Genomic DNA, 288358 nt, shown 5'->3' on the forward strand with positions numbered 1-288358 from the left:
AACCTGTCATTCTGGTTGGCAAATTTATTTCCTGAATTTCGGTGACATATGGATGAGGGAAGTATGGCCCATCTTGAAGGAGGGGAGGGCAGGCAGCCTCCTGCTGGCTGTCCCCACAGCTACACATTCAGAGTTGTGCAACCAGGAGGGGAAGCTGCCTAAGAAAACACTTCTGGGGCACACCTGAGGCCTCCTGGCCCTCTCCTTCCTGTGGGCAGACATCAACAGCTGCTTGCAGAAACATGGGTGCTCCATGCTGCTGCCCGGTGTACCTCCTTTCTCAGAGGGGTGATGTGGCTTCAAATGACCTCAGACCAGTTGGCGTGTGAGTTGGTGGTTTCATACCCAGCACCATGTGCTTGCTGGAATATGCAGAGTCATATGTTCTAGAGCCACGTCTCAGAGTAGTCGTGAGCCTTAGTCATCACTGTGGTGGTGTCAGTGCATTAGTCAGAGCCTATTTTTGACTTCTTCAACAAGAGAACTTGTGGAAAAGCGAGTCACAGCAGAACTATAATGGCAGTATTTCTTTTAGAAGAGTAGGACTTTGAAAGTACTGAGAGCAAGATTCCTGAAAGCTTCCTGTATGACTGTGACTCTGGTATTTTCTTGCCCTCTCATCTCAAAATTACAGGACGCATCTCTTACCTCAGCTGTGATGTGCAAGTATAAAACCTAAAGATATCTAGGTTTCATTTACACACACAAAAAATATTTTATAGAATCATAGAATAGTTAGGGTTGGAAAGGACCTTAAGATCATCAAGTTCCAACCCCTGTGCCACGGGCAGGGACACCTCACACTAAACCATGTCACCCAAGGCCTTGTCCAGCCTGGCCTTGAACACTGGCAGGGATGGAGCATTCACAACTTCCCTGGGCAACCCATTCCAGTGCCTCACCACCCTTACAAGTAAAGAACTTCCTCCTTATATCCAATCTAAACTTCCCCTGTTTAAGTTTTAACCCATTACCCCTTGTCCTGTTACTACAGTCCCTAGCGAAGAGTCCCTCCCCAGCATCCCCATAGCCCCTCTTCAGATACTGGAAGGCTGCTGTGAGGTCTCCATGCAGCCTTCTCTTCTCCAGGCTGAACAGCCCCAACTTTCTCAGCCTATCTTCATACAGGAGGTGCTCCAGTCCGCTGATCATCCTCGTGGCCCTCCTCTGGACTTGTTCCAACAGTTCCATGTTGTTTTTATGTTGAAGACACCAGAACTGCACACAATACTCCAGGTGAGGTCTCACAAGAGCAGAGTACAGGGGCAGGATCACCTCCTTCGACCTGCTGGTCACACTCCTTTTGATGCAGCCCAGGATACGGTTGGCTTTCTGGGCTGCAAGCGCACACTGAAGCCGGCTCATGTTCATTTTCTCATTGAACAACACCCCCAAGTCCTTCTCTGCAGGGCTGCTCTGAATCTCTTCTCTGCCCAACCTGTAGCTGTGCCTGGGATTGCTCCCACCCAGGTGTAGGACCTTGCACTTAGCATGGTTAAACTCCATAAGGTTGGCGTCAGCCCACCTCACAAGCGTGTCAAGGTCCCTCTGGATGGCATTCCTTCCCTCCAGTGTATCAACCAAACCACACAGGTTGGTGTCATCGGCAAACTTGCTGAGGGCGCACTCAATCCCACTGTCCACGTCACCGACAAAGATGTTGAACAAGACCGGTCCCAACACCGATTCCTGAGGGACACCACTCGTTACTGGTCTCCAGCCGAAGATTGAGCCACTGACCACAACTCTTTGCATGCAGCCATCCAGCCAGTTCTTTATCCACCGAGTGGTCCATCTTTCAAATTGATGTCTCTCCAATTTAGAGACAAGGATGTCGTGTGGGACAGTGTCGAATGCTTTGCCCAAGTCCAGGTAGATGACATCAACTGCTCTACCCCTGTCCATCAGTTCCATGGCCCCATCATAGAAGGCCACCAAATTGGTTAGGCAGGATTTTTTAGCATATTTTGTAAGGAGTTTTAGATCATATGTTAGAAATTATAAACTGATATTTCTTCAAAATGATATCAGAGTTCATATTTCTTATGCGTTTTGTACATCAGAAGCATTTATTTTAAATCATCTGGGGTCTACAATGGTGCACTGTTACCAAATGTGCTATTGTTTTTATCTGATTACAAACTTACATCAGCTGATCCCTTGCTCTGCTGTACGGCCGGTCTTGCCTCTTGGATGCAGTTTGCATTTTGCTCCCGTTTTCTAGGGTTTGAGGCAGTCTGCAGGTGGCACCGTTGCTTCACGTTCAGGGCCATCATTGACTATCCTGAACCCATTGCTGGAAATGAACTCTTCCCGTCAGATATTTAAGGCAAAATGGAGTGTCGTTTTCTCAGTCTTAAATTTCGTAATTATATTGAAACTTATAATTTCACTTAATGAATCAGACAGAATAAAAAAGGCACTAATTTGCTCAATTGCTTTAAAAAAGGAAGGATGAATCAACTTGTCCAGTAACAATAAACATTAATGTTGTCTAGCTGAATCAGAAAATTGTAATGTGTTCCGCATCATTCAAGACAATGAATTTTCTATTAACTCCACAGTATTGCAAGTGGTGTGATAATCACAGCAGCTGTGCATGGAAATGAATGGATAGCTTCTCCAGTCCTTCAGATCCTGTAATGTTGGTTTTGTTACCTTGGTATTGAATCAGATGTCACCCATCTTCAGGTATGTTGGCTCTGCTTTTTACCTGGTCATGGTGGGACAACGCATTTGAGATCTCTGTCCCTCCTAGAAATGAAGGACTGCAAAGGACCATCCACTGAGTGTAAGCTTCTGGGTTCAAGCAGTCATGAAGAACATACAGTCCAGAGGCATCTACAGAACTTCTGCTCTAGAGAACACCACAGCCAAGGCCACGGGTTGTTTTCCCAGTGGGAAAACCTGATTCCCACAGTAAATGATAAAATGCAGAGTAAGAATAAGACCTGGGAAGAGAAAAGGAAATACTAGGGCACTGCCAGTTACCCCAAGTCCTGCAGGAACAAACTGTTCATTAGAACATCTTTAGGCAGCACTAGAGAGGACAGAAAAAAACTATTAAAAAAGAAAGAAAACAAGCAAAAAAAAGTGATTTCTGAACCCGTTCCTCGAGACTCTAGGTCTGGCAATCTATGCATCCATCTCTGAGCAGTGAGCAGTCTGTGTGCCCCCCGTCTCAGGTATTTTAGCATCATTTGGGCTACCTGCAGACACTGTTGTCCCTGTTGCTGACGTATCACTCAGGCTTTGTGGAAGTCAGCACTTTCCCTGCCTCACCACCCTGTCATGAAGCAAAGGGGCCAACTGTGAGCTTTCCCACTTGCTTTGTAACAATGTGTTGTCATAATATTTAATCTCAAGCCTTAGTTTTAATAACAGATGTTTTAAAGGACAATTTATATTGTCCAGAGTATTTGCTTTTAGAAAACTCATGTAACTCTTGGGAAGCTTTTTCCTAGTGCACAGGAGCAGCTTGCTAAGGCTTCTAGTTTTGTTTTTTAGCTGACTGGATTCTCTGTATTTCTCCAGCTGCCCTTTAGTTTACTTTGTGGTTTACTGAAATATTTTTCCCTCCTTTCATAATGGTCTCACTCCTCCTGTGCTCTGTGTAGGAGTCACGCAGACAGAGAGACTGATTAAACAGAGAAATGCTGAAAAGAATTCTGCATAAAGCATTTCAAGATGTATGCGAGGTCTCTCTCCCCCTGAGTTCTGGGTTTACTGTTAGGTGACGCTTGTGATTAAGGAAGTCAGTGAGAAGTGCATTCTTTAAAGTGTTAATGTTCTGTGTTTTTACAGCTCTCTGCTCAGCAGATGAACTTTGTATCCATGATGCCCTTGCATGTGAAACGATACTGCATTGAACAAGTACAGAAAAGCTTGAGCGTTTTTAATAACAAATTTTACTGTACACACAGTCTGATGCCACTTCAATGGAACATACCCTTGGTGTTTAAAGACTTTGATTCATTATTGTGAAGTTTTCTTTGGCTTTTGTTATTCAGCTCAGGCACTTGAGTTCCCCAGTTTCCCCATAAAAGCATCTCAGACACTTTTTCATGTGTAGGTCTTACAGCACACTTGGAAACATGTTGATGTTAACTGGAATACATTTATTTTTCTAAGCATAGATTAGCTGCCATGGAGGAGAAAGAGGGAGGGAGATTCGGCAGCTGAAACTGATGCGTCCCACTTTTCACCACGTTTTTCATGCACAGCACCCAGCCAGCGTCTAAATCCAATAGCCACCCAAATGCAGAGACGATTTCAGTGGCCAAGGACCTGGTTAATGGACCTTGCCCTGGAGTCTTAGCACCTCCTTCCAAAAAACAGCCTCAGCCAGGGTGGGGTTGTGCCAGTGGAATGACCACTACTGGGGAGCCCATCATCTAGTTCCAACCTCCCTGCCATGGGCAGGCCTTCCACTTAGACCAGGTTGCTCAAAGCGCCGTCCAACCTGGCCTTGAACACTGCCAGGGATGGGGAGCCACAGCTTCTCTGGGCAACCTGTGCCAGTGTCTCATGACCCTCATAGTGAAGAACTTCTTCTTATATCTATTGCTCTTTCATGGCAGCAGAGGCAGGGAGACTAGGGTCATTCTGGGGCCATCTTTCCTACCCACCCATCCCCTCCAGCCAGCAGTCAAGAGGAAATGGGTGTTTTGGCATGTGGGTAAGTGCCCCAGTAACCTAGTAAATTTGCCTGCAAGAAGTGATTTTGCTCAGCGGTGGGTTATGTGGAGAGTTTCTGTGCCTGTCCTATATGGCAGGAGATACTAAACCAGAGTCACAGGTTTTGTTAACAAATTTGCCTCACTTTGGTACCATATGGCCTCCCAGCTATGTCCTTGTGTCTGAGTGAATGTATTCCAGGAGGAATGCGGCCATCAGGCAACTTGTTTCACAGTGCAAGCCAAATTTCAGATCAGATGCTTCCTCTCATGAGCTCAAAAGTTCAATGTCCTTTTACTGCAAGCATTTATGCACTGAATGAAAAATGCCACACGCTGCTTTGTATCTCATTATCCCATAACAACATGTGCCCAGACAGTGTGTAAGCAATTCTTTCTGCAGGACCAGGGACCAGATTTGGATCTGTCTGCATCTCTGCCAGTGAGATTGCATTTAGTGTACTGAGGCAACCCTAGCTTTATACTCCTTCACAACTGCCATATCCCAAAATACATAAATTGTTAAGAGTCCCTTATGAGAGCGATTCATGCTTTTCAGAACTGTGGCTACAAATACTCAGAACTCAGTTCTCAGCAAGTTTGCTGGTGATACTAAGCTCTGTGGTGCAGTCAACACACTGGAGGGAAGGGATGCCATCCACAGGGACCTTGACACACTTGAGAGGTGGATCCATGCGAACCTCATGAAGTTCAACAAGGCAAAGTGCAAGGTCCTACATCTGGCTCAAGACAATTCCAAGCACAAATATAGGCTGGGTGGAGACTGGATTAAGAGAATTTGCCCTGCAGAGAAGGACTTGGGGTGTTGGTTGACGAGAACTTCAACATGACCTGGCTGTGTGTGTTTGCAGCCCAGAAAAGCAACCATGTCCTGGGCTGCATCACCAGCAGCATGACCAGTAGGTCAAAGGAGGGGATTCTCTCACTTTCCTCCACTCTCGTGAGACAGTCCCCTTGCAGTGCTGCATCCAGCTCTGGGACTCCCAACATAAGAAGGATGTGGACCTGTTGGAATGAGTCCAGGGGAGGCCAGGAAGATGCTCCAAGGGCTGGAGCACCTCTCCTTTGGAGACAGGCTGAGAGAGCTGGTCTTCGTTCAGCCTGGAGAAGAGAAGGCTCCAGGGAGACCTTAGAGCAGCTTCCAGTACCTGAAGGGGCTGACAAGTAAGCTGGAGAGGGGCTTTGAACAAGGGCCTGTAGGGATAAGACAAGGGGGAACGGCTTTAAAATGACACAGGGTATATTGAGATTAGATATTAGGAAGAAGCTCTTCCCTGTGAGGGTGGGTGAGACACTGACACAGGTTGCCCAGAGAAGCTGTGGCTGCCCCATCCCTGGCAGTGTTCAAGGCCAGGTTGGACGGGGCTTTGACCAACCTGGTCCAGTGCAAGGTGTCCCTGCCTGTGGAAGGGGGGTTGCATCTGGATGAGCTTTAAGGTCCTTTCCAACCCAAACCATTCCGTGATTCTGTGATAAGCAAATGTACATTTTTGATTAGTTTTAAATACATACAACCATCTGTATGAATGTACAGGTAGAGGAGAGGACAGAGCACCATAGCTATGCCCCAGACAGCCAGTCACTGTGTCAGAAATGCCTACTCCATCATGTACATTTATGTATTCTCAGCAATCAGCTGATTCCAGATTACAAAACCTGTGTCCAGTTTGTGCCGCGAGTCTTGTTGCAGTTCTTCAGCAGAAAACCAGAACAAATCAAAACAGAACCACATCAAAGAGAAACTCAGTAGACATGAGACACATTAGCAAATGACAAAATTAACCCCTGCAGGTAAGAAGCAACACAGGTAAAAATTAAATGTGTCCAAAAAATGGATGCAGTGGGAAGTAAAAGGAACCAATAAATTAAGCACTGGATTATGTCCTTCAGCTTCAAATAAGATTTAGAAATCCAGACTAATACTCAACAGCAGAATCCTGAGTGTGACTCCAGCATAGTGTCCTGGGTTCAGCCGTAGCAGTTATTTTTTCCTCTAAGTGCTTCTCACGACACATAGTCTAGAACAGGGCTGCACAGGGAGGCTGAAATTGTGTGTCCCACAGTTGGGGCCCATGCTGAGGGCAGCAATAACACCATCAGCCATAGTGCCCTCTTCCTCACTGGGTGGAGGCTGTTCCCCCTAGCACAGTGGTGTGTAATACTGCTGGCAATTCAGAGTTTTACCTGTAACTTCCTGTACTGTTTTAAAGTGTTGCCCCATCAACTCTCTTCCTCTCCTAAATGGTATCAAATACCATTTTTTTTCTAATGTCAAAGCAATTAAAGTGAGAGATACTTGAAGAATTGCACAGTCCTTACTCCAGTCCCAGAACCTATGGTATGTTTAAAAGCAGAGGCACCTGAAGGTCTGCTCTAGGTGCAAAGCTTGAGGACAGGTCAGGAGACACCTCTAGAGAGGAAGTCTGAAAAAGAAAGAATGCTCCTGAGACTGACAATAGCACATAGCAGAGGAGAGTCAAGTGCACACCCTCTCCTGTCCAGGGGCATTGTCCAGGATCAGAGTAGCAGCCGGCCTCATGGAGATGGGAGGCAGAGGTGCCCATGCTCTCTGCTCCCTCTGGCAGCTTGCCTTTTGGAGTGTTTTCTAGATAATTCTGCTTTCTCTGCTGTTAGAATCATAGAATGGAGTTATAGAATAATTTGGTTTGGAAGGGACCTTCAAATGCTTAATGTCTTCAGGGATGGTGCATCCACCACCTCTCTTAGCAACCTGAGCCAGTATTTTTTCATCCTCATTGTAAAAATTTTCTTCCTCACATCTAATCTGAATCTCTCCTCTTTTAGTTTAAAACCATTACCCCTCGTCCTATTACAACAGGCACTGCTAAAAAGTCTCTCCCCATCCTTCTTACAAACCTCTTTTAAGAACTGAAAGGCCACAATAAGGTCTCCCTGAAGTCTTCTCTTCTCTAGGCTGACCAACTCTCTCAGCCTTGCCCCGTAGGAGAGGTGCTCCAAAAGGGCTAATAGTGCCTTTGGAAGTGATCAGGAGCAGAAACATCCTTTGCTCCCAGGTGTGTATCCCACTTACAGTGGGATCCTGTTGTACTTCCATGAGTAAGACCAGAGGATTGCCCAGGTACCCATATGCAATGCCAGGGTGCTTCTGCCTCAGGACCAGCAACGTTGTGCTGGTACAGTTTGCAATCAGCACTGCATCGGAGAGGATTGCCTGAATTTCCTATTTTAATAGTTTTTATAGTTCCTTTAAGAAAAATGTTTTTCTCAGTTTTCATGTCCTGTGTTGGGTTTTTTTTGTATGCATTTAAAATCTGCCACAGTGAGACCTCAGGGAAATTCCCCAAATTGTAAGGAAATGGCCTCTCCTGTGCAAAGCTGGTCAAGCTCTCTTTCTGATTACACAGTGTACTGATTACACACTTGTTGGACAAGTATGAGAGGATTGGCCCTGCATGGGTGTTTTGTGGCTTTATTCATGTTTATAAACTACTCTGAGATCTTCAGATGAAAAAGGATTTATGAGTGCAAAATAGTAAGTTGCCAAACTGTTTCTAACCTCATAAACAGATAATTTTAAATTCAAGGAGACACTGGGGAGGACAAGATCGCACAAGCGGTCTGGGAACAGTTTCCATTACTTGTCCTGAGAGCTCCAAATGCAGAATTCCCTTTGTGGCTGTAAACCCAGCTAGCATTTTATCATAAATTGAGAAAAGCCTTTCTAAATTTATTTCTAAGTTTTAAAAATGGAAAACTCATTTGTTTTCAGCTGGCCTCCTTCTTCTTTTGTTTCTCTATTTGTGCTGTACAGACACGGTGTTAGAACAAAGCTTCCTGTAAATATTAACTGAAATATGGGCATCAATTCAGCTTAGTTTGACTTTGTTCCTTTATGTGACATAAACTACAGCAAATGTGTTCGTTGTAGGACCATTCACTGAAACAGCTAATTCAAACTGTGTGAGCTGAGTTGGGAACCCATGTCTCCATTTCTCTTGCTTACAGTCTTGCCATTGGAAAGCTGAAATTGGTGTGCAGGCAGCCTGCAAGCTGCCTGGGGCAGGGCTGGACCCTGCCAGTCATGGACGGCACTTAGTGAGCACTGAACACATTGGGGAGGTTTATGAGTTATTCACAGGCCAGTCTGCAGAGTGGGCTGATCATTAACTGGAGGCAGCAGTGGGCGCCTGGGCTGGACCTCTACATGGCTTGGTGGCCACAAGCTGCTCACCTAGCCTCCCTGGGCTTCCCTGTCCCAGGGAATGGGCAATCTCAGCCCCCCCAGTTCCTTCAAGGATGTGCGATCCCTCCCTAGGCCGGTTCTTTCTGAGTATTTCTACCTGTAAAGGCAGAAGCTCCCCTCAGCCCTGAATGGAGTAAGTCTCTAGGTAAAGCGTTTCCCTTCAGAGTGTTTTGGAGGCTCCTTCCAGCACATAGAGGGAACCTTTTGCATTCAGCGGGAATCCAGCATGCCTGCGGGGAGGCACCTGCCCATGGGCACTCCTCACTGGGGCCAAAAGCAGAGGATTGGGAGTCTCCACACAAGGCATGGTGCTCCTCAGGCATTTCAGTGGACAACTGGAGGGGTTAAAGCCAGGCTGGATGGAGCTTTGAGCAACCTGGTCTAGTGAAAAGTGTCCCTGCCCATGGCAGGGGGGTGGAATGGTCTTTTAGGTCCCTTCCAACCCAAACCATTCTGTGATTCTGTTATTGGCAGTAGAACTGCCTTCCAGAAACAAGCTGTCCTCCATGTGATGAATGTTGTGCTATTTGATATTTTAACAGAAGGCAACATAATTACAGCTTACTCTAATTAATGAATCCTGGTAAGACCATTGTGATATTTTCTCTTCAGTACTTGTGCTGCAGTTAGTGTTTGGCGCTCAGTATGGAGCAATGAGTTGGCAAGTCAAAACTGGCCACCCATGGCCAGGGATACTGCGCACATGCGGATGCTGCAGCTGAGTGGGGGTAAATGCAAAATAAACAGCGTGGACAGCCATCTGCCACTTTGAAAGCAGCAGCCAGCACTAACACCCCATTAGGACACAGACCAAAAGCACAAATCTGGTGGTTTGGCCACTGGCGATTTTAATTTTTATATAGAAAAGGCTTCTGGCATTTGTTAAAAAAGAAAAAAAAAAAAAAAGAAAAAGGAAGAGGGGCAAGGGATTTGAGGACTTGTTTAAATAATAGAAAGGCTGCTGCTGCCCATTTTGCTTGTGTCATCAAAAAAGGTTACAGCTTTGAACTTACTTATGGGCAACCACAGAGTTGACTTAATGCAGTAGAGCTGTGGTGTTGCTGATTTGCTCACCTTTCCAGAGCAGAGATTCTCTCCAGGTGACTGCATCCAAGCGGGCTGGGTGCTCACTCCCCTGCTTCTGCACGAGGGCTGCTGGCCTCAAAACTAACTGATTATTTTTTTTGTTTTAATATAGAAAAAGAAGCAGGCAAGGATCTTAACATTTCCCTTCTGCAAAGCATTTCATGTGCTACAGCCCACTCCTATGTCTATGAAATGCTACTGGAAATCCAACAAAGCACAAATCAGGGGGAGTGTCACCCATCTTGCCTGTAACTGAAGCTCATACTCCTGATTTGAGGCCTCCAGATATTAGGAATAATTAATTGACTTTGAAAATCATTTTATCCTTCATTTTCCCTGTTATCCCTCATTTCTCCCTGTTCTAATCTTCAGCCAGTGAGCAGCTCCAAGAAAATGCATTCATGCAGTCCATCTAGTGTTCTATCTTTATTTCTAAATAAAGCCAAGCTGGATTATATACATAGGATAAATGTGACAAAGCCAGCACAGCTTCCACCAGAGAGTGATTTATCAGGAGTTATTTAATTAACAGAAAAAGCATCATGTCTGCTGGCAAAACTCCTGCTTGGCCAGGCTAGCCAGGTAAGGGTTTGCCTCCTGCAGCCCTGTGACTGTGATGAAGCTGGGCCAGGAAGAGGGGAAGGAGGTTTCTCCATACTGAGAAACATGTGGATGTGTAAATGCCTGATCTAGACATGTTGGTATTGTCAAATAATTCCTGTTTAACTACTTCTAACTAGCTGCATTTCCCCATCAAATACTAGGTGGGTCATTTGAATACCTCCTCCCACATCTCCCTGTCTCTTATTTGTGTTGAAACCCAAACTATTCTGTCTTGCCCGAATCTCAGAAAATGAGTACAATGAGTAAACGAGTGTATGAGTTGAAATACTGTCACACAAGATTTGTTTATGTTTAAAAAGATGTTACTTTGTTGCTTCTTCAGAAACAGCCTTGGATGACGTTTACTATGGGATACTACGTGGGTTTGGCCGCTTTGGCTGGAGAGGAGAGCAGGCGCTGGTGGTGTCTGCTGGGCTGTGTGAGATCTAGTGCACGTTTAATAGCTACCCAGAAATGAACATCATCTTGTCCGAAAGCTTGTGCACAAAATAGCTTGGCTATTAGAGCACTACAGGTCCTCTTTCATTTGCACCCCCACTGCTTCAAAGACCCAAGGCAGGCTTCAACTGAACTGCTCCAGTGTACGTCTGGGCAGGATCTGGTCTCATCCACTCACCAAACTGCATTAATGGATCACATTGGTATGCAGCAACTGAGCTCAGGAGACCATGCCACCATAGCTTGAATGGCTCCGTGAGTCCTGCTTCTCACCTAGAAACAAGGGCTCAGCAAAGCTTATGCCTTGGCATTGGAGTGTGAACAGTCATGGGTTCCTCAGGGTTGTTAGTAGTATCACTTTTACCCTTCTGATTGCAATTATTGCTGTTAATGACTCACGGAAGTTTGCTGGGAGGACTCTGCTATTACAGCAGGGTTTTCTAGTAGCTTCATTAACGCTAGTGCTGGCGTGCAGGAGTGATTTGTATGATTGACAGTTCAGGCAATGAAATTTACCTTGTTTCAGTGTGCTGCTTGATGGGTTCGCAACGGGACAGGGCTCTGGCCACCAGGCAGGTCTCCCCAAGCCCACAAGGATGGCAGTGCCATGGTCTACTGCTGTGCACCACTTTAGGAAGCTTTATCATGCTGGGCAAGCTTTGGGAAGAACAGCTCCATCCCAGGGGATGCCTGCTCTGGAGATCAGACATTAACCACTGCTGCTTCCTATGATTTTAGAGGAAAGAAAACTCAGTTAAAAAAGCTGGAGGAATGTCACTGACTGCATTCTACATCTGTTACATCTCAGAATAATTTATTTTAACCTCTGAAGATGTAAGTGAAAATATTTGAAGGAGATGGAGACTTGCCAGTATTTCCAGTTCATTATAAGCAAAGAACTGTTGCTTATAGCACTTTTTTTGGAGCAGAGAATAGTCTGGTTTTAAATCCCTCAAGCAATGAGGAATCATGTACTCACCAATGGAAAGTGTTCTTCAGTAAAGAATTTACTAATTAAAAAAGTTTAATGTTTAAATTCAGTCTAAATTTCCTCCCTTTACATAAATGTTCTGGCTGCTTTCTCTGGGCATTGCTGGGTCCCTGCTAACCTCAGTTGGGGTTCACCCAAGTGTCTTGCCTTGGCAAGCACACAGGCTTACACAGTGGGGCTGGCTCCATGCAGGGAACAAAGCTCTGAGCTTGGATGTGCTCAGAGCTGGGGGAAAGCAGGGCAGGGGCAGCTGGAATAGTGATTGTCTTGGAAGATGCTAAAACTCTCTGAACAGATGAGGCCAAGGACAAGTGGTGGCCAGTGGTGGATCTGCATTTTGGCCACTCTGGGGACAGTCAGATCTTCCATGGGGGCAGTGGGGACACTGGCACTGGTGGGTGCTGCTGAGCAAGGTGTGACAAATGGCTCTGCCACGGGGGAAGTTGCAGATGCAGCCCCTCCATGACCAGCCCATGCAGTCCCTGTTTCACCATCACCAAACTGCAAATTCACTAAAAATGGTTCATTTCCCACTGCAGACTGCTTGTTCAGTAGTGCTTTGCACAGAACCACACAGGCCCTGTGCACACAAAGAGGCAGTTTCTCCCCACTCTGCTTGTGTGTGGGAAGGGATTGAAGGACCTGGGGGCAGAGGGACTTGCTCAAGCAGGATCATCTCCAACTGGGCTGGGTGAGAAATGTGAGCATGCCTGATGACAAGTGTCCAGTGAACTGAATTAAGAAGACCCAGAGACATAAATAGTGAAGCAGCTTTACTTAAAAATGCCACTGTATAAGCAGGTATGTATGTGTGTTATCCAGATTAAAATTTAATTAAATTCCTGCAAGATTTTTTGGGTCTTCATAAATTTCCTTTGAGCTTTCTGCCAACTAGGATATGCTCACTGCCTTCAGAATATAAAAGTAAGTGTTGTTGTGTTTTGCAAATATATTTTATAATGCATGCAAGTGCTGACTATGCAAAAGTCTCACTGGCTTCCAGGATTAACAAAATTACAAAAGCACAAAGGAGGTAGCAGTTCTTCTTGTTTTTGACTATCCTTTAAAAACAAGAGATGGATCAAAGTATCCTGTGATTAAGTTAATTAATCACACCCACGTCGTGAAAAACCATTGACTCTTCTGAACCCCCTTTTCAGAGTGGAGGACGTGAGGAGATGGCCAGGGTGGATTCTGGTGTGGGCTGGTTGTTTATTTACTCATTTTTCTCAAATGAGGACCTGGATGGATTGGCATGGCCAGAGGGCAGAGATGTTTCTGGCTGGGAGCAGCCAGGTGGGTGAGCACTGGCAAACTTCCTACCTTGCCCTCACTGATCGGGGTGCACAAAAAGCTCTGCTGCTTTTAGCCTAGTTTTGGGTGATCTCTAGAAGTGAGGGAATGAGCTGCAGGGGCAAATGCTCAGCAGGCAGAACGGGCACAGAGATATTTGTCCTGAACACGGCAGGAATGGACTGAGAGACAGCGGTGCACTGGAAACACACCCCAGGAGCGGGAGTCCCATGCCCTGTCATGCTGCTCCCACAGGGTTTGTATCTTCCTTGCTTTTCATCCAGTGCTTGTCCTTGTCAACACAGCGACAGCTTATCTAACGTAAAGACTCTTTATCTGGTATATCTGGTAACTGAGTGCCACACGAGCCTTCACAAGATGGACGTGCAGATCGTCACCCCTGAGCTCAGTCCCCCCCCCCCACATTGTCCACATCACACTCATTTAAAAGGCTGCTGTAAATGTGCTCTCTCTGGGACCCTGTAGCAATCTTGCTAGACATGTGTTAAAGCACTTGGAAAATTCGACAGCAAACTGACAGTTACGTTACCAAGCTTTCAGATAAACAAGAAAGGGATTCCATGTGATTCAAGTCCAACCCATAGCTCCACCCTTACAAGCGGCATCTGACCACAGGAGGTACACTTGTGCTTTTCCAAGTGATGAAGCTGGAGAAGCTCCCAACCAGCCAGGAAGTCACAGCAACCCACTTAGGACATAAATATCCCTTGCCATGTTTAGCAAAAACTAGAGCTTTTTTTGATGCCTGACAATTAAGTGGACACTGAGAAGGACGTTTACCTATGAAGGTCTTCCCCGTCATGCAAGCATAGAGGACCTGGACCTGACTTCTGTCCAAAGACATCCCTGTCTGAATTGAGCATCCCAGAACAGACCAGGCTCTTGTGCTACCTCATGCTCCTTCTAAAACCAGCCCACAGATGAGTTTTTGATCAAATCCTACCTTTCTGCCCTCAAAAGCAAACTTGCATCAGCTTTGGTGGAGCAGGAGTCGAAGACTGCTGCTTACACTGGCTGCAGGGACCCAATCTGACAGGGGCTGGCTGTGGGAGGAAGGGAGCATTTTCTTGCCCCCTCTTCAAAAACATTTATCAGCCAATTCTGTGGCTGGCTGAGATACACGCTCTTTTTAATTCTGAGGGTCACTGGATTACAAACAGTGATAATAGAACTGGTTTGCTGGTAAATGGTGATTGCAAGGTCTCTCCCTAGACTGGCAGCTTTTGGCTCCAGCTCCTCCAAGAGGACTGTGAGGGTCCCACCCAGCAGCCACATCAAGGAAGGACATGCGCACGGATGTTGCTCAGTGCTGTCTGACCTCCTGGCAGCACTCCTGTATCTTCTGTCCACACTTAAGATCTGGGAACTTCAGCTGGAAAGGAGATGAAGATTTAAACGACAGGAGAACCAAAGGTCCAGACAGCTTTCTATCCTGGAGAATTACCAGTAGAGGATACACTGAGAAATGTATGAAAAAGAATGTTCTTTCCCTGGTCATTTGCTATCTGGAGCATCCTCAGTCCAGAGATGGGACCTTCTCACTCTGAGGCTGTACCTGCACTGCTCTGTTGAATAAATCTCCTCCTCCATGAATCAAGCCAGTTTTGAGTCCCACAACTGACTAACTTTTTGAGAATTAGTGAACCACCTCCCACGATGGTACAGACTTCCATCACACATCCTCTTTGTTGTCTCCCTTGCAGAGGTATCCCACCTTTTACAACCTCTCTGCTCCAAGGCTTTTGCCATCCCTCCCATCCCTCTACCTTCACCTCTCACACTAGCCTCTCTGACACAGAGCCAAGCCAGGGTCCCCTGCAGCTCATGGAGAGATGAAAGTGTCCAGTACAGATCCAAGAAAGCTGCTAGCCCAGCAAACAGCAGCCCAGGTTGGGCAAGGAAAAACAAAGAGGGTGAGGTTTGACTTAACCCTTCTCCCAGGCTAAGTGCCTAAATCTGGAGTTCTGAGTGTTGTGTGGGGTTCACAGTCTGAATGTTTTACTGTCATTGAGATAATGAGGAGAGAGCTGAGAGTGTCTTGCACACCACAGTAAGTGATCTGCTACTGGGACATTGGATAAAACATCCAATATGCTTCTCCAGCTGCTATCTGGAGGGGATCAGGCCCAGCAACAGTGAAGGCTGTGAAGATTGTAATTTTGTGAGAAAATGTAAAAAATTTTCTCCAGCCCACACCCACAGATTAAGCCACAACCAGAGATGAAAACACCTGATTATGGGTGAATATGCACCAAACTGAATACTCTGCATTCGGAGGATGAATTACTTTCAGTAAGTGGCACGGCACCACCCTGTCATCCTACTTGGTGTGCCATTTGCTAGGTGCAAAATAAGCCTTTATATACCACCATTTATTTAAAGCTGAAATTAATGATAGGGCTTGGATTGCAGAGTTTAAATCTCAGTGCAGCATCGAAGGGGTTATACCAATAAGCCAGCAGCTCCACGTGGAACAAAGCTGGCATTTCAGGGAGAAGACAATGGATTGTGTTTTCTGCGTTCATTCTAGTCATCCATTTGGCATTGAGACTGAGGTCACCCACCCAGTCGTGCACTGCAGTATCTCTGTTCTAGCCAGCAAGGAGAAGCAAAACAAAGAGGAGCTGAGTCAGCAGGAATCAAACAGCAATCATGTATGGAAAAGTGCTCCGTTAAATGGCTTTTAGAAAACGTTGTTGCAGTCCATTTCAGGACACTGTTTAAAATCCTTCTGAATAAGCATTTTCTCTGACACACATTTTAGCACTTTGCATGCCCACTGGTCACACTCAATTCCCATTTCACATCCCAAACAATTACTAGCTTGGCCTGGTTTTGCAGTGGAATGATATGATTTGCAATGCAAGCATTCAAAAACCAGCCAAAAGGATGTAGCGACTGCTATCCATCTGTAAATATTTTCTCTAGCAACAGCTTCATTTCCTTCGAAACATTAAAAAGGTTGTAGTTCTAACATGCACGCATATGCGGGCACGTGCCTTAAAAAAAATACAGCAGGCACTCACATGCACACATCTTGGTTTAGCCTGAGTTTCGAGCCATGCGAAGAAGAGGCTCAGTTTGTCACCTCATCCAGTTTTCTAGGAAACGTGCTTTAATTGTGTTACCACCAATTCAGAAAACAGCGTGCTCTGTCATATGGCTTTATCCCCAGGGAGGTGGTGCTGCGAGCTCCTCCGCCTTGTCAGCAGAAAGTGCAGACAGTCAAGGACGAGGTGCAGTCCTTCCAGCTGTGCAGCTGCTGTTGGTAACAAGAGGAGAGCATGCAGTGGGCTCTGAAGCAGTGCTTTAGTGTTTGTTCCTTGCTTTGTTCTGAAACAAATTGGGTGTGAGCTGGTACAGGACTACACCACCATCACACTTTTCGAAGCTCCTCAGACAAAGTGTCTTGTTGCTGGCTGGGAGCACAAGATCTCTGAGGTAGGGGTTACCTTGATGCTGTCCCTGAACCCCGGCCGACCAACATCACAAGCATCTCTCCAGAGGCAGGAGGGTTTCGGATGAGCCTTTCAAAGACAATGCTGGTACTCATGGCAGCATTGAAAGACACACACAACTGCAACCATCAGACATAGCTGTACAGTGGGCCAGAAAGCAACAGGGAAGTTAGAAGTCATACCAGATGGTTTATCCAGTCCCCCACAGCTGGCTTCTTAAAACAGCTATTAAAGATGCAGCAAGTTGTCTTCATGCTTCCTGCATCTAACATCATTTCACTCTTGCCTGGGTTCAGCCAAAGTCAGCCAGTCTGCCTTCAGTCCCCTGTTTCACTAAAGCAGTAAATAATTCAGTGTGAACTTCTGTTATCCTTGTCTTGTAATAGAAGTGGAGATGTTTAGAGTTCATTGGAAAGGGGAAATCTTTCTTTTATGGAAAAACTCACATGGTTGATCTTTTGTTCAATTTAGCATCAGAACAAAACCTTGCACTGTGGGACCTGGAGGGAAACAGACCTCCTGGACACAGGGCAGGAGCAAGGCAGTGACTTGTCCAAGTGTCCAGCTCCCAGCAAGCTTGCTGGTCAGCTGAGGAACTCCAGACCTGTGTACCTGAGCTCACATAGCAGTGTGTTTTGCTACCCTGAAAAGCCATCAGCTGAGACTGATGAATCTCAAATCAGTATCCACTACAAATAGGGTGTTAGAGGTAAAGAGAGTCACACCAGTTTGAACACATCATAGGAGCAGGTGGGACCTCACAGGCTACAGCTACACACAGAGAAGCCATCCCCATCTTCACAGAGTTGCTTGTTTGGTGAGCAGTGGAAAGCATTCCTAGGAAAGCTCACACTCCAGCTCTCAGGGATGTGGAAATGGGTGCAAGCAACATTTTTGCTTGGGAAATGCAGAAGAGACCCTAAATTTAAAACAACAGCAAAGAGAGGGCTGCAGCACTGCCAGCCCTGCATTGCCCTGATGTCTGCATGGGAAGGGAGGGCCCAGCACTGCTGGGACCTTCGACCACTGCGAGATGTTGACAGAGAGCTGGTGAGATCAGAAAACATGCTTTAAAGTGCAAGGTCTGGAAAAGGTATTTCCAGTGACTGCACAAACCTTGCTCTTGGAAATCTTCCCCCTCCCCCTGCTTTGCTGGGAGACAAATGTTATTAATCAGTCCTGTAAATTGAAATCCATATTTTTTCTCATGAGTTATGAAACCCATTTAAGGCTTCTAAACAGCTTCTATCAGCTGAAAAGATTAATTTTATTCCTCTTGCCTAACCATCCTTGGGAGTTCTTTGTCAAGAGCCTTTGGTGGAAAAACAATGGAAACTTGTGGGGCATTTCTGTCCGAATCCTGCGTGGAAGCACACAGAGCTTTCCTCCTGCTGTGGGCACAATGGCCAGCATTGTCCCATGGCTGTCGTTTGGAGCGATGAGCCAGCTGAGGGCTGAGGAGACGACTGAATGCAGCCCCTCCACTCCACACACTGATAGCTGCCCCAGGAAAAAAAAGAAAAAAATCTTTTTGCACTTAATAATAACAGTCCACAAAGGTTAGAAAATGTCCCTGTATTAAATTATTCTGTCCTAGCTATGGTTTTTACAGCCAGTTTAAAGCTGACAGACAGGCACACAGATACACATCTACTCTAGCCTCTGTCTCTGAGTTCAGAAAGTGCAGCTTTATACTCAGATATAAGCGTTATTAAATTTTGACTCATTCTCTTCCATTATTTTCTGCTCCATTATCTCAGTTTCATTAGCATTTACAATTCTTCCCCTTTCTGGGAATTCAGAAGTTGTGTTTTGTCCGCTTGCCTTCCTGCCAATAAATCATGAATGAGCTCCTGGCCAGAGTGCCTCATACCAGAAAATAACACTTGTGTTACATTTACTCATGAGTGAGATGGCATGAGGCTGAACACAGAAATCCCATGTCTTGCTCTGGATGTCACCATCACAGGCTCTTCTCACCACCCCAGTACAGGGTGGGTGCACATGCAGGGGCTCCTCTGGTGAGCACTGGCTGTGGGCTGGAGGCTGTGATGCTGTCAAGGGCTTTGGGGCAAATGGAGTGCTTGGTGCCCTCTCACTGTCCACTGCTCTTCTGGGGGATCCTCTGCCCCAGCCTTTGCACTCTGTTTCCACGTGTGATGCTCAAGTTATCTACAATGTGTTGGGAAGAGGGAGAAAGGAAGAGGCAGGGTGTGTGGGTTTTGTGCCAGCTGGGTTCCTCATGCTGGGGAGACCCCCATGTCCCCTTAGCTCTGCTTTGCTGGCTTGTCATTTGCTTTAATGTGACTGCATTCGCAGGCTGTGAGCCACTGCCAGTGTTCAGATCCTTCTCAGCAGTTCACCTCCTCCATCAGGCAGCCCAGCCTAGCAGCAAACTTAATGTACACTGACCAAGCATCTCCTTGTCAGTGCACATCCTGGGAGCTTCTCTGACATGCACAGACACAGGCTGAGTGAGGATCACAAATCTGTTTCCTCTTATTTCCAGTGCATGAATGTTTTAGCCTTAGTTTTTGTTGATTTCTTGAAGAAGTGTAACAGATGAGCAAGTACCTTGTTTTCGTAAGTGCTTCTCTCGGGGACGTTTTAAAAGCAGACACTCTCTGTACTACATCCCACAGAACAAATGCTCGTGCTGTTTTCTATAACTGATTCTTTCTCCAAACTGTAGCAAATCATTCAGACTAGCTGTCCAGAGAAGAAGAATCTGAGCTTTACTAAAAATAAATTGGACTGAGTCCTCAGCAGCCCATGGTGCCAGGCAGGTTTGTACTTGACTAAGAACAACTCCAGTTCTGCCAAAACAGTCTGGCCTCACCTTTAAAAATTAACAGGATCCTGCACTGCTCCTACCTGACAAGACCCTGGAGCTATGGTTGTCAGGCCTGAGCGGGGTGGCGGGCAGCACCCTTCCTCTGCCTCTGACTTGGTGTTTCCCAGGAGCCATTCCAGGGCTGATCTGGGGCTGGACTGCTGCTGGTCTATGCTGGACTAGAGACAGGGGAAGGTGGGGGTCCTGTGCTCATCCTTCTCCAAGGTTCACCTCACCTGTATGGTGCCACTGAGGGCACCTGGGTCTTCAGGCAAGAGACTTGCTCCCTGAAATGCAGCTCTCAACCACTGCAGCCCTAGGATGCTTGTGAAGGTGGACGGTGCTGTGAGAGAGACAGTCCAGGCAGGGCTGATGCAAAAGCTGCTGCAAAAATCAGACCTCCATCGTGGTCTTGTGATCCTGTGTCTGCTCTTCTCACTAGGCTTCTCTCCAAATGAGAGAGAAGGGATCACAGACAGCTCACCCCCTTCCCTTGCACAGGGAAAAGAGAAAAAAAGGAAGTGCTATGGGCTGTCCACTGGTTTGAACAGATGGCAGTAGCATGGACCAGGACAAGGCGCAAGCATTTAAGGACAACAACAGGCTCTAGGTGCCTGCATGAAGAGTCAGATAACACGTGTGTTCCAGGCCCTGCATTAAAGCAGCCAGGTGGGATGAGCTGACTCTGCAGCCTTGCCTTCTGTCTAGTTAGTGGGCAGAAAACCAGGCATACGCCTGACAGAGACATGGCAAACGAGTATGGGGGCCTTACTTTACATCTCAGAAATCCAGGTCAGTAAACCAGCAGTGGCAGAAACAGGGCTGTTTGCCACTACTGCAGCTTTTCTGTTAAACACATCTGCTCAGGCTTCCTCTGAAAAGCACTCTCTGGACTAGCAGGAGCTTTCACTGGTGAACCCTGATCCACTCCCCTTGCCATGCTGCCCTTGCAGACATGTCCCTCAATTTCCAATTAAGCCAAGCAACAACTCAAAAATCAGAAGGAAGATGCAAAATCATTATGCTAAGTATTTCCACATGGCACTTCTCCTCAAAGCTGAGAAAAAGCAGTACTGTCAGGGTTGCACTTGATCCTGTTGCATGTTGCTGTGTGTCATTCCACGCATGGTGTGGGGCTTGCACACAGCCTGGCTTCAGGCTTGTCAGTCCAGTACCATAGGCTGGGAGGTGTCCCTGTGCCTTGGGAAAAAGCAGTGAGACTGAAAAGATCGATTGGTCTTGGATTAGGCGGGTGTAACTGTATGCACCCTTCCTGCAGGAGATCTGGATGTGATATTTAGTGCTTGCCGGTGGTAGAGGAGTGGTCCTGAGCAGAAACTGGAGGCTGATCTCATCACTATTGACATCACAATTTACTTTGATGAAGCTGCATCTGATCTGCACAAGCAAGTGTTGGAAGTAAGTGGACGTCAGCACAGTTAAACCAGAGCATAGCTGCTGCAAGTAAATCAGATTCAAAGTTAATAATTTGATTTCTAGGAGACAGAGAAAAACCAGAGGGCTAATAATGTGTGAACCTAATAACTCTGTGTACTGGGACTCAGCATTTCCATCTGTTATCACTAGCTCCGATCTCAGCACAAGACGCAGAAACAGCAATTGTCCAATGAGGATGAGAACACAGGCATGGAAAGAGACAGTAGAAGACTGATGCATATGGCCACCTATGTGGCAGAGGGTAGGATCAAAGCCAGTGAGGCTTTATGTGCTGAAAATGCTGTAGAAAAGGTGTCGATATGGCAATCGGTAAGGTCCTTTGGAATGACTGCAAACTTTCCAGGTGGTTTTTAGATTTGTATTTCATTAATTCTCAAAAAAAAAAAAAAAGAAAGAAAAAAGAAAGCAGCATGCTGTTCTAAGATAACCTACAATAACACTAAGGCTAACAGGCCTGACCATTATTTTGCAACTTATTTCTACAATCTGTTGAGGTCAGATAAGGCAGGTTTCTGGTACTTGTCGGAAACTGCTATAAATAAAAGACTAATAGGCACTGAAGTAGATAGCAGATATGTCATGCTAGGTAAAACATGATGAACTGAAGTGAAACTTCACCTTCCTTAACAGTGGATGTGCACGAGGATAAAGACTAGCAAGTATTTATTTCCTATCATCAGAAAATCCTTGCAGCAGCTCATTTTCTTTGAGAAGACTGGTCTCAGAAAGCAGCCTATTTTTTTTTTTTACATTTATTGCAGAAGAAGTCCTCTGTAGTTGTCTAGGCAAGGTCAGCTGCTCATGCGCTGCAATCAATAATCTCTTCTTAAGTGTACACTGCTCAGCTCTCATGATGGGAGTTTATGGTTGCACTACATCTTTATTCTGAATGAATACTACCTTTACCGCTACTGAGCTAGGATTTAGCTATTTATTAAAGCCTGACCCTCCAGCTTTAAGAACATTTTATCGGATCACCAGGAACTTCACTGAATTGTCAGCTCAGGATCTGTCTGGAAATGCTGAGCAATGGGGGAACATGAGGGCTCATAAAACAGTCTTATTTTACTTTTGGAGTTTCTTCCATAGAACGCTGGTTCAGAGGAGGACTTGGCTCCAAATGTCCATCTTTGTTTCACCTGTGGAGATGCTGGTGACAAACAGAAGTATTGGTTAGCTTCAGTAAAGGTTGAGAAGTATTTGTCTCATTCCCCAGTGAAATTCCACATGTGCACAAGGCAAAGGGCCTTGCAGAGCTGGTTGCAGCCATTAATCCTGGTGCAGCCAACGACTTCCCTAGTGGCCATCCCCCAGCATGAGCTGCCAAGGTGCCTGGGATGAGCTCTATAAATTACACATTGTATATCTCCTTATTAAATAAATGTAAAAATTAAGGTCTTGTTTATTAATGTGGATCGCAGAATAGACTCTTTAGCTTAAGTGTGAGACAGGTAGGTAGCTTTTTTATTTAGCAATGCTGCCACACTAATTTTGACATTTGCAAATGTCAACATCCCAGTTACAGACTACAACAAATTGCTCAAAAATCATCTTGTTCTTTTAAAAGAATCCTTTGCACTACTGCATAAACCATCACCATACATGATGGTTAGTTTCATTAAAAATTTTGCAAGTCTGTTTTTGTACTGAATATGCCTCATAGCACAACTTAGAGCTGCCTTTGGCTTTTTGCCTAAATGTAAGCCAAAGAATCCAGTTTGCCCTGCAATTATCCTAACCTTTCCCAGGTATGCATGGCTAGCAGCGACTCCCAGTCCCCGAACAACTCCCTTTGTCCAGAGTGACTTAGAAATCCCCTTGATTCAGAAAACTAAGGCTCACAAGTGCTTCCATGGTGGGAGGTCTTGACCGGAAAATGCCAGGACTCCTCATTATTGGAGTAAAGTTTGTTGTTGCAGGTAACTAACAGGACACTCAGGTTTCTCTGTAAAGCTGTGTCATGTTCCTTTTCCCATATGCAATGTAAGGCAAGTAACGCTTCCCTATACCACGTAACTGCTGTAGATGGGACACTTCAGTGCTGCGTTTGCTGCTGGGTTTGAAAGGCAGCTGAGGGCTAATGGTGGGTGATTCCTGGTTTGCAGTGCTCAGCTTCAGGCATCCCGCTCCACCACAGGAGCCTGGGGAAGGGTGACTGCTTAGCACAGCTGGCAGTCTGCTGCTGGGAGAGTGAAGGATCCCTGGCTAGAGACTGTCTTCAGTGCCCTGACCCTCATCTGTTATCTGTGATAGTCCAATGCTCCTTTATCTCACAACAGCTTAATTAACTGATTAATCTTTCAAAGAATTGTGATAGTCTTAGAAAAAAGACATCAGGCAAAGTATCTGTTACTAATTCCTTCACTATTGACAGTAACATTGTTATGAACTCCCAAGAACTGTCCAGGATCTTAAAACTTTGTTTAATAAGGACACTGCAAGAATTTTAGGCTTTTAACAAAAGAGTTATATGAAATTCTCACCTGTTCCTCACGTAACCATCCCTGGCACCTGTGGAGCGGAAATCCACACCTTCAGCATCACTCAGGGTCCCGGGCCAAGTCCTGTGCTGGCTGATGCTCCATGGGCCAGGTGCCCTGGTGAGCTGCAAGCCGGGACAGGGTGTGCTGCTCACCATCCCAGTTGTGAATGTATTATGTCTTTGTTTAATTAGAATTAGTGCACTGAATTTAGAGGTTTAGAGTACACACAGGGAAAAGCCTACTGTCACTTCCTTGGGTTTTGACTGCAGGAGTGTGTGTTGCAGCACATGACTCCCAGCATGTTGCTTTTGTGGCAGCTTTGTAAGCTGTGCCTCTAGGACAACTGTCATACCAGATAATGAAAATTAGGAAATGGTCATTTTCTAAACAATAATGTTTATCTTTTGCCTTCCCCCTCCCTAGTTAATCTCCATGTAGATAGTTACCATCTCCTACCAGGCAAAATCAGAAACGCCTCCACATCACAGCAGAAATTTATACAAATCCCACTGTAGAGTGCACTGGTACGTTTACTGCTGGCTGCCAGGTAACAGCACTAGTAAATCATCGTGTATCTTCATTCATGAGATTTACTGAGTTCCCTGAACTACCTGGCAGCAAAAGGCAGAACTTCACAGATAATCATGGAGAGCCCTTAACAGAGTTTGTAGCTTTATCTGTAATTGTGAGCTGGCACAATGCAGAGCACCAAAGTGGCACACAGGCACACCCCTGCTCAGGGATGAGAAAGCAGGAATAGACTGAAGTGGTGATCAGGAGGAGTAACAGCAGTAGGAGTGTCATTGTGAAGGTGAAAGCTGAGTGAAAATCCTTCTTCTCTGGAAGGATAATCGAATGTTAATATAAGGCAATGGGATATGGATTGGGGGCGGGGTGACAGGAATTAGGTCTTGCACTGGGGAATAAACCAGAAGTAAGTGCACAGCAGCACAGTCACCATATAGACTGGTAGCATCTCAAGCTACATGGCAGAATTTCCATGGATTTAGGTACTGAGGTACCATGCCACTGGGGCTGGTGTTTTGACTCAGCCTCTGCACACAGCCCAGGTTAAAGCATTAGGGGGGTCTGGGTTTAACCATCACAATGCTTAAACACCATGTTGGAGAGCACTTGAAGGGAATAAAGAAACGATAAATAGCATCTGAAGACCAGGCAGCTTTGATACGGCTGGGAGGAAGGTGATCCTCCCGATTACGTTTACGCTCTGTTGTCTCGATTACGGATTTATTCGGGTGGTGTCACACTGAGACTGACCATCCTGCTGTTCCGATATCACTAAATCAAGGTGCGGACTGTGGGGGAGCAAGCAGGGCTGCAGCTCCTGGAAACCCCTCAGTGTACAGAAGGCTTCCCCACCATTCGAAGCCAACAGGCCCCCGAGCCGCAGAAGCGGTGTCCCTCAGTGCAACACCACTTCAGTCATCTGGAGCTGCACACCGCGGGCCCGACCGCCCCGCACACGCAGACCCCCTCGGGCAAAGCCGGGGGTAGCCTGCGACAGGCTGGCTGACTGGGGAGAGCTTGCGGGCACAGAGCAACCCGCCGAGGGAAAATGGACGCCGAGGGGTCGCCCCAGCCCCCACCCAACCTCAAGGCCCCCGCCAACCCCGCAGCCAGCCCTTTCCCTGCCGGCCCTCCCCCGGACGGCGGTGGGACTACGAGTCCCAGCGCGCCCCGGGCCGGGGGCGGAGCGGGGCTTTGTGCGGGCCGTGCCGGCCGTGGGGCGGCATGAGGGGGTGCCGTCGCCGAGCCGCAGCCGCAGCCGTAGCGAACCCGCCCCGGGGGGAGGGCGAGGGCGGCGAGCCATGACGGGCGGCAGCGCGGCGTTTCGCCGTCGGTGCTAGAGGGCGACCGCGGGGCGCGGAGCCCGCCTGGCTCGGCGGCGCGGAGCGCGGAGGTAGCGCGGAGGGGCCGCCGCCGCTGCCGCCGCCGCCATGGGCAACGCGGGGAGCGTGGACTCTCAGCAGACGGAGTTCAGGGCGCACAGCGTACCTCTCAAGCTGCCCATGCCCGAGCCCGGTGAGCTGGAGGAGCGCTTCGCAGTGGTCCTGGTGAGTGCCGGTCCCATTGTCTGTGGGGAGCGGGTCGCGCCGCCTGGGAGAGGGCGCCGCATTCTGCCGCCCGCCCGTGGGCCTCCACGGAGGGGCTGATGAAGAGTAGGGGGCCCCGCGCCTGGCCCGGGTCCGTGAGCGGGGTGCGGCTGCTGCGTGGTTGGGAGCCGGGGAAAAGTTGGAGCCTGAGACGGGAACTGCCCCGCCGCGCTCTCCCCTCGGCGGCGCGGCCGCCCAATCTCCGCCGGGGCCGGTGGCACAGGTGGGCTCTGCGGGACGGTGTCTCCCGCATCCCGCGGCCCAGCCGGAGGCGGCGGGACGGGGCCGGGGCCGCGGCGGAGGGGGGCGGGAGGGCAGCGGAGCGGGGCCAGGCGTGTGTGCCGGCTACGGCTCTTTGTCTCTGGAGCCCCCGAAGAGCCGCCTTCCCCCGAGCCGAGGCGGTTCCCGCACGCCCGGGTCTGCCCCTCCTCGCGGGCGGCGAACCTGTGAGGAACCGGCGAGAGAGCAAAGCCCGCGGCAAGTTGTGGCGGTGTCGGCCCGGACCGTCGGCGGAGAGCAGCGGGCGGACAGATGCGGAGCCCGTGGTGCGGCCTCGCCTCGGCATGGCCTTTTCCAGGAGCCCGGGCTGTGAGGAGCCCGCGCCCCCCGGCCGGCTGTGGGGCGATGGGTCCCGTGGACACACTGGTCCTGCTGCCCCCAAGTCCCCAGCACGTGTGTGAGGTTCACCGGCGCTGGGGCTGGGATGCAGACGGTCCTGTCGTGCTCTGGTCTTCATTCCATTCCTTTCCCTTCTCCTGAGCAGCTCGACGGACTCGGTGTTTAAGATCACAGCCACAGGAGACGTTACCAGGCAAAGACAGTGGTTCCATTGGTGTTGCATGGGAGTGTTTTGGGCAAACGTCCTGTTTTCTAGGTATCTAAGTGTTGTGAGTAGATTATCGCGACCCATCTGTTTTTCTATGTGTTTCTTACTTCTGACCAACGTTTATATGAAAAACAGAAGCTAGGTCAGGAGAGCAAATAAAACCCATGTGCATGCCGTGCCCTGCGTTGCCTCTAATGCCATGTGAAACCCAGCAAGGCGAGCTGTTGCAAGAGTAATTCCCGTATCAGATACTGGAGCAACCCCCCCTGGTATTTTAAATACTCCTGGTGCTGAGTGAGGATTCACAAACTGGTGTGTGTTGGGGATTATTTCTGGTTAGACCCAATTAGATTATCATGTCTAAGAAAAGAATAAGCCTATTCAGTCAGGAACCCCCACTGATGAGCCAAATGGTGAGTGAGATGTTACGATTATTAGGCGCAGTGGAAAAAGCCTGATCCTGCCTTGCTCTCGTGGGGGAAACCTGTGATAGTCTTGCAGGTGGAAGATGCCCATACAAGCAGTGCCATGGCTCAGAATCAAGTTTTGATTCATCTAAGCCTACCAAAAGGGTGCTGGCTTAATCTGTGTGCATGGTCTGTGGGAGAAAATTAGTGGTTTTGAGTTAGGACCGATTGATGAGATCAGTACAAGGAAGAGACATCATTTGGGAAAGCACAGTGCATTAGATATGTATAACGTAAATATGGGAGATAACAGGATCATGTCTGTAATTTCTTGAGGTACTTGAGTGGATGGCATCTGTTTTTAGAAGATGGATTTAAATGAAGGGTCAGAGGATGAATGCTGTAGCTTTGCTGGAGGGGGAGGCAGGCCAGGCAGATGCATGCCTGTACCAATGGGGTGTTGGATGCTGTACTCCCATCCGGAGGAGCTGTGAGATGGGGCCGAAACACTACTGCTGGAACAGCCCAGAATTGCCTTCAGCCTGTTCTTGAAGCCAGCTGAGGATGGCTGGGGTTTGTTGCAGCTTCCAGGAAATATCTGACCAGTTTATGAAAGAATGAACTCCTAGGCTGTTATTACTTTGTTTTCTCTGTGGCTCTGAGGGGAGCATGACTGTGCCACTGGTCAAACCCCAAAATGGGGTAGGCAGTGGAAGAGTAGGGATTAATGAGAAAGGAATGATGGTTGGGGAAAAAGATGAGGAATATTTTCTGCAGGGAGAAACAATTAGTCAGGAAATGAGAGTATGAAGAAGATGTTGAAGGTTGTAGGACTAAATCTTACCTTCTTTGCATGCTGCCTTAAGAAATTAGCCTGGCACAGGCATTGCTTATGTGCTTGGAGAGCCCTGTTGAGGTCCTGAAAGGCTTTGCTGACAGTAGCAATTTTTGTACCACTAATGAAGTTTTCAAGACTGTTCTTGACATTGATGAACATGCAGCTTCGTTGAGGTGCAGCTGCATGCAGGTACAGTCATCATGTAGAACGGTTTGTTTCTATGTGTAAAGAGTGGGGCTATGCGGGAAAGGTTCCTCTTGTGCAGCATCACAAAACTGTTTTCAGGTTTTACTCTTTTCTCCTTGTGTAGAACCAGCACAGTGAGCCATAGCCCTCTTAAACACATCCATGTCTGTGAGGGGAGCACAGGTTGGCCATGTTTTTACAGCAGATGCCATGACAATTGACTTTTCTTTTTTTCACTTTGAACATACTCTCCTGATCTGCAGGATCTCTGTGGTCCCTTCAGCGAAGGGGTGGATGAGCAGCAGGAGGTGCTGCATTTGTGTGCTAGCTTGCATTTGCTGGGATGTTAGCAGACTTAGTCTTGAGGAAGGTCTCTGGTGAAGTAGCTTGTCCGCTTCAAACATACATAGTCACCTTACTGCCTCCTTGGTTAGCCTCGCTCTTTGAGGTTTGAGGTGCATAAATTGCAGGAGATGATGGGAAGTGCTCCAGGTCACACTTTTTTGGTGAAGCTCTCAAATCTGACTGTGCTAATACACTCCTCCAGTCTGTAGTGGTGCTATTGGCATTACTGAGGATGCACTGAACTTGTGTATGGCAGTGCCCAACCGGGCTTTAAGGGCAGCAGTGCCAGGTCTGGCTGTGTCACACCTCTTGGCCTTCTGGACAGATGACATAAGAGGATTTTCCCTGTGGATTTGTGTCTCCTGGTACTAGTTTTGGGACTGGTGCAGTGAATGTGCTGCCCTGGCTTGTTTGTTGTGTTGAGATTTGTGCTTGTCTCTGCTAGTGAGGAGCAGGGTCTGTCTGTGTGTTTCAGGAAGACATTGTATTTGATGGGATGTACTTCAAGGTGAAAATTTTTGGGGATAACCCAAGAGAGATCCAGGTTTCTGCCTGTAAGCCAAGTGTTTCTTCCATCCTCTCAAACTGATGAAAAGTCTCCTCTTTTGGTAGAACGTGTGAAACAACTCCCTTAAAGTCTATGTGAGAGTGTGAAGTTCAGGAAAGAGACGGCTTGTTATTGCCACCAAGTTCCCAATTTGCCCAGGAGGGGTGCTGGATAAGCTGAGAGTAGAATCCCAGCTGTAGCACTGACTTTGAGCTTGCCAGCACTCGGGTTCGAGCCTGCAGGAACCTCCCACCATTGCCCCTTCCCCAGCATGCTTGCTTTTCCTTCTCAGCTGTGTTGGATTCTTTTCCAGGCTTTACGTAGGGGCACATGGGGGAACAATGCGTAAATCATGAATTCTGGTAACCAACCCTGGTTTATTACATAGGGAACCATTGCTCAGCATGCATGAGCGCCATTGCAAACCAAGTGTGCCAAATGTGTCTGTAGACATTATGGCACCCATGCAGGGAGTCATGTGTTTGGAGATGCGGGGGTAAAGCGCAGGCTTCCAGCTCCTGCAGCAGGGTGGTCTTTCTCTGAACTGGTAACAGGGTTGCACGTTTGCAAATGACACGTGGTTTGGAGGAAGCAGCCAGGAAAGAGTTGGCAGGGTAAACTGTTGCCTAATGAGCTGTGATTGACATAATTTGACTGCCGGATTACAAATCTGCAGTGAAGTTAACAGGAAATATCCTCCTACCCCCACCAAGTGCTGTTTTATTTTACAAAGGAGTCTTCTGTGCCCGGTCCTGGAGGATGGAGAGAGGCATCTGAAGTGTGAGGAGAATGTGGAGGAAAGAGGTGTTTCTGTTGCCCTGCTCCCAGCTCTGCTGTGCTCTGTCCTCAGTTTGACATAATGGTACCTACTTAGAGGCAGGACATCATCTCTGCTTCTGTTGCATTCACATAAGGCTTTGCTCAGAGGAGCTTCTTTGTTTCACTAGAATTTCCTTCTTCGTTGTAGATTTTGTCTGAGCATCATTTTCCATACCAGTCAAGGAAGTTTTAGTGTCTATTGCTGAAGAATTTGAAAGCTCACTGTGAAAACTCTGTAACATTTTCCAGCTGTTTTCCATTCGTCTTCCTAATCGTCTATCAAATACATTATGCATTGTTTTATAATATGTATGGTTTAGAGTCTGCAAATCATTAAAGAGCATGACATGGCCGCAGGAGATATCTGTGAGGTAGTATTGGTTCCCTTGCTTCAGTGGGGATGCTGGAGCACTGGATTCCTTATTGTAATTCCTAAATTTAACAGAGCTCTCCTGGAATGAATTTCAGTTGAGATCCTTCACTCTTCTGTCAGGGTAACTTGAATTAGTTTTGTGGAATTTTAAAGCAATGCTATGGAAGTTGGGAGACGCTAAAATTAGATTTAGGAGCAATCTTCAGGAGAAGGGGGTTTCTAAAATTCAGATATTGAAAAGACCTGTTGTGTTTTCTTGTTCAGGCTTCATCTCTGACAGACTCTACCACTGGGCTCTTTCCTCAAGGTATTATTTAAATGATTCAATCAGTGACACCCTTTGCTTGAGAAACAATCTAATAAAGCACATTGTTTTGTGTATATATATTTCTAAAGAGTTAAACTTAGAGAAGTATTACTTGGTGGTGACCTATCTGTCAAGCTGCTTTGTAAATCAGTAGATGGCACTTTTAAGTTTTTCCACCTACCATCACAGGAGAATATTTTTGTCAAACGGTTTTTTTTTCTGAGTGGAATATGAGGGTACTGTAGTGGGTATTTAGCTACTAGCAAGTTAGTCACATTCCTAAAATTAATTTCAGATCCTGGAAACCTGGAAGACTTAAAAAAATAGCTAAGATGATGTAGATGCATGTATTTTTCTGTGTACCGTTTTTCCATACAAAATAATCTTTATATATTGGGCTCCAGTGATGGAGGTATGAACCCATTCTGTCAAACTGCGTGTGTCACTTGGTCTTAAGCTCTGAATAGCCTGAGAGAAAGTAGTCAGCTTTTTATCAAAAGACCCAGGTGAAAGGGATAGCCATTTTATGCCCAAGCAGTGGGGCTGGATCCCTCTCCCCAAAGGGCCTGGGCTGTTCTGGGGGGCTTCGGGTGGGTGTCAAAGCCTCAGTCTGCAAACCCAGTTATGGTAATGATGGCATAGAGGTTTCCTAAGTGTTTTTGTGCTGTGTGCTTTATAAGCCTATCATCATAATGTTGTATTTTATTCCAAATTATTCTGTGCTTTTGTCTAAGGTGAATAACAATGGGTCAATCAACTGCTTAAGGTGGAAAACCAAATGGGGTGAGAAACTTGTGCTTCTATGAACTCGGCAGGGTGCTTTCTTTTTTTCTTCTCCCTTTAAGTGTACACAGGGTTTGTTTGCAGTACAGACCCTGCTTCCCACCTGCAGCTCCTTTGCTGTGCAGGAATCCGGGGAGGACCCCATAGATGCTGCGCTTGGTGGCTGAAGTCCCGTGTTTCTTCTGGGAAGTGGACAGGCCTCTGTGCACTGTTGGTGGAGTTAGCTTATGGCGTGGTTCCTGGTTGCTCACCACCTCTGGGATGGCTGTTTTCAGTGCCCCTTGGGCTCATGGAGTGATCACTTCTGCAGGTGTTGAATTCCTCCTGCTGAGCGTGAGCTAGCAGGCTCCCCTGTCTTTTTCCCTAGGCTGCAACATCATCTTTCCTCCAGTGCATTAAAGCTTTGTCAGGCATTTCTGTCAGCTTCCTTAACCTTGTGTTCAAGGTAAAGTTTTGTGTGTTTTTAATTTGTTTTATTTTGTCTTCACAAGCAAGGTCATGCAAAACTTGGCCCTGAAGTGTTAAATGGTCTCTTCTGCCATGGTGTGTAATGGGGATGTAATGGGTGCTGCTGAAGAAAGAACTTGAGAGAGGTGCAAAGTGAAATTCAGAATTTACAAGACGATCTTAAATGAAACGGTAGCTGTTGAATTGTTTTTGATTGACAAGTGAATGACTTGGAGCCACTGGAGTCTGTTTTTAGACCTTCATTAAAAAAACCCAAATCACTAGCTTTCCATGCTGTGTGAAAAGGTATTAAAGTCTACAGGAACTCCCTCTCCCCCTCCCCAAATAGCAAACCCCAGCACAAACACAAACCCAAACACAAATGTTTGATTTCCCTCATGTGTTTGTTCAAAAGTTCATGGTGGTACTTATTATTTTTATTATGTTTTTGCATCATTTGACAAAGATTGTAAATTGTTCCGGCAACTTTTAAAATAAATCCTTTTTAAAACAAACCAGCTGTGTGAAGCTGCACGTCCTAATTATCAACCCATTTCTGATGCTTGTATGGCTACTTAAGAGAAGAAGGAGGTGTTTTCCCCTGCTGGGGTTTTAGGTGCTGGGTGCTCCTTGCAGTTGCAAAAGGGACTGGTCTGGTGATTTGTGTTGGATCAACGCCGTATCTGTACTTAACAGGGTCCAGGCAGTCTTTTGCTCTTGCATTGAGGCTGGCACCTGCTGAATAAAATGTTGGTTTTTTTTTTTCCCCCAAGTCTGTTCAAAAAGGTGGTTTAAATCTGTCATCTGGGTCTGTCAGTTCTTAGCTAAGGGAGTAAGATGCCCTACAGGAATTTTTCCTCATTATTTGTAGCTTGGAATGCATCCTAAAGTGAAACCAAGCTTTGACATTCTCCTTCTGATCTTTTGTGTAGTCATTGGGGTGTTACTAAAGGCAGACTTAGTGCCAGTTCCTGCCTGCTCCCCCCAAATACATTTTTTTAGACTTGAGCTTTCAGCGTTTATGCTGTTTTTCAGTGGTGTTGTTCTTCCAACTCGATGGCAGAGAAGCAAGCATGAAAACAGCCTACTGTTAATTTTTAGAAGTGGAAAATCCCTGTGACTGATTTCAGTTTTGCTTTTGCTTTTCTGTGCTGACCCAACTACTGTTCTTTCTGTGACACTTGCTTCGGAGCTGCAGCTTCTTGAGGGGGTGTGAGCAGGAGGGGGCTGGGGAAGGGTGTCATGGTGCGGGTTTCTGCTCCAGTGGGCACCATCACTACTTATGTCCAGATGAAATGGTCCCACGTCAGCACTGATGCCCAGTGCTGACTTGCAGCATGGGGAAGTTAAATCAACCTCTTTGGTTCTGCTGCAGGTTCTGCTGCATAAGCTGTTGTCAGGAGTCAGTGATGTCCCTCAGTGGAGTTTAGTGCTGTTCACACCATAGCTCACTGATGTGCTCCTGTGTGTGAGGGGACGTGTCTGGCAGATGTTGGTGAGCTGGCTTGTGCCTAACCAGATGTGAAGCTTCGTGTGAAAAGGTGTCATCAACCTGACTCTTCTTGAGCTCCTTTTAAATCAAGGTGCTAATAGGGTACTCCTAAATAGAGTGTTCTTCTATAGCAGGAATTGAAAGTTGTTTAAAAAATGATCAGGTTTTTACCCTGCTCACAGTTTTTCAAGGGTGATCCTCCAGGGGAAGCAGTGAAATAGGTCTGGAGGTAATACCATCATCACTGCAGCCACCCCCTGCATCGCTTGCAGACCTTCTCGGCTTGATTTGGTTGGGCAGGGAATGCTGATGCCTGGCTCTCCTGGAGGAAGCCAAGGAGGAGCACGTGCGTGTGCTGCCATTGTGACCTTGCACGGAGCAGGAACTGAAGAGCTCTCCACAGCACGATGAAATGAATTATGCAAAACATGCTAATGCAGCAGTGCTCTACGGTACCAGTTTATTTTTAAGCATCTGGGCTGCCTCTTGAGTTTGAATTAATCACATCATGATCAGGATCAAAATATTTTCCAGTTCAGGAAGCCATAAAGAAAACTGCAAGGGAAGTAGTTGTTTTTCCTTGTTCCTTTTGGGTGCCGTGTCTTTCGGAGGTGTGCGTGACAGCAGAAAGCATGGCTGTTTCAGACAGGGTTTCCAGGGTGGTGGTTGTTCCCCTGGAGTGCTTGTGGGTGCAACATACTCCAGTCTGGAAGTTTTTCTCTCACTGCTGGGAGATGTAAGCATGGTTTCCTTTGGTACCCAAAAGATTAGACCTGAAAACTAGCTGTGGAAAAGCTAGTTCCAGAAGGAATAGTTTAAATTGCATGTGCAGGCAGTGAAGCAGCCATTCCAGCCCCTGGAAGACTTCTGCAGCGAGCAGTGTGCAGCCACATTTTACACAAACTGAGCTGAATTATTGTTTGTTTTCTTCTTTGTTTGTTTGGAAGAGTCCATTGGGGATTTTGGTATAGGAAATAAGTGACACCAACTTACTCAATGTGATTTATATTTGAGTTAAAAAAAAAATCTAGCCCAAGCCTCCAGCAGTTAGGAGCTGCAGCATCACTGGAACTGGAGGCCTCACTCAGCCTGTGTGTCAGGTAAAAGCACATTCAGCTGCTTAAAAAAGCAGTAATTTCCCATTTATCACATCCTGCTAATTTCAGTTCTGAAGGGTCAGTATAGTAAAATGAGCAGGTTTTTAGTGCTTGGACTATACGATTCCTCCAGTCAACCCTCGAGGGCTGTGCTTTTACCGTCATAACATTGCCACTGAGAAAGGCTGTGTTGCCAGTTACTTCTGCAAAGGACTTCCAGGTCTGTAGGTGGCAGAAGGTACATGACATGCACCCCTGCTTTAAATGAATATCTTTTCACTTGGGCTGATTGTTTTGGCATTAATCCTCTGTTTTGTAGTTTTAATAACTCAAGATGCACAGCATTATATATATAGATATACTGAAAAACATAGCCATAATTTTTTCCTAGGCTTTGTCTCTTCCTAAAATAGTGTCTTACTGTTTTTTACAAGTGTTTCATTGCGTGAATGCTTGGATGATGTTTAACTTGCCCACACTCTGTTATAACTAATATACCATAGAAATTTGACATATGTTGGTTTTCAGTTTACCATGGGATCTATAACAAAACAAGTGCTTGTCTTCTGTAACTGTGCAGCGTTAAGCATATATTTGGGGAGGATATTCATAAAGCAACATAATAGTTGCATTGTGCTGGACATGAATGGTCCTCAGATGCGCGCTGTGCAATGCGTGGACCTCCAGGACTCTACATTGCAACTCTTGAGACCAACTGTGTGTACTTGATCATAAGCTGGAAACTTGCCCAGCGGCTTCCCAGCTCAAGCGCTGGAGAGGCGAGCAGGGATGCCTCTGCACGGGGACCCTGTGGCCCTTGGCCCTGGTGACTGACCTGTAATGTGCTAGGACTGCTGGGGTGATGGCAGCCAGTGCAGCCTGGTCTGTGCCCCAGAGAAAACTCTGTTGGAAAGATCCTTGGGAAAAACCTGTAGAAACTTCTTTCATGTTGCCTGAACAGCACAGAATGTTAATGGTGTCCTCCTGCCCTTTCAGAAATCATATCTTGATCCAGCGGGCTGAAGTGGTTGGTGATGGCAGCAGGAGCCCAGAAAGCTGTCCTTGCCTTCTGCGGTATCGGGGGTCTGTTCTGGCCACTCTGCCCTGTGGGGTATTGGCTGAGGGCAAAAATTGCTCCTGGATTCTTGAGGAGTATATGAAAAACACTTGGGTTGTTTCTTGTTTGTTTTTTTTTTCTTTAGTGTGTATGTGGGTGTTGTAGCAGATATATTAAAATACAAGAATTAGTGGTGTGTCTTTTTTTTGTTTGTTTGTTTAACATGTATTATTTGGCCAGAAATCATTTTACTATAAAAGGATTTGGGGTGAATATAGATTGTACATCTGTTACTTGTTTGTCTGCAAAATGACTGTATAGTTGAGGCCAAAAGTGAAGAATAGAGGGTTGCACAAATTGGCAAAGTTTCTGAAGTCTTTCAGAAGCCAGCAATTAAAATGAAAAAGCAAATTGTTAAATCCAGAAATTCTGGTTGTACATCCATCTGATGCTCTAGCATGTCCCTTTACTGACTTCTCTTGTCCTGCTTTCCGTCCCACAAGAGAGGCAAACAAACAACGCATGCCTACCTCTGATGGTTTGAAGCCAGCTGTTCAGCAGAGGTGAGTGGCACCGTTATTGAAAGGGTCTGTGAAGCATTGGCGATAGCTTTGCAGAGTTTATACAGCAGTTTTCTGACAAACGTTTCCAATAATTTAGTGTGTTTGGGAGTGCTTCAAAGGGCTTTCTGCCCAGCGCTGAGCCTTGCAAATACAGAAGATCAAATAAATTAACTATCACAAATATTTAACTTAAAGCTTTGTCAGATAGGCACTTTGATGTTGCATGTGTGTATGAGAGCCTCTGTGTATGTGTACATTCTCCCAGATATGTTAGGTCATTGTTGTATTTGTCTCCTCTCAGACATAATAAGCCTGATACTGCAAATCTAAATAATTGTGTTCCACCTTCATAGGCAAGCATGTTACCTGCCATCAGTCTGAAATGCAGCATTCACAGTTTTACTGAGGAGCCAATGGTAAGCAAATCACTGGTGTAGTGATACCATTGAGGACTATGGCCTTGGTTGGCATGCCAGTGCTATAAAGGGCATTGACTCTAAGTTTATTTTTCATTGCATTTGCATAAGATGTTGCTTGGTGGCCAACAGCACTCTTCAGGTAAATTGAATAAGTCAATTTAATTAATGATAATTAATAAAGTGCACCATGGGTTGAGCTGTGAAGCCTTTGGTAATAACACTTCTGTGATAGCATCTAGCTTACAGCTAACTCTCATGAATTGTGAATCTTGTTCTCTAAAAACTGCAGCTTCTTAAAATTGTCTTGAAGTTGACTTGTCTTCTCAGCAATCCTTTCCCACCACACAGGGAAGTGGCAGCATGTCTGCAAAATCACAGTTCTGCTCCGTGGCAGGGCTTCCAGTACAAATACCTGTTCTCTTGATCGTGTAAATGAGTATCTAAGTGTGACAAATGTACAGAATTCTTTTTTGTAAATAAAACAAGAACTTTACAGAATTTTTATCCATGAATCTTTCACAAGCTTCACAGTGCTGCAGTGGGAGATAAGGAGAGAGAGATACTACTTGTTACCTTTGGAAAAAGGAAGCCTGAATTGCTATGAGGCCCCCCAAAATCTGAGTAACAGGACAGAAGTTAGAAAAAATGTTTCCCCACTTCCCAGCACTTGTTGTAACTCCTAGGAAAAGAAAATAGGAATGTTGGCTGCCTCCCCCTGTGAACATGTGTTTGACACATTGGGAAGCCTGTGCTGTGTCTCTCCAGCTAGAAGGGAGATCTGGGATGTGGCAGCTGCCATTTGGCTCTTTGAAGTCACCTTTGCAGATCCATTTCCTTTAAAGTCTTTCATTTGTCTAGCACAGTTAAACGGAAGCTGAAGAGCAGCATTTTAGTTTATTTTATGGTGTTTCAGGGCATCTTTTCTCTTTGATGTATTTAAAAAAATAATCTCATTTTGTACTGGTTTTGTCTGCGACAGAGTTAATGGCTTTGTTTGCTTCTTCTTCCAGTGTTTAATTTTCTGATGTATTCTGGAGGTGAGATGAGGTTTTTGTCCTTCTTTGCATACACACATATGTATGAATTGAAACTTTTCTTTTTGACCACAAGGCTTATTTCAAAGATAATTGGCCTTTGAGTCCAGATGAAGGTGAGAGAGATTATATTCATCCACAGATGCTTCAGTCTGAAAAAGCTGGTTGGTGCTGCAGTCTCTCCAGCACACCCTGCTAAGTGCTGTGGCGCTGATGCCATGCAGAAGACCTCTTTTGGAGAAGTAATGGCAGTATCAAAGCGGTGGTGGAGCTTGTTTCGGGGGAGAAGATAAAAGGAGGTTGTGAGGTTCTGAAGAATTGTCTTGACTTGGAAATTCTGTGTTTTCTAGCAGTAGGAAAAAAGGCAATTTTCTTCTTTAATGTAGAGATGTCTGAGCAGATGGATGGTGTACACAAAACACTTGGGGGAAATGCTTTTAATACTATTTTTAAAATCCTTTTATATGAGAACCTGTAGTACCTGGGATAGACACCAGTGTTTTACTTGCATGTGTTTGCTGTGCTGAATGTATTCATGAAAAGTAAGAGATTCAGCTGTCTTGGATCAAATGGCAAAAGAATGGGAGAAGAGGAATTTAGGAAGCTGTCATCTTCTGTATGGATTAAAATTAAATGACCTTTCAGATCGGCACACATGGAGGCTTATGTGTCCAGGTATGTGACTGATGACCTTTCCTCCTAAGCAAGGTATCTCTTTCACACATGGTGAGTTTTCAAAAGCTTTGTACAGCACATTGTTGCTGTGCTATCTTTACCACAGTTGTCCAGCTATCTGTTTGTGGGCCATCACTTTGTATGTGAGCAACAGAGAGAGACGTTTTCCAGAAATAAAGCTGTGCCTGTAAATTCAGACTCTTGTTCAGAGTAGAAGGCAGGTGGGCTTTCTCTGTGCTAGAGAAAGATTTTGGCAGAAGATTAAGTGCTTCAATTAGAATATAAAATAAATTGTGCAAGAGTTTACATGAGCTGAGTCCTTGTGTTCAGCAGCAGCAGTATCCTTCATCAGCAAGTGAGATGCAAATGAATTTGTTGTTTCACCGGGCAGGGCAGGAAAACCACCTCACAGTTTTTGCATGCTGATACTGCTGCTGTATCCCCAGATACTGCAGTGATTGCAGAGGGCAGTTTGTGCATCATGAGCACACAGGATTTTCAGTTAAGATGAGGAACTCTGATACCTACAAATGTGAGTGAGGCAAAAATTGATTAAGCATGAAATTCTTTTCTGGCAGTGAATTCTTGGTTGGCTCAGAGACAAAAGGTTGCACAACTGAAAAGGACTTCTACTTAGCTCAAAGCTATTGTTTGTTTGGTTTTGCTAATGTTTATTTTATGTCTGATGTCAAATCTTTGTTAAAGGTGAATTATTCCTTCTGTTTAGCAAGTGAAGTGAAAACTACCCAGATGCACTTGTAAGGCATTCAGTAAATTGTTAAAATTGTTTTAGGTGCTCTGAGGAAGTGGTGGTCCTTGAGGTGAGATAGCCTGTGTAGACCAGGGTAATACTTGTGTTTCTAGTGCAAAGCACAGTTCTTGTGTTAAAATAATCCAGGCTGTATACATAAATAAGCATATAAATTTATACATTAAAACAGAAAATAAAAAAAGAGTAGCTGTAGCTGTTATAATATTTTTAAGGTTAATGTATAAGCTTATTTGGGTGTATTTACTCAGTTGGTACTGCTGTGCCAAAATGCGTTCCACAGAAAGATGTGTAAGGAGGAAACGACCTCCTTTTTAACACTGAAAAAAGTCCTGTTTGGTTTTATTCAGTTTTCAGAAATGATAGGTTTAGGAATCACTTGTTAAGAAAATGCTCCTTGTGTGATAGCTCTGCATCGGAGGTGCATGCACTGCATTTGCCCCAGTGCTGCCTCCCAGCCAAGCTGGTGGCTCATGGGGGAGCCATGTGTTAATGCTTCGGTGAACCATTAGCACTGTGGTTTACTGCAGCGAGAACTTTTCTCACAAAGATGCTAGTGAAAAACAAGGAGTGTTTCCCTGAACAGTGGAGCAGCATAGCCAAAACACCGATTAAGGCCTTGAATGTGGCTGCTCCTAGCCTGCTGGGCTTTTAGCGTGGCTGACCTTGTGCTGTAGGATAGATACCACATCCACGGACATGTCTGCTGTACCTCCCTGAAAGCTGCATACATTGACTCTCCAATGCTCAGTAATGACCTAATTTTGGTTTCTCAGTTACTGCTACTTACTCAAGGTGCCAGGGGCCTGGCTGTCGGCTGCTTCCTCTTCTTTCAGTTAGTAGAGATATTTAGTCTTCTGCTTATTCCCTTGATTAGCAGTTTTTGGGTTGAAACTTTCCCTTTCCTCGTAGGAGTGGGAATCAGCAGCTATTGCAGCATCTGCTTAAAAGAGAGCGGATCATTAGATTAATGGAATTTTTTTGGCCAGACTCCATTGGTGGAGGTGTCTGTGTGGGCCCCTCCCGCAGGTACTTCTCCGAAGTTGTGCACAGATGAGAGTGGAGTCTGGTCCTCAGCAAAGGTGGTATTTGTGTCACTGTTTCTGCCATGTTAACTGCCAGTGCAGGACAGACTTTAAAATGATGGATATCTTTGTGTTTACATGTCACACCCTGGCAATTTTACCATGTGGCATCTTCTAGCTACCAAGCGGTGCTTGCTGGTGGGGTTGGCTTTGTTCCTGTTGAACCACCAGGCTTGTGGAGCAGCAGAGACCCAACAGGGCTTTTGGAAAGGTTGCAAGCATTATTACCTGTGTGGGAACCTTGGAGGCATTTTAGCACTTTCATGAGTGCTGGCCTAGACACAGTCTCTGCTTTGGGTTGCTGTGCTTTTCTGTGGATCCATGCAATGATGGGGTAAGTGTTGTGGTCTTGCATGGGAAAAAGTAAGAGGAACTGGGTGGTAAGTTCACGCATTCAGTATGTTTATTAGAAAAGCAAGGGGCACCCTAGCTTCATTGCAGTCATCGACTTCACATGAACAGAACACTTCATGCACGGCTGAGGAACTGAGTTAGGAGCAGCCTGCTTCGCCTCCCTTTAGTTATCTTGAAGGCATTTCTAACTTTGTGGGAGGGAATGCAGCTGAAGAAATATCAACATGCCATGAGCAAATGCACTTCATTAGGGAGCACTGTTTAAAATTTTTTGCATTAGTAGGAGGCTGAACTGTGTTTCTTCTGTCTTATTTGTGTACTTGGTGGTGGATTGAGGGAGGGTTCTTATACGCTGTGCATTGGAGCAGCCCGGAGCAATTTGACAGTATATAATAAAAATTAATGATAAAGCTGGGGGAGGAGTGGGGAGAAGGCTTGGGTTTGCTGCCACACCAGCCCCTGTCTTGCTGGAACAGCTTTCCCTTGTTGGGCACCCTGAGGTGCACAGGAGGCTGCTGTGGCTGCGGTAAGCAGTGCTCCTCTTCAGGGATTGCTACAGTTCAAGGAAGTTGGGTTTATCTGTGCCTTCACTGCTGCAGTTATCTTGTCTGTCAGCTGAGAGACGTGTGTCCTGTGATAAGTGATGTGAATTGTTATGCCACGTTTTTATCCCGTTAGGATTACCATTGCACTCTTCATTCTCTTTATTTTTGATCGAAGCAGCCTGTAGCTTAGAAAATGACCAGGCTTTTTTTGAGCACTGTCCATGGGGTTTTTGTCATGAGAACCCAGTGGCAGCTGCACATCATCTTCATAGTGTGTACTAGTGCAGAACACATTTATATAAATATGTAACTGAGAAGCCATTTTTTTCTACTCTTCTGTCACATTATGATATCTTGAAAATATCACCAAGTTTTTCAATTGAGTAAGAAATTAAAAGACAAATCCTTTCTTTCTAGGATAATTGCCTGCCATTGGTGCTCCCTCCCCAGGAAGCAGAAGCATTTGTATGTCTTTGGGCTCTGCTCAGTGCAAGCCTGTATCTCATAGGCTTATCCAGGTGCTAAAATAGTCCCTCAGGTCACCTGCAAGTGACCAGGCGTGGCCACAGGCTAATGCTGGAGTGTGTTTGTCCTAGAAGCAGGATTTGTGTCTCTTGGACGCTTCTTCGCACCCCACTGGACCCAGGTCTAAGCAGTGGTGGGCAGAGCTGGGTGGCTGTTTATCAGGCTATGGTGAGCAGACACAGCCCAGGGAGCAGGAGATAGTGGCAAGGAGAGGGGACAGCCTTTCCCCCCAGCAGTGAGGACATCCTTTACTTCCTGGGCTGGTATGGCAGCGCATGGCGTCAGCTTGCTCAGAAATGATAATCAAAAGATCAGCCTTTTGCAGGTGTCTCGGTACACTAATGAGTTTGGCTTTTTAATTCTTTGGAGTCTGTATGTATTGGAGCACTCCATGTGCAAGCAAGAAGGTCTGCTGAAGCAAGTATCATTTCCCAGTCTGATGGTCTTTGCCCTCTGAAATGTATGGCTTGTTGGTAACATCTGGTGGATGCCACTTTTAATTCGAATGCCACTGATGTTTCTGAAAGATGCTTTTCAGTGCATTCATGGGGCCTGATTTTGCTGGTGTTAGAGGCTCTTCCACTTTTAAAGTGATACATGGGTGTGCTGGGCGGATAAAAATCAGGGCCTTGGTTTATTTAAAATTACACCATCTGGTCGTGCTGGGGGTGAGGTGCAACAGCAGCAAAAGCCACTAACTTGCAAGAAATCCTTGTATCTAAGGTTGGCATGGACTGTTGCTGGTTGTGTCTGTAGATGCAAATCCTTCGCCCTAATCTGACAAATTTAGGAGGAGTTCATGAACTCCTCCTTCTTGGTCAGGAATAAGTCTTCTTGCAAGTGTGGTAATTCTCTGCGTTACGAGATAGGACAAATGGATTTTGTTCTCTTGTCTGGATGTGCAGGATGAAATTAATACAGGTCTCTCTGAAAGTTTTATTGATCCAGTTGAGGGCTGAATTTGGCCTGTATTTTTGTAGTTTTAATCTACAGTGTTTTGCGTTCCTAAATTGGAAAAGATTCGCACTAGAAATACAGACCATAAGTATTTTGAAATACCCTGAGCTTAGAGTGGGGAGTCATGGGATGGCTGGGTTTCATATCAAGGGGTTTGTGTCAGGGCTGTGCCTTTTGCTGTCCCCAAAGCATTTCTAATATGGGTGGAACTGCTTATTTTATCTTGCCTGGCTCTTGTAAGGAACAGAAAAGTCTTGGGTTGAATAATCAGCCTGAGACAGACCCAACAGAGAGACTTCAATGAAATAGTCAATGCTTGTCACAGTTAAAAGCATCTGGAGATAAGCTGTCAGGAAGGACAAAGTAATAAGTCATGTTGTTAGCCTAGCAAGATGGACTTTTGTACTTAGAGTTTCATATAACTCTAAGTACAAATTTAATTGAAAGTTTAAGAGGGAAACTAACTCCTGGCTGTTTACAATATTATCTTCTTGCCTAATAGGAATAGCATATGTTTATTTCTGAATATAACATCTTATATATGAGCTCCTGTAAAATGACAAGGTTTTATTTTACTTCAGATAAAACAATAACCGTACTTATAAACATCTATGTGTAGACTTCTTTGGGTAGTGTTTTACAATGGATTCTTTACTTCTTTCAATAACGTACTCAAACCCTCATATTACATGAAAATACAAAACTTCCATTTTAATACGCAACATCTTTTACAAAGATTTCCTGGAGTCCCTGACTTGTGGTAGCACTGTAATGTGTGGAGGTTATATTACATGAATAACCACTTCACTTGTAGTCTTAGTCATACACAATTTAGGATCTGTAGAGGTTTTTACTGTTCTTTTAATAGTCAAATCATCTGGAAAACATACTTAAGTTTTACATTGTCTTTTTTTTTTATGTTAAACCAATCTAAAAGTCAACAAAAGTTTTCCTCAGCGTGCAGCCCTGAGCAGCCAGGAATTGCGTTCCACCTCAGCAGAGCATCTGTGATCAGATGGGATATGTCAGAAACAGCTTAATAGTTTTTAAAATCTGGTGCATAAATTCCAGATGATGAGAAATTCTCCTTACCCAGTAAGCTTGCAGACTGCCCTCCCCGAGTGTAGTTGCTCGAAGCTTCCTTTCTCAAGACTCTAATACTATAATAATCCCAAGAATAAGCATGCAGCACAGGTTTTATCTTTCCTTTTAAACAGATACTGCAGCTGAGAAGTAGAAACAGATGTTATTTCAGGGGATTGAAAATTAAAAATTCCCAGCTTTTTATTATAAAGCTTATGTGCCAAGGAACAGTAATTTTACATAAGAATACAGAGGCGCTGTTTCAGTCTGCCCTGTTCCCTGGCATTCTGCTCTGCATCTGCCGCTAACTTGCCATGCTCGTGGATAACAGTCTCATCCCAGCTTTTCCTTTGCTGTCCTGGAAGGCAGGCAGGGAGTTAGCTGGATGGTGTGAACAGAAGATGCTAAAGGGCTGTAGGATGCAGCAACCTTGGTACCAGGGGATCCTCAGGGTCTGTTTCAATACCAGTCTGGTAACTGAGAATGCAGTTTTTCAGGCTGGGTGTCCTGCTTGTGCAAGCAGTGACAAAGTGTATGGCAGTCACACTCCTGGTGTAATTTTATGGTTGAAAAATACAAGAGAAAATTCTGCACGAGACTAATCTGGATGTGTGGTCCAAGGGCGTTTACTCAGAAACAGTTACCAGTAGAAGAGTTTTCTAAATAATGATGAAACCATTTACTCATACAGGAATTTTAGTTTAAATTACTTAAAACCATATTTTCTTGCCATATTGTTAGAAAAAAATAATGTGCTGTCCTATACATAATACCTGAGTTCAGTGTAATCCAGGCAGCAACTTGATTTTGGTTATCAATGGATTTATTACTTTTGTTGCAGATTAGTAGTTCATCACTTTGCACATGAACTTCACTTTTCCTTAGAACTTTGTTACAGGCAAAGATGTGTTTTTATCAAATTTCGTATGTTGACTCCTTAAAAGCTGCTCTTGTAAATATCAAGTAGTTTCTGTTAATTACCAGGAAGCCGGGAAAACCTTGAATGAGATTTAATAAAATCTATTACCAGTATTTATGCATAAATACTGGTCTTATGCATTGAATGCTGAATGAATTATAAAAAATTGAATAATAGAAAAAAGATTAATTGAAAGATGGGAAAAACAAAAAGCAGAGCTTTGTTCCATGTTTTCCAATTTCTTCTTAGTATCCTGAAAATAATTAGGAGTGTTGAGTGTGATGGAGACAGTGAGTCGAACAGGAGAATTTATGCTAACTGACAGCTAATGGATCAGCTACTTTCTAAATAAAGATCAAGGGTAGGCAGTCTTACATTCTGCTTGATGAAGTTTAATCATTTGGAGTGGAAATCCAGCGAGAAACAAAGCACTTTCCCATTCAAATACAGCATTTTTAGAGTGCTAAAAATGCAGGAAGTTTGTAGATTTTGGTAATTGGGCAGTAACCTGAAAGCCACCTGGGATGGTCAGAAAGTAATACTGCCCTAAGTCAGTTATGTTTCTCACCAGATCAAATGAGATTTTGTCTCTGAAAATCTATAACTTAAAGAGTGACTTCCAGCTCTCCACGTAGAGTTATTTTTATCTTAGCATGTGAATGAATATTAGAGCTGGAAATCCACTGAAGGTGCAGCCAGATGTTTAGATTCATGAGGGACTGACTAACCGCCTGCTTTCCAGTGGTACTGTCTACCCCAGGGCAGTTCTGCACTTGCTTTGCCTTTGTGCTAGCTGCAAGGCTTACAGCTTGTTATTCCATATGTAGCTTTTTCTGTTGCATTTGATTCCTTTCGTCTGGGCTGAGCTAGAAGAGCTACTTTTCTATATCTTAATCCTCATCTGTCTAAATCAATCCTTTTTTTAATTTTTTTCCTCACAGGTAATACTATCCTCTGGTTGTCTCTATTCAGTATTCCACAGGTTTACTTAACCTGTGGAATACCTTAATGTATGTCCCTTAAGTAGCTTACATATAAAAATAAGGATAACTTTCTAGTAATTTCTTGGACTATCCAATTAAAACTTAGTTATTCCAGTAGTTCAGTGCAAGGGTTGTTTATAGCACAATCAGTTGTGGAGTCTCACTGTAGCCCAGAGTACTTGACCTCACTAAGAGTAAGACCCTGGTTGGGGAAGAAGCAACCATACGTACCTGGCAGGAGCGTGCTGCCCATGAAGGGACAGTTGTGACTTGCTTGGCTTCCTGCAAGTGTGCCTGGGCAGAAAATGCAATATATTTTGTCTGCTCATAGAAACGCCTTAGCCTGTCTCTTCAAAGTGAAGCACAATGCAGAGGCATTAGTGGGCTGCAGCGTGGCTGGCAGTGTTAGCAAGGAACAGTGCAGTGGGGCAAACTGTTCTCAGCTGCGCCGTTCCCACTGGATGAAGCACTGGGCCTGGCCGTCATTTGCCTTTTGCCAAGAAACCTGGTTGGAAACCAACTTAAACACAGCCTAATGTAAAGAAGCATGGCTCTGGCCCACAGATGTTTAAAATTAATCACACTGCTTGTCTTTATTTCTCAGCTGGGGTTAACTCCTGGACTATGGAAAATAAAAATGGTCTTTTTATTGCTTCGGAGGCTGCATTGTTGAGCTAATGCCATGGATGCTTGGTGATAAATACTGTAGCACCAAACAGCTGACTGAGAGAGCAATACAATTGTGAGGCAATATGCAGTTTACCGTCCAGCGAGATGATGTGATTGAATCGCAAATAGATCAACAGAGGTTTGTGTTTTCTCTGTGTATTTTCTGAACAGGGGCTTCTCTTCTTTGTGATTTCTAGAAGATAAAACTTACAGAAATCAATAATACATTAGCTAAGTGGCACAACACTTACAACAGTAATCCTCCCTGCTAGAGTTCTTGTGATAAATCTCCATAAATTTCTTTGAAGGCAGTAGCATTAATGACATAATGCTTATAACTATATAGTAACTATATAATAACTCCAAAGCAGCAATAATAACCTTTCTGGCATTAATTTAGGGCATGCATTGGAAAAGCTTAAGAGTCCTGAGAGCTGGTATGTTTCTAGTCTCTGTCAGTCCTCCTGCTTGCCTGATGCTTTTGACTGTCACCAAAGCAACACCTGGCCTTCAAGGTAGAGTGCCTTCATAGACCTTGACTGATGTAGGTATACATGCATAAATATAAGCATACATAACTCAGAGTTGATTGACTAATACTTTAATTATGGCATTAGTTGAGAAAATTAGTAGAGGTGCATAGTTAATACAATTGAAGGGATGTTCCTATGAAAATCATTCTAGCAAATGTTTTTAATGTAGGTCATTTTAACTTCTCAATTTCTTAAACTTTCTTGACAGCAAACCCAAATCCAGGCTTATTGGTGCAAAATGAACCTTACTGAGGGCTGTTTATTGGCTCTGCACTGTAACAAATCTTTCTTCACAGTTTTTGGCAATCATTGCCTAGACTCAGCTGTGCAGCCTGGAGTTAGCGCTGTAGCCTTGTTTCTGAAAGCAGTTCTTGGGGAAGATGGGACACAGGTGGTTAAAGGCAACCTAGGAAAAAATTAAGGATTGAAGATGCGTGAGATACAGTGAAAAGAGAAGACATTAATTTAAATACTACCCACCCATTCACCAGTGTGAAACTTTTATCTGGTTTGCCCTGGCTGTGGAAATGGCCCAGTGGAGCACTGCAAGAGAGACTTTACTGAAAGATGCTCATTGTTGGATGTGGAAGGTGTTAATCAGGAAAATGGGGCGTTATTTTAAGGAAGATTAATTTAATTACAGTTCAGGATTTCTGTGTAAAGAGGGAGTAATCAAAGTAATTTCACTCAACTGGAGCACAACAGGGATAGACGTCTCTTTTTGGTGGGCAGTGAGAGCACCCTAGTTCAAAGACTTTCAGTAGTCTGGTGTGTATTTTCTTGTGCTTCAGCCATTAACATTTTGGGACAAAAAATTCATCCTAATTAGGCCTTATTTCTCAACTGGCCATCTGTTCATTGAACCCTCTCTAAATCTTCCTCTGCTGCAAACTCTCTCTGGCTGCATTGAGATTCTGGCCGTCTCTCAGCTGCTTTGTAAAGTGAAACAGGCTGAGCTGAAACAGGTTGATGTTGAGTCTTCATACCCGGAACTTGTGAGTAGCTTGTGCTTTAGAAGTGTTTTTGGGTGGACTTAATAAATAAGTCTATCTGGACAAGAAAAGCCCCAAAAGACACACATGACAGCAAGTTAACAAACAGCTATTGAAGACAATGGCCTTTTTCCCAGCCTCAGACTGCATGTCTCTCTGGCTCTCTTTTCTTTTTGTGAAATGCCAGGGTTCTTTTCTCTCCCTCTGCTCCCCTTTTAAACTCCATTTTTCTCTCCAAAACCTTCTTTTAATTCTCGTAAGACTAGTGCTTTTGGGATATCTACTGCAATATATTTTGCAGATGGTATGTGCACTGGAGATTAGGCCAGCTGATCAGCTTTCTGTAAGCGCGGTGGGAAATCTCTTTGCTCTGATTGCTTAACAAAGAGAAATGAGAAATCTGGGAAGGTTTCACCTTCCTAATCTGTGTTTTGTGTCACAGCTCCCTAAGATGTGCTCTATTTGGGTGGATAGCCTGTGGTTATGTACAGAGGTACAGGATACCTTCCACAATTACCCTGCCTCACCAGGTTTCTCACCTGAAATCTTCCAGCTTAGCTAGCTTGTTAGATCTGAATGTGTCTGCATTTTGGCCTTGGAGTTCAAAATATATCTAATAATAATTCTGTTTTGTTTTTTTTTTTTTTTTTTTAAATCTGTATAGTTTCCTTTGCAGGTTTTGCAGTGCTAGCATTAATACATCCTAAGGTGTGAATCCTTCCTTCAAAGGCAGCCCAGTCAGTTGTGAGTGCAGCTCTGCTGCTTTGGGGGTGAATTTTGCTGTGAGCACTCCCCCTGTCTTAAAGGGACTTCTCACTTGAAGGCCAGTGACAAACTTGTAGTGGTTTTGTTTTGTTTTTGTGTTTTGTTAATTTTTTTCTTTTTTCTACCAACTCTTTTTTTTTTTTTTTTTCCATAATCGCTGCAGATACAAAATGAAAGACCAGAAAAAATAGTTGAGTACCAAAAGGTTTGCAGGTCATTAGACATCATGATACTAAAAGCTGGTGTTACCTTCTCTCAAAATAGAGCAGAGAGGAAATAGAGATCTGACAAAGAAACAAAACCCTAAATAAACCTTTTTTGACATTGGATTAGAAGACACGTTTCTATCTAGTAATGTTAATCTGGCATAATGCTTGTTCAGTTGAGACAACTGGAGTGCACAGTGAGAAGCACTGTTCCTGTGTCCAGAACAGAGCACCTTCTTCTCTCCTCTGGCTCACACCATGCCCTGTACAATGCTGCTGGGTAGCTTTCCATGTGGAGCTGCTCTTTTTTTCATGTAAATGTGCACCAGAATGTTTTGTGTGCTTTTAGTCTACTTCTACACATGAATGTGTCTCATCTTTTAATTTTCTTTTATGGCACCCATAGGTGAAATATGTGGCTTGTGGGCCAAAAGTCCCTTGTAGCCATATAGCTTCTGCATCTTCTTTCTTGGGAGAGGCTTGGATAAGTCGCTGTGCCAGCTGTGTGACTTTCAAAACTCACACTGAAAGAGGAAATCACTTTAAACTGATGGAAGGTAAATTCAGATTAGGTGTTAGAAAGAAGTTCTTCCCTGTGAGGGTGGTGAGGTACTGGCACAGGTTGCCCAGAGAAGCTGTGGCTGCCCCATTGCTGGCAGTGTTCAAGGCCAGGTTGGACGGGACTTGGAGCAACCTGGTGTAGTGGAAGGTGTCCCTGCCTGTGGCAGTGGGTTGGAACTGGATGAGCTTTAAGGTCCCTTCCAAGCCCAAACTGTTCTAGGATTCTGTGATTCTATGGAAAACTCTCAGGGTCAGTGGTCAAGCTGTCTTCCCGCTGACTTGGTAGTGGGCACCAGCTGGAGCAGCCACCTGCTCTTACCTTGCAGCCAGTTCTGTGATCATCAGCCATCTATGCAGACACGTTCCTGGGGGTCCTCAGTCGGTGCCTTGGGGTCCTGTCAGCACTGTGAGGGAATGGGGCTTGGAAGCAAAAGTGGTGGTGCAAGCTTGGAGCATATGCAAGCTGCAAGAGAGTGAGTCATTTCCAATTTTCAGGAGTAGCAGTGGGGATTTTTCTTTTTGCTAACACTCAAGAGAGAGAGTGAAAGGCATTTCCCATTCTGTTAAGCAAACGTGAGCCTGGGCTTAGAGATCCTTTAGCTGGGAATAGTTTCACAATGGGATGAGCTGTGCCTTGGTCAGTTTTGCCACTTTTGTTTGTGACCATCAAGACATAAATTAACACTGCCCAGGGGATCCTGGCACACTTTATTTTTCAGTGGGGGGGGTGGGGGGGTGGGCAGGGATGGGGCTGTCAGCACTGGTTTGAGGTTTGCCTCTCTCTTTTTGCCCAGGCTGTTGCAACATGCTATCCCATTTTTTAGGACATGATAGAAAATGGTATAGCATTAATACTTTTTTCATAATATCACTGTATAGCTCATAATTGTAGAACTATGTAAGAAGAAGCTTAAGGATGCATATGAAAGGTTTCTATTTTCTAGCCATTGCATAACAGTTAGATTTGTGTATATGCAATTTATGATTTATTTTCAGGAAGGGTGGAAATTTTGTCCCTGTGGTAGTTTCTCTTGAGTAATCAGTTTCATCCTTCGTATTTCCTGTGTTTTCTTTTTTAGCAGAATACAGTCTTTTTAGAAGAGTTCATTTTACATTTAATTTGTGTTCAGTTCTGTATATGTTCATGGTCAAATTCTGTTTTTAGTTAACTTATAGACAATTTCATTGACGTCAGGAGAAGCTGGATGCAAGTAACAATATGGCTCTCCATGATTTTATGCATCTATTGCTTTCGTTTTGGCTCACAGATACAGATCTCTGGTGTCTGCCATTACAAAGAACAGATGCCCCTCATTTCAGACCCAAATTTATTCCTATCCCACACAGATCTGGTTAGTGTTCTTGCCCTGTTATTGTTATATGCAGCACAGATGCATTTGAAGCGGGAGGTCAAGGAATCGAGTACAAACAGTGCTATATGTTTAAATTTTACAATCTCATTAACAGTTTCTTACTTTGCTTTTTCCACATTCTTCAGTTGGGGTTCTTATGCTTGAGTGAAAGCTAGAGACTTGGTTCCCGTTTGTGAATTTGTATGTGTTTGTATTTAGGGACATGGTTTTGGGTGCTGGGGTACGCATTTGTTGCTTTGAAATCAAGTGGCTGTACAGACATGGACTGAATTCTGCTCTCTGGATAGGTACAGAATTGCACAGATGTAAATGAATCTGGAATTGCATCTTTTGGCTTGGATGCTGTTCTGCTTCTTTGACACCTCATTTCTGAGTGTTCACATCGGAGTGAACTGAGAGCACTGCCTGTGTACCCTGTCGGTATTTTATGTGCACTGCACAGAGCCAGGAGTTGTGGGATCCTTCTCTTCATACTTGAGTTGCTCTTACAGATGTGCAGTCTCTGAACCTGCTGGTGCCTGGTGTGGGTGCATTGGTTCTGGTGGGGTGCTCTGAACTGTGAAGAGGAAGCCCAAAAGGAATAGCTCTTTAGTTGGCATGAGGGTTACACCTTCCAAACCAGGTAGGGCTGGGCTAAGCATCAGTTCTCCATGGCACACCCCCAGTCTCCCCTCCCAAAAGAAGACTTTTCTTACTACTTGCAGAGCATTATTTATTTATTTATTTTTATCTGAGTCTCTGGGAAAGAGCAGGAGGGGATTTGCGGCAATTGTGGTCCTGTTCCTGTTTGATCACCAAAAAGCTGCCTGAGCCTCTTGGGCTTTGACCTGAGTTGACCCTCGCCCTTGGTGGGTCTTTGATTCTTGGCACCTGCAGAAGCTGCTGGCAAAGATGGTGCTAGTGCCATCTGTTGTGCTGATTTCAACACGCATTCTTGCAGGTTACTGTGCAGGAGCAGACTGCATGCCCCCTCATGGCAGTTGTCACTGGTGGCATGGGGCTCTTCATTGCTTGGTGCCCTTGAAGCACCTCTCTGCTTTTGCCTTTAGATGAGTAAAATGAAGGTCTCGGGGAAAGTAACAATCTCATCTTGGGAGCCATTAGTGACAAATGTTAAGATGTATTAACACTAGCACTGTAAAATGTTCAATGGCAAAGGGAGCTATTCGGTCTTGGGAGCCATGAGGAGTTGGGATGGGTGTAGCCACTTCAGGCAGTCTTGCATCCCTTTAGCGTGATGAACATGGAAGATTCAACTGTGTCTTGGGTTGCATCACCAGCAGGTTGAGGGAAGGGATTCTGCTTCTCTGCTCCACTTTTGTGAGAACCCCCCTGCAGTGCTGTGCCCAGCTCTGGGGCTCCCAGTGTAAGGATGTGGACCTGTTGGAATGAGTCCAGGGGAGGCCAGGCAGATGCTCCAAGGGCTGGAGTACCTCTCCTATGGATACAGGCTGAGAGAGCTGGTCTTCGTTCAGCCTGGAGAAGGCTCCAGGGAGACCTTAGAGCAGCTTCCAGTGCCTAAAGGGGCCGACAAGAAAGCTGGAGAGGGGCTTTTTACAAGGGCCTGTAGGGATAAGATAAGGGGGAACGGCTTTAAAATGACACAGGGTATACTGAGATTAGATACTAGGAAGAAGTTCTTCTCTGTGAGGGTGGTGAGACACTGGCACAGGTTGCCCAGAGAAGCTGTGGCTGCCCCATCCCTTCCAGTGTCCAGGGCCAGACTGGACAGGGCTTTGAGCAACCTGGTCTAGTGGAAGGTGCCCTTGCCTGTGACAGGGGGTTGGAACTGAATGAGCTTTAAGGTCTCTTCCAGCCCAAACCATTCTGTGATTCTGTGATTTAGTGTGGCTTATGCAAGAGATGGGCTGGGGTCTGGGGAAAGCAGCAGAGCTGTAGCAGTGCCAGGCTGCAGTGGTGGTGGGACAGCCCAGGCTGCTGCAGCCACCTTATTTCTGCTCCTGTTCTGGTCCAGACGTGTGCTTATAAAGGGATCCTGGGACTGGAGCAAGGTGGAAATAGGCAGTCTCCTTCCCTTCTTCTCTTTATTACTAGGGTAATTTATAGATGCTGATACAAAAGCTACCTGTTGAAGCCTCATTGAGTTTAATGAAGTGAGTTTACCATGCTTGGAAATGAAATAAAAACCCTAACAAGTCAGTAACTTTCAAACGAACAAGAGTGTGATTAAAATGCTTTATTCTGAACTGCCTGTGATCCTGAGCCATTTACCAGATACACTTACTGATTAAATAGCATCCTAACTAAAAATTAAGGATCAGCAAAGGAAGATTGTATTGAAAATAACAACAAAACAGGATACTGATACCAGCACAGTAACATCTTTCCTGAACTACTTTTCCAGATTCACACCATAAACCTGCTGGTGCATCCAAGTCAGACCACATGTCTGAACAAACAGTTTTTTGCATTTTTTGTGCTGGGATAACTGTAAATACCTGCCCGCACTCATGGGAAGGTGTTTCATAGGAGCTTCTTCCTTCTGCAATATTACAGCTTCAGCGCTGGGCTTGCCTAAACAGATTCTTGTCCCCGGAGCTGCTCTGACAGAGGAGCCCTGGCGCCAAGCCTTTGGAAGGGGGATGCCGTGTGGCTGGGGTGCTATGGTGCAGTGCCCGGCTTAGGCAAAACCATGGGGAGGGGGGACCAAAGGGCTGCGGGGCACATTGGAAAGCTGAAAGTATGTGAGTATCCGCATAGGGAGGTGAACACTGAAAGCCTCAGTTACAGTGAGGACCTGTTAAAAGTCTGGAGCATTGAGATATTAGTAAATTTCAGCTGTAAAGATGAAACAAGTTAACCTTCCATGATTCCCTCAAATTTGGAAAATATTGTAATGTATGTATCTAAAAACATTTAGATATCTAAGGATGAAAGTAAAATGTGAGTACAAAATCACTGCTGTAAAGTAAAATCTGAGTGCAAAACATTACTACTGTGAAGTAGGTGTAGAAAAAAAACAGCCATTTTGTGGAGCCATTAACTCTGAACTCAGGAATGTTAATTTCTGGGTGATTGTCACAGATGAGGGGTATTATCTCTAATAATTATGTGGATTGCACATCCAAACGTGCTAGCGAAGAGCAGAAATAATATTAGCCCCAGTTCACCCAAGCACACTGATTTAACTTGATGAGAATAGCATAGTCAGATTTAAAGTCTGAAATGAGGCCTTTGCAAGATGGGCAGCAGGGCTCATGTTCAAGTTTCTGCCTATAGCAGAGCTTCTGTAGAGATCCCTAATTCTGGTTTTATTTAAGCTGCATAAAAATGCATCAAAGCTGGGGGTGTTTTTGAAAAGGGGCAGTGAAGTCTGACTTTGGTGTTTGGCTGAAGCATGAGCTGCTTTTAAAGATGCATTGCAAGAGTGTAGGACCTCTAAGTGACTTAAATGCAAAGTGGTTTGAATTTCTTTGAGTGACTTGAAAATAGTTTTGTAAATTCTCCTGTTTCTTCAAAGGATTTTGTGATGCTGGCTTTTTTTGGTGCTTTTAGATGCACACTGCTGCCTTCCAGTGCCAAGAGGATGAGGCTCTGATGGGCTTTGATGTGGTTGTGCGAACACGTGCTCTCTTGCATAGAGTTGCATAGATGTTTGCTTTTCTACCAGATGAAGTGACAGAAGGAAAGTGAGCCTGGACTTCAACTAGAGGGATATGTAGTCAGTTCAGTTTTATTTCCTATTGGACGTCTGGATAAACCCTTTTAAAAGTGTCACTGGTTTGTCAGTAAATGTTCCTTTGTGGAGGTGAGCCTGTAGATCACCTGGCATGGGGCTGGCCCTGGTTGTGAAGACTCCAGGAGATGTTCCTTTGGCTCCTGCCCAAGGTATTTGATGGTCTTGATCCAAAAACAGTAGGGAGATTTGCAGTAGCAGGCTGGGAAACTAAAAGTGAAAGAAAACCACGAGCCCTTCTGCTCTATAGATGAAATTCCCCTCTGTGGAGATCAGGGCAGGGAGGATTTGGGTGATGGGGGAGATGCAGGGATTCTCACCTTAGAAAGAAGGTGTTTTCCAACCTCATGTTTTCCCTTCTCTGTTTGATTATCTGAGGGAGTTGGAGTTTGAGGAAGGATTTTAACCTTTGCTCAGTGTCAGTCCCCTGTGAGCTGTGGTGGAGCAGGCTCTGCGGGCTGGGGAGCACTGGGTGCTTTCTCTTGTGCTGCCTTTCCACCGGCACCCCCCGCTCTCCTCCATGGGCTCGGCAGGTGGAGGATGTAGCATGGCCCAAGAAGGTAGGGGAGAGGGAGATGATTCATGAAAGATGTTTGCAGATTTTTAGCATGACCAGCATTCCTGCCATTTCAGACACTATGGTGGGTCATAGTTTGGCTGTGAGCTATGAACCATAGATGGATTCGGCTGTGATCCTGCACCCTCTTTAGAGCTGCAGGAGATACCAGAATATCAATAGACACAGAACTGGCCTCTTGAGTTGATATGAGGAAGAGGCTGGGTCACCATGTTGACACTCACTAGAAGTGCTGCAGGTTTGCAGTAGGCATTGCGCTTTGGAGCCGCTAAGGCTATTTTCCTTCATATCTCTGGGTAAGATGGAGGCAGGGGAAGAGATGCAACATGGACTTTCTCCCCCAGATTTTCCGTAAGGCTTCAGTAATGCTTTAAAGTCAGCCAGAGCTGCAGTCAGTAGATGTAACTCCAGTGGCTTCAGGATAGCTTCCCGAGATAGCAGAAGGGAGGTTTTAAGGGGGTAACTGAGGGGTGCAGGCTTTGTGCACATGGCAGAGACACCACTACCTGCTCGTGCTGTGAAGCATCAGACTGCCCAAGTACAAAACGGCAGAAGCATGCCTGGGTTTTCTTGTTGTTTTAGACATTATGTTAAGTGTTGCTTAAATGAAAAGGCTTTATTTTCTTACACCCACGTGCATGTTTACTTCCTTGTCATACCTTCTGGAGTTGAAAGGGCTCTTTCATTAAAAAAATTCCCCTGCAAACCAGCACTTCTGTTGTGGTTTTGTATGATGATGGACCGGTGAGTTTGCATCTGCGTTTCCAGTAAGAGCTTGGCATATCCTGGGGTCCATGTGCTCCTTTCTGTCTTTGTGCCATTGAGTCACCATGTGCTGGTGACTTGATGACAGTTCCTATGGGAACGGGCTATGGATCCTTTTAAGAGGGGAGGAGAAGTGGGCAGAAGGACAAGGGCTTCAGCTGAAACATGGCCAGGATTTCAAGGAAAACACGACGGCACGAGCCCTCGAGCATGTGTTTGTGCTTATTTGCACTCTGTTGAGCGTTGCTGCTCCTGTTTTTTGTATGTGTTATCACTAATATCACTCTTTTAAAATAAGATGTGGGGGAGATGACAGACACATGGGGCAGTGGTGCCAGCTCCTTGCTGGGTCTGGCTCAGGCTATCAAATGAGGTGAAACACACCTTGTAGTTGGTTTCCAGAAGCAGTGTGTAACATGGGAACAAGGTTTTGCTTTGTCTGTCAAACCTGTCCTCCCAGGAACCTGTGCTGGGTTCCGGCTGTGTAAAAATGCCTCCTCACAACCTGGCAGTAAGTGCTGCTCTCCCCCCCAGGGGACTTTGTGAGCAAGTGTAACAGCTATTGGGCTGCTCCTGTCAAGGTGTCTTGAATAAAGTTTTATCCCTTCCTTGTTTCTTCCTAAATGCCCAAGGAAACACAAGGCCAGAGCTTGAGCAGGCATGCTGGGCATCGTGTGCTGCTTTGGCATTGCTACATGATCTGTTAGGGCTTTGCTGGACTGCCTTAGGCCTGCCTCATCGGGGGACACCTCTCCCTGTCTTTATAGGTCATAATCTTGGCAAGTGTTTTGATCCATTTCCATGCAGTTGATTTTTGGCAAATGACAAAATTGTGTCTTTAAAGATATAGCCTCTAAAAAATACAAGACCCTTCCTGGTAGTATTTGAATGTTTGCTTCTATATTGTGAAATAAACTCCGGTCAGTTTGGAGAGTTTGCGGTGAAAGGCCTGCGTCTGCAGGATTTTGTCATCATAAAATGCAAGAAAAAAGTCAAAGGCCTGAAGCATGCGTCTGTGCTTGTGATGCAAATCAATTACTGTAGGAAAGTAAGAGAGAAAGCAGGTTAGTGTTGATGCTGTTCTGGAGACAGTTTTGTATATGTGGGTGTGTCTGTTTTCATTATGAGCAAGTCTCCTATTTTTAAAGATTATGTCAGCAAATAAGGGGAAATGTCATTGTCTCAGCTTGATAAAGACTACGTACCCAAACCTTGCTAACATCCTGCACAGGCTGGATACTCAGCAGTGTTCAGTGAGGATTGCAACCAAATCAAATATAGGGTGGGAATTGCACGGCTAAGACCCATGTCTGACATCTCTCTCAAATCAGATATGTGATTTAAGCTCCAGTGATGCAGTGCACCCCTTATGTCCTTGTGCTACTGATTCTGGTGATGTGTAGAAGGATGCAGAATCCCACCCCATGACGTTTGCTGTGTGTTAGGAGACTGAAGAGGCTGAGGGACTTGCAGTGGCCCTGGGACTGGAAGGGACCCAAGGACGTCTCTGGTCCTCCTGCTCAAAGCGGGGGTCAAGACTAACATTGGGCCATGGGATATTATTGAGCATGGGAAGAACACTGCCTTTCTGCTGCTGCTGTATTTGGTGATACTGAAGAAAGATTGCAAACAGGGAAGGCTTTCCTAGCACTTTATTATTTCTTTTTTCTCTTTCATACAGCTGCATGTGGGCTTGGTGATGTTTGTTCTCAGTTGTGACTGGGTGGTTTACCTGGCTGCAGAGTATTGCTTGAGTGAAAACCTTTATTGCAAGTGAGCCAGCGAGCACATTTCCTTTTAAGTGTTGAAAATGTGGGGGTGTAAAGAGCTTTGGAGTACAGCTCCACAGTGGACAGAAACTTCCTTCCCCCCCCCCCCCCCGCCCTTCTGGTTATGTTGCAGGAGTCTTTTCTTGGCATGTAGGAACATTAGCCAGCACAGCCTCTCTTCATTCATCCTTTGGTTTTACCTGCGGGAGCACCTTACGCATTCCTTTACAAGGTCTGGTGGGTGTTGCTGGAGGTGCTTGTTTCGTGTCAGTACTGGGGCTGCACGTGTGGCTGCCTGCAGTTAGTGTGTTTCTGGGTTAGTGGCACATCTATATCCTCAGCTGGCCCCAAGCACTGTGCTGCAGAGTTTTAAGATTGTTTTGGACTAGCTGTGTGGCATCATACCATGTTTTTTCCATGCTCTCCGTTGCGCAGCATCGGGGAGCTCTTTCTGAGCACTAATAACTTCCGGCAGTATGTGCAGAAGGACCAGGGAGGTGTGCGTGGGACAGGGGGTCACTTCCCTGGGTTCACATGTGCATGTCCCTTGATAATGCTTGTGTGCATTGTAGCTGCAAGTGCAGTACATGAGGAAGTCCTGCAGCAGGTGAGCATGCTGGAGGTGGTGGTGGGGCAGAGCAAAAGGCTGTGCGACTTGCCATCTGACGAGAGCAAGCAGTCAGCCATACTGAAAGCTGGAAATGGACCAGCCATTAACGCTCCTGCCATTAGATGTTGCTTAGAGTACCTGGGGAGAAAATTTCAGCCTAGCACTTCCACAAAGTGAGCGATGCCTTTGTCTGGCTACCTCTGTGCCCAGATGGCCCTCTTGGGTTTGTTTGTAGAGGGTTTCTAGATGTCTGCCCGGGAAGTGCTTGGCCCTCGAGGGTATAACAGAAATGAAGGGTTTTCATTTGAGCCGTACGCCTCTCCTCCTTGCTGGTAAATTGCTGGTGATGCACTTTCTTATGGCTTTTAAGCCTTTGGGATAAAACGGGAAACAATCAGAGGTCAAGTGAAAAAGAAAGAGTTTTGCTGAAGAAGTAGAGAATGAGGCCGAGATGTAGGTCAGATGCACACCGCACAGGACTTTAAAGGCTATTTTCTACAGCTAAATTGTACTTGGAGACTTTTTGAAGTTCACATCTGGTGAGCAGATTTAAGGTATGAGCCTTCAGTGTTTGCATAGTAGTTTCTTTGCTTGCTCTCTAAACACATGACCTGGAGACCTCCCTTTTGGTGAAAATGTTTGAGAATCTTGCTGAGCTTCTTCTACTTGCACATTGCAGAAGTGCCTGTGGAGGCTCCAGAAATGCAGAGGCAAATTGAGGCTTCCTATTTTCGGATTACCCACCACCTGTCACACTGTTCTGCAAGTCCAGCCCTGGGCAAGGGACCAAAGAGCCTCTGGAAGCATCCTCGGGAGACCTTTGGGATGCTGGATGACAGAGCATTATCACAGTGTGACCCAGCCACCTGGGAGGCCTGTGGGGCTGCCTGCTGGCAGCCCGGTGATAGAGGCAGAGGGATTTGGCTGAAGTCTTTGGGACTAGAGGAGTGGTGGGAGATGATATGCGTGGGTTATGCCTGATTCTTCCTTCACTCTGGTGTTGCTCTTGCGTTTGATCTCGCTGGAGTTGCTCCAGACTTGCGTCAGAGTCGGCCCCAGCTCTCCTTTCCTCCGACAGAAATCTGGAAGAACTCTGTTGAAGGCAGCAGAGCAGCAGAAAAATATTTATAGACAGGAAGGGAATCTGGTCTCCCCCCACCCTTTGGCAGAATAACTATCAGTTTCCTTAAGATACATGCTTGGCAGCAGTGAAACGTAATTCATCCCAGTGAGTGAGTATACTTCTCAGCATTCATCAGATGTAAAATGTCATGGATTTGTCATATAATTCAATTTCTTCCATTTGGATATATGTTAGGAATGAAGTCAGCTGAGGAGATGACAAAAGGAGTATTGATGCTATGGTCCCCACGCATATTTCGATGGGAGGAATGAAATGCCAGTCAGCTGGCAGTGCACACTGCTGTGCAGCCTGCTCAGCGCCTGCCATGCCCACCCGTCCCCAATACCTGGGACTAGCAAATTGGTCCAAGTGATGCCATCTGGACACCCCAAGAAGTTGGGAAGTATGCAGGCTCTCTCCAGGCAGCCCAGGGAGAGCTGCAGGGAAGCCCCTCACCATCCTAGGCAAGCATCCCTACTCATAGCCTGCAAACGCTAGTTTAAACTAGTGTTAAAAAGAATCAGTAAATTATCTCATTGGTTTATTGGGTGTTTTTTGGAAACTGTCACGTTCTTCCTATAAACTGTAGCTGTAGGTTCACATTTTATTCTGCCTTGCATTTAAGACAAGACAGGCTCTGACTTGATGGTGGTTCTGTCACCACTTGTAACATTTGAGGAAAAACCCTGCACTGTTTCTTCACTTTTAGTAGGAGTATTATTCACCTTGAAGCAATGGCAATAATCACTCCTTTTGAAATAGATGAGAACTGAAGTGACTTTATGGGAAGAATGAGAGCAGTGAAAATACTGTTTTATAGGTAACAAGGATCTGTTTTGCAAAGGGGGATGCTGTTGCCCTCATGCATAGAAATTCTTGGCCAGATCTGCAGTGCCATCCTGCCTGTGGGGAGCTGGGTGCGGTGTCTTCCATCAGCTGAGATCTGTGTGGCGCCAGAGGCAATTTTATCTTTTGGCTGCTAGGACTGGGAAGGAGGCTTATTCCCCACTCCTCCTCTTGCTTGCCTCAGCCTCAGTGAGTGTGTGGAGCACCAGCTGTTTCACAGGACAGCAGTAAGGTTGCTGTGGGTGCTGGGGATTGCAGTCTGGACCTCAGTGAGCTTCCTGACTGTGGGGCTAATCCAAAGCAGGTATGAAGGCAGGAGATGAGGGCTGTTCCCTTGCGTTGGTTACACTTGGCAGGGGTGGCTTTGTGGGACCCTGCCCAGGGCAGTTCTGGTGTTCCTGTGAACAGCCCTCCCCAGGGCTGGCTTGTGCCCTGAAGTGCCTGTGGCAAACAATAGTTATTGCCTGTGAAATGCTCCTCGAATGTCTTTTCCAAGCACGCTGTGGTTGGCCAAACAGTGCGCGTGTTACTTCTCCATGGAGGGAGTCTGGCAGCAGGGGCAGTGCAGGCAGCCCAGGCTCAGTCCTGGAGGTGTCCCTGCTCTGCCTTGCTGTGGATCAGCAAATAAGAGGACAACCATGGGTTAACATAGACATGTTGGAGGGTGCGCTAGGCAAGGATCAACCCGTGTGCAGCCTTTTGCTATGGAAAACTCCAAGGAAGTTATTGGCTTTCCTGACACACATGAGCGGGAAAATAAGTTGTGAAAGATGGGGACCCACGCTGGGTGAGGCATGGGACAGCCTTGATAGGCTGGTGGCTGCCAGCTACAAGGGAGAGGATGAACCAAGCATATATATCTATTTATTTGTGTTTGTAATGCAATTCTGTGTTTGGCTTAAACTTGTGTTTTCGTATAAATAGCTTTAGTGGGCTTTGCATGAAGGCAGAATCCCCTTAATCATCACTATCTCCTCCGTGCCTGCTTGCTGCTCAACTCTTCTGTTTTTTGGAGTCACTGCTCTGTGGAGCTGGGGCTTGAAGATGGGAGTGGGCTGAAAAGGTACACAGTAGGTCCCCCAGTGTGCATTGAATTTCCTAAGGTAAAATACGGGCTGCTCTCTGGGACAAACCACTGTTTGGTGGGAATTGGTGTAGCTGCATTAATTCCAGTGCATCATTACCTCTGGGGATCTGTGTGATGGTCACACAGCACATTTAATTGGTGTAGCTGTAGCATTGTAACAGTTAATTACTAGTTTATGAACCCCTTGTATTGCCCCAGCTCCTGGCATTGACCCATCATGTTTCTGTCCCTGGACTGGGGTTATCCTGGTGTTGGGGACCTGCTGGGCAACACTGAGGGAATGTGGTTGGGGTCAGCTTCTGTAGCAGGAGAAGCTTCCGTGCCTGAGGAGCTGCTCAGTATCTGGAAGGAGGGTATGGTACTGAAGGTAAGAAAAGGGTGACAGGAAAGTTGTATGCTGTATGAGAACACCTAGCTGTGGGAGTGTTGCAATAGCAATCTCTGCTGAGGGCTGCCAGTGGAGCCCCATTTGGGGGAAAGTGATTTCAGTGCTGTGGCTCCTGCCAAGTGGATGCGGTCACTGCCGACAAAAGCAGCGGCAGTCTTTCCCCAGACAAGGGCACAACCTTCAGTCAGGGGTGCCTTTTCACATGCTGGTAAGTTAGTTGTGTGTGTGAGTTTCTGTTTGTTTATAATTTCTTCTTTTTCTAGTTAAAATATGTAGTGATTTTTATGCCTGCGAAAGTGGAAGACCATAAGCGTTGGCGCAGGTGACCTTGCATGACTGCAGTATGGAATCCAGGGCTAACCAAGTCTCCCCAGTCCCTCCTCCCTCTCCATCCCTGCTTTTTCCTGCACAGTCCTTGGGAAGAGATTTTCGTCTGTGTCAGAACCTGCAGGGATTTTGTGTTTGGGATGCATATCCTCCCTGGGATTAATTTAAGACTTGTTTTATTAGTGACCTAATCCATATCTGGATCCATTTCCCTGGCCAGTGCCTCCTAACTCAGTCGTGCTTTCTTCTCCTGGCAGCTCTGCAGTAGGAGACTGCTGGAGAACTGGTGCAACGGTCTGTGACCACTACCAATGGTGTGGACTTTCTCCTGCTCCCTGTCATCAGATGTGATGAGTAGTTGAGGAAATACTATGGGAATAGGTATGAGAAACCTTGCTGCCTATGGTTTTACTGTGCAATGGCCACGAAATAAGAGGAGGCCTGTAGACACAGTGGTATGCTTTCTGTTGTAAGGTGTACCTCTTGGCTCTTTTCTTGGGGAGCATACAGTTTTTGAGCCATGCTGTTGTGTGTATCACTGAAGGTAATACTTTCACAGTCCTTCCCAGGAAGGGAGAGTGTAGTTTGCCTGACAGAGCCTCGGTGGAGGAGGTTTATAAAGTACCTTTTAATTAAAGATGAGGAAACCAAGATGTGGAGAGATTAAGGACCAGTTTTCTAAAGAAGCTCTGTGGCTAGTCAGGACTAGATTTTTCAAAAGAGCTCAGCTCCTATTGAAGTAGTAAATGAACAACTGGATTTTCAAAGCATCCAATCATGTTGGATGCTGAGCTCTTCCAAGCTTGGCTGTAATTGTCAGTGGGAACTGCCCACCCCAGGCAAAGGGAGGGTGTTCCTCTCCCACTGTAGTCAGTAATGGAGTTGTTTACATCTGAGCCTAGCCCCTTGCACCGTGGGGAGAAACAGGTGCTCGGGGCTGTGAGAGGTTTGACTGTGTTAGTTTTGCACAGGGGAGGTGGATATTGGATGCGCTCATTCTGTTTGTCACAAAGGACCATGACCTCAGAGGGACATGTCTATGTGCAAGGTGAACCCCCATTGTTTCTGTTGTGCTCTGTCAGCTTCAACATCATTTACGGAGAAGTTCAACATCATCTACTGTGAACTTCCCAATGCTTCCTGAGTGAGAGGGTCGTGTGGGTAGTTGTAAGCAGATGCTTAAACCAAGCATCTATGAAAGAAGATACTAAAATTATTGAAGATGCTGTAATGTAGTTTGGTGCCTTTCTTGAATTGGCACTGGAAATGTTTTCTGCTTTCCCTGAAAGCCATTGAATTCTGTTAAAAATAAAAGGACATGAAAGAGCCTGTAACTGGTGTGCCAGATTATTGCTGTTAAGAATACTGAATCTGAAGATCAGAAAAAACTGAACTGTCGTGAAAGCTTTTCTTCTCCAGTAATTACCTAGTTTTGAATGGAGGTCCCAGTGGGGCAGGACTGCCCAAGGAAGGAAGGAGGAATGTAGTGTGTATTGTCCTTTTATATTCTAGGCAAAAATGTATAGGAAATTAAAGAAAATACATTTTCCTGTGGAGATGCTTAAGCTCATGCTGTGTTTGCATGAAAGGCTGCTGCAGGAAGCTCCATGTCAAAAGGGAATGACAAATAAGGGAAATTTTGCCACTGTGCTCAGAACTTGCATCCATGTCCTGCATTCGTTGCAGGGTGGTAGGGGGACATGGTGGTCCCTGCCTCTCCCTCATGTCCATCAGTCATTCAGAGCAGCTGTGTGGAGGCTGCTCTGCATCAATGGTGCTGCTCAGGTAGCTCTGTCGTGTCCCAGTGTGCTCCCCAGAAGTAGGAAGTGAAGTTCCTCCATCTTAATTCTTATGGCCCTTTCCCGGGGCTGTGCCACACAGTCCGCCAGCTGCAGCCATCCTCGCTTGATGTGGGTGTCTTCAGATGGCTTCCATCAGCTCCACTAACGAGCAGTGTGGCTTTATTGTTAAAAAGCACATGAAAGATGCCCACGGAAGTTGCCAATTTCCCTCCCTGGCCTTTCTTAAAATCATAAAATGAAATCTTGGGGTTGCCTGTTGTGGCACAGATGCCAGCAGTAGTTCTGCTGTGTAGCTTAGTGCAGGCACACACGCACTCAGCACTTTGAGAATGTTTTCCCTTTTTTGCTCTTTTCATTTTCCCCCCCTTTTTTCTCTGCAGTTTTTTTTATTTGTTTGTATTATTTTCTGTGCATGCATTCTAAATAACAAGAAATTGAGGAGAACCTAGTAGGGAGGAAGCCTGCATTACTCTCCTACTTTCCATCCCAAGGGACATGCTGTGCTGCATTTCCCATCCATGGAGCAGAGCCTGTGGCCTGCAGCTCTGCAGCATGCCAGTCATCACCAGCCCAAGTTCAGCAAAGCTTCTCCTGCCCTGAAAGTTAGTTGCCTTGTGTGGAAGTGGGCAGGACTGTCTCCACTGGCAGCTCACCCTCTGAGAGGGACATGGCATGATGCTCTGTGCACACATCGTTTATGGGACAAACTGAAAAACAGAGCTGCCTTGGTTCATCCAGGTAGCAGTCTGTGCCACCTTGTGCAGTTGGGTGTTGCAGTGCTGAGAATGGCATTATTGCCCCTCTATTTTCAAACAAGAAGGAAAAGTGTATGGTACTTGTGGAAGGATACTTTTGGGGGGAGTGACAGGGTGGTAGCAGAGGGGGTTTGAGTGAAGCAGTGTTTGGATGAGCTGAGCTCCTCTGGTGGAAAGCATGGCCATCGTGCGCTGCTGGAGAGCTGTGTGTTCAGCCGTCCAAGGCCAGCCCGAGGCCAGGGAAGCTGAGGTAACCCACCGCATTGCTTGCCATATGTTTCCAATCACTATTTTTCTGGCTGCCTCCAAGAATTAGCTGGTCTGACCTCACTGCAGTGCGAGGGCTGCAAGGAACAACGCCGCCTTCACTGTGCAACGGCGTCCAGCCAGGGGGGCCGGGGCTGGGGGCAAGCACAGCATGGCATGCCAGCTCCCTGCCCCAGAGAGGGGGGGACCTTTTTCCCCCTGTATTCCATGATGCACAAGAAAACCTCTCTGAAGACCATATTATTTTTATATAATTTCTGTTTTACTACCTGGTGGAGATGTATCTCCCCAGGACCGGACAGCCTGGAGCATTGCTGGTTTGAGAGGTACAAGTACCATAGATTGCTTCTGGTTTACTCCTGAACAGGCATAACCCACTCTTCTGGGTAAGTGACAGAACAAGCTAGATGGTGATCTCAGCCGACCCTTCAAAGAGTGGAGGGCCAAGGAAAAGAGGAAATTCTCTAACCGGAAGTTAATGGCAAGTTATTGCAGACCTGTCAGAAGCAAGATCAGGAAGGAGAGCCTTTTTCATGCATTTTGTTTTCCTCTCTCAAACTTATCGATACCAACCTTTTATTTTATGCAGGTTCACAACCAGCAGGAGCCCAGTGCAAAGGTGGAAGGGATCTAAACCCCTGAAATAAAGCTGTGTTAAAGAAAATAGCAATGTGACAATATTTGCCTTTGTATTTAGACTGACTTGCACAGTCACTTGAGCAGGTTCAGCACCGCAGTACTGTTTTCATTAGTCTGGATTTGGAGCTGGGGGAGTCAGAGAACCTGTGTCAGTCCATGTGGGGTGAGAGATATCAGCCCACCCTAGATCTGTCTACCTGAACCGCTGTGGCCAAGAGGCTAGTGGAGCATGCTGCATAGCAGTGGAGTGTTAATGGGACGAAGCTTGTAGCAGGGGAGCAGAGGATGTGTTTATGTGCAGCAGTATGTGGCCTTTCTGAAAGTGGGTGGAAGCCCCGCTGCCCAGCCCCATGGCTGTTCCTGCAGCACATGGCCAGGGCTTCTGCCACCCTGGCTGTGCTGTTACACATTGTTAATTAACTTCTGCTTGAAGTGCCTGTAGCCAGAGTGGTACGTCTGGAAGAGACTTGGTGTCAGTGGGAAAGGGTGAAAATCCCTTCACTACTGCCTATTCTTGTCTTTGTGTGAGGAAGGGAGTCAGTGATTTGGTGCTCATCAGGAGCGTCAGGTTCAATGTCACTGGCAAAGGCTCATCTCCCACCAGCTCACCCCCTGCGTAGGGCTGTGAGTGCTGCTGCTGGAGGAGAGCTGCTCTGGAATGGTCTCATACCAGATGCATTAGCGCGGGCCAAACCAGTCTGACTGGCTGTGATGCGTAAAGGCAGATCCTACTCTTGCTCTGTCTCCTTTACTCTAATTTAGACTGGTCCATCCAGTCTACAGTGCAGAACCAGTAGCCAGCACCTTTCCAGGCACCCTCTAAATGAAATAGGTGGCCACTGCAGCCTCGTTAACCTCTACTCTGGCTGCCACAGCGTGCGTTCTCTCTGCAGCATCTCTAGATCCCGTGTGCCTGATCTTGCCTTCCTCCATAGTGCTATGACCTGAAGGGGAGCCCTTTGCAGCTCTGTGCTTTTTAGCATGAAACATTTACTTGTTCTCCTTGGCTAGATACTGTGCACAGTCCTTGCCTGCATGATAGCTGCAGTTACGGAAAGGGTTCTTGGTCTGAACTCATGACCCAAAGCTCTTGTGGGTGTAGGATGGGCTTGTGTGAATTGGAGTGCATAGCAGCAGCAGCGTCCAGCTTCCTGCTCTTCAGTGGTTATTTGTCTTTGCTTTGTATACAGTCACTGGCAGAACACTCATTTTCAGGTTTTAAATTGGAGGAGGATTTCTGAAGGTAATGTGTGTTTTGAAGGCAGAGCTGATGCGTCCAAGAGTGAAGTGATGCCTGGAGTATTGAAGCACTGGGAGTTTTCCATAGATAATAAAAGAGAAGTTATCACAAAAATAGCTGTTATTAAAAACAGTCACAAAACAAACTGTCGGGAGATTTTTTTTGTATCTGATAAGGAAAATAAGAAGATAAAATGTTAGATCCAGGCAGTGAAACTTTAAGCTAAGAGGGATTTTTGCTGTTTCCTTCTCAGTGGCCAGGATTTCAGCTCTCTGCTCAGACTTGTTAGAAATCTCCAGGCTTGGTTATAATTTGAGGGCCACTTCCCATCTTGTGTAAGACCAGTCATAACTTTGTGGAGCAGTCCTTGAGCCTGTGTGAGCTGTTCGGCATCTTGCAGGAAGCGGTCCTGTTGGGTGATGAGCCTGACTGGCAATCCCACGCAGGGAAAGTTCCCAGTGACATCAAAAGGAAGTATATGGGGAGCAGGGAACACAGGATCAAACCCAAGAGATTATAATTATTTATGTAAATCCATTCTGATGATCCGCTGAAACCCCTAGAAGCAACAAGCTGGCTAAATACTCTTTTTGCATATTGCATGTGTTTATTTTGTTGGTGGCTCACCAGCTTGGAAGGAGGGCTGTGTTTCAAATTAAAAGAGCCTACCCTCCCCTCACCTTTTGTTGTCTTAGATGGCAGTTTAATTGGGTCGGGAACTATATTTTTGTCTTAGCTGGGGCAGCAGTGAGCTCAAGCAGCAACAGCAGCCGTAACAAAATGGCAGATTAATTCCTGGTGAATTTGCATCACATTGCATTGGTTGTGCCCTGGCAGTTTGGTTCTTGCAGAGCACAAATGACATGTACAGATGAGTAAAGCTGCTCAGCTGCAAGTTGCTTTGAAACTTTTTAAGCCTTGAGCTTCCAGGAGCACGAGCATCACCTGTCCTGCTTTTGGGGTTATGCCGCTCTTGTAGTGGATGCACACGGAGAGTTTTGAGCTCTCGAGATGAAAAATGCTCTTGTGAGTGCCATGTGCTGTGAGTCACTGTCAGGGCAGCACGGCACCTGGAACAGGATTTGGTGGAGCCAAGGTAGCATGGAAGAGTAAACAGCTTCTTGCTGAGAGCTTCGTCTTGTGTCACGAGTTAAGAGATTCTGCAGTGCTCTGTGCTGGGAGAGGCATGACAGAACAGCTTGGCATCGGGCCTGTTTCCTGATCCAGCGGGCAGAAAGTAATGGTGGGGTGAGCAGTGCCGGCTACTCCATGTCTTGAAATAGCAGCAAGACTGCGGCAAGATTTCAGGGTTACATTTGTAATGGATCTAACCAGTGCAGCCTACTTGGATGTCTTCAGGTGCTGCTATAAAGACACTACCTACCTGCTGAAGAGAGTTCACAGGCGCAGCCAAGGGGTGGGCAGAGCTCAGTAGTCCTATGCCATATTCTTATAATTACAAGAGCAGGTTTACTTAGAAAAGCTTCTGTTACCTTTTTTTTTTTCCTAGTTGTGCTCCCTTTCATTTCCACAGTAGTTTTTTAAGCACAGAGTTGTGTGTTTGCTGCATGAATAGCAAAATAAAATGATGCCAAAAGCTTAATTTAAAGTTGTTATTCTGATTTCTGTCCAAAATGTAATTGTTTACTTTACCATTGCAGTATGTACACATGGCACCAGCAGCTGGCTGAAATGATTTTTGGGCCAGATTCATTGAAAGTGGTGTAATTTCAAAATAGTCCCTTCAGCTGGATTCTCGATGGACAAAGGCCGTGAACCCATGGCTGTGGAGGGTATGGCTGGTGTGTGTTGTGTGTAGAGACAAAATCTGTGTTAGTATATGGGAAACCAGCAAAATATTTTGTTCACACTTTAAATGGGTTTGTCAGTGTTCTGCTGATACTTCGTTAGAAACTAGAACAAAATAAGAATCCTGTAGGCAGACACAAAATCCCCGCCCTCTGTCTTCTCTTTGACCCAAATCCCTGGATCGAATGGGTTTGTTTTTTGGGCTGCCAGAGAAGGTCGGGAAGTGTAGAGGATTTATCTGATGGAGCAACTGGGATGCAGCACTCTGTGTTCTCCACACGGCATACAGGAATCAACAGCATGAAAATTGAAATACTTTCCTTGCATTTCTCTTGAAGAGGAGAGTAACAAGTGATGGAGGTTTGTTGTGATGGGAGTGAGAAAATGCACTCTGTGAGTGAAAGCTGGTGGTGGATTTGGAGTACTCCAGAATAGTGGTTTTGCTTGTTTAAGACTTATGATGAATACTTTCCTCCTGAGCACATTTATATGCATGCCAGGTGTTACTCTTGGAGCCCGGTTATAGTCTAGAGGTACTTGAATAAGTAGTGCTGTAGTAGCTAGTATCTGAGGTGAACTGTGTGTGTGCTGCAGGCAGCCAACAAGCACTAGTCCCTTGCCTTCCAAGGAGACTATATTTCACAGAATCGTATCACAAAATGGTGTGGGTTGGAAGGGACCTTAAAGCCCTTTTACTTCCAACCCCCTGCCACAGGCAGGGACTCCTTCCACTAGACTAGGTTGCCCAAAGCCCCATCCAGCCTGGCCTTGAATACTGCCTGGGATGGGGCAGACGCAGCTTCTCTGGGCAACCTGTGCCAGTGCCCCACCACCCTCACAGGGAAGAATTTCATTAGCATTTCTTAGAGGACCACACAAGACTATTGCGAGTGTATATTTACAGTGCTCGTTTTTTCTTGTCCCACAAGGTCCCTACAGTTTTTATTTGTGTCTCTCTTGCTGGAGGTGCAGGATGCTGCAGTTGGGTGTTCCAGTGCTGTTTGTGACTGCTGGTGTAGAGACTTCAGACACCAGCAGCTGAGCAGTGGCTGTCAGAGACTGTCACCCAGGCTGCGCACTGGGGCCAGCCTAGCTAGGATGCCCGATGCAGCTTTTGGCATCCAGAAGGGATACAGCACCGCTTTTCACCAGAGCCATCCTGATGCGCTAGCTTTTAAAGCTCTTTTCAGGGCCTGAAGGATTGTTATACTTTGAAGGCAAAAACCCACTGTGGTAATTAGTTATGCAAATACAGTTAAGGTGAGGGTCATACTATGAGAAAGAAAACGAGAGACATACACCTTCTCGGGATGGTGTCAGGGCATGAGGCTATATTGCAACTATATCCTGTGTTTGCATAGTTTTCAGCATAAATTTATGACTTTTTGCAATATCCTGCAGAACTTTCAGTGATCCTGAATAACTTAAATGATCTTCAAAGGAACATTAGTGTGTCTCCTTTCAAACTCAGTTTGCAGAAGGCTCTGAAGAAACATTAATGAAATGGTATGTGATTCACATAGGCTTTGTGAATCTTAATTGATTCAGGTTCATAAAGAACTTTGATCCAGGAATGAAAGGCATTCAAGAGATGTGACCAATTTCAGGTGACAATTATCTTTATTTGGAGGTACTCCCTAGTTTTGTGGTAATTAATTTGTGTTCTTCACACACAAGCCCTGATGGGGATGATATTTCCTCGTTCACAGATGACTCCTGTCTAGTTCAGGCTCTCGGGGTGAGTCTGAAATGCGCGTCTGGCCTTGCTGCACCTCTCCCCTACACCCACACCGTCTGCTCGCCTGGGCTCACCGAGCATGTTAAAGCCTGACATCACCGTTCAGCCCCGTCGTGATTTCGCAATCATAAAAAGCAGGATTTAGAGAGCGAGCTGCCAGTTTTAATAAGCCCTGAAACACGCCCAGCCAAGTTTACTTTATTGTTCTTGGGATACACAAAAAAAATTGTTTGTACAATAACGTATTTTGGAGGGTTTGGCTGACTCCGGCGTTTCCTGCCTCCTCCTTTTGTTTTCCGGATGTATCAGCAGATGTCCATGAAAGTGCTAAATCTGCACCCTGCCTGACCTTTACCGCTGAGGAAGGTAAATCACTTCTGTCAGGAGGCTTCCCAGAATATCTCCCAAACGATACTATTGCTATTGAAAACAAATCTAATTAAACAGGAATCTTAAGAAGGTTTGTTTTTTTTCTTCCCCTGGTAATGTTTTAATTAGTAACCTACATCACACATTGCCTATGCAGAGGTTTACACTTTGGTGCTTTCTCAAGAGGTGAAAAATATGCTGATGATTTCAATTTTAGGGTTTTGTGTTCTTGCTTTTTTAAATTTTTTTTTTTTTTTTGGACACAGAGAATAATTTAAGAGATTAGGCCGCCAAAATGGGAAATAATATTAGGAATATTAAGACAGCATTTGGCACATATGGTGGTGGTGGAATCCTCTGTGCTCTCCTGACCTAGTCCTCGGTGCTCTGGGACTAAGAGAAACTAGCTGGCAGGGATTGAGGATGGGCGCAGTTATCCAAGCTCCCAGCCTCAAAGCAGTGGATGTCGAGACTCTGCCCAGATACATCTTGTCAGGTTTATCTGCTGTTGCTTTGTGTCCATGGGTTGTTCTTCTGTCAGTCCTATCACTCTTACTAACAGTTTAGCCACTACATCGTAAGTGATTAAGAAAGCTTGCTGCGATCTAAAGGTAGGTTCCCAAATCTAATCGTAATGTGATCACTTAAATAAGCATATTCCTGTCCCAAGGGTGTGTCTTTTCAGTTCTTAAGCACACATCTGGTGAGCAGCCAACTTTGAAAGCTGGGCTCAGCCCTCCTTTGAGGGCATCCTGGTCCTTGTCCTGTCCCTGGAGCATGTTCAAGTGAGTTTTGCAAAGTTCCCCTGAGCAGGAAGAGAGGGGGAACCCTGAGTCCCCAGGTCCTGTCTTCTGCAGATGTGACCCTGGGAGTGGTGGTGTTGGTCTCCAAAAGGGCTCATCTGGAATAGCTTACAAGTCAGATTTTCCAATGTACGTGTGAATGTGAGTTTTTAAAGTGAATTACAGCAGAGTGAGTTGTTCTGTGTAGGGGTAGGGAATGGTGTTCATTCAAAAATGAACAAATGTTACTTGGGAAAATGACCAGGATGGTGAAGACTTCCTACTGACTTGCATAGGAGTTTTTGGCATGTACTGTTTGCCAAATAGGTCTTGACTCTAAGAAAAGTAATCAAATTATTTTGATTTTGTTAGTGTGTTTTTTGGTTGTTATTATTAAAATAAAAATAAACCCACTACATTTAAATTGTGCCATGTACATATTAGCAACATGAACCTCAGCAAAACTATGAGACTTTGACTTACAGCAACTCATACAGGAAACTAATACCAACGCCCGTTTCAACAGATGTCGTGTGCCAGGAAATCAATATAATACATTTCCAAATAAGAGACACGTTCTCCATGAGAACTGAGTAATGAAATTATGACTTAGCACGCGTACAGTGTTGGAGCCCTTCAAAAGTGTGAATTATTTGCCATTGGGAAGAATAGATCACACTGGTGTTTACATGGAAGGTGCTGAAGGTGACAGACTTCATGCTTGGTCCCCACCTCTCCTAAATGCTGTGTCACATTGCTCCCACCACTGGCATTTTGTCTGAATGTGCAATTCCCTGTCCTGGGATGGGAGGAAGAGCCTGCTGGGAGCTGTGCCTCGGGGAGGATTGGATGTATCTCCTGTGGATCACTCTGGGCACAGAATAGTCTTATTGTTGATCAGAGAAATCACACTTAAATATCCTCAGGGTATTGGGTGGCAGTCCTCTTTCCTGACTCAGGGTTGTTACATATACCTTGTACACTCACCTTTGTCTCAGCACTAGCTAGTGCCAGATTTTTGCCTGCTGCCAGGAGCTCGTGGACATCACGACAGCAGTAACAAGTTTGCTGGGATGTAAACTCGTGCTTTGGGCTCCCATTAAAGAAGCTGTCAGTCCTATGCTTAACCTTCAAGAACCAAACCCCATTGGATTTTGGGGCTGAAGTGGGGATTTTGTTTTGAGGAATGTCTTCTCCCCCTCTGTCTTTGTAGATGCTCCAACTCCATAGGTAGCGGATGGAGACGGAAGGGTCTGTACACGCATGTCCCTTCTGGGTGAGCTTTAGGGAAAAGCAAGTGAAAGCTTTGAAATGCAAACTAAAGGTGATAAAGATGTCAGGGTGCGGTATGGTACTGGAAATTTGGGGTGCGATAGGCACCTTGTTTTTGCTTTGCAGGGGTGGGGGGCAGGAAGGGGAGTGCTTCCTGGGCATGTTGAGGCGTCTGTGTGGCTTTGGCTCAGGATCCCCTCTTACGGAGCAGCCGAGACAGGAGAGATACGATCAAGATGCTGTGCTGTTTGTTTTGGTTGGGAAGACTGGCCAAGTTTATTAAGATAAATATATATGAAATTTGCATAACTGGCAGAAGAAGATTGTTTGCTGAATCTTGAGAAAGCTGCTTGTGTTTTCATTAGTACTGCATTAAAATAACTGAACACACCACCAGAGCTCCCTCTGGGTTAGTTTTGGTGCACAGGATGGGTCCTTGGGATGCAGTCCCTCCCCAGGCCGAGCCCTGCCTCAGGAACCATTCTGGGAATCCTCCTTGTGTTCCCGTTCTTTGAGAGGCTGAGGATCACTGAGCCTAGCTCAGTACATCAGGGTTTATGGAGCTTGTTTTGCTGCCGTTTTAAGGGTGTGTTTGCACCCTGTTGCTGTTCCTCTCTGTCAGGAGCTGCTCTGGTGTCTTCCTGTGCGACCACCTGAGCACTGGTGCTGCTTGTGCTCCAGTCATGGGTTGTGCCATTCATCACTACAGGCAGGATGTCCACTTTGCTCTCGCACCACTTGGTGTTTTTTCACCCAGTTGAAATCAGGTGATAGTAAATAAAAAAAATAAAAATCAGTTCTAAAATCTGCTTGGTAATGCCATTAGAAGTGCTGTCTGACTTCGGGAGAAACCCGAGTGCTGTTGTGTCTTGACCTCGTTTATATGCTGCATCCCTAAGGACATTTGCATTTTAGTAATTTTTACTGAGGTACTATCACAGCATTCATAAATGATCCCTGGCATACCTGGGGTGTGGAAGCAAGGAGCATCCTGTGCTCTGACATATTTATACACTGAATAACTACAGTTATTCTTGTACCAGGCAGAAGCAGCTGTGACTGCCAGCATGGTGTCAGACTCCATGAGCTTGTTATGTTTGATTGAACAGTACAGGGTGGGAAGGAGTTTTCATTTTAATAATAGGCAGAATGGTTCCTGTTTTCTGCTAAACGAAATCATAACAGGCCTTGATCAATGCTAATATCTCTGCATTATTCATAATTCCCCAGCATTCCTTCCCTAACAGGGTTTGCCAGGCGCCCGCGTAGGTGTTTGGTACAGAAACCAGCCATCTCCCTCCCTTGGCAGCTCTGAGGACCCAGAGATTTTTGTACCTCTTGAAGCAGAAAATGGCCATGGCAAAGCATGTGTATAGAAATCTGCAATGGAAGAAAATCCTGGGATGGAATTGAGTAATAAAGTTTTAAACATGCCTAAAGGGGGAAATAGTCTGACTTGGATGACAAGGGACTGTAATTAATTAAACCCACTTAGGCAGACTTCACAGGGTTCTGATGGACAATGGTGCAGCCAGGAGAAGAAAGGACCCACAGCTTGAGATGGTACCTGTAAAACCCCAGTACATGTGTTGAGCTTTATTAATGGCTTTGCTCTGTTGTGTTAGATGTTTTGATGGATACCATGAGATCCTAATTGGTAAAACATGTTTTATGAAAATGGCCCTCTGCCCTCATGCTTGGCTCTTTGCAGAGACAGTGTTTGTCAGAAAAGATGGGAAGTGCAGGAATGCTGAAATCCCCGTAGGGCTACACCCCTGTTTCACTGGCGTGAGGTTTGCATGGGTGTATCTGTGAGGAGCTTGGGTCCAGCTGGACTCCAGGCTGGAGTCCCAGCTGGCTGCTATGCCGCTTGCCCCGCTTCGTTTGCAAGCCACAGGCAGTCTTAACTAATAGGCTGTGAAAGCTCCACTGGGTTTTTCTCACACTTGCAAAATCATGTCCTTTGCGGGCAGCACCAGGAGGTGAGGCAGGTAGCAAGGCTGAGGCTGGAGTTTTGGCATTTGGCTATGCTGGGAGTGCTGGATCCCTTAAACACACTAATGACCTCGTCTCTGCCTGGTCCTGCTCAACTGGCAGAATAGGTGTCTTCCTGGGCACCTGGTGTAACAGCACAGGCTGGGGCATTCTTTGCTTTTTGTATTTATGGCAGGGCCTGGGGGTCCTCAGCCTCTTGTCCTTCAGGGATCCAATAATCATGTAAATGGCCAGGAGTCTCACTGGTGATCTGTGGTTGGGAAGGGAAAGCAAAGTCAGATTTAGAGATTCAAATGCAATTCTGCTGTTTACGTTACTTCACGTAAAAATATTTTTTTTCGTGCAACAGTTGTCTTTATCCTTATAAACATAAGTACTCACAATCCTACTTTTGGAGTGGTTTGGAGAAGTGTCACAGTCGGTTTGTATTAGGTGCTTTTTAGCATAAAGGTGTTTTCTCTGGTTTTTCTTTCCACAGAAGGTATCAGGGGTAGCATAACTCTCACTGTTAGCTCAGCCTCTGCTTGTTGGGAAACTCTCACTAGTATAAGTATTGTCAAACTGCAGCAACCATGGCTTAAATCCTCCTCCTGGCTTTTTCATTCGTTAGTTTGCAGGCATCTCAGACGGCTGTTAATGAAGACTTCCATCCCTGCCTTCTGCTGTGTGCTTACCCTTTCCCTTTTCTAAGTCCTTTTTTTTAAGTAGTTGAGTGATGTTCAATTTTGGGTGGTTCTGTTTTTCTTCTGACAAATGCTTTTGGACAAAGGCGTGTGTTTCTCAGTGTGGTGGAGAACTGATTGCACAAGCTGATTCATCACCACCAGCAGCAGAGACCCGATGAGCCATTTCAGGGTGCAGGGCTGTGCTTGCTTGGGGCTGATGGCTGCTGGGTCCAGCAGTACCCAGGTTCCTTTCCAGTTAAACTGAGATGTGTTCTGAAGTATGGTCCCTTGCAGCGTGTTTCCAGAGGTGATCTGATTGCTTCTTTTCTGGTATCAATAATAAAGATTACCTTTAACCTGCGATCTTGGAGCACTTGCTAAAAATGCATTAATGAACCAGAGAGGTGTTTTCACAGTCCTGTTACAGGCACAAAGGGAGATGCAAGAAATACATTACAGTGTTGTATTGTTTTCCTCTTTCAAAGATGGTTATTTTTTTGTCCACCATGACCTTTTGTGTCTGATCCTGTGTGTCCTGTGGTATTGCTTTTTTGTTTAGTAATTCTTTTGCATGTGCATGTCCTTTTCCAGCTGCAACCACAGCTTTTACTCTGCAGCACAGACTGGAAGCTGGAAACTGTTCTTTCTTGGCATACCTTCTCTGGGTTGCTATGCTGCAGTTCTAGAAGAAGGAATTTCCTAGTGCAAATGAGTGTAGCCATATCTCAGATAACATTAAGAATACTTAAGCGTTAGCAAACCAGGGGTTCCCCTGGTCAGGAGAGGGCTGCTTAGGCAGGTCTGCTGCTGCTCCAAAAGTCATTTGCTGCACTGTTGACCATTAGCTGCCCAGTGACTTGGGAGTGAATGTATCTGCCTGGAAGAAGCATTAATTATGATGTTTTGAGTTATGTGATTTGGGAATTGATCATCTTTTCTAATCCCATAGTGCTATAGCATATCTAGTGCTTTGTGTTTTTCTTGGAAAAGTGTTAGGATGGGCATTACCCAGCCAGATCCTGCGTTTATTCCTGCAGAGAGGAATTAAGATGGATATGGTGTTCAGAGGGTTTCATGCTGGCTTCATAATACTCTCTGTCTGATTTTAAACCATCAGCCCATAATTCTAACTGGTATGAATTGTGTCACTGAGCAGTAAAACAACCCATTTTAATAGTATGAATAGCAGTTAATGGAAATACTGTCTGTGAAATCACACCACTTACCTCCAAATATTAACGTTCCCTTTTCCTAACAACCCAACTACTGGGCTTTTTTTGGGCAAAGTGATAGGAGTTCCTTCTTGTGTGCCCCAGGGACATGCAGTCTTAGCTGCAGTGAGCAAATGGCTTGAAATCAATGGCCCTTCAGGCCAAGAAGTAGTGAGGTACCATTTGTTTGCAGAGGATGGGTGGTATTCCTGTTTAGCTGCCTGGTACTCAATGTCTACACAGCCTAGTATCACCAACCCAATTTTGTAAGGGAAGTGCTGCAGCCTGCACAGAGGTGAACATGCCTTGCAACTCCAGCTCCACTGGGAAATAAAGCCAAGGCGGGAAATAAAGCCAAGGCAAGAAATAAAGAAAAGCATTAGTTTTCATGGCACTGAAGCAGAGACAGCATTTGTCATTTTGGAGGAACTACTGAGGAAGAAGTGTCTCCTGTGCCCCACTGGTGTTTGTTTGTGAAGACTGGTGGAGATCTGTGGTGTGGTACTGATGCTTCGCCTCAGGGGGCTGAGTTTTGCTCCTGGGCATACCTTTGCGGATGGTACCAATTCATTTAAGAAATTGTGAACTAGGGGAAGCAGACCCCAGTGCCTGTGGAAAAGTGTATGTTTGCCCATGGCCAGTAGTGGTGGATGTTTAATGGCTGTTGGATATTCAGTATCAGTGCACAAACTGGCCTGAAATCAGTGTAAACCTGGTTGGTTCTGATATCTTGCTCCTTCCATGCTCCTTTCCTAAGGAGTGGCTTGAAGGAGGACTTGACTCATGCACTTCTTTTAGAAGCTGACTTTTTTTTACTCTTCTTTAACAGGCATTCAGAAAGCAGGATTTCATGTTGTTCTTTTCTGCTGCCATTTTCCCTGGGACAGTCTTGCCTCTCCTAGCCCTTGTGGTGCCAGCCATGCTTCTGCTATGTGGCTGGCTGTGGTGACAGTATAGTAACCCTGGATCTTCAAGGTTTTGAAGCTTCGCCCTGTTGGCCTGCTCTTGGCTGAAAGCTGATGGGCAAGGTATAAGCTGGGAAAGGGATTTTTGTCATGTAAAATTAAATAAACCCTTGTGAGCATCCAGCACATTTTTGAATTCCTGAAAATAAAAAAAAAATACCCTGAAATTCTGTGTTTGTTTGGTTTTGAAGTGAAACAAATTACCTGCATCCTGACTGTGCCCCAGTGGCTCTGAGCCCATGTCAGCCCCATGCACAGCATTGGCTACGGAGTGAGCTGAGGACACCTGGCATCCCGGGGCACCAGGGATGCTCCAGGCCAGCGCCACCCTGGATGCAGCATCCAGGGCCTCATTGAGGCTTGTTTTGGGAACAGAGGTGGTGTTGGAGACTGCTCCCAGATAACAGCATACCAGGATGAGGAGAAACACAATGTTTTGAAGACAGTCAAGGTCCCTCACGTGTGAATGATGTAGCTGCCAGTGGAATGGGTCTTGCAGTTTGCTAGCAACCTCCACCTGCCCAGGGTGCGGTGCCTGAGGGCTGTTGTCGCGTCCACACAGCCTCCTGCTCGATGGTCCGGTGGAGGTGTGTGTCTGACTGGGTACACTGTGTGTCCAAAGGTGTTCCCATCTGCCTCCCAAAGCTGCTGGCTATGGCCCAAGCACAGCAGCGCTCCAGCCACCCACCGGCCTCTGAACATCACAAAGCAGTTTCGCCGCTCCTTGTTCTCTGTCCTAATTTTTTCTTTCATCTGTGCTTGTTTTCCTGTCTGTGTTTGGACAGAGAAGCTGTTTCAGCTTCAGCTTTTTGCTTTGACTTGTTTACGGAGGGTGTGCATTTCAGCCTATGGTGTGTGCAGTGCTCCAGTTGTTTGGGTTTCAAGTGCTACAAGGGAATCTGAAGCAACAGGTTTCAATTGCCACTTTGTAGAAGGAAAAAAGTGTTTTGAATATTTCTGTTATTAGGCTTTGCTGCAAATATTTATAAAAATAAGGCTTTTGCCTCAGTCTTCTCTGAAGTGAAACCTCTTGTTCTGTTAGCCTGAAGCTGGGAGCATTCCCCTGTCCCCATCCCAGCAGGGATGATTGTTTTCCACCCCAAAGTGCGAGCTGGGGAGGAAGCTGGGGAAGCTGAGAGGCAGGTGAGGAGGCAAAGCAGACTTGGCATGCCTGGACTGCAGAGGTCCTCCAGCCAGGGCACGCCACCAGCTCTGATGGAGTGCACAGGGCTCTGTTCCCCACTTCCCAGCACTGTGCCTGCTGGCAGTGGGCTGGGGCAGTGGAGGTGGGCATCTAAGAGCAAAATTCTTCTGTAAGTGCTAGATTTGTTTTAGTTTGCTGCCTTAAAGAGAAAATGGCCAGTTATTTAGGCCCCTGACATGCTGTCATGCTTGTATGATAATGTTATAGCCAAAATCAGAATATTAGATCTGCAAAATGAAGGGTTCATTAACTGATGGGAGTGCAGAACAATACGCTGAATACACCTCCTTATATTTGCTGTTGTATGCATCAGCCTGGATGCATGCTAAGCCCCTAGACCGTGCAGTATTTTATCTTCTGTCCATGCAGAATTTGCCCAGTCCCCATTAAGAACAGTCTCATTCATCCATTAGCAGAGCATGGAAGGAAATACATATGCCAGCTGCAGGGAGAAATTCCTACGCAGAGGGGATTGCTGAGGTCGGTGCTCTGACTATGGCTCCTTTGAAGTTGGTATTTCTTTCGGGGAATGTCAGTCTTGTTTCAAGGCGTGAGCCAAACTCCTGACTAATGACTGTGAGATGTAAACATTGCCTGAGGGTGAGGGCTCCTGTCCACCTTCTGCGAAGTGCCACACATCCTCCTTTTGGTGCTGGTGTGTGTCAGAGGCAGGACCTCCAGTAGCTGGAGCTTGTTGGGCAGTGAAGGTGTTTCCTGGTCTTTGAGGTGGCTGGGTCCCATCAGCAGCATTCATACCAAATTATTTTCTGGTTGCAGACATGAGTTCTGCTCATGTTTTGCCTTGCTGGCAGGAAGGGTGGCTGTTCTGCAGTTTAGCAGCTACTACTGGTGGTTCCTATCCTTCTGAGGAGACTGATTAATGCAGAGGTGTTAACTGTGAACTAAGTCCTGTTTTAGTGACCCATTTCCCAGCTGGAGCTGGGAACAGCTGCTCCTGTTCTCCCTCTCTGGATCTTCTGCAGACTGACAGCTCTTATGTCAAGCAAGTATAGATTTGTATACATCACTGTTTCACTTTAGGGGTTGGGTGAAAACTTGCTTTTCAAGCATTAGCAGTAGTTGTGGCAAAGTCCTTTGCATTGCTGGTACACTGGCTTCCCTGCGCTCAGCCTGGGAGCGTTAGCAGGGTAGGTGTCAGATGGCACTGCATGCATGTTCTGATATGTCAGACATTTGGGAAGATGGGCCTGTGGTGTAATGTTCAGCAGCCAGACTCAGCCATTTCCTTAGCTGATCCTATGTAACTCACAGCACTTCAGTTTGTTAGAGAAATAAAACGTGACTGCTGCATTTTGAGATGCAGCTGAGCTTCCCTAGTGCTAAGGTAACTTTGAGTCTGTGGTTTTGGGTTGAATTCCCTGAATTCTGCTTAGATTTAAAAGGCAGAGAGTTCTGACCATCCCTTGTCAAAATGTGCTGTGCCTGGTGCCCCATCTTGCCCCCCTTACTTCGTACACCATGTTCTCAGCCCCCACTTCTATCCTTCCCACCAAACTTAACTGTCAGTATATATTTTGACTGGAATCTAATGTGTGGATGTGTTTGGAAGGGACCTTAAAGATCGTCACTTGGACATCGAGCTGCTGACCACAGCTCTTTGAGTGTGACCATCCAGCCAGTTCCTTTTCCGCTGAGTGGTCCACCTGTCAAATCTGTGCCTTTCCAATTTAGAGACAAGGATGCCATATGGGACAGTGTCAAATGCTTTGCCAGGTGTATGACATCAGTCACTGTTCCCTTATCCACCAATGGCATGGCCCCATCATAGTGACATGGCTGTCACTAGTCACCTCCTTATTGTCCATGTGTCTCAGAATAGTTTCCAGAAATGTGAAGATGTGTGTTATAAAATTGACTGCTGCTTTTATGTGAGGTTTGGTTTGGCTGTATTTAATGGATTTACATCCTGAAAGCCCCAAATCCCGTCATGGTGTGCCAGCTTAGTTGGGCCACCTTTGTCTATTGGGCATGCATCCATGCATGGTAAAGAAGAAATGATGCCTCTGATTCAGGACTTTGCATCCCTGCTGGGGTTAAGCAAAGCTCTGTGTATGTAGGAACGGTGTGTTTAGTTGCACTTCACTACTGTCATCGTTTGAAACACAAGGAGAAAGGTTTGCTTCACTCCCACAGCTGTCCGTGGAGGTGTGAGGACATGTCGTCTCTCATCGTACAGAAGAAGCTTATCCCAGTCCTTTCCTCAGCTGAGCAGCTCAAGCCAGGAAAACTTTTGTGTCAGCCTCCTGAAATACAGACATCACAGTGACAGTGCGGTGCTCATTTCCCACCCTCATTAGCTTAGCAGGAAAGGAAGACTAATTAGCCTGCGCTGTGCTTAGTGTGTGTCTGCTGTGTGCTGTTCCTAGGAGTGGAGCCAGCCTCCCTCATCGGCATTGCCCTCCACTGTGTGGCTGTCTGGGGATGTTCGGGCAGGCTGCCCTGAGCTGCCTGCGCACCCATCCTGCCCAGCCACAGTGCTGCAGCTCCCATCGAGTGCATTTTCTCTGCTTTGTGGTGGTGGTCCCACACTTCCACCTGCCCCAATTTTGCCCTGCAGGTTGTGCCCCTGTGCATTTTGGAGGGCTGACTGGCAGGAAAGCTGGTTCCTCAGCTTTTCTGAGGAGGAAATTGTCAGCCCAGCACAATGCAGCAGTTGTGGGACTGCAGGTGCTTGAAAGCTCTCTCTGCACTTCTGAATTCCAAGCAGTATCTGTCAAGGATGTGGGGAGGGCTGCATGGGGGGTTAAGAAAGGGTTTTCCTTTACACCTGCCTGTAAGACATGCCTCCATACCCTCCTTGTTAATGAAAATAGCCCAAATAGTGATCTGGTAGGTCCTGCTACTCCTCATGAAGACCAGGAGTCGTTATCTTTTATAAAGGCACACGGTTCCTATTTAAAGCATACTTTAAGATGCTTGCTTCAGTTTCCAGTGCCATGCATAATATGGAAAGTTAGCTTGGCCACAAGAAGACTGTAACTTATGCTAGCAAAGTACAACCCAAACACATTCCTGTAAGGTATGAATTTCAACTGATGCATAAATAAGTGTACACAGTGGATAGGCAGGAGACCACATAATTGGAAAAGCTGAGGTTCCTTTTGAAGTTGCATCCCCCAACGTGTTGTCCTCAGCTTCATTCTTCACTGATGTTATTTTTGAATACTCGATTGATTAAATGTTATGATGGGATTTGTCTCACCTCTCTTCAGTTTTGAAGTCAGGTATTCGGTCTCAGCTCTCCATAACTGTCTGCAGCCAGTGTAGCAAGTCAGTTATGAATTGCCTGCCCTGTTGTGCCTCTGAAAGTTTACGTCACTGAAACCTGAATTTAGGTGTTTCATTTGAAGTAGGTAAGTTTTGAAAATTTTCATTCCAGTCTTTTTGTGCCTGTTTTGTACTTTGTGGAGCAGAAAATCAAGGATGGGGATATCCCAAGGATGCTGTGAGGCACTGCTGTGCAGCAACCCCAGCACCTCTCATCAAAAGAAGGGTTTCACATCAGGAGTGTGAAATCCTGTTTGTGGGACTGCTGCTGGTACTGTTCTGCTTTGCTTTCAAAGCCTACTTTGTGTTTGAGACAGAAGGCTGAGCATATGTTTGTAAGAGGCATTATTAGGAGCAATTAGTTGCAACCTTGGTAATACTGAGGTTTACAGTCCTCCAGTAATCCTGGGTGCCCATCAGGGTTGAGAATACTCTGCCGAAGGTGGCTCAGGAATTGAAGCCTGAAAGGTTGCGTCTGGCTGATGCCCATCTGTCTCTAAACTGGGATCAGTCTGCTGGTGGCACCCGGATAGCTAGGACCTGGCAGGGGGCTGGTGGTGCCACCCTGCTCTGTATCATGCTGAAACACCACCCAGGAGAGCCGTTACCATCCACTGCTGCATTTGCAATTATTATGAAGGCAGCTGCTATACCGAGAGTGCTGTCACTCAGTCAGTGTCGCTACTCCAAATCAGTGGCAATGAGGGCTAGTGTAGTGGGTGCTGGGCAAACCCACAGCTCTGCATTTGTTTCTGGTTCTCTCTTCTTTCCTGTGGCTCTCTGCTGAGGAGTTTGTGCGATTAACCCACACATCAGACTGGTCATCTCTTAGAGATTTCCAAAGTTATGCTGTATGTCTCTTAGAGGCCCTAAAGTCATGCTGGCTGTCTCTTAGAGGTCCCGAAGAGCTGTAAGGACAAGTGACGAAGAGCTGTAAGGACAAGTGAGGAGTGTGGGGGAGGATGGGAAGGAGGGAGGCACTGAGATGAGATTTCCCAAAGCTCTCCAGGTGCATGTTGCATGTGGGCCCAAAATTCAGGTCCCATAGGAATACTTCACATAATGCTTCCAGACAGCATCACTTGGTTTTAAGAGCTGCAGAACTCACGGGCTTGTCTTCTGTTGAAGCACTCGAGCTGACGCCCCATCCTAGTGAAAGCACAGCAGCTCCAGGGAGCACAGTGCTCCTGGGCAGGAATCATCTCCATCGTGGGTCATGAGCTTTTGTTGGCACTGGGACAGGCCAAGGCTTGGAAAGGGAGCTGACCTGGCTGCTTTCCAGTACACTGTATAAAGCAAGTATATCTGAATTCATACATGTGAATTTGATGGTTTTTTTGACATTTCTTCCTTGAGGGAACATCAGCCATGGAATTGCATAGTAAGGATTTGTCCGATAGCATCTTCAGGTTTTTGCAGATGAGGATAATGAAGTGTGAGTATGATAAGGATGTATGATTGCTGGGAAGGATCTGTTTTCCTTGCCAAGTCCAACTAAGGGTAAAGGCTGTGATCCAGAGCACAAAACTTCCTTTGGTTTTGTCTGTCAGAGAAAGTGTGCTTTGCTGTGAGGTTGGTGCTGATTGTCCTGTTGCCAGCAGATCTTGTGAGTTCTCTGTGCTGGTTCATTTGAGTCAATGATGGGCTGAGACAGCCCTAGCTGTCGCAAGGCAGGTTGCTCAGGGCTGGGTCCCATTTAGCCTCCGAGGATGGGGCTGCACAGCCTCTCTAGGTAGCTGTGCCAGTTTTGGATCATACTTACTGTATAAAAGCTTGGGCTTTTTATTGTTTGTTTTTTGCCTAAGTGGAATTTGAGGTATTTCAGCCTGTGCCCATTGCTTCTTGTCCTGACACCATGTTGGGGTGCACATTAGTTGCTGCTGGTGTGGGATTAATTCTGCTTGTCATCTCAGTCATATGCTGGACAGGGGCTTTTGCTCACACACAGGCTTGTTTTCATTCAGTACTATGCTCTGCTTTGGTGTGAGCCTGTGAGCTGTTTCACTTAATTACCATCCCAGGGATGGATGGCCTGAGCTTCCCAGGGAAGCTGAGGGAAGCTGGAGCTCAGTGTAAGAAAGATATATTCATTTCAGCACTTCTGAAGAGTTCTGACTGCAGTGCATGCCCAAGTGACTGAAAACATTAAAACCCAGATTTTCACTCGTGTGTGACGATGCCATAGCATGTAGGTGCTACTCAGGGTGTGTAGCAGGCTGTACAGGTAATGCATACCTGTGCCTCCAGGTGAAGGAATTATGCAGGATGCAACAGGGACAAACATGTTTCCAAAAAAAGAGTCTCCTTATAAATAGCTGTTTTCAGCTGTTTCTCTCTTTTGATACTTTTAAGCTCAAATCTGTTCAGTTTACAGATTTTGCTGACAGCCATTCCAGCTCCTTCTGCCTGGGATCTGCAAGTCAAGGTCCTTGGTTATTTAGTCAAAGACTGTGAAGCATAATTGAATCCAGCTTCCTCCTCTGTAACCATCTTGACTCTCTTAAGTAATTAAGAGGCAGTTTATAATCAGCAATTAAGGACAGCAGCTCTGGTTTAAAGAAGCTGATGGAGAGCAGGTATGTGGAGTAAGTTTGCCATTTCTATGCCATGGGCTGGGGCTGTGGTGAGGCAGAGCCTTACTGGTCAGGTTTCCACTGACAATACTGTCCCTGATCCCTGCTGGTATTTCAGTGGCAGTTAGGAAATGTGCTCAAGCTACTAAGCTTGAACTAAGCTTAAGCTTTAAGCTTAAGCTTAAACAGCTAAGTCCATCATATTTGAAAAATCGTGGCAGTCAGGTGAAGTTCCCGATGCCTGGAAAAGGGGAAATTTAACCCCCATTTTCAAGAAGGGGAAAATAGATGACCCAGGGAATACAGACCAGTCTCACTTCTGCCTGGTAAAATCTTGGAGCAGATTCTCCTGGAAGGCATGCTAAGGCACGTGAAAAACAACAAGGTGGTTGGTGACAGCCAGCATGGCTTCACTAAGGGGAAATCCTGCCTCACCAATTTGGTGGTCTTCTATGATGGGGCTACAGAACTGATGGACAGGGGTAGAGCAGTTGATGTCATCTACCTGGACTTGTGTAAAGTGTTCGACACTGTCCCACACGACATCCTTGTCTCTAAGGAGAGACATCAGTTTGATAGGTGGTCCACTTGGTGGATAAAGAACTGTCTGGATGGCTGCACGCAAAGAGTTGTGGTCAATGGCTCAGTGTCCGGTTGGAGACCAGTAACGAAGTGGTGTCCCTCAGGGATTGGTGTTGGGACCGGTCTTGTTCAACATCTTTGTCGCTGACATGGACAGTGGGATTGAGTGCGACCTCAGCAAGTTTGCCGATGGCACCAAGCTGTGTGGTTCAGTTGATACCCTGGAGGGAAGGAATGCCATCCAGAGGGACCTTGACACGCTTGTGAGGTGGGCTGGTGCCAACCTTACGAAGTTTAACCATGCCATGTGCAAAGTCCTACACCTGGGTCGGGCTGAGAAAGTTGGGGCTGTTCAGCCTGGAGAAGAGAAGGCTGCGTGGAGACCTCATAGCAGCCTTCCAGTATCTGAAGGGGGCCTATAGGGATGCTGGGGAATGACTCTTCATTAGGGACTGTAGTGATAGGACAAGGGGTAGCGGGTTAAAACTTAAACGGGGGAAGTTTAGACTGGATATAAGGAGGAAGTTCTTTAAGGGTGGTGAGGCACTGGAATGGGTTGCCCAAGAAAGCTGTGAATGCTCCATCCCTGGCAGTGTTCAGGTCCAGGTTGGACAGAGCCTTGGATGACATGGTTTAGCGTGAAGTGTCCCTGCCCATGGCAGGGGGGTTGGAACTTGATGATCTTGAGGTCCTTTTCAACCCTAACTATTCTATGATTCTACTTTTTTCTCCATTCAGTATCCAGATTTGCGGGACACAAACCCATGCAACCTCCTCAAGCGGAGTTCAGCTTTTTAATCACTTGTGAAGCGCCTGGAGACTTCTTTGCTGTTCAGGAAGAGCTGGGCTGTTAAATGGTGACAGCTAAATTGGCTTGAGGTCTCTGCTGGTAGACCTCATCCTGGCAGTGCTGTACTGGATAACTCATTTAAGGATGATTTAGAGAGGAAATGCTAGTTACATGTTGGAGATAAAGACAGGAGGGGCATTACCTTGGGTTTGCCTGACTTGGTTTGAAGTGTGCTCCTGTGTGTAATGATTGCAGCTGCGTGAATGCTGCACAGAAGCAGCAGGCGAGGAGATCTACTAAAAAGATGGGACGCTTTTTTCTAGGAGTAGGGATTTTGCTGGGTCTGCGTGCTTGGGTGTATGTTGCATGGGCAGAACCTACCTATGGACTGGAGAGAACTTACAGAACCCCAAAGCCCCTTTTGCAAAAATCAATAATGCAGATACCTTGGCAGTAAAATCAAAGCCCATTTGCACAGTTTGCAGGTCTGTGACCCCTTTTCTGATTAGGAGCACAGCTGAACTAAGGTCCTGTCCCAAAAGGAATGTCAGATTCAGGGAAGTGATCATTGGCTATGCTTCAAGCAGCATCTGAAAATGCTGTCTGTGCCCAAGTGGCACTTCAGTGGAGCAAGTGGTGAGGAGGCAGCTGCCCTCTCCCTGGGCTAGGGGCAGTGACAGTGGGTGGCACACATCAGCCCCTTGCCCTCCTGCTGAGTTTGCTGTCCTCAAGTTTAGAGACACTTAAAAACCTCTGCAAACAGCCTTCACTTGTTAATGGGGTTGATCAGAAGAGTATCACTGCTTAATTTGGGGCTCTCAAAGAGCAGCAGAGCCTTCTGGAAACGAATTAGATTGCTTAGTCTCCTTTTATTTTTTTCCTCTTTCCTCTTTGTTTATTGATATTTACAGTGTCAAGGTCATAAGAAGAGAATTACAGGAGGCACATGGGAGGGCTGTGTGGTCTGAGCTTTCTTTCATAGGGGTGAGGTATTTGCCATTTGCCTGGCAGTATTTCCCAGGAAACGCAGTCTGGTTCTCCCAGGACATCCTGTCTGGATGGTTGTGCAACAGCCTCCCGCGCCCTGTTACCCGATACAAGTTTTCACCACAATGACAAAGCATGAAAGGCTTATAAAGCAGTGAGTTGGATTTTCAGCTGGTGTGATCTGATGCTGTCCCCTTGCCAGAGCCCAGAGCCTGGAGGAGCAAAGCTGTAGTGCTTGCTGGAAGTGTGCTCTTCCAGTGATGCTGGGAGCTATAGGGAGTCCAGGCAAAGCTCACCTACAGCTCCATCTTCACAAAGGGAGGGCGATTGGTATCTACCATGGCCAGGATAGTAGGTGCTGACCTCTCCTGAGCAATGAGCTCTGCACCAATAACCTGTGCCAGCCAAGCTGCCTTGCTGTGCTCCAGTGCTGGAGCAGGGTGAAGGACCACTGAATCCATGTGCCTCTCTGGTTGCACCCTGGGCTTCACAGCATCTCCCCTGTTAAATGGAAAATACTCTGGTTAACTCAGGGAGAGAAGTTTAAGTTCAAGTAGCAGGCAGCTTCCAAAGTGTAAGCTAGACAGTGATAAAATGTGTGTATATTCTTCTAATACCAATGTGATCTGTATTTTGTGAACACCTGTAGATTTTCTCCATCTCTTTGGCAGTGAGGGTGGGATTTTAGGAGGATGCCCCATCCCTGGAAGTGTTCAGGGCCAGGCTGGACATGGCTTGGAGCAACCTGGTCTAGTGGAAGGTGTCCCTGCCCATGGCAGGGGGTTGGAACCGGTTGATCTTTAAGGTCCCTTCCAACCAAAACCATTCTAGGATTTTGTGATTCAGATGTTCCGTCACCTAAACATCTTTTTAAGCACCATGGGTAACCTGCTTGGCTTCCAGCTCCACAAGTGTCGAGTGAGTACTGTTTCCTACTTGCCCCACCCCCTTCCCACCCCATGCTGGTGTCTTGCAACTCAGGGGATATCCTTAATAGACATCGTCAAAGAGACACCAATGATTAGATAATTAAATTCTGCCCTCAACAGCCACCATCCTTGGTGTGCTCCAGGCAGGAGATGTTAAGTATACAGTGCTGCAGTGTGATACTGTGTTACATTTCTGATTGCTGTGTAGTTTATAAACATTCATCAAAGGGATTTTTGATGAAATACAAGTTTCATCTGTTTACAGTCTTCACGCAACAGAAAAATCACGAGGTGAATATCTTGGAGTGTGAGCAGGTGAAGTGTCTCCAAGGTGAAAAGATTAAATTAGGAACATATTTGTGGATAAACAAAGGCCATTGTAGTATGTGTGTTATCATCAGGTAAGAAATACTGTAGGAATCGGTAATAATGACGGCCCTGGGAGCATGACTGGAGCTAGAGAGAAGCCCATCAGCTGGCATGTTGTAGTAAGCCCTGTGGGTAATGACTTTCCTTCTGGTGTCCTGGCACATCTTATCAGTGATGAATCAGGTGGTAACTTTTGTCCTGCAGTAAAGAAAAAGAAAGGAAATATTTCCATTGCAGTGCATGTGCTGTATGTTTGGTTTGTGTGCAGCACCTGCACAGAGTTAAGACCTAATTGAATACACAAAGCACTTCTAGCTGTTTGTACATAGCATGTATAAAGAATTAAGCCTGTATTTCTGTCTATAGGTATCCATGTGTGTGTGGTACAGATGGGAAGTTTCAAGAAATTTGGTGTACATCTTCTTACAGAGTATAAAAATAGTATCCAGAATTGCCTCATCATTTTCCAACACACGCATTTTAAGCAAGTTAAGTTTAGGGCACAAACCTCTGCGTTAAGCCTCTTTATTTGGTTCATGTCTGAGCGTGGTGTTAGGTAATGTGCATTGTGACGACTTGCTGACTTGCTGTGAAAGTTTATTAGAAGTGAATTAGAAACCATGCAAGGAAAGCTGAAGTCTGTGAAGTGCCAGTGCCTGGTGTGTGCTGGAAACTTCAGCATGTTGATCATAAGCAGGAGCCCGGAAAATGCGGTTAGGGCTTTATTTGGAAAAAGTAACTTAGTAGAAACTTTTATGGGAGAGTTCAAACATTTATTGGTCTAGCATCTACCTTTAGGACTGGTTTTGGGATGGCCACAGTAAAAGTGCTTAAAGCATAACCCAAGTGTGTTCCCAAAGTGGAGCTTTCCTGAGGAGGGTTTTGTCCCCCTGGAGCCTGGGAGCTCAGCAGGGTTTTTGTAAGGCTCTGACCCTCTTGGTACTGCACAGCCAGCTCCGTGTGCCAGACTGTGGGTCTTTGATCACAGATATTGGGAAGCACTGCTAGTTTGAAGGGGGTCAGCTGCATCCACACCGATCCTTAATGCTCCTTATATTGAGCTTCCTGAGGCTACAGGGTTAAAACCCGTGTGGGATGAGTGAGAAAAGTTTATACTTGTAAAAATTCATTTACTTAACCAAAGAGCTGGTGGCATTGTAGCATCTTGGGTCACTATATGAGGTCTGCTTGCCTGCCATTGGGGCTTTTAGTGTGGCTATAAATACTTGTAGGAAAAATGATGGAGATTGATGTAATAATGCATGTGTCTGAATTCCCTGTGCAGTTTCAGCTTGGTTAGTACGAAATCAGGCTGCAGTAGTGAGTTCTGGTTCTGCAAGAGGCAGGGGAGTATTTTTGCAACACGTGTAGTGTTGTGGTTGTGTTTAAGACAATGTTGTGTGTGCCCTTGTGCAAGGAGCTGTGCATGGCAAGTCTGCACTTCAGCAAACCTGTGTACAATGCTTGAGGCCATTTCCCTGCTTGCAGCAACTCTGCATTTATATTTCATGCCAAGTTGTCTGGCAGGGCGTGTGCTGCACAAGCGCTAATGTATTGTTCAGTTTGACATCTGTAGTGCTGTAAAATGTCCCTCTCGAGCATAGAGGATGAGGAGGAGTGAGCTACTCAGGCTAGACACGTGGACACATTCAGAATGAGAACAGAGCAAGGGCTGCCAGTGCCCATCAAGGACAGGTTTTCTAGGAAAGGAGCAAAGAGAGTAAAGAGAGGTGTTTGCTCAACGGCCACATGTGATTGTTCAGTCAAATCCTGATGCCTCATACTTGGCAAATACTCGGAGCCTAACTTGAACACTGAAATGCAATGGGGAAAAAAAATCACTCTAAGAAAGTTATGTGAAACTGACTGGTGAAACAGCAAATATCAGGGCTAGTAGTTTGAACATGCGTAATTTTTAGGCATATCTGTATGATGTGCATGCGTATATGTGCATGCTTGTGTGTCAGGTTTTTATTGACTCTTTCATTGTCAGCCCTGGCAGACATAATGTAAGAGAGCCTTGGGGGGCAGTTACACCAGAGTCAAAGACAAAGCAGCCCTGCTGTATGAAGTATTCCTAATTGCAGCTAGAAAGTCACACATCTGTGGTTTACTTTGGCTTCCTGCACACCTCTTCTGTGGGGTTGCGGTGGTGCCTGCAGTAGTTAGATCTGTAAATATTTCCAACATAAACCAAAGTTTATAACTTGCCTTTAAAAATTCTCTTGGGATTGAAGTTTGGATATGAGTGCCTTTCCTTGTGTTTACGTTTTTACGCGCGACAAACTTTCAGATGAATTCCTTTCACTGTTCATCAGGTACTTGAGTGAATAAGAGAGGGACATAAATTATTTGCAGTTTTAAAGAAGTGCTTATCACTACTCTCTTCTGGGCATTGTGGAGCAAGCCACAAGGACCTGAACTCACCGGCTATACAGAAAGACTATTAGGCAGAGAAGAGAGCTCATCTGCATACAGGGAAAATATAAAATAGGCACTAAAGGCTGCTTTTGCTTAAGTGGCTCTGAACACCTGATCACTGAGTTCACGTCTGCTTCAGAAGCAGAAGAGTTTTGTTTGAGACGTGGTTTTACAAGGAGGGCTCATGCTGACATCCGTCAGAGACATAAAACCTGGGCCCGGGGTGAGGGCCAGGCTTTTTATCCCTGAGTTCATTTATTTTTCTTGGTTTATTCAGCCCTTAATATTGTTCAAATGAAGATTTTGTTTCTAGACCAACATAAATCAGGGAAGCTGCCAACCTACACTGTTTTTTTTCTGTGTCCTTAGGACTAAAATGTGGTGGCTGTGTGGGTTTTATTTGCTTTTAGCTTTTAGTTGTTGTCTGTTTTGTATGTGTATCAACTTAAGCAGAAGGGTGGGTTGGGGCAGGCCAGCAGCCTCTCTACCGCTTGTATGGGTACCTCACTGGGCGAGGAGTGCAGGGCGAGTGTCCCTGCAGGGTTCTTGTTGCAGCCTGTGAGTGACGGAGAAGCAGAGGAGATGGAGGTGGCTGGGGAGTAACTGCCCACCCGCCCTCTGTGCGAAAGGGTCTGATCTCACATTTTAAGTGAAATTCCCTATATTTCAATTTGTGCCCACTGTATGTGTCACTGTATTTTTAGTATGGTTTAAGAGGTCTTTTATACGTATTTTTGTGTGTTGGTGCTGTTTGGATTTTGTTGTAGTTTTGTTTTTTTTTTTTTTTAGGGCACTTTAAAATAGAATAGTTCAAATACCAGTGTGCATTTGCATAAAAAATTCACTCTGAATAAATTACATGTATTTATCTGTGTATGTGCGTAGGGGAAAGGTGTATTCATATATATGAAACTGTTCAAGCGTTTGCTGAATTCAGGCTTTTTGAGCTGTGCTACCACACAAATTTAGCTGTGCAATTAGCATCTTCAGTGTGATATATGTTCTTAAAATGGTAGATTGAGAAAGGGAGTGCTTTCTTTTTGCATTTAATGTACACTAGTGTGAAAAACACAAGTTCGTCTGTGTTTTAGAAACATTCTTACAGATACCTGACAGAAATAGCTATGTTTTCCTTCCTGTATAGACATTTAGTAGAGCAGTAACACAAAGCACGAGGGGAAAAAGAAAGTACACGCAATAACACAAACTCCTTTTTTCTTACTCTTGACATCTAATTCCAAAGCACTTCTTTCAGCATATTTTTGCAGGGAAAAAGCTTCAGTGATGTTGCAGTGTATTTTTGCCAAACACTTCTAGTGCAGGCCCAGTGCTAAATTGAAGTGTTTGTGAGCAGCAGCTTGCCCTTGAATGCATGGGGGCAGTGATACCTGCCAAGGCAGTGTGGACTTGGCCATTTCACCCACCTCTGCCCAAAAAGCAGGATTGTTGCTTCCCCCGGCTTTCACCAGGGAAGTTTTCCACTTGTATGTGTGAAAAGTAGTAATCTCTGAGCACAGCTGAGCATGGGCAGGATGGCTCCTCTCTTGTTTCTGGATAAGCAAATAGTCCCTCTGTCACCGTTGAAGCGGCATGTTGCTGCTCTTTGAACCTTGTGGGCTGACCCTACAGCACCTGTGTATTTGTTGTGGGAAAAGTCTTGTTTTTTTCTATTGAAGAACTGCATGTAGGATAATTTGTGATCATCAGCTGCTTTCAAAATTGCAGTTATGTGAAGTTTAACTGCTCTTTTTATAGGAGCTTGCAGCTTTTACCCAGTGAGGTTGACTTTGCAGACTGTCTGTGGCCAGGTCACTGCTTTAGGTCCTGGGGAAGTTAGGAGCTGGAGGGGGGGGGGATCAGAGTTACTGTGTTCCACCCACCCTCTTCAAATCACTTCTCTCTTCCTCAGGGATTTCATCTAAAATGGTGCTCCAGAACATACAGGGTGTGAATCCTTCTTGCCTTGTTGCTGGGCCATCTGGTTGACTCCCACCCCAGGGCATCCTCTCACTACCTGAGCTCTTCCTGGGGTGACAGAAGGTGCAGTGGAGAAGTGGAGAAGCACTGAGGCAAAATGCCTCTGTTCCCTCCTCTGTCACAGGCTGAGGAGCGTGCTCACTGCAGGGTACTCGAGGGTGACTGCTCCTCTTGAAATCAAGGGCCTGTTACACAGTACCGCTTCATTTCGCAGGTGAGATTTACCCCTTTGGAAAGAACATGGCCTTTGAACTGACTGTTCTTTGCAGCTGCTTTAATGCCAAGATTCTGCAGTTGTCTTGCATGCACAGATGGCAGATGGTTTTTGGCAGCTGCTGATACGTGCTGCTGCCTTTAGTTTTCATTTTTCTTTTCAACGGAGTGATTGATGAACAGCAGTCTGGTTACACAGGTAGCTCTGTAACATTTGCTGTTATTTCCATAGGGTGTGTAGTGAGCAGCATCACAAGGGGATGGGATCCTCTGATGTACAGTAAAGCATTTTTTTTCCAATGAGATCTGTAGTTTAGGAGAACAACCAAAAACCATCAGCAAATTTGGGATAATTGTTGGGATGCTTAAACTGTAGAGAAGAGATTCAGAGCAGCCCTGTGGAGAAGGACTTGGGGGTGTTGGTCGATGAAAAAATGAACATGAGCCGGCTTCAGTGTGCACTCACAGCCCAGAAAGCCAACCGTATCCTGGGCTGCATCAAAAGGAGCGTGACCAGCAGGTCGAAGGAGGTGATCCTGCCCCTCTGCTCTGCTCTTGTGAGACCTCACCTGGAGTATTGTGTCCAGTTCTGGTGTCTTCAACATAAAAAAGACATGGAACTGTTGGAACAAGTCCAGAGGAGGGCCATGAGGATGATCAGGGGACTGGAGCACCTCCTGTATGAAGATAGGCTGAGAAAGTTGGGGCTGTTCAGCCTGGAGAAGAGAAGGCTGTGTGGAGACCTCATAGCAGCCTTCCATTATCTGAAGGGGGCCTATAGGGATGCTGGGGAAGGACTCTTCATTAGGGACTGTAGTGATAGGACAACGGGTAACGAGTTAAAACGTAAACAGGAGAAGTTTAGACTGGATATAAGGAGGAAGTTCTTTACTGTAAGGGTGGTGAGGCACTGGAATGGGTTGCCCAGGGAAGTTGTGAATGCTCCATCCCTGGTGATGTTCAAGGTTAGGTTGGACAGAGCCTTGGATGACGTGGTTTAGTGTGAGGTGTCCCTGCCCATGGCAGGGGGGTTGGAACTAGATGATCTTGAGGTCCTTTCCAACCCTAACTGTTCTATGATTCTATGGTTCTATGACTTTACCCCTCTGTGCCAGCGCAGGGTTGGAAAAGATGTAAAAATTGCTGAAAGCCCCTGTCTGTATGTCTTTCACCATTTCCCTGTCCTGCAGCCTCCTGCAGCCAGGCTGAGTGTGGCAAGGACACTTCTCATCCCAAGTTCCTGAGGTCATGCAGACTGACCACAGTCTGTGTAAGTCCAAGCACAGTCTTTGATGTATTTATTTTGTTTTTTTGTAAGACACTTTCTCAGACTTTTCACTAAAACAGCTTTAATTTTGGATTTTGTGGTTTGCCTTATCAGTAGTGAGTGCCTTTGAATGATTTAATAAAGCTGCAGGGCTTGTTTGGAGCAATCTTCCAGGCGGGGTGAGTCAGTGGTGAGTTGGGCTTTGAAGCTTTTGTAGCATGAAACTATTTTTCAGTGATGAATTAATGAGGTTTCTGCTTTTCCAAAATGTGAAATGCATTAGGCCAAGGCTGAGTTTCTGACAGGAGCAAGCAGCTCTCTGGTACCAGCAGTTGACCTTGGCCACCTAAACCTTCAACAGGTTTCTCAGATGAAGTTTCAGCGGCAGCATCAGAGGCACGGTGACTGCTCAGCGAGGACCCAGTTGCTGAGGCAAAGGGGTTCTGACCCAGACCACGAGCTGTGGCTGTGTCTGCATGGGAACAAGTCCACAGCAGCAGCAGGAAATGCTGAGATGTCTGCTTGCACCTGCCACTTCATCTGCAGCAGTGTTGAACGTCTCCTTGTCAGTGCTTTCATCTGTACAGCGCCTATGCTAGTATTTATAGTGTGTGGATTAACCTCTGTGAAGAGCTTTGAAGTTGAATGCTAATTTATTATAAATATGCAAATGTCAGTGCTGATAAAACGAAGTAGAGAAGCAAAGTGAAAAGCAGAGCATGGAAGCTCAGTGGAGAGCTGATGAGTGTGGCCAGACGTGGAGGGGCTTGGGAAGTCATGGAGCACCACAGTGATGGTAAAACACAGGCATCAAAACAATCGTCTTGGCATCTGAACATCGGCCTTGCACGTGGACATTGTCCACTGCCACTGCGTGGGGCAGGGACCCCTTGGCTTTCTCACTGGAAACGTCTCTGGGCTGTGCTCCATCAGGATTCAGGGCTGGTGTACTGCCAGCGGACCTGCTGCTAGTGGGGCTGTTTGTCTGTAAAAATCCAAGAGGTGATTGGCCTCCCAAGAAGTGTTTATCCTTCCCTGCCGCTGGATTTCTGCATGTTTTAGTCCCTCCTTGCCTGCTGGGGAGCTGCAGGTACTCACAGCAGTTTTCTGGATCCCAGCTTTCTGCTTCAACATGTAAAGCAGACGTTGCTGGATGACCTCGTCAGGCCCACTGAGATGTATGGGGGGAATCACAGATGCAGAGTTCAAGAATTTGCCTTGTTTTGTTCCAGCCGTGTTTCTGAGGATAAGATTCATGCAAGTGTCTTTGCCCCTGCAGCCCTGAGCTGTGATGACTCCCCACATGCTGTGTCCTCTGAGAGGAGATGCTGCAGTCTGCAGCAAGTCACCTTGTGCTGGCAAGTCTGATGCTGCTCTTCCAGTGCTCTCCCTGTAGAGCTGGGGTGTGTTTAGGAGGAGAAAGGACTCGTGCAGCAAGAGCATTGATATTTTTATACCAAACACCAGCTTAACAAAAAAAAAAAAAAAAGATTAGAACAATAAATACATTTAATTTTGGCCTAGCTTGGATTCCTCATAAAGTCAGCGAGCTTTGACATTGCTTAACTTGCCTCTGGCTTTCCTAAATAAACACACCGTAGCAGGACTGAGAAGTTAAGTAGCACAGAAAATTGTAAAAAGCTAAATTTTAGTATTGTAGAATATTAAGGGCTGTTTTATGGGCCAGGTCCTGGAATTAATTTTAATACTGAACAAAAATAGTGAGGTTTGTTTTAGTAGGCAGCTACTGAAGTTAGCAATAGGCTTCTTTCTTTCTTTCCCTTTCAGAAAGGGTCAGAGTGAGGGGCAGGGTGAGGAATGGGACAAGGGGTCTCCTCCTGGGCAGTGCGGTGCGGCAGTGCTGTGAGCTGACCCCCTGCAATAGGAAGTGAGGTGAGTTTGGGGCTGAGTGTAGTTCTTACAGAGTTTTACCCAGGGCTAAGCGACCTGCGGCACTGGGTGATCTGGTCAGTGTATGTTTCACCTGGGAAGTCCTTTCAGATGAAGAGTGCTGTACCAAGGCTTTAGATGTTGTAGAGCTCTAGTAGACCTCATGTCAGAAGTAACTTAAGTGAGGGGGGTGAGTAAGGAGGTCTTGTGATGGCTTGATGGCCCCAGGTAAATACCAAGCAGCCACTATCTCCCCTCGAGTTGGCTATGCCAGCAGAGGACAAGACCTGAGTAGATTCGACCCATCCTTCATCACTCAAGCCTTAAAGCAGGAGTACAAAACCCTGGCTTGGTGCTGCTGCCTGTGCATCCTCTGTTCGATAAAGATGTTTTCTCTTTGTAATATTATGAACTGGTTTCTTTCCACATCGACTGAATTTAGAAAATGTGATAAAACATTTGCAAACTCAGGAACCGTACATATCTGACAACGAAGGGTGACAATGTCATTGTCTTTAAGAATATACATGAACAGATCCAAACTGCATGTTATGTTGCTTTCAATTATCTTTATTATTTTTGGATCCTGGTTTCTGGGAAGATGGGGCCAGAAGTAAATCTGGATCCACTCAGGAGCTTGTGTTCTGTTCTCAGGCTTGCTGTATCTAGGGAAGAGGGCTGCTCTGTCTCAGTTTTACAAAGGTGGGAGGTATGGATTTGACTTATGGACCAAATTTGGATCTACTTTGTTAGAACTCACTAGATATTAATAAAAGTTTAAAATAGCTTAGGTTGTGCCTTAAAACAGCCCTGATGGTAATGCAGAAAAAACGAAGATTGCAGCTTATCATGATGGAGACAGTGGAGATAAAACCAGGAGAGCTGGAGGCAAAATGCAATAGGCATGGCTGTTAGGAAACTCTGCAGGGAATTGAGAAATGTAACTAATGAGCTGAAGAGTAAACTCTGATTATTCTGAGATGAGGACAGGGGGTCTATGAAGTCTGCAATTGCCGGTGTAATGAGAAAAGCTTTGAATGTTTGTACATGAATCTGAATCTAATTTACAAGGACCAGGAATATTTTTAAAGTATCAAAGCCATGACCTTTTTCAGCAGTGCTGTTGTGAAGCCAAAAAAGTACCCAGGTTTGTTTCTCTGTCTCTCTGGTAGTAGTGGAAGGCAGGAATTAATGCAGTCAGAGAAAGGGCAGGAGGGGAAAGCGAGCTGGGAATTGGGTTTCAGGAATATAAACTGCTCTGCCAGGTCTCACAGAGGAGTGGATGTTAACCTACATTCCCTGCCATACTGGAGGTGCTATAGTTGCAAATAAGGGATACCTTCATTTCATTCAAAGTTAACTGTGCCATTATGGAAGTGGGAGGCTTAACTCTTTGCAGAAACGGCCTTAAATATTGCCTTCCTCCAGCTCTGAAGTTCTCAGCATTGGCTGACTTGTCTTGCCTTGCCTTGCCAGGCTGAGGTTTGCTGCTGTACCAGTGCCTGGAGTGATGCAGGGTTGCTTTTTCCATCACCATCTGGCAGATAGGAGTCGGCTGGTGGAAACATCTCTTAATTTAGGGATACCTGTCCTCCAGTTGTCTTATTAACACATGCAGGGCCAAGCATGGGAACAAATGGATCAGGACAACTCTGTTGTGTTTGTTGCTAGTACATTAATGTCATGATTCATAAATAGAAGTGATTTAGACTTGAAGATGATAAGATTAATAAGAGTGAGCATCAGCCTAATGTTATTAATTAACAATCCTTAAGCTTTTGAGTCAGTCAAGTTGCTGCTACACTTGTTTTCCAAAACATTGAGCCTTTAATTGACATTAAAATGATGAATAACTTAGAAAGAATACAGCTCAGTCATCCCACCACCAGCATCTAGCATGTAGTGCTGATGCCAGCATGACCTGGTCTGCAGTTCAAACCTGTAGTTATATGCTGGCCCTTTGCTTACCTAAACCACAGATGATGCTGAACATTTTGATGTTTCTGTGATATGGATAAACTCAGAGGTTGGGTGCTTTATCCCTCTGCAGCACATGGGCTACTTCTTTAGAATTTTTTCTGGATAATGCTGCTAATGAATGGTGCTGTGCAAGTGCGTTGCCCCTGAGGCCTGGAGCCACCATGTATGGCCACTTAGTGGCTTCATGGGCCAAGCTGGTACCTTCCTTTTCTGTTGAAGGGGATGGTGTGCACATCCCAAGGGCCAGGTTCAAAGCAAAGAGCGAAGCCAAGTGCCGTGGCATTGGTACCCACGTCTTGGAAATCATCTTAGAAAAATAGATTTTAGTGTCAAAAAGTTTCTGTAGCAAATTCAGATGCTCTGTTGACTCAAAACCTAAGTTGAAACCGTTTTGCTGTGGAGACTTCTGGAGAAAGAGGTAAGAAGGTTACAATCAGCAAGCCAGCCCGTCATAGTAGACGGCACAAAATTTGTTCAATTTTAAACAGGGCAGCAAAAGGCAACCCACAGCTTTTACTTTGAGTTATGGAGTATTTTGGCTCTCAGTGATGAAGCTGTAATTACAGTCGCTCTTCTCTTTCTGGGGGGTGGCATGTGAAGTGTAAAGCTGAGATACTTGCAGTAGCGTTCTGCTTTCCTCCATCTGTTCACAGCCAGAAGATAATGCTGCTGTATGGGAAACAGTGTTTTCCTGCCCTGTGCTGGGCCACAGGTCTCATTGTCACACTGGGATGGGTGGAATCACTTCCTTGGGATGAGGCTTAGTATGGATGTGTGCTGTTGCACAGCACAGTTACCAAGCCATCTGGCCCCGTGCTTCAGAGACGCTGTTGGGACTGCCAGTTTGGACAGAGCTGGGCTTTGTTTCATAGGTTAAAAATACATATATTTCCTTGATGTGATGCTGGTTTTATTTTTAACTCTTAAGCAATTTAATATTTTGTAGGTCTGCTAGTATTTCACCCAGTTTTCCATCTGCTACTGTGATTAATTTAAGTTCTAGCTTTATAATGCCAACCCAGAGCAAACGGAATGGAAACCTTACCTATATTATTTGGCATGTAGAAGTAGACATGAATAACTTGGAATTTGTGGGGAAAAAGAGAAGTTATGTGGTTTTGGAGCCAAAATATGATTGGAAACCAGCCCTTGCAGACAGCATAATGCTGTGTAGGATCTCATTGCAATTATTCTTGGGTGCAGTGCTCCAGATTTGTGTTTGTAGGTGTTTCTGAGGAGTTGGAAACCTTACTCAGAGGCTGTAAAGTAGTGGTACGCACCAATTTCCTATTGCCTCACAGACAGCAAGGCAGAATGATGTGCCAGAGAGGTTTTTTGTTTCCCCCTCCTCTGTACTAGCAGTGGTGTGATGTAATGGAAACTTGCAGTATGGCGAGGAAGGTGGGAGTCATTTCCTAAGGCTGTGACTCTGTGGGAGCAAGGAGTGGAGCGAAGCTGCAGAGCTCACCTTGGCACAGATGCTCAGGCAGGGCTGGTGGGTGCCAGTGTTTTGCGCTGGGCTGTGTGACCTGGGGCAATGACAGGGTGTAAGGGGCAAAAACCCAAACACAGGAAGGTGGTACCACAGCTGCTATGGGGTCCAGCACAGAGCTGTGGCACGGCCCTGGCAGCCTCTCAGTTTGTATCACAGCGAAATTTGTTGGACTTATGGCACTGACTTGAATTAAGAAGAGCTTGACCACAAATGGTTATTTTTAATCTAGGTCATGTTTAGTATAACACATGCAGGTGTGTGTGCAGGCCCATCTGGGGATGGGGATGCAGAGCAGTGGAGTACAAGGCAGTGGGGCTGCTTTAACTGCTGTTGCCACTAAAAGAAATGATCTTCTATGGCCCGCGATGGGATCCTAATGGAAGATGGGTAGCTAGTATTAAAGTACAGTTCTTCCTGAGCTGGTCAAAGTCTGCGCTTCTGGCAAACGGCCTCCATGCATCAGTGCTGGTGGTGATGGGGGGGGGGGAGGTAAGGGACAGTCTGGCTGGGGACACAGGGAAGGGAGTAGAGTGCCACTCCTTCTGGCAACAGGAAGGGTTTAGGTTGTATCAGGAGTGGAATAGTTATGCTATCGAAAGCCTTCAAAGCATGAACTCTTAATTAGGGTGACGAAGGAAAGAGAGCTCGCAGGTCATAGACCTGTAGTTAACTAAAAAATGCTGGTATGTGTGAAGCCCATAGTCATAAGAGCTGGAAGTGGCCAGGAGATGTTTGTGAGTCATTTCACTGATCCACAGAGAACAAGAAATCCAGACTGCTAATGCATCTGGTTAGTTATGACTAGAGTCAAAACTATTGCAATCGGTGAGGTTAAGCCAGCAAATTCAGTAGCCTTCTTTGCCATAGTTACTGATGCAACAGCTAAAGGTTATGCAATTAGATGTAGTATACTTTGATTTCAGAAAGCCAATTGGTACAGTGCCGTGCATAGACATAAGGAAAATATATTGTTTCCCAATTAAGTAAAAATGCCATGGTTTAGAAAGTAGTTTTCCAGCAGGGAGCAGTTGTTAACAGGAAGACATGAAGACCACCATTAGTCCAGCATTTAGAGAAGGTACGATCTACACCTGCATTATTTTATACAACAAAACGAGGTTTATTTGGTTCATTCATCAAGGCTGATGGCCTCGATGAAGGTGGATGTTGAGTGGGGTCATGTGTGCTGGGGCATCAGCCTGGAGGCTGCAGGAGAGACAGGCTAAAGGATGGGGAGCTCCAGGGGAGCAACAGATCCAATTCACCAGGTGTCTTGGATGGGGAAAAGGGCATGTGTGGTGCAGAAATAAGCCTGCGCAACAAGCAGGGAGCCTCAGGTTATAGCCTCAAATTGTGAGTGAGAATGTCTTGCAACGGTTTCCAGTAAGTGATTGCAATCTGATGGCAGTTGCTAAGAAGGCCATTCAAACTGATTTATGTATAAGACATAAAAGTTAATGTCAAACTGACTCTGCCAGCATGAAAAGCCCTGGTCCAAGTGCATTCCCTCCTAGTCCAAGTGCATTCCCTCCTTACCACATGAGTGATGAGGCCAGAGGGGATGCAGACAGCAGAAGTAGTAGTTTCCTTCCCAGTTTCCTACAGAAGACATGAAGGAAGAAGCTAGAAGGACTTCAGGGTGACTTGCCGTTGTTTGCCACAGTGGAGGGTCCTGTCTAGAGGACGGTAATGGACTTGCACACACACAGGTTTTAAAACTGCTTTAAATCTCTTATTGAGAGGTGAGTAGGTGTAAATCATCCAGTGCTTACACACAGGGGATTGAACCTGGTTGCACACAATGTATTCATAAATAATTTTGCTTGTCAGACCAAGGTAGGGGGTATCTGAAGTGAACTGCAGTATTTGTTGAAATACATTGAATGGTTGTGTGCAGCACAATGATGCGGAGCAAAGGAGTTCACATTTCAGAATGAGATCTGATATAATTCAGTTTGAAATGAGATCACTGGAGCCTGCTGCCTGGGTCTTGTTTTCCCTGTTTCAGGCTTTCATCTGCACTGAACTTCTGCCATGACTGAATCCTGCAAAGGTTTCCAGGCAGGTTTCTGGTCTGAGTGCCAGCCTGATTGGGTAAGCTGATGAGCTATAAGAAGATCAGAGTTTGACAAGGGGTGTATTGCAGGTAAACAGTGACGCTTTTCCTACAGCTGAGATTTAGCATAGCAATGAAATATGTTGCGTCCTCAGAGGTAAGGAATGGTGCTTGAAGAAGCCCCAGGAAAAATACCAGGTAGTGCATTAAATTGATAAGTAGAACTGATAAGTTACATGGTGAGAGACTGAGAGGAGAATCAAGTGCAGATATGATCACAGCCTATAAATACTGTCAACATGACAGCACAGATGAGCAAAAGGAAGAGTATTTGTTATCTGATGGAAAACAAGCTTTAGGAAGAGCAGTCATCACAGCAGCAGGCTGGTGGAGGGGATCCCCAGGAGTGGGTGACACTAATCAGCCAGGATGGATGGAGATAAGGTCTTGTGGGACAATAGCAAATACAACTGTGACATGCAGACAGGTGGATTGGAGACCCATGCTGTCCTTGCCTGCCTCGATGGTTCTGTGTGGACCAGGAGGTACAAGTGCACCAGAGGGAGGCCCTCAAGGGTCTGCAGTATTCCCGGCAAAGAAGAGGCATTTGCTGTCCCACTGAAGGTTTGGAAGGACAGTGTTTGGTGCATGTGTCACTGTTCCTGCCTGTGCTCCCGTGCTTTTAGGGAGTGTGCTGGTGGGGTGCAGCAGTGGAGGAAATAACGGTGGTTACATCATGCCAGGGAGCCTGGGATTGCCCTCGGATGAGGGGGAACACTACATGCAGCCTCATGCAGGGGGAACACAGATGGCTGCAGCAGCCTCCACTCCTCTGCCTGCCAGCAGGAGTGCCACATCTGCTCCTGCGTCATGCCCAAGCCCCCCTGTTTTCAGCTCAGGCTGCACAATTAAGCTCAGGGAGAAGGAAATCTGAAACTGGGAGGGAGCAGCCCTGGCCCATGGGTCTGCCCCCCACCAGGGCTGAGCTGGGTTGGGAGCAGACTGACAGGCTGGCCTGTGAGTTAGCAGGGCAGCTGGGATGTGTAAGCCCTGCGGGAGCTGCAGGGCAAGGTAGTCCTGCATCATATGCTACCCCTGCAATAAGAGCAGGGAAATCCTTATCTTTGCAGTGGGGACATATAGTGCTCAGTCACCCAGAAACTGTTGGAAAGCTTTGCCATTGATGGCCAGCTGCTACCAGTGAACCTCTTGGCTTTCCTTCAAAGCACCTCATCCGCCAAAGCTCACCTGGTTGGTGCAGTGCCTGTCAGTGTGGTCAGCACTGTGCACACTGTCCCAGCAGGACAGGGATTGCCCTTGGCTCCTGAAGTCCCTGTCTGGGGACTTAAGTGAATTTTGATTTTATGGTGTGCCATTCAGGGTAGGCGAGGGGGGGGGGGGGGGGGGGGGGGGGGGGTGTCAGCAGGCTGGGCTGATCATAACAGATGCCCTTGTTGGTGTCTGGGAGTGTTTCTGAAGACTTCCAGGACAGCCTGCTTTTAATAAATCTGTAAATCTTCCTATTGCACAGCTTGTGAAGATGTACGCTTTTAGAACAGAGTGTTTCAGTACCTAACTGCCAGTGTATTGATTACTGCTTCATTACAGGCTTATTTAACAGTCTTTGGTTCTCGCCTCTTTTTATGCCTCCCACAGCCTTTTAAAAATTAAATGCAGAAGGGTAGCGCCTGCTGGTACTGGAGATGGGCACATCGCTGGCCTGCCTGCCTCTGGTGTGCTGCAGGAACTGACCGACACTTCGCTCCTGTCCCTGCAGCAGTCCAGATGGACCACCAGAGACTGTGGTCCTGAGGCTTAACATGGGATAACTGGCTGGTCTGGGAATCCAAGCTGGAGACCAGCAAGTGCTGGAAATGAAAAGGTGCTTGGCTGGTTTTCATTCAGCCGCTTCACCTTGCTGTGCTGACAGGGAGGCGCTCCGCACCTGGTGTTTGCAAAGCTCTCAAGGCGTTCCTGGATTCTCCAGCAGCATAAGCATGACAGTTATGCTGCACATTTAGAGATACGGCTCTTAGGAAAACTGCCTTGGGAGTGAGTAGCCAGCCTGTGCTGCCCTACCCCAGACAACTGCCCATAGAGAGGTATCTCAACTGACATCAAAGGAGCCACCAAATGATAGGCATCATTTAATTGCTGCCTCTCCCATGCCTTCTGACTCGTTACAGCAGGTTGTCATTCAGTCTCAGGATTGTTATGATTGTTATCTTTGCTTATGCGAGTAGCACAAGGTCAGGATGGGCAGCAGCAGTCTTACCACTGGGATCTGTATTATTCAGATAAGACTGCATGCAGTGACATTTAAAAACCTGAATAGCATCCCACTGTTGAAATAAAATGAAATTGCATTTCAAGATCTTGTTTGGAGAGAACTGGCCTTCTGCAGTCCCCAGCCTGCAGCTGGAGTTTATGTTTCCCTTATGAAAAACCTCAGGCCAGGGCTGGCAAAGGGAAGAGGGGATGTGTTGTGCCACAGGGACCCATCTGGGCTGGAAGGTGGCTCCTGTGCCATGGCAACAGAAGGAAGCCCCGTCCTTTCCTCTGATGGAGGTGGCTGGTCAAGAGCTCCAGTCACTCCCTTCCTCCTGTGTCCCAGCACCAAGCTTTGTCTGTTGCTGCCTTGTGATTCACTGGCGCTTTTGGGGCCAAATACGACATTTAGAGGGAATGTTTCTGAATAACCCTCTCAACAGGAATCCACATAAAACAACTAAAGCAACCGCAGCCACGTTGCCTTGGTTTGCTCATGTCTGACTCCACTGGAGCCTGAGCCCTCTGCGGTCCCTCACGTTTGCTTTCTCTTTCTCCACAGAATGCGATGAACTTGCCGCCTGACAAAGCCCGGCTTCTGCGGCAGTATGACAATGAGAAGAAGTGGGAGCTGATCTGTGACCAGGTAAGGGAGGTCTGGAGGGCTTTTGGCACATCTCATCGAGAGCACCAACTGGGTTTCATCAGTGGCATCCCTGGGCTTAGAAAAGGGACCTTAGAGAGGACAAGTATTTCAATAGTTTCAAACACTCATTTCTTTGGCCTTATGCTCCATTATTGGAAACAACTCATAGAAGTCTTGCAATAAGAATTCATTATTTTGCAGCAGAGCAGTATCTCTTTCCCCTCTCGTGATGCCATCACCCCTGTGCCTGTTTCCTCTTGAGTGATGAATGTTGAGTATTTTGCCTGGCACAGACTCAGAAAGACTGACCTCTCAGAGAGGGCTTTGAGTTTAGTCTGTCTTGACCTGTGAAACATGAATGAATGAAGGGTCTCTATCCAGTGAGTATTTGGCTTTTCAGGCCATGAGCCACAGGTGGTAGTGGCTGTTGCCTTCAGAGAGAGGTGAACGGTGATGTACTCCTCTTTGCCTTAGAGGCTGAACAACAACCTGGGATTAAGCAGCCACAGATGCTGAGGGATCTTCTGTGTATGAGCTCTGCTGTGGCATGCACACTTGGCAGCAGTATAGAACAATTAACAGGTTAGCTCTGACATGGCAAATGAGGAGAAACGTTATTATTTAGAGAAAGTGAAGCATACTAAAGGTAGGAGCTGCATTTGTGAGCCAGTAGCAAAATAAGGTTCTCCCATAAACTTCAAAAGTAATCACTAATGAAAATAATTGATCCAAGACTATGAAAGTAGGATGTTTCCTTGAAATGTAAACACAGTGGTACCAGGATGAGAGTTTGGCAGAAGGTACAGTCATGCTGTGAGGTCAGGAACATTATAATGGGTTTTTGGGACATTTCCTATTTAGCTGTTCCTGTGGTGGAGCTTCTGAAAAAATCCAGCTACCTTAAAGTAAAGCTGAATAAAGAGTTACTAGCTTTTTTTTCTATGAGTTTTCTGTGTAAAGCATTGACCTATTTAAAGTTTCAGTTTAATGAGACACTGAACAAATTGCTTCATCTACTGTGATTTGTTTCATGAATGTTTGCTTAGAGCATGCATACTCAGAGCATGTACAAGTAAGCATGAGCTTTGTGCTGGAGTTGGCAGTGGTGCAGGCAGAAGCAGTTAGATCACAGCCTCAATGTGCAAACTCCCACCTCAGAGCTGACCCACCCTTTGTAGCATGCAGCTGCTGCTGATTCACTCCTGAACTCTGGAGCAAGATAGGAGGGATGAGCAAATGGAAATGAAGAGAAGGAAATTTGCAATCTGGAGTAATCACATATCTTAATAGCTCTTTGCACAACACTAAGTCCACCCCCGGGCTGGGATGAGTATGCTTGCCGTTGCTTGGAGAGGGTAGGCAGGGAAGCAGCACAGGACTGTTGTAACCAGCAGTGCGAAGCTCAACACTGCGAGCATCCCGAAAGGGTGGGAGATGACCGTGTGCCATGCTTCCAGGGTCTGGCTATCTGAGGGGAGGCTCTTGGGCAGTTAAGGGCTGTATATCTGTGATCTGTCACAGCTCCATAGCCTCTCTGGCATTCCTCATGGGTGCTCACCAGCCGCTGTAAATTAGAGCATCGTGAAGCAGGTGCCTGTAAACTATGATAATACAGCATATGGGGTGTGAAATATTTATATCTGTCCACATAATTATGGTGCATAGCTAAAAGTACTTCCAGGAATAGATTTTGTACAGAGTGTTTTTAGTGAAGATGCAAATTTTTCTATTGGTATCACCCGTTGCACCATTTTACCCTGTTTTGCTTAATGAAGAACTGAGGATGTTAATTAATGTAACAGCTTGAGAAAATTAACTCTTACCCTTCTGGGCTGGTTTTCAACTTACATCTGAAAGGAAAACATGTCCAGAGGTTGCTTTTAAATGATATTTTCTAAACACTGTGTAAAGCAGACCCTGATCTGTGAAATATTTTGAAACTATTAGGGGAGAGAGTTCCACTCTGAAAAGGAACTGTCACTTTTGCAGAAGTGGGACTTACAAAAGTGGGGAGCTACCAGCCTCATGGTGATGGTAATAACAACAGCAATAAGAATAATAATCTGCCGTAAGTAGGATTGTGCATGTTGTGAATCATTGTAAGGGTTGCTGGGCTGGTTGCGAAGGACTCATCCTGTGGGGTATTTTCTACTCCTTTGTCTGTAAACCTTGCAAGTCATTTAGATGTTGCTGCTGGTGTCTTGAAAGCTTGCTCCATATGTCTCCTGCTTACCTTATGAGGAGAAGAGCAAAGCCAGTAAACCTGTTGCCCATCCTGGAGAAGGCTGAGGGTCATCTGGGGGGTGAGTGTTGGGAAGGATCCAGGTAGGCAAGAGGATACCATTTTCTGGCATGGTGAGCCACCCTTTTAGTGTAGTCTAGGCCTCTATCCAGTTGCTTGCCATGAGACATACAGAGGGGGCACAGATGTTGAGGGAAGAGGTTGGGGACATCTTAATAAAGTTCTTCATTGCCCTCTAATGGCAAATTATGGCAGGGGCATCACCATGTCCTCAGCTTTGGAGACACTGGAGGTGTGTGTGCGGAATAATGAATTAAGAGACCAAAGATGAAAGTCATGTGGTTTACATCCAAAATATCATCACTAAGGTATTTGTAGAACTCTCTCCCTTTCCTAGTGGAACTGAGTGAAGGCAGCTGCTGGCTTCCAGGGCTTACCAGGATGGCAGTAGGTTTCTCTAGCAGCCTCTTGGGTGAGGGTCCTCTGCTGCCCCTCAGCTTTGCTTCCAGGGACTGCCTGTGTTGGGGGTAATTTTGCCTGAAGCAGGGCCACTTGGTCTACTTAGTGCAGGGACAAACGGCTGTTATCATCTCATTCTGTAATAAGACATGTCATATATAATGTAGTAAGTCATCTATAAAGTTACATACTGTCCTGCTGGTGAGCTGGCTGGATTGCTGGAGCCAGGACTGAGCTACTCTCCAGGTCTGTGTGGGGTGGGGTCCAGGTGGTAGAAATCTGCACTGCATTTATGACCTGGTGTGAGAAGACACTGGTCTTCAGCCCTGCTTGTCCACCTCCTTTCACCAGCCTTCACCATCCGTGTGCTTCATGCGCTCCTAGCAGTTACTGCCTGCCTGTTGGGATTTCTGTCAAGCTGGGATACCGTGTCGGATGTTCTGTGTCCTTACCTAAAATGTATGAATCCTAAGAATGAAAAAGTTAGTGGGGGTAGTAATAATAATAACAACAACATGTGTCACTAATGCAGAAAATGTCCTGAATGTTTTTGGAAGCAAAAGATCTTTGGAAAAGCCACAATTTCCTGGTTACAGAATTAATACATTTTCTGGATTTGGGTGAACAAGAGATGTGTTATTTGTAGGAGCTCATGAAAAAGGAAATGTAGAAATCCAGCAGTTCCTCTTTGATGCTGAAGTAAAGCCCCCTCCAGGCCCCCTCTTCCCCCCTCCCCCCTTTTTTTTTTAAATCCATAAGGAAATAAAGTGCTAATTCTCGCAATTGATGGTAAAAGAAGCACAGGGGTGGTATTGTGGTTCCCCATCCAAGCTTTTTACCTGAATACTCGTAAAAAGGAAGATCTTGAGGACCAGGTCATCTCACTGCTCTGTGGTCCAGTGCCGCTGGCTCCTTTCATGCACTTCTCTACGCTTAGCTATTGTTCTGGCACTGCTCCTCAGCAATTTTTCAAGTAAGAGAGAGCCTTTTATCCTTGGGAAGTCAGTTAATTTGCTTTCTAGGTGGCTGACAAAGGCAGGGTTGAGTTACTGCTGGTCTGTGCCTTTCTCCTTTCAGGGCTGTAGATAGCATTGGTGCTTATATGAGTCACGTAGTGGAGATAAAATAGGTTTCATCGGGATTTATTAACTTTGTTGTGTCTGAATAGCCCAGTCCTGGGGCGACTGGGAGAGAAAGCCACCATGTCCCAGTCATGATGTCACCCACCAGCTTACGCTTGCGAACTTTGGAGACTCAGATACGGATTTTAAATTCTATATGTGTGTGGTAAAAATCCCCAGCCTCGACATTCAAACAGCGTTAAACCCCATGCCATATAAATTCTTATTTTGAGAGAAGATTTGGTCAGTGAGTGAGTGGGAATTGCTGGAAGTGGAGAGGAGGAACAGACAGGAAAAAACAATGATTTTTAACTCCTTGTTTACAGTATCCGGGGCAAGTGAGTTGTGTGTGAACAGCAGTGCCTCATTGTTAGCCAAGAATCATGTTTGTCTCTATGGGAGGAGCTATGGGGAAGTAAATGCTCTGAAGAAGTACCAGAGGACCTTGAGAGGACCCCACACTGGCCAACCTGCACAGTCACTTGCAGCATTCACAGCAAATGAAATACCAGACTGCAGTCATGCTGGACCAATGAGTCCTGTGCCTTCCCACCCTGTGTGAGCTCTGGCAGAGCATCAGGTTTTTGAGAGGACGATGGCTGCAAGCAGACATTCAGAGTGTCCCAGAGGCGTCAGGGAGCTTCAGGCTGCTATCGCTGCACAGCACTGAGCCCTGGTTCTTGCAGCTTGCGATGTACCAGACTCTAATATAAAACAGTCAAAGCTGGATAAATTGAGACAGTAATAATAGCTGGGGAAAGGCAGTTCTAAAGGCTAATCCCTCATGGCTTTCCAAAGCAGCAAAAACACTTTAAAGGCTGTAAATATTTCCAGGACTAGTAGATGTCTACCACAAGTGAATGTTGGTCGCTAGTTAGAGAAAAGCACTTCTGGTGTCTGGTGTTCATGGATAATGCCTTTAAAATCCCTCAGCCCAAATAATTCCACTATCCAGTAATGATCAGCATCTTTTTTTTTAATGAAGTCACCATATGAAGAACCTTAGAATCCTAGAATGGTTTAGGTTAGAAAAAGACCTTAAGATCATCCAGTTCCAACCCACCTGCCATGGGCAGGGACACCTTCCACTAGACCAGGTTGCTCAAAGCCCTGTCCATCCTGGCCTTGAACCACTGCCAGGGATGGAGCATTCACAACTTGCTTGGGCAGCCTGTTCCAGTGCCTCACCACCCTTGCAGTAAAGAACTTCTTCCTTATATGTAACCTAAATCACTGAAAAGATTATTACATAAATACATAATTACAGCTAGGTTTTAAGAAAACAAACAAAACAGTATAGTATCTGCGTCGCAATCTACTAAATGTGCTTGTTAAGTCTCTTTAAGCATTTAATTTTGAAGTCTCCTGATATTAAAACTTGCAGTTAGGAAAAGCTCCTGTTGCTTTAGCAGATGATGGCTGATTAGTTTGTAAGAGAAATAAACCCATAAGAGCAAAATAGCTTCCCTGGGGGATTAGACTAAATACAGCAGAGCTACACATCAGCATGAGAAAATCCCCAAAAAGGGGAGGAATAAATATGAGAGCTGATGTGGAGTCTTGGTAGTCTGAGACTGCAGTCAGGAGCAGGCTCCTGCTGTGCCTGCTGCTTGCTGCTCACATCGCCTACTTTTCCTCAAGAGCGGACTTTCAGATTGAGCTCCACCACATGCAAATGCAGAGAATAATATTTGGACATAGCTGTCAAGTGGCACAATGAAAATGCTTCTACTTTTGTGGGCTTTCTTTTGTAGAGAAAGACATGGCTATTCAAATGCTGTAATGTCTCTGGAGCTGATACTAAACTATTGAGCGGCAAAATGAGAAACAGTGGCGGTCTCCAAGGTCCAGATACCTCTGTGACTCTTTACTAGTCTGCAGTGGGCCAGATTCTCATTTACTGCAAAGTGCTTTTTTGTCGGTATGCCAGTGTGAAGAAGTTTTAAAATGGGTTAATGGGTGGAAATTGCTTCTAAATAACTTACATTTATGCTCACTGGAAAGCCACAGTATCCTGAGGGGGCTGTAAGTCTGACAGAGAAACTGGTCTAACAGTGTCCTGTAAAAAAATGCAAAAATTAAGCAAACAGTTGGGGTACTTTGAATATTGACATCTTCATGTTTTGACTGATTTATTTTATGTGCTTCTGTTTTTTGGTTTTAATTTTTCTGTTTCCTTTAAAGCCCCTGTCAACGTCTGTGGGTGTGCCTGCTCCCATTTATTGGATGTGAGAGTTGGATGCTTGAGTGGACTGTTGTGCACCTCTTGGGATATGGCAGATGATTTCTGCTTGTGCCAGTGGAGCTGTGTGATGGAGCCCTGGCATATCATTCCAAAACCTGCCTGTAACCCCATGCATCTGTCTTGTGTCTCTGTCCTCCTTAACACAGCAATAGCAGTTCCAGTTAGCAGCAAATCGAACTACAAGAGTGTGAAAGGGACTGGCAATGAGGAACTTTGTGTTTTCTGAACTGTTTTTTAGATAAAAAGGAAATGCCAATTCCAGGACTGTGTTTGGCCCATATATGTGAAGGTGCATGGAAAAAAAATCTGGTTGTAAAAGAGGAAAGAAATGTCTGCACTGTCTTACAGAGCTCTCGCCTGGGGCCGAGGGACCACAGACTGTCAGACTTTTTAGTTCATTTTTTCCTTCTCACCATGATGAATTACTTTTATTACAACAAGCAGCAAGATAATAACAGGAACGACTTTTGGTGTTCTGACAGTACATTCTGGTAACTGGGCAGCAGTGTCCTATTCATTATGAAATAACTTTCAGATAATGTAGTCAAAATTGCATCCTGACCTAATAAAGGGAGGTTTCAGATATCAGTTGTAAAATGCAAAATTTCAGGAGGAAATTGTTATGAGATCTTTCCTCAGGGAAAAAGGCAGAATAGTTTAAAATTCTTCAAGATACAAATAGTATCAGAACTTTCAGTAGTGCTCTTAAGAGGTTTGGACACAGCATACTCCTTGCAGAACAACTCGTGTTTCACAGCAGTTTTTGTAGGATAAATTTCAGGCTGGCTGTGCAACTGGTAAAGCAAGCAAAAATCAAGCAGCTCCCAGAATACAAAATTTGCAGACCTTGTATTTGTTATCAAAATCTTTAATTCACTTTTGAATGTGGCTGATGGTGGGTTGCAGATCAAGTGTCCCCTTGTACTGTTAGGCATTTGGAAACCTTCAGTGAGAAATGAGTCTCAAAGGCAGGTAGGAATTTTTCTTCACTGGAATAGCAGCAGGTGAGCAAAATAAGGATAGGGTATCAGGGATGCTGCTGGCATATGACAGAAAGCAGGAATGTGTGCGTGCGTGATTAGATGTTTTACTTGGGTAAAGCCCACCATTGCAGGCAGCCCACCTTCCTCTGTGTCCGGAGGTTGATCAGATTCCAAGCTAAGCAGAGACACATGGTGTTTCCTGGGCTTTCCCAGTGGGACAGGGATGGGCATCTCGCCCATAATTTCACTTGTAAGTGTGTTGATGGCCTCAGTAGCGTTTGCCAGCTTGCTTCCCACCACGTTGGAGATCCCTCAGCTTGGCCTTCATGTGACACAGATGTGGAAAGAAATCCTGGGAACTGTGGGTGGAAGGGACAAGCTCAAGTATTGACATGCTCTCCATCCTAGTGCTGCTGGCAGACGTGGTGCAGGGAGCTGATCCCAAGGCACAAGGAGCATGATGGTGCTCAGGCATTGTGTTGGCATAGGAAGCAGGATGCTGCTGGGATTGGGTGTATTCTCATAGAATTGCCTTACAAAGGCAATCCAATTTAATATCCTGGAGTTAAAATATTACTTGTTTATTACTAACATATTGCTCTTGCATTCGTTTTTCTGGAATCCAAACAATAAAATGAGACTAGACCATGCAATGTGGTTTTAGACTTGTTCCAAGTGATAAAAAAGGTGTCTGGCTTTTGTGGTCATGGCTTTCAGTCAAACATGGGTACACATCTGCTCTTCTAACCTTTGTCTTTCTTCTTGGTACTCCTGGCTAGCAGAAACCCTGTTATTTCAGATGTGTGTGTTTGTATGTGTAATTAACATTCAGAATTGTCATTGAATATGTAAGGTATATTTTATATATCAAGAATATATATATATCAGAATATCAAAATACATGTAAATGTATTTTGTTTGTGTGCATACAAATACATAAACTGTATACTTACAAATATTCCCACTAGCTCCAGGGCACATAAGGGGACATAGGTTGTTATGAGGGGGAGGAGGGGTGGCCATGAGGGGCGAGAGGAGATCCTGAGCAGACAGGGGAGGTGGCCATGAGGAGTGAGGGGTGATACTGAGAGGAGAACAGGGATGGCCATGAAGAGTGAGGGGTGATACTGAGAGGAGAGCAGGGATGTCCATGAGGGAAGATCATGAGGGAGAGCAGGGATAGCCATGAGGGGAGACCATGAGGGGAGAACAGGGACGACCATGAGGGGTGAAGGGAGATAGCGAGGGGAGAGCAGGGATGGCCATGAAGGAAGATCATGAGAGGAGAACAGGGATGGCCATGATGGGAGAGGAGGGACAGCTATGAGGGGTGAAAGGAGATACTGAGGGGAGAGCAGGGGCAGCCATGAGGGAAGATCATGAGAGGAGAGCAGGGACAGCCATGAGGGAAAACCATGAGGGGAGAGTAGGGACCGCCATGAGGGAAGATCATGAGGTGAGAGCCGGGGCAGCCATGGGCCGTGAGGGGTGGCCACGTGGGGAGATAATGAGGGGAGATGAAGGGTGGCCATGGGGGGTATAGGTGGCAGCTATATAGTATGGGGCACTGTGAAGGGGGCAAATGAGGGGTTGCTGTGACTGGAGATCATGAGGGGCAGCCATGAGGGAGATCAGTTTGCCTTTAGTGACACGGTTTAGTGGTGGGCTTGACAGTCCTGGGGTAACGTTTGGTCTTGATGATCTTAAAGGTCTTTTCCAACCAGGTTGCCGCTATGATTCTATAAGGTATGGACTTCTAAAATGATATTACAAAGCTATATTTTTAAATATATATGTGTGTACATTCACTTATGTAGTAAGTAAATACAGATGTTTTAAAATGGCTGATGTTTATTCTTGTATCCCCTGCAGGAAAGATTTCAGGTGAAGAATCCTCCACACACATACATCCAGAAGTTGAAGGGCTATCTGGATCCAGCTGTAACCAGGAAGGTGAGGAGTGTCCTGTTTCCTTTTGCCCATCCCTCATTCTGTCCCTCATTCCCTGGCGAGGATGGTCCTGGAGTCTGGGTTCCTTCCTGCCTTTGTGTAAAAAGCCCAGTAAAAGTCTCAGAAGAATCTGAGAGATGCAACAAACTGCAGAGAGAAGCAGAGAGAAGTGGGAAAGACCCTGCAGTTTTCACAGCTCAGCAAGGAGAACAGATGTTGCAAAGAAAAGGACCATCTGACACATGAAACAACTTATTTTAATAACTTTAGCTTCAATAAATGGTCTGACAAATTATCACTGTGCTGTACTCCAAGTCTGACTTTTCATGTGAGCAGTGCTAGTGGATGAAACCTCTGTCAGATGACACTTTTCTCACCCATGTGAAGGGGATGTTGAAGTTTTGGGTCCTTTTCTCTGGACATTTGCGTGACAGCAGTTAAATACAGCGGGCACAGCTCCCCTCTCACTTGCAGTCTCATCTGCAGTTTCAGGGTTGTGAAGTAAAGGTATAACCTGGGGTGTATTTACATGGCAGAGTCTCATCCATCCTTCTATGTATTGTTTTTCCAAAATAGTTGGATAATCAGTTGTGAAAGACTCGGGAACTTCACTTGGCCTTTCATAATCATAGCCATACAATGACTTCATGTGAATGTTGTACATCCCTGAATATAGTTTCTGTGCCTGCTTGTATTTGTGGCTGGTTCTGATATTTCTGCACTGCTTTGATGGGCTTAGTAATAGCCTCTTGGATTCTAGGATGACAGTAAACCTACATCCCATTTAGAGGACCATTGCTGAACCTTTGGTATTTAACCACTTTGGATATCGGCTCATATCCTGTGTTGATAGTTGAAATAGCCTTTAAAAAACAAAACCAAGAAAAGGCAGCACAAGCATAACAGATCCTGCCATTCACTGGCTGTGCCTTGTCCTCCACAATCGCTGCTTTGTGTGGCTGTACAATGAACTGAGGTTGGTGCCCTGCGGTAAAATATGTATCTTGACACAAAGCTTCCAGGCTGGGGCCAGCTCCAGCTGTGGTGGAGGTGCACCTCCATCCCTGCAACAGGCGAGGGGCAAACACTGGGCACCCTGTGCTCCAGTGTGCTGTCACTAGCTCCTGTCTTCAGGGCTGCAGTAATGTCTTCTGACAGTGCTTCTCTTGTTGCAGGCTCTGACAAGGAGTAGGAAACCATTTGGTAGGAAACCCTTAAATTTGCCTGTAGCCGAGTGTAGTTTAAAGAAAAAATAAAATAATGGTGAACAGGGGTCTTTGTGTGTTTTCTCCTGAAGGGTTTTTGAAATTCATTTAGTGTTTGGCTTTGCTCTGTGGTTACTCCATGGGCACACATTGGAGCCTTTCTTATCGTAATACCCCTATAAGAGTCCCATGACAAATGACAAAACTGAAGGAGCCTAAAAATAACTCCATTGAGTTCCTCTCTTTTGTTTTGTTATTCTGTATCACCAGCAGCCTTTCCTCAGCCTGCGCTGCGAGGCGGAAAGATTTACAAATGGGCTTCTGGACGGATGCGTGATATTGTGGGGAGAGCTCATCTTACCAGGATTATTGCTGTAATTGAAGTGGTGTCAGCATTTTGGCTGATGATCCGCAGTGTGGCCAAGTGAAGGTGGCTCCAAATGCTGCTGAAAAATGTACCTTTTGGCTTGTAATTGGGGTCATAGTGGCTCTTCCTGGGAAAACAGTTGCTTTTTGTCTGAGCTGAATTTTGAAACAGGAAAATGGAAGTGTTGAAATTATGCATCTTTAAAGGAATTGCAGTTTGGTGGCTATTGGAGTCCTGTAAAGCATGGAGCCTTTTCATTGCTCTCTGCCGTGGTTGCCAGGAGCAGCCTGGCCTCCCTAGGGGAATGGCGGCCCCACATGGGGCATGTGGAAACGTGCTGCTTATTTCTGCTGTGCCCTCTAACCCCAGCCTGCTGCCTGTGTCTTGCTACATCAGTATTTTACCTTTACTTCTAGAGAGCTAAGGTTTTATATTGCTTGCAATTACGTTGTGTAAACTATCTTGAGAGACAAGGTACTGTGTTTTTGTACTGAGATAATTAACCGAGGTCCAGAGAAACTCTACTGCTCTCAATGACCTGTTCCAAAGTAAAAATTAATAGCACCTTCTGTCTACTAGGACTTTACAGGGAGACCTCTTTTTCAGTCTGCCAGTGGCTTTCTAAGGTGGGATTTAGTCTTGCCTCAAGAAAGCCAGTGGTGCTAACTAGCATGTGAGAGAAGACTGGTGAAAAAGGCAGCTGATAATTTTCACATAGGTCAGCAAGGCAAGGTAAATCCTGTCCTTTCATCATATTCACCTCAGCAAATGAAGTCAAGAGAATTATTACCTGACAAGTAGTACCCTTGATTTTATTGTGTTGCACTGAGAACAAATCCTTTTTTCCCTTGTATTCAGAGCAGTCCTACTTGCACAGCAGCATTGCTTGCATCCTAAGCTTTTATAAAGTCTTTCCAAACACACCAACTCTGTGTGCGTGATAAAGGATGACCAGGTTGGTTGTTAAGTACTGCAGTTCTAAGATACGATTGCCCATCCACTTCTGCTCTCATTTACCTTGTTCACAAATGAGAATTTACCAGAATAACTGCTCCAGGATAATTTATCCAGCTGTTTTAGTACTTTTCCATGGACAAGAAGCAGAAGGAAAGAGAGAAGGGGACAGTCTTTCTCTGACTGGGAGAGGAGAATGCATTGCTGGCTCACTCTGCCTGCTTACCAAAAGCCCTACTGCAGCCCTACTGCAAGCTGGTTTTGCAGGCAATGAAGATGAGCTGCTTGACCTGACTCAGGATGAGTCAGTGTGCATTTAGAGATCTTCTGCTGTGACCAGTGCCTGCTTTGAGATGTGGAGTGAAGCGAGTCTCTCACTGTCCCCCAGTGAGGTTTTCCTAGGTTGCCCTTTCTCCTCCCATATGGAGATGACAAAAAACCTTGTCTCCTTTCTACTGCAGTGTCTTACTTCTGCCATTTTATGGCCTTTCCCCAGCATCTGTTTTTGGAAATACAATTTAGTGTGCACAGATTATTACAGCATGCAGATGGCAGCACATGTGTATTTCATTATTGGCTCACACCCACAGATCTGGTAATTTTACAGAAAGGATGGCAGGTTTTATGGTGTGGGTGTAAAGTCACGAGAGCAAGATTAAAGCACCAGACTGAAAATGAAGCCCAAACACTGTAGTTCTCAATGGAGAGTTCAATAGTAAACCAGTATCTATGTACCAGTTTAGTATCTATATATATGTAATAGGCAATATATATTACATATATAATATATAATAATAAGCTTGTATTATAAAGACATGTCTATCTACAGGCTTTTAATTGTTTTAATACTAGAAACTCAAAAATGTGCATGGGAACGGAAATTTTTTTTTTTTTTGGTGCATGTTTTAGTTGACTGCCAGACTGTTGCTGTTGCATTCTTAAGGATTTAAAGGGGTTCTCACTCTACCTTAATATTTTATTTATTCAATCTGTGCTTCATGAGATGTTGATATTTTTAATAGCATCACATGAATCTAAATGTTTTTTTTTTGCCTGCTTGCTCAATTACAGAAATTCAGAAGACGAGTCCAAGAGTCTACTCAGGTACTCCGAGAACTGGAAATTTCTTTAAGAACAAATCACATCGGGTAAGAATTTTTGATGACATCTGGTTTAAGAATTTTAAATTTTTTTTTTACATCTATTGATGGATGTCTTTGAGGAAATACCTCTTTGCATGTGAAGCAGTGATACCACTTGATTGATTATTAAAGCCCGAATGGCTCAGTTAAGGGATAACTGGGCATCTCAGGAGAATAATTCAACTCTAATTCTTTCGTGATGAGGTTCATCCACATCTCTGTGAAGGCTGCAAAATGATTGCAGTTAACTTCTGCTCTTCCTAAGTCAGTCAGAGCAAGAGTGGGCATTATGTATCTAAAAAAATAATAGTACTGCAGCTATAAGTACATGTATGAAAAACACCCCCATGCTGTTTTATAGCTTTTACATGATGCAGTTCATGAAGCCTGACTGTGAGTAATGTTACCAGGGTTTTACTTCCACAAATAGCTTCCTCTCAAATAGCAAAACTAAAGGAATCACCAGATACTTAGTTCCTTATCAAACATGTCGTTCCCATCTGCATTGCCACTGGTCTTACCTCTGCGTCTTGGGACCAGAAGCTGATTCAGGACTGGTTCAAACTTTACATCATGTTTTTGAGGTTTTGAAAGCTTTGGAAGGTAACAGACTTTTCCAAATTGCAGATTATTTTGCATAACTCTTAGTAGCCCAAATTTGCAGTAACAGTTTAATACCTTTAAAAAAATAAAAACAGAAGGCAAAGTTACTGTTAAATGTACATCCAAGATGTCACTCTTTTGCTGGTGTGCTGTCTGTATGCTTTCAAAGACTGCTAGAGATAAGAATGTGATAAAAAATAAGCCAGGTCCCTGTGACTCATGCATTAGAAGGTGGCTGTAGTCACTGCCTCGTGGTTTGCACAGCAGTGTGTGCTGGAGGTGAGCCTAGGTTTGGAGTGAAGGTGGGTAGCAGCTGAACTCCTCACAGCACCCATGGCCTCTTCCAGCACCACGACTGTGATGGGAAAGGCACTTACCAGTTCTGGAGCTCAGTACTTGGAAGAGGAAATGCCTGGTTTCTGAACAATGCAGAGTATGCATAGGACGGGGGTTATGTTTTTTTCTTTATTTTTTTTATTTTGTGGCATTTTTCCAATCATAGTGTTGCAAAAAAAGCTTGTTTCGGTATATTTGTAAAGTTCTCTAAAGGACTGTTTTAAAGTCTTCTAAATAATAAAGAGCATTTTTAAAAAGCCCTATTCTCCTGATTGAGAAAGCAAAAGTCTACTCAGAAGTGCTGCCTTTCCTGCAATGGTTCTGTCTCTAGTTTATATGACAAGAATTCCAGTAACTTCACATAGATCACTAAATGGTCTGATGTCTGATGATTTTTCTAACAGATGGGTCAGGGAGTTCCTGAATGAAGAAAACAAAGGCCTGGATGTTCTGGTGGAGTACTTGTCATTTGCACAGTATGCAGTCACGTAAGTAAGACTTGCCTCGTACTCTCTGGGCTTGCAAGGCAGAGCAAGAACCCTGCCATCTATACAGAACAAGAGAAGGATATGCCAGGGCAGAGGCACAGCTGTCTCTGCAGCAGAGCTCTCCTGCTGGTAGCTTGGTACAATACTAAGTGCGCATATTAGAACAGGGAAAATGCTAGTAGTGCAAACCTATTGCCTTACAGAGGTCCTATGCAAACCTATTGCACCATAGGCAGTCCTGAGGTAACAGTCAGATTTGATGATCTTAAAGGTCTTTCCCAACCTAGTTGATTCTATGATTCTATGATAAGATTTTGCAGAGAAATAAAAAGTTTAAGCCTTGAGATTATTTCTAAGACCATACTGAGCTTTGGCCTCTGACTGTCTTAGGAGTACAGTGAAAAAAAACTCAGCAGATGTCTGGAAGCAGGCAAGAATCAGTTTGTAATTAGTACCCAACTCCAAGGCATTATAATACTGTCTACCATGTTCAAGGTAACATCCACATGCAAACTACTTCTCACAAGGCTCCTGACAAGCAAAGCAGTTGACATCCTGTGCAGTAGATGTGTTGTAGGACAGCAATTTCAAGGAATTTCAAGACAGCTTTTTCAGTTTGATGTCTGGCTAGTTGGGAGTCAGATTTAGTCATTTAGATAATAAGTCATAAAACACACTCTTAAAAGAAATCACGGGGAAAAAAAATCAGCTTTCATTAGTTGTTATATCATACAATTGGAAATAGATGTTCGGCTGAGGTTCTGTTTTTGTATATCCACAGGCTTTCATTCAGGATATTGCAGCAGTACAATTTGGCATGAAAGTGTGAAAAGAAGCAGTAGGTTAAAGATATAGTTAGGAACTCAAGCTGAGTAGAGTTGATATTTTATTTTTAGAAAAGATGCCATCAAGATGTATGTATATCGTTGCACAGAAGAGAGATTTTTAGTGTGGTTGCAGTAAAGTTAATGGAGGAAAATTACATGTTTTAAAATGTTGCTAACACTGGAAAAAACTGTGCATAGCAAAAAAGAGCCATTTGTATAAAGGCTTTCTTCCTAAAATTATATGAATGTATGCAAGTTAGCTTGCTGTGTTTTTCCTCTCTCTAACGTGGTAAACATGAGTAATAACCTCAAGAGCTGTAAAGGGAACAAGCAGTTTTTGCTTGAAATAGCAGTACAATGGGCAACGAGTCAGAAATCAAAGAAAATCTGTAATGATTATGATAATATATTACATATGCTGGGAGATACATGAGGGCCAACAATGCTGTGTGAATGCTGGGTCACATATTGATGGAGGAAAATGAATTAGTACTTGCACAGTGTATTGATTTATTGAAATAAAATGGAGACAGCTTTAAGCATTCCCACTCTTCAAGGCAGAGCCTGTTCATCAGCAAAGCAGTCGATGTTGTATTTATTTTACACTGAAGTAGAATAATACGTAGCTGTTTGATCCCTCTGAAATTGGATGCTCATGTGGTTAGCTGCTCCCTTTGTCAAGGTCCAAATTTGTTGCACTGTGCATTTGAAGCTCACACTTAATTGCAGCCGAATGGAAGTTAGCCTGCATTGCTTTCTTCCTTTCTTTTTTGATATCTTTTGGGACCTACCCATGTTTAAGAGACAGTAGATGTGGCAAGGACATAGTTTAGTGGTGGACTTGGTGGGTTAACAGATGGACTTGATGATCTGGAAGGTCTCTTCCAAGCTAAACAATTATTTGTTTCTGATTCTACTAAAATATGCAGATGTCGAACAGGAAGGAAAATACTATGTGCATTTTTTCTGTCTAACCCGGAGATGGAATTTCTATTTCCTTTCAGGTTTGACTTTGAAAGTTTGGAGAACAATGTGGAAAACTCAATGGACAAGTCCAAACCGTGGAGCCGATCTATTGAGGACCTGCACAGAGGCAGTAATTTACCCTCACCAGTTGGCAACAGCATTTCCCGTTCTGGCAGACACTCGACTTTACGGTAGGGCTTTTAATCAGGCAGTGGGTAATCTGCAAATAACGAGAGCCAGAGTGAGAAAAGTTAGTATGGTTTTCCAATTAGAGTATTTTTCATCTTCCCTCTTTTCACAGTATAGGCTTGACGTATGTTGGAAACATGTCATTGTAGTGACGGTTTTGAGGTGGAAAGAAATGCTAAGCTAGTAGCACAGGGCAGTTGAGGAAGAGACAAGAATAACTCTGCCTCCCTTTCCAAGGGCAGAATGGTCTAAGGATGTATGTTACATTTCCATCAGGTACAATGTGGCTTGCACAGAGGAAGCAATTCCTCTTCTCCAAAATGTATCTCAAGATTTCCATGGTCTTGGCCAGTCTGGTGCCCTGATCTGGTGTCTCATCCAAAAAGGTCTCTTCTAGCAGCACATTCCTTCCATGCTGCTATGAACAAGACTTTTCTTCAAACCTGCTGTTAATTCTCGCACCACCCTGGGCTTTACTGTGAAGTCTTTCTTTCCAAATACTGTTGGGGATTTTTTAACCCGGTTTGTGGAAAAGGACTGAATGACAGTCAACTCTGTTATATTCTTTTGATGCTTTACCATTATAAAACATACTGAATACTACCTTTAAACTGGCAGTGCTGTTACCTAGGGGCGCAGCTCAGAGTGCTGAATGCTTTTTGACTTTTATGGAGTTTTATTACACAGTACTGTGAGCATAGAAGAGTCCAAAAAAGATGGAGCCAGTTAGAGGACCTTTTTCCTGCATCTTGGACAAGAGGTTCAATTTTGTTTTGTCAGTCAATGGTAACATTAGCTCTTTAGATGATGTTGGGTGTCTTCTGTCTACAGCCTGAGTGGTCGTGGATATGATACCTGGAAGATGTTGTTCACAGACATCAGGCAGTAGAGAGAAGGAGACAGTTCTGGTAAAGAAATACAGCCTATGAGTGCAACAAAATCATTTGACCAGTTGATTATTATTTTTTTTAATATTACAAAGGTGTTCTTAGTGATTTTGGTTTTCTTTGGTCTTTAATTACTGTGACAGAGAAATGGTAGAGTCTTGCAGGAGAATATCTGATTCTGCTCTCTTTGGGAGGCGTGCTTGTGATTAGTTGCAGTAGAAATGCATGTCAGGTATATGTTAAATGTCTCTTACATTTTTTTCTCTTCGTTTCCTTCCGTCCTTTTTTCCTTTTTTCACATCCTCCTTGATTCCTTACCTTCTTTTTTTTCCATGTCACTGTCTCCTTTCTTGCACACTTCATTCCCCTTCCTCTTTCAAATCTTTTTCTCCAATTCTCTTTCTCTCACATCCTTCCTTCCTCTGCTCTCATCCGCCTTTCACATACCATCAGATTGGTTTCTCTCCCTGAGCAACTTCAGTTCAAATGCTGCCATAGCTGCTTTTCAACCAACTGCCTCTGGAGCAGCTTCACTTTGTGCTCTGCTGATGAGGCTTCGAGCTGGAAAACCTCGTAAGTCCCAGGTGCAAGGTTACCCGCAACATGGGCTGTGCAGGGCATGGGACCCATGTGGCCAGCACTGCTCCCCATGCCTTATAATCTGGTAATAGTACGTCTTGGTAAAACAACCACCTGAGCATCAGGGGGAGTTTTCAGTTCCAAAACGTGCGGTTATCACATTATAACTTCAAAGTGTAGTTTGCTTCTGTAGAGTGGGATTTTCTAAAAGAAAATAAGATATGTTTTACTTTGGAAAAAAGTAAAATTTCCTTTATCATATTGCAGATAATATTATTACTTTCATACCTGAGACATAGAGCCCTTAGTCATTGTCCGTTTTATTTCTTCTTTTTTATTACAAATAGAGACTTCACTCATATCCAGACAGACACAGAAATGTAACCTAATACAGTGTTTTTCAGCAAAGTGCTGCCTCCTGTCTGCAGAGCCATCTTTTTACCTGGACAGCAGGTAAAAACTGTCCAACATTTACATGGAATTAGCATTTGTGGGCACATGGAGACTCAAGCCATAGGTTCTTCTGTGTGGAAGCTCCTCTTCTATCTTTGCATTGAAACCCATTCAAATAGTGAGAAAAGAAGAAGTGGTCCTCCCTCTTGGATAAAGAAGGAGTAGGCTGATAATCTTAACAGGGTAATTTAAAATTCAGGAGCTGGACTCATCCCTTCAATGCCCTACCAGTATGAAAAATGAGAACAGATTTGGCCTGGATTCCTTTTTATTAAAATAGCAAGAAGATTTGGGGAGACACTGTTTAACTTGTCAGCTTTAACACAATGTTTTTTCATTTTTGGTGTCTGTATGGCAGTGTCATTGCACCAACTCTCCTGCCTGTCCTCAGGGTTCAATAGTAGTAAACCTGCCGTAGTCCTCAGAACCCTGAGATTTAATTATACAAAACAAACAGGAGGTAAGCACAAAGCAACACTGGGAAGTGCTGGCAAGGTTATACCCCATGCACGCTTTCAAACGGTGTGGCTCCATTGTAGTGAGCAGTTATGGGCAAGCTTGCTGTGGTGTGAACTCCCCCAGCGGTGACGTGGGCATGGAGGCTTTCTCTTCGTTTGCGTGGCTTAGGCTATCCATTTCTAATTGTGACTTTCACTAGCTTCCAGTAGGTCTTTTTTAATAGTGTTAAACCCTGCCAATTCCCTGCTCACTGGGTTTCCTTGGCAACTGAGGTTTGTTTTTTTTTTTAGGAGGAGGGACAGGGATTTGAGAAGCAACCACCAAAATGAGGGCAGAAGAATAAAAGCAGGGATGAACCTTTGGGGGTTTTATTGCTGCTTTTTTGGGGGAGGAGGAGTATTACTTTCATATGAGAGTTATACTCTCCTGTCAGATAAATATTAATGCAGACTTTGTAATGTCCCAACCCATTAGAAATTCCCTTTCTTCTGAGGCAAATACTTCATGTTTTGTATGGATGGAACTGGGAAACTTACTTTTTTCTTCAGAATCTGTGGAGTCCATAATGAGGGCAATCTAGGCAAATGTATCTTAACCTATAAATGGGCTTTGAAAGCATTCAACAATTGGACTCAGATTTGACACTGACTTTGTATGCTGCAAAGATTTAATTTGGACTTTGCCATTAGCACATTCACTGTTCAGGGATCAGCTGGCTTTGTCGTCGTAATTTGTGTCAGATACTTGCTACTTTAGCAGAGTATATTTTCGAGCAGCCAGTTGTTGGTCTTGTAATTCTTCTGGTTCCTCTGTCTGAAGACCAGGATTTTCACAGACCTTAGACAGGCAGCCGTGTCCCTGGCAGCTGAGGGTAACTCCAATGCAGCGTGTACCTGTTTTCATGTAGCCTGCTTGGTTTTGTTATGGGACGTTTGTAGGTGACTTTTCTGGTCAAACTGGGGGAGAATTCCCACCTGTGTGTGTTTATGGAAGTGAAGAAACACGCTTGTTCCCTTGCAGGAGGTTACATGGGATGAACATGGCACAGCAGAGCTAAGTGCCACCTGGGTGTGCATTGGCATCTGTAGACACACACTGGCTATGTAGCATGGGAGGACTGAACCTGGCTGTTTCCATTTCTTTTCTCATCTTTTTTAAGTAGCAGATATGTCCTCAGATTTAAGGATTAATAGTTTTCCCAGATTCCGTTAGATGAAGATAAAAACAGCAGGCTTGAAGTCATTTATTCTCTTTACATGTGTGGGACTAACCCAGGTTTCCTGCCCTGTTTGAAGTGGCAGAAAGGAGGCATTTTTGGGCAGCACAGCTATCTGCTCTCTCTTCCCTTGCACAAATGAAGGAGTTGATTGTTCCTCACTGGTTTTAAAGCTTCTGGGGCCACTGAATACAGGCTCATGGTCATTCCCTCTCTGGGCATCATTCCCTGCAGAAGGGTGCAAGTTCAGGGTCCCCATGGCCAGCAGACCCAGCTTGTAACTTCCTCTACGAGATGAGGCGAATCCAAAATTAGTAGGAAGCACCAAGACCTTCCCCATCCAAAGTCCCTTTCTGCTGTCAGAAGTACATTCATAATACAAACACCACCACTTCCAAACAACAACAAAACTACAGAAAGGCAATCCAAACCCCACTAAACCCTGGTGCAAATCAGCAGTCCCTGCCCACATAGTGTTGGGCGAGCTGCTGGTCCACCCTGGATCTCTGTCCTTTGCTCTCGTTGCTCCTACTCAGAGGGAGCTGGTATAGGCAAATGAGGGCATGATAGTCTTTAGCAGATAATGAGACAAAAATGATGGGAATAACCATCTATAATTTATATTCATTATTAATGCAGTGCATTAGAAGTCTGCACTGTTGTACTGGGCACATGTCCTCATTTTAAGTATGTTAGTTCTCCTGTAGTCATTGGTGGAGATGGCAGGAGTTTGTATTGAGATTTGTGCTCACTTACCATGGTGGAAAGGGCTTTTACTTACTTTGAGTATCCCAGTTTGTTGCGTAGGTGTTTTGATTATTCATTTGTGGGCCTTCAGTGTCAGTGTGAGCTGTTTTGTACCAGAAGATGCCCTTGCATGTTGTGTTTTTTAGGTCTTGGTTATATAAAGTTCTGTTTGAGTCTGGGACACACTGCGTGTTTTCACCAGTTCTCACTGATAATGTTAACAAAGTAAGTGGGACATGGAGGCAGGAGCAGTTTAGCAAAATCAATTTCTTCAGGCTGGCTGGGCTGAATGGTCCTTTTCACCTTCCTGTAGGAGGCTGGTGGGTAAAAGCCCAGCCTAGTCTCCAGAGACATCACAGCAGTGCCTTTACAAGCACTGCATTAACTAAATTGTTAACAAATTGAATAAAAATGATAAATGAGTTGTTCTTGAACAGAAATGTACTTCTGTTACAGCTGGGAGAGAAAAAGAACCTTAAACTATACTGTTTCAGCACAGATTTAGCCGTGATTTTAACAGTGGTTGGTTTTCCCACCCAGGTGCAGTGTCCGAGCTGTGGAGACGCTGAATCCTGCGTACTCCCCCTCGGCCTCCAGCATCAAAGGCATGAAGTTGTGGAGCAGCTCTCTCTCTACGTGTGACATCCCATACCCACTGCTGGTGGATGGCAGGAGGAAAGCATGTCACACTGCAGGAGCTTGCACGTGGTCAGGTTTTCTGTTTCTGCTGTTTTCAGAAGTAAGGTTTTATAGTTCTTACGAAGGAGGGGCAGAAGAAATAAAAGCGGAACCATCTGAGTTTAATTATCAGGATAAATATACTCTTGGTGACATAATCTTTGACCTGCAGCAGACAGGAAATCAAAACCGACGACTCATCCCGATGCTCGGATCAGCCTAATGTTTAGTAACAAGAAATGAAATAAAAGCAAATGAAGATCATCCACCTTGGTTTGGCTCATGTCGCATAAAGGGAGGTGTTAGAGCTGCTGCTGGTCTGTCTTGCCTTTATGAAGGAAACAAATAACATTAGGGGTCGTTGCAGTTGCTGCTAATTCAGACAAAGCATCTTGAGCCTTCTTAGTTCCAGTGTGCAGAGTCGTTGTAGAGGAGTTTCTGTAAAAAAAAAAAAATCCTTATTAATTCTTGGCATTCATGTCTCTGTGAAGAAATTTGCATCTGTTGAAGGGAAGCAATCTAAATCTAGGGCAGAATCCCATCTGTGCCAGAGATATCTTCTCTGCACTGCAGCTCTCAATTGTGTATTCCATACTCATTTCTCAGCCTAATCGTAAACTAACACAGGTGGAATCTCTGCAAGCCGGAGGCTGCGGGCTCTGAATATCACTGGTGATATCGTTGAGTAGCACACTGCCAATTAGGAGTGTACAGGATGGTGGGGAGGGCAGGAGGACTGCTGCAGAGAGAGCATGATGTGCAGCTTGAGGCTGGAGCAGAGTCCCAGAGGTGAAGGTTGTCTTAGTTTTGGGAAGAGAACACAACAGCTACCTCTGGCTCTGCCTATATGGCTGGTCATAAGACTCCTCCAAGTGAACATATCCAGGCTTCAAAATAGCAGTTTTCCTGCAGGCAGGTACTGCTATACAGGATGTTTGCAGACCTCATCAGTCTTTTCCATCTCTTCAAAAGAAGTGAATACTGTTTTCACCTCAGCCCTTCGTTTTGGTGCCTGCATTAGTCAGCAGTGCAGGGCTTTTGATAAGGTGCCTAAAAAAGGTAGTGAGCAGTGTGGAGGGGAGTATCTCCATCTCCCAGCCTGAGAAGATTCCATCTGGGTGGCTGGATCCCAAACTGAGTCATCAAGCTGAGTGCCCAGGGAGCTCAAACTCAGCATGCTTCAGGGTCCTGCTGCATTGCAGAGTATGCTTGCTCCATGATTCAGTTTCTCCTCACTCTCCAAGCAGCTGGAAATGCCAAATTCTGGTTTTATGGTCATTTTTTATTAGTTTAAGAAGACTTTCTCCCATTTTGTACAGTTGACAAAACTTTGTCAGATGGTTAAAGGCATTCTGAAATTGAAGGAGTTGATACACCAGGCCCTGAGTGGCACGATAACGATCTAATTCTGTTTATTTACAATTTGAAGGAAAATAATGTATGCAGCCTTTAGTAGTTTAAAAGAGAGATAAATAATTTTAGGAACGATCTCTGTATGACTAGAAATGACTTTTAAATCTTCTGACTGCAGTGTTTTTCATATTTAGTGAATGAACGTATGGAAATATGCTAGTTATACATTCTCCAGACAACACTGGCGGTGCTTCCATGCTTCGCAGTTCAGACTCAGCATAGGGTTCCCAGTTAAAAGTTGAAGTACTCCTCTTTTGTCTTGATAAGGGAGATTTGGGGAACAAATGAGTCTCCAAGCACAGGGTCTGTGTGTGGGCACTCAGCCTATCCATGGGGACACAGGCAGTACAGCCTGGCTGGAGCTCCTTGACCTGTCCCATTCCCACCAGGAGCAGCTGGACAAAGTGCCCTGGAGCCAAGCTGTGAGGTACAGTGCAGCACCCATCCCAAGTGCTCATGGTGGCTTCGGGGCAGCTGCGATGGCCCTGCAGTGCAGGGAACAACCTTGTCCTGTCCTGGTCCTCCAAGGCCCATCCTGCATTCCTCCTCGGGTCTGGTTCCCGAAACACAGCTCCCATGCATTAACCACTCACTGTTCTCAGGCAAAAGTAGGTCATGTTTCCTGCAAACCTGAAATCCGTCTGGAGCACCCTGAGCTGATTTATGCATTCATATCTATGGAAAAAAAAAAGTAGTTTGGCTGAATTCTGCTGTGAATTTTGGGGTTTCTTTCATCTTGGCACTCTTGGAAAATGAAGCAAAGGGAAGTAATTGCTGAAGCCTGAGAGTCACTGGCTGTCCATGGGCAGGATGGTTTGGCGCTGCGCTTCTGAGCTTGCTGTGTGTTCTGCTTTTGTCCTGTGCTGGAGCTGCAGAGTGGGGAGGACTCCTGCAGCCAGGAAGGCAGACACGGCATGGGTGCTGCTGAGCTGTGATCACTGCCCAGCACACTGTGTGCCCAGACCCTGCTATGAGCTACCTCATTTGGTTTGGTTTGTGTGTTTAAAGTTAGAAAATTTGCAAGTATGTTCTTTGTGTGAGAGAATGAGCTAGTGAGTCAGAATAAAACAAGTCTGTTATTGTTCATGTATTACTATTAATCATTAATGTTATATGTTATTATTAATTGCTGTTATTAATATAATAATGTTAATCACGGATTTTAAAAGTTACACCTCTTTTAAACAAGATGAGTAGCACAGATTAGACAAGTAACTGCACAGCAGCATCAGCAATAAACAGGGTAGCTGCCCAGATGCACTTAAAATATGGAGAGGAAAGAGGAAAACAGTGAAGTGCGATAACAACAAAGCTGTATCTAACACCCCTCTGTCATATTGCTGAGGAGCAGATGCTTAGTGCAGAAGATGCTTAGAGCACTTGCTTAGTACTAGCAAGGCAGATACCCAGAGATGTTTCTCCTGGTTCATACTCCTGCAGGTATGCTTCCAGCATTCTGGAGATTTAAGCATCCTGATCTAAGGTTTGCATCTTGTGTTTAATAGTTCTTGATGGAACTTTTTTCCTCTGTGAATTGGTGTGCTTCTGGAGCCTGTGCCAGGCTCTGGGCTCTGCAGTGGTGGTGCTGAACTCCTGCTCTCCAGAGCACAAAAATTACCAGGTTTGCTTTTGATCCTGTCACCTGATAATTATGTGTGATGCCACATAATTACAGATCATTCCTCACTGACTTCTTCTGTGACACTCATGCTTTCTTGGAGTGTTGGGATAGTTCTCAGAAGAGCCTGGGTCTGGAAGGCACCTGGAAGCTCTCTTTTTCTCCACCTCACTTCTTGTCCTGCCTCGGTCTGTGTTTGCAGTTATACTTTGAGTCATTGCTGGGTATCAGCACTGATACATTTAACTCCTGGTTAGGGGCTGTGGTGAGAGCTAAGGATGCTTTAACCCATCAGCTTCCCCCAATGCAGCTGTTTTCCCAAATCAAACAGAAGTGAAGCCTTCCCTTGTATGTTCTTCAGGCTCCAAAGGTGGTGTTGGTGAGCGTGAGGCAATACTGCAGTTGTCTGAAGAAGCCTTGTTTTTACTGGAGGTTGTATTTTATTTCAGCGGTCAAGCTTTGTCTATGAATTTCTCTTTCCTTCCCCAGTGGAGTTGCTTTTTGCGTAAGAAATGTCAGAATTTGCATATCACTGCACATGCATCTCATTGTTTTTTTGTCTTTCTATCAGCAAATTTTATACTTTCTTCCTCTGTTTTCAGCCCAAGTGTGATAACTGGAAATGCAAAAGGCTTACTGTGCCTGCCTAGAGGTTTTGTTAGCTGGCGAGCCAATGCCCTTTTGGTCTCTCCTCTCACCTGCATTGGTCTAAATCGGGAGAAAACTGTATTCTGCAGCCATGTGACTAATTGAGAACCTGCCTGCACCTTCTCTCTGGGCTGTTTTTACACTGTAAATGGGGGGAGCAGGATCAATGTGTTTTTCCAAGCCCAAACACCACTCCTTGCCTTTGCTGTCAGCATTACCTATGATGCTGCTGGCTGGGGCTGCTTAGGGCAGCCTACACAGCTTTGCAGACATCCTCCATGTCCCTGGCATAGCTGTGGTGGCCCTGCAGATCCATGCAGCTTGGATGGGGCTTGTGCTGGTCCTGGGGCTTGCCGGCGGCACCAGGAACACCATCAGCCAATTGCAGCAGTTAGAGCATCACTGTCAAAAGAGGTTTTGACCATAATCATAATTTTCTCATTGCTTATTCAGTTTCAAATACATAAGAACAGACACGTATTTCCTATGGCAGTCTGTCTCCTTGTCTCCAATTTCCTGTGCTCAGCTCATGAAACATGTTTTTTCTTAAAGAAAATAAGCAGTATCTGAAGAAGAGATGAAATGTGGTTTTCATTTACTATGCTATAGAAACAACAGATTTAAAGATTTCCCTTTGTGTTTATTCTGTATACTTATTTAATTGAATTCAAGGTTGATTTACTAGTTAGGAGTTACCATTAAAATAATTAATGCCTCTGTTCTGAGGAAAGTTCCTAAGGGCTGTATTTTCCTCAAATAATTTGGAGGACTTTCAGGAAGCTCAGCTGCAGAATAGAAGAGAGGCACCATTCTTAAATGAAATGCAGCAGGAATTAATACATTTGCTGATGCCTACAAATGTTCAGTTCCATTAAAAGCCTGTGCCATTGCTCATGCGAAGTAAACTGCATGGGAAAAAAATCCGGAATACCTCTCCTTGTGGGTGGATAATTTTTTCCATGTTGCATGCTGTGAGAGACGGAGGTACCTGGCTCCAGACAAGTCACACTGTGGCTGGTGGCATGGGCAGCTCTGGGCGGAAGGGCTGGGACTGGCATCTCGTGGTCTGTGCTGGCCTGGGGCTGGGTGGCTAGCAGCCTGTCGTGGAGCTGTGCATCCTGAGCTCCCTACACTGCCAGTGTGTAAACAGCACACGACCTTTTTTGCGCTTTATTTGCAATTGTCCGATGGTTGTCTGCTCTGCAGAACTTAAAGATGTCTGCATTTTCATATTCCTTTATCCTTACCACCTTAAAATAGTCTTGTGATTGATGAGAGCTGGTTTTGTTTGCAGGTATAACACCTTGCCAAGCCGAAGAACGCTAAAAAATTCCAGATTAGTGAGTAAAAAAGATGATGTTCATGTCTGCATCATGTGTTTACGGGCCATAATGAATTACCAGGTATTTCCCTTTTTGTTCTTTTGGATCACATAACTGTTTTGTTGTTGGGAGGGGGGAGGAAAAGATTAGTGGCTGATTGTTGAAGAAAAACTAATGCAAAGGTTTAAATTCCTACTCAGGCAGTATGGCTGGGAAGCAATATAACACAGTCCTTGTGTACCCATGCAGATGATTTAGTACAGGTGTAAAGATACATATAGACAAGAGCATGTGCATGCTGGGCCAATTCCTGTTTGCAGTGATGGGCGCAGTTTGCACTAACTGATTAGACATGCAGCTACACAACTGAAGTTAGTTTGTCTCAGCATTTAGTACTAACAGGAAATGCATAAATTTTTCAGAAGAGCTATACACTGATTGAAGGTGCAAGCTTTTACTTTTGTTACATTTTTATGGCAAGGTAATTGCAGTAACTGCAAGTCAAAGAATAAAACAGACCAAAGCTAATCTTATTTTCAAGAGGTTTTTTTTCTCTTTAGAGGGATGCTGTGATCATATGGCCTGCCCACGTAGCTTCAGAGACTTGGGATTTTTTGCTAAAACAGTAGTAGCTAAAAATATGTGCTTCAAAGAAAGCCTGTGGTGAACACCCTTATTACAAATTGTACAGTCATACAAGGTATTTGTAATACTGCTGTGTATGTTAACTCTGCCCTTGGGGATACCAGCTCCTTGGGATTTACAGGGTATCTTACCTCTGATGGGAAGGATGCCAACAATGGTCTTGTGCTAATAACCAATACTGTGTTTTCCAAAGGAATTCTTTTTTCATTTTTTAAGAGCAGAGCCAGCAGTACTTGTGCAAAAACTGCATGATGCAGTTGCTGTATGGCAGCATGTGTCCTGGAAAAGAAGAGATTTTGGCCGCTGAATTGCAAAATCCTCTTTAGAGAGTTAATTATATAGTTTGCTGTCAAAATTTAAAAGGAGTTGGAGAGGAGGAAAGGAGCAGCAGAGGGGTTGTTAATGGTGTAGGAGCAGCTCTGGGACCCCTTTTAGTTGGCTGACATGGCTAAACCAAGTACTTTTGACACTGTGGCAGAGCAGTTGTTAGGCACGGTGGTATATGGAAATGTTCTGGTTGATTTAGTAAACTCTGCAACATTTTGTTTGGCTTACAGTGTTGTGATAGACTGCCTTCAGATATGGTCAGAGATATGTAATGTGTTGGATTTTAAAAGTAATAATTTCAGTCTCAAAACTGAAATAATATTTTACCCTTCTCTTTTCAGTATGGATTCAATATGGTCATGTCGCATCCACATGCTGTTAATGAAATTGCACTAAGTTTGAACAACAAGAATCCCAGGTACGCTGCACTTGCTTTTAGAGAGTTTAAGAAGTAGGCAAATAAAGAGTACCTAAAGTTTTGCAGGGGTATGTTTATGAATAAACCCATAGCAAAAATCAGAATTCATTCTGAATTGGCTTAAATCTGTGTAATTGTGCAAATAGATGAGCAGTTGCCATCTAGTTTCACAGTCTGAGAGAGCTGGGCGCATTCAGCCTGGAGAAGAGAAGGCTTCAGGGAGACCTTAGAGCAGCTTCCAGTGCCTAAAGGAGCCAGTGAGAAGGCTGGAGAGGGACTTGTAACAAGGGCTTGTAGGGAGATGACAGGAAGAATGGCTTTAAAATGGCAGAGAGAAGATGAGACACTGGCACAGGCTGCCCAGAGAAGCTGTCACTGCCCCATTGCTGGAAGTGTTCAAGGCCAGGTTGGACAGGGCTTTGAGCGACCTGGTTTAGTGAAAGGTGTCCCTGCCCGTGGCAGGGTGTTTAGAACTGGGTGATCTTTAAGGTCCCTTCCAGTCTAAACCTTTGTATGGTTCTATGACTCATAGAATCACAGAATCAGAATAGTTAGGGTTGGAAAGGACCTTAAGATCATCAGGTGAAAGTTTGGTGCTTAAGCATTCCAGCAATATTGCAGTGCAAAGCAGATCTTGCTGATAATGAGCAGCTTAGCATGGGATTTTCCTGAAGAGTAGGAAAATCTTTACAGAATTTTGTCTAAAAGTTCCTTAGGTCTGAAATTTTTCGTTCTGTATTGGGTTGCTGTTCAGCCACAGCAGTGATGTTGTAATTGTGCAGGGGAAATGATGGCTGCGAAGCTATGTCCCCTCTTTTCCCCCACACATCTGTGACCCTGGCAGCCACTTCCAGCAAAGCCTGGAGCCAAGAACCTCTTGCATGTCTAATGAAACCAAATCTGACGTACTGATGTTTGCAAGGAAAGGTAAAACTAGAAGATGAAACAAAACTAAAGAGCACTATATATGTGTGTGTGTATCTATATATCCTTTGCATTGGTTGTCTGCTTGTCTTTCACTGCTTGAAATTTTGTCCTGATGGAAGCAGGTATTTCCTTCCTTTCTTTCATTTAGCCCTAAGTCAGCAAGCCTAGGAGCCTAGGCATGGGATAAATGGGAAGGGTATAGGAAATTTATTGTTTTTATCAATTTTGGTGTCCTGTGCCTGGAAATCATGATCAAGAGAGCCGGAGTTTTAATTTTTCGAAGAAGTGGGTTATATAAATTTCTGTTTATAAAAGAAAAATTCCTTTCAAATCTGGCTGAAGACAAAACGTAATGTTATTGCTGTTCCAAACTGATTTCTTTTTTGTTTTAGCCCCATCATAATTCTTGAAGAAACCTGAGGTTTGATTGCTTAGGGTTGGTTGGGGTATGCAAAAAGGGACGCAGCAGCTCTGAGAGATGCTGCAGAGGTGATCCCATTCCCAGACCATTCATGCTGCTAGCTGAGTGCTGCAGGATTTAGCAGGCCAGGTGAATGATGACTGTAGGGACTCCCTCTTCTCTGGTTGTGCCCATATGGATGCCACAGACACAGCTGTACCTGTCCACTCCCTGTCTCCACCCCAGATGTGTGGGCAGCTGCTGAGTGAATGCTCTGGGTAGCACCAGAGACCTGGGCATCCCCTGAGTGCACTGCCCACAGATATCACCCTCCCCTCTCTCCACACACACAGCTCCTAGCCTGCCGTTGGAGGGGATAAGATCTGTAGTAAGAGCTCCTTGATGCTATCTGAAAGAGCTTGAGTTTTCTTCTTGTGGCAGGAAAAAAAAAAGGATGAGTAAGAATTGAAAACTATACATTTAAAATTTCCTAGGAAAATGAACATTTTATCTGGTTTCCAAAGATAACCTTGACACTTTGAGAGCCAAAAGGTATTTCTTTTTCTGTAACATCTGGTTTGAGTAAATGCTTTAGCATGAGACTAATTTCATGTGTCTGCATGATTTTACTACCTGCTCAAAGCTCATCTGGCCATAAAGTCCAGTTGGTGCTTTTGCCTTACGTGAACCCTGTAAGAAAATACTGGGGATGGTTTATATTAGGGTTACACTGAGTCTGTTGCATGCTTTTCTCTCAGTACTCTGTTGTCTTCCCTCATTAATATGCCTGTGTTGTTTTCCCTCATTAATAGTGCTGCAGTCAATGAGTTGCCCAGATTTCTCATTCAAGAGGGGAAAGACATGCTAAGGCATCTATATTTACTGCAGTGAACCATGTCTTTTTTTTTTTTTAATGGCTATCAATAATACAAATTGTAGAAAATAATTCAGATTTGTATCAGGAGAAATACAGATTTGAATTATAAGCACATTCATTAAAAACTGGGCTTAGTGAAATGGGCTGTGTTGCCGTGAAGACTAATGGCTGATGTGTGGTGATCCTGGCTTGTGTAAAACTGCCTTCTCTTTGGGTTTGTGCAGGCGAACTCCCTGGGAGAACAAGCTATCAAAGGCTGATGTTGTTTGCCTTTACCAGAGTTATGCAACTGCCTTTGGTTTGCTTGAATTTCCACAAATGCAGTTTGTGATTTAAAGTTTTGCATGTTTTTAGTAGCATTAAACTGGGGCAAAGCTGCATGATCCTGGGAGAGTCAAAATGCCCTGGATGATGCATCTTGCAGGTTTACTAGTTTTTGGAGATTTAAAAATACACAGGATGTAAATCATGTCTCCCTATATCTCCACATCTGTTTCCAGCAGGTAGAAAGAAGGTGGTTCAGCACATGATGATCATTGACAGTTACTGTTTTGTTTCTTCACAGGACAAAGGCCCTTGTCTTAGAACTTCTAGCAGCTGTTTGCCTTGTCAGAGGAGGACATGAAATCATTTTATCGGCGTTCGATAACTTTAAGGAGGTACTTTATTCTGCTTTATTAGAATTTGGTGTGTGTTGATAGTCCTCTTACTATTGGCTATGGTTTTCTCATTCAGCTAGATTTCCTAGAGTAAAGACTTTCCAATACCGTAGATTTTCCTTAAGTCACTTTGATTTGCAAAGAAGTAGACAGTGGTGTCAGTGCCATCATTTTGTTCATGTTTGGGTGTAAGAGCCATAATCCCAACAAGATGAATCCAGACTGTGAATTGCTCCCTTTACATTTTGGTCAGTCAAGCTGTGTTCCTGAAGTGAAAAATTGATGAAGGTCTTGAGAGTTTTACTCCAATTCTTATATCTCTGAAACAACCAGGAATGGTGTATAAGGTCTCCCATTTTCAGAGGTGTTTACAGAAGCTCTTGAAACCCAAACCTCCTGGTTTTACTATCAGTAGGAATTTTATTTGTGAATAAACTACAAAATCAAGTCTCTGTGATGGAACACTGACTGCTGAAATCAATACAGGTATTCCAGTTCCCTCAAGTGGGGGACAGAAACGTGTCATTCATAGGTGTATATGTTCAAGTGTATCACGTTTGCATACAGTAGTTGGTGGGATTTGAGAACATTGTATGAAGGTTCAGAAGCACTAGTGGGGGAATCAAGCCCTAGAAAGCTGCTGTTATAGTTTATTTTGGATATTGGTTATATGTGTGAATATATTATCAAAGAAAAAAATGGATCTAGACTTTCCAGCTCAAAAATTGTTAAGACTTGATGAGTCCTGACTGGACTGTGTATAAACATGTAGCATGTTTTTCCTTAATGCCGCTGTTCCTTTAAGTGGGTTAATGCAGATGATCAACAAGCCAAGTTGTTATTTTTTTTGCTTTTTTTTTGTTTGGGGAATTATTTCTGGTTGGGAGATACCAATCTCTGATTTACATTCCCTGTAAATAATTGCATGTTGTAGACAATTAGCTTTGTTTCTGAGGTGCTCATCATTATACAGAGCCAAAACAAAAGGTCTGAAGTAATCTCCAGTGCAGGCCTGTTGTAGAAACCTCAGCTTTGCAAGACTAGAGCTGTCCTAGCTGTGTTGTGTGTGCAGAGCTACTGAAGGAGAGAGGTAAATGGGAATGGCACAGCTGCTGGGGAGGCTTCCCCAGCTGTGAAGTAGAAGTTGAGCTGGAAGTGTTTGTTGTGTGACCATGTACAAAGTTTTGCTTCTGGGCTATACCAGTGGGAGGGATGGTCAGAACATGGAAATAAGACATTCTGCTTCCAGCTGGGGAAAGGTCTTCAGTCCTGTAGTGCAGCAGAGAACTGGAACTTGTAGTTTGGTTCTTTAGTTTATTCATCTGTAGCCTTGGGCAAGCTGCCAGTATCTTATTCTTTGCACCTTTCTGAAATGAGGGAATCACGGAAGCAAATGCAGATGAGGTTGTTAAGAAGAACAACTGGGTAATATGAGAGAAGTGCTTTAAATGGGGAAAGTGCTGTAAATATGCAAGGTACAATGCTGTTATTCCAGTCTTAAATTCTTCTGGCAATATACTATAGAAGAAATATGACTCATTAGGGAGGATGGTGTGAGGGATTACTGATAAACTGGGCAAAACACCACTGCTTGAGATGGTCTGTAAGCCTCATTAAATAGGCCCTTCACATATCACAGGGAAGGATGTATACAGTCCCATTTACTTTCCTGCCTTCCTGATGTCTTTAGTGAAGTTTTTCTCTGTCATCTCTCTTTTCTCCTGCTGACATTCAAAAGTTCCTATGTAAAACATTCAGTTTATCTGCCATTATTTACTTATTCCATTCCTGTTTGTGCTTGATCAAGTTGTTTGCTATAGCAGAACTGTTGGATGTTGCAGGTGAAGTGAGTTTGCAAGAAGGGGATTTCACTTTTCTTAATTCTGCATTTAGCTGTTCTTTGTATCTAATTATGCTGTTGTTGGATGTTGCAGGTGAAGCGAGTATGCAAGAAGGGGATTTCACTTTTTCTCAATTCTGCATTTAGCTGTTCTTTGTATCTAATTGTGCTGTTGTTTTCCAGTTTCCTCCTAGGCAAGTTTTCAGTAATGGTTTCAAGTTTTCATGTTTATAACTCATTCAACTGGTATATTGAGAATCTCTCAGTTGCTGACATATAAAGTACTCCGGGTTAGATTTCTAGCAGTATACTTCCAATTTAAATTGCTGTAAGCTCAGTAATATTTGTGTGGCTTCTGTAACTATGCGTTGCAGGGCTGCATAACTTTTCTGTGGTCTTTCATCAGGCACTGTGTGAGTATTTAGGACAGATTAGACTTGTTGAACTAGATCTGTGCCACTCTATCTCCTTGCCATAAAATAACTTCAAAAGAAACCTGAACTCCTGCCTTACACTTACCCTGTAATAAAGTCAGTAGGGAAAACAGGATATTTTGGACCAAATTCTGCTCTCATTTACATTAGGTTGAACATCAAATATTTCATCAAGCTTTGAGCTTTGCTCTGATGTAAATGAGAACAGAATGTGGTTCTCAGGGTCTGACTGAGCTGGAAAACCACGGTTGATATGAATCTTGTCAAGAATTCTTTTTGAAAATGACTTTTCATTTGAAAATGTTTTTACAGGCCAGTCTTGTTCTACTTGGGCCCAAATGGAGGACGGTTTGTTTTGTTAAGCTGTCTCTTGAAAATTGTTCTTGTCCAGTTCCTTCACCTGAAATCACTGATTCTTGTGCTCGGGTTGTTTCTCTTTGCAGGGGACTTGGCTCTGCACATTACAGATATAGCTCGGTGCTCGCTTTTCAGTACAGGGTTAAGATCATGTTGTACAAGTCATTTCTGAAAACAGAGACATGGGGCTATTAGGAAGCCACCAAGAAGGTACAACAAACAAGAAGCTTGAGATGGAATTGAATAAAGCTGAATTCAACAGGGGAAAAAAAATACAGAACCATTGTTACTGACAGGGAATAGAGACCAGGTTAGGGAAGGAGCTTCACGTAGTTGCACTGGCGGCAGGAAAAGTGAGACCCGTGTTTCAGGCCAGTGAGTGGCAGAGCTGTTGAATACATTTGTTTATTAATTTTGCCAAAAGGCAGGAAGCAGTTACAATGAAATCTGTGTCTGTTGTACAGAATGAATCGAGAGTTTCAAGGGACATACCAGTTCTCATCTGTCTTTGTATTGTGTTGTGTAATGTTGAAGGAGTTTGCATGTGGATAGTACAAGCAGAGGATGGTTCAGCTCATTCTTTCCTAGTGCACATGTCTGCTTTCTGCTCCACGTTTTGGAAGTATTTGTCATTAACAGAAAAGCAGCTTCCAGATCTATGAGAGAGAGATGCCCCAAATGTACTCACACCTTCTGGGTTTGGTTGTTCCTTACAGAGCAGTGCTGACGTTGGTTGAATCATGCTCAGTTTCCAGCTTGAATTCAGCTCTATCCATTTTCAGGAAGTCTTGTGCTATATGGGAAAGAAAGTTCAAATTAACCTGCAAAGACCCTGACACTATGTGTCCCTGAGTAAGGTGGATTTTTACACTATCCCACGTTTCTCTTTTGAAGATGTTATTTTCATAACTCTCATCATTTTTGAAGTCTAGGTGCTTCTTAGCCTCTATGTGACAATAAGCCTCAGCTGCTTGGCCAAGTTTGTACTTGTGGGATGGTCAGGTCTTGCTTGTGAGGAGCTTGATTAGCCAGGAAGCCAGTAGAAGTTTTGGGTTAGCTGCAGCTGTTCTGGGTGTCATCAGGCCTCAAACAGCTTCTGAGCTGTTCCAGAGCATTGGGGTGGTGCTGGAGGCTGTTGCTCAGCCCCATTGCCAGGAGCAGGACTGCCTTTGACTACTGCAAGTGGCTTTGAGCGTGCTCCAGCTGCCTGCATTCTGCACCTGGGAAACTTCCTTTTTTGGAGAGATGCTGGACTGAATTCTGCTGTATTTATTGCAAATAGTTGAAGTTACTGTGCCACAGGTAACGCATAACTTGCAGGTGTTTGCTATTCCCTTATCTTTTTGACCCTTTGTGGCCTGCTGTTGGTTCTGTTTGCAGCCACTTCTTATTCCCAGCACCTTGCGCTGAAGGCAAACACTGCTTGAGGTGGGGTATTGCAGCCTTGACTGGCTGAGCTCCTCAGCATAGCCACAACCCCTGCCTTTACCCACTTGCCAGTGGGCTTCCTCAGCAGTGTCTTGGCCCTTTGTGCTTGTTTCCATGGATTTGTGAGAACTGGCTACACGTTTTTATCCAAGTTGCCTCAGATTTGTGTCACAGGACAAGCAAATGCATTTCAGCAGAATGCCAGGGGAAGAAAGGAGAGCAGAGTTAGCTGCAAGACAGCTTTAGAGGAGCTCCAAGAGTCACAGACCAGATGCTAAGAGCTTGTGCCCCACTTAAATTGAAACAGGCTCAGGGCACTGTTGGAAAATAAAATGTATTTTCCTAATGCTTATTCAGAGTGGTTAATTCATTTTAATAGTGTGATTGCTTGTGTGGGAACACAGAGAATTAAGCTGGTCTTTTACCACCAAGAATAAACCTTTGTTTTACCATTATTTCATTGCTTACTCCCCTTACTGTTTCCTGGAAATGCTGCTTGGAATTTGCAGAGGTGCACTACTGGAGCTTAGGCATGATTGTGTCCTGGTAAATCTGTCCGTGGCCATCAGAAATGGCGAGAGCCAGCATGATGCAAGTGTGTGGTTTCTCACACTCCCTTCTGCTTACTTCACATAGATGTGGCATAGAGACAGTGCTGCTTAAACCACAGCATAACCATGAGGTGGTAACTCACTCAGAACCCAGAATGAGCATTGTTCAAAGCTGCCCTTGGTGTCCGTTTACTGACATCTTGCCATAATCAAACTGCTTTTGTTCATAGCTGCCTTGTCAAGGAAGGATGTTTTTGTGTTGATGAGATGCTACAGGTTGAGAAGATCTTTTAATCACCACTGCCATGGACTGGATACTTCTAATATATAACTTGTATGCCAAGAGCAAAATACTCAGGAAATGTTTGACTGAAATTGATATTGGTTGGAAGATAAAAAAGATTTTACATAGCTGACAAAAAAGTGTATGAGGATAACCAAACCTGCTATTCTTGTGTCAAAATTTCTGTGGTGAGATAAAGGTGTCTGCCGTAGGTTGAAAACCCAGGCACTTCCCATCCGAGAGTGCAGCTGTAATCCCAGTCAGCTGAACCCTGCCAGGTCTTGGTCCAGGAAACAATGTATGGGAAAATTCATCTTTCTACCTGGCTGGCATTTTGAATTGGGGGAAAATAAAAATGTAACAAGCTGCTGAAGGGGGAAGTTTCAGCACACTGCAGATGTGTGTGGCTTGACTTCATCAGTGGGATAATAAATGGCTGATTACTGACTGTCCCCATCTGCAAGGCAGGGGAGGAATCCCCATAGGCGGGTGTCTCCTGAGGCACAGAAATCATGTGGACAGGTTATGAAGTAGGTGAGAACATCCAGAAATAGAAGTAACACAAAAGTTTTAGTTCAACAGAATTAAGGCTTGTTGAGGCTATGAGTGTTTTCCAACTCACTTACGGCCTTGCTTCAAAATTGAATTTTTTTGTGGCATTTCTAGTTAGCTGTTTTATTTACATGATTTACATGGTTTTCATTTACTGGAAGCATAGCAGCCAATAAATGAATAGCTTCAATAGGTTTACAGATATGTTGAAAAAAATCATAACCCAACAGCACTAATGCAGTTGCATAATGAAAACAAAGAAGTTTTGGGTTGTTTTGCAAATATTTATTTCCTCATCTTTAGTTAAGATCTGAAAATGACAGTTTCTGAATATACTTCACAGCACTCTGGACTAACATTTAAAGGAGGACAATCTTAGATCCTTAGGCAGCTTTTTGTTAATCTCCATTTTAGATATAGCAAAGTTTACTTTCACTACAACTCAGTATTTCTGGGAGAAGACCAGAGGACTCTTCCACTTCCATTTTTTTTTTTTATAAGCACAATAGTAGTTTTTAAATTAATCCGAACTGAGGAGGCAAAAGAATTGACTGGGATCTGTAGTGAGACAGAAAGCCAGTCAGAAATAATCTTGGCTGTCTGCAGCAAACACTTCCTTACTTTGGCTCTTGTCCAGCAAAAGAGTTAAATTGCTTATTATACAAGCATATACCAGAATAATTGAATTCAGTAAGGTGAGTGTAAGCACTGTTTTTGCTCCAAGACCAAAAGAAATGCCAAAAAATACATTGGAATTCAGGCAATCAAAAAATTTTGGGAAATCTCATCATCTGGTGGTTATTCCAGCATCTGAACTTCCCTAGGTGCTGGGGAGAGAAGAGCTGACCTAACTTGTTGGAGACCAGGGGATGAGAGAGGAGCTGGGTCTGGCACGATGGTGCTCCCTCTTGTTCTCACATCAGTTAAATTGACTTGCATGTTTGCTGCTCTAAAATATCTGACAGGTGAGAAGAACTGTGATCCCATCACACATCACCCAGTTGTGACTATTAATGCTGAATTTACAGAGGTCATCTGTAAGCCAATTCAGAGGGTTCATCTGAATTGCTGGGCAACACCCTGAAGGCGTGGCAAATGAACCTCATTGTTTACCTCCGCCTGTTTTCACTCTGGCAAAGTGAGACAATATTGTTCACCCCTTAATTTTCACAATGCTTAATTCAAAGTCAGATTTATCTTATTTGAATGATGAATGGCAGCACTGAAAACAGCAGTTCTGAATTATTCTTACCAGCCATTACAATAACTCAGTACTAGAAGAAACTGTAAGTGCTGGAAAATGTAAATGCATTTGTTATCTTCTGCACTGCAGTATTTTGAGAGTGTCTTAACCCCGCTGGTAGAGAAGTAAAGGGCATTTTAACCTAGTAAGTATTAAATAACTGTTTACTTAACCAGTAACTTATGGGAAAACTCATTTTTTGTTCTTCAGCAAACTGCAAAAATGTCAGCATGGTCAGCCCAAACAAAGTGTTCCTGTGGAGTGCTGCTTGCCGGTGGTGGGATCTGCTGATCACAGTGGGCTGTTGTGGGGGAGAGAAAGACAGCATTGTCCCTCCAGACAAAGGAGCACAGACAGGAGAAAAGGTTCACAAAGGGTCCCATGAATATTTTTGGGTTGTGTATACATCAGCCTGTTTATAACACCACAGCCAGTATGGGCCATGTTCATCTACACAGTGCATATTTGCTATGAAATTGTGCTGGTACTTCTTGCTGTTACAGAACTCAAAAGTTATTGAAGGAGGAGAGAGCAGCTTAAAACAACCTTTGGGCAACACATAGGTAGTCATTTTAACATCTGCACTGACAGAAAATGTCCTGTGTAGCAAAGCCTTTCCTAAGGTCTAGGTATTTTAAGGGGTTTGTTTTCCCTGCCTTGAGATCACTGTTAACTGCCTTTGCCATGCCAGAACATATTCACCTCAAGTGTAAATACAGCCAAAATGATTTAATTTTCTGTATGGAATTTGGGATGTGGAGAAGAGAGCAGTCTGGCAGCTGCATCTCGTAGTGTGCGTTCTGTACTGTTGGCCAGCAGGCTGCAGCTCCAAAGCCTTAAATACTGCTGGTGTTTGCTGCCATCTCCGTATTGAGCATGCTGTATTTGCTTGTGGTGAGGTTAGGAGCTGCATTCTCCAGCAAGATGAAGTGGTGCTTTGTGTTGTTAGATAGCTGTTTGAGGTAGGAGGACAATGGACATGCTTTGGTCAGCCTGCATTTTCACTTTCTGCCTGACACTGCACACGAAAACATCTTCAGTTTTTCCAAAATACCCTTGTTGTCTTTTGCTGTCTGTCCATGTTGCCTTTTTGGAGCATCTTACAGTAATACAGCCATGTGAGCAGGAGCAATGCAAGGATTGTCATAGTTGGACTTTGCTTTTGGGTGGTCTGGATGTGAGCTGTATGACCTGAGCTGCATGCCAGGTGGATATGGATATAATTGTCACTAAATTTTTGTAATGGTTCTTTTTACCTTCTTATAGGATTGTATTTTACCTTCGTAATAGATCTGTGATGGGTTTACTTTGTTAGCACCCAAAGCCTTTCCAGAGAAAGGACCCATCGTGGGTGGTTTTCCATAAGGCCACATTGTTCTTCTAGAATGACATGGGCTTAATGCAACCTAAAAAGTTTTTTCACAGTGTAAGTAGAGACAGAAGGTTTATTTATAGCTGTGATAACCCATTTAATCTTGCTTCTTCACCGAATAATGCTAATAAAAGAAAGATCAGCCTTTCTTAGTCCCAGCCATGCTTTCAAATGACAGACCCTGGAAATTAATTCAAATATAAATGGCAACATATGGTTTTATGTGGTGGGATTTGATTTCAGCATTCATCTTGGTTTTTGGCCAATTTTCAGGCTGTAGGCTTCATCTATAGTCTCACTCTCTTTAATCTTCCAGGATAAATTATATCATTTCATGAAAGGCAGTTCGCTGTCTATGGAAGTGCACTGACTCATCCGATGATAGTGTGAAATAGCTGCAAGTATCCACTGAAAGCCGCAGGTTGTTGTTGCTTTTCTTCTTGCTATAAGCTCCTGTATTCCAGCTAGCCAGGGCTGCTTGCATTCCTGGATCAGCAGTTCTCTGCTGAGGCTGTATCACTTCAGGTTGCTCCTTGATTTAATTAATCAGCCATAAATGGCTTGTAGTTGTTTATATCAGCTTTCCTCATCCATGTGGAATGGTTTACATTAGAAATCAGTCCTTTTGGCTTTTATTGTTGAGTGATTGCGTGCACCATTGTTATGTTTCTTTCCACAATACATGATTTTGTTCAAATAATTTTCTCTGAAATGGGTACAAGAGAGATGCTATTGTTTAGAGCTCAAAGTTGAGATGAACCTACTTTATTCTTTCTTGATGCTGATTTTTAACTGTTTTGTGGGGAGGGGAGAGTATGGAGAGTGCTGGCAGAGCTTGCAGTGGGTCTAACTGAAATACCGTTCCATTTACTATGGTAGGAAAAAAAGTGGCCTGGGATGATAACGTAAGGATAAGTGCACCTAAGCAGCCCATGATGCAAGAGGAGATGGTTGCTGGGGTTTGCTTTGAGCAAGGGTTGGATCAAGCCCAGCGTATGCCTCCAAAATCAAATTATATCAGTGGGCAGCTGCTGCCTTTGATCCCTACAGTGCCAGTAGGTTCCTGAAACCCAGCCAGATTCTAGTTTTCTCTGGCTCTTGCTGACAGAGGCTGGTCTTTTCTGAGTTTCGTCTCTTTCCCTCCTGAAGGGTGTTTTGCTCCTGCGTGGAAGCATGTGTGTCTTGGCAGGGACATATGCCACAGCAAAGCTGTATGCAGCTGCATGCCTGCAGGCTATACCCTGCCCGGATCACTTTCGGTGGGCCCTGAGTAAGAATGTGCCTGGTAGGGCATTCGTGGTGGGAGTAGGTCACATTGCTGCATGTTCAAGGAACTTGAGTTTCTTCAAGACAAAATGATACCTGGTCATGGATGCAGAGAGTAGGGGAGACGGATGGGATGCCAACAGGCACTGGTGATATCTGGTGTGGAGATGCTCTGGATGAGCTAAGTGCACTCATCCCACCTCATGCTTTTAACTGCATGCTTGTGAAACCAGGGTAGCCATGCCAAAATGCTCATGATGGTCTCCCTTCTCCCTGTTTTTCCAAGGGTGCTCCTGGCCACTTTGGATTTGAGTTTGGACATTTGGTAGCTTTGCAGAGCCTAAGACTCTTCACCAGAGTCTTAAGCTACCTGCTGAAAAGCGCAGCACACTGGAAGGCTGGGGCAAGGGCTGGCTCGCTTGCTCTCAGTTTCTGCTGAAGTTGCTCTGTTGGGAGTCTGCATGCAGTGTTTGGGCTTTGATATCCCAGTGAGGTGATTCCTGACACTGCAGGGAGGCTTTGCAAGCATTAAGAGGAAAAGCTCAAGATTAAACTGAAAATTTGCATCCCGAAGCTGAATGGCAGTGGCTCTCCAAACTCCCCCATCCTTTCCATGTCCCAGGCCCCCCATCTCTGTTAGGCAGAGACAGGTCGTGCATGCTTCACCCCTTGCACAGCTGCAGGCTAGGTAATACAAAAGAGACTTGCTCCATCCAAGAGTGGGTCTGTCTTGGCTCCATTTTACTCTGTCTTAGACCTTAATGTGTGTTTTATGAGCCATGAAGAACAGCCCCTGTGAAGGTGTTTAAACTTTCAAAACCACTTTCATGGCATAGACTGCAGAGAGACCAGAGTCCTTTGGGTTTAAGATCATGATAATTTGCTTGACCAGCAAGTGTAATCTGTTTTTCATGAGGGTGCATGCTTTGTTATTTGTGTTTATTCTACATTGTGTGTCTTTAAGGTTAAGTTGGACACATTTAAACACAACTTCAGGAAGTGTTTGTGTGCGACTTCAGCACCCTCCTAGCAGGAGCTATGTGAGTAGGGGTTGTGGAGCCCACACAGAGCCCATTAGTTGCAACTTGAGGGATTATAGCCATGAATATTGATGGTAATGTTATCAGATAGTTCATCATAACCAGCGTCCCTGTGCTCTCACAGAGATCCAGTGGCAGAATTCCCATTGACATCAGGTACTGACCACAAATACCTGAATAATAACACAGTTGTGGCAATTTTGCTTAGGAACGACAGAAGTCGTATCACATACACCACAAGTATGTTTTATTCGGTTGTAACAGCAGAAGCATGGCAAGAAGTCACTCAACAAGCCATTTCTTGCAGGACTTTGCAAATCTTGTGATTAGCTCAGTTCAGGTGCTGCTAAACTCTGACTTCAGTGAGGTCTGCTCGGTGCCTTAAACTTTGTGAACTATAGGATAGATATAGTTACAAGGAGGAAGGTGATACAGGAATAGTAATAATAATGCGTACTTTGTAAAGTTTTGGGAGTATGTAGAAACCCTAGTTGGGAATTTGGTTTCCTTGTGGAGGGCACAAACATAGAAATATGTACAAAGAACTGGTACCTGCCCCAGAGAGGACAGCTTCTAAAGAAGCAGCAAACAGTGCTTTCTCTTATCCCTAATTACCATCCACTGGCTAATATATAACAACTGGGCCACGATCTGGTTGTTAAGGAAAACAGCAGCTGATGTCTAGAGGGGTGTGCTGCTCAGAGGCCAGTCAACCCTAACTAGACAGCCTGGGTTGGAGGTCTCACTGCTGTGTCCCTTGCTCCTGGTCAGTATCTCCCAGTGCTCCTGGGACATTTCAGTGAAATCTGGTTGAGGAAGGAAGGAGCCCCTTGGGCTCACTGAGGGTTTTGTTCCTAAGTAGAAGGGAAGTCTCAGTTCTCCAGATGACTCTTTTTCAGGACCTTTAAGAGCAAAATGGCTTCTTTCAGAGCTCCTTCTGTCTGTCTGTAAGCAGCCAGCATCTAAGGAGGGTGAAGCTGGGAGCAGCATTGAACACTGTTAGTGCACGGATGTGCCTACCCAGGCAGTTACCACTTTGTTCAGAAGAGCATGCCTGTGCTCTTCCTGAATTCATTGCTCAGTTTGACCGGAAAATCCAGCAGGTGAGAAAAGTCAACTCATGGTGCAGGGTATGAGGGAGCTCTCAGTGAATTTGGGAACATGTGGAACACTTTACATTTCTCCCATCGTGTTGCATCTGACCATGCTGGGGCAGCTGTGTGTGGGGCAGCTCCCTGCACTGGCTCCTAGACCTACAGCTTAGGTGTTTGGAGTAGTCCGTTTGTGTCTGGACAGAAAAAATATCCCAAATGATGCACCACAGAGGGAGGAGTTGCTGTTGCTAAGTAGAGAGAATGGGGGATGGATGCACCTCCTGGTGCTCATCTCTGCTCCCTTCTGCTTTCTGACTTAATGTCTTGTGATTTTGGTGTGGATTACTCTAGGTCAATTGTGTGCTGAGAAAAGTAGGACTAAGCCAGAGAAGCTACTGGGAAGTAGTAAGATTTAACAATATCCTGCTTTATCTTAGATCTTATTTCTCCCTCCAATTGCTTGTGTTTTCTGCCAACACCCCTGTATTACAGCTCTGTAATTCTGACCAGCTGATAGTTACGCTGATGTATTTCACTCCCTGTTTAGCTGGTGAAAATTTTCTGGTTTTCCTCCCAGTAGTTTGGTCATCTTCTTAAAATATATTGCAGTGGAAAGGCAGTCTGAAGTGTGAGGGAGGCCAAGTCTTCCTGTGACATAGCCTAGTGCAACTATTTATGTTTGTACCATCAGTGAGTATAATTAAATTTTGTAGAGGAAAAGATACAAAGGTTTATAATTGTACCTGACCTGTTAGAGAGATTTTGAGCAAGGAGATGGTGTTTGCTTTTTAAACATTTTTCATGGTCTCTCTTGCAAGCTGTAGTTTAACACATGGTGATTCTTTTGTAGGTGTGTGGAGAGAAACAGCGCTTTGAGAAGCTGATGGAGCACTTCCGAAATGAAGACAACAATATAGACTTCATGGTGAGCGCTATTTATCACCAGGAAACTTTGGTTTTAGTGTGTACTATGTCTGGTCATGCTGTCATAGGCAGAGATGTATCTGTCTTCTTGTCCTTAGCCTAAAATTAACACAGTAAAATGTTTTTATATTCCAATCTATATAATGTACGTTTCATTTTTAGCTTCTGTTCAATTTAATTGTCTTCAAGACATGCCTTGTACCATACTGAAGGTAAGAGGAGAGCAGCCTCTTGGTCATGTGTGCTATTTGTCTGTGGCAAAGCAGCAGCTTCTGCAATATCAAGATATGTATTCTGTCTGTGTGCCAGCATCCTCAGAGTCACAGACAGGGAAGTGTGGGAGAGACTCACTGCAGCTGCTGTCTGTCCTTATCTGCTGATAAATATAGCATTAGTTTGCACCACTTTTAGTTCTTCAGTGTTCATATGCATGATTATTCACCAAATCCACTTCCCCTGGAGCACAAGAGGGAACAGCGAGAGAGGAAGCTCTGGCTGGCACCCACAAACACCAGTGCCAGCTTGCATGTTGGCGTTGCGTGAAAGGCACAGGTTGTGACAGTGAGGATGAGCCAGCTGCTTATGTGTCTGGTATCAAAAATACTTCTGTATCCATTTTTTTTAAAGTCTAAGTCATGTCAGAAGTGTGAGAAATTTAAGTCCTATTCTTAATTAGAAAACAAATGCTGGCATAGTCAGTGCAACCTCCCTTATGCTGCTCATGCTCAGTGCCTCAGATTTGATGTGATCCTCTTCTGAGGTGAGAGCAAAGCAGGAGGGCTTTCCACCCGGAAGCCTCTGTTAAACATCTGTGACACTTCATCCTGTTTTACTGCTGAGCTTTGTGTTAAAGACCTCCTTCTGCCAGAAATTAGGCATTAAAGCGTCCAGTGTGGTGCTTCCTACAGGCTTTGTACACTCCAGTGTCAGTGTCTTGCAGCCCTGATGGCCAGGGCAGGCTCACACCCTTGAAGGGACAGCAGAATAAAAAGGAGATGGTATGAGTAAGATAGAATGGTCTCTTTCTTCTATTTAAAAAAAAAAAAAAAAAAAAAAAGTTAGTGATCCTTGCAATTTTACTCGATTTAGCAAGCTGCTGTCAGTAACTCTGACACATTACAGTTGGTTTTGTTCCTTGTTACCACAGTCCCAGTAAGGACATGTTGGTAGTCACAGTATACATTAAGTATTCCCAGATGTGCATACCGTTTAGTCTATAATGTAGCAGAAAGATTTGTCAGTTCTCAACATCCACTCTTAGTCATTTCTCCCATGCTCACAGAGAGGGGTAATCATATTTGGTGAGTGGGAGAATAGTACAGCTTGGAGCAGCCTGGAAGCAAGAGGATGGCAGCAGCCTGCAGCCAGCTACCTTGCTGTGAGCCTTTTAAAAAATAAAATAATCCTTCATTGTTGTTTAAAATATTAATTAAGAGTATTGTAAGGCTATACAAGGCAATATGCATGTGAGTGTGTGTCTGTACAAGCCTGTAAATAGTCAACATCCGGACGGCATTTAAGAAAATTTCCTGGTTCTCTTAGGCCATAGGTTGAAAGTAGTGATGAAATTTGCTTGAAAAAGAATAAATACAGGTTTTTTAGGTCTTGCCCAAATACTAATAAAATCTGCATCTTTGGGCTGCTTCCACCAGCTATGGGGCTTGACTCTGTGACAAGCTTAAAGCTAGAAGAGAGGGCTCATGACAAGCGATTTGGCAGGTCCTCTTGTTCTTGTCGCCATCTGGCCCTAATGAGCTCCACATGCTGTGCTCGGCAGGCACTAGCCGGCGGGCGCACTTCAGGGGCACACAGGGAGCACTGCAGGCCCTGGCGCTGCGGGAGCCTGCGGGTCACACCAGCTGTGCCCAGGGCAGGCATCATGCCTTTACGCAGGTCAGGGTAAAATGGGTGCTGTAGCCCAGGCTCCCAGATGTTAAATTAAAGTTCAAGTAATTCAAGGAGTTGCAGCGACTGAACGTAAACAAAGACCTGTTCTCTCAGGACCTGTCTTTCATGCTGCCCTAAATGGAGAAGGCAAGAGCTATCTGGGAAACTGGAGCTGGAGGGCGCTGCAGTTAATTGCATGAATCGAGAGGGAGGGAAGAGCGGCAAAAAAGCAAAAGTATTCTAGAGAAGGTTCCTGTTGTTGACATTGACTTACTTCATTTTAAAAGCAACTTTCTTAGATTAGTTTTCTTTCACTTGATACATTCCTTAGTTGTGTATGTAAGGATCTGAGAAGGGAAATGAGAATTTGGCCCAAACGTTGTGACAGCCAAAGCAAGTATAACAAAAGCACTTTTGAAATAGGGGAATTTGGCTCTGGGTGATATGACAGGACAGCAAGGTTCAGCTGGCTAAGGCCAGTACCAGCACTGGGAGGAAATAGAGTTCACCACAGGAACTGGAAAAGGTCCTGCAAAGACTTGAAACCCGGAGCTAGGTTTCCAACTGCATGGACTGGATTGTTCATTTAAGAGATGCATACACACTGAGAGGTGGGGGTGGGATATCACAGGGGTTCTTCAATGAGTCTCTAGACCATTATCTTACTTATCTGTGTTACGAGTCTCACAGCTTTGCATTATCTAGAGCTGAAGTCTTTTTGGAAACAGAATGGTTTAAGTTACTCAGTTCTACATGGGAAGATGTAACCTAAATATTCTGACTGACCTTTGTTGGGTCCTTGTGGTCCCAGTTCCTCCAAAGCTGGGTGGTACTGGACAGTTTGGCTGGGAAAGTTTCTGTGGCAGCTCAGCAGCTGCTGGGACCTCTGGTTGGAAGGAGCAGCTCTGGGCATCCCAGCCAGACTTGCAGTCAAAGGTCCCAGTAGAGCAGATGCCTGCCTATGAGTTTATCCTCTGGGCCCTGCAAGAGATCACAGAAAACTGGCCAGTTTCCTGTATCAAACTGGTGATCCAGCGAGTGGCCTTCAGTTCATTCTTCCCAAAAGGTGATCCAGAGATGTGGGGTCTCCTCTCCTGGAGACTTTTCCTGCAGGTAAAATCAGGTTGCTTCTATTTTATCTTCTCAGGTTCATTCTGGAAATCTGGGAAGTATCTCAGTAGATGTTGAAAAGCTACATTACTACCTCAGTTGCAGTGTTGTTAGCAGGGTAGGGTTATGCCCTTGAGGAGCCCAGGAAGGACCAGGCAAACCCTCTCTTAAAGCAGCTCAGAGGGTCATAGACATGATGATCTGTGAGCTGAAAGTGGGCTGGGGAGACTTGTGCAGAGCAGGATTTGGTTGTGCCATACATTCAAGTAAAGGGCAGACTTTTTGGGATTTGTAGCCCAGTTCCTGCCATTGTGCAGGAGGTTTCCCTCACTGCTTGTACCACTGGCAACCCGCTTCATTCTTTTCCTTTCCTTCTTTGTTTGGGACATGTTTGGATGCCGACTCCTATGATCTGGTTCAGTTACCAAACCACAGCTTTGGAAATATTCTTTTTGCAAACAACAAAGTGCCTTTTGTGAAAGTCCCATTTCCTAAACTAGGGATTCCAGTTGCAAAATTAATCTCACTTTTACAAGCTGTTGTAGAAATGGCGTTATTTTCTTAAAGAGCTTGTGTGCTTGTACAATGTCTGGCTATGCAAGCTGGCATGGAAAGCATTTGTGTTCACCACCACACAGGAAAGGTAGACTGCAGACATGACTAATTTCTGGAACCCATGTTTCCCTTTATCACAGCAGATGAACGTTCTGTAAGCCCAAGTCCAGCACCAACTTGGAAAAGACCTGCAGAACAGCAGATCACAGTTTCCCCTTGTACTAACTGCAAGGAAATGTTGTCATTTGTTGTGTCTGATCCTCTGACGCCTCCTCTCACGTGCAGTGGTTTTCCTTACAGGTGGCCTGCATGCAATTCATCAACATCGTTGTCCACTCAGTGGAGGACATGAACTTCAGAGTCCACCTGCAGTACGAATTTACAAAGCTTGGCCTGGATGAGTACTTGGATGTGAGTATGATCTGGGTCTCCACCACCTCTTCAGCGCAGATCTGTTCCCCACGGCTGGGCACATGTGAGCCAGGCCCACCTACAGCCATGGTGGGTCCACACCACATCCCTCAGCTCTGCCACTGCCCGGCCTAGCCTTAAACCTCCTTAAAGCCCTCACCCGAGAGCTTTTAGGAGGGCAGAACACGGTTGTCCCATGGTCTCTGCTAAAAATGCCATGCCTTGGCTGCTGACTGGGGGCTGTGGCCTGGAGCCATCCCTGCAGAAGAAAAATCAGCTGCAACTAACTGCAATTACAGACTGGGAGCTAAATTTTTAGCTTTGCCTTATAACAAAGGGAGGATGAACCGCAGTCGTCCTCGCCCATGCCACGTCCCTGACCTCTAGCTGTGGGCTACAAGCCTTGTGTTGACCCCAGCTCAGATACTGCCAGGGCCCCCTCCATCTCTGCATGAAAAAAATCCTCCTTTGAGTTTTCTCTTGTTAGCCAGGTGTTTTCTTGTGTCCTCAGGGAAATGCTTGCTTTCAGAAGAAAGCTGCTTTTGTATTTCCCATTCTTGTATTTTTCTTTCTCTCCCTGTTCCTGCCCTTGGGAGTGCACATGAACATGGTACTCGTATTGACGAGGGATTGAGTTGTCCCTGTTGACTTCTGCTCAGCAGTAACCAGGAGAGAGGTTTTCTGCTGTCTGCAAGACTGAACACAGGTCTGTTTGGGGACCCAGTGTGGCACAAACCCTGCAGTCCCCTGGGAACAGGCAGAGCATTTCAAAACTGGTGCTCTGGTGTTATCTTTGGAGATAAAGCATGATCACTTTGAACACAGCAAACTCCAACGCAAGGTCAGTGGGAGCAATTGGACGGTTTGCTCCAGGCCATGTGACTGCTTTGAACCCAAACACAGGCCTCCTCTCTGCCTACTGGACACTGAGCTGGAGACCACCATGGGCAGCAGCAGGGCCAGCCCCACCGGCTGCATGCCTCCCTGGCCTTGCACTCTCTCAGAGCTGGGACATGGCATTCAGAGCTTGCACAGTCAATGAGCAAGCACAAAAGAAAGCAGTAACATCCTCTGTAGTAGCACAAGATAAGATGCTGCTTAGCTTTATTTGAAAGGTCTGGATTTTTGGTTTAAAAAAAATGACTTTTTTATTTATGACCCCAGCTAACATTAGATTGTGGTGTTCTGGGTGATGGAAGCGGCCTGAGCTCCCACTGCTCTCCCCACCCCATTTGCTGTCTGCGTCCCTCTTGCTGCGAATGGCTGCCAATGCTGAGTGACACGCTTGTCTTCTTGGATTTGCAGAAACTGAAACACACGGAGAGTGATAAACTGCAGGTGCAAATTCAAGCTTACCTGGATAACGTTTTTGATGTAGGAGCTTTACTGGAGGATGCTGAAACCAAGAATGCAGCCCTGGAAAGAGTTGAAGAACTGGAAGAAAACATTTCCCATGTTAGTACCACACTTTATCACCTTTGCCTCTGAAGTAGTTCGGAACCCACTCTGCGCATGGGCTTTGCTATGGCCTATTTTGGGAGGTGGAAGCACAGACACAGCAGGGCTACCGCCTTTCGGGTCAGGTTCACTTAGAAAAAGCCTTAGGACTACTATGCTTCTGCACTGGGGGAATAATCAGGTATTTGGCAAATGAAGGAATCTGGGAGATGTCGGGCAGGTAAACTTCCTGGGTGCTTTCAAGCTGTATTTTGGACCTCGTATTCTGTGTGTTTAATTTTCTCTGTGCTCCACTTGCTACGAAGGCTTGTTCACAAACTGTTTATTGGCTTGATGAGAAAATGTCTTATTCTGTCATTTTATTTACTCTCCTATCTGATGCAACCCCTAGCTTCTTACAAAGGATGGCATTGCCTTGTTAACATGGGGCTTGACGCAGCGTTTCTGTGTACATCAAGGGATAGTTTAGCCTGTGCTCCGCAGTGTATGACTGCTCACATGGACACAGCTGCAGTGCTTGCACACCTCATTAGCATCAGCCAGTTTATCCCCAAAAGCTGCTGTGAGCTGGGAGGTGATGACTCCCTGTGCCTGGGGGCCAGCGGAGCAGAGGTCCCCAAGGCCCTGGTGCAGCAGGTTTGCAGCTTCAGAGGCTTCAGCTTCAGTTTGGTTGCAGTTCCAGGTGGAGTCAGTTGGCACACAGAGCCTCTGTGCAAGGTTATTTCATAAGCTGGGGAAGCTAATTTACATAGAAACTGCAAATTCATTAGTAATGCAGTACTGGTAAATAGAGCAGATAACCCCCCCCCATCAGTGTCTTAAAACACATTAGTGGGCTTAAGCGGGAAGGGACTGAAAAAGAGATACTAGTGCTTGCTCAGTTCATTGTTTGTTCACGGCTTTTCTGTCCCATACCTTCTTATTGTCAGTTACTGTAGTCCAGAAAACATGGCTTGGCTTTTTTAAAGTCAAAATGTTTTTCCATACATTAAAAAATCATAAATGGTTCATCATTCTCTTACAATTCTTATATTGCCATCACTTAGAATAAATGTTCTTAAAACAACTTGCTATTCAGCACTTACCCCTTTGAGGTGCCTCTCTGTGAGAGATAATTCAGTAGAAATGGCAGTGTTGGCTTCATAGATCTCCTTCTAGCTCTTTGGAAACTTAATGGCTTACTCTGGTGTCACATTTTTAAGGGTTTGGTTTTGATCTAGTTACATAAACTGTACTCATCCCAGGACCCATGGACGTAATTTTCTGTCATGTGTTGACAGAAATGCTAATAATAGAATTATAGAAGTTTTATTTCAAAAACACAGCAACCGGTGCCACCTCACCTCTGCAGCCTTGCCTGAGGAAGTGTGATAATGGTGGTGATGGAAAAGCCAACAAGAACTGTGAGGCTTTCAGATCTCAGGATTGTGGGGCTGGCAGAAAATGAAAATGAACCAGAAGACAGTGGAAGTAAAAAAGAAAATAAATTCATAAATAATCAAATTAACTTCCTTGTGAGAGGTGATATTTACACATTCCACCATTTCAGCGTCTATTCGTTTTGCAACAGTGCCATTGTGATATTCTGTGAGGTTTTGGGGTTTCAGATTAGACTTAGTGTGTATGGAAATAATTGCATTTTAAGTGCTTTATTATAGAATAGGCTTTCTTAACCTGGACAGTTTCATAGCTACATTCCAGCCAGGTTTTTTGCTGGTAATACCTGAAGAATAGCATTCTTCATCAGAAGAACCTTCAGCAGGACACTCAGCACCCTCTGACCACATGCAGAGGATTTGGTGGAAGATCAGTAATTTACCATCTACCCCTGCTCCAACTGTTCCTGACATTTTGGTTGAGAAAGCTACTGTTACCCACTTATATAATCTGTTTCTCTTTTTGAATGATAGTTATCTGAAAAACTCCAAGATACGGAGAATGAAGCCATGGCAAAGATTGTGGAACTGGAAAAACAGCTTATGCAAAGAAACAAAGAACTGGATGTGATTCGGGTAAGTGCAGTGGGAAAGCTCTGGCTGGATGCCATGCTTCAGGAGAGCAATCTTCTTAACACTTGGTGTATGGGAGGTAATGATTCTGGCACAAGTGACCTCTGGTAGCTTCCTGATTCTGAACCTAGGACAGATTTCAAGTAGAGTTACTTGTGCATGAACTCAAAGATGAACATAAAAGCTTTTTGAATGTGCCAGTGCATCAGTGAATGTGGTCCATCCTATTGCTCTGGTTTGTAACATCGCTATTTGGAGCTTTGCACGTGGTTGGCTGTGGAGGGGCATTCAAGGTAGACTTGAAGTCCTTTTTGGGCTGTGCAGCTGCAGGACAGGAGCAAGTGCCCTGTGTCTGTGCTGTCAAGCACAGCCAGCTTTCTGTGAACAATCCAGACATTACTTCTTGGTATACAAACTTAGTAATAAAAATATTGATATAATATTAACTAACTTCAGCCTAAATGCCATCTGAAAGTGTGGCTGCTTCTAGGATTCCTTCAGAGGGTCTGCCCTGGGTTTGTGCAGGCATAGTCTCCTCTCTAGATCAGGAGCTCTGTTCCTGCTTCCCTGTATGGGCCAACATCTGCTTATAGGTAGAACAACCAACAAGGTGGCAAATAATCTGCTGAAGTCAAAACTGAGGTAGCGTACCTACAGTACATGTTCAAGACTAGCATAAGAAATGAGAGACATCATGGAAAAACGAGAAATTCTGCACCCCCAGGTGTTGGTGGCTACGGGTGAGATTTCTCCCAGGACTCAGTATTGTACACAGCCTTGCTGCTACCTTGGGAAAAACACAAAATGAATGCTTCCTCACCATTGAAGACTTGCTTTGCATCAGAGCTCAGTGTTAGATACAGCCTGGCGCAGTGACCATCCAGTGTCAGGCTATTCCTCTGTTTCTGACATTGGTATTCTGTTCTGTGAATACAAGTGCAAATTCCTTGTTTCTGTGGCATTCTCAGGAAATCTACAAAGATGCAAATACCCAGGTTCATACCTTGAGAAAAATGGTGAAAGAAAAAGAAGAAGCCATCCAGCGACAGTCAACACTGGAGAAAAAGATCCATGAACTGGAGAAGCAGGGAACCATTAAGATCCAAAAGAAAGGTGATGGTGACATCTCTATCCTTCCTGTTGCTCTGGCCTCTGGGATGGTGCCAGCAGGGTCAGAGGCTGGGTCTGGAACATGTGTTGCACCAGTTGCTGGAGCTACATCTTCAGTACCATTGCCACCACCTCCACCACCATTACCCACCTTAGCAGCGGCATCTGAGGCAGGTAAGAAGCCTTTTGTCCCTGAGATGCGGGCTGGTTGGGAGCTGAAAGTGGAGTTTGTTGTGCTGGGGACAGTCACAGCAGCCTTGTGCCGATAAAACCACCTTCAGTTGTAATGAGCCTGCAGGTCATGGCACCTTGCAGGAGCTGAGGATGCTGAGGTCCCCAGCTGTGTTTGCACTCTCACTCTCTGGGTAGCTCCCGTGTTTGTCTGATCCATTTCTGAGCCCTTCAGTCAACATTAAAAAATGCTGGTTTCTTTCATTAAGGTAGTTTCCTCCCATGTTAATGCACTGAAGTACTTTGGGGAAGGGTCCACTAGTGCTTGGGCCAGTCTGGTGAAGGAGGAGATGTATAGGGGGGTGGATGTTGTGACATTTTGTAAGCATTCTTGTACTACTTCAGTCTATGTTCATTGAAATGCCTAATTTTTCCTTGATCTCGTAGTGCAAAATGGTCCTGTGTCGGTGCTGATGCCACCTCCACCACCACCTCCACCACCGCCTCCACCACCACCACCACCACCTCCTCTCCCAGGTCCAGCTTTGGAGACAGCTCCTGCAGCTCCGCTGCCTCCACCACCCCCGCCATCAGCACCCCCGCTGCCCGGGACAGCCTCTCCCACTGTGGTGTTCAACTCAGGGCTTGCAGGTAAAACACCCATCCATTTTCCTGGTATGCTGTGGGTCACTGGCAAAGTAAGCAAAGGCAAGTCAGGGCACATCAGCTAGAGTGGACAGGGTGCCAAGGTGGGACTTAGTCACCCGTTATCTCTTACTGGTATTATAGCAGAAAGGATTTATAAAAGGAAAGAGCATATATCAAGAAGACAGTTTTGGTTTGGTCTGGAAGAGATGCCTTCTTCAGTGAAACTAAAGCTATTGCCAGAAATATTTTTCAAACATGATCATTTTTGGCTTTAAGGAAACAAAATATGGTTTTGAAAGAAACACAAAGCTTCATGGTTTTGATTTCTTCTGAGAATTTTGTGAAGAAATATCTGTGCAAGCAAACGGGAATTTTTTTGAAAGGAAGGAAGAACTTACTTGACCATCTTTGATCATGTTTTTATGCACTCTGACATATGCCAAGCATCTCAGGCAGCAAGTGAATGCTAACTGGCATCACGCCACTCCCCCTCGCAAGAGCATGTTATTGAGCCCAGAAAGAGAGACTGAGGAGCTCTGATTAATAGGGTGGGGATTTTTTTAATTTTTAAACTGATTAAGTATTCCAGCCTTTCAAGTTTCCTCTGAAAGCTAGAAGCATCATGGAACTCCAGGGTCCCAGAGTGTATTACAAAAAGGAAAAACCACAGAAGGCACAACACAGCTGAGGTTACAGGCTGATCCTCCCTGGTGGGTTTGGCAGAGCAGGCAGTGGTTGTTTGGCAAGCAGTGCACAGTGGCAGGGGGTGCTTGGACGTGGCCATGGTGGGGCTCGGGACTCAGCTACCGGGGGCACAGGAGCTGCTGCATGCAACAGGGGTTGTGCCACCAGGTGCCCAGATGTCAAGCTTTAGCCCCACATCCTTGTGGCATTAGTTGGGTATGGGAGCACTGGGACAAGCCTTGCTTCTGCACACGGCTCCTGTGAGCTGCGCCAGTGGCGAGTGGCAAGCCCTGAAGCAAGAGCTTCTCTCTTAGGTGCTTGAGTGAGATGCCCAAAGCCAGGTGGGATGGATATTTTGTTCTTCAGTGGGTTAGGAGAAAGAAGGAGATGGAAAGTGCCTTGTCTTGATCCAATGGCTGCACAGAAAGGAGCGTTGACAGAAACCAGGGCAGGAACTTTGTCTGGGTCAGAGGGGAGTCAGTGAAAGAACAAATTTGCTTTTTTTGACCATTGCTAACATTTTTTTCTCTGTTCTTTCTGCTTCCTGGTAAGACGGGCCAATCAAGCTCTTCTGTAGGTTGCTTTCTGCTAAGTATTTACGTACCTCTCCACTTTTCCCTCTGTGCTGTGCCCGTGTGTGTGCCTGTGGACTTGCGTCCTGCAATGGGGAGGGAGTGGAGGGGTGGGGGGAGGCTGATGCAGGGGTTTGCTGGCCAAAGCCAGAGCCAGAGCATGTGTTAGCTTTGGATATGCTGCCAACCATCAGGATTTGGCACCGAGGAGACCCTGATTCATCAAAGCACTTCAGCAAGTAATTAAGACACATGGTTTCTTTTGAGCCACACTCAAGCTAAGCTCTCTGTACTGGTCACACCAAGGATGGGCTTTTCCCAGGGAGGCCAAGTGTGAAGCTGCAGCAGCTCTTGCCAGTGGCGAGTACCCTCTGCAGGGCCTGGTCCCCAGCATGACCATATCCCCACTGCATGGCTGGCAGCAGCACAATTCCTGGGAATGTCACCTTGCCAGGGCTCTATAGTGGAGGAGGAAGGGAAATTTTAAGAGGTTTTGATTAGCAATATCAGGAACTGGCCCGTGAGGCAGTTAGCTTTCTTTCCTGTCCTAAAATAACCCAGAAGCAGTTAATAATCTATTCTAATACATGTGCAAGCGGAAATTTTGTTTGGGTTTTTTTCAATGGTTGTTTCAGATGGAAAAAGCAAGGGTTTTTTTCATTTTAGGGATTATTCTGAAGTAACCACATTAATTAAAGAGTAAAATTCTGTTTAGTTTAGATGAGCAGAAGTCGATCACGTGTGTTCGTGTCTTCCAGTTGAATAAGCATAATTCCCAAAATACACAGCTGAATATTGTGTATGTTCCCTGTTGTTCACTTATGGTTCTTTGTTTCAAGCAAATACTCTTGCCAGTAATTTATTTTTTGTGATGTCCCTGCAAAATGAGCATGAGCATGAAAGGGACATGGACACACAACTTGATTCTTGTTTTTAAAGTGGAATGACAAAGCAACAGAAATGTTTTCAGCATTCACCAGACTCCAGTGCACAACGGGACTGTGTCCTGAAGTAGGTTGTTTCTGTCCTGGCTAAAACATGCACACAGAATCATTATGGAAAAGTAAAATGATTACTTGCTCAAGTGCTTTGCAACCTGAGAACCTGGAATCTTCTGAAATGGAGGGACAAAAATCTAGCAACCCTACAAAGCATGGAATACTTGGCAGGATCACTCATGCTACAAGTGCAGGGTAGGCATAAGTGAGGAGCAAACACTGGACTGCACAAAACCAGACATGATCCATCCTCACGTGGGGGTAGCGGTGAACCTGTTTAGGTGTGCTGCGGGGCTGGGCATCCCCGGCAGGGGTACCCCTGCCTCCCCTCTGCCACCAACCAAATGGCTGGTTTTTTCCGTCAATGGAGAGGAAGAACCAGGGTTTCTGTTTCATGTTTGCAGCTTGGAAAGAAACAGTTTATTTTCTCAGTACTTCAGAAGCAAAACATTGATTGATGACTTTAATGAGCAACCTGGTTTTGTAGCAACTACCATCTTCATGTTTACATCAAGATACAAAGAAATGAGAACTCAGTTACAGAAATTATTCATGTGCCTTCCAGACCTGTTTGCAATAGAAATAGAAACGTGTTGCTGTGACATCACTTTTCTGTACTCTTGATGAGTAGTCAGTATTTTCATAGCTTATCTGTGTAACTTACTAAATAGTTTACTGGTTCTGCACAGCACAGGAAGATTATTAAACCAGTTATTTCAACCATGTTAAAGCTCATGTGTGCTGCAGCCTACCTCTTTTTGCTTGAAAAGACAAACCTGGTGAGAAGCAGTAATGCCCCATTGCAACAGGCAATGGGAGGGGCTGCTCCCTATGCCAAAACCTTAGGAAAGGGGCTTTTATTTCCTTCTTGGCACCTATTCTGCGTTGAGTTTTGTGACAGAGGTGACAGATCAGCTGCGCATGCCTGTGCATCAGTTCACATGGGGGTGGGCTCTGCAACAAGCAGGACAGGGTTAAATTGGACCACTCTTTCCATTTTCTGTAGTGTTTAAATATAGCCCAGGCTTTTAAATCAATCCATCATCATGCAGTAATAAATTAATAACACATCTCGTTTAGTGAAGTTGTCACAGTGTCTGGCATTTAGTCCTGTTCTGCAGAGCCTGGGCCTGAAAGAGATGAAGGGCTGGATGAAAGCCTTTCGGCACTGTTTGCCTATCCAGGCAGCAAGATCTCTCCAGGTTTTGAGTGTGATAGTTTAGCTCTGGCCGGTTCTTCCTCCAATGCTGAAATCCCGACTCAAAAGCTGCAGTCTAGGCATGTGGGGTGTTTTTGCTGGGAGAATTTGTCATTTCCTCTCCTCTGGTATCTTTAGCTGTGAAAATCAAGAAGCCAATCAAGACCAAATTCCGCATGCCAGTGTTCAACTGGGTTGCCCTCAAACCCAACCAGATTAATGGGACGGTCTTCAATGAAATAGATGACGAAAGGATCCTGGAGGTATGAATGCTACTTGCTGCCTTCTGCTCCTACTTGTGTCCATAACACAAGTGAATATCAGTGATTCCAGCAATTGTGTTGCCAGATGGCTCATCCAGTAGGCCCTGGTGCCCCATGGGTCAGCATGAGTGCCTTGGTTGAGAATTAGGGATGGTAGCTGTAGTGGTACTGATAGTAAAGGGTGCATACCTGTTGTGTGCATTTGTTTAAAACAGATGATCCAAGATGAGAATGATTTATTTTTTCCCAGCCTAAAATTGCTGATCAGTCTGTAGGAGTTAGGCTTGGGTGGTGGCTGTGTGCCAGGGAACGAAGCCTAAAGCAGCAGAGAGCAGAGCTGAGCATGCAAGGTCTTGCATGCTCCTTGTGCCCTGAAGATCCACGTGGCTGGATAAAGCACGAGTGCTAACATGAGTGTTTTCCTGAACTTTTGAACGTGTATAGGGCTGTTGGGGGAAGAGGCCACATTTCCTGATCAGTAACTCAGGAACGCATGGTGGTTTCATCTGCAGCCCCTGACTGAAGTAGTCTGCTATAGTCTCAGCCACCGCAAGGTTTTTATTGTAGTTTTGGCACAATATTAGGCAGCATGGGTTTTAGTGTTCACTGCAGGAGGGATAAATCATTTTCTTTCCTTTTTAGGATTTAAATGTGGATGAATTTGAAGAAATATTTAAAACAAAAGCCCAAGGTCCAGCCATTGATCTTACTTCAAGCAAGCAAAAGATAACTCAGAAAGGGTCAAACAAAGTCACATTACTGGATGCCAACAGGGCAAAAAATCTTGCTATTACTTTAAGAAAAGCTGGAAAGACAGCAGATGAAATATGCAAAGCTATTCACGTGTAAGTAAAACACTTGTCAGCAAAGAAATCATATTCAAGATTTACTGTGATTTTGGTAAGTGGAATGGTTTTGAACCGGCAGTTGATGTAAATGTTTTTGCATCTGGAGAAAATCCAGGAGTAAGGATGGAACCATTCTGAGTTCCCAGAAATCAGATTCCCTTGAACTAAAAGTTAAAACTTGCAGCTTTATGTCACTGTATCACTATTGAGGCTTATCAAATTAACACTTCTCTTATTAAAGAAGCAAATTCATATATATACAGAGTATGCCACTACATACCGCATCTCTTGTTCTCTTTGCACGGTATTTTCTGTTACAGTGAACACTCAAAAGCCAGAGTATCAGGAAGAGGCAATTATTTTAGTTTTGCTCCATGAAGCACGAGTTTAGTCCAAGTGCAGAAGAAGGTTTTTCATAGAATTAGGTTTATGTAATGGCTGCAGGCAGTGCCAAACCCCAATGTAATACAGGTGTGTCTCATCCCATGCTGATATGGACTGTTGCCAGCTGACTCCAGCAGGTCTCAGGTATACCTGCTCTGTGGGGCTGATCCTGAATCCATCCAAAGGCATTTAGTACTTGTGGCCATGACAAACATCTGCCATTTCTCCAGTGAGGAATATCTTCAAAGTTTGGATGCACAATTGTTAAATTTGATCTGGTGAGGAGGGTGACCCAAACCTGCTGCAGATTGATGCAGTTTGGCTGTTGAGGTTTACAGGGCTCTGGCCCAATTAAATAAAACTGCTGTTTGCTCCTCCCTGCCTATCTTCTCTGATGAAAATTCTTTGGAAACAGAAACAGGGTGCCCAGTAGCACCATTCACATCAGCACAGTGACCTTGTTCACATCTTCATGTGCAGAGAGCTTCACATGCAAGACTGTGTCCCCAGACCCAGCCAGGGCAACAAGAGCAAGTCACTTCACAGCATCTTCATAGTTTCTTATTGCTATACTGACTCAGGCTAATGTGTAGCTGAGCAGTGTAGGAAGCAGAGCTGCCTTTGGCAGCTTTCTCTCTTCTTTTACTTTTCCATCATTTTATGTAGAGCTTTGTCCTATCACCACTTTTTCCGGTTTGTTATCACGCAGGTTTGACCTGAAAACGTTGCCGGTGGATTTTGTCGAATGCCTCATGCGGTTCCTGCCCACCGAGAACGAAGTGAAAGTGTTGCGGCTCTACGAGCGGGAAAGGAAACCCATCGAGAACCTGTCTGACGAAGACCGGTTCATGATGCAGTTCAGCAAGATTGAGAGGCTGATGCAGAAGATGACCATCATGGCGTTCATAGGCAACTTTGCAGAAAGCATCCAGATGCTGACTCCAGTGAGTGAGGGGCAACCCTTGGGGACACTGGGGTGATGCATGGGGTTCAGCCACTGCCTGAAAGCTGTGCTGTGCAGCGCGGGTCAGCTTGTGGGGAGCGTTACAGGGTGTGGAGTGGTCAGAGACAATTATAGAGATTTTAATTTTTCTAAGACATGGAGATTGTTCCAAGTGTTGTGGGGCAGTTGCGAGCTCTGACAGGGACAGAATGAGAAACACACTCATGAAAAAGTGGTTTTCTAGCTCTATTTTCATAGAGCAGTGACTCTAGTATCCCAGGGGCTGTTTGTACCGCAGCTTATAGCCTGGGCTGTTAGGGAAAGTTATCATCAGTGCTGGCCCGTGGGCTCTTTGAAGTGTGTACCACCCAGCCTGATGCATCTTTCACAGTCATGAGGATTGAAATGTAAATATGGGTTTACCCAACTGCATCTGAGTGTGGTAAATCTGCGGTGCAAATGAATTGTTGGAAATCCTGATGTGTCGGGGCAGGAGAACATTCATGCTAGGGCCCACAGGATGCATGAAAAACGAGAGGTTTTTTTTTCAGAGTTTTTTAGATTTTAATTTTACTCTTGGGTTGGACATGCATTAACCAAAGCACTTCCTGTCTTTACCTGCAGCAACTTCATGCAATAATAGCTGCATCTGTCTCCATAAAATCATCCCAAAAGCTTAAGAAAATACTGGAGGTAGGTGTGATGTTAGATATGTTCAATGGCTCCATCACTCACTGGTGTGTCCCCTTACATGTACTGAAACAGTACATGAGTGCTGATATACCAGCTCTCCTTCCAGAGGTTTTTAAAGCACCATGCATTTGTCCTGAAAATTCATCCTCTGTTCTGTTTCATCTTGGCAGATAATCTTGGCTCTTGGAAACTACATGAACAGCAGTAAACGAGGAGCTGTGTATGGATTTAAGCTACAGAGTTTAGACCTGGTAAGTAAACCAGAGATGCCTTTTGGGCACTGGGTGTGGCAACACGTTTCATGTACATGGCAAGAGTGGCTTCTGGGGGCACATGGTGAAGACAGACCATGGCAGCGGGCAAAGCACTCCCTGACAGGGGGTGTAAGTTTGCTTTGCTTATTGTTATTTTGGGGGGCTGCTTAGGAGAAGGCACGTGTCTTCAGAGGCCCTGCAGACCACAGCTTGAAAGCTACCTCCTAAACAGCTGAATGAGCTTTTGTAGCCATGCCTATCAGGTGGAGAAGCTCTGGCTGAGTCCCTTTGCTTGAAGCCTCCTGTGCCTCCACCCAACAATCTCTTTGCCTTTTCTCCCCAGCTTCTAGAAACGAAGTCAACAGACCGAAAGCAGACTCTGCTGCACTATATTTCTAATGTGGTCAAGGAGAAGTACCAACACGTATCCCTCTTTTACAATGAGCTTCATTACGTGGAGAAGGCTGCTGCAGGTACTGTGACCCTTCTGTCCCTGATGAGTGGTGGTGGCGGCATGCATGCCATGCAAGGGACTTCACTGCATACTATGGGAGCTCTTCTTGGTGGGGAATTGTTCAAGCTTCAGGCAGTTGCACAGCAGGAATGATGCAGCATTTTTATTTCATTTCCCAGTGTCTCTTGAAAACGTCCTCTTGGATGTGAAGGAGCTGCAGAGGGGCCTGGATCTGACAAAGCGTGAGTACACCATGCATGACCACAACACGATGCTGAAGGAGTTCATTCAGAACAATGAAGGGAAGCTAAAGAAACTGCAGGATGACGCCAAAATAGCCCAGGTATTTACTTATTCTTAGTGTGCAAGTGACACAGTGAATAGTAGCATGTCACTGGAAGTGCTTTATATATACAGCAGGGATGAGAAGGTGCAGCAATGTTAGAATTGCAGAATGGTTTGTGTTCAAGTGCTAGATGTAGATGTGCTAGTTTGAGCCAGGGGTTTCATATGCAGATGAAATCTGGACGCTTTATACTGAATACTGCAGTAATGGATGGGGAGTTTATCTGGAAATACATGCTATGCAGTAAATCTGTGCTTTTTGTAGGACGCTTTTGATGATGCTGTGAAGTATTTCGGGGAGAATCCCAAGACGACACCCCCCTCTGTCTTTTTCCCAGTGTTTGTCCGGTTTGTGAAGGCCTACAAGGTAAATGGAGCATCGTCCTCTTCTGTCCCTCCAAAACCGAATTTGGTACCTGCACGGCTCCAGACTCCCAACAAGCCACCTTATGGCTCCCTCTAGCTTTGACGCAGTGTAAACTATTCCTGACAGCACGGCAACAACAGCCGGAGGCAGCACAAGTAGTTGTTTTGGGATTATTTTCAGGGCTGAAAGACAACAGGGCTGTCTGGGATACTGGAGGAATCCTCAGAATGTCTGAGTGGCTGCAGCTTACACCTTTAACACTGAATATGTGTCTTTTGAGACTGGGAGAGGATGGTTTGTGCAACCTAGGAAGGTCTCTCCCAGCCGAGTGATTTCAGACTGTGTTGAAAGGCAGCTAAGTTGCTGTGCCTGATGTTTCTTCCTTGGAAAGCCCCATGGTAGCAAGTGATAGTGCTACTAATTTGTAATTTTTAGGTTCCCTGTAGCAATTGAAAGCTATAACCTCTGGGTTTTTTTGTGATAAATAGCAAGCAGAAGAAGAGAATGAATTGAGGAAAAAGCAGGAGCAGGCCTTAATGGAAAAACTTATGGAGCAGGAAGCATTGATGGAGCAACAGGACCAAAAGGTAAGAAACAGATAGATACATCTTAACTGGCAGGAGCCATCTCATGTTTTTTCTTAGAAAGTTCAGAAACTTCATCTCTGTGTAAGAAATTTAGTTGGCCAATTTACAGCTCCCTAGAAATAGGGTCTGTGGACTTTTTCTTCTTACATAGAGAGAACTGAAATAAGCTGGAAGCGTTATGGTGTATGGTTCTGCTACTTTTGAAGTCTGCAAAATTAAGAAAAACTGAATGAAATAAAATTAAATGACTGAGAAAGTCATCTCGTCCACACTGCCATTAACTAAACTTCATTCTTCTCTGGCCTTGTATTTGTTACAATCCAGCGGGTGTTCAGTGTGCAGAGCTTCCCATCGCTTACTGGGACAAGGAACAATCCTCCCCAGTCCTAACCTGTCAGGGCTTGGTGGCAGGACTGAGCTCCACGTTACTGTTTTGTAGGTATTTTCCTGACTTTCCTTTTTTTTTTTTTTTTTTTTTTTTTGAGTTAACATTTCAGATTTGCTGGAGGTTCCCATGGCCCTAAACCAGACATTTTATCAGCTGGTGCTGCTTCCAGCAGCTGTTGTTGGATCTTTAATTCCAGCCACGCTTTTTCCCTCAGAAGGAAAGATGGTTCTCCTTATTCCCCTGATGCTTTTCAGGGGTGACAGCTTGAAGCTCCAATTCCAACCTGAGAAGGCTTGGAAATAGGCTACAAATGTAAGAAGCTTGGCAGCCAGGTTAACTTGTGATTCTGTCCATCCTCTTCATGGGATGTGAGCTAACTGCCATGTTCTCCCGGTCTTGCAAAATTGGGCAGAAAACTGGCAGTTTCTGTTGCTACCAGTGCAATCACCTGGTGTTTCACACTCAGCAAAAGAGAAACAGGATAGCTGGAGGTCAGGCCTTACAAATCCTCTCTTCTTTTCTTTCAGTCTCCTTCACATAAAACAAAGAGACAGCAGCAAGAGCTGATTGCAGAGCTCAGGCGGCGGCAAGTCAAGGATAACAGACATGTATATGAAGGGAAGGATGGTGCTATTGAAGATATTATAACAGGTAACCGCCTTTTTTTCTGTAATCTCAGAGGCCCTTTCACAGTGGATAAAAATGTGTATTTGCCTAGTCGCTATTGTAAGTGCTTCTTGTACTTCCTGAAAAACCATTACTTGAGCTTAGGAGAGTGTTTATATGATGTGAAGCAAGCATAGAAACCTTTGCTAATGGTACATAACAAACAAACCCCAATAACCTGCCCTCAGGTATCCGATGCCAGTGCACACACCTCAGACACACACTTGGTTTCTTAGTTCTTCTCTTTTAGCATGTGGGTCATACTCATTCACTGATCTTTACAGTAGCCAGCTCAGTGCCTGATCTCAGCAGATGCTCCGGTGGGGATATGCATGCCGTGCAGATCTTTCCCAGAAACCTTTTTTCCCCATAAATGGAACGAATGACAGATGTTTAACATTATTAAGAGCCTACATTTTCATTAAAATGTACTAACAGTAATTGCACCACATTATTGCACAGTTACAGCGAATCATTTAGTCAAACCTGAATGATTTATGACCCTAAACTGCTTCTGGTTTTACTGCTTCTCAGACTGGTAGGCAAAGTCTGCACTGATCCCAACCCAGGGTTGGAGGGAGAGGTACAGAACCCACTGTTGGAGCCCAACACAGTCAGGACTTCGGTGCAAGTATTTGCTGATAAAAAGAGACACCTTCTGAACTGCATTTTGCCTAGGAATCAGATAATTTTTAGTTTGTACAGCTGCTCTGATTGCAGTACCGTACTGCAATGATTTTGCTGCGTGTTCTTCACCTGTGGTGTGGAAGGAACAGGATTTTAATATTTCTGTAGCTTAACAGTCATTTGTTGCCACAGAAGCTCAAAAAAAGTTCACTGGGTAGGATTTCCTTGGCTACTGCTCCTGAAAGTTTTTTTTGTAGGAGGACAGGAGAGCTGTTTTACCACTGACTAAGGAAACCCAGGGAATTCTTGCCCAACTGGATGACAGGGCTGAAATGCTTGAAGCTTTCACAATTCTTTCTAACCTTGATTAATAGCTTCCTAAGATCCTATTCTTAATTTAAGGGGCAGAGTTGCTATAATATCTAATCTGTTACTGCTTCTACAACTCCAGCAGACTCCTGGAAGCTTGTTTAACTGGTAAAGTATTCTGCTTTGTGGGAGAAACAGATTGTGTGGCACAAGACCATCCACATTCTAAAGGCAGTCCAGTTGGGGGAGTGCCAGACTAATAATAAAGTAATACTAAAAGTCACAAAAAGTCAGGTAGGACTGAGGTCAGGTGAATACTGCCTGTGAGATCCCTGTCAGTGGTATGGAAATGATCAAAAGTGTTGTGCATAGGATACACAAGAAAGCTCTGCTGATTCACAGCAGAGCTCTGTCTAGCACCACACCCTTTTCTGGAGCACATTTAGCAGTAGTCTCTCAAAGCAGTTGAAAATGATGTAATATAAGAAATGCTTATTCAGAGATTTGCAACTGCCTCGTTGAAAGCCCACTGAAGTGCAGTGCTATTAGGCAGCTGATTGGAACATGTGAAACTCTCCCTGGGTGTCCGTAACTGAGCACTAACACTGTACTAATGCAATAGATCTGCTTCTCATGGCTCTGTTTGTCTGTTTGGCTGTTATTCCCATGCAGTGCTGAAGACTGTGCCCTTTACCGCTCGAACCGCCAAGCGGGGCTCTCGGTTTTTCTGCGAACCTGTTCTCACTGAGGAATTCCATTACTAAACTATTCCTCTTTCACATCTGATGCTCTTAGAAAAAAGAAAGGTTGCTGTAGATTTTTGACACTTCTCCATTTGTACGGATCTCAGCCAGGATCATGTGAATGTTGAGTGTATAATAATGTCCAGTGTCACCTGAAATTGTATTTATATCACCTCTGTTGCATGTCTGTGTTTCAGTAACTTTTTATTCCATCCCATCAACTTTGCACTTGATGCTTTTGGCCATCCTTGCGTTTCAAAGGCATCTCTCACTCTCATTACAAATACCATAGAACAGCAAGTGGCAGAAGTCACAGTAGATGTGGTGCAGGTTTCCTACAGTTCACAAGACTTAGGAGATCAAATGCAGTCAAGAAGTGACAGTTCCCTTGGCTTTTCTATGTCATCTCTTCTGGCCTACAGATCTTTCTCTGTCTGCCAGTCTACCAATGTAAAATGCATGCAATACATCAGCTATATGCCAAAGCAAAATTACAAGTGGCATGAACTAAGTGGGACTTTCTTGGGGTTGGCTTTCTGGCTTGGAAGGGTTGTCTGCAATAACCTGCGTCCTCTGTGAGGAGTATCACATTTTAGACTTCTTAACCAACACCTGCATGTTTGTCTGCATGTGAGATATAGGATAAAATAAACAGCATGAAATCTTCTCTCATTTGGTCACATCCATAATTAACTCTTTTCAGTTCCATGCCAACTTGATCTAAAGAAAATCAGAAGTGTGCACTGAGTGCTAACCAGTTCCAATTCACTTGGACTTTTGGCAGTGCTGGTATTGGGCTCGGTATGTGATCCAGGGGGGAGAGAGAAGGAGCAGAGCTGGGAAAACACTTTGGTACATGCCAGAACTGCAGAAATGGTGACAGTGAAAAACTTGACATGGAACTGAGCAGTTTACATCATATGGTGTAAAGTGTAACAAGGGTGTGTTTAACCCAGCATGTCTGTTAACACTGTTGTCTTGAATTAAGGACTCTGTGGCTTAAGAAGACAACAGTGTTTCACTTCTATGATATGTATTTTTATGAATGCTTCTAATAAAATTGCAAACTATTATCAGCTCAACAGTTACTTGCTCTTTCAAGTTAATTGCAGTATTATCTTCCTGGAGCCAATCTTCAAAGCAGCTTGGAATTTGGTTAGTGAAAGGCGAGGGTGGCCCTCCTGTCCTTTCCTCTCTGTGTCTAACCTCCTCTTATAGCCTTGGCCTCCCCCCTCTTGCTCTGTTGGCTAATGTGCCTGGGAGTTTTGAATGCTGAGTTGACTTGCTCTTCATTTTCCATCCCATTTTTTACTTAACCATCATTTTGTGTTTTGTTTTGTTTTTTTTGTTTTGTTTTTTTTTTCTGTTTAGCCCTAAAGAAGAATAATATCACTAAATTTCCAAATGTTCACTCGAGGGTAAGGATTTCTTCTAGCACACCGGTGGTGGAGGATACACAGAGCTGGCAAGCATCACTTTTTACTTAGCTTCCTCCTCTCTCTGTCTGCCAGACAGCCTGTTGGTAGATGTGGCTAAGCGTAATACTGGTGAGAGCCTAAGGGCCAGTGGAGACCGAGGCCATTTATTTTCACCCTCTGTGGTGCAGGGATTCCACAGGCCATTGGCTGCGGACCGTCTTCACGCTCTTTCCATTTTGGCCCTTCCTAGTTTAGCCTGAGGTAGGCAGTCTTGTCCCCAGATTGTTTCAGACCCACATTAGCCCTGAATACTCTGCTGCCCCTGTCTTGGCCCTACTACAGCCACTGAACAGGGCAGGAGAGATGGACAGCCAGCAGCTTGGAGCATGGAGACTGGAGAGGGCAGCCTTGAAAAAAGGCACCGTCTGCTAGGTACACCAAGAGCTGACAAGTTTGGGAGCTGTATTTTAGGCAAGGCATAAGTCATCCAGGAAATTGGAGGGAGGGTTTGCCCAGTCTAGTGCAAAAAAAAAAAACCCAAAACATTTAAGGGCTTTTCCAAGTCCAACACAAATTTCTTTTCCAGCTTGAATTAGTCTTAAGGTGTCCCAGATGTGCTTATTATAGCCTAGCCGGCCGTGTAACAGCACATGTAACAGGCTTTCATCAATATGTCCATCTCCAGCTTCCTCCACTCTTCAGTCCATTGCATGTTTCATGTCACCTATTCTTCCCTCTGAGCTCCCACCTCCCAGCAGCAGCAGCAGCAGCAGCAGCAGGCTGGGTCCAGGAGGAGGGAGGGGGTTGGCTCTTCCGCTGCAGCCTGGCAGGATTGTGCCAGTGGGGCAGGATGGCAGCTGGAGCTCTGCAAGCCAGTTGCAGCTGCTTTATCTCAGGGCACCCTCTTTTAGATAAATGGGTACATAGGGATTGTAGATCTACTCTGTGACTTGCACCACTGTACAATGGGTCACACGTCTCCTGCCCTAGAAATCCCCTTCACCGCACCCTGATGTTTGAGAAGCTGTGTGAAGGACCAAGATGTGTATCATGCAAACTGATTTCAGTTGATGTTGCCTTTCTGACTGACATTAACAAACAGTAATGGCCCCTGGGCGGGGAGACGGTCAGACCAACCTGTCAGCCTAACTCCAGTTAGTTTGCCAGCATTTTGGCACATTTCACCAGTATTACCCGCTGCTTGGGGGCGTAGTAAAAGGGCACGTCAGTATTTGCTCACTTCTGCTCTGGTTGGGGTGAAGTCCTTTCTCCTGTTCCTACACAAGCTGCTTTGATTGGCTTCCAGCAGGACTTTTCCTTGTCTAGACTGCGTGTGTGTGTGTGTGCGCGCACGCGTGTGTGTGTGTGTGTGTGTGTGTGGTGGGGTGAGCCGTGCGTGCTCACGAACGCCGCTTTCCTCTCTGCAGATCTTAGAAACCAGCCGTACCGACGGGCCGACGCGGTGAGGAGAAGTGTCAGGCGGCGCTTCGATGATCAGAACTTGCGCTCTGCAAACGGTGCTGAAATAACCATGTGAGCTGGAGGCCTGCAGGTGTCAAGGAAAGGGGGTGCTTGCATGATACCTTGTCCGTGTCAGCTCTATGTTCTGCCACTCATTTACAGCCTGGGGAATGGTAAAATTTCCTTTCTAAAGGGCTCCAAGACCTAGAAAATGCATAGGAACGTCAGTAATGGGCTCTCCAGTCAACTGTAGCTAACAAGTGCCTAAAGTACCTGCTCAAATTGATCAAAGCAATAGGACTTGATTTGATTGGGTATCTTTTTACACCAATACATTATTCAGTATTTTTAACCAAAATGTAAAATACCGTGTTGGTTTGGGTGTTTAGTTTGGTTTGGTTATAAAAAAGTTTAGTGACTGGTCTCCTGTGGACCTGACCTGCATCCCGACCAGTTGTAAACAGGGAATACCTGGACTTGCTCTGCTTTCGAATGCATTCCTGTGCTGTCCACCGAGGGGTTAACCTTGGCTTCAGCCACACTTAATGGCTTTTTCCTTTTTATAACAAAAAACCCCAAACAACAAAAAAAAAGGGAAGACATTTAAGGGCTTTCTATAGGTAATACGGAATTGTTCCAGGAAGAGACCCGTACCTTTTTCCACCACCCAGAGTCCTTGCCACTGCAGCTAGGCTGTGCTACCATGTACATCAGTGAGCATCAGGTGTGCAGCAGACGGACACGAATTTTCACCCCTCAGCTGCGGTGGTTGTGGTGTGCAGTGCGGGGCTGAGGCCTTGGAGGTGCTGGGGGCAAATGCGTTGGTGAATGCACAGGGTGAGGAGGGTGGCAAAGGCTATCCAGCTAGCATCAGCTTTGGAATAACAGTGTATTTATTAATTAGCACTAAGGTATTAACATCTCAATAATCAGCATTAGGATTCTGAGGACGGTCGTGGCTCAGTTCCTTGTGCAGAGAACCATCCTCTGCCCTGCTCTGTTGGATTAACACCCTGCTCCAATGCAAAGTTCCTTGGACAGTCTGGTTCAAATTCCAGACCATTGGTCAGCAAATGGAAGCCCAGCCTAAAAATCTTGTTAGGTTGTAGGTTCTACATTGCTTTTTAAAGATAAAAGGGACGTGAGAGTGACTGTAGCCACATGCTGCGCCCCGCACTGCTGGTCTGCAGCAGAATCCCTGAGCAGCAAGACAAAGCTGAGCTCGTGCTGGCAGGGCACGCGATCTTCTCACACGTAAAGAACTGGACTGAACTGAACTTCCCGAGATACATTTTGCTTACAGCTTACCTTGCCTGGTCTCATCGCATCAACATGTTAATTGTAAAATTTATTGTATAGTATTTAACCACTGAATTTCTTTTTCTTTTATGTTGTGCTTATGTGAACCACTGGTGAAGGTCCCATTTTTTTTTCTTGGATAATGTGTAGTTATATGATAATCTGTTTTTAAATGTACAGATATTTTGCTACAAAATTGGTGCAGTTTTGTATGGTTTTTACACTTCTCTTTTACTCCCACTTTAGCCTCTGGGTAATACTGTAAATATTGTTTAAAAAGAAATGCATCAGCCTGTGCTATACAATCTGAATGTTATTTTAACTTATAGTTTTTGTTTTTATATTTAACTAAATGGACAGTTTGGGGCTCAAAGTTACCACATTGACCTCTGCTTACCTATTTACAGGAAGTTTACTTTGAAAACTGCCACCTTCTTGCATTTACAGCAACGTGTACTTGACAAGCTAAAGAGAACATGCCAACCCACCTCCTTCTTCACGGGCAGTGACAGAAGAGTATTTTAATCTGCATAAGAAAATCTGAGCATTAATTTAATCAATCGTTAGACAAAGGGTTAAAAGCACTTGTTCTCATAGGCTTAAGCTCAAAGGTCATTTTTTAATTGAAGGCAAAATTTATCATACAGCTTGAATATAATGCTGGCATGTTCTCTTTCATATTTTTCTAGTAATAGACCTGCTTCTTAGCAATATTAGAAGTGTTTTATAAAAGCAGTTCATGTTACTTTCCTGGTCTGTTCCTGGCATAAGATCAAATAAACTATTTACACTACTACACAGTAATCCAGAGGGGTGGTTTTTGGGCCACTTTCATGTTTTAACAAAGGGTGGCATGTGCCAGGTGACGGCTGGGAGCCAGCAGCAGGGCAGAAGTGACTGTGCTGGCACTGCAGTGCGAGTCTTTGGGGCTGTTGGAGTTGGGAGAGGAAGAGAAGACACCCCCCAGCAGTGCCCCCACGCACTGGGATCCAAGAGTTCACTTCCTGAGCTCCACTACCAATGATAAACCCTGGAAATAATTCTCCAGGTCATTCACACCATTAGTTCACCCTTGGCTACAGCACAGCCTGACTCACAGGAGGCAGAAGGGATGAATTCTGGATCCCTGGTCAAAGCCTGCACTGTGAGACACCAGGCACTGGAACACAGCCCTGCAGGCCCAGCACAGCTGCAGGTGCCACCCCTCCTTGTGAAAGCGAGTGACAACGAGTAAGTAGTTTGCCATAAAGAAACAAACCCCAACTGGACAAACAGAAGTCCTGAACTTGAAGAGAACAACCTACACAAAAGTCCAAACTCATTTCCCTTAAAAAACTAAACTAGGCCTTGCTAGGATTATTTGAAAGCAGTCTTAAGATGCATTTCTTAACTGGATTTTGCTAAAGACATACAAAAAAAAAACCCATTAGAGTAATTTAAATTCATAGTTGTGGGTTTTTTTTTATTTTTAATGGAAAAATAAAGGCAAACCTTTTAAAAGCAGTATTTACTTAGAAACACTTTTTCCTTAGGGTGGTTACACAAACGCAACGCAGTAACAAAATACTGTGCAGAAGTTCTAACACATTTGCAAACTCTTACAGCTGACAGCTTCAGCGCTCAGCTGCTGTTCCCTGCAGCCCAGTGCTCTGTCACCTGTGTCACGCCATTACCCCCCTGTGGAGCTGTTCTGCACCCAGGCAGTGCTGTGGGCTACACAAGCTGTGTGTTTCCATTTTAAATCTCTACCTAGGAAAGGGAATTTACACAGTTCACAAAACACACATTTATGAAATGGTGGCAGACCTGGGAGGATCAAGTGCTACCCACCCTCCCCAGCACAGGAGAGCCACTTGCTCTGCAGTGGGGGAACCTGGAAAAGCTGCCACCACCAGCTTTATGCCACACAATAACAGAGAGTTACTCAAGTCCTGTTTGACCAAACTCGGGTATTCTTCCCCCAGAGCTCTGCACTCCAGGGGAAATGCCGATATTGGCACATGGAGCCTCCTGAGAAGCCCAAAGTTATCAGTTACTCTGCCAATCCACAGGGATCATCCATCACCAGAATTTCCTATTGCAAATTAGTAATTTCAGTGCAGTAGCATTCTTAGTTTGAATCACAGAACCGGCCCAGGAAAGCATGCTGTACAAATCAGGCCTTTCAGGGATTTATGCACTAGTAACTGCTGTCTGATACGGGATTAAAAAAATGCAGTGAAGGAAGCTGAACTCCCAACTCGTCTTCCCCTTCTTGGTGGGAGCGACTATGTTGCTTAAATCCAAAATGTGGAAGACGGTAATAACCTATCAGAGCTGTACAGAGCCTTTAAAAGTAGAAATGAGTACTAGTACACACTGGAAGAGAAGGTTTAATCATCAATAAAAATGTACAAAAATAGACCAATGGGAACAGCTTCTGACCTTGGTCTCTGTAGCCACCACTCCCCTGGTATGGCTGGGAATCCTCCCCCCTGAAGCAGCTGGCCAGGGATGAGCACAAGGGGGCCGGGCAGCAGCCCAAGGTGGTGGTACATTCCTCAGCAGGTTCTTAAGGCAACACATTGAGATTAATTTACAGTGATTTTTATTACTAGATCTTGTTCATGTGGAGATAAACACTGATGTAATGCCCATGGCTGCTTGGAATGGGGCGTTAGGGGAACCCAAGGCAGTTGTGAGGCATGCACCCCCCTGCTGGCACCGCAAGGGAGGGTCAGTCAACATCCCCATCAACTGCAGGTCTAGGGCTTTGAAAATCTACAGGAAAAACTCACTCAGACAGTATTGGACTCAAGCCTGAGCCAGATGTCAGGTGTCTGTACAAAAGCTTACATGTGGCTTGGCCAGCGACGCAGTTCACAAAAGAGCAATTGTGACAGCGGGTATGTTTTAGCGGTACAGATCAAGAACTGGATCCCTTACTCCCATTGCCTTCCCCTCCCCAAAATAAGCACAAATCCATCAAACAAATTAAACCACAAGAAACTATATTAAGAATCTCTTTCTACAAATGAAGTTTTACCTGCCTACACGGACCAGACGACCAGTGTTACTACCTTTCTAGGAAGGACCGGACTGAGGCGATGCTTTGCTAGGAAGGAGCCAACACTTCCGTGGGCCTGCAGACAAGATCCAGTGAGCACCGCGCCGCCTTCCTTGGCAGTGTTCCCTGCGGAGCACTCCCTCCGTGGTGAGCAGAGCACCCACGCTGCCTGGCAGCTCCAGGACGGACACTCGGCTTTGCACTTGGAATTTCATTTGCTTCTCTAGATTTGATGCCAGCCCATAATAGTAGTACTCAAATACATTTATGTGGTAAAATTAAAACCCACTGTTATTTCAGCAATGGAACTCAGGATATCAGAACCCGCGTCCTGAATTAGACATTGGTTTCTTTTATTATGCCACAATGTAAACATATTTGGTATAAATAACGCTCTCATTGATCTTCATCCAGTTGTTCCAAAAGAGTCCTCCTCTGTTTTTCCAACTCCCCTTCACTCAGTTCACTGCCAGAAGTATCCCAGTTCCCCTGCAGAAAGAAGCAAAGTTAGTGGCTGGAACGATGGGGCTTCCAGGCCATGTTGGTCATCAGTGGTGCCACCTGTGCCCAGACATTACCCCAGTGCCACGGCAGCAATACAGGAGCACAAGGTACAGGAGGCTGCTCGTATCATGCTCAGGAGCTCCGACAGTGGCAGCCAGAACAAGTGGGGAGGGCATAGGAGGCACAGCAAGCTAAGCCCTGGTCCTCCTGTAGACTCTGCTCTATCACACCCAAGCTCAAACCCAAGTTCTCAGGAAATGCCCACATTAGGCCAAGTCATTGCACTTTCCAAAGGCAGCTGGAGGCCCAAGCAGCTTATTTTAAGACAGTAACGTAAGAAGTAGACACCTGCCCTGACATCTCAACTTGAAGGTGGAATATATGGGTTTTTACCCAGGAGGAGGCCACCACCACCACAATCTAAACAACCAGAGGCAAAAAACTCCCCCTCCAAGAGACCCAAAAAATGTTGAACCACAAGCAGTTTGCCTTTTTCATTCAAGCGCTTGTATGCGTCTTCTCAAACACTCTCGTAAACCCCTCCAAAACAAGCCAGAGAGCACAGCATGGCAGCCAAAGGCAGGACTGCAGTCACAAACATGCTCCCACACAGGACTTGCCAGCTTGAAAAGTGCAAGGGCTGCAGAACTCTCTTCCACTGAGATTTCCTCCCAGTGTTAGCCCAGCACTGCAGCTACTAAAATTCTAGAGGGCAGGTGTTGCATTTGGCACTTTTTATATATATAAATGGAAGCAGGACATGAATAAAGCTCTAGCACCTTACATTATGCCTGTAAAGCACCAGATAAAAAAGAAACAGGAAGGCTTACAGAATCTTTTCCAGGTCGCTTTTTAGTAGGAGATTTATGTTTTGATTCAGATCTTTGCCTAACTCTATCCTTTTCGCTCTCCCTCTCTCTTTCTTTTTTGTCCTTTTCTCGTTCAATGTCTGATTCTGGTGAATCCTGTGTAAATAAGGAGGAAATATTAAATACATTTATATTTATTTGTAGAATAACCACACCTCTAAACTGGCTGACTTCGTATCAGTATAGACCATATTAGGAAAACTGTGTGATTACTAATTAAGTACATCTTATTAACCATCATAGAAAAAAGTAATGCAAGAAAGGTCACTGAAGTGATCTGAGAAGGAGAGAAGTTTGTTCAATACCAAAGAATGTTCACATTCCCAGTGCAGTGTAGCATCGGGGCATGCTGGATGCCATACGGTAGGTACACCCACATTTCTTCTGGGCACAACTGTCATCTGTTCAGCAAGATCTCCAGGAAGGGTGAAATTGGGTAAACACTTTTCTGTCACACAGCTGATTGGCTTTTTCTGGATATTAACCATACTGTGAGGGATCAGGTGGCACAATGGTGGCTTTATTCCACATTTCATCCCAGTGTCGCTAAGCTTATGGGAACCTGTTTGTCTCAGAACCCTTCAGCACTAATATCTTACTCAACAGGTAACTATTAATGTCCCCTCTCGCTATGGACACTGTCTGCTGAAAGGTACAGCTAACTGCTTGTAAGTGAAAGGCACAAAAGAACAGTTCTAAAGAGTTCTGCAGCCAATGTGAGAGCAGAGACCCAAGTTGGTTTCTTTACTGAGGAAAAAAATATATTCTTTGTCCTCAATTGCTCTTCACATTGTTTTGATGATCCAGAACTTCTAATGTGACCCTGACACACAAGCAGACAAAAGGAATGAAGCCCAGCATTAGGCAGAAGGTAAAGACAGCTGGGTACCTTCACAGGTCTCCACAGTAGAAGTGAACACCAAGATTTGCCATGATAAACTGCAAATATCAGGCTGCTAGTGCAATCCTTTACACCTTGCTTGCACGGTTGCAGTTAAGCCCCCCAGTTTAATAATCTTAAATGGCTTAATATTAAGGTATATATAACAGAAAACTACTAAGTTACCCTCCCCTCCAGCCTGATCTCATAAAGTCTCTATTACAAAGGCGGCTGGATGATTACAGATCACAGAATAACAGAATGGTTTGGGCTGGAAGGGACATTAAAGACCACCCAGTTCCAACCCCCCCTGCCACAGATAGGGACACATTCTACCAGACCAGGTTGCTCAAAGCCCCATCCAACCTGGGCTTGAACACTGCCAGGGATGGGGCAGCCGCAGCTTCTCTGGGCAACCTGTGCCAGTGCCTCAGCACTCTCACAGGGAAGAACTTCTTCCTAGTATCTGATCTAAATCTGCCCTCTGTCAGTTTAAAGCCATTCCCCCTTGTCTTATCACTACTTGCCCTTGTCAAAAGGCCCTCTCCAGCTTTCTTGTCAGACCCTTTAGGCACTGGAAACTGCTCTAAGGTCTCCCTCGAGCCTTCTCCAGGCTGAACAAGCCCACCTCTCTCAGCCTGTAACCATAGGAGAGAGAGATGTTCCAGCCCTCAGAGCATCTTTGTGGACTCATCTGGACTTGCTCCATCAGGTCCACATTCTTCTTATGTTGGGGACCCCAGAGCTGGATGCAGTACTCCAAATGGGGGTCTCACCAGAGTTGACTAGATACCCAAAAATGATGACTGAAACCATAAGGTGCCATATTGTCCATTAGCCAACTGAAGTCAATTGTACTTACAGACTTATGTCTTCTCTTCTTGCTCTTCTTCTTGTGTTTTTTTGACTTCTTGTAACTTCTCTCTGCAGACATAGAAATAAGCACAATTACAATTAGCAAAATTATAAGGACTCAGAATAAAGTAAAATTAATTTCAAAATGAACAAGAAAAATCTCGTACCAGATTCTGCACTGGAAGAGCGCTCAGAAACTGATCTGGATTCTGAACGCTGCCTTTTCTTCTTTGAATGGCTGTCATCATCCTCAGTCTCTGAGCCCTAGAGACATGAACCCAACGCGATCAGTAAGAACACAGCATTACAGATGGTTACAGAAGCAGATTTTAAGCTGTGTAACATCTTACCGAGCGAGAGCGCGATCGCTTCCTGTGATGTTTTTTAGACTTTTTAGAATGCTTCTTGTTCTTTGAATGATGATGCTGACACTCATGCTAGAGGACAAGAGAAGAGAAATGTTATCATTCTCTGTCTACAGGACACAGTAATAAATTTAACGATGTTTCTCATCATCCACAAACGCATCTATGGCTAGGAGTGGTTAAAAAACTCCCACATAATAACGCATTTATTGCGACAAACCCCATGAAGAGGTACCAGTATTCCCACGTTAAAGCTGTCTTAACAAGCATCCAGGAATAAGGAAACGTACAGGCACAGATGCACACAGCTTCTATTACCTAGAAGCCTGTTCAATGTTTCCCATTTAAAACCACTGCTCACGATGGTCTAGAACACACTGCATGCCTTGCTCTGCCAAATTTGAAATTCTGAAATTAAGCCACTTAAAAAACCCTCTTACAAACCCCAGGAATTGGAACAAAAACCCCACAGAGCACCTGCCGCAAAACCAAATCTAGCATTATCTAGGAGAAAACCGCACCTTATTTAACAAGAATGGCTTGTCAAATCTTCTGCAGCTTAACTCTTACTGTGGCCTACCCAAAAATTAAGAATGAAACTGAACTACATCACCCATTTTGGACATCAGCAAAAATTTGCTAAAATAAAGTACATCTGCAGTGCTTAGTATGCTCTTGAAGTTCCAGATATGCAGTGAACAAAATACTGCAGAAGTTCTATTTCCTATTTCATCAGGTTTTGTACAAAATCACAGCACTGAACAATATTTCTAAAAATAAACCAGGAAATCTTGATGTTAACTTCTGAAAATTCTTGTAGGGAAGCAGATTTAAAGTATTAAAGAATATCAAGTAACTCTTAACACATTTCTTCAGTTCCTTCCTTTTACAATGAAGTTTTAATATCTGTTACTTTTAGGTAATACACCATGTCCACTGAAACAGAAATCAGTACAATTCTGTTAAATCCCTCTCCCTTCCTACACCATTTAAGAGTCAACCAATCAAGAATCTTTTTGTATACCCTCTGATCATGATAAAATAAAAATTACCTCTAGTACATGAATGAAATCTTTAAATATTCTTTTTCTTTCAGACTCCAGAGTGATGTCTTCAAATGCTGGTTCCTTCACAAATCTATCTCTGATCTGTAAGAAGAGCAGCAATGAAATACTAACATGAAATACACCCAGTCAGAAATAAAAATAACAGAGACACAAGTTCACCAGCTGAAAAAGCCACTGTACTGTTACAAGGCTAAACACTGGGGGTTTTATGCCAGCTTCAAAACCAGTCTTTATGAGACTGTAGCCAGAATTAGACTGTTCTTTTGGCATGCGCCATTTAAGCCACACGTTTGTTACAGCATGTATTTTCTATAAAGCGTATACTTTGAGAGGAGAGGTTTTTAAAAGTTATCTTGACCGGAACAAGATTACAGATTTCTAAGCAAGCAGAGTGCTTTATCTCCATTTAATTTAAGTTTGGGACATTGTGTGATTTTTTTTTTTTTCTTTTTTTTAAGGGTTTGTTTGGGTTTAATTTTTGGGTTGTTTGCTGTTGTTCGGGGTGCTTGTTTGCTTGGGGGTTTTTGTTTGGGTTTAGTTTTTTTGAGGGGTTTTGTTATAAATTGTATCCAAACGAAAGTATCAGTCAATAAAGTTATTCCCATCAAATCTCAATTTTTACTGAATAAACAGCAAGACAATTTTTACGAGAGTCTGAGTTGCACCTTGAGCTTAGAGAACCCAGGTTTACTTGTAAAAGCATTAGGATGCAACAGCCTGTTAGATCTATTTGGAAAGACTCGCATAACTCAGTGACAATACATACATCTTCCCAGACAGCGTCCAATTCAATTGGAGGAGTAGCTTGCTTCAACATACTCTTGAAGGCTGACTCTTTCCGCTTCATTTTGCGAGCTTCTTCCTTTTCCCTCTCTCTTTCACGAGCTTCTGCCTTTTCTAGCAGCTGTATCAAACAAAAGTCATAAGACTGCTTGAAAGATACCAAAATGAAAGATGAGTAATTCAGTTCCATGCAAGTTTTGGAAAGCCCGGTGACAGATCGCCTTTAGAATTTTCTATTAGTCACTTGGACTCACAGGAAAATTAACCAATTATTTATTTTTAAAGCATGCAACTGCTGTTTCTCAAACAGAATCTCAGAGTTAACCCATCATGCAAACAAGAACTACAGAAACACACAAAAATATTCCCTCATGAGGAAAGTAAATGAGATAAACATTTCAACTTGAGAAATTCTGTAGTAGGAATTAAGTAATGCTATGTTTTGAATAAAGATATACCTCTGCAATCCTTATTTTGGGAACTCATATGAGGATAAGCAACTCCAAAGCAAAGCATCTCTCAAGTATTATGAAAGAAGTCTAAGTAAAAGTAAGTGCCAATTCTTGTTTTAACAGAGATTTTGTACTGCAAGTTTTTGAACATTCCTATATATTAATACTTACACTGTTGAAAGCCAGCTTGATATTTCCTGCATCTAAAGTAGTAGCTCTTTTAGTTGAGCTGATGACCGTAACAAAATCTTCAAAGGAAGTATTCACTTCAACCACAAATCCTTTATCCTGCAAGAAAAAGCACTTCTTTGGCATCAGGCAAGTCAGGAACTCTCACTTCAGCGCTAATGCAGGTGACATTGATGCAATGTGAAATCACATCCCAAATGAACAGCAAAGAGCTCATCTGAATCATGAACTGGACATTAAAAGAAGAAACCACATTAAAGGAGCATTTTCCCCTCTCACCTTTAGGATATCTTTTATTATCTTCTTTTCATCATGGTAACGTGCTTTCAAGTCTTCAACATAGAACTTGAAAAGATCAAGTGCTGTGGATCCTGATGAAAAAACTAGATAAGTCAAAAGCTAGCTCTAATACAAGAGCTGCATTTTTTTAGACACTTAGAAAAATATACAAATAACCCTGCTCTAGACTACCCCAAATCCAAGACCTTTACCTTACTTTCTACAGGGCTGCAAGAGACAGTACTCTTACCAGGCTGACCAAGCATATTAGTGAATCTGATGTCTGAGCTTATTGTTGGGTACAACTCCATCCAAGAAGACATTGAATGTAATTGTCCATGCTCGTGCAGTTCATCTAAAAATAGCTACAAAATACAAATGAAATGGAAATTTGTAGTCACTTATCATCCTTTTACTTGGCTAGCAGCTGGAATAGATCCTATTAATAACTAGAATTCCATTTTTGTTAAAAATGCAATTAAAAAATCATTTTATACATCATCATTTCTTCCGGCCTTCCTCCACCATTTACAATGTTCCAATTGCATTTGTTTTCCATTCTAACCTATTTTCCTTTCCCCTAAACTTGTAGTTTTCTGGCAAGCAACTGTATTACGCAGCAGACAAAATGCTACAATGTTGATAAAAGACATATATGCACCTGTCAGCCCACCCTAAGAAATTAAAAGCTTGCACAGAATATCTAACCATGTAACACCTCTAGGACACAACAAAGTCCACCAACCTGAAAAGATTCTCTATTTTTACGCTGCCGCCTTCTTTCTCTAAGCAAACTCTTCTGTTTTTCTTCTTCCTCCTCTTTTTCCAATGCTCTGATATGTTCCTCAAAACAGATCAGTGCATCCTCCTTATCCATGTCTAGCAAAGATAACAAGAGTGATGAGAATAAAAATTAGGCATTTCTTCCCTCTAACTGTAAAGAGTTTCTTACTACAACGGTTGCTGATTGCTGCTGTGAATAGAAGCTTCACTGAGCACTGAAATGCATGAATATCTGTGCAGTAGCAAAACTAAGCCTCCCCCAACATGGACAAATTTACATTGCCAATAAAGAACACAGAAGGTACTTTATAAGAAAAGTGTCGGAGATCTTGTGTATCTCCCCACATTACCACAGACATCATAAACACAGAACACAGAGCATCTTTGCCAAATGCTTTAGCAGCTCTGTAAACAGCTATGCTGCTCTTAAAATACAGGATCAATTCATTTTTGACAAAATGTGCTCATAATGGAAAAACTGCCTTCTTACTCTAGAGGAGTAAAAGCAATTACTTTTCTCAGAAACCTCACTCAGTCAAGTACCTGTAACACAGATTACATTGTCAAATAATACTTCAAATTTCAAAGGCTAACAACTACTAGGGCAATTCAATTCCCTCCTGAAGAAAGGTATCCTTTGTTTAGTCATTAAGATTAATCAGTAAGGATTTTTGAAGCTGACATCTATTTCCTAGGAATGGAACAAGACAGGGTCCTTTACAGAGGCTGCTCAGCAGCTGTCAGAGCAGTTATGAAGCAGGCAAGAGCAAGCCATACCCAGTCAGGAGTCCTTACTGCTAAAGACAAATTCATTACCCCTTTTAAAAGAAACATGTAAGACTTTTTACGTACTCTGAAGTTCCTCATCTTCTGCAAATGTAGGATTGTCCATCAGATACTGCTGTGCCTCTGACCAAGTGGTACAGTAAGTGACATTAGCCATGTTATCTAGTATATTCTTCAAAGCTTCCCAATTCCTCTTTCGTAACTGTTTGGCTTGTTCCTGAAGAGAAAACAGGATTTTTTTTTTATTGTTAAATATGAGGTTGTGTAGGCAAAAATACATGACCCCTCAAGTCTGTTCTCCAAGAAAAAAAAAGAATAATAACCTTTCATTTATATGTAAAGCAACATATACTAATTGGATCTACATGGAATTTTTACATGCTATGACTGCTTGCATCCAGAGATAAACTGTTTCAGACTGTTTCAGTACTGTTACCTCTGACTGTTCCTGAAAGATGTGAAAAGCTCGTGAAATGGAGCTCATCTTCAGTTGTGTACTGTGCAAGAACAGGACTTCCAGCAGCTTGCTTAGGTAAGGATTCATCACCTGCCTGCTAACTCTACTGAACACCCCTTTTATACTGTATAATAATATGGCACATCTGTCTTTAAATTCACACCTACAAAATAAGTCATAGCTTCCAAGAGCCCACCAGTGCTTTTTGACTTGTGCCCTTGCTCCATCACATCTTGCTAAAGTTCTTTTCTCTCTCACACCCTTTGGTTCCAGACCCTGGAACTTGTGAGCAGCACATGGTTCATACCAACACGGAAACATTCTCATTTGGCTCTCCAAGCCTTTCCTAGATTCCTCCCCTGCTGTGAGCATTTTGACTGTCTCTGAACAACATTCAGAACTGCAGTGCTTGCAAGATTTCTTTACTAAGAGGTATAAATTATCTTACAGATAACAATTTTGAAAGTTACCTTCTCTTTCTTAGACAGAAAAAACAAGACATCTTCATAAATTTCAAGACGATCACGCTCAGATATCGCATTCCAGACTTCCATCTCCCCAAACATTTGCTCAGCTTTTCTGTGCAAAACGAAGAAAAAGCATACAATCATTTACTGGTAAACACAACTTAAACTGTCCCACCAGCTTACAATAAGGTTAATCAACTCTGTTCTAAGCAGTATACTTTTGTATGACACCTCTCCAATTTTCTCTCTTGGGAAACTTTTTCTGTGACACCTTTTTATCTCTTACTAACAAAGGTAACAGCTAAAAATTAAAGCCAATGCCACTATACACACCTCTCCACAGCAGTGGAAGTTCACCTGCAGTGCAGGTGAGGGGGAGCACATATTCAGGTTACTGTCCTAGCAAGCATCCTATGAGATCAGAGCTACAAAATCTTCAGCAGCAAGCTTATTAGATATATATCCATTTGGTCATGAACTTCCATGAAGAAGTTATCAGAACTACTTCATTCTTAATGGCAGGTGTAATACAAAACTCCTCTCTTATGCATCTTTCATTTCTACTTACTAGAAGCCCAACTCACTATTCATCAGCACACCACTTATGAATTGTTTTTTTTTGCCTGGGTCTTAAAACACATTTTATGAAAATTAAGACTTTTTGTGCTCATATAAGAATTTCAGTTACAGCCTTTTCCAGGCTAAACACATACTAAGGTAAACATTCACTAAGAGCAAGCCAGCAAGATTTGATTATTAACTTGGCAAGCTAGGAAAGGCTAGAACTTCATTTAATACTGGTCTTACTTGTATCTTGTTGTGGATGTCATCTTTTCATGGTTTTCAAGAAAACGCTGGAAGGATTCTTTAGCTTCTTTGTATTTTGATCTTGCTTCTTCTTTCTCTTCCTTTTCTGTTTGTACTTTGTATGCATTAAATGCTTGCTTTTTTTCACTTAATTTTGCCAAAGCACTTCATGTGAAAAGGAAAACAATGTCAATAATACAAAATGGAATTAAATTAGAAAAGCAAAACCAAAGAACCAAGAAATAACAGATTCTAATAAACCAGATTTTTGAGACAAAACAAAACAGAACCTAAATAGCCAGTCATCATCCTGTCTCTCCCTCAAGATTACTGGAAAATCATTTAAAAAAAAAAATAATAAAACCAATACTTACTAATAAAAGCAGTTAATAATAAAACACAAGCTACTATCATGCTTTCAGGTTACATTTACACATTACTATTTTTACCATTGATATCAACCACTTTTCTGCCAATTTTTATAGCAGTCACTCATTTCCAAAAGTAACCTAGAAACTCTTCAGCTCCATCCTTGTAAACATATGCTTTTATTCCAATGAAAATAATACATATAAAACACAACCAACAACTGCCACATCTTTTCCAGATGAAAAATTAAGCCTGGGACTTGCATTTCTTTACACAGGAAAGGAACAAAATTCCCTGCCAATGGTACACATTCACAAATGCACAAATACCTATTAAAACAATCAGGAGTTATGTCACTGAAGTCAAACTACCTAAAACAGTATTTGTCAGAAATCTAAGGAGGAAAGAATCAAGCAGTACCTGTATCTAGGATCATTAATGATCATTTTCATAGCTTGCTCCCAAGAAGCATTGGATGGTACCCGCTGTGAAGACATAAAATCATTAACTAATTACATCTGAAATGAACATCCAACAATGATCAATTCCTTTAAAAAAAAAATCCCTCAGGGGAAAAAAAAAGCACTATACAGTTGAGGTTAAAACAATACTCTGGAAAATTTTTTTTTTTTTTTTTGATTTTATTAACAACAAACATGGAAATGAAACATGGCACTTCTGGGACTACTGCTACTTCTACAATAATTTTTTCTGGAATTTTGTCTACTATAAAACCATGTTGACTCACTGTACAGAACACAAACAGACCCCATACACCTGAGGGAAAACCCAAGCCCAGTTTCTTTTTACTGTCACTTCATCTCCATCTTTAGAACAAAGGTAAGAAATTGAGGTCTCGAGCAATCAGATGACACTTCTATTAGAAACGTACCTCACTGTCAGGCAAAAATATTAAGAACCATAATTTCCGCAACACTTTAAATACAGTTTTAGAATTACTACTTCATAGGAATAAAAAAAAAAAATGTCTTAAAGTCAGGCTAGCCATGGAAACTGAATCTAACACTTCATCCTTCTTCTATATGGACCTATACACTGCCTGTCACTGAAGCATCTAGTGAAGCTGTCCATCAAATCACTCCCTGTTACAGTTTGAATTTTTGACAAAGACCAGATTACAAGTTTGCATGACTATGGGGATCATGTAAAAGGAAGAAAATAAGAAAAAAATGAACTGAGAGCCCTGATGAAAATTCAGCACTTCCCCACTCACCCAAAGAGCTGGAAAAAAGTTTAAACTGTGTATTTTTTCACTGTAGTATTCTTTCCCTCATTTCTTGTCTAGTACAAAAGTCCTCTTCCATAACAGTGAAGAATTCTTCACCAAAAAAACATTCCGACAAATGCAGTTTTTGCAGTTCAGTAATGCAATAAGAATAGTTGACCAAAATACCTTTTCTTTTAACAGTTCTTTAAATGCTTGCTTTGCTTCTTCCTTTGTATTCCATGTGTAGGTTTTTTTAACTGGTTGGGCATCATCATCCTCCTTCTTTAAAGCAGCACTATATACAGAAATTAGTAATTTTAACATTTAAGTATTATTTCAATTAGAGACACTGAAGAGTCACAAACCATCATAATCAGAGTACGTTTTTTATGCAGCAACACAAAGGAAAATAATAATGCGACATCTAAGAGCACAATATGTACAAGATTTTTCCTTACAGATACCATACACAACTGAAAAAAAAAACCAAACAAACTCTGTTTCAGAAAAGTTATTACCACTTATGCAATTAGCTACCTGCTCAAGTTATCTAGAAAGGATTCACAAAACTAAATTTAGCGGGAATACTTATATATGTATTACACAAAACTATAAAGGGGAGTCCCTAAAAATATGCCTTTCACCCTTAATTATCTCCTGCTGGTTATAATTCCCCAAAGCACATTTCTTTTTGCTTGAATGATAAAAATCATAAGCTTAACTCTCCACATAATTAATTCTCCATTATTAAATAACAAAGGATCTCGCTTCTGCTGGAACAGATACAGATCTATTTAGTATTGCATTTTCTTCTACCAACAGCCAGTTGCACAGGAAGAAGAAACATTTAAGCATATTATGTTACCCTGAGAAACTATTAGAGCTATCAAAAATCTAGCAAATGTTACTGTTCTCTGCAGGGTTTAAGAATTTTGGGAGACGGTTGGCAAGGGGAGGGCATTCATTTTTCTAAAAGCATATTTAATACTTCTTCCTCTCTTTGTTACTGATTATTCTTTTCTGCTACCACTGATTCATGCTCACATTTTGCTGCAGAAATGCCAACTGTCAAAGAAGCCTGGCCACCTACAACTGAAGACTAATGAGATCCTATTAAAAAATATGGAACTGCAGCAAAGCCACATGCTTTGTCATTTCACTTACTCTGCTGAGGCCTCCTGCTTGATAGAGTCATCTGTGTTAGCTGCACTTTCTGCACTCTGCTCCTGCACAGCAGGTGTAGAAGTTGCTTGGCCCTGTTCCTCAGCTGTGCCTGTACCAGTACTCTCATTTTCTACTCCAGAGGAAGATGCAGCAGTTTCTGCTTCAGGGGCTGCTGTTGCTGCAGAAGCAGCAGTGGTGGTAGCAATGGCTGCAGCAGTTTCAGCAGCAGTTGTGGCTGTGGTGGTTGTCACTTCTGCTGCAGCAGCTGGAGTGGATATTGCCGGAGTTGATTCTTCAGTCTTTGTGCTATGGGTATCAAAACACAGGAACAGTCACATACAAGCATGGGACAGCTTAACGGCTTAGGGAAGTGCATAGTTTAAGTAATTTAATTAAGCACAAGAAGAGAGGTTTAGGTCTAGTGACAAAGTTTTCTCAGAAGAACACAAAACAATCTTGACTCAGAGGAAGTAAATGCTTTACTGAAACTGCACATATGCAGATGAGTCAGTTCAAAGAAACCTAGAATACATTGTTTGAGGTTTTATATATTAAGCCACTATTTGGAATGAAAAGTTGCAAGAAGAATGTTATAAGGTTCAAGGACGCAATTCTGTTTTTAAGCAAAAGGCAGCTTAATGTAAAAAACCATTAAAAACATACCTGTTTTCTTCAGCTTTTATCATTGCTAGAGGAGAAAGGGGAGGGGGGGAGAAAACAATCAAAATATAGCTTCTAAAACAGTTTATATATGCATGGTAAAAAATTACTGTTAACATTATTTAATAAAAGCATAGCTTTAAATAGTTTTGTTACTATTAATAATTTTAATATTTGCACCCTTTAAAGACTGAAATAAATTCACACAAATCCCACTGAAGAAAGATCAGGATATATAATGAACAACTTCGTGGTTTAGAATAACTATTTCAACTTTAAAAGACTAGTTTAAAGAACAACGTCAGGCTCACTGAATCAGACCTCTCCTTTTTCATTCTAACAGTCACTGGTGCTTATTCTTTGTAGTACTTTTCTAAAAATACTAATTTCTTACCCCAGCTGACATTGTAGACTTTTCATCACCTTACAATACCAAACAAAACCATTCTAAAAGAGAAAACCAGGACCAGAACATCGAATGAAGTTTGTACAAAAGGGGACACTGCCTTTATCATACAGAAGGGCAATAAAAAATTACTAATATCTGCGCCACACCATAGTTTCTCAAATAAGTATTGTAAAAAATTAAAAGTGAACTGATACCCAAGCAAAGCCTTACACACAACTTTTTGCCTTTCAGCAGCCAGCCAGCACTGATGGCCTGACACATCATGGGCCCACCAAGCCAAAAATAATTCATCCTTATGTTGCCAATTTAAGTCCATCTTAGCCACTTCAATCTTAGCCGCTTTATCCACTTGTTGGTTGTTCTGGTGTTCCTCAGTGGCCCGACTTGGGTACATGAGCATCTACATGGCATACCTTCACCACCAGGTTCTGCACCTGGGCAGCAGTATCCCTACTCCTTTGAGTATAAATATTGCTGTTGAGTATAAATATTGCTGTTTTCAAAATTATTTCAAGACACCAAAACAAAGAGCAATTCTTACTCTATTGCAAGCTATACTGGATCACAGAAGTCCATCAACCTTTTACCCTACTATCCCAGGTGACTGAGGATTAGTACAGCTGCTCCTCTGCCTCTTGTCTTCCCTGATTGACCCTAACCACATCACAAACCCTACTAAGTTAGTGCAAGTTTCCAAAGGACTGGTGGCTATGTATGAACCAAACTTCACAACAGCCCTAAAATGAAGACTTGAAGCATCACCTACTGCTAACAGAGGGAGAGCATACATGAAGCCCTGGAACAAGCCACAACAGGTTACATCATGACCCTGTTCCTGCTTAAGGGACACGAGGGGGAACGATGCTGCTGCCATATAAGGAAGAACTAAGGGTATAATGGAAAAAGGGATGGTGATGACGACACAAGAGACATGAGTACTCTATTAAAATCCCAGGCTGCATTAACTCTATTATATACAGTTTATTTCAGCAGATTTATTGACTGATATGCTTTGATATGCACAGCCTGCAGCACACTGCCACCCTCCCTACTCATTTTTGCTAGTGTTACCTTCAAGATCCTCAAGCTCCTTCGGTTTTGCCCAGCGTGATTCCTTTGTTTGGGAATTATAATAGTAGGGCTTTCCAGAATCAGATTTATATTCTTTCCAGGGACACTTAGACAACAATTGCTAACGGAGAGAAAATAAATACATAAAATCAAACTTGAAAAGGTGTTCTAAAATTAAAAGGATAGCCAGAAGTGAGACACAAACACTACACCAAGAAATAACTTAAGGACCAATGAATATGAGGCATGTACTTTCCAAAGAAAATCATTGCCTGTGGTAAATGCACACATTAATTACCTAAAAATTGAAGAATGGCATATTTTTCATAAGGAAAATTTATCAAAAGATTGAGGAAAATGGTTGAGAGTTTTGTCCATTTTGCAGCCTCAAGTACTGGCAACATAAGAATCATGATATAAACATTTTTGCAGCATTTCTTATTTGAAGAGTTTGTTCCCATTAGAAAAAGATCTATTGGCACAGCTATCCTCACGCATGATACCTATGCTACCAAATTCTGGCGTTCACATACTCACAGTACAGCAATCTTCATCTGAATTTAGTTTACCTCAGCAGGTGTTTTGAGATCATCAGGCTTCTCCCATGTAGACTGCTTAGTTTCAGTATTATAATAATACGTTCTTCCATCAGGCGATTTGTGTTCTGTCCACGTAGAAGATTTCTAGGAAAAAATAAAAGACACCATTAATGATGAACAATAATTGCTGACCAAAATGTTATCAAAAGCCACTAAAAGGTTAAATACAAGTGGAAAGCAGATAAACCTGTTTAGAGTGCTCTTCACTAACAGAACTGTTGGTTGTGGTGGTTTGCTGGGCTGCACAAACTACAGGATGTGTTGTCTGAGGGCGAAACAAAACAGAGCTCTGAAAAGACATTCTTGTTAATATTTGTTTTTCATTTGCATGTGTATATTAAACATACTAAGTAATTTACCAGCAAAGGAAAGACAGCAATGCAAAAATCTGAACACATTTAATCCAGTATTGTTTTCAAGAAACTGTGACAAAGAGTTAAGAGTCTCTCCCCACTCATTCAGCAATCCAAGGCAGCTAATTACCATCAGAAAAGAAAGCAAAAGTGAATGCAGTCAGGTCCTGACAACTGCAAGTGAAAGTCTCAGAAGCACACCCTGTCCTCAAAACTAAGAAAAATTTGTCTGAAGATTCTGACTTCAAGAGTTTGGCCTGAACTTGGGAGCACCCTCCTACTGCTTTTCAGTGACAATGAAATAAGGACTGGCAGAATGCAGCTTTAGCCATCTACTCCATGTCAGTTACTGGATATGGCTGAGGAGAAACAACTTTCCTAGAAGTTCAACTGCCTTTTTCAATTACACAGCATACAATAAAAGATATTCACCAATATTTAATAATTAAGCTAGATACAAGATCCTCAAATTTCAAAGCAACAACCAAAAACTTACAGCAGGGTATCTTCGAGGCCATATGATTTATTTTCTCAGATTTCTGCCTCTTAGTTATTTAAACTATTTTCTTCCTCATCTTAAAATCTCAAAGATAAATGTCTGGGATATCTTCTAGAGAAGTAATTAAATATTTACAAAATTTTAAACAGAATTTTGATAGTGACTGAAAGTTATCTGTCATCATTCAATGAAAGACAAATTCGAGATTACTTCCAGATGACGTGCCTACCTCAATACAAAGTTACCTTGCTTCATGATCCAAAAATTTCACTATTAAGATACATAGCATCAGTTCTGTTCCATCAGATTTTTCCCATCCATTTGGTGGAAAGGTGAAAAACTACTGAAAAATCACCAAAGGAAGTAAGTCTGGCCTGCATACCACCATCCTGTTTACAAGTTCATTCTATGTTGAATCACCTTTCATGCAACCTAGCCAATATTTTTTTTCCTATTTAAGCTACTGATAGATGTTAACAAACATAACATGTTTCACAAACATGGACACAGACACTAAGAGAGGCAAATTTCAAATAATATCAAGACATCGAGGTAGAAGGAAGAGAGTTACTGCTTGTTGGCAATTTAGCTTAAAACAGATGAGGTGGTAATAACCATTCTTTTGAGGTTAATAATTTATATTCTTCACAAAACACAAGGCTTTCAGAATTATTACGGATAACTAGATAGACTACTCATTTTATTGCTGAAGTGTTTGGTAATAAAATTCTCAGTAAGCTGGAAATGCTAACAGAGGTTCCAGTAGGCCTCATGAGACTCAACAAAGTTTTGAACAGAACTTTGACCTGTTTCTCCTACTAAGTGCAGGTGAGTTAAGGAAAAGCAAGGCAGACTTAATCATTGGCTACCAAATTCTGCTATACACATCAGAACTGCCAAAGCAAAACACTCATATATTTATAACAGGTGAAAAGTTACCCAAATTTAAGTAGAATAAAAGTCTGTTTATGAATTGGTCACTGGTATGGAAGGCGAAAAAAATAGTTAAAAGTATGAACATAGTAAGAGGAACAACCTTCAGTCTTCTTCAGCGCATGTAACACCCCAGATCCACCCTGAGTAACTCTCTAGCCCAACACCTGCAAAGATCTGAATCTGAAAACAGTCAGTGTGAAGAGTAACAGAGGTCTCTAGGCTACAACTCACTTGCTTCTCAGGCAGGACAAAAAGACCTACAAACATTACAAGAAACATCTCATATTGCTGACCTGCATACTGGAAGAACTAGAAACAAATAGATTTCAATGCACAGAAAACACATCTACTTTAACTATTAACATTACTTACAGAGTGACAGTCAAACAAGCAGAGAAGCTCTATATGAGAAGAAAACCAAGATATAGGGTTTTCTTTTAAACCTCTAAAGTCATACCACCACACTGCCATTACAATCTTGTAGAATCTTGGTTTTCACATACCTGAGTTCCAGGAGGTGCTACACCTAAAGAAAACAAACAAATGAAATTAAAAGGGTTTGGTTGCTTTATTTTTCTATACAAAGGCTCAAACCAATCAATGTTTGCAAGAAAAAAATTTGGGAATTAATGAAGATGTCAGCTACTGAAACACTAAATGACAGTTTACAGAAAAGGGTTTTCATTTTTCATCTGGTTGGGGTTTTTTGTGTTTTTTTTTTTTTAAATACTTCACCTAATTCTGGTAGCATATTTTGAAATAGTAACAAATTGTTTCTACTTACCTACTTGTGCATCCATGCTGTTCACTCCTGGCTGTAGAAAAAATAAAAATCAACATTTAAGTATTGAGAGCAACTGTAGTTAAATCATCAATAAACAATGCACATACTCAACTGAGTGCTTTTAGCAACAAAATGCTCTACAGTCTTCTATTTGGATTTCTAGCTTCTTGTCACTCAATTATCACTGCTTCTTAAACAGGTGATTAAAACATTAAGCTACTTTTCAAAAAGGCAATAAAAACCAACTACACCAGGGAGTCCTCTGCCATGTGTGCAGTACCCATCTTCATCTCCGAAACCTCACTTGGAGTACTGTGTACAGTTCTGGGGTCCTCAACATAAAAAGGACATGGAACTGTTCGAACAAGTCCAGAGGAGGGCCATGAAGATGATCAGGGGACTGGAGCACCTCCTGTATGAAGACAGGCTGATAAAGCTGGGGCTGTTCAGCCTGGAAAAGAGAAGGCTGTGTGGAAACCTCATAGCAGCCTTCAGCATCCAAAGGGGGCTTATAGGGATGCTAGGGAGGGACTCTTCACTAGGGACTGTAGTGATAGGACAAGGGATAACGGGTTAAAACTTAAACAGGGGAAGTTTAGATTGGATATAAGGAGGAAGTTCTTTACTGTAAGGGTGGTGAGGCACTGGAATGGGTTGCCCAGGGAAGTTGTGAATGCTCCATCCCTGGCAGTGCTCAAGGCCAGGTTGGACAGAGCCTTGGGTGACATGGTTTAGTGCGAGGTGTCCCTGCCCATGGCAGGGTGGTTGGAACTAGATGATCTTAAGGTCCTTTCCAACCCTAACTATTCTATGAGTCCAAATGAGCAGGTTAGGAGGAAAAAAGATTCTGAATTTCTGCTCAAGTAGCTTAGTAGGCTTCTGTTATAATCATGTGGCTTAAGCCTTTGAATGTATTGGTGTTACATTCATAAGGCTTCCAGCAAATAACCAAAGCTCTTAGAGATGCCCTTCTTGAAATTCTTTCAACCTAAGGAAAAAGATTAACAGAATTCAAATAGTTTTCCCAATTTCTTCTTCTGTAAGCAAGAATATAGCTTACAGGTTTATCTCTTGCTAGGGTTTAGTCTTTCAGCTCTCTTCTATAAGCTATTAATTGAAAACTCCTTGAGGAGTAAAAAAAAAGCAGAATTTGTTAAAAATAGAAAAGAAATTATCTTGGATGAATCATATGTGATATTATGCAATAGGACTAAACCAGACGAACTGTCAACAAACTTTACACCTTTAAAATGCATTTTGTATATTAAATATTTCAGCAACTCTGTGTGCACATATGCCTGTGAGCATAACGTCAGTTAAGTAAGGCCATAGTTAATTTTGTGTCTCCAGTAACTAATCCTTCCAACACATTTCTTTACTTGTGCCTATGTTTACATCTCCAAATTCCATTCTCATTTGTGTAGCACAAGAGCACTAACTGAAATAAGCATTTTTAGGAATTACACCAATTCTAATCGGCTTTCTGGAAGTAAACACTTTGTAGATCACAACAGGTAGTGAACCTGCACAGGAGTGGTTTGAAAGACCACAGCTCTTGGACAAAACAGCCTAGACCGAAGATCCCTCACACAAGTACAAATCATCCACTTGGCCTCAGTGAGCTGTATATTACATTTTTCACTTGAGAACATATATTCCATCAGGCAACCAAATTTATAACAAGCCAATAATCTCATGAAGTTTATAAAGCAAATAATCATGGGTGCAAAGCTGATCACAATAATTTTTTACACATCTACAAATTTTATATTGGGAATTGGTAAAATCCTTCTTTTCTTCCTAAAGCACTTTCCAGGCTGTGGTACACATGTGCCAGAGAGGTACAAGGATGCTGCCATGACAAACAAATGCCTTCTACACATGCGTGAATGTGTGAGGTCCTGGCATCACTACAAAAAGGTTTAAGGGCAAAATTAAAAGCTGGAGCCCTCCACTGTGCTTAACTTTGCCTCCCAAATACTAAATATCCACAGATTCAGTTAAAAATTTATTCCTAATCCAGTATTAGAAAGCCAAATTATCTGCCTTCTTACCAAAATACATTAAAATATACAGTAAAAGTCAAGATTAGACTGTTTCCCTCACCTTTTAAGTCTCAATTGGCCATAGCACTTCTAAGATTTTCCTCTTAAGGTCTAAAATGATCTCAAAATTTTTTTATGAGCATCACATGGCAGAAATTCGTAACAGCTTCTGTATGAGAAGTGGAGGAAAATCACTACCATCTACTCAGTAGCTTCTAAACTACTCAGTGCATTAGAAAGTAGCTATGTGAGCACAAAAACTAATGAACCTCACTTCCCAAGAATTTGCCCTAAGGAATTACTAACTTCAATTTCATTAAGGTTGCAACATACGCTCACATCTCATTAAACAGAGACCAGCACTGAGAAACAAACTTGTAACCAGCAGGAAGATTCTCTACTGTCTGATAAAGCCCAAGCACTAAATTTAAGTTCTCCACTGTTAAGACAATGTCCCTTCTCTGGTATGAATTCTTGGCCATTTAGCATGTGACATGACATTACATCCTTTTTGTAACAGTCCCTTCCCCATTTATTTCACAGAAACCTTGTATCTTTGTGACCTTTCTCTTGTTAGTCCAGAGGGTAGATGGACTGTTCAGCACAACACAACTGGCTACACACAAACTATTTAGTAGATGAATTAAAGAACTCTTCCAGCAAACCCTTAAACAAAGAAAAAAAAGTGGAGTATTAACCAATTTATTTTTAAAAATAATCAACAAATGCAGTAGCAAAAGTTTTGTGCTTAGTGCTATAGAAAAATTCAAAGTTCTACAAGGATGAACTTGGGGATATAGTATCTGCATGGCAAGAAAATAAAGAAACTAATTTATTTCTAAATTTAAGCTGCTAGAACTGTTTTCAAGTGGGTCTTCTATAGCTATTTTAAATCTCCTAAAAGATTATGTTCATAGAAAAGTAGCTTTTTCCACTTTAGAGACTTCATCTGTAATTTGTTAACTCCACCCTCTCTATTTCCACCCAAATAACTTCTCTATACCTCTGAAGATTTCATCAAACTTTACTCAAGGTCTCAAATATGCTGAATTTCAGAAGCATTTATGAAAAATCAGATACAGAGTGGTATTAGAGTCAGCTATTGCTCCAAACAGCCAGAATCCACACTGGGCTCCTGCCAAACTATAAACAGGTGAGGGACAAGGGAAGTAGCCATCAGAATCCTTACAGAAAACAGAAGGGAAAAACAAAGACATACAGAGAAGAGTTTAAAGACTGTAGAAAATCCACAAGATACCAAGTATCACTAGTTCTTCTCACATAATTTTTTTTTTTTTACAATAATTCAGGAACTGGATACTTCATTGCAATTAGCAGTATCTTTTTCATAATCCAGTTCAAGCAAGCAAAGGCATCCCCAGACTGAATTAATGACAGCAACTGACACGAAGAAATTTCAAAACCCAGGAAAGTGAAGTTAAGCTCACCGGAACTGTAGGCTGCATAGCAGCTTGAGACATGTGAGACATCATCATTCCAGGCATTACTGACTGCATCATTCCAGGCATCTATAATTAAGAAGTATTTTAGATATATTTTATGATATTTTAAACAAATGTGAAGATTCTTTTATTTTTTTGTTGTTTTTATTTATTATCTGGTACTAGGTTTTAATCCAAAAAAGCCCTTGGCAAAGAAAGACAGGTTTGTAGAATTCTGATTCCCTTCGCTACACTCCACAAAAGTGACATTAGGAATAACACATCTACAGCATTCCAAATTCTGATATGAAATTTATTAATAAGCCAACCATTTAAACTATAAAAGACACCATGCATGATCTGTTAATAAGCTATTACCAAAATCCTGAGTTAAAGCAGGAAAAATAAAGCTTGGGAAAGATTTCTGCAAAATTCCAAGACCACATGGAACAAAGTGAACAAAGGAAAGTTAAACTTAAAGCCCAAGATTACTTCTGCTCACATTTTTTGACAACTTCCAACATGTCTCCCTTTCTTCTTACCTCTGCAAATAGGAAGAAACACTTTACGGGGACACTAGAAAAAACGAAGTTCTGCAAACAACTTCAAGGTAAAGAGAGCTATTCAATTCAATTTAAATAATCAAACCTTTAAACCAGTTCTGAACTTTTTTAAAAAAGACTGGAAGAAACTTAACATAGACGTACAATATTAACAAAGTATGTACAGTGAGAACTTGGTAAATGGGGACATACCATGCTACAAAAGTGAAATGTCTGAGTCTAGACTGGTATCTGAGTTTGCGTGGTCAGATGAGACCAAAAAACCACAGAACTGCTGCTCAGATAAGGCAGCTTTTGCTCAAATATTTATGCTTATAGTCTCAAGGGGACAGTTATGCACAACTTATGCATCACTGAAGCAATGCACTGAAAAGATGTTAAAAACGCTACTTAAAGTGTTTAATACCTTGCCCGTTTCCCGCTACATTTTGCTGATCCTGGCTTTTAAGAACTAACATTAAAAGGTAGTGAAATAAGCAAATATATAATTTAGGTAATTATGAACATAAATTTTTGGCCACTCATCCCAAAGAGGTTAGCCAACCCCCTTCAACCTTTCCATTATGCCCCTTTACCTTTATTGTCCTTGGCAGGCTGGCCAAGTGACCCCATCCCCCTGTATCTTCAGGGAGCATCAGGTTACCACTCTCATCTTGCATCTCATGCGGAGAGAGGGATATGTGGTAGGGCTACTGCTCCACCCTCAAATCCACAAGGTTTTCTTGGGAGAGCAAGGGAGGAAGGAAAGACTGGAAGGCGGCCCCTCCTATTTCTCGCCATCCTGTAGAAGCAGGAGAAGAAAGCACTCTTGCCCCACCTCTACTTGCGACTAAGGGGGCTCTGAGATTGTGAAACTCCTTAAAAGCCCTGACTCAGGTACTGAAGAAACCCCGAGCACTGCTCAGCTTCTGCGTAACACTAAGCCAGTCAGCAAAGGAAAAAACAATGGGGATGAGAGTGAATTCTTTTCCAAAAGACCTTCCTCTGAATGATGCTGTTGCTATTATCTGTGACAAGTACTTGTTTTATAGGGGTTCACTTGAGAAGGGAGAAAAACAAGCTACAAAACATCCTGCCCAGCAAAGGTTCACAGATAAACCTCTGGTATCTGCTGGAAGAAAAAACTTATTGACCAAGGAAACAAACCAACACAGGCTGGTAATTCCAGCACAATAGGTCCGGTCACCATCCTACCTCATCCATGAAGCTGTCGGGTAACTGAGCCTCTGACACCCTATCATACCATTTATTTTGTTCTACATCTGCCAAAAAGTCCTGAGTTCTCTATACTGCACACTAAAATATTAAATATTGACATATTCGATGCATGAGAGTGAGAACAGTGGAACAGAAGACACAAAAGAACTGTTAAGTAGAGGAATAAAATAGAATTGCTACTTAAGTTCCTAGTAAACACAAAAGCTTCTGCTATTAACAATCCTCATGTTTTACAATTGTGTTATTTTTACACCAGCAGTTCTAACAGCCTGAAAAAACATTGCTGAATAGACTCCTACCAAGGCTTTATACACCAGTTTAAAGAGACACATGCTCTACCCATGGTACTGCAAAGAAAGACACTGAGTTGTCAAGCATAACCTAGTGGGCTCTTCTCAAAGGGTTTATCCTTCTTGCCATCCTCTGTCTGCTCTGGTCTACTCCATCCTCCTGATCTAGCTGATGACACTCCATTTCTGCTTATGTAAATCATCATTCACAAGCAGCATTACCTAAACGTTTATTTACATCCAGAAAGATAATTGTTCCTTTTAGAAGTTCAGAATTTAACTAGAAACCACACGTGAAATGACCTCTGAAAATAAAAGCTTTAAAGCTGCAAAAAACACAGATATGATCAGGGCTACTCTACCTGTCAACCCAGGCTGCCACCTGTCAATCTAAATGGCCAAGTCCATTTTTCAATCACATGGCTCTAGCAACAACTGTGTATGAAGAATTATACACCACTCCATAGGATTCAAGAAGGAATTCTGCAGAAATTCAGAACTTAATTACAAGAATTAAAGAAGAATTGAAACAAGAATTAAAGAAACATGAAGTTCTCTACTGTTACCACCTCTGGAAAAAAAGCACTACTTTTGCTTCTAGTATGCATTAGTAAGATCTTACTTCTTCAAAATCTAAAGAAAACTACCAAAAAGCTTTAATAAAAAACAAATTATGGAACTGTGTTAACAGCTATTTACAATTAAAGTTACATAAGAGGTTAGAAATGAGACGACTTTCTGCATGGATAGGAACCCCAAATCGTTAATCTTACCATTTGTAAGCTACTGCATGAGACTCACCTCCCTCAAGGATTACCTGACATCATTATGGAAGTACAAAAACTTTTTGTAACGCTGCCCTACCTGCCCCATTGGTGGTCCTCCCATGGGAGGCATCATCTGAGGCATCATTCCGTGTGGAACTGGCGGCATATTTGGTGGTCTCTGACCCATGGGGTGCATCCCCATGGGAGGATAATGTGGCATGCCCGGGTGTCCCATCTGCAAGACAGCAACAAGCAAGAAAAATCAGCATGAAGCCAACCACCTGCACCCCCCACAGAAGCATTAGTAACAAAGCAGTGCTCAACACTGAATTGAAAGTTATTTAGGCAATTTTAGACTGGTATCACAGCTCAGCAAGCAAGATCCTCTTCACTCTTCTAGATCCTCTAAAGCCAGAGTTAATCCTAATTAACACAACCATTTGAAAATTTCAAAACCATCATCCAAGTAAAAAAACAAAACCAAACAAACCTAACCCCCCCCCCCCCCAAAACCCAACCCAACCCAAAACCACAACAAGCCCAACCCTCAAACTATTTCATCTTATGGTTTGTCACAAAAAAAAAACCAGACTAAATTCAGGAACACTCTTACAAACAAGAACAATTAACTCAAGTAATCCTGTGGCACAGAAGTCAATCAGAGAAACACACCACTTTCTATTACCGATGTCTAACTTTGAAAGAGTTTCTACAATAACTACCACCCCTGTGTCCATATTCTCCTAAAAACATGAATCCTGATGCTGTTCTAATGTTTGGCGCAGTCACTGCTAGTATGAAAATGGAGATGGACTGTTTTTCCTACTTTTCCCTACCTTTTTATTACCATAACACATTAAACATTAAGAGTTTTCTATTCTAGACAGATTTTACCTTAAAATAAACCCTGCAAACCATTTTACTTCAAAGAACGTAATACACACACATAAAGAAGTATGTCAGAGAAGTGCACAAATTTAATAATTTGAGAACTATTTTTAAGCAAAAATACTACTTTAGAATGGTCCTTAGCAGATAAAAAAGGGAATACTTTTTTTATGTTTAAAAGGAATTTTTCTTTTTTTGAAATACCAAAAAACTTCCTAAAGCTGGTTCACATAAATCACAATCAACTAAAAACGTTTGAAGCTTCTGAACCTAGCACTTGACCTCCCTACCACATCCTTGGGTCTCACAAGACACGCAAAGGCAGGTCGCCCCTTTACTGAGTCTCAGGCGCTGCCCAAGTAACTCATGGTAAAGAAAAACAACCTCAGAATCCACTCAGCCGCTCCACTAAGTGTAACCACGTTTTCTTTTTACTTTCTGAAGAACCCGCCAACGAAGCGCCGTTCCCCGTCGGTCGCTGTAGTGAGGGTTCTTACTGGGGGAAGGGCTAAGCCTCCACACCCCACAGCCGCACACCCATTCGCAGGGCTCCACAGCAACGCGCCGCCTCCGGAGGCGGAAGCCAGCCCGGGCCGGGTGCCCCCGCAGCTCTGTCCCGTTTACACCACAAAGCTCGGCGGCGCCCACCCGACTCTCTCCACCGTCCCGCACTCACCATGAGGGAGCTGCGGTCGACGCCACCGGGCCGCATCGAGGGGCTCAGCAGGCTGCCCCCACTGCACCTGCCAAGAAGCCGTCCTCTGAGTGGCTGCCGCGACGAAGGGCCAAAGGGCATGAGCGGCTCGGGCTCCCCGCGGGGCGGGAGTAGCGGGGCCAGCAGGCTGACTGGCTTCCCAGCCGGCCAATCCGGGCGGCCCGCCAGTCGGGCGCTCTTCGGCGATTGGTCCGCAGCGGAAGCTACAGGGCGGACGGCGTCCCCCGGCGTCAGCTGCATGAGGGGAGGGGGCTTCGGCAAGGAAAACGGGAGCGGTTGCGGGGAGGCGGTCGCCGCCGCCGCCGCTGAGTCCCCACCTGACATCCTGGCTGCCGGCCCAGCCGTGAGAAGCTCTTCTCCGCCTCTCTTAGCGTCAGCGACCGGAACCGCTGGTGGCGGCAAAAACCCGGCGGATAGAGAGAGGCCCCGCGCTGGGGCGGGGGAGCCGCAAAGAAAAGGCGGCTCGACAGGCCGGGAGCACGGCGGCGGCGAGCAGAGACGCCTCCCGGAGAGAACGGGCCGCTGTCGACGGGGAAAGGGGCTCAGGCCCGACGGGCCGAAGAGCTCGCGCGGGGGGAAGTGGCTGCGGCGGGGGCAGAGCAGAGGGGACGCTGGGAAAGGGCTCACGTGGTTCGGGGCGGGAACTAGGAGCCGGGCGGCACCAGGGGAGCCTAAAGAAAAGGGGGGGAAGGCGCCCACCGCGTTCTTCACCGCTCGTTCAAGTACGCCGGGAGGTGGAAGGCGTGCTCCCCTCCACCGTGCGGCAGATGGTACGCGCCCTCCTGGAGGTTTGACTTCATTGTTCTCCTCCCTAGTAGTCCCCCCGTCAGCAGATCCGGGTTGGTACGTGCGGAGCGGGCTGCAGGAGGCGCGCGGCGGCAGCGTTCGTCCCGCCGCCCCGAGCCGTGGTGGTGGGCGCCGCCTGAGGGGAAGGCCGCAGTTGGGAGCGGGAGCCTTGGACTGCTCGGCCGGAAGGCTGAGGTGGGCCCGCGGCGCCGCTCCGGGCCGGAGGGTAGCTGTAGGCCCCCGGAGGAGTTGTGTGGCTAGAGGAACGGATAGCGCTGTCCCGTACGGTGTGGTGGAGCTTTGTCGCCCTGGAAAAGCCCTGCGGTAGCAGCTCTGCAGGTCTTCTAGTTCATAGGAGAAAAGTGTCTTGCTTTAAGCTCCTATCGCTAGTTCGTTTAGTCTTTGAGGTAACCGCTGTTGTGGTAGACGGCCCTTAAAAATCTTGTCGAACACTAAGTTAGGGCTTTTCTGAGTATTAAAGCCTTTGACCTTTTCCAAGAAGACTTGTGGAAAAAACTGAAAGGTTTTGTCCTCTTTAGGGGTACTGTTCAGCCGCCTCACATGAGAATTAATAGGCTCAGCTGGGCAAGGTGTGATGTTGCAAGTGTCCTTGTTTCGTGGGTCCTGTGCAGCATTTTCATTAACTCCCTATACTGTAAATCGGAAACTTTTGTAAAACGCTCTTACAGATAGTATGGCGGGTATTTATATGGATTCAAAGTAATCTTAATTACGAAAAACCCCTATTTCATGCTATTTAGGTAATCTGGGTTAGATAGAGCTTGACTTTTAACCAACAGATTCTCTTAAGCATCAGTTTCATGCTGTGTTTTTGTGTTTTCTCTCTCCTAACTTCTGATCAGAAGGTGTTTTACTATTTCAGTCCTGCAGCAGAAACTGTCCTGGTCCTTCTGCCTCCCTTGTAGTTTGTGATGATGTTCAATGCTGGATATCGGGAGGGGAGGGGGGTCAGGGAGGAGAGGCCAGAAAAGGCGAACTGAAAATTGACCCAGTGTTAAAGCTCATTGTATCTTGAACTGAAATTAAGTATAAGATGTAATTTAATTTTTCAATAAAACGGTAAAAACTGCATTGATCTGGGTTTGGTTTTGTTTTTTTTTGTGCATGTGGTATTTAGCTAGCTTTTGATAAGAATATGTACACCTACTGAAAAGTTTCCAGTGTGGAGAAAGAAGTTAATTTGTTGTAGTAAAAATTACATGTTTATGTAACATTAATTCAGTGTTTTATGCCTCAGTATCTGTAAATTAGAGGTGACCACAAGGTGCATATTTTTTTAAGTTTTTAAAGCCTATATGGACCTTTAGATGCAATAGTGTGGAAGGTTGTTTTGGCTTGTTTTTTTTTGATCCTGGGAATAGGTGTGCCATCTTCTAAATGGAGGAAGTGTTTTAGTACTCCTGTAGCTTCACAAGTCTGTTTAGTAGCAATCATAACTTCCATGTAATGACTAGTGATGACTAGTAGGATCTGTGTTAAGTTGCGATCCTACAAAGATCCAAAGTTCTGGTGTGTGTGACCATAAAATGGGATCATCCTACCTTAGTGATACGCTTGGAGTGGAACTTAGAATTTGCTGATAGAAATAATTTCTAGTTCTGCCACTGGTTTCACTCTATACCAAATGTGCCTGTCAAATCCATTTGTTGTCCCTTAATAAAGAGCAAAACACATATTGAAACTTAATTTCTTTTGTGTGAAGTGCACAGATTTAGAACTCTGTAATTACTACAATATGTGCTATATTATACTATAATATATACTATAATAAAATACTATATCCAGGCAAAAAGAATGTGTGTCTGATGTCACTGGGCTTGTGTGAGAGGCTCTAATTAAGAGTTCTTACCTGAATAAGGTATTCTCAACTAGTTGTCCAATGAGAGCAGAATGTGCTTCTCTATCAGATGACTGTAGATAAGCATTATCTTGATGCTTTCAGCTGGTTTTGTAGGTGAATTATGAGAAAGTTAATCACATTAAACAAACCTTCACATTTGCGTCTTCAAGGAGACAAAAGCACTAGGCAAGTAATTGAACTACATACCTTACTTCTAACTTGCAGCATCTTTTTGATTGCCTCTTAGTTATCCTTTTGTGAAGAAACATGGTAAATTAGCTCAAGCTGATGTTAACTTTTACTAGGACCAAAAGAGAAAATTAAAAAGCAGGAGTAATAATGCGGAAGAATTGAGTTACTGATTTATAGCAGCGCTTTTCTTTAATGTGTATTTTTAACAAGTCAAAGTTCTGGACAGGTGTGTTGCCATGTCATAAAGCAGGGCAGCTTATGGAGAGGTTATTGATTTCTGTCATACAAGAAATTGCTTTATCGTCATCAGTGTATAAAATTGGCATCCTTTCCTAACAGTTCATTGTGTCTGTCTGCATGACTTAAGATTTGATTCTTAGGCTTCAGTATGTTTTCAAATGCAAAATTATGTATCTCAGTCACTGCCATTTTGGCAGATGTCAATTTGAAGTTCGATTATTTTGGAATTTGTGTATTTTGCACAATGACCAATGTATGCTTTTCTAGCCAGATTCTGTATAAATAGGGTGTAGGTGCAGCTGTGTTGCATGGCACGAATGCAGCTGCAGGCAGCACACTGCTTGGCAAAAGATCTCTGGCGTACATCCTGCGAAGGAATTGCTGCTATCTGCAAAATCCTGGGTCTCACCGGAGGGATTATCAGTGCTGTTCACCTGATTTGCCCCTGTGATAAAACAATGAATGAAAGGCTACGGTCTGTGTCAGAAAAGCGGTGGAAATCCTGCACCTTTATAACCAGGTTTGTCTGAAAGATGTGGTTATAACAACTGTGAAGAGGTAGGTGCTAACAGTGGGGTAGGTCTGCACCCTGGCGGGGCCCATGGGTTTTGTAGTCGGCTTGACTTTGCCGTGTGTCCCCCTTGAGGTGGCAGCAGCTGAAAGAGAAGACTCTCCTGCTTTCCACACGGAAAGCTCAGCGGTGTTAGTGCACTGTTGCCTTCAGTAAACATGATGTCTGGCTCTAATCCTCTGGCAAAACAATTTCAGACATGAGTTTTGGTTTATGGTATTTTTTATTTTTTTTAATGGGGGGAGCAAGCAAGATAGGAAACAAAGTTTGAGTTTTACAGGTTTGTGTTTGTGAATGGATTCCTGGATGATTTCTCTTTGTTCCAGAGAGGGTTGAACTTATGCTGTGCCCTTGGCAGAGGCAACAGCTGTTTGTTCCGGCAAGTTTTGTGGCAGTTACAGGAACTCACTGTAAAAAAACCTAACAGTTTTTACTCAAAGCTGACAACAGTGGTGGATGCCTGTAAGAGATGGGGACAGTGTCCAATAGACAGTGAAGCTGAGAGTTTTGCCTGAAGAATTTACCTAATCTCTTGTTTAAAAACATGGCAGGAAGTTGAGCAGTTTGTTTGGACAGAGCCAGCTGTGTAGCAGCTGTTCTGTGTTCTCAGTCTCTGCAGAGGGCAAGTGAGTGGATTTCTTCCTTTGCTGATGACAGCAATACGCTCCATTCACCAGACAGCTTGAGTAGCAAACCACTGAGAAGGGGTCTCAGAAGAAACAAGCCCTGTTGATTTGACGTGATGTAGAGTTGTCCATGTGGGCTGACTGAATAACTGGAAGCCTTTCAAATGATTATTGCTGCAATGTGTATTGTTTAAAATATGATGTGCTCATTAAACTTGGACAAAATGCTCTGGTTTTAGAGAAAACGGGAATCTGATAGGAATGTACTGGCAAAACTGCACTGTAAGAAATAATTTCATATGACCTTAATACTAAAAGTAATGTCTGAATTTAGTCAGTGGGATAGATACTTGAATAGAGCAGGAGAAGGGCTGGAGGGGTGATAAAGGTAGAAAAATTCCAAATAGTTTATAATTTTGTTTTGTGACATTTAATTGAAACAGCAGGTTTAGCTGTGATATAAGGTCCAGCCATGGAAATAGCTGATGCAGCAGTGACGTAGGACAGGGCTGAGGATGTTGAGTGCAGTGAGTTAACAGTGACATGGTGCTGCAGAACTGTCGAGTGCTGTCCTGAAATTCACAAGAACACAGTTAAAGAGATCCTGGGAGTAATCCCTGTGTGGTGTTACCGTTGTAACTGGAATGTACTTCCTCTAATTGCCAAACTTTAACGTTTCACAGTTAATAGCCTCCCATTGCGTATCTCATGTTATGTTGTCTTCTCCATTGAGAATAGATACTCAGGGATGTGGTTTTTATTTTTGTGCTTGTATAATGATTTCCACCATTATGATCAAACACTATTCATATTGCACTTTGGGGGTATAGATATTTAAACCCCTTTTCTGCAGTCAGACTTGAGCTTCTTTAGCTAAGATACTGAGACAGCAGCTTTGAGCCACCACAAATGGGGAAATGAGCCAGTTTGTTAGCATGGCTCTGCAGCTCATCAGTTCTAGATCACCCAGCCAGAACCAAGTAGGAGGGTACTGTGAGTGCCATTTTAATCTTTCTTGGATTGTGGGATCAAGGAAAATTTCTTTGTGAATACCCACTGTAGTTCTTAAGTTGTGGATAAGAGATTAAAACTGAAGCCAGCTTGTAAAATTTTCACTCAATTCTGTGCACGTGTGTATATGCATTGACAGAATGTGTTAGATGTTGCACAGAATCAGGCTGGGCAGAGTCTGGATTGAGAGCAGGCTTGAGGAGAAGGACCTGGGGGTGTTGGTTGATGAAAAGCTCAACATGAGCTGGCAGTGTACCCTCGCAGCGCAGGAAGCCAACCGTATACTGGGCTGCATCACCAGCAGTGTGACCAGCCAGTCAGGGGAGGTGATTCTCCCCCTCTGCTCCACTCTTGTGAGACCCCACCTGCAATGCTGCATCCAGCTCTGTCTCCCCAACATAAGTAGGACATGAACCTGTTGGAGCAAGTCCAGAGGAGGCCACGGAGATGCTCTGAGGGCTGGAGCACTTGTCCTATGGAGGCAGGCTGAGAGAAGTGGGCTTGTTTAGCCTGGAGAAGTGAAGGCTTCAGGGAAACCTTAGAGCATCTTCCAGTGTCTAAAGGGGTCAACAAGAAAGCTGGAGAGGAGCTTTTGACAAGAGTAGGTAGTGACAGGACAAGGGCAAATGGTTTTAAACTGACAGAGGGGAGATTTACATGAAATGTTAGGAAAGAAGCTCTTTACTCTGAGGGTGGTCAGGTGCTGGCACAGGCTGCCCAGAGCAGCTGTGGCTGCACTGTCCCTGGCAGTGTTCAAGGCCAGGCTGGATGGGGGTTGGAGCAACCTGGTCTAGTGGAAGGTGTCCCTGCCTGTGGCAGGGGGTTGGAACTGAATGATCTTTAAGGTCCCTTCCAACACAAACCATTCTGTGATTTTATGATTTCACATTGTTCAGTATATGAATTAATGGTATTCTGGTGAGGAATTTATGTGGTATCTCTGATGTGGGTGTTAATGTTTGCTGTTGAACTAGGTGTTACCCTTCAGTGCTATAGAAGAAAACAAATTTTACCCCATTTGTAGACATTGCTTCTTCAGCTTTTAAGATTTGTTATAAACAGGGGGCAGTTAACCCAAATGTTGTAACAGTATTAAAATTGAACAGGCAGTGCTTTTCCTGTTTCCAGTGTCACGCTAAGCCCATTCTGCCACTTCAGGGTTAAGATACTGATCTGTGTGAAATAGCTCCTCGATCACTATTTTATGAAATTCATGCATATCTTGAAATCAGAGTTAAAACTGTAAATCATAATCCTTGCTCCTCTGGCAGAATTCAAATTAATCATCTCTCTATATATAAACATTAGAAGTCCTGTGTCAGATTTTTCTGCCATGGTGAAATTAAATTTTAAAACTGTGTATTTGTTGTCTAGAATTAGCAGTGCTTCTAAATCATCAAAATTAATCTGAAGTGTCTTCCTGTCCAAAGGAGATCTCCTCACCTTGTAGAGGAAAAGAAGGGGTCCTGTTCTAAATCCAAAGGTGCATGCTTCATCTTCTGGTTCTGCCAGCCCTCCCTGAGTCACTCTTCTTAGCCTTATGACTGACAACAGGTTCAGGCACTAGTCACTATAAGCTGTAGGTGCAGTTTCTCATTTCTTGGCTGCATCCTCCCAAATGAGGACACCTGAAAGACACCTTGCTCCTTTCATGTGAGTCCTTCATCCCTTTTGTATGCTTTTGCATCCTCTGGCTGTAACTCTCCCAGTGGCTGCTGCACTACTTCACCCTGTGGCTCTTCCCCTTCTCTGCTGTTCAGGTGCAGACTCAAATGCATGTGAAGTGAGACCCCCCAGTTTGCTACAGAAACCACCCAACCTGGACTGATTTCAAAGCCCGAGTTGTCCAAGGACTGATGAGATAGGTTTTACACTGGTGTTCAGAGGAGGTGAGTTTGTCTGCTTTGGGTTTTGCACTGCGAGCATAGCTTCAAGAGAGGGTTAAAGCTGCTTTGTTATCCTGAGGTGTAAGGTTGCTATTTACAGTTGTAAGTCACAGAATGGTTTGGGTTGTAATATCGTCTTAAAGATCATCTAGTTCCAACCCAGTCTTTTTTTTTTTTTTTTTTTTTGTTATTAAGCATTGCTGCCTAAAAGAAGTCTTAAGTGAAATGATTCCCACCCTCCCTGAAGTTTTTAGCTTTTTGCAATGGTTTGCATATGTTTGAATAGAGCACGTATCTTTCACCCTTCCTTCCTTTCTGGTCCTATTTCAAGGTCCCCTGTCTGTATTTTGAAATACAGAATTCATAGGCAGCTAGAGGGAGGAGGAATGCTTAAGTTTACAATGGCATGACAGCACTACTAGTTAGAGTATATTTAAATACACCGTGGTCTTTTATTTTTGCTCTTAGAAATGTGCTTACACTTGCTATGTATGAACTAAAAATTACTCTCCAGTGTCTTCTAGATGTCTGTCATTTTCTGTGGGGATGGTTACTTTCTGGAAACATGGTGGTTTCCGAGACAGGCGCTCTGTTGTCTGGCCAGTAGGGAGAGTGCTTGTACACAGAATAAGCTTTAAGACTGGAAATCTAAAAGGAAGTATCAGCGAACCTTCCTGCTTGTCTGTCTTGAGATTCAGTTAATAAAACAGGAGCAGCTTGTTATGGAAGAAAACAAACTTTGTAAGATTATTTTCTTTTAAATTAGTATTTATTTTGGAGTGCCATTTAGAATTCTATCCTGCTTCATATGCTCTGGTAAAATATTTTCAGATGTTGGCATATTAAGCAAGAGCAAGCAGGTCTAAAATGCAGTGTTGCCTTAGCAACTGTGGTGTTAGTTTCTGGATAGATTAGAGCTGTTGGTTTCTAACACACTTAGTTAAAGAAATCTCTATGGGCATTAAAAAATAAAGGCAAACAGATGAAATCCTGTTGTGTGTGAAGATAGCTGTGTTTCCGGTTTGCTGGTGTGTCTGATTATTTCACAACAGATGTGCTTTAAGTTATACTGAAGGATTATGTTTTTTTTTCTCATTAGAGTTTCATTAGTTATTCAAGAATTGATTTTGTTTTTTAAAAATGCAGTTTTGATGTTGTAGTAAGGGTGAGTTTGGCTTGTTTTTCCTTCTTGCAAGGAGTCCCAGGGAAGTCCAAGATATTCCAGTTAGATGTATTCAGCACATATCCCTGGTCTCTTTAGAAAAGAGTTGTGAGGAGCTTTTTCCCATGGTCGAACGTATTCTTTGCAGCTTATTTCTTCCTCTGAATAATTTTACTTAATTTTTCTCTTTAGTCTATGAAAAATGAATTTAAAATTTCCAATTATATACTTGGCTTTATAAAGAGTGGGATTGTGTTTTATGCTGGGTGCTACATTACTGTGGCATATTATTGTGATGGTGTTCTGTTTCTACTTGCACTGTCATAATGGAAAACGTCAGACCAGGAGCAGGCTGGATTCAGATCAGTCCAATATTGGGAAGAGTAACAGGAGCATGTTTGACTTTTTTTCCCTGAAATAAGTCTAAAGCTAAGAATGAATACAGCATTGTTTCTAGGGCATGCTTACAGTCATAGATAGCAGAAGAAATGGAACAGGAATACCTCCGTAAATGAGGTGTCACCTCGGGGGGGGGCTGAAACTTCCTCTGAGCATCTCGATCGTGGAGGTGTCCATTTCCTGAGATCCTTTTTGGGAATTTGGGAGCTTGAGAAACTCAGGTTTTGGGGAAATCATTTGAGCCCTTACTTCTCAGTCATCTGAGGAAGATTAGAGTTTGAGTGTCAGGCGCTGTGAGAAGCAGCATCCTAAAACCAGTGCTGAAGGAAGGGTGTGAGGCAGCTGTAGAAAGTTAAGGCAAAATGCAAAGCAAAAGTATGTGACAATTAAAAAGAAATTAATGTTCACCTTGGGTAGCTTATGGCTCTGTGACTGCATGTTATGCCCAAGGGAAATCTCACTCTGAGCTGGATAATTTGTATGTTTGCAGGTCTTGTATGGTAAATGTTAGACTTTTTCCACTTGATTTGCTTTTCAGCAGAGTCTTAGTTAAAATTTGCTGCAAGTGACTAATTATTGATTTTGATAAAGCTAATAAGGGGTTTTATGCTAAATAATTGCGTATCCCACTTCATTGTTTTCATATGCTTGTTTTGGTTCATAAAATCGTTCACTGAAACATGGATCAGTAATGCTTGTTGCTTGATCCTACTGCTGTATAGCTGATGAATTCATGGATTTAAGACAAATAATCCGTATTTCATTACCAGCAAGTGCTAGAAATAAAAATGTGCTCTGGACTATTGGTTGAGAAACAAATCCTGAAGTCGTAAGAGAGGATTAAAGTTGGGGGGAAAAAAAATCTCTCGAGCGAAATGTTAAAAAACAAAGAGAGTAATGACATCTGCTTAATAGCATCCAGCCCTCTAAACCAGCAGTTATGAATCTTCAAAACCTTTAAGTATGGGAAATGAAAGGGGGGATGGTGAGAGTGAAGCAGTGTGAGAAAAATTAGAATAAAATAGTAGTCCAGGCTATTGGAAATGTTTATTCTCTACATGGGAAAGCTTTGAAGCCTGTCTGAAATGTGTTCTAAAGAGACTAATGAAGGTAAAGATAAAAGCGTAGGGCTAAAGATTAAAGGGCAATAGAGCTACATTTAATTCACAGTGTTAGCAGTAGGAAGAAAAATCTTATAATGCCTAGGTATTCTTCCTCTTTCTGAAGGTGGTTTTTTTTTTCATTTCAGGGCACCTGTCAGCAGGAGGGGTTTTTAGTTGAGAGAAGAACAAGGACAGCCTTTCAACTTAATGTCAATTGTGATGGAAAAGTCAGAGCAAAACCACTAAAAGGTTATATTTTGAACTAGCTGTGGAGGTGCAGCTTGCTCTATTACACCACTGTGGCCTGTCCTTCAGGAAGGCAAATGAAATCTTTGGTAATATTCCTGAATGCTATTTTTTTTCCTTCCACCCCCAAGTGTAAGTAAGTCTTACATACTTTATTACACTTCTGGAGTTTATGTCTTAGGGAAACTTCTTGATTGATTGAGAAATGAGTCAATTTGTTGTGATCCAGGAAGTTGTCTCTGCAGTTAATTGTTTTCTGTGAATTTAAGCTTGAAGATCTGGGTAAATGGAGCTTGGCCACACAGAAGAATGTTGTTCATCAGTTTTCTGATGAAAATGTATTTCCTTGTTTCTGGTGGCCTTGATTTGTACTTACATGCCTAAACATGATATGAGTATTATTGGTATAAGTGAATAGATAGTTAAATTTTGGTCTAATGGGTCACAGGAAGTAGGCTTTACTATCTGTAATACTGTTGCATAAAACCAAGCTTAATCTTATTGTTAGTTTTATTTGCTTCGTAGGATGGCGATTTACCGTGACAGTCAATGTGAAAGTCATTGGTTGTTGAAGAGCTTTTCATGGAGGTTGACATGAATTCCTTAAGGATGTAAAATTGGAGTGTTTCAAAAATTAGGTAATGCTTAGCAGGAAGGGTTTGCTTGGGTTGCCTTAGCTAAATCTTCTGGTGTTACTTTGCAGCACATCCTGTTCTGAGCTCATTGTAAGGAAAGGTCCAGGAGTACCTTTGGTAACAAAAGTTACCAAGACTACACATGATTAAATGTTTAAAAGAAACCATCCTGTTGAATGGGTGTTTTCTAATCTGTCTCTTAACCCTGCAAATAGTTGTATGAGAGGAACAAAAGAACTAAAATAAATATGTTAACCTGATGCTGAACGTGGGAAATGAGCTGAATGTGGGCAGAGGTATAGGCACATAGGGAAAGTGGTTCCTTTTCTAATGGTCACACACCTGAAGTGCCCTGTCACAGAGGTGTTAGGAGCACATCTCCAAAGTGATGTTCTCTATAGTCACTTAAAAAAGCTTTTTAATTACACTGGCAAATGCTCACAGGATGAAATAATGGAGAAATTGAAAATGTCTCTTTCAGTAATCCATTTGAAAAAATCCAGCACTTCCTGGCTGGTCATCCCGACATGTTTCTATTCAGCTTAAAATGGCTTTTAGAATGACTGAACTTTTTTAGTGTTTCATTTGACTTTGACTTAAATATTTGCAACCGCTGCCTCTTGCTCTGGAGGCCTTTTTATAAAGAGAAAAGTTCAGCCTGCCTTGCTGTAAAGTGTTTTTGCTTATTTTTTCCATCCTGCTCAAATGTACTGGCAACCTGCATGGTGTTTAATGGAAAATGAAATCAGTTTGACAGTACCAAATGTTATCTGTGCACCTGCTTTTGGCACCGTTCAGCAGCTTTACTGTTCTTCCTTATGCGCAATGGGAAAGTCTGGTAAGGCAACGTTTTTAATAATGCCAACAATTAAAAGTTTTAGTCAAATTTTCACATTTTCCTGATGGTACACTGCTTCCCACCGGGTGTGCTCACAGCACAGGCAGTGTAGAGAGCAGAACAGTGTGTCCTACAGCCAACACTTTCTGCTGATGGTGCGTTTTCACGGGGAGCAGAAGTCCACAGGGCCACCACCTTGTCCAATATCTGGTTTTGAAGAAGCGTTTGAAGATGAATTAGAGGAGGGGGATGTCCTGATGACTGGCTGATTCTGCAGATGGGCAATCCTGACAGATCAAAGCCTACTGTCATCATTAAAAAATGTAATTAATCGGTTTCATATGCTTATGGAGTTGGCCATGATTATGAGAGAGTTCTTGAAGAATTTCTGCATATTTTTAAGTATGTTTAAAGGTGTTGGATATGGTCAGTTTTATTTTCAGTTTGTATACAAAATGCAAATAAAATACGTTGTATTTTAATTCTGGCAGTGTCTACTGTATTGAGCTGGGCCTAAGTTCTGCTGTCCATTTTCATTGTTTCCCTCTCACTTCTTAAATAATCTTAATTGGAGAGAGTTCTTGCATATCTTCAGAAAGCAATCATGTGATTGGTTGTGTTCATGAACACCTTTGAATCTATCTCTGAGGAAGGAAGGAGTCCCTTTAGGCTGCCTGGTCCAAGCCAGCACTGGAGCAGAGCCAGCTGTGGGTTTGCCCTTGAGGATCAGCTTCCCATACTGGGGATTTTGTCCCACGGAGTTCCAGCATCTACCAGGGTGGAGGTCTTGCAACTGGCAGTCAGCTGCCTTCTTCCATGGAGATGCTGCACAGGGAGCTAGTACTGTGATAACTGACACTTTCTACAACAGCAGGATGTTGATGCATAGCTATTTCATCACTATGGACAGCTAATGTGGGATTGGTGCCTTTTCTCATGCTTTATAGCATTAAAATAGCTGTTTTAGATCAGAGCAAAGCTGACAGCAGTTGTAGCACTTACCTGATAGTGATGTGTGGGCTCAGGTGCTTGCAGAGGCAGGGACAAGCTTGTTGTTGTTCATAATTGTGTTCCGGTTTTAGGACTCCTCCTTCCTCCTTTTGCACCAATGCACACTTTCTTTTTTTTTTTCAAAACCCAAAAGTTTTTCCTGACCAGAACGTCTCCCTGAATCCCATAGCGAAGAGTTTGCAGCTTAAATGTGTTTTCTGCAAAGATTACTTCTGAATTATTGTCATCATCGTACATCCCCATCAGGGCTCTGGCGAGTGCGAGCAGCGCTGATTGCATATCAGAACTATTATTTCTACCAGAGACTGGGAAGGAGTGGAGAGTGCAAGTACACTGCAGGACCTTGAAGATAATATGTTACAAATAAACATCTAAAATTCTTCTGAAGTTTCAGCATACGATCGTATGGAAGACTGGATCCTGACCATGTTATATAAAGATTGCTGCTAATGGCTTTTGGCAATATAGTCTCTAAATTGTAAAGCTGAAATGATTGCAGATTGTCTCAGTATGGATCCTACAGCTGTCTGGAAGATAGTGGAAGGAGAGCTTAGTTAATGTTTGTTCTTGTCAACGTACTGATCACGTTTGCATGCAAGGTTCTCTTGGTGCTTTTTTGCTCAAATTTTATTTTAAATTTATTTGCTATGCTACACAGTAGCTCCAGTGGAAACAGCATCCACTAACAGGGAGTTTGAATTTAGGGCATGTTGTAGAAATCTGAGAACGTTTTTCTGTTTGGATAAAAATGTTTTGTGGGTTTTCTGCTGCTGCTATGGAATGCTTTAAAACAATAATCCAAGGTGTTTACTGTCTGAAGTGCCTTTGCCCATTTGGTCCTTTGTGCCCCTCTGTTTGGCAGCACTTGGGCAGCAATCACGGTTTGGTGGCTGTAGCCAGCAAGTCCCCTGTAAGCTGGAGCAACCGAATTGATTTCTCAACTCCTAATCCTACAAAGCCTTTAGATAATGGTTATTTTGGCTTCATTTCTGGTAAAGTGGAGCTTGTGAGATGAGGGCATATGCTGTCTGTTTCTTCTGTGTTTAGTTCCCCTTCACCACCCAGAAGGGACCCTTGGAGCCTGCTGGGCACCTTTGTCAAAACTGGAAGGACAGAAAAAAGGGGTGGGAAAGAAAAGGGAACAGTGGAAGAGCCAGTGTTTTTCCCCAGCTCAAAGGGAAAACTGTTGAGTGATCTTGGCTCTTATTGCAGAACAAAAAATTCATAAGAGAAACAGTATGAATGCCCATGGAAAACATCAGAGTCTGCCCTCTGTTATGCATAGATATGTATCTCAGAAGAGCATCTCACGTTATACATTCTTGTAGGAGTCATACAGTCACAGAATGGGTGGGGGTCCCAGAGCTGGACACAGTACTCCAGGTGAGGTCTTACGAGACTGGAGTAGATGGGGAGAATCTCCTCCCTCAACCTGCTGGGTTCTGTAACACTATACAGAGTGATATGACTGCTTACTCATGGCTTTACCTTTTACCTTAGTCTCCTCAAGAAGGAGGAGGAGTCTGCCACAGGCAAAACTTGGAGTTAATTTAAGGAATTTTGCTCTATTAATCAGCATTCTAATTTCCTTCTGCAAGGACCAACAGGACATTCTTTCTGTATTGTTTGTACAGTGGCAGCCCCAAATAACGTGGTGGCTGCTCTTGTGTTTTTATGGTACCTGCTGTGGTTGGCATGGTGATCAATGGTGTTTGGTAATGCTTCCTTGAAGATGCACCTAGAGCCTACTGGTGGAGTTTGATGTCTTAACACTTTAGAGACTGGCGGTGGTTCAGGTTTTAAAATAGAATAGTTTGCTGTTCCCTCTGTGTTTCAGATCTACAGGGAAGCCTTACACTTGGTGGGTGTTATGTGTAAGGAAAAAGGAAAGGTGACGTGCTTACATACAAGATGTGACTGTCTTCTGGAAAAACAATGTTTCAAATCCATGGGATATTTTCTGATTTAATGTTTTTTTTTGTAGTGCTTTTGTCTGTGCCTTAGGGGCAAAGGTAAAAGGAGACAGAACTAAGGTGCAGTTAAAAATGGAACAAAGTCCAGTAACCTTTTTTTTTTTCTACCACTGCTCTTGCCGTTTAACTTACACCTAATAAAAATCAGCAGTTTCTAGTTCATATAGTGGATGGAATACTTGGGCTCTCTTTGTACAGCACTGTTTTATTTTCTACCAGTGTGGGGAATAAGTTATTTAAGCATTTTTATTTGATTTGGAGAAAACATGATTTCTTTTATATCTGGTTTTAGATGTTACTGTTTCCTAGTTTTTTTTATAAGCTATCTCGGTCTTGTGTGTAAACTAATTGGTGTTTACCCTCAAGAAATGCAGCTATGTGCTGCCATTACTGATTATACAAAAGTAATTTCACTAGGAATATAAAAAACTTTGACAGAAAATGAAAGATTAAAATGCTGCTGTGTTCTTATACACTTCCCTCTGATCTATATTAGTGTTGCAGACGTACACATAGAAGAACTGCAGAAGGAACTATTATGCGGGATTTTGTCTTTACAAAATATATAAAGCTGCTTTCTTTTTCTGCCGTATTTCTTCTGTGTTTAGAGAAGACTGGGCCTGCAGTCACATATGGTTAAGCAACAGATTATGGAGTTTGGTTTGTCTCACTTAATTTGCTTAATATAATTTATCAGGAAAAAAGTTTGGTTTAGAAAAATGTGAAGTGGTTTTATGTCATAACTAAAATTGTGATGAAACATTCACTTTTAATAAATGTATACACTTTTAAAGTCCATATCCTTAAGGACTTATAGTCTTGATATTTGATTTGATAAATGCCACAGTAGCTGACTATACTCTAAAACCTGCTTCTGTATGAAAACACATGTATTTGCAATTGAATTTTCATTATGTACACCTATACATATAGCTGTCATCAAATGCAGTGTCTTCCTTTTTTCACTTTGCACTGCACAGAAAATACTGTAGATTAAAATACTACATTTTAGTCTACTACATTTAACCTATATTTTATTACCTGTGTTGTTGCAGCATATTATTGGCCTGTTTGTGCATACTTTTTCAAACACGGTGGCAGGTGGAACGATTCACCTGTGTTCTTTAACCATGTGAACCTTTCCTCAGTTCAAAACCCATTTGTCTCAATTATTTAAGCCCATAATTCTTACATTCTCTGCTTAAGGCAGAATTAGGGTCTATGAATGCAGCACTATTCTAATTGAGGTAGTGGTTGTCTTTGGTTCTGGAAAGTCTAACGCAATTCTCTTCAGCTGGTGCATGTAAAGTGGTCTTCCTCAGTTGTATTACACTTGATTAAAATGTCTGTATAAAATAGGATAAATATGTCTGTGATACGTTATGTATGGGGGTGGGTGGGTCTGGAAGACTTTGTGTTTGTTTTAGTGCTTCCTCCTGTGTGTTGTAGCTGGTGCAGCTACTGATGGACTAGCTGGGATGGATGATTGCCAGGTGCCAGCTTGCCAGGGACTTCATAGCTGAGTACAGCAGCTGAAATCCAGGTACGAGTAAAGCATACCCCTTAATTTGCCCACAGCCTGGAGTAAAGGCAAGATAATTCATTGTTGCTTCTCTGATCTGCTTGTCAGCATCTAAAAGTTCAGTGTTTACCCAGTTTGGTATTAAAAAACTCCAGTAAGAAGATCCTTTTGGATGTGGGAGGCATGACCTGCAAAGCCCTTTGGAATGCCCAATGCAAGCCGCAGGAAAGGGACCTTATCTGTTGCTGTTGGTATGTCCTGCCTGTTGCACATGTAAGGGAGAGACCAAGCATGAGCTCTGGTAAAGCCTGTAACACTCAGAACCTGTATTTGAGACACCCAGCCTGTTCAGCGAAGTGTGGTTCCTACCTGAAATGCTGATGTGAACACAGATGAGGCCTCTTCTCACAACTGTCTGGACATGGTGCAGACAGCTCTTTTTGAGATCCCACTGGTGTTGGGAGCCTGGGCACACTCCAGTTCCTGCTCTCCAATGTATTTCACACAGAAATACTCTCTCTTTGAGAGTCAGGCCTTTTTCTTGTCTTGTGAAAAGCTCAGAAGGAAGCGAGATCTCTGTAAGTTACACTTTCCTCCTCTCGAACCATCCACATCCTTCTAGTGTCACATGAAATAGGTTTGATCCTTCCTTTTGTGCCTCTCAGTGTCCTCTTGCATTCCTGTTGTCGCTGTCCAGTGAAGAACAGTTCCTTCAAAAGATGAGCAGTGGCAAAAATCTGGTCGGCAGAGACAGCTTTAGCCAAAAGTGCCCTGTCATAGAGCAATCCTTTACATGTTTGTTCTTCTTTACATGCTACTTTATTACAGTTCAAGAAAGAAAGAAAAAGTACATGGATGAAGTGGACTTCATGAGTATCACTGTGTAATAAGGTGGTTGATCTGGAAAAGAAGCCTTGTTTAAAATGCAGCTGCATGGGAGGGTAAATTTCTATCAAAAGAGTGTGCTGGATTTTTTGCTTTTATTAAAGTGCCTAGGAATGGATCACAGTTGTATATTCGTACAAGCTCACTGAAAAGGTGAGCTTTCTTTGAATTAGGCTGGTAGTACCCTTCCCTTGCACCAGATCCCACTGAGAAAGGTGTTGTAATCATTTACCCTGCCTGTCAGCTTGGCCATCCAGCTTGTCATCCAAGCTACACTTTGTGCTTTGCAGCATAACCATAAAAATGTGCCTGTCAAAGCAGGTTTCTTCAAATACGTGAATGAAAAGCAGCCATAGTCACAGCAGGTATTTTATGACTGACAACTCAAATTAAAAATGAATAAAAATACATTTTTAGTAATGCACGCAACATCTGTGAAATCTTATGCCAAGTTTTTATACTTGTTATACAAAGCAGTCAAACAAGGTCTGTCCTGTTCCTCCTCCAGCTGTTGGGTGGGAAAGCAAACTGCTGCTCCCTTTCCAAGTCTCTTTTAACTATCACTGATTTGAAGAATTAAGGAAAAAAACCCTACCATCTATGGTTAATAGGGTTCCACAGGGTCTGGTTAAGATATTTCAGGAAATATTTCTATTAAATAAAATGCATTTTGAAACTTGGAAGGACTGTTGGTGCAGAGTCCTGCCCAGTTGGTGGGGAAAGAGCTGCTCTGCTGTGGGGAGGAAGGGAGCAGTGCTCTCATGGAGAATGGAGACAAGTCCCCTCTGTGTGCATGTGAGGCTGGCAAGCAGGTGACACATGGTATATCTCTGCTCGCTAGGGTAGTATGCTGCATGATGGTTTTCAATCAAGTTTTCTTGAAGCACACAAGTAGAGAGTTTGGATCTTTTTACAGAGTGACTGGAAGGTTGCTGTGTGGTCAGTGGCTGCATTTGACAGAGACTGCCTGTCCCTGGCATACACCCTTCCTTCTGAGCAGTGTCAGATTTTTGCTATAGCTTTAGGATTTCTCTCACCACTCAGCTTTCAGGGAGCTCATAGCAATGATGGTCAATACAGTCCAATTCCATGTCACTGAGTGTTGAGAGTTAATGCAATTGTGCTTGGGTGGCATTATACCTTATGGCTTCTTTTTTACTCGTTTGTGGTTTGAAACATAATCTTTCAGCCCTAGTCATTCCACACAGTGTCATCCCCCTGAATGTGTCCAAAACATCTTTAGCATTTGCAGAAGATTCGCTATTTCTTTATTATATAGTGTGTGAAATCATTGTCTGTGCTTCCTAGAGCACGCATAACATTCACTAGGGTTTTTTTAAGCTTATTTTTAGCATTTCCAAATAATTCACAGATTTGGATTAAATTTCACTCTGTGTAGCAATTTAAAGCAGTTGCTGTATGCTAAACGTCTGTCGCTGAAAACCATGACCTACAAAAACAGTGCTATAATATCCTAAGCAATGAATTATTCAGATGCTCACACACACTGTAGATGCAAGAGTGGCTTCGGAAATCCAGACTGAGCTTTTGATCCCATCGTTCCTCCCCTTCTGGCACTTGACCTGTGCTATGGTAGGGGAAAGGGCTACTGGAGGCCAGATAAAATCACGTGAAATAAACCACAGAAGATGGAGAAAAGGCAGTAAAGGTAAAATGGTTACCATAACTGAATGATGCACAAAGATGTTGCATATGGAGTCTCTGCTTTCTGCCTCGGATTATAATGGACATGGGAAAGAAGTTTTTTTCAGAAGGAATAAAAGAATAGCAACTGGAAAAGAGGTTGATGCTGCAGCATTTATGTATCTAAGTTTTCAGCCACTGGTGGAATGAGTACATAAAACAGGATCAAACTTTATGCCTGAGGACCAGTTCTTTACTGGTGAAATATTAATATATGTTACAAAACTAGAAGAGTTATAAGTGTACATCTCAGACTAAGCTGTTATGATTTTGAGGGAGAATAGTTCAGTCCGAGGACTGTGTTGGCTTTATGTGAGGATAACACATTTGTTCCTGAGGCATTGGTTTATGTGTTTCGTAATGGAGATGAGAGATTTTTACTTTAGCTTGTTTCACTAATTTAAAAGAATAAACCTGATGAGAAAGAGGAGCTAAACTAGGCAAGGTGTTTTAAACAAGACACCTTGATCAACCCCACCATTAAGAAACATGGAGTATCCGTGAGAATCCCATCCCACCCTTGGTGATGTGTGTGCACCTGCTGGGAACACTGGTCCTGGGCAGCCTCAGCTCCTAATGCAGCATTCCAGATACTCCTAACTCTTCCTGGAGCCCCAGAAATGCTGGGTTCATTAGTGGTCTTCATCACCAGCCAGTGGTGAAGCAGGGATTTCCAAAGCATTAGTCCCTGTAGCCATTACTGCTGCAGATGTCTGCATTTTCCTAGAGGTACTGAATTGGTACAGCAATTTATACAGACTGTGGGAACCATGAGCTTAACTGTTGTGAAATGGGCTCACCTATGAGTTTCTAACTTGGCAAGCTAGTGGTCAGTCTGCTGATGGAGCCTGTGCAAAGGCCTGAGAATGGAAGGGAAGCAAATGCCTTTCTAGTAAAATATTTCTTTAAATAGACCATTACCATTACAGGTACTATTTGTTTGGGTCTTGTAGGACTTTTAAATGTTACTCGACTTTTCTTTTTCTTTTGGAAACAGAGCCTATTACTTGTTTTGATTTGCATTTTTATAATTGACTACACCACGTGAGAACAAACAAGTTGTCCTCAAAAGATGCAGGTAAAGCAAGTGATGCTGTTTTAGCTAATTTATTCATCAAATAGCTCTTTGCAAATTTACTGCAAGCTAGATGAAAATTTCTTGTTCTTTCAGCCATTCAAAACAGGTCTTTGCTGTCCTGCTTTCTCAGCAGTGAAATATTGTGCATGTCTATTTTGAGATGCTTGCTGATTTATTTTTTTTAGCAATAAAGATGCATTACAAAAATACCCAGTGCATCTAGTGCAAAATCTTGGGAACAAAACAAGAGCACTGAACAGGTTGCCCAGAGAGGCTGTGGCTGCACTGTCCCTGGCAGTGTTCAAGGCCAGGTTGGATGGGGCTTTGAGCAACCTGGTCTGGTGGAAGGTGTCCCTGCCTGTGGCAGGGGAGTTGGAACTGGATGACCTTTATGTTCCCTTCCAACCCAAACCAGTCTAGGAATCTATGAACATAGTTCTAGATGGGAGAAGGCAGCAGTGCTGATCAACCAAATGAAGTCTTACTTTCCTCCTGACAGGGTGATACAGGTATCTGGCAGTGAGAACCACTTGTCAAACCCTGTTGCTCTCTTTCTGCTCTTGTTAGAAAATGAATACTACTGCTGTCACAGGTTTTTGCCAGTAGTATAGGCCTCCTGACTGGTGCTGTGACCAGCTGTTAGTCATGAACCTGGCAGTCCTTTCTATGCTGTGCTTGGGGATGGATGGATGGGTGGTAGAAAGCCAAAAGGCATAGGAATGCCAGCTGATGTTACTGGAACTACCTTTGGCATTAGACAGGATTAGCATCACTGCAAGGAGTGTAACTGCTCAGTTCAGCCTCACACTAAAGAAATTAGTACTAGGTCTTGTTTTTATGACACTGATTATGTTTTCTGCACTGTTGCTGCTCTGAGCAGTATGCCACCCATTTGATACTCTGAGAGTGGTCAAACACCAGCTGTCGATCTGCCACTGCTGATACTCCTTGGGGCAAGAGAGCTAACACAGGCTAGGAGAGACTCAGCTTAAATATAATTCTTTTCCCAGAGAGCTTTAGTCTTTGTTCTTGCTAGGCTCCAACATCTAATTCTATTGCCAAATTTTATTGTATTAACTATAGACTGCTAGACTAAAATAATGTGTACGTATGTTATTGAATGCCCTTTTGTCAATGCAGACTGGTCACATCAGGACCTAGAGGCAGTCTCTGTGTTGCAACATGCATTTTCCTACTGTTTTACTTACCTTTGGGACAGTAGTGGGGAAAGCTCTGTAAAGAAACCATGCACCTTCAACCACAGCCTGCAGTGGCACTAATTTTGTATTTTTTTGCTTATTTTATCAAAGACAGAGACTGAAATAGTAAGTAAAAAGAGGTTAAGGAAGCCCTACTAAAATACTTTCTTCTCATCTTTTTAACGTCAGCTAAGAGAATTCTACTATTCATAGAATGACAGAATGGTTTCGGTCAGAAGGGACCTTAAAGACCATTTAGTTCCAAACTCCCTGCCATGGGCAGAGGCACCTTCCAATATACCAGGTTGCTGAAAGCCTGAATTCAACTTGGAGGATTATTAATCTGAAATGATTTAAAAATGATCTAACTCAGTAGTTAAAATATGACTTGCTGAGTTTGTTACGCTTTTGACATAAATAAATAGAAAATTCTATTGTTCTGGGCTTTTATCTAAATATATTAGCATTTTTGAATGTGAGAAAGCTATTAGTTTGTGCCACTGGCATTTAATAGATTTTAGTGCTGACGCTTGTAGAACAACGTTAAATAATACTTTGTGTGGAAGTTATATATAGGTATTAAACGATTTCCTAAAGGCTGCTCCTCACATAATAGTATCTTCCAAGCTCTCTGCAAATAGGGTATAATTAATGGTCACAACAGGCTTGTGAAATACCTTGTAAGTGCTGTTGCGGCTGCTGGCTCACATGCAGAAACCCCAACAGGTCCCTAGTAGCCCAAGCTGCCATCCACAGCCCTGCTCACTCCTGGTGGGGCTGAGAAGCTCAGAAAAGCCTGGGTGGGAGAGAAAACCAAGTGTGTGTCACCAGCGTGACTACCGATTTTCTTGGGAAATGGAGTTTTATTTTGTTCCTCTTTGGTCCTGAATGGAGTAACAGAAATAGATTTTGTAACTGAGATGAAGAGCATCATTTTACAGGGAAACATCCCTTGATGTGCCAGGACACGTAGTTTTTCTTCTTTGCAAATCTGTAAAAGAGGACTGTGAGGCAGTGGTGTGTCTGATTATTGTGGTCATAATCTGATTTCTTAGGAATCTTTTAAAAATATTAGTTTGGGGAGGTCTGTGCAGCATGTTCTTCTGTGAAAAGGTAAACAGTTTGTGGGAAAGGCATGAGAAGCAGGTGGTGAAGCAAAATACAAACCCACTCTTTTTTCTCCCATTCTTTCTCTCTCTCTCCTTCTCTGATAAACTAAACTGCTTGTAATAATGTTACTTTTGAAAAGCTTGTTGACTGGTTGCATAGAATCCTTGAATGGTTTGTGTTGGAAGGGACCTTAAAGATCATCCAGTTCCAACCCCCCTGCCATGGGCTGGGACTCCTTCCACTAGACCAGGTTGCTCAAAGCCCCATCCAACCTGGCCTTGAACACTGCCAGGGGTGGGGCAGCCACAGCTTCTCTGGGCAACCTGTGCCAGACCCTTACGGTGAAGAACTTCTTCCTAATATCTAACCTAAGTCTGCCCTCTGTCAGTTCAAAGCCATTCCCCCTTGTCCTGTCACTACCTGCCCTTGTTAAAAGTCCCTCCTTTTTTGTGGTTGGACGGTTGGTTACTATGAGTCAATGGCATTTGCAGACCTTAGGTGGATGGTGAAGCAAGAGTTTCATTTGGCACATCACTGGGAAAATTGAGGACTGACACAATTCTAGACAATGACTGCTGTCCAGTGCAGAGTTTTAGTTCAAGAGCTGAACCTGTGGTGATTTTGCTAAATACACAATTTGATTGCTGCTTACAATACTTGCCTGCTTCTCCTTAGCCCAGATTTGTGGGCTGGTGGCAGAGCATGGTGAAACAAGATGCTATCCTATTGCGGCAGCCACTGCCGTAGGGTGCAGGCAGGTCACCACACATCCACAATGCCGCTTGCCCCAGAGGTGAGCTCGTCAAAGCTCCCTGTCCCTTCCCTAGAGCATTGTGTGCTAATTGAGCAGCTGAAGTCTTACAAAAGGGTTTGCAAGTGATATAAACCAATTGTGTTCTGCTTTTGTCCACATGGGAAGTGGCTGAGTCTCATCACTCAGCTAACTGCATGTTTTGATCTGAATTCTGGCAGCGCTTCCACTCGTATCATACAAAGAACCATTGAAACATTAAAAAAATAGAAACTATCAATCTGCATACCTTGGTGGCATCCATGGCAACAATTTTCCAGTTGCAATTAGGTAGACTGAGGAGACAATAAGAGTGTTTATCATGCTAAAGGAGATAAATAAAGACTAATAGCCATCTTTTTAATAATGCTTCCCACTTATGTCTTCCATTTTTGCTGGATTAATATTATTTATTTATAGTTAGGAATATTTTATCTTGCAGATTGGCATTTTTTATTCATATACTCATCTTTTACATCTTTTGTCATCTGGTCAGTGTTATTTCCTAAGCAGAATTTCCTAAGATGTATAGCCAAACTAATTTTGTCTACTTGAGTGATAAAGCACAAGCCTGTTTCCCAAAAGTATAAGCTGCATGTGAAATATATGAAGTCAACAGCAAATATCAATATTAATGGTAATTTCTCTCAATCAGTTCAAAGAAGACTGTATCTTACCCACTGAGCTGGACAGATGTGATTGTCTCAATTGCAGTACCTCTGAATCCAGATAAAAACCCTGAAAAAGATCCAAGTAATTTGGCAGTAAAGTTTGCTATGAAAGCCATGCCTGCATACTCTCCCCTGTGCATTAGTGCCCTTGCAGCTGCCACACCATCACCTTCTTCTCTGGTTCAGCCCCTCCCCCCGGTAGGGACTCCCACAGGGCAACTCCAGAATTAAGAAATGACAGTAGGGCAGAAAAATCAAGGGATTTTTGCTTCTATTAGCATCACAGGCATTGCTACACATGGAACATAATGATTATATATTTTTAAGTAGCATATCATACAGTTTACAGCACCTTGAACCTTTCTGAAGATCACCCTTTTTGAAATAGCTCCTCTGCTAATGCCAGAATGTTCATTTCATTAAGTCTTCTTACCATAAATATTGCAGAAACTATCTGATATTTTTTGGCAGTGAACTATTTATAACAGATAACTAACACTGTAGCTCTTACAAACTGTGGTGCCTGATTAAAAGGCTCAGTGTCATCAAAATGATGCAAGTGGATATTCTCAGGGTTGTTAAGTCCTGCAGAGAACAATCAGAAAGTCGAGTTATGATCCCTCAATTAGCTGCAGGGTTAACCTCTGATGAAAATGAGGCATCCAAAGTGCCCCAAACTGTGTTTGACAAGGCTTTCTGTAATGAATTGCTCAGTGGCTTTTTGTGCATTCTTGGTTTGCTAAGCTGCAGAGATGGTACCTGTATGCTGGGGCTTTTAAATCAGAGAATACAGGTTCTGTTTTTGGCTTATGCTATTTTATCACAAGGAGTGTAGAATATCATTATTAAATACCAAATACTCGTTGCAGAGAATAACAATTATAATTTCTCTCACACCTCTAGAGCTGGGGACAGATGGCAGGCAGGGCTGGGTGTGCTTGTTTGTTGAAGGTATATTCCATTCAGATACCAGCCCCAGAATATACACAGCTGGGATCTCATCATTCAAAACTCAGGAAAAAATGTTGTACTGATCACAAGAGCAGAGAAGGGCAAGGGGTAAATAGATAAAGCAAAAATAATCCAAGCAGACTGAGGGAGGGCAGGGGTGAGAAGCAACATCTGTGGCAGGGGAGATGCTGAAGGACGCAGCAATGCTTGTATGAGTCCTTGTTTCCCCTAGTGATGAGCTGAGGCACATCTTCAATATTTGCATCATGCTTGCACCCATTTTAAGCCATAGCATCGTAGTTTAGGCCAGGCTATTAACATGGGCATCATACTTGGTGTATGTCTACAAAATGTACCAGGAGTAGTGTTATACTGTGAACTGGTACAGCTACATCTAACAGGGGAGTCTGAATGTACTCTGAAAATCTGTAGAGAAGAGATTCAGAGCAGCCCTGCAGAGAAGGACTTGGGGATGTTGATCGATGAGAAAATGAACATGAGCCGGCTTCAGTGTGCGCTCACAGCCCAGAAAGCCAACCGTATCCTGGGCTGCATCAAAAGGAGTGTGACCAGCAGGTCGAAGGTGATCCTGCCCCTCTACTCTGCTCTTGTGAGACCTCACCTGGAGTATTGTGTGCAGTTCTGGGGTCCTCAACATAAAAAGGACATGGAACTGTTGGAACAAGTCCAGAGGAGGGCCACGAGGATGATCAGGGGACTGGAGCACCTCCTGTATGAAGACAGGCTGAGAAAGTTGGGGCTGTTCAGCCTGGAGAAGAGAAGGCTGCGTGGAGACCTCATAACAGCCTTCCAGTATCTGAAGGGGGCCTGTAGGGATGCTGGGGAGGGACTCTTCATTAGGGACTGTAGTGACAGGACAGGGGGTAATGGGTTAAAACTTAAACAAGGGAAGTTTAGATTGGATATAAGGAAGAAGTTCTTTACTGTAAGGGTGGTGAGGCACTGGAATGGGCTGCCCAGGAAAGTTATGAATGTTCCATCCCTGGCTGTGTTCAAGGCCAGGTTGGACAGAGCCTTGGGTGACATGGTTTAGTGTGAGGTGTCCCTGCCCATGGCAGGGTTTTTGGAACTTGATGATCTTAAGGTCCTTTCCAACCCTAACTATTCTATGATTCTATGATTCTTTGAAAATGACTCTGTGGTCAGAACTGATGTCTCCTGGTGTACAACATCTTTACCAACAGCAGCTCCAGCCTAACCCACTAGAGATTTATGAATTGCATGGGAAAAAAAAATACTTAAGAAATTCCTGGAAATAGAAGCAATTATTACAGCTGTTGAAATGTCTGGGAATATTGCTGCTGATTTACATGGCATGAGGGTGTTGTCCATGACGCTCTACTGAGCACCTCTAAAATTTTTTACATAGCCTGCAAAGTAGTTATTTATTTTTAATTGCATGGCTGCTGCTCATGCACAATACTTGCATTTTAAAACAAGCTCCCAAAAGTTTCCCATTAATAGCCCTGGAACTTGTTTAGTATGTACAGCAAGCTTTTCGGCCATGGAGAACATAAAGGGTCCAAAATAAATCTCACTTTACAGGTGGATGATGCATATCTTAATGCCTCCCTAATTGACTGTAACAGTATCGAATGATTAGAGCAAGCCAAATCACTTGATCCTGGGAAAAGATACTCATAGGAGGGATAATCATCAAAAGTTGTTTAATCCTTTTCTTCACATAGACAATAACCTAAGGTAACACAATAATAAGCAGATTTTCTCACTTATTCCACATTTCTGTTGCTGTAAATACCAGGAGGAAACAATGGAGATTTATTATTGAAGAACTTCATATTCAGGCTTGGCTATAGTCCTTAGCAAAAGAAACCTATATCTGTTTCTTTTATCTATCTCATTTATAAAAGCCCTAAAATTTTATTCTTCTTATAAAATTTACTGTTACTCTTCATAGATTTTCTTCCGTATAATCTAAACAAAAGAAATTAAAAAGCCACAAGTAAAATACTGTCAGTATATCCAATTGTATAATAAACCATAAAATATATTTGAAAGTAACAGAAGCAAACCACAAGTAGAAAATGAGGGAGGTGAAAACACTCATGGCAAAGTTTAATGTGCTGTCCACCTAAAGTGCAGTTGCTTTAAAAGTAGCAGCTAATCATTAGTAAAAACAGTGCTTCAGTTTTATCCAAGTATTGCTGAATTTCATGTTTCCAAATCACAAAAAATCCCCTTTAACTGTTCAAGTGAGTTACTTTGAAATGGGGATCATCCACCCATCACTGTGAGCATCTCCTGCACTTCTTGTGATGTCTAATTTAATTACCTGGGCTGATATTAACGTGGTCTCTTAAACATTGATTAAGATGTAGGGAAGTGGCTCTTGTAAAATAGCCTTCAGCAGCAGACTGCAGCAGACTTTTTGATATGAAAAGTAAGGACTTTTCTGGGGCAAATGCTGCTGATGTTTTTTCAGACCTAGATAGCCCAGTGACAATTACTTGCTGGGTTTCAGTCTTCTCAGAATGCAACACATAATGGAAATGAGTAATTTTTAAATGAGAATGGATTTTAAAGTTCCTCATAGACTTGTTTTCTGACAAAATGGAACTTGTTATAATTACATAAGGCAAAAAGCTGGTTGCATTTCAAGAATTTGCAGTTGCTTTCCACTGCCTCTTAGGCTCCTGATGCTTGAGGGTTATGCCTGCAGAGCTTTGGAGCTGGACTGGGAATCTGGAGTATGTCTGTTGGAGCAGACCACGAACCACCTGTAAAAACAAGCGACAACCATAGAAAGATCCATCATGGCAGGAGTTAGGAGAACCAGAGGTGAGATTTTCAAATCTTAATTTTTGGTAGATGGAAATGAAGGAATTCCCACATGCTGGGGAATTTGGTGGCAGGATGTCTGTCTTTCTTTGTTGTGATTGTCTTGTCTGATTTGACTTGTAAAGAGCAATTTGCAATCTGGAAGTGACAGATGCTGAGAGAGCTGAGCTCAAACCGCTGCTTAGTATTTCTGTGGAGTGCAACTGTATGAGAAGTGGCTGGCAGAAGGTACTGCAGGTTCCTCCACAGCCTGATGTTTGGGGCACTTTGTTGTGGTGAACAACTTTTTACATCCCTCCAGAATAGGGCTTAAAAATGTGGGCTGCAGAGTTCTAGTGGGTTCTCAGGCAACACAGTGGACTTGGGTCCATGTTTCTCTGGTTCTGCCACTCTTGCTTGTTAGAGTAGCTCAGTGTATGCTGGTGAGTAAGGATTTGAATGCTGGGTCCTGGCAGAAGAACTCAGCCTACCATCTTTCTTAAAAAATATTTTTCTTGGGGAGATTTTTTTCCCCTCTCCTCTTCCATATTTTTGTTTTTTGTCTTCCTCCAAGCTGTCAGGAAGATCCTCTGGTGATATTCAAGAGAAGGTGGATGAATAGCATCCTGTCATTTCCCATATTACAATGGATGGTCTGGAGAATTTTTCTCACACTGTTCTTAAACATGTTGACAATTCAGTCAGAACTGCAAATGGTTATAGGGATAAATGTAGAGATAATCTATTTACTGATGAATATCTCTCAGAAAGTGGTTTATGTACAAATTAGGAGCCTATGCTACAAAACGAAAGTACTCTCAGTCAAATCTGGGCTTTATTTGAAGATTATCTAAAGAATAAAACAGATTGTCCATAGCCCATGTTAAACAGTTCTCATCTGGAGCAGCTGAGTTGTCCGAAGAGTGCTGTTGTGGTTCATAGCATTCATTACTGTGCATAATTTATTACTGATAACCTGAATTGTGTCCTAATTAAAACGAGTATCAGCAATTCACATCTTCAAGGACAATTGTGATGTTGGGGATGGGTTTTTTGTCACTTTGCTAGTTCTCATGTCAAAGTGGTCAAAAGACACAGCAAGTCCATCAGCAGAGCATCTGGTGTGCCACGAGTCATGTCTTTCTCTGCTCTTGCTGCTTATTCAGCTTTGGTTATCACCCACAGTCTGGTACAAATATACCCTTAAAGACATATTCCAAGTTCATGTTAGCCGCACTGTCAGCCTTATGAGCAAGGATATTAACTAAAATAGCATCAGATGCCAACTTTGTTAGCTGGGACTTAGGTACTGTGTAAATAAGCAGGTGTGTGAGAACAAAGACAAAGAACCTGGGCTCACTGTATCCCTGTGTGGTAGCTGGGACATCAGGGCTGAATGCACAGCCACTCTCCTCCAGCTAATCCATCTCTAGCACTTTTATCAGAGGGAATCTTTAGGAGGAAATTAAATATTGTATCTGGAAAACCCATTTATGGGAGAGCTTTAATGCTGCTTTTACATAACAATGGCAGGAAAGCAAGAAAAGCACCAGTGATGTGATCCTTTTGTCTCTAGCTCTTGCAAACTGAGTTTAAATTCTTCACTGATTGGAATCTTCTGGAATGAGATCCAGGAAGTGCAATTTGACTGGAGTTTACACAGCTAAGTTCAAGAACGTGATCCAAGAAACCTGGCAGATGGTAGATGCCATAAGCAAGTTTCTGAGAAACATGTCATTGGGCACCTTCAAGTTCTTCTATTGTACATTCTCATACTAGTTTGAGCATTTAGGCTCATATATTCACTGATAGTGCTCAACATTCAGAAAACTAATGGCCTTTCACGCTGGGTCCCTTGCAGTTCCCAAGGTGTGATTCGATTTTATCAACAGGTACTGCCTGTATCAAATTCTTCTTCACATGACAGTGGTCATAATGGCCTTTTGTCCATTGCCAGCCTAAAAGACATAAGGGTCAAAGCCACCAGTGCCCACTGTGAGGTCAGGCCCTGAGCATGGAGTAGCCTACAGTCCCACTTCCTTTTGACCACCCTGGTCCCAAACAGCATTTCTGGAGAGCAGGTAGTGACGCTGGTTGCTCTCTGTTAGTCCTCAGGAAGGTGTTTCCCAAATTAAGGTCTTTGCTGGTGTCCCACTGTTCACTTTTTGTCTCCTTGGTTTTTGTCCCGCTCTATGGCAGGTTTGTATGTGCTCCTCTTATCCCACATTTCCTGTGTGTGTGTCCTAGGGTAGCAGAATGAATTGTCACTAGATGTGCAGCTTCTGCCAAGGACTTGCTTTGCTCAGGCAAAGATTTCAGCTCCTGTCAGATGTTGATGCCACCACACATGAGAGAGAAATAAATGCTGTTCTGGCAGTTGCCTCTTCTTAGATGAGATGAGGATCAAGGTCTGAAGGCTGTGTCTGGCAGAAGAGGGGGTTTGGAGCTCTTTGCATCCTGACTTTGGAGGAGGACAAAAGGAAATAACATCTTGGACACTATTCACTCCCTGATTAGCACTGGGAGATAAACTGCCAGTGAAGTGTTCATGGCTGAGCACACACTGCGGTGCTGTACTCACAAGTCAGGGATCTGAAGGACAGGCTCAGGCTACTCCTGCTCCTCTGAGCAGCTGACACACTCCCGGAGCCCACTGAGAGCCATGCATGGGGACTTGAGCTCCATCAGAGCTCATTAGCTGTCTTTTCCTTCCTTGGTGCTGAAAAACCTGCCTGCCGCAGGTGACTGCCAGCATCCACCTTTGCAAGAATGCTATCTTGCCTTTTCACAAACCCCAGTGAAAACAGGGCTAAAAATCCTGTGAACGTAACAAAAATGCCTTTAAATTGCATTAGCACTGAAAACCACTGAACGGAAAAATGGAACCTGGTCCTGGGCATGGGGAAGTTACGGGCAGTTCTGCTTGGAGCAGAGTTAGCTCAGCTCATGGGAATTATAAGAAATGGGGCTGGGATGGCTACACTGGGATTTCCTTCCATGCAGTTTCTTCCTTCCATCCTTCAGTCCAAGGAATTCTCTGTGCACACATGCTGCAAGCAGACAGCTGGGATTTCTGTCATGAAGCAGCAGCAGAGAAACCTGTCAGTGAGAGAGAAACCAAGTGAAAAAAAAATCATCATTGCTCTTTTGCTCATTGTCCAAATTTTTGAGGGTTAGCTTATCTCCAGTGAGGAGAGGAAGGAGCTTTAGGCATAACCACATCCCACTCAGAAACAGGAGAAATCCAAGCCTTTTAAACACAGAAAGAAACGTCTCCTTCTGCCAAGACTAACCTGCCTTGAAATGCAAACTGATAATAGAATTTTCTTTTATCTGTTCTCATAGCATTTAATGCATGCCTTCAGCCCCCTCCCAGAAGCCAGGGTGTGCCATGCCTGCAGTTCTGGGACAAAAAGAAACAAAGAAATGAGAAAAAAGAGACCCAACAAGGGAAGTCTAATTCCTGCTGAAAGCGAAGCTGGCCATGACACATTTTTGGGTGGTGTTGGCTCACCGCTTCCTAATCTGCTATCAGTCTCCCAGCTTTTCTTCTCCTGCCATCTCTCATTGCCTGCAGAAGTGCAGGATCCTGCTCAATGAAATGTTTGGATTTGAAGAGCTGTATTGAAAATTAGAAACTTGAAAAATTGGCAGAACAAATATTTTAGGCCACTCTCTGTTGGCTGACTGATTCAATTAGTATTTGGCTGTGAAAATATCTTATTGTGGGCAGGCTATTTGTCTGGCATGAAATTATCTAAGTGCTTGCCCTGCTTTCACAATCATTTCTATTCAGAGCACCATTATCATTATGTTTTATTATTTGTGGGACCAATGTGTTCCCATGTGCCTTTGTACAGCCTGGTTCTTGCTTACATTGCCAACTGACTTAATGGTGAAAACAAATGCTTCAGTTAATTTTAGGCATGTGCTTGTACTTTTTTAATCTTCCAGATTCATAATGAAGAATTTCGTATAGTTACATGAATATACGTTTATATGAGAATACAATATATGCATGGTATATGTAAATATCATAATGTTTAATATACAATATAGCTACATTAATAAGAGAGTTTGGATTAAGTTCTCCCTTCAGATGGGAAAATTTAAAAGTCTTTGCAATCAATGGATGTTGACTTAAACAGCCTGCTAAATCTGACTCCCTGCCCAGATCATGTTCTCCTGCAGCTCTTTTAAACCACAAGAAATGCTATGGGAAGCAGAGCTGACAGCAAACTGACCCCACTGCATCCTGACCTGGTGCTGGCACAGCAACCAAACTGGGCATGGCATGCAGTGTATGTGTGTCCCCATCCTGTGCCCAGTTCCTGATGATGGAGGAGTTCCCAATAACCAAACTGCCTAACTGGGAAGCCATGCCTGAAGCCTGCTGCCATAGGGACATCAGCCACAGGTCTGTGCTTGAGATATGTGGGAAGAAGGTGAATGTCTGGTTTGGTTTCAGCAATTCATGCAAATGAAGTGAGTAAAATGATCTACTGAATACATTTTGACAAAGTTATGCAAGAATATCCACGATCTCAGAAAGTAACTCTATGGTATTGATCGACTTATGACTGCTTATTTTCCATCTGTAGTCTTTTTCATTGCTGGCTTTTAGTGAGCTATTTGTTTTGGGTTTGATTTTGACTTCTTTTACACTTAATTGGAAAGCTTTGAATATATTGACATCAGCAAAAAAAGCTATTACATTCAATTAGTTATTAAAACATTGGGATTTAACACTGCCTTGTAGTTCCACCTGCCCATGTTTCTTGAGGACTGTCTCTGAGGGCTTTGGGCTATCAAATATGAATTACTAGTCTTGAAAGTCCGTACCAGTTCTTAATGAATTATTGAGCTCTTGGGAGAGCTGCACACCATTTAGAGAACCTGAAATCTAAGACAAAACTTAACAAAAGGGCCTGAAATGACTTACAAGTTTGGTATTCTGAATATTCTGACTTCTCATTGTAATAGCAGAGAGCATAGCTTTGGATTATTGATTCCAGTCTTTTTCTTTTTTTTCTTTCTTGCAGCTCCTGTACTAAATTGAAAAAATAAAATCTGGAGAGCTGTCTTGGCATCTAGCAGAGATCTGAATGATGAAGAAACTGTTTGAATAATGTATTGCTGCTTCCCTGGCTGATGTCCCTAATATCAACTTCCCTACTCTCAAGCACGTTGGAGTGACTCTTTTTAAATATTATATTGCAAGACCAAGTATATTAGGGCACAGTACCCTGGCTGGGAGTCAGGAGGTCCTTTCAGCTGCCTCACTGACTCACTGCAGTATCTTGGCGTGGCTGCTTGACCTCCTTCCTGCTTTCCCATCTGTGCAGCTGGGTAGTTAACAGTACCCAGTTACCCTGCAAAGCAATTTGGGACCCTGAGATTGGAAGTGTTAGGTGACCAGTCTGTTTATTCTGCCATTCATTCTTCAAACCCTGCCAACACACAAGAACTTGGAGATCATCAAGAGTTTAAAGACACCATCTTTTATGGGGAATATTCTCCACTGTGCGTGTGGAGAACTTTCTAAAAAGAGGTCATGCTTCACCTTTAAAAGTGGGCAGCCTGTGGGTCTAACTTTATGAGTTCCTTATGCATGTACGTAACTCCCCAGTAAACAGTGCAATCAAAGTCAGTGTGACCTGCACTTAGATAACTGCATTGCATCTCATATAATGGGCCCTCAAAAGACAAACTGTGATTCTTCATCCCCTCTGGCAACCTTACCCTCAAGACTAGTGGAACAAGTGCAGCCATGCACTTAGTGTCCGTAATTTTTTTATTCATTAGTGCATCCAGATTTGGTCTGGGTCTCATTTAAAATGATGCTTAATTAAGTGGCAGCCATTCTGATCAGCACGTGTTTCACATGCTTCTGCCAGTGTGTTGCAACTTCAGTTATTATTGCCTGCAGTGATTCCTGCTTGTTTGGTACATGGCCTTTCAGGAAGGATCAGCTAATTTTGCTGAAACTGAGCAAAATCCCACTGATTTTGATTGAAATCCCACTTCACTGAATGCAGGGTTAGGGGCTTTAGTCTGTGATGTTATCCAAAGACTTGAGGGTGAGAGCTTGTTTTTTTTTCTCCGTGATTGCTTTTCTTTCTTACCAGTCTGGTACAGCAAGTCAGCTTTGTCTTTGATATATCTGTTTTCAAAGGTTATGTTTACATTTTACCTTTGTACAGGCAAGAATACTTTAGTCCTAGCAGATACTTACTCCAAATTAGGTGCATGAATACCATGCCATTTACACCATCTGATACTACATGTGCTGGAGTTAGCTGTACATGGCTAATACCAAAGGGAATATGCCCTGGAAGAAAATAAATTAAGAGGAAAGTCACAAACTGAGCTGACCCACTGGATTTAGGGACATACAGAGATTAATAACCATTTGCATGCACATATCTTGAAGTTTATGGTGTCAAGCAAAAATAAACTTTCAAGTGGTGAAAGCCTTGCACTTGTGATAGTCCCATGGTTACAGCCTCCTACCTTCTTCATTGCACGGTCCGTTTCCCTTCCTTTTAGTACAGGAATGACCTCCTCATGCCAGTTACGGGAGCTCCATGGGAAACCAGTGCCAAGGCCTCTGTCAGAGACTGCTAAGCCACCTCTGAAAAGCGTTAACATCTGGGCAGTGGGAAGGGATGCACCATGGGACCAACCAGCTATTTCCAGACCATTGCCAGTTCTGCAGATAAGTTTGGATGAGTGATTTAGGCCAGCAGCCAGGAGCAGTGGAGACAAGTAATCAGAAAGGAATACAGAGAGAAAGGCTGCTTGTCTTAATGAGTGCAATAAAACAAAAAAAAATGCAATTATGCGGTAAAATTACTGTCATTTTGAGTTTTGAAGATAATGTACTAGGCAATAGTACTCATTTTAGCCTGTGTTTTTAGGCATTTTTTAACCTCTGACATAATAATTACATACTACTCTCTCATTCCTACATCTTTTCATTTTTATGTGTACTGAAGTGTTGCATCAGAACAATGTCAAATCCCCAAATCCTGTGCAGTCACACTGGTCCTTAACTTTGTTTTGCTTTGCCATGTGAAATCTAGAAATTGTGCATGAAATATTTTTTTACCAGCTTCCTCCACACCTCATGTAATAGCACAATTATATAGATGTTATAAACTATGGTTTCTGTTTGATTTTGAAAAATGTCCTGGTTCCTGTGGCTCAATCTTGACTTCATGACTAGAAATACTGACAAACTCAGAAAAGTCTGCCTTATTGGTTCTTCGTTTTTCTTTTTGGCAAATATTATTTGTGTCTCTCTGCCTCCTTGGTTTCCATCAGTTATTTCGGGAATCAGCTTGATATGGATATGAAAAAAAAAAAGGATCAAAATACACCAGTGCTGTTTCTGTGCATTAATACTTATTTTAATATGATCCCCTGGCTTTAGGTATTTTCTATGTACTGTTACATCCTACTATTGTAAAGTTTTAAAGATTTGTTAAACTCACCAGAGTGAAGGGATTTCTGTTTGGGTGGTCTAAAATGATCATAGTTTGACCAAACTTCTTCCCTGTGTGCTAAACCCAAATTTTATTATTTAGATTTAAAGCTTTACCTTTTACCTTTTAACTTAAAGTTATATCTGCATGACAATATAACACCAGAGGAAAGTCCTGCTCTAACTGTAGTTTTAGGATTGTTGCAATGCTATAATCATTATTGTCTGCATCAGCTGTCCTTGAGTAAAGCACCTTCCTTCAATTTTTAATTGACTTGGGTCTTATTCTTAACAGTGGTTCATCTTGAATGCTGGGATATAATCACTGTTTTTTTAAAGGTTAATATGAATCTGTAATGAATGGTACAGATTAAACACTGGTGACATTCTGTTTTCCCATCTTGCATAGATAAAATATTTACACTCTAACAGAGACCAATTTAGAAAGCAGGTGCAGCTTTGATGTTTGCATCTTTTAATCAGAAATCTTAATTAACAAGTTGTTTGCTAATGATTAATCACCTGCACAAATACTATGTGGATTTGTCAGTTCTGAAGTTACAGGCGTCTTGGATGTTGGTTTTTTTCACCATGACAGAAGATGATGATGATGTTCATGTCCTTTTGAGTGCTTGAGCTGGGAACATAGAGAAGCAGGACTGTGTGTTTTCTAAATACGAAGTAGGAAAGCCTGGTTGAAGTGGTGAAAGGTATCTTTTGCAGAAACACAGATGTTACTTGTCAGGCTTTGGTAATTGCTATAATGTTTTTAATACCGTTCTCCCAGACTCAGTTTTGCAGGGAGCAGGTTGGAATGGTCATTATCTACCTCTGTTAGTAGCTCCTCTGCATATAAGTTAGGTAGGTACGTGCGTAGGTTGGCTGGTGTGGCTCTTGGGAGGTTAGGTTGGATGTGGCTTTTGAAACAGGTTTTTAAAATCAGCACTCTTAAAGGTTTGTTCTGTATTTGTGGGAGGCTTAGAGAATGAAGATGTCTAGGATAGAAAATCATCAGGTTAGGACATGCACTGGATAAGAGACAAGAAGTTAGAAATCAAGGTGGAAAGGAGGCATCAAGAGTTGGAGGAAGTATATGTAAGTGCTTAAGCTTCTGGGATGTGTCCAATTCATTCCATTATTAGGCACTCTTTCCCTGAATAATGTTGCCTTGTGGCTCCTTTGTTTCTGAGCTTAATTCTGTCTAGCAAGGTATGATAGTAGCTTAGACTGCTTAGTAAGAATGAGAATTGCAGTTTGAGGTAGGCTGTTACTGTTCTGACTAGTTTGGCATGAATTTGGTAACCTTTTTTGGCTCTGGGGGTTACTTTTAGCCTTAACATTACTATGTTTTTGTTGTACAGCACTAAGTCTCTCATATAGAATGGGATTGTGTTGGTGACTTGAAAGCTGCTGAAAGTAGCAAAATCAAAATACACTTGCCACAAAATCAAGTTGGGTGTGGTGTTGGTTTTTGTTTGATGTTTTTGGGATGTGGTTGTTTTGGGGTTTTCTTCCTTTTTTTTTTTTTTTGTTTGGTTGGGTTGTTTTGTTTGTTTGTTTTGTTGTTTTTTTTTGGTGTTTGCTTGTTTTTGCACCATTCCTCGTGGGCAATGAGACCTCTTGCTTTCACAGAGCAAAACCTGCAAATATTCCTGTCACTGACAAATTTATGGGGAAGTTCATTGGAGATAAACTGTCTGCTCTACAGCTTGTAATGATTTATTTCTGTAATGCAATATCTTCCTTTCTGGTAACAAAGGCAGAGGTTGGAAATTGTTCCTGCTACAGTGTGTCATTAAGATTTAATTCACTGTTTTAAATTATGAAGTACTCTGTGGCTTCATTTGTTTGTATGAAGATTTTTGATGTTGATAAAGGTAGAAAAACCTGTGTCATCCTTGATAGGCTTCATGGATGCTCTGTGTAAAGCTCATATGCTGTTCATAACCAGATCATTTTCAGCAGTCTGTTAACTCCTCTTATCCTTAGATTGTTAATATTGAAGCTGATCTCTTGAGTGCTGAGGAGGTGTTGAGATGATTTATACGTATTCTGCTGGTTTATATTACTGTGCCTCTCGTGGAAGGAATTATAATGCCAAAATATTGAAGAAATAGATTTAAAGGAGGTTTTGTGAAATAAGTGCAATATTTCAGGAAATGTAATTAGGAAATATTTAGAAGAAGAAGTCACATTAGTAACTGTCTTCAGGAGGAGCAGGAGTATCTGAATCCCCTTGAAGGCAAGGAATTGATTGCTCCACAGTATGGTCCTCATGTTGATTGGTAGCCTATCTCTGGAGATGGGAGCTTGGCATTTAACCTTGCATAGCAGAGGCATAGAGTCTGAACCTGGTGTGCAAGGAGCTCTCTCTACTTTGCTTCATCTATAGCTGTTCTCAAATGCTGGAACAGGAGCTTCTGCTCCCTCAAGCAGACTTTTATTTGCTTTTTTGACAGGCCAATAGCAGCTGAATTTGTGAACGATTTAAGGATTACTGGAAATGGTGTATTTAAAAGTATAACCTCCACTGGAGGCAAAATGCTGAATTGACAGTAATGAGAGTGCATGTATTGCAGGAGGGAGTTCTTGTTCGGTTAATTTTTCACTATTCTGTTACCAATGCATATCTCGGCTAACCATGGCTAATCTGGTATGTCTGGACTCATGAAAAATAACTGCCTACTGTGTTCTTGCACTGTGAGCTAGGGAATTAACAATACTGTCTACCCAATAGCTGAAACTACCAGGTGTTATTTCCAGCATGCAACCACAAACACAGGTTAAGAAATGCAATTTGTAGTCTGGTACTAGTTTACTGTGCTAGGTGAAGGGGTGTATGGATGACAAGTGGTCTTAGACCCAAAGTTGTTGCAAATTTTTTTCCTAAATGCCTTAACAAGGAATGCCTCTATGCATCAGTGGGGGTAAATGATCTCCAAGAGATGTGCTTGATTAGTTCTGCTAGGCTAAAACAAAAAAGTAAGGCTTTTAGGCACTTAACAGAGCTACAAGTGGAGATGACTATTAGTAGGCTGGGTCACACTGTCATATATGCAAATACCACTTGGTGTGTCGTTCACCTAGTACGGTCTGGTTAAAAACTTTGTGCTTTTTCTTGTGCAAGCTCAGTTTGAGAGGAGTGACTGCATGCCCATAACCATCATCTGATTTTTGCCTGGTAGCATAGCTTATGGGAAGGTGTTTAAAAATGTTTCAAGTTAGAGCAATTGCAAAGGTTCTTGCCTATGGCATAATAGGATAGAAATGGCTATGAATGAGGAGACGCATGCAGAAAAGACATAAATGTGTGTCTGTGTGCCATCATCCTTTCTGCATCTCTGCTCCCAAAGTGTCCTCTCCAAAGCAAAGCTCTGGTTTCTTGCTCTATTATGGAGGTGGTCATGGCCTTCAGTCAAGAAAAGGGAAGTAACATGGTGACACAAACAACATCAGAATTTAAAGTGGACACTGTAAGCCCCATTGTAAAGGACAAACTGTTGAAATGAGTGAGTCAAGTGCTAATCCTGCCATTGAAGGCTTCCTTTTAACCAGCCTGGCTCCATTGTCCAAGTGGAGATTCCGGGCTCTGATAGCTCAGATTGAGAGGCTGAAGCATTGGTTATCTGCAAGGGAAAGGATTGGTTTTGGACCATTTTCTTAGTTGAATCTAAACAGTCCCTGACAGCTTTGTGGCTGAGGTGCTCAGGTGCACAAAAGGGATAAAAGCCTTCATGCACTCTACAATTCTCACATTTAACAGCACCCTTCAGCTATTGTGAGTGGTATTAATCCATAAAGATTTTGTGATTTCAGTGCAGGAGGATTTGGTCTGTTTTAAGAGGCCACACATGAATATTAATTGTCTTTGGAGCAAAGACACATGGCATTTACAATGTGCTCCTTGGTTTTCATATATGACTTTATTCTACTCATTTGCAGTAATTTAAAGATTACCTACCAATTAAGTTTAGCTTATAATAAGGCAAGTTTTTTTTAAAGTACACATCAAACTCTTCAGAGAAAATCTGCTTAGATGTATCTCTTGATACAGAGTTTCTCTTCATTTCTACTATTTAACTTCCAATGCATTATCACTTTGTCTTTCTGTTGATAACCTTCTTAAACTGTCATGCCTCTGTAGAGTACTAGGTCTGTAAAACAAGATTTGATGTTCCAGAAGATAAAACTGGAGGCTAATTCAGCACCCGTTTCTCTAAAATGAGGTGTACTTATGCAAGAGGTCACTATGAAGTAGAAAAAAAAAGAATTAGGAAAATAAAGATCTTGTGAAAAAATAGAAACCTTTTCTCTGAGTGGGCTGCCAATTGATGTTTACAGAAATGTTATTTAAATAGCACTTTGTCCATGTAATAAGGTTATCATTTTTTTTAGATACCAATTTAACTCTACATGGTAAATGCATTTCTGTGTGACAAAAGTGATTTCTTCCATTCCATAACATTTGTCAAAATTTCCACGTATCTTTCATACTTGGAAGAGATAGAGATCTAAGATTCCTATCCCAGAACACTAGAGAAGTGTAGATGTAGCAGGTGCTTTGGCTGGTGGTGATACGCGGATAGACTCCACAACTGGTCAAAGTTGTAAAGTAGGTATGCTTTTATTTAGCGCTGAGACACATGAGGGATAGCTCCTCTAAAGGCATGCATGCCTCAGTGTTGTTTCCCTCTACATTTATTCTCTAAAGTTATATATATTCATAAGGTTGCACAGTATGCCTATACATATTCATGTCCTATCCCCACTTCGTATTATAATGAGCTAGAAGGTCCTTTGTGCCTGCGCAGTGTCCGTCGTCCCCCCCCCCTCCCCCGGTCATGGGCGAGGGTCTCAAGATGAAGTAAATGAGTCTTATGAGTCTTCCTCTTGTGAGTAGGGGTCTTCAAGATGAAGTAAATGAATCTTCCTTGAGCCTGAGCTTTTCACCTCTAGCTGCCCTCACACATGCTCTTTAGGAATCTGGTCAAAGTCCAAACCACAAAGCTGATCTTCACTGGAACCAAGTAACTGTTCCTCCCCCTTATCAGTCTATCTCTTCCCCTTATCAATAGCCTATTGTCCTGGTACTGCATGTCAAGCTTGACAGGTATTTGCAAACAATGCTTTCTGTTAAACAGGCAAAATTCCTTTATCCCCCCTTGTAAGACCCCCTTGTACATTGGTCAAGACTCTACATCAGTGGTGAGAGCATTTGTTTTGATCAGCAACTTTTGCTTCTAGTTAAGATAAACTATTTTCTATAATACTGCTTTTCTTTAACCAAAAATGTGGACATTTATTAGAAATTCTAGCCTATTATGTTATTCACTCAATAGACTACAACTCTACAGGGGCATTCTTGGGCATCAGGTACGTGCAAATGAGATGTATTATTTTGTTTACTTGTTACAACCAACATTCTTGTCAATAGGTGCTTACAAAAATGTGTTTCCCTTGGGTGCTTCATAATGGTGGCAGAACCTGATTGGCTGTAGCACACAAGGCTTTCCACTGGGTGATCTGAGGATGCAGACATGACGGTGCTGCGTTGCTGTTCCTCTCTGTGCAGAGCAAAAGGTCGTCTGAGTTCCCTTGTGGCTGCGTTGAATTCTAGCAAAGCAGAGGTCCTAGTCTGGCATGCTGTGTAAGTCATCTGCAGATTGCTAACAGCCTGTGGAGTCTGCTCCGCAAATACGTTATCTGGCTTTGCTCTTTTTCAGTGGGTGAGTTGCTCTTCCTGACAAGGAGGCACAAAAGTACAAAATGTAATCAGTTCTAAGTAATGTTAAGTTTGATGGCTTTGTAATGGAAAACAACTGCGGTGCTTGAAGGTAATTGACATAGTTTCAGGCCCTCAGTACGAAAGGTGTGAGAAAAGCAGAACAGAAGGACAGGACCTGGGGATGGGGAGTATCTGGGACTAGCAGACGTCCAGGGTGGGCACAGATAAACTAACTGATAAGTAAAAGGACAGGATGATTGCTATACTTGGGGTGTTAATAAACCCATTAAGCTGGTGTAAGCATCTAGGGAGTATCCTGGACTAGCAGATGCCCAGGATGAGAGCAGTTAAACTAACTGATAAGTAGAAGGCCGGGATGATCGCTATGTCTGTAATGTTAATTAAGCTTGTGGGGAAAAGTAAACGACCCTTAAAGACCACCACATTTTTGTATGCATGCCGCCGGAAACTTTTTGGAAAATGATGTGATATGCTCAGTGACCATATAAGGATGACCTGTATAGCAATTCGGGGACACACGTTAGGAGGAGCTATCCCCCGTGTCTCCCGGCGCCGCAATAAAGAATACCTGCTTGTCAACTTGAAACTCTGCTGGCAAGTTTGTTCCTGGAGTTTTCTCCGAATCACTCTAACTGTAATACTTGCATGATTCTATTTTCATAGAATCGTAGAATAGTTTTGGTTGGAAGGGACCTTAAAGATCATCTAGTTCTAACCCCCTGCCGTGGGCAGGGACAAATTATTTTGATGATTTCTATGCAGAGACAAGGACTTGGGCTTCACCTAAGCAGTGCTTTAAAAAAAAGTCTCAGTACTTAAATGCCTCCTTTTTATGACGAGGAAAGGCTCATCTTGATACCATTAGATTCCCTGAACTTCCACACATTGCCAGCCTTTAGATTAAATAGCTTAAGATCAGTCATACAAATACTGCCACTGCTCTTCGATACTTCCAAGCAAGTTCAGTGCTTGGGGCACAATTAATTTCTATTTTAACCATCTGTGATATCACAGGGTGGGGTGTGAGGCAGGTACACCTCACACTAGACCATGTTATCCAAAGGTCTGTCCAACCTGAACTTGAACACCTTTGAGGCTGAAATACACAGAGAAAAACAGCTTTCTGTGAATTACCGTTTTATTTTTCATTTGTTGCCTGGGGGACACAGCATGGGCAGATTATAATTGTTTTAATGGCATTTGGATAACTTGTTTTCAGATTGGGACTGGTGTGAATCCCATTGAACTTGTTGGGAATCATTTAATTGACTTCATGGCTTTTTTCACTCACATGTCTAAAAGGTCAGCTCTCCTACTTGCTACTACCTTTTGCTGCTGATTATTATTGCTTCATAAGCCCCTGCTTCCGCTATCCAAGTTATTCAAATACCAGTATTGCTGAGGCACAGGGATTTGGCAAGTGTGTCAGTACCTTACTGTCAGCCTGAAATGTGGGAGGGCTGAAGGAGTTGAGGTTTGTGTAGCTGTAATGATATTAGGAAGAAGCTCTTCCCTGCGAGGCTGGTGAGGCACTGGCACAGGTTGTCCAGAGAAGCTGTGGATGCTCCATCCCTTGAAATGTTCAAGGCCAGGTTGGACAGGGCTTTGAGCAACTTGGTTTAATGGAAGGTGTCCCTGCCTGCAGCAGTGGGGCTGTCCTGGGTTCAGCAGTAGCAGTCATGTTTCTCCTTCTTGGTAGCTGGTGCAGTGCAGTGTTTTGACTTTCGGCCTGGGAACAGAGCTGATAACAAGGATGTTTTGGTTTGGCCAAGGACTTTGTGAGCCTCATGCTCTGCCAAGGAGGAGGGGAAGGCAGGAGGAAGCAGAGACAGGACACCTGACCTAAACTGACCAAAGAGGTATTCCATACCACAGCACGGCATGCCCAGGATGTAACTGGGAGTTAGCCGGAAGGGCTGGGAGACTGCGGGGTTGGAGGAGGTATGGGTCAGAGCTTGGTCGGGCTGGGGGGGCGAGTTATCGGTCAGCTGCTGGTGAGATGTTGTATTCTTTTCCCTTGTTATTTCCTTTATCATTGTTATTATTGGTGGTAGCAGTAGTGATTTGTGTTATACCTTAGTTACTAAACTGTTCTTATCTCAGCCCGTGGGAGTTGCATTCTTTTCAATTCTCCTCTCCATCCCTCTGGGAGTAGGGGGAGGGAAAGAAGGGGGGGAGTGAGTGAACGAGTTACCTGACTGGGTTTAAACCACGACAGGGGCTAAGACTAGATTATCTTTAATGTCCCTCCCAACCCATTCTGTGATCTGTCAATTGTATGTGGGTACCTGTTTCCAGCAATGACTACTTAACCAGTGAATTAGGAGTAAAATTTCATTCTTCACCCTTACACCCTTATGATAAATTATCGCACGGAAATGAGATGTGATTTTCTTCTGTTTAATTGCAATTTAGCATGCATGAATATATGCTTCATTATTGTCTGTAAAATTAGTTTGCATCTTTTTAATATCCAGCTGTTGTTCTTGACTACAGCCTGCTGTGGCAAAGCACCCCAAATGTCACTTGGTTGTGCTAAATATCTCTACTTTGAGTTTACAAGGTGAGACCAGACTTATTTTCCCTTTTACTTCTTGTTAGGGAAGCTACAGAGAAGTAGCAGGTTGGCTGTGGTGAGCTAACTGCTCATCACTGGGTAACTGAATTGCTGGAGATGTGAAATCTATATTAGCTTCCAATTTAAAAAATTGTATTCACATCAATTTGTGATACTTCTTTCTGTTGAGAAACACCAGTGTCAAGTTAGCGTGTACTGTCAGAGCTGTTTAAAAATAAGCCTAAGAGAAGACGCTGTGATGGTCTCAGTGGAAATTTTTTAAAACCTGAAAGGAAAAGGCAGAGAAGGCAGAGAGCTCTTGAACTGTCTTCCCCACTCCCCGGAATAAATTTGTGATTTCAGGTCTGTAACTGATGAGCTGATGGATGTAAAACTGCCTGATGTCCTGCTCTTGTCATAAAACTTAGATTGATGGCCAGTGGTGGTGGGGGTCTGCCTGGCTTCTGCTCTTCTCAGGTCATGCAGGACTCTTGCAGACAGCGTGTCATGCATCTTGGGATGCTTTCCAAGATGATTATCCCAGAAGTCTCGTGGTGGTAGTGACTGGGATAAAGGCACTGACTGGAAGGGTGAAAAAGTTACACGGCAGTGCCAAACAGCACAGCTGATCTTTATAGTGCTCCTAACTAGGCAAGGAAAAATGAAGTGTTTCTTCTGGGTAGGTCCCTGGGGGATGAATGGTTAATTGCTGTTGTGTTCTGCTCTGTCCAAATCAATAACTTCTATCTACTTTCTCACATTTTATCCAAGGAAAAGTTGGTATTGCTATCATCTGGGCCACTAAGTTAAATACTGTCTTAGGGTGTGCTAACCGTGGTCGGATAGATGACTATTCCCATTTTGATCTAGGGAAAACTGGGGGAGAGTGAGACTAAGTAATTTGGTCAACTGTGTATCAAGGTAGTGATGGAAATTTTCAGTTTTATTTATTATTTTTTTTTTTCTGCATTCCTGCAGCCTAGTTCCTGCTGCATAGAAGCCAATTTCCTGTTATTTTCCTTTATCTCCCACAAAAATAAACTCTCAGTATTTATCCTTACTGTGCCTGTAATATAAAGCAACCAGATTTCAGAAACAATAAATAGAAGAGAAAGAATGAATAGTCAGAAAGGTGGCAGGAGCTGTTAGGCGTGTGTTAAAGGGTCTGTAAGTGGTTTGTGCCCACAGACAAGGGTAAAATGTGCCTTTAACTGAAGGACAGTGGTGTGGTTTCACAGTGACCACCTAGATTTTGAAAATCATTATTTCCTTCCATGTAAGAATGAAAATAGAACCTTCTAAGTACCTTAAAAAAAGTGTCAAAAGTAATTCTTGCTCAAAGGCTGGGTTTATCTTTAGAACAGGGCTGCTTATAAATTATACCCGAGACGTCAGGAATATTCCTGTCAACCCACAGAGACCTCAAGTGTCCCACTTGTGGCAAAAATCAAAAATGGGTAGCTTGCTAGGGAAGCTGAGAGGATGCCAGAAGATGGATTGCCTGCCATGTGTCTGTGTGTGTGCTGAGACTAAAGGCTGGCATGGAGCCTGCTGGAAGATACTGGCATGGCAGAGGCACTACTGGGGCTGGTGAGCTGCGGTATGGTTTTGCAAGACCCCACTGCAAGCTCAGTAACTGTTTGCACTGCTGTTTTCTGCTGGCCCTGTTGGTGGTTTATTGCTTACTTCTAGCTTCACTGGTGTTGTGGTTTAAGCCCAGCCGTAAATCAGAACCACGCAGCTGCTCTCTCACTCCCCCCCTTCCTCCCCCCCTGCTCCCAGAGGGATGGGGAGGAGAATCAAAAGAACGTAACTCCCACGGGTTGAGATAAGAACAATCCAGTAACTAAGGTATAACACAAATCACTACTGCTGCCACCAATAATAATAATGATAAGGGAAATAACAAGGGAGAGAATACAACACCTCACCACCTGCCGACCAATACCCAGCCTGACCCAAGCAGTGATCTAACCCTTCTGGGTAACTGCCCCCAGTTTATCCAGTGGGCATGATGTTCTGTGGTATGGAATACCTCTTTGGTCAGTTTGGGTCAGGTGTCCTCTCTCTGCTTCCTCCTGGCTTCCCCTCCTCCCTCGCAGAGCATGAGACTCAGAAAGTCCTTGGTCAGAGTAAACATTCTGACCGGCAACTAAAACCATCAGTGTTATCAGCGTTGTTCCCAGGCCGAAAGTCAAAAACACTGCACTGCAGCAGCTACTAAGAAGGAGAAAAATGACTGCTACTGCTGAACCCAGGACAACTGGTGTGCTACCCAAGGGATTTCAGTAACCTTCAGAGGGGGTTTTGTAGTTCCTTTGGTACTCTGCTGGCTTGCGGCTCAGCAAAACTGGCACTCCAAAGCTGCTCCTTCAGTGCCTGCAAAGATCACCACAGTCACTCCTGGGGAAGTGCTTTGGCTTTAACACACAGGTTGCTTCACCAAAGGAGGCAACATGGGAAAGAAAATGAGCAGAGGGCACAAAAGACAAAATCCATCTGAGAAATGTCAGGCACATGACAAAGGGGCCGGAAACCTGGAGAGTGGTGTTATTTCTAAATCACAGCTATAAGTGACCTTTAACTGTTTGTAACAGTCTGAAGAAAAGCAAAAGGAATGCGTAAAAGGTTTTGTTTAGCTAAGTTTAGGTCACAGGAGACAGCAAAAATGGAGTTGTGCAAAATAAAACATCCACCTTTATAAGCAAAAGTTTAAAGAAAAATTGCTCACAGAGGTTTTGCACAATAACATTTCATTTAGTCCAAAATATTAGAGGCTGCTGATCGATTCCAAACAGAAGGTGAAATTAAGTACATCACAGAAAATATCAGTTCCTTGGGAGAGTTTCTTTTCAGTAAGAACAGGGTATGTCAAATCCGGTATAACATATGTATTTCATCCTATTTGAGATATCTCAAGTTCTCATTTCTTTATCACTTTGGGATGTAGGCTATGCCTTTACTACTTTGATCAAGCATTAGCTCTCACCTGCTGTGAGTTACTTGCTTTAGGGTATATGAATGTAAAATTTTTAGTTAGACTGAGTTCATATGCTCAATGTAACTCATACCCTTACCTATAGCCTAAGTGAATTTACAGGGATTTTTTTGAGGGATAAGTGCCTTTTCCCAAAGTCTTTTTGTTTTGAGTCTGATCTCCAAAAACAAAGGTTTTTGAATATCCCTTGCTTCCAATCTGCAAATCAGTGGACTTTGTTTTCAACCTTATGAGTGCCAGGGTTGTTGTGAACATTTCTCCCTCTGGTTAACCAGGGAGACTAGGTCTCGGAGCCTGCTGTTGGAGTACCAGAAAGGTAAGACTGACATTCTGCAGGGTTACCCAGCACCTTGCTAGAAAAACCCAGGGGAGTAATTAGTATTAACTACTGTGTGAAGATGGTTATCTAGGCAGTAATAACAAAAATAGTCAAAGACTGGTGTTTCCTGTACAGTGTTTCTTGGTGCAAGCAGAAGGGAAGGCTGACTAGTTTAAGCATCAGAAGTGTCAATAAGAAAGCATTAGAGATAGCTTGTCTTGTTCACTTAACTCTTTTGTTGCTACGTTAACTACCACATCCTGGAAGAGTTAGGGATTGGAGAATATTGAGTGAACATCACAGCATCAGAAATTAGCCAGTAAAATGGTCTTTTGTTACTTGGAATACTGTTGTCTCTAGAGAAATAAGTACAAATGTTTACAACAATGTGGTCCCTGTGTAAAGTATGTAAAGAGAAAATCTATCCCCTTTCAGGGATTTAATTAAATGACTGCAAAGCAATTGACAGTTATAGAATCATGGAATAGAACCTTAAGATCATCTAGTTCCAACCCACCTGCTGTGGGCAGGGACACCTCACACTAAACCATGTCACCCAAGGCTCTATCCAGCCTGACTTTGAACACTGGCAGGGATGGAGCATTCACAGCTTCCTTGGGCAACCCATTCCAGTGCCTCACCACCCTTACAGTAAAGAACTTCCTCCTTATATCCAATGTAAACTCCCCCTGTTTAAGTTTGAACCTGTTGCCCTTTGTCTTGTCACTACAGTCCCTAATGAAGAGTCCCTCCTCAGCACCCTTATAGGCCCCCTTCAGATACTGGAAGGCTGCTCTGATGTCTCCACGCAGCCTTCTCTTCTCCATGCTGAACAGCCCCAACTTTCTCAGCCTATCTTCATATGGGAGGTGCTCCAGTCCCCTGATCATTCTTGTGTCCCTCCTCTGGACTTGTTTCAACAGTTCCATGTCCTTTTTATGTTGAGGACACCAGAACTGTACACAATACTCCAAGTGAGTTCATCTGCTTCTCTGTAAAATGTCATGCCAAGGCTGAGACTCCCTTCCTCTGCATCACGTTTGTGGTGTGGACTGTTGTGGGGGGCATCTGCATTAGCCTTATGAGCAGGAGTGGACTTGTCTAATAGTGCCATCCTAGAGGCAGGGTGCCTCTACAGCCTCTATTTTTAGAAATATGAAGTGTGATGAGGGGGGTGGTTATCATTTTACATATCTGTTGTTAAATAAAAAGCTTTTTGAATCTGAGACTTGCTTAGATTAAAAAAAGTCATTAGGTTTCTCTTGGAAAGATTAATGTGTAGTTTTGAGGAACTGTATCAGTGTCCCAGAATAGTTAGCAGCTGCTGTAATAATTCTTCTGAGGTTATGAGGAAAGTAACAGGATTTCTGGGGTTTGTTTTGGTAGGAGTCCAAAAAAGAAGAAAATTGGGCTTCAGGCATCAGATTCATCACTGGGGCTGGAAATGAAGGAAAGTCAGTGCAGCCCTGAAGCTTTGCTCAATGTAATAGCAGGAGAAAGTCTTGCAACTGCCAGCCTTTCTTCCACCAAAAAGGGAAAATAGTCCTCAGCTGCAGCTGGTCCTGGGTCAGAGGAGCATCATGGTCTGGTAGCGTCTTTGAAAGACATTGTTTTGGAATAGCTACAGATCAATGCATGCTCCTCTGTGTTGGTTCACATAGTCTCAGTCTTCATACTGTTTACCTGAAATCATAAAGGTGATCCTTGTTCTTGGAGTGAAACAGGGGGTGAGAATGGTTATAGCTTCCTTAAAGCTTCTTCTGCCTATAGGGCTGATGTCCCTCATGCTAGACTAGTGTTCTTATTCTTCAGATTTCATAGGTGTCCATCACTGTAGAATGAAACACAAATACCTGTCATACCTGAACAAAATAAGTTGCTTTTTTTCCACCTAAAATAGCCTAACTGGAAGAAATGGAGCATAAAATATTGTATAGCAGGTGACAAGGGTGAAATTATAAAAAAGAAATGGAAAATAATTGCATAGTTACTTTTGTTGCTGCCTTTTCTTTCTTCTTTCCCAGAAGGAAAAATGATTCAGAGTAATTTGAGATGGATGCTTTGAGCCTTAGCAATGTGAATTTTCCATGATTGAGGGGACATAGTGCTTAATCTATCTACTCAGTCTATGTGAGTAACAGGCATCTTTTATTTTTATATTTTAGTGAGCAGATGTAACTGATACCAGGTTTCTAGAGAAGCCTAAATTATAAGAATACTCCCAGAAGCTTTGTTTTCTCTTCTAAACTCTCTGCTCAACACAGGAGAGGGAAAGCAGTAAAGCTGGCAAACTGCAGATGGATATGTCTGTGCAGGGAGTCTGAATTCATTCTCTGCCTTTGGGAATGCCTGCACCCGTTGGCAGCAAAATGGTGCAGAAGGGAAGCTGTGAGTGCCCTGTATCTTTACAACCAAATAAATCTTACAATCAATCGTATCTCTACTGGTTAGTCTCCTTTGCCCAATGCTCCTGCTGTCTGTTCAGCAGCAGTGCAGCCTTTGGATGTGTCCTCCCAGGGTACCTTGGTGTTCATTTAACATCTAATGACCATCCGGATGTGGGTGAGGACGATAAGGTTGCAGAAACTTCTAGAACACAATATAAATGTTGGAGTGAATTGATCCTTGTGTAAACTAATCCTAACACACAGGCTCTACCTGATGTTGGTTGGCTTTGATTCAGTATTTGTGGTTCAACAGCTTTAGGCAAAACCTGCTGATGTTTCAAATTCGCATAACTTTTTGTGACTTCTTTAGGATTCCCCTGAAGTCCTAGGTATTAACATCTGTAAGGAAGATGTTACTCAACAAGAGAAACTGCTGCTTTTTACTCCTGTGCTCTCTTGTAATAACCCAAGTTTTGTGTAATGCCAGAAGCTGTGAATTAGTCTTAGTTGACCTATCCTTCACTGTGTCTGCTGGGACTTTTGTACTTGGAAAGGCCCAAGGATAAATGGACCATGGAAACAAACTGCATACCAAATGCAGCTTTCTCTTTTAAAAACTTGGAAAGCTGCATTCTTCGATTCCCTCTGCATGTTTCTGTTCCAGGACAAGGAAGCAGTCTCACATTGTCTCAGGAATCCATTTGGCACTTACTGTGAGCAATAAAATCAAATCTGAATCAATGGAAAAAGTAAGCATGGACAAGGACATCCTGTTTAGATATCAGATCAGAGGCCGCCATAACAATTCTGGCTGAAATGGGGTTTTATTAGAGTTTGCTCAGTTGACATAAAAACATGTTGCAGGAGTACCTATGTTCTGAAGTCCTTGTTGAAAGCAGCAGGACTTGGGTGGAAGTGAACCTGGCCATGGAGCACCTGGGCATTATGGGCTTGGGTTGTATGGGGTGACACAGAAATTTCTCTGGAAAATATCAGGAATAATCTTATTTTTGTAAATCTGCTTTGGCACCATATATGTGTGCATTATGATGATTACAGGATGATGCATTACATGCTTCAAGCACTTTGAGAAGACTTTTCTTAGACATATGACAGTATGCATTTGTTTGAGTCTTGTCAGTTTTATGTTTGATCATCTGTAATGACGGTAAGTTTCACAAGTTAATTCAGTTCTTAAGCAGTTTTTTGTTTTCCCCAGGAAAATCATCTAATCTCATACGTTCCCCAGAAGATGCAAAGCTTTGAAATGTCTGACTCTAATGTGGAATTTATTTTATGACAAAACAGAAGATACTTACAGATGAAAAATAAATACCAAGAATAAGTCATGCATTTTTCTTTTTGAGTATGAGGACAGAGAGTTGAGTAGTCTGAATACTTAAGATAAGCCATCTGGTACCCAGAAAAGCTCAGTATGGAGGTGGGGGTGTGTGTGGCTGGGGTCATGGCTTGAAGCATCATGATGCCACAGGCATCTGAGCTTGATAAGAGTTAGTTTTGAAGCATTGGTCCTGCAGTAATGGAGCTCCTCTGTCCTGAGGATCTGTCTCATTTGACATGTGGAGCTGTGGAGATTGATTGGGTGATCCTATATTCATCTGTGATGGCTCTTTGCAAAGAGAGGAAGAGCCTATCTATATGGTGTATGTTGTGCTGGATCCCCAAAGCACCTTTTTTACTTTGTTATTTATTATGTAGCTAAAATACTCGTTGCAAAGGCTATTTATCTTGACTATTCACTGTTGCCACGAGAAATAATGCAATTTTTTAAGGGACATTAGGATCTAAGTGATCCAAGTCTGTAAACCAAGATGGGGCAAGAGGTGTGTGTGGGGAAAAGTAAATCACTGATCCTCAGGTAATTTCTCTGTAAGACAGAAGAGTATTTTATCTTTCCAGTTTGCATATTTTTAATATCCTTAATGAAACAGCTTCAACTACTTTATATGTAATATTTCTTATTTTGCTGCAAATGAACTTTCTCAGCTTAATGATCAGGGTTCTTTGCTCTACGTTAGGAGTAATAATCAACATCATGTGATCTTCCAAAAAACATGTAGAAAGAAAATCGTAATATGCTAACATACACAAATGTATTGGGTAGTGCATCCCTGAACTGAGTTAATTGCTCTTCAAAACCTCTCAGATCATCACCTCTGAATATATTATTTTGCTTCTACTTTGCTGCATGGGCATTGTTTATATGGGTGCCATGGAAATGGAACTAACACCATCAGCTCTGAATTGGTGTTAAATAAAGGATATAGCAGGAACAAAAAAATTAGATATTAAGAAGATCTGTGTGCTTTTCAATGTAGTGAGTTTGCATTTTGTCTCATCTGGAAGCAGATTCACTTTTTTTTTTCCACTCTTTCTTTAGTTTATTGAGCCTATTTCCTTTGGCCAATAACATTTGGTCTACTTGAACAGCCCGCAGGTTACCAGGCTTTTATTATCACACTTTTCCTTACTTCCTGCTCTAGCCGAAAGCTTGCCATCATTTTACAAATTGTTCTTCATCAGAGATAATGTGTCTTTCTGAAATGGAATCACTTTTCCCTTTACTTGTTCCCAGAAAGTGACCAAAACACCTGCTGATGGTGATGGGTTTTAAAAAAGGTAAATCAAATGTTGTCTTGGCCTGAAAGCTGTTCAATTAACTTTTCCTGCTGGGAATTATTAGACCTGAGGCTGTGCTGTTGAGAGGGATCACTTCTTAGCATCAATGCTAAATGAATTAGGACTTTAGTAACAGAAGAACTTACCAGAACATGAGACACAACAGCAAAGCACTGCCAGTTTAAATAAATATCACATGGATGTTTCTGCATGGTACTCCACTTTGGAGCACCATGATGCTTTGCTGTGAAAATTACATTTAAATGAGACTACCTAAAATGTAGAAGTTATCAAATACATCAACATTTGCCATAGGAATGCCAACTTAAACATGGTATTAAGAGCAGAAATTTTTGATGCTTGCTTATTTTATTTTTCTAAAACTTACCTTTTCCTTAACACAAAGTCTCTGAATCCTTCCATTATACTGTTCAGCCTGTTCCTGGATAATGAGCAAGAAGACCCTTGGTGCTTACTTTCCACCTGAAGGGCTCCATGGACCCTGGTCAAACAAGAGCCTGCCACAGCCAAGCACTCCATGTGAGCACTGTAACATCATTTAATGGCCAAAACTAACATTTAAAGGACAAAATGCCTGGAGAACATTACAAACTAATTCAGTGGATTATATTTCAATTCTATATTCACATAATTTTTTTTTGAGCATTACTGTGTGCTCAATCCCAAACTCCTCTCTGTTGAAACCATTAAACACATCAAACTCATGTGTGTTTTTATTTGAAAATTTATTCAATGAAATTATGGGTAAACTGTGTGTGTGTTTTTGTGGTGTTTTTTTTTTGTTTGTTTTTTTAGAGAACAATATCTGCTTACTCAATGTTTTTAACCAACACTCTACCAGTAAACTCTTCTGCAAGACAACAGTGCACATACTTCCATCAGTTTTAACTGAGGGATGTATCTGGAAGTGTTGGAATTCAATGTGTGACCAGGACATAAGCCTTATTTCATGATTGCTTGTCAGTCCTGATCAGCTTAGGGTAATTTACTGGAGCTGCTCTGTGGTTGCTCTTTAAGTCCTTTGCTTCAGAAATAGTGGACTGATGTTGGCAAAGATGACTTCAGGTGGGAGTGGGCTGTGTATTGTAATATTATTTTTTTTTATTATTTTTGGGGTGATGCTTGCATGGTGAAGTGTGTCCTCCCTACGGGTACACCTGCATGTGGGGCTGCATATGACTTTTCTGTCACACCCTAATGAAAGTTATAAGGGTGCTTATTAAAATTCACCAGAATTTGAGCACTTCTTAAAATGCACAAAAGGAATATGGTGTAATCTATTGTGCATTGCCTATAAAACCTTTCAATTTAACTTTCTTTTTCTGCTTTAATAGGTCACTTGTTTTTATGCAGTGCTTTTCTTCTTGATGCATAACTTTAATTTCTTTCTTTCCTTGAGGCCTGCTCCAATTCAAATATTTCACTGCTTTCCAGATCTCTCCTTCTTTGGTTTCTTTTGATTATTATGATTTGATTTTAGTCAGGTTAGTTTCTGGCACTCTGAAAACTAAGATCAGTAGCATCTATAACCGAGCATGATATCCCAAGGTCAGCAGCACATGTGACACTTAGAGGAGCCAGAGCCTGTTGAGCAGGGAGACCTGATGGTGATTTGGGAATCCAAACTGTCCTACCCATCTCCCCCACCTCTGGCAACTCACCTGCTTTAAAGGGGATTCTTGTGTGTTTACATTCACTATGAATCAGCATCTTAGTGTGGTGACACGCAATTAGTTGGTTCTGTTTCCTCATGAACAGCAATGGTTTTCAGTTGTCTCCCTGCAGAGCAAAGGATCAAGTTTCCTTGAGTGGCTTTGGAGCAGTTTCTGGGAAGCAGAGGTGTGCCTGTGGCTGGGGAGACTTCAGGCTCAAGGGAAAGCAACATCTGGGCTTAGCAAGCACAAAATGGTACATTGGAGAAGCCCCATGTACGTTGGGTACAACATGACACCTCAGCATCAGTTATGTGGGACAAACTAATTGCAAGTCACTGGGACAAACCCATCCTTCAGCCATGTACCTGCACTGTCTTTGGAGGAATTGCACGGTGGTATAATAAGAAACTGAATTGTCACCTTGTGGTGTCAAATGATGAGCTGAATAAATGACTGTGTGAAGGTGGCTTTTTGCTTGGGGTTCTGGGGCCCATCATGCTGCCTGGAGGCAGCTGGTGCAGCTAATAGAGGTGTGAAAGAGGGTTATTTTTGTGGGCTCACTGTGTTTATGTGCATTGAAATATAGATATAAGTATTCTAATGGAGCAAAATCACACCATTTAAAGTGATTACTCTGATCTAAAGTTCTTCTGTGTTTATCCTCTAGAAACTGGCTCTCTTGCTTCCCTTTCAAAATATGGCTTAGAAATGGAAGGAGATGATGCACTTTGCTGTTCTTACTCCAATCCAGGCTTATTAAACAGCTCCTGACAAGCTTCAGCTGCTCTGACTTGCTGTTGTGGGAGAGTTTTGGGCAAATTGCTTTAGGGACTGCTCCCAGGTAATTAAAAGATGCTTTGCCTCTCACTCCTCCAGGCTGTTTTGAATTTATACTGAGGATTACAGGGGGAGAGGGGGGAGTTAATGGGATTTTTCTTACAGGAGCTTATCTGGGGAATGAGCAATGTTAAGTAGTAGGTAGAGTCTATAAACCTCTGCTGTTGGGGTTGGAGTGCCTATGTGTGGTCAGGTCACAGGGAAACTTGCAGCCTGGAGCTCCTTGGCTGACAGAAGCTGCAGACACGTGGTTGATTAGCAGGGCACTAGCCATGGGCCCAGCTGTTTAAAAACTAACTGTACCAGTGTTTGGCACATGGGCTTTTAGCTAATGAACATCACAGGGAGTGGGCACAGCTCTTGACTGTGCTGCCAGAAAAGAGAGAGTCGCTGCATCTGATGGAAAGTGCAATTAAGGCACGTATGTCAGCTATCTTGCTAATTGAATCTGTAGGCTACAAATAGAGATGTGTTGTATGCAAGTCTAATGGGTGTGCCTGAGCTGGACATGACTCTAAGTTCAACATGCCAAAAAAAGAGATCTTCAGTTTGAGCTGTCCTTACTTGCAACACTAAATACATCTGTAGCAATCTCTGATTTACGGTTTGTCTGGTTTTGGTGTTTTTTCTGGTTTGATTTAGGAAGGTGATACTCTTTTCCTTAAAATTGTTTGTGTGCTAATTGCTTGGTGAGGATGCAGTTAGGAAAGTGTAGCCCTGCCTGTGAGGGAGGGGTCCTGGTGAGAGGAGGGTTACAGCACCTGTGGGCTCCACTGATAAATACTGCTGCCACAGCAGATGTTTTAGCTGTTCCATCTGTTCACGAGAAACAACTCTTCCACTGGTGAAGTGCACAGTAGTCCTTATAAATCGGCAGCAGACTAACTTTGTGTGTCATCTTTTAATTACTGGAAAATGGGATGAGAAGATGGCATCATAAGGTTTATAGGCTAGCTGTCGCTGGGATTCAATCACCTTATTTGGTCAAAACTTGATCTGAAATTCATAAGAATTTGTCTGAATAAGCTACACAGCATACAGTTTATCATCAGCATGTGCTGTGGGTAAATTGTACTTACTCAGCTCTCTTAGCGTCATATAGCCTGATAAAACTAACAGAGCCAGACATATTACAGACTAAACCAAATAGTAAGATAAATTCTAACTTTCAGAATTAAGGCAGTAAAGAGTGTTATTTTTCATTAACTGTCCAAATGTTGTAGCCGAATTAGGTATATGTGCTCTCTGAAGGGAGCAAGGGCTATAAATACTGCAGGGCACAGTCTCGGTTTACTCTCTCCAATGTCTCATGATGATAGTAGCATTACGGGGATTTAAGAGCAAAGACACTTCCTTATAGCTGAGTAAGAATAAAATTTGTATGTGTTGGTGTAACGTTTGCAGTTATGAGGTGGTGATGCCTATTTCCATTGGATGTAGGCAGAGCTGTGCATGATGCAAGGCTGGGTGCCTGCCAGCAGGAACAGGCTGTAAATAACAGTTAAATACAATGACACGATTCCTATCCAAGATGTGTAGACCTCTTATGGCTTTAGTCATAATTAAGAATGTATTAAACCTGGTGCTATTGATTAACCTAACTGTCAGAAAGATCTGGCTGAGGCCTGGGAGGGGACACATATGTAACTGAGGTGAGGCTTTAAATGAGAGAACACAGCCTGAGAAATGAACTTTAGATCTCTGCCTTGTTTGTTGTGTATAAAAGGAGCACCAGCCTCTGACAAGATGCTCGAAAGGCATGCGGGGCTCTACCTAGCTCTAATTTGAACAAAACGTAATTGTAATAAAATTGGAAAAGGTTCAGTTACTTAACAAAGCATAAGAGAAACATTGGTTTTCTGTGAGCGCCAAGAAAGAAGACTTCTTATCCATGCTGAAATGACAAAAGGCCTTGCTATCCTCAGTGTGTTGCTGAAGGTAGGATTTTGATAAAAACAAGATGTTAGTGTGGATACCTCAATAACTTGCAGCTAAAGCTGTGCTGCAAGAGGATGCCAAGGAGGTGTTTGCTGTGGTGCAGCTGGATGTTGGTTCTGCAAGTCTGACCCTGCTGGGCTCCCATCTGTGACAGTGATGGTTTCAATGTCGTTATATTTTTTCAAGGCTTCTAGGCATATTATAGTGAGTGGATATTTTGCTGCTAGGTTTGTTTTCCAATGTTATATTTTCATATGCATGTTAAACCACTTACTGTGCTGTTTCTAAAGAAAAGGGAAGCAGCTTGGGTGATCCAAGGGTGTGTCCTCTATGTGATGCTGGGTGTGCAGCTGTACTTATCATCAACAAGCATAATGTTAAAATTGCACAAATCTACTTTGTATGCGTGGGTAAAAGTGGACTTACGTACATGTTATTGCTCTCTGTGATCCATGTCTCATTTTTTTAAATGAACAAATAGTAACAAAGTTAATAAAAGTTGATAGATCGGAAACAATAGACAGAGGGGTTTAGCAAGACATGCAACTGTATGGGACAGGTTTTTATCAGCCTCTGTTTTTATCATAGAATCATAGAATAGTTAGGATTGGGGAGGACCTTAAGATCATCCAGTTCCAATCCCCCTGCAAAGATCAGCAAAGGTAGGTCCTCAGTGACATTTTATATGCAGTTATCACTTTTTTCATTACTTATGTAAACAACGAGTCCACCAGTCCTCTCAGTTTATGAGATACTACAGACTGTGGCTTCAGCCTTTAGCATAAAGACTTCCTTGGATAGGGACAACAGATGCCAGTAAAATAAAAATTTCTTCAGGCTTTTCCTTTTTCAAATGATCCTCTCAGTCTCTGTAAACCGTGATGGATTCTGTTGCCATGGCTTTGCTGAAGAGGGGTTGTGAAGTGTCTGCTGGTTGTTGCAGGGGCAGGTTTTCTGATCTGTGTATCATCATTAGTTCTCTGTTTTGAGCCAAAATGCAAAGATGCCTCATTATATGTTTCAGGAGATAAATAGCTTTGTTGAATGACCCTAATGAGATGATGGCAATTGCTCATTTCAAGGAAATGTTCTGCTGTTATGTCGCAGGCTTATTTTTGTGCTGAGGAATAAAAGCAGAATGGTCTTGTCAAAGGTTAGAGGACACAATTTGGCAAACTACATAATTCTCATTTTCCCTAGTGTTTGGTAAATCTTGTTAGGCAGTATTTTAGATTCCTCAGTAGTTTGTAGAAAGGGTTTTATTTTTTTTTTAATTATTATTAGTTTTGGCTACTAAGATGTTCACAGCATTAAGCTATTTTATTAGCGTGGGTTGCGTTCTGTTGGTTTTGTGTTGTTTTTGTTTTGCTTGTTTGTTGGGTTTTATTTGGGTCTTTTGGTTTTTTTTGTTGTTTTTTTTTTTAATGCCTGCAGGCTTCAGAATAAACAATTCTTCTGGTCTAATTGAATTAGAACAATAAAGTACCAGGGGCTGAAGGCTGGGTGTGATTCAGCAGGCTGGGCAGGTAAGGGCTTCCTCACTTGTGGCAGGACCAGGACTCCTTAACTTCTGTAACTACTTTATTGACCTTGAGCTGGTTTAGTTGATCATGGTCTTCTTGTCCTTACTTCTCTATGCCCTTACTGGGGAAACCAACCTGTTGTCAGTATGACCTTTTCCCAAGTGCCTCTCTTATACCTACACAATTTAAACCTATTGGGCTGGCAGAACTCAAAAAAATTAAAATAAATAAATAAATCTTCGGCTGTGCACATCCGTACTCCACCCCTGGATATGGATATTGAACTCTGGGATCACATCTGCGTATTCCCATGACAGCTTTTTCGTTGACAGTGGTCTCCTTTTTTTGTTTGTAGCTGATTGTAATTAAAGGTCTGGGTATAGTTACTTTCAGAGGTAGTGATGAAATACAGCTTTCAATTCAGTGAACTTTCACAGTGTCAGAATTCGGCATTTCATTTGTTGCTTTTATTCTGATAAGGCTCTCTTGAAAGATGTGACATTTTGTATGGTTACCAAAGTGGAAAATTTCCTCTGCAAATGAGTCTTACGGAACCGATTAGAAATGAGCACTTTCAGTGATATCCCACTGGTGCTGCTCATCTGAGACCCGAGAGCTCTATTCATGTCAGCCTTGCAGAGGCAATGACTTGTCAATTTTGTGAATTCCTTAATAGGGTCTTCAACTTAATTGACAATCTCACACATACACACAAACTGTTGCTCACCAAATGAAATGTCCTGTCTGTAAAGTTAAAAAGTCACTTTCTTTTCAGACTTGATAGAAATGAAGAATAAGACAGTCTGTATGTAGAAAAGTGAAACTTTCAAAATGGTGAGTTTTACATTACATAGGTATGCTCTCATATTTTCTACAACCACACAGAGATTGTCACCAGCTTCAAAGGGATTTTGTGTCCAATCATCATAATCAAACCTCTGGAAACTAAATTTATACTGAAAACTTCCAGATCAATAAAGAGGAAGATAATAGCTGCCTTTTACTTAAGGCTTAAAAGCTTGGCATTTAATATTCCTGACTGACTGAATGTTTTGGGGTGTGATATGTATTTTCTTCTTTCATTTTCTTTTCTTTCTATAATAAATGTGGGGATAAGCCCCAGCCATCAGAGTTGCATACTGAAAAAGTCAGATTATCATATCAATAACTCACCTATACCTACCTCTAATCTAATGGGGAGTTACCCTTCTTCATCCAGCTAAGACTTTTTGACTTAAGCCTTATTTTTACTTTTAAACTTGGATAGGTCACTTCAGCATTTTACACCCTTTGCCTTTCAGTTCATACTTGGTCAGTATTTCTTAAGGGTTGTCAAATGAAGTTCTGCCAAATGAAAGTCTAGTGGGTCTTTATCTGATCCTACCCAGTCTTTCCTCAGTCTCGGTTAAGAAAACTCATGATCACTGCATTTAACTCCAGTGTAAAAGGGATTTTTCCTTCCCTTCACAGAACAAATTACCCAAGAATGTGTTGCTTCATGTTCAGTTTAGTTGTTCTATTTGACATTGCCTAGATCTCAACTAATTTGTAAAAAATCAAAACTAAGCAATGATGGGGAGGAGTGAGGAAATATTTTTATGCTACGTCTTGATTAAAAACTTTTCTTCCAAGCAATCTAAAAAATATTTGCCTTCCTGTTAGAAATTGTTGCAGACCATCGAATGAGCTGGTTGCTAGCTGACTAGACTGAAAAACAAACACATATAAGTCAGGATCTCTGGGCTGCTGCGTGACTCATGATATTGTTGCAGCCGAAAACATTTTTTGATGGACAACTCACTGTCAAATATGAATTTTGTTAAAAGAATGCTCTGAATAAATTTATTTTCAAGGCATAAATTGCAATGTAGTCTCTGAAATGAGAATATGTGGAAATAATTTCTAGATGCTCTAAAATAGCAGGATGTACTGGTCGGTTTACCTATCTTCACTTCTGTAACTAAAATGTTCATTTGACTGATGAATCTTAATTTATCCAAATAGTATTCTGGAATGTATGGTCATAAAATAATAGTTTCCATGGTGTTACATAGTCATTGCTGTCCTTGAAACTCCGAAGCAAACCAGGTAGAAGAACACATAATACAGGAGGAAAAATACTGCTATTGAAATCACTGAGGAGAAGTAATATTGTCTCCACACATCCCTACATGGGCTGCTGTGGCAAGCTGACTTTTCACGCTGTGAATGGTAAGCATGGTTGCCCTGAGTCCCTGTCCCTTTGGTGGTTCATGGGCCCTATGGCATGACCAAATAACTTGCCAGCCTAAGCCATGAGCCCTCCCTGCCTGTAAGTGTATTGTGGGTGCTTGCACTCCTTTATTTGGGTGCTGTAACAAGTATTGGTCAGGCTTATTTGCTTTAGTGGCATCTGTGAAATCTCCGTTAATGGTCACCGTTTGCATCCTTCAACATAAGGTAAACATTTATATTCAGAAATCTGTTGTTTTCAGGTCAGCAGTGGTATATTTAGTTCATCTATAGCATGCCAAACCACTGATTTTGTTTGGCACTTCTCTGCAAGCTTTTTGTGACAGCTGATTTCCCTTGTCTTTCCCCTTCTTTACTGGTGAATTATATTGATTTCAAGTCATCTACACATCATGTTTCTTACTGTTTCTCCCAAGCCGTGCTTGGAAGAGGGGAGGTGGGTGGGGAACACAAGCCAGGAACCAGGAGCATGCCCTGGAGCTGGCCCTGCAGTGCTCTGTTCATTAATCTGCAGGTTGGGGGCGGGGGGGAGGATTTCTTTTTCTTAAATCTAGTTGTTTTGCCAGGCACATTTCAGAAGTGTGGACACCTCGTTATGTTTATGTTCACTAAATGTCTTTCAGTGGTGATGTTACACAGATCTGCTATGAAAGAGCACATTTTCTTCATGTCCCTCTAAGTGCCAACTGGCGGGCAGCCCCACATCTCGGATTCTTCTTACACGTCCCTGTCTGTTGGGTAACAAAAGGGGCCTCATACTGGGGCACAAGGTGACTCCGAGTCCATTGCAACAGAAACCTTCAGGAGGGTCCCTGCAGAGGCCAAAATGTGGGTTATTGGCCCGGGGAAGATTTTCTTTGTTATGAGGGCTATCAAATGCGGAGCTATTTCCTTTGTACTTCAACAGAGGGCAGCACTGTTTAGAGTTGTAATGTCCTAACCATTAATGAATTTCCCCCTTGCAATGGACAATGGACCCTGAAGTCATTAGCCAGTATCACTGGTTATGTATGAACATCAATCAATAGCTTCTGCTGGATGTGGGCAGATTGTGCCCTCCCTGCACAGCAGTTGTCCATCCTCTTGACCTGCTGGTTTATCTGTGTAAAGCCCTGAACTCCTCTGCAGCTCTGTCATGAACACAGAGGAGCAGAAGGGTTCAGGACCAGCAGGCAGGTGTGTTTAAAATATTCAGTATATTTAAGACTTCTGCTTGCTGTTTTCCTTGTGTGATTTCATTGTTTTGCCTTTTCTCCCCCTCCTCTAACGCTGAATTACAATAAATTATAGCATCATCAGCACTCACAAATTACTTGATATTAGCATTTCTGTGGATGGCAACACGGCAGCTGTGGATTCAGCAGATCCTTTTGCAGAATGTGGGGAGAAAAATGAAGCCAAAAAGAAAAGCAGTGCCTAGTGCTGTCACCATGAAGCCTTTGCCTCTTCTCCTCCCCTTTGGAATAATGAATACATCAGCTCTAGATGAAGATGTAGAGCATAGATCTGGTTTTGTGTAGTTTGTCTTTTATACACAAGGTTTGCTTATATAGCAAGTTGAGATGTTAGTCCCTTGATTTGAGGTTGTTTTGTTCTTTCTGTTTCTGCTTGATGTCTCCTGTGTGATGCCTCAGCCAGACCTCTCTGAGCCTTTAAGCTGGGATGAACAGAGAAATCCATCTCAGCAACTCAGAAGTTCACGTTAAACTCATCTATTAATTTTCACATCCTTAAATCATTGACATTTTCACTTTGGCTGGATACTGCCAAAATCCTGCTTTAATATAGAGAGTATTGTTCTGCTTCTGCCCCCTTGGAAATGGGTTTTGGATGTGTCAATGATTTCTTGGTGTAATATGAATGTCACTGTCCTCAGCTTTGCCTATGCTTAGGCAGGAGCAGAGCAGGGGAAAGGGCAACATCTGGGGCAGGCTTACTCAAATCCTTCCTGAGGGCTAGTTGGGCATTAATGACTAGAAACTCTCAGAGCAATATAACACTAATTTTCTGGTCCTAATCCTGTGATTTCTATTCCCAGGTGTCTGGGGACAAAAAGGAGGGCGTAAGGAAAGGGAAGACTCTCTCAAGGCATCAGGAATTTTTATAAGAGCAAGTAGTGACAGGACAAGGGGGAATGGCTTTAAACTGGCAGAGGGGAGATTTAGATTAGATATTAGGAAGAAGTTCTTCCCTGTGAGGGTGGTGAGGCCCTGGCACAGGTTGCCCAGAGAAGCTGTGGCTTCCCCATCCCTGCCACTGTTCAAGGTCAGGTTGGAGAGGGTTTTGAGAAACCTCGTCTAGTGGAAGGTGCCCTGCCCACGGCAGGGGGTTAGGAGTAGATAATCTTTAAGGTCCTTTCCAACCCAATCCATTCTGTGATTCTATGAATTTATCTGAAATTATTTAATGTTTCAAATTACCCAAGAATCTCAAGAAACAGGGATGAAAAAAAAGTAGTGTTGACTGGCTTATTCTTGAAAAGGAGGGAGCAGAACTTGCCTTTCAAGTAGGGTTTTCTGTTCTGTTAATATTAACTTGAAATATTCTCTTGAGAGTATCTTTCCAAAACAACAAGCTTTCCTATGTCCAAGTGTCCTTGTAGGAAATTACTTCAAGGCATGGACTCTTGCATTATTTCCATCATTCATCCTTAGAGATAAATGTTAATAGGCAGGAATAATACAGGTTAAGTAGGATTGTTTTTTTTTTAAATAGTAATTTCTGATGATAGCAAAAGTTTCCTCAAGGCATCCTCTGCATGGGGAAGCTCTGTCTCAAGCCAGAAACAAAATTACCTAACGTGACCAAGATCATTAGATGAAAATGAGACCAGCACACTCCTGTACTTCCTTTCTTATGGCTGCAATTGCAGGGTGGGGTGTGTGAGGCCAGGATCTGAAGTGACTTGGTGGGATGTGGGTCCTGCTGTGAGAGGGGTGCTTGAGCTGCAGAGGGCTGGCCAGGGTCCTGTGGGGCCTTTGGTAATTGTTGATAAGATACAATGACTGAGCTGGTTTGAAAGACCGCTGGTGTGTTATGCTGAACCCAGCAGGGATTTAAAGTGTTCTATGAAACTAAAATTAGCCAAATGCATACAGGCTCATCTGAGCATGCTGAGTGTATTTTTATGCCCACCCCATCCAGCTCTCATGTGCTTGTGTTGGAAGACCATGCAGCACTCCAGGGAAGAAATGGGGGCTGTTTCCAGCCAAGGGGCAAGGAAGCTCCATGGCTCTTTGCTAGCCATGAAGATGAAACACCATTTTTCAGGTTCTTCACGCTTCTGTGTAGTACTCCTGTCCCATTGTGTCTGATGAAAAATGACTTATGTTGCAAAAACAGGTCAGGATTGATGATCCTTTTCCTTAGCACTACATTTGCAGTAAGTGGGAAATTTGACAGCAGTGGCTTCCAGAAAATCCCATGGCAACTTGGTATGCAAACTGGTGTTTGCTGTTGGAGCTGAAAGTTTTTGGTAATTAATGGAGTTTTTCCAGGGTACTAGTTATGCACACTGCTCTATGCCAGATTACTGGGCTCCAGGCTTGTTTTAGCAATGGTGAAAAATGGATACATCTCCCAGCTGCAAAATGGTTTAGTCTGTGTCACTGGCAAACATGATTCCTGCCCAAGCTGAGCTTCAGCGCATCTTCCTGCTGTCTCTGCAAACGACCAACAGCAGCCGTCTGAACGCTTGCCCTGTGTGGATTCATGCTCCTTTTTTACTACTGGGGTCCTGCTGGGCCTGCTTCTTCCCCCCCCTTACCTTGTTACTGCTGTGCCTGCCCCTGCTTATGGTGGTAATTCCCAGAGCACCTCTTGCAGCATGCACTTTGTACATGTGCTCCTGTACTTTCTTCCGCTTGGAAGAGCTAGGCTGTGCATATTCCCAATCATTCCCCCTTCCCCTCTCATTTACAATTTCCAGAAAGCCTGTAACCCCCCTCAAGCTGTTAAACAGGCAGAATCTTGTGATACCAAAGTTAATTTTGCAGTTGCTTTGTACTTCTAACTAAAAACCAGTGAGGTTCACCCCAAGATTTTTTTTATTTTTAATTATAGCTTCTTCATGAGCTTGTTTTGGTGTATTTGTACAGCACCTAGCACAGTGGAGCAGACCTTGCAGATCTGAGCCTTTAGGTACTGACACAATATAATTAGCAGTTTTCTACTATTGCAGCTTCTTTTATATAGCACCTAGCATCTTGCTGTTGCATTTGCTTTGTAAAATTGGATTTCATTGAAATGATAGAGGGTGATTTTTTTTAAAGTATTTGAAATACTTCTGGTACTGCAAAAATAGATTGTAAGAAGTACCATAATTAAAATGATTGGAAGCCTTTTTTCCTCCATAATCTTGGCAATGAAGATGTGTCCCTGTCAGATAAAAACAATTCAACTTTTTAAATAACTTCAGTCATCTTTATGTTCTGTAGGTCACATTTTTGCAAGGGCTCCCATTTTACAAACATAACCCTTCTGTTCATTGAGATACAATGCAGGAATAACCTAGCTGGCAACTCTTCAGACTGAAATCTGGAATTGCTGTAATGATTGCTCATTTGCAAGGTAGGACCAAAGAGATTAATTAAATGGACCAGATGACTTGAGCTCTGAAGAATTGTATTCTCGTTTTAATTAAACTGTGAAAATGAGTCAATAGCTATCGCCTCCTCTCTCCTCCTTCTTGTATCTTCTAAAAATTAAGTCGACTTTGGATCACCCCTTGGCATCTGCACCAGCTGAAAACTGCACTTTTAAATAGCCTCTGCTGTTTAATCTCTGCTCCCCAGACTGCTCTTCCCCTCAGCAATGCCTCTTGGGTCTGAGCTGGCCCCACCTGTGACAGCTTTCCTCTCCATGGAAGGGGCATCAAGGGCTCCTTCCAATAGAAACACTAAGACTGAAATGAAGCTGGAAATGTTTTGCTGCTTTTGCCTCTTGTTGTGTATCCAGGTAGTCACTAGGACCCTGACACCCTATTAACAGGTGATGTGTGATACCACACAGTGTTGATGGATGGTGTCTTAGTTCACACAGCCCCATTTGCTGAGCTTGGACAAGATTTCACTATGCTTCCTTGCACTGGGCAATATTTTTACTTTGAGCAGCATCCTTGATTTCAGAGAAAAATGGCTATTTAAACAATAATGTGTTGCTCAACAAAAACGTAAAGCTTTGTGCAAAGTGTCCCGGTGAGCTACAGGGAGGGATTTATTTCCTCCATGCCTTTTCTGTGGGTTTTGCTTCCCCTGCAAATGTTGTCACTGTGCTGTCTGCTGAGCAACCAAGGGATGTGCACACGTGTACTTGGACAGTGCACTGCAGGCTTGTGTGGGGAGAGAACAGCTCCTGTTAGTCAACTTGATGTTGGATACTTCATAGGTGTTAATTAAGTCACTTGCTTTAAGAAGAAGCTTTGAAAACTGAAGTGACTTCTCCGGGCCTCCTTGCAGTTAGAGAGTGTGTTTGGACCACCTTAGAGATGGGTGCTCAAGTGCTGTAATGATTTTTGACTAAGAAATGAGTTTAATGTGTTTGTAAATTATTTCACATCAGTAGGAAAAAAGTCCATGTGCTCTTACACCTTGTGTAACTTTGATTTGCTGCAAAATAGGTGATTTAAGCCTCTGTCCCAAGGAAGTTATGACTGTGCCTGATTAGTGATGGGTCATGCGGGCTGGGGTTGGAAGGCTGCAGTGTGTGGGAGAAGGGCTGGAGTGCCTGATTTAGAGTACCCAAAGAATTCCTTTCTCGACTGCTTGCAGAATCTCTGCCTCTACTCAGTGTGACCCTTTACCATGACCAGCAACTATAATAAATGCTGGTAAACAATGACCTGGCAAAGAATAGATGAAAAATGTCAGAGGATGCAGTAATGTATAGTGTTGGTCCAAACAAAGCATGCTTTGGTAGGCTTGCATCCCTGCTTCTAGGGGCTTGGCAGTTTGTAATATAAATCAGGCTTTAAATACTCCATTACTGCTTTCTATCACTGCCAGCTCTGTGGGACTGCAGTGGCAGCAGATGCTGACAAACCCAGGCTTTCCCTCCCCATCTGCCCTGGGTTCAGGAGACCCAGGGTTTTTCCCCTTCAGATGATGCTGATTACCAGGTGATGCCCCTACAAGCATGGCAGCTTTTTATCCTCCAGCATCTGAGCTGAGCACAAAACCCTCAACTGATGTGTCTGTATCTGAAGTAAATGTGAACATGGAGAAATCAGGTTAGGACAACAAGAGTGAATGTAATGAGCCTTTCTAATGAATGTCTTTAGAGTGTTAACCAGGCTCCTAAGTGGGGGCTGTATTAGATGGCTTGTGCTGATTGTGTTTGTGAGCTGTTTGACACTAGTATGCTGCAGAAGGGCTGGGTGTTTCTGAATTGGGCGAGCACACCCAGCTCTTCCTGAGTGCTTCCAGCAGCTGCTTGCCTTGCCCTTCACTACGTGGTATCCCCTCGGATACCTCCTGCCTCTTTTAGGTGTGTAGCAACAGTGTATCAAGTTTCTCAGGCTAATTAACAACTTAATAAAATTACTTATTTCAGGACACAGTGCTGTCTGTGCATGTAGCCGAACACCAACCTCCTGAACCATGCTAGGAGTAAAATCATGTGGTGAAGTCCTCAAGAAGCAAGGCTGATTTGGTGAATGTGCCAATATTATGCAGTCAACCATTTTTTATGTCAAAGTGTAGTACCTCAGTATGTCTTAATCTTCATATGCCTTTCATTTTGGATTTATTGTCTTTATTTCACCATTCTGTGACCAAAAAGTCAAATAAAGATGCAAATTTGAGACTTCCACTTTAAAACGCGGCCTTTGAAATAACCTGTAGTCTTAACTCTCAACTTCTAAGAAAGGCAGATTTTGAGCTGTCATGATTTGTTTTTTTCTGTCTTTTGAACTCTCCCTAAATATGTCAAATTTGACACATCTGTTTCTTCTGACTGAAAATGTTACGTATCAGAAAGATTTAATTCAAACACAAGTGGTTCATAACAAAGTTTTTGAACTAAATTTTCATCATTCCTAGGCTAAAACCCTCTGGACCTGGTGGTAGAAAAAATGCAAATTAATTTGCTTAATAAACCAAAATATGTCAGTTTTGCGGGCTTTAAGATGGCTTTTCAGCAGGTGAACTGGAGCTCCTGGGAGACCTTGAATGGATGAGTGACTGCTTTAGACGTAAAACTGGAATATGATGTTTCTCATCAGATAGTTGTAAGTTGTACAGTTTTGTTCTGATTTATGCTGAGGTAAATTGCCTGTAGTCAGCTGCAGCAATGGTGGTTTGGAAGCTGTCACGCTATGGCTGTGACATTGGCAGCTCTGTCTGTTAGCAAGTCTTTGGTTTGCCAGCATGAGAAGCAGAACTGTGGCAGAAGTTCTTTAGACAGATGATTGGCATTGTCTAAGGCAGACTCCAAAAGTGTTATAAAAGTGGAATAAAGAAAGTATTTGAAATGAGGAAACTAGTGGGGGAAGCCTGATGGATGGATAATTTCGTCGTTAGATACTGGTTTATATCAAAGTGGGAGCTCTCACAGCTGGAGTTGGTCCAAGGTCAGCCAGGTGCTTGGCGGCAGATGGCTCTCCTGTCTCCTCCTCCATATTCCAGACTCAAAAGCCCCATGCAGAGTGCTCATTTGAGCTGGTTTCTGATCCCTTACAAACACCTGTTACAAACCCGTATCAGGTAGCACTGATATGTTCACTGACATATGTGGAGGAAAACTTACTTCATGCCTCTTGCTGCATGTGAGTGGTGGTCTGTGAGGTTTGTCTTCTCTGAAGCTAATGTTCAGTATATTCTCACAGAAGAGAAGTTAATATTTGTGACTTCTTATTCATCAGAAATGGTTGATGGCACTAAAAAAGGTGGCTGTCCTGTTCAGTGCTCACTGTCTGCTTGTTATGATCTTGTCTCAGAGTCCTTCACTAGCTGCATGCATGAAGTGGAGTTTTGATCCTAATCCCTGAAGGTTCTTAACTTCTTTTAATACAAAGCTGCCTGGGAAAACGGGCAAGAGAGAGCTGGGGGGGCTGAGACCAAATTGCTCCAATTACAACTCACCATAAATGTTTCTTCTGATGTGCCTTGGCTGCCTGGAGAGTCTGTTAGCACCTCGTCGGGCAAATATACTTCATCCTGTTCTTACTGTCTAGTAGCTATTGTTAAAAAGTTGGCTAAGATGGTGCCAAGTCATTTTTGAAGGGCTGAGAGAGTTTTGACTGGAAGTAAATATCGCTGCAAGGGGTTTCGTTGGAGACTTCTTACTTTGAAGGTGACTCAGAAGAGTCAAACCAGACTTGTATTAGGGTTTAAATATATTGGTTCATGTTTAACTTCCCGTAATTTCTAAAGATCCTGAAATGTGATGTTCAGCAGAGGTGCAAGAGGCAGCCTGTAGTAACAGTACACTACTTGATCTGGTATTTATTGTTGATTTGCTAAATTTGAAGAACACAGATCGAAGATAACCTTGCCATTTAAACAGGACAGCAGGAACATTACCATACTATGCTCCTGCAGCCAGACATGAGTAATGTTTGTGAATGTTATTAAAAGAGAAATCACTGTAGGAGGGGAATAGCTCTTAAGTGTATCAACTGATCTGATTTTTTTTTTCTTGAGAAAAAAGTCAAATTATAATACAGAAAATAAAACATGGCTTTCTGGTTTTATTCACCTCTAAAGGTAATAAAGTAGTCAGAACAAAATGCAGTTTATTACAATGTCTCCAATTTTGCTTTTTTGCTCCCAAGATGTAATCTATTTACTGACAGAAATAAGTATCAATCTTTAAGTTGCTCTCAGTGGTGTAATGCCAGCATGCATTGCAGCTCTGATAATGTGCTTGGGTTTTTTTCTTGCTCAGTTAGTTTTGCAGTGCAATACTAAGTTGTATTTACACATATTTCTGAGCAATGTACATAATAACCTTGCAATATAAATCAAATCCTATGAGTGCAATGAAAGCCTACTACTCTGCTGCTTTTGTTATTCTTATTTCAGTCTCCTGTGCTAGAGTGTGTGGGGAAAAGTATCACTTTCAAATACAGTCCCTTGCAAAAAAGCACAGTCCCTGGCTGTGGGGTTTTGTTTTGTTAGAAGAGGGGGTTCAGCAACCTGCTCTTCTGAGGTGGGAGACAAGGAGTGATGAGGTGTGCTCTGCCCTGGTGCTGGCACCTCCATACTTACAAAAACACCTAAAAAAGACTTGAGGCTGGGCTCATTTGGTTAAAAAGTCCATTCAGGAGATATGTTGAGTGGTCAGAGCATGGGGGGCTGAAGGCCGGTGTCCATTTCTGACTTAAATCTCTCTGGGCATCTTTCACAATTCTGCATGTTTTATTAGCACTATGCTCAAAATCATTAATCCTGAATTAGAGCTCTGATTTATTGAATTTGCTTTTGAATCTGCTCCTAAATGTGAAATTATGTGAACAAACATGAAGCTCGTGGTCATAAATGAAGATGAGGATTATTTTCTGTGGTCGTAAATGTAGATGAGGATATTTTCATCAGATCAGTCCTGTCTCTTGCCCCCAGTTTGGTCCCTTTGTGTTCCACAGTTTACAACAGCTTTGTAGCTGTGGAGCATGATGGTGCGCAGTGAGGAGAAGCATCTTGTCCAGTGGCTGGAACTGATCCTCTTACTCCTTTATTTCTATTATTATCCTTGATCGGGTCACTTTAGCAACCTAGTTTACAGTGTGGCCATGTCAGCAAAGGCATAGATGTTTGTTTTTTAAAAAAAACGTGTGTGTGGAGTTGTGGTGAGCAGCATGAGGGGAGGGAGATAAATGGCAAAAGCTTTGAGTTGTACTTGTTTGGGAGATGTGCTGTGCATTTCCATGCTGAGAGGCAATTCCTTCTTCCTCTGAAAGAAAGATCCTGCTAATACTTTCACCCTTAATTATATAAATGGGGTACACAGAGCATCCAACCCACCCCGTGGAAGAGATAGTAATAGATGTAAAATACGTCTGCATGTGGTGAAAACAGAAATGCCTTGTATTGGAGGCATCAGGTGAGCAGCGTTTTCACATGTGATTTTTTTGTTTGTTTGTTTTTGCATTATGTTTTATTAAAATTGAACACGCATTAAGTTCAACTTGAAAATAAACAACCTACATTGAAAACTGTAGTGCAGCATTTTTGATATCATGAAACCAGCCCGGTTCTTTTGTACTGTGTCTTGTAAATTAATGACTTTTCAGATGAACTTAAAGTAGGATAATATTGTCTCAGTGCTTCATTCTCTAATTTGGATACATAGTCCAAATTTAGACCCATTTTAAAAAGATGTGTATTTCTCAAAGATAATAGTTTTTATTAAAAATGAAAGCTGGCTAACTGCCAGGTGATAGAAGCCCTGCTACACATGCTACTCTGTGTTCTGGAGCTACTTGTGCTAAGGTTAGATCTCTTACTGCCCTAAATCTCTTGTGCTGTTATTTGTGTTTTGATCCTCATGGTGTGATTCCTGTGTACCTGCTGGCATCCATCCCTGTGCCATGCTCCTCATATATACACTGCGGCAGTTCTAAAGTTAGGGAGGTGTCTTCTTGTGGCCCAGCTTGGTCTGTTACTCCATGTAGGGATTTTGCTCAGAGCTCTATCTAAGTATCTGCTGTGGGATGAATCTGTAAAACTGATACTTCCATTGGTACTGCTCTTAATTAAGGCTTGGTTATTTGTGCTACTGTTTGCAGCATACCCTGCACGCTCATGCTGGAGCTGTTCCATGTCCCTGGGACTCTGCCCCTGGCACCTGGCTTTGCTTATCCACCATGTACCAAGCCACACTTACAACTCCTTCCCACCTCACTCGGACAGCTATTTCAAAATAATACTTACAAAGCTCCTATCCACTGGAGGGTGAGGAACTTTTTTTATTCCTTTGCTCTAGTCCCCTGCAAAGGAAACCCATTGTAACCCATGTATGGACTTTTAAGCCCTAACAATTCAGTTTGTCCAACCTTCCCGGCTAATCTGCATGGTGGCATCAAAACACTGAAAGTCTGCTCAAGGACATTTGGAGCTGTATGTTTCAAAACTGGGTAAGGCTAATTCTGAAAAAAGCCATGCTGCAGACGGTGCTGCACATCTGCTGCCCTTGAGGTGTCATTTTCTCTTTAATGGAGATCAATTCAATAAAGCTGTTTTTTCTAGTTAGCATCTTAGCTATTGTCCTATCAGCCCCTCTCTGCCCTCAGACTTGACTGACAATTTTTGAAGAATTTATTTTTATACCTGGGAATGTTGCCAGTTTTGAGCAGTTTCTTATGTGGTCAGATACTTATGCTGTCTGTGTGTTGATACAATCTCTCGCTGGTTAGCCTGAATTCCTAATTTTTCCCAGGATTATATATTTAAAGAAAAAAGAGCAGAAAAAAAAAACAACAAAACAACTTGTAACATATTTTAGAACACAACCCAATCTTTGCTCCATATAGAGGTAGACTAAAATATGGCTGGTGTCATGGTTCTTATTTTAATCTCGGTTTACTGTACTTTCTCCTCATAAAGCCATGATGGGCCTTATCTCTTAAATCTTATTTGTATGGTGCCTTGGGATGTGAGACAGGAAAAGTACTTTACAGAGTTTATTGTATTTTATTATTGTATTGCAAGCTACCTGAGGCTACGGAGTTGTATAACCTTCTATCCAATAAGCAATGAATAATAGACCGGCAGAAGAGCTGCATAAATTGCTTTCCAACTTACCTGTGTGAAGCCCTGTTACTGGGTTATAACAAAGAAGGATGGAGAGAAGAGGTGGGACTGACATTTGACTTTCCCAGGGCTCTGCTGCCTCAGGCCTTGCAAAACAGGGTACAGTTTTGGGGCTCTTATGTCTTATTACATCATTTCAGCTTGGCACTGACTATGGAAATTAAATTAAAGGCTTGTCCCAAAAGAGCCTGTGGGCTGCCAGGAACTGCAAGTGGAGGGGGCAGATGGGGTTTTGGCAAGCTTCTTCCCCGAAAGGAAATAATATTTGGGAGGGTGAACAGTATTTGTCTTCAAGGTGCGCAGAGATGCTGGTCTTTCTGGCCCCCTTGTCTTTGATTTTTTTCCTGTATCACAAATCCACAGAAAGAAATAAAACCATATTTTTTGCACAGTGGGTGCAATGTTGCCATAGCAAGTGTGAAGAAAGGGCTGTGCAAGGTGTGCTTGCAAAGCGGATGCGTCACGCCAGGTGGGCTGAGCTTGTGGTGGGGTGTGGGAACAGGTCTTGCTGCAATTGCAGAGGCTGCTTAGCTGCACTTTGCATGGTTTTGGGAGCTCTGTGACGTTCAAACTCACTGCTAGCTGTTCTTCTAGAGATGAAGGTCACCTTTGTGTAGTAATTGTCTTTTTATAAGAATATATTTGCCAAAAGAAGAGAAGCAACTATGTGCTTTTGGGCACGAGTTGAGTGAGTATTAACTTGTGTACAAATGCATTAAATTTCCTCATGGAAACTTGGCTTCCATTGACCAGACAATTTTGGTTTAGTCATGGGATTAAATATAAATGAATCAAAAATAGAACTAAATCTATTCCATTTATTTCAACAAATAATGCGCTGATTTAAAGAATAAAAGAGGGTTTCAGAAGGCTTGCCATATTGAAAACTTTGGCCTGATATACACTGGCAATTGGTTCTTTAAGATAGAGAGTATGAACATTTTAATCTAAACTCAAATGTTTATTTTCCAAACAAAATGTATTCAGATCAAATAGAACAGGTAAAAAAGTTAATCCGTGCCAGGACAAAACCATTATTTTTGTTCTTGTCTTTTGAAGAGAATAGGAATAGACTAGACTAGACTAGACTAGAATAGACTAGAATAGAATTAGAACAGAATAGTTAGGGTTGGAAAGGACCTTAAGATCATCTAGTTCCAACCCCCCTGCCATGGGCAGGGACACCTCACACTAAACCATATCACCCAAGGCCTCGTCCAACCTGGTCTTGAACGCTGCCAGTCTACTGCAGTCTGCTTCCTCTTGTATCTAAACTGAGATGTAAATTAAGTACAACACTACCATGTATATTTTTGTGCTTAACTCATTTAAATAATAATGTTTTTACCTCTAATCTCTCAGTGTTTTCACTATTCTCATTTTGCAGAGGTGGCTGATGTTATTCTTTCTGCTATTGTACAAATGGAAACTGAGGCACAGACCTCACTGGTAATGAGTTTTTTCTGGCTGCCTTCAACAGCTGGTGCCAGAAGGTAGTGTGCAGTGTGACATGGGGACCTGCTCTTGGTTTAGCTGTTATTTAGTGTGTCAGTACCGAGTTGGACGTCTGGTTCACTCCTATTCAACTAATTGTTATGACTATTTAAATGAAGTCTTTGAAATAAACACAGTTGGCTTAGCAATTAGGCTAGAATGGAAATTGGTAGGGTCATCCAACTATTTCTCAAAATCTTCATGAAGTATGATAAGAACTTGGTCTTATAATAAGACTAAATTATGCCTTAATCGAAGCACAGAGAGCAGTTCTTAAAATAGCACAATTTTTCCTCCTGCTTGTTCATTTTTGAAGCTGCTAAACTGCTGTTTAGCTGCCCAAATTATTTCTATTTAAGGAATATTCATTTAACTTTATCTTATTTTAAATATGAATATTTTCCTTAAAGACAGACTCAGGTAAAATGAGAAAATACTGGCATAAAAGGCTTTGGGTGTTCAGGAAGCAATTCTGTTTGGAAATTAAGGGAAATGGAAAATTCATCATTAAAAGCAGTGTCAACATTTAGGAGTCAGTATAATTAGCCACCACCATGTGGTGACTTATGTAAACCTTCCAAGTACCTAAACGAGGACTAGATAACCCTCTGTAATAAACGTGAGCTCTAACAAAATCATGGTCTTGCTGGGGCAGATGCTGGATGAGTTACTGTGATGTCAGCCAGCAAGAAGCCTCATAACATTCTTGTAGCGATTCCTCCAGACCTTAAAATAAATTCAATCATTTTAAGAAGAAATGAGCTTATCTGAATATAGCACTAAAACTTTAATTCTTTGTCTTCAACCCCACAAACAATAGCTGCTGCTGAATAAAAGACACAAAGAGATATTACTTTTAGTCAATTACAACAATTGTAGAAAGGGACGTTAGACTTTTTTTCGCCTTCTGAGCCTAGTGATGGATTTTTTCAGTTTTATTATTACACTCAACACTCTTATAAAGAAAAAACTAATACTGGATTAAAAACCCCAAACAATCATTCAAAAAACTCAAATAACCCCAAGTCGCCCTATCTAACAGCTCAGAAACTTACAGAGAGTACACAAATAATTCTCTAGCAAATTTTGTAGAAACAACTGAAGTCAAGGTTAAAGCCTTATGCTATTCAGAGATCTGCTGAGAAGCTGAACACAACCACTTTAGAAGTATGTTGGGTTTTTGGCTATTTTTTTCAGTAATGACTATTATTGCACTATGCAAATGTAAAGACTTTCTAAAAATACATTTTATTTTTAAGATACTGGGGATTTTTTTAATGTCATGTAAACATGTTCTTTTTTGCTCTACTTTCAGTGTTCTTCCAAGCATCCATATTTGGAGATTAGCACTTGATGGACCCATGGTATCTCCACAGATAACAACATTTAACTAAGGGGAAAGCACATACTGGGTGTGAAATACCCTGCTAATGTCAGCACCTTGGGTAGCATTGTCGTGGGGCAGTAGCTGGTGTTGGCGTGTTAATATTCTGCTTTCAGAAGTCTTAAATTATTTTTTATGTCTGCGTGGTCTATTTTATGGAGGTGCAGCTATATTCACACAGCTGTCTGTAAAACTGAGTTTCATTCTAGAGTCCTCCAGTCCCTTTATGTGCAATGGAAGCTCCCGCTCCATCACTGAGAAGAGTCTTTAGTCTTCTTGAGTAACAAGCATAGCTGCCTTGTGGTACCTTCTGCGTTAAAGAGGGTATAGGATCTTTTCCCACCAAATTTGTCTGTGTGCTGGGTATAACTCCAGGAATGAACTTGGCAGCCTTCCTGCATTTTCACCTGCAGGGGCAGGAGGGAGGTTGAGGATGGCGGTGGGCAGAACACTTCCATCAACCATTTCTGATTCTAGTTTGCTAGAGGATAAGCATGATAAATAGTTGTTTTCACACCAGAGGTTTTCTGCATAGCAGTTGAATGTTTTTTTTTCCCCGTAGTGAACACTCCAAGCAGGACTCTTTTTTTCATTTTCTTTGTTGACATTCTCCATAGATTAGTCTAATGGAGACTTGTCACAGCCTGATCTCTCTGGTCTTACACTGAACAAGCTCTAGAAGCAGCTGTATTTTTCTTCATTTCTTTTGTTAAATTAATCAGCATTTAGATCAAATTTACCAAAGGAGAGTGGGACTTCTCTAGGGTGTTACAGAAAGTAAATGAGAGCTGTATCAGTTGAAGGTAGGCAGAGTTGCAGTATCTTCACATCTTTGCAGCAGGAATATGAACATATGAAGAAAAGCAAATGCTGAAAAGGGGGTGAGGGTGATAGACAACTCAGGATCTTGGTGCTACATTTTTTCCAAACAAAAGTAATGTTTTTATGCTACTCCTTAAGCAAAGTGAAACTGGGGAATTTGGGCTCGATGTGTTGCCTTGTTTATCACAAAATGGTGATAAACTGGGCATTTGTTACTAGCCTCAAATGACAAAGGAATGAGCCTGCTGCATCTAGCTTTGGATATGCAATTTTTTATGGGAAAGAACTATTATAAGAAACATAAAAAAAAATTCACCTTATGGCTTCTCCAGTCCTTTCTTAAACAGCATTTTGGGGTTCTGGACATGCAACTAGAGCAGTAAGTCTGGTTTGTTTTCTCTTTGAATGTGCTCAAATGGGGACTGTTCCTGTGAATTTTCTGAGAAAAAATCTGACCTTGGCTCATAAGACTACGAGTATGAGACCGAGCACTGCAGTGCTGCTCTTCACTGTTTATTTCATAAAATGCCATTAAATAAAGGACGTTATTGGAAACTCTGTGAAACCATCTTTCACATTGTCGGATTTCTATTGTATTATGCCAATGCCATTTGCTCTCTTTGTTTTACACAAAGCAGGAGGCACCAGGGTGTTCACCTGTGCTTAGTGGTGAGGTCACTGGTGGTATGAGCACTGCTCCAGACAACCAAGCAAAGCGTGAAGCTCTACTGGGGCAAACCAGATATGTAGAAATTTTTTTTTTTTTTTCTTGCTTAATGTAGGATAATTTTGTAAAAAGATTGGTGATCACTTTGCTCTATCCCACCAACCTCTAGATTCACTCTTGGCAGGTGCTCAAGTGTTGCGGGTGTCCAATGCAATCAAAAACATGTGCTTGCTCTTCTGTTTGTTTTCCTCAGCCTCTGGCTGTTGCTCCTCTCCCAAGCCTGGTCCTGCTCAGGCTCATTGGTTTCCCCTCAGGTCCAGCTTCTCTCCAGCTCTGGGTGCATGTTCCCATTTTGTTTTAGCAGAGGCAACAGGTGACAAACTTTTTCTGTAAGAAGCAAAGGAAAACAGGGCTCCACAGTAACAGTGTTTTCCATCACCAGAAATTAGTCTGTATGGAGAATGGAGCCTTGTCCACGAAGGACAAGGCAGGTTAACGTACAATCTGCTCCCCAGCCACTGCTGCCCATGTATGCATGGTGTATGCTTAGCCTGTTTGTTGTTGTGTTATGCTCTGTTTGCCGGTTTTGTTCCGAATTCCATGGGCGAGCAGTAAACCTGTCAGAACTGCAGGATTTCAAATTAATTTTGAAGCTCTAATGAGGATAATATGATGCTCCCATGCTTAGCAAAAGACTGCTATCTGAATAATTTGTCACCTCTAGAAAATTAATTTCAATATTCAGCAGCTGCCAGAGGTCTCGCTGTTCCTTGCCGGGATAATGCCTGTATTTTTGCTGGCAGAATAAGCCCTTTTTGGATGTATTTAGATAATTTATATAAAACATCTTTTAATTTCCCATGTCGCTTTCTTCATGCTATCGATGAATTGAGGCAAAAATCAGTGTTAATATTCATCATTTTGAGGTTTCTATTCTGTGGATATCTTTTAAGACCCATTTATGTGATAAGTACTCATGCTTCTCTTTTTGTGATTGGGAGGAAAGGTCAGATTTTTCAAAGCTAGCAAAGAACTGGTCTTTTCTACAGGCAAACACTAGGCCAAATGCTTTTTGAACTTCAGCCCCAAAATGAGGGGAAACAGTTTTCCAAATTATCCATGTATCTTGATCTAAACAATATTTAAATATATTCTAATACTTTAAATTTGCAAAGCAAAATAAAAAATAGAAATAATGAAAAAAATAATGTTTTGCTTATATTTATCAAATTAGGTTCATTAAATCTGCATCGCAACATACATAGCTGTGAGAGTCTTTTTAACATTTTATGCAGATATTGCGTATTAAAAGCAAGATTATGAGCAGAAATTTTGAAGTAGTTAGCAACCTTGTTAGCAAACCATCTGTCTTGTGTGCCTAAGTTGCGAGTGTCTTGGAGAAGCCTGGTTACTTGTGGTTTATGTCTCTGCTGATGGCAAAACCCATTGCATTAGCAAAGAAAGATGGTTATTCTCTGTGTAAACTCCTCTGACCCAGGATGCTGCACCTTGCTCAGTGTGTGCAGGCTTCAAGTTTGGGAAACCTTCATCTGCACTGTCTGTGCCTGTTGCTGTTACAGTCGTGGAATATAGGTGAAAATAAATCAATATGAATTCAAACTTGTACCAAGATCCCTGTCGCTGGTTCTTGCTGTTCTTGTGCAACATGGGGCTCTGGCATTTAACTGATAGCAGAGAGAGTTGTCAAAGGCAGATCCTGCAATAAGGGGGAACAGCAAACTTTATTATTAAAGTGCAGATTGTAAGCTGTCTGTGGTTAGACTTGTTTTTCTTTTCCTTATTGTCTATGGGGAACAAGCAAAGACCTGGGGCAATGAGAAGTTGCCAGTGGCATTATCCATCTCTTAAAGCAAACCTCTGGCAGTGACAATGACATCTTTCTTGGAAACTGACTTCTTTTTCTCTGGAATATGAAAATTACTGAATTTGCAGTCTCTTTTTATTTAGTTATGGTCTTTTTCAGTATGCTGTTTGCTATTGATTTTGTTGCTCTTTGTTGAAGAGCTGGACTTCCAAATTGTTAATCTGTCAGAACATGAGTTTGTCATGGAAAAAGCAGTCTGGGACCATCAGATGACTGAACCCCACTGGTAACACAGGTTAAATAATTGAAAAGATAAAGAAGTCAGGTTGTGGATGACTGTTATACATTTCCTAAGGCTGATGGCCTTTTTTAATGAATGCTGTACATCTCAAATGCCACTAAAGGAATTATCTTTAGCAGTAACAGCCAGGGGATTTGTTTTAAAAAACTCTCAGGTATCCTCGGGTGGCCTCTGATCCACTAGTCAAAATATTGCTCTTGTGTGTGTCTTTAAAATGCTTCATTGATTGATTCAGGAGCTGCATCTTGGGCCAGGATTGTTTTGCTTTCCTGTGGCTGCCTCATTTGGGGGTACGGGAAGCACCCAAATGCCCCCACTGGCAGATGGTGCTGCAGCCCTGAAAGCTGATAGCTGCCAAGATGTAGATCCTTGTTCAAAAAGGACTGTTTCCCACCTAAATGAAGGTGATTTTCACTTCCTCAGTTGTCTTTGGTGAAGGAATACAGATTGGGCAGTACCAGCCGATGCATGGAGGTATCTAGGTTTTAACATGGTCATCTTGAGGCTTTCCCATCAGGGCACTGGAATGGCTGTCAGATCCTTACTGAACTTCGATATTTTCTTCAAATAATTAAGGAAAAAGTCAGGTGTAGAGAGCTGGACACAAGAAATGCAAGGTGGTGACAGTCTACTTTCAAAATCAAGCTGGACCCAGGCATCTGGAACCTAATAAAAAAGTCAGGAACCTGGTTTTCCTCTTGCTGATGTCTATCACTGTTATGTCTGGGGTGTTGAAATGTGGTTGGGAAGGGAGTGCAGTACACAGCAGAGACCATACTGTAAATGGGTGAAGTGACTGGGTTGAGGAACATGAAATGAGACTTCACATAAGAATGATAATATCAAAGTAACCTGACTACTTAACAAAAATAATCAAGAGCTTATCAATAATGTTTAGAGCAATTTGCTTGGCACACCCTAATTCGGGGGGGGGGGGGGGCAGCTCAGGAAAGGGCTAATGATTCAAGTCCTGATGGAGCTCAGAAGCTGTGTATCTATGGAGGCATTTTTGTCTGCAGCCTCAGCGGTCTCGGGAGGTTTAGTGCACAGACTGGGGGGCAGGTCAGTGTTTGGTCACTTGGGTTTTTTAAGTATGCATCAGCAACTGTGCAAAATGTCCAAGTGAAACAAGGATGCTCCACAGTGACAGGGCATCACCAAAGAGCACCCTGGAAAAAGTAATTGCCCTGCAGCAATATTGAAACCTAATGGATTTTTCTGTGCAACTCCAAGGCAGGCAAGGGAGAAAAATCTGCTTATTTCACTGGGCACAAAATAGTGTCATATTTCTTGCATGAGGCTCTGCTGTAGTGACTGTATGGTAATATAAAATGCTTGTATGATAAAGCAAGTTCTGTGTTTCTTTTAAGCTAAAACTGGTATGTAAAAGACCAGAGGAAAATCTGGGATATTTGAATAGTGTAGGCAACACTACTGTATCCTACTGTTACATAAACTCAGGTTCTCTCCCTATCTAAAATCAATTGTCCTGGGATACAGCATTATGTGCTGACACATGGAAGCACTTTGTCACAAGCAATTATACTATGCTACAGTAAATTGCCATACGATCCATTATGTTATGAGGAACTCGATCTGGGCAACATTTCTTCTCAAATCAGCCTGTCTAATTACACATTAGCAGAAGTGGGATTTGCAAGATTTTCCTAAGACTTTTTTTCCAAACAAACAATATTTTAAAAGGAAATACAACTCAAAATACTAAGTAGGAAATCTTAATATCTGTTGAAAAGTGTTTTGTCTTGAAATAGGAGAAATGGATCTTTCAGTAATGCCCTCTCATTAGAAAGCCACCTTCTAGTATAAGCCACTGACCTGAACGAATCTAGTACTTCCATGTGTTAGAATATATTGCTGTGCAGCTTGTGCACAACACTCGCCAGCCCTAACACCAACTGGAAGACAAAGCTGAAATGTTCCCTTATCAAGTATGGGGGAACTTGAAAAATGGGATTTAAATAAGACAGACACTTAAAAATGGCATTTTGATGTTCTGTGGTAGCTGGATTCCTGTACTGAGCAGGGCTGCCCCTGATAGCAAGCATGGCTGAAAGCACCCTCCTCTCCATCATCTCCCATCCACCATCTCCTCTTGACGGATGGGATGCAGCAGCAGTACTAACAGGTACTGGGGATGCAGTTAAGGAGTGCTGTTGTGTGGGATCTTACTCCTGTGTGCCTCATCCCTGTGTGGAGTCCTCCTCACCATGGTGCCAGCTGCTTTTCTAAGCATTGTGCCTCTCTCCTGTGGGTCCCGGCTCTATTTATTGGCTGCTAGGTCTGTGTTTCATGAATTGAATAATACCATTAAATTGGTATTACAGATCCATGTAATAACATTTAATGATACTATCCAAAACCAAATAACTCTATATTATAGGCTTATTAATAGAACTACTTGCAAATCCTCTAGCTGAATCCACTGATCTATCTGTTTACATAAATATGAAGGTTTTAGTAGCCGTTTTGTACTTTGCTGGCATGCCTCCCACAGATTTTATGCAGTCAGTAATGACTATGAAAAGGTTATAGTTTTAAAGCAAGATATTTGTGTTGCTTTTGTTACATCTGGACATTTTCAGCTGCAAAAAGTAAGCTAATAATGATCTCTGCCCAATGGAGAGTTTTGCTGGTAGTTTTACTGTTCTCAAGGGAAAGCATTTTATGGCACTTTAATTTCTTGATTATGTGCAATGTTTATCCCATTTTTTCCCAACTGTAAGTCTTCTCTCTATGCCAGCATCTGCAAAACCAGTTGCATTTTACACCTTTCCACAGTGGGTGCATGCAAGCAGCTGCTGGCCAGCGCTGGACACAGGAGCAGGGTTGGGCTCTAGCTGTGCCCACAGCAGCCTGTTGTTGCTGTTCCCCGCTAACGAGAAGTTTACTCTCTATAACATGGGCTTGGAGCATGCTACTCTTTGCTCTGGGTAGCTAGGCATGCCAACAACATGCATTCTCGGCACTTGTTTGCAAATGTTTTGGCTGAGAGAAGTGGAGAATGATGGAGGGGTTTCACCTTTTTCCTCTCTGCTGTTTATAAATTACTTTTCCCAGAAGAACCACATTATTGTTTGAGTGTTGCACTTCTAGCTAGTTTTGTCATTGTTTCTTGTAAACCATCCTTTTCCTCTTGTCATTTGCTTATTACATTTGTGCATGTCAATAATTTTTTCAGGCATAATCCATAAACTGCAGTTCCTTTGTTCATTATTGCTTCTTTTGACCATCTTAACAAGGACTTCAGAAAGCTTCTGGAAAGGTTTGCTCATTTTTTTCTGCCTTACTTGGGTTTTTATTCAATTTGGAGATCTCATTTTAATTCAGTTTCACCTTAGGAACATGCATAATTTTGTAGTGACTTAATTTCTTTGCTCCCCCTGGGAAGCAGAGCAATGAAATTTCACTTAAGGTCCTTCAGAGCAATCATCCAGCACTCTGCAGAAAAAGTGGTTTCTGTGGCTCTTCTTCAGCCTGCAGAATGCTGGGGGAGCAGGGTCTATGTTTTAATAAATAGCACATCTTCATGTTTGGTGCTTTCTCTCCCTTGCAGCCCCTTTGCCACAAGGAACTGGTTGGTAGTGTATCAGCACATGCATGGTCTCCAATAGCAGTGGGGGGGAACCACCAAATATCCATCATCCCTGAGGTAAACTTCACAGCAACAAAACAAGCACCAGCAGAGATGTAGAAGGGATGTGGGGTTCCTGCTGCCCCTGTTTTGCAGCCAGAAAAGTGTGGGAACTGTTCCCATCGTGGCTGTGGGCTGGGCAGGTGGTGAGGTGATGGGGTTTGGGTGATATCTGGGTACTGGTGATGTCAGTTTTGGCTCCGAATACAGAGTGGTCTCAGCTACAAAAAAAAAAAGGAGGAGCCCAGCTTTGTTGTTTTTTTGAGCATTCTTCTTTTTGGGGGGAGAAATATTTAATTTCTGCAGTATTGTTTCAAATCTGCATGTATACTTGGTTTTGAGAAACATGACAGTTTTACCTTGCTCTTACGGAGATGTCCCTGAGGCAGTAACCATGTTTAATTTAGCAGTAAAATCAGATTGCTTCCAGCAGCTGTATTTGTGATCTTTGGAAGCATAGCCTCTGGAGATGATTTTCTCTCCTGTGGATCTTGTCTGCGTTGTCATAGCTTCTGGAGCACACGGCTTCTCAAATGCTGTAAGAAGGCATGTCAAAAACTTGCTGACCCTTGTTGCTTCCTTTGGATGGATGTCAGAATACCGTTAACTTTTCATTCCAACCTGTGATTGTTTGCCTGTCACTAATTGCAAAGCCATGCACATGTATAACTGCAAGCAATGTGGCTGAGGAGTAAAAGGGGTGTGAAAAAATAATATGGGAAGCTAACAATATATGTGGCTGTCCAAGCCAGCTCTGTGCTGCAGTGGGCTTTATTGCTCTGCTTAGCAGTGTCTCGAGGTTCCATCTGAACTATGGGATAACACATGATGAGTATTCACAAAACGGAAACGTATCTTTGCATGCAGCAGACTGGGCTCCTGGAGAGTTTTTCTCCTTGGTTTGTGGTGCTGAGCTCCCTTTGTCTATCCCAGGAGGTATATAATGAGATTTTATATGCAGATTTTTCCTCTTCCTAAAGAATGGCTTCATCCTTCTCCTCCTGTTTCCCTGATTATGGCATTCACATCACCGAGTATTTGGCACCTCCCAGCTAGTTTTCCACTGACTCCTTACAGAAGTTAGGTGGAATCCTGCTGGAGTAAGTTCAGGCAGTAGAAACCATCAGGTAGATGTGACCCTTCCCAAAGGTATGATCACAGCATTCATGCAAACAAGTCTGCTTCCCCCCAACTTTCCTAGGAAAAAAAAAGACAGCTAAACCCACTCTCTCATGACAACTCATCCAAGCATATGCAAGCATATGGCCCCAACAAGAGGGTTACTTGAGCTCTTCCCCCATGCCTGAGGATGACTCACGGAGGCTTCCCCTGGGTGAGGCTGCTGCTTGGGGGTGGGGATGCTGCACTGCTGCTGCCTGCTCGTTTCTGGTGGTTCATTCTGCAGTGTGTAGCAAAACCGTACAAAATCATTTAACAAAATATATGAAGTATGCAAATAGATAGTCCTGACAATTGAACAGTGCTGAGCAGTCAGTGCTGGTGTAATGTGGGCAATGTGGGGGTCTTAAACCAGAGGAAAAATTACTGAAAAAAAAAATTGTGTTAAGAAATGCTGATTGGTTCCTAACTTCATTAGAGATGGGAACAGGGGAGCTTGAGTGACATCTGTTACTTCTGCCTTCCATAACACTATTTATTTTTTTCCATGGGCATCACTCAAGGAGAATTGCATTTCTTACGTATTTTTTTTTCCCAGAGAAATGGTGTTTCAATTGCTTAACAATTAATAATAGAAATAGCTACTTTGTGAAATGGAGCAAACATTGAAATATTTTATACTGTACTGTCTTTATGTTCAGACCATCTACCAAGTGATTTTATTTCCAACTGAGTGTTACAGTGCATGAAATATAAACCCTTAAGTTTGATGGTAATATTAAGAGCTGCATGCTGGTTCTCCTGCATGTGTGTAACTGTTTTGAAACAGGTTGGTTGGACATTTGTTCAGGCATGCTTCCTTGCTGTCTGGCGATAACAACCTCATCTGCAGCAGTGACTCTAGGGACACCCAGAGATGTTTTACTCCTTCCGGGCAAAGACATGATGCAGGGCAATATGAGCTTAAATTGGAGATGGAAAACCTGGCCAGTGCAGGGAGGACACAAATGCTTGGCCATCTCAGCTTTTGCAAGCTTATGAGTTGCTGATACTAACATTAAATTTTATTCTGCCAGTGTGTATGGGAGGAGTGCAGCTTGAAGAGGAAGCTGGTGCCCCCCATCCTAGTGGGGCAGTATTTTCAGGAGCCACTGGACAGAAATCCCAAGGGACACCCACCATGCTGGGACAGCTGGTGTGGGAGGAGGTTTGAGGGGGTAGATGGGGAGGCATCCAAATAAGCCAAAGAGAATGAGAAGGCAAATCTCCAAGTGAAAGCTGGCCAAAGGAAGCAGGAGGGTCAGGTTACCTCTGCCTGCTTGCTGGGGCTCTGTGCATCATCAGGAAGCAACGGCTGGCCCCTAACCTGCCCTGCAAAGGGAAACAAGACAAAAAACCTGAAAATATTGCTTATACAGAAACATAACATGCAGGAGATGAATGAGGTCAGTAAATACTATTCTGCAGCTGAATTAATTGCTTAAAGAATATACATGTAAAACAAATGTTGCATATTCCAGAAACTCCTTTGACACTATCTTTGCCCACTTTATTTCAGAAACCCTCCTCCTCTCACTACTTCATCCTGTGTTTCATTTCATTTTCAATATGAGCTCTTACAGATGACACTTATTTACCATAAATCAGCTGCAGTTGACAGCCAGGACCCAGGATGTACTCCAGAAACCGGAGCATCATTGATCCGCATTATCACCCGGAGGCACCAAACCTCCGTCTCCTCCTGTCTGGTTGCAGTCTGCAGGCTCACTGTGACCATCCTCTAATCAATCCTGCAGCCTTGAAACATCTCATTTATTATGCTAGGTCAGAGAGAAAGGCTGTTTATAACTCCCCAGTACTCTGTCTGGAATACAGGGTGGGATTGGATGCTCACATGGATCAGGGCAAGTATATTTTTGCTGTTTTGCCCTCTCCGGTTCTGGTTCCCTGTGATGGGGAGCCCCTGTCCCAGGAAATCTCTGCATCCCATGCTTGGAGGCGGCTTGTGCTGCTGCATCATGTTTTCCTTTGTGTAATCCTGGTGCAGTTTTCGTAGCTGGCAGGGGAAACCTGGAAGTTGCCACTGGAGGTGGAAGATGCCTTGGTTTTGAAGCATAGCTTTTAATGGAGGGGCAGGGAAGGGCAGCTGAGGGGCAGCAGTTATCTCACCACGGCCAGATCAATAGGGCTGCTGTGGCAGGCGGGGCTTGCTGGTGAGGGGGCCTGATGCAGGATCAATAGTGGTGTGCCAGAAATCCCACACTGACTCAATAATTCACTATTTCACAAGGGGCATGGTCAGGAGGGAGGTGTATCCTTGCATGAGGTACAGGCAGCACCATCTTCTTATTCATCTTAGCCCTGCTAGCTCTAAGTAACATGCAGAAAATGTGTCTGAAAGGTGGTATCTGCCTAAACCCAAGCCTTACCATAAGCTAGGCTCGGTGTCTGGTCCATGCAGTGCCATGATGGAGGGCAGGGTGATAGCAGGGTCTCTCTGGGATGTGGTTTTCCCTGCTGCCATGAACAGGTTAGTCTACCTGCTCAGGACTGGGGTTTTAAGAAGCTGGATGGTTCAGCAACACCTCAGGGTTGTTTTTCTGAAACACTGGGAAATCGTGATGTCACCTGCAAACTTATAAATTGCATTTAACTGCAGAGCTCAGGGAGGGCAGCACGCTTAAAACTTGGCTATGCTGAGGAAAGGACAAAACATTAGTGGTTATAATATATAGCAAGTTGCCATTCCTGGTGACAGGTATTTAGACTTCTGCCTTTAAACATACAGGGGGAACATAAAACAATAAAACATTATAGGAAAGCTGTTACATTTCATATCAAAGTATAAATATTTTAATTTGAGCTGGCTTGAGTTTCATTGCTCACTGTCAAAAAAAGTTGAGGAAACCCAGCCAGGTTGGCAGAGGCTCACCCGAGTGTAGCTGCGCTAGCTTTCAACACAAACACGTCCTCTCTGAGCGGCAGGAGCCATGACAAAATGGGTTCTGGGTTTGGTTTAGCAGCACCAATGTTCCTCCTGCCACAAGATTGAGTTTCATCCCACTGAATCAGCTTCCAGGGAGTTCTCTAGCAAAAATGCACTGCTGAGGTTTCATTGGAAATCTAAATTTTGGCATCTGAAAGATTGTTGGTGTGTTCGTGTTTTTTTTTTTTTTTTGCAAGGTATGTCTGGTGAAATAATTCATCTGGGATTAGCATGGGAGTCAATAATGTTAGGTTATTACTCTATAAAAACCAGACAAATGTGTTACCTCAGCAGTGCCCTCAGTTTGGTTTGCCTAAGGATTCAGAACCCATCTTGCCATGTGCCACTTCCATTTACTTTTCACCAAATTTTTGCAATCAAGTCAAATATTAAACTCCTTATTCATGCTGAATACGATTTTGCTGTGCAATTAGTTATCTTTTTGGCATCTAAGAACAACAAAAAAAATATACTGTGTATAAACATGAAAGTAAGAGTACTATTTTGGCCTTTCAACCCACTTTCTGCCAGAATGAATTAGTTCTCTACAGTGAGGCATGTGCAAGATAGTGTTTAGGACCTAAAAAATAAGTAATACATATTCTTGTTGAGGGGACTTGTGTGTTTGGAAATTATGAAATCCCTGGGCTCCCCAGTGGGGCTGACATTCCTTAAAACTTGTGTTTGAGACAAGAGCAGCTGGCGTCAGTTAGAGGTAGATGGTTTGAAGCAATATTTTTCCATTTCTCACTTTGCTTTGATGATGATATAAGCAGATAGCTTAATAAAGTGCTGAAGCAGGGCTTCTGAAATTAATGCTCAGTTAGCAAAGTATGTCATCTGAAGCAAGATTTTTCCCAGTTTGAATGCAAGTATTAAAATCAAGTCTTTGCAGGTATGTTTGCATGATGATTAATAGGTACAACGCTGTGTTTACAACTCCTGGCTGAAAAATAGGCGTTTTGGGTAAAAGCTAGTTTTACTGAAGGTTTTGAGATCTCATGGGCTTTTCCTTCCCTTGATGATACGCAAGGTTGCTGGTGTTTGGGCGGGTGGGAGCACAAAGCCAGGGCTAGCAGAGCTGTGGTGACTGCATTTGTCCTGCCCACGTCTTGACAGGGGCTGTTTTTTTAATGATTTGTGTCGAAAGGAGCAGGTCACAGCATGGGGTCATTTGAAACATAATTTTCATTGTAGTAGGCAGGTTCAAGATGAGTAATTCATGGGATCCTAGCTAACTGTAGCATGAAAGGCTTGTGTTTGAATGTGGAGGTGAACTGTTCTGAATAGCTGCTCTGGTCCTCTCATCAACGTCTGTTCTTCTTCCGTTGCTGTCACTTTTTATTTCTGGTTTCTGCAGAAGAATTACTAGAAAAGTGGAGCTTGGCCTGAGCCCAGACTTCCATTAGGTGAAAACCCCCAGGGAGCCTGGGGGCAGAGCAGCTCTTGCCTCCTGGAGAGCCACTAGAGAGGTTGCATTAGCTTGTGAACACCCCACACAGAATAACATCTTCTGAAGAGGGTAAATGTCTGCTTTTAAATGGATCTGTTGCAGTCGCTGGAGCTGGGCTCTTAAGTGCCTCAGAGGAGCTGAGCCAAGAGGTTTAGGGATTTACAAGCTTTGCAGAAGTCAGACTCGGCCTACCATGCTTGCACTCTGACCTGGGTGAGCAAGGTTGTGCACACGCTATTTTGTCTCTTGGTGTTGTGTACAAATGCCCCTTAAGCACCTATAGCTCTGAATTGCAGTGCGATGAGTCTCAGGTACTCAAATGCTTTCTTTAAGCTCATCATGAGCTGTCAGTGTGCACTTGCAGCTCAGAAAGCTAACTGTATCCTTAGCTGCATCACCACCAGTGTGACCAGCAGGTCAAAGGAGGGGATTCACCCCCTCTGCTCCTCTGTGGTGAGACCCTCTGCAGTGCTGTGTCCAGTTCTGGTGTCCCCAACATGAGAAGGACATGGACCTGTTGGAGTGAGTCCAGAGACAGCCACAGAGATGCTCAAAGGGCTGGGGCACCTCTCCTGTGAAGGCAGGCAGAGAGAGCTGGGCTTGTTCAGCCCAGAGGGAGAGAGAAGACTCCAGGGAGACCTTAGAGCAGGTTTCTGGTACCGTAAGGAGGCCAATAAAAAAGCTGGAGAGGGGCTTCTGACAAGGGCAGGTAGTGACAGGACAAGGAGGAATGGCTTTAAACTGACAGAGGGGAGATTTAGGTTAGATACTAGGAAGTTCTTCCCTGTGAGGGTGGTGAGGCCCTAGCACAGGTTGCCCAGAGAAGCTGTGGCTGCCCCATCCCTGGCAGTGTTCAAGGCCAGGTTGGAGAGGGTTTTGAGAAACCTGGTCTAGTGGAAGGTGTCCCTGCCCATGGCAGGTGTCCCTACCAACCAGGACTATTCTAGGGTTCTATAATTACATTTGAAAGTAACAAGAGATGCTCCCGGAAATACTTCCTTGTTTGACTGATTTCTGGTACTTCAGCTCTGCTGGGTAGATTGCTCAAAGATCATGCCAGGAAGGTGGATGTGAGGTGTTTGGCACTCGCTTTTTCACCTGCAGGTGTGCCACTGAAAAGTGGCAACTTCAGGCACCAGGTTTGTGTGCCATGGGCTACCTGGAGCAGATCTCAGGCTGAGGTCGCTTCCCCAGCATCAACCCCATCTCTTGGGAAAAAATGTTTCACCTTCTTTGTCTTGTAATGTTC

The 288358-nt window shown here is 43.4% G+C and overlaps 2 protein-coding genes and 2 long non-coding RNA genes across 19 annotated transcripts; 2 read left to right on the plus strand and 2 right to left on the minus strand.

Moving 5' to 3' along the window:
- Positions 1-25408: 25408 nt before the first annotated feature.
- FMNL2 (formin like 2) lies at positions 25409-170756 on the plus strand. Of its 11 annotated transcripts, none has more exons than XM_057415693.1 (28): positions 25409-25682; positions 103805-103888; positions 112811-112891; positions 116486-116562; positions 117900-117983; positions 119815-119967; positions 129958-130066; positions 131299-131375; positions 134145-134238; positions 146549-146623; positions 150475-150585; positions 151891-152040; positions 153954-154055; positions 155021-155336; positions 155781-155984; positions 157218-157238; positions 159572-159696; positions 160339-160541; positions 161638-161872; positions 162496-162564; positions 162735-162815; positions 163162-163291; positions 163452-163615; positions 163883-163984; positions 164473-164571; positions 165487-165610; positions 167234-167367; positions 170150-170756. In XM_057415693.1, the coding sequence occupies exons 1-27, from the start codon at positions 25566-25568 to the stop codon at positions 167323-167325; spliced, it is 3279 nt and encodes a 1092-aa protein (XP_057271676.1). In that variant the 5' UTR covers positions 25409-25565; the 3' UTR covers positions 167326-167367; positions 170150-170756. The 11 variants fall into 11 exon arrangements, with proteins under 11 accessions (XP_057271676.1, XP_057271675.1, XP_057271678.1 ...); XM_057415692.1 differs by lacking the exon at positions 167234-167367 and adding an exon at positions 168676-168769; XM_057415695.1 differs by lacking the exon at positions 167234-167367 and adding an exon at positions 168676-168722.
- LOC130602634 (uncharacterized) lies at positions 62676-63190 on the minus strand. The gene is made up of 2 exons (XR_008972948.1): positions 62871-63190; positions 62676-62743 (listed from the first exon to the last, which is right to left on the minus strand). It is a non-coding gene; the product is annotated as an uncharacterized LOC130602634 (long non-coding RNA).
- A 4104-nt stretch (positions 170757-174860) lies between the features above and the next one.
- On the minus strand, positions 174861-200701 carry PRPF40A (pre-mRNA processing factor 40 homolog A). 5 transcript variants are annotated; one of them, XM_057415705.1, is made up of 26 exons: positions 200033-200701; positions 198566-198703; positions 195637-195717; positions 192144-192174; positions 191863-191885; positions 189759-189836; positions 189542-189655; positions 188973-189093; positions 187496-187520; positions 186833-187138; positions 185855-185963; positions 184861-184925; positions 184072-184236; positions 183268-183376; positions 182407-182557; positions 181517-181650; positions 181022-181136; positions 180772-180863; positions 180475-180591; positions 179835-179972; positions 179054-179149; positions 177987-178073; positions 177804-177900; positions 177644-177705; positions 175863-175997; positions 174861-175017 (listed from the first exon to the last, which is right to left on the minus strand). In XM_057415705.1, exons 1-26 carry the CDS (start codon positions 200393-200395, stop codon positions 174925-174927), a joined length of 3045 nt encoding a protein of 1014 aa, XP_057271688.1. In that variant the 5' UTR covers positions 200396-200701; the 3' UTR covers positions 174861-174924. The 5 variants fall into 5 exon arrangements, with proteins under 5 accessions (XP_057271688.1, XP_057271687.1, XP_057271686.1 ...); XM_057415704.1 differs by having other exon boundaries at positions 180772-180875; XM_057415703.1 differs by having other exon boundaries at positions 189759-189860.
- Positions 200702-235708: 35007 nt separating this feature from the next.
- On the plus strand, positions 235709-250257 carry LOC130602632 (uncharacterized). 2 transcript variants are annotated; one of them, XR_008972944.1, is made up of 3 exons: positions 235709-235901; positions 247813-248014; positions 250033-250257. It is a non-coding gene; the product is annotated as an uncharacterized LOC130602632 (long non-coding RNA). The 2 variants fall into 2 exon arrangements; XR_008972945.1 differs by having other exon boundaries at positions 247813-248009.
- The last annotated feature ends 38101 nt before the right edge of the window (positions 250258-288358 follow it).

This window comes from Pezoporus wallicus, unplaced genomic scaffold (genome assembly GCF_028554395.1).
Source record: "Pezoporus wallicus isolate ANWC-B61680 ecotype Strahan unplaced genomic scaffold, APGP_CSIRO_Pwel_v1 contig_736, whole genome shotgun sequence".
NCBI classification, from domain to species: domain Eukaryota; kingdom Metazoa; phylum Chordata; class Aves; order Psittaciformes; family Psittacidae; genus Pezoporus; species Pezoporus wallicus.

Excerpts from the sequence above, each read along its gene's own strand:
- FMNL2 (XM_057415690.1), top strand. The coding sequence starts at position 25,566 with ATGGGCAACGCGGGGAGCGTGGACTCTCAGCAGACGGAGTTCAGGGCG. Across the intron at positions 155,337-155,780 it reads AGCAGCGGCATCTGAGGCAG|TGCAAAATGGTCCTGTGTCG; the intron begins GTAAGAAGCCTT and ends TTGATCTCGTAG. Across the intron at positions 162,816-163,161 it reads AGCTACAGAGTTTAGACCTG|CTTCTAGAAACGAAGTCAAC; the intron begins GTAAGTAAACCA and ends TTTTCTCCCCAG.
- PRPF40A (XM_057415702.1), bottom strand. The coding sequence starts at position 200,395 with ATGTCAGGTGGGGACTCAGCGGCGGCGGCGGCGACCGCCTCCCCGCAA. Across the intron at positions 178,074-179,053 it reads ATTTCATTCATGTACTAGAG|CATGAGTGTCAGCATCATCA; the intron begins GTAATTTTTATT and ends CTTGTCCTCTAG. Across the intron at positions 177,706-177,803 it reads CTCTTCCAGTGCAGAATCTG|AGAGAAGTTACAAGAAGTCA; the intron begins GTACGAGATTTT and ends CTATGTCTGCAG.